The sequence below is a fragment of the Amphiura filiformis genome, chromosome 5, assembly GCF_039555335.1.
Source record: "Amphiura filiformis chromosome 5, Afil_fr2py, whole genome shotgun sequence".
NCBI classification, from domain to species: Eukaryota; Metazoa; Echinodermata; class Ophiuroidea; order Amphilepidida; family Amphiuridae; genus Amphiura; species Amphiura filiformis.
The window spans coordinates 42,282,664-42,503,466 of NC_092632.1; the positions used below are offsets into that span (position 1 = coordinate 42,282,664).

General features: G+C 36.6%; 7 protein-coding genes across 9 annotated transcripts; 3 read left to right on the top strand and 4 right to left on the bottom strand.

Annotated features, from left to right (window-relative positions):
* Positions 1-3,153: 3,153 nt before the first annotated feature.
* Positions 3,154-77,986, bottom strand: LOC140153154 (3-hydroxybutyryl-CoA dehydrogenase-like). Its single transcript, XM_072175805.1, has 8 exons — positions 77,767-77,986; positions 76,026-76,162; positions 73,236-73,341; positions 71,385-71,479; positions 69,945-70,041; positions 67,745-67,843; positions 55,460-55,570; positions 3,154-3,812 (listed from the first exon to the last, which is right to left on the bottom strand). The coding sequence occupies exons 1-8, from the start codon at positions 77,816-77,818 to the stop codon at positions 3,634-3,636; spliced, it is 876 nt and encodes a 291-aa protein (XP_072031906.1). The 5' UTR covers positions 77,819-77,986; the 3' UTR covers positions 3,154-3,633.
* A 249-nt stretch (positions 77,987-78,235) lies between these two features.
* On the top strand, positions 78,236-95,439 carry LOC140153155 (calmodulin-lysine N-methyltransferase-like). Its single transcript, XM_072175806.1, has 11 exons — positions 78,236-78,401; positions 82,701-82,870; positions 83,887-83,948; positions 84,110-84,170; positions 86,657-86,711; positions 87,502-87,565; positions 88,371-88,431; positions 89,104-89,178; positions 89,816-89,879; positions 91,351-91,479; positions 93,962-95,439. The coding sequence occupies exons 1-11, from the start codon at positions 78,336-78,338 to the stop codon at positions 94,058-94,060; spliced, it is 906 nt and encodes a 301-aa protein (XP_072031907.1). The 5' UTR covers positions 78,236-78,335; the 3' UTR covers positions 94,061-95,439.
* A 7,197-nt stretch (positions 95,440-102,636) lies between these two features.
* Positions 102,637-105,016, bottom strand: LOC140153156 (uncharacterized). Its single transcript, XM_072175808.1, has 2 exons — positions 104,855-105,016; positions 102,637-104,688 (listed from the first exon to the last, which is right to left on the bottom strand). The coding sequence occupies exon 2, from the start codon at positions 104,486-104,488 to the stop codon at positions 102,833-102,835; it is 1,656 nt and encodes a 551-aa protein (XP_072031909.1). The 5' UTR covers positions 104,489-104,688; positions 104,855-105,016; the 3' UTR covers positions 102,637-102,832.
* Positions 105,017-109,515: 4,499 nt separating this feature from the next.
* LOC140153159 (bestrophin-4-like) lies at positions 109,516-133,228 on the bottom strand. 3 transcript variants are annotated; one of them, XM_072175813.1, is made up of 8 exons: positions 133,214-133,228; positions 125,259-125,739; positions 123,434-123,588; positions 121,428-121,505; positions 119,161-119,313; positions 117,968-118,048; positions 111,102-111,265; positions 109,516-110,522 (listed from the first exon to the last, which is right to left on the bottom strand). In XM_072175813.1, exons 2-8 carry the CDS (start codon positions 125,698-125,700, stop codon positions 110,069-110,071), a joined length of 1,527 nt encoding a protein of 508 aa, XP_072031914.1. In that variant the 5' UTR covers positions 125,701-125,739; positions 133,214-133,228; the 3' UTR covers positions 109,516-110,068. The 3 variants fall into 3 exon arrangements, with proteins under 3 accessions (XP_072031914.1, XP_072031913.1, XP_072031912.1); XM_072175812.1 differs by lacking the exon at positions 133,214-133,228 and adding an exon at positions 128,968-129,076; XM_072175811.1 differs by lacking the exon at positions 133,214-133,228 and adding an exon at positions 128,254-128,996.
* A 2,624-nt stretch (positions 133,229-135,852) lies between these two features.
* LOC140153158 (uncharacterized) lies at positions 135,853-140,711 on the top strand. The gene is made up of 4 exons (XM_072175810.1): positions 135,853-136,598; positions 137,301-138,012; positions 138,412-138,496; positions 139,418-140,711. The coding sequence occupies exons 1-4, from the start codon at positions 136,038-136,040 to the stop codon at positions 139,653-139,655; spliced, it is 1,596 nt and encodes a 531-aa protein (XP_072031911.1). The 5' UTR covers positions 135,853-136,037; the 3' UTR covers positions 139,656-140,711.
* A 1,083-nt stretch (positions 140,712-141,794) lies between these two features.
* On the bottom strand, positions 141,795-171,935 carry LOC140153157 (uncharacterized). The gene is made up of 22 exons (XM_072175809.1): positions 171,758-171,935; positions 165,315-165,441; positions 164,518-164,672; positions 163,572-163,653; positions 162,781-162,910; positions 158,975-159,943; positions 158,101-158,210; positions 156,685-156,959; positions 155,680-155,998; positions 154,775-155,068; positions 153,986-154,185; positions 153,212-153,390; positions 152,739-152,869; positions 151,935-152,070; positions 151,236-151,568; positions 150,403-150,588; positions 149,563-149,687; positions 148,393-148,523; positions 148,036-148,147; positions 146,956-147,056; positions 143,258-143,407; positions 141,795-142,360 (listed from the first exon to the last, which is right to left on the bottom strand). The coding sequence occupies exons 1-22, from the start codon at positions 171,791-171,793 to the stop codon at positions 142,256-142,258; spliced, it is 4,386 nt and encodes a 1,461-aa protein (XP_072031910.1). The 5' UTR covers positions 171,794-171,935; the 3' UTR covers positions 141,795-142,255.
* A 199-nt stretch (positions 171,936-172,134) lies between these two features.
* LOC140153160 (threonylcarbamoyladenosine tRNA methylthiotransferase-like) lies at positions 172,135-204,853 on the top strand. The gene is given in 14 exon segments (XM_072175814.1): positions 172,135-172,265; positions 187,655-187,838; positions 189,108-189,220; positions 190,994-191,224; positions 191,981-192,101; positions 192,919-193,022; positions 196,451-196,489; positions 196,492-196,616; positions 197,805-197,950; positions 198,496-198,556; positions 199,730-199,849; positions 200,506-200,652; positions 200,886-201,053; positions 201,796-204,853. Coding segments are annotated over 13 exon segments (1,665 nt in total). The 5' UTR covers positions 172,135-172,265; positions 187,655-187,662; the 3' UTR covers positions 201,910-204,853.
* Positions 204,854-220,803: the final 15,950 nt, after the last annotated feature.

Sequence of the window (220,803 nt, forward strand, 5' to 3'; positions counted from 1 at the left end):
AAGAAAGTTTATTGTAGTGAAAAGCAGAATTTTCAGAAAAACAAAATTCCTCTTTAACCCAATATTTGTGGAAGAAAGGCCCAACTCCATGGAGTTGGGCCTTTCTTCTATGAAAACTGTGATTAAGTGTATGTGGAAGACTATTTTGAGAGTGGATTTTGGCTCATCTTTCACACACACATGGAAGAACAGTCTGCTGGCAATAAAATGCTGGGTCTAACTCATTTTTGTAAAAAATTAGGAGTTGGGGCCCTTCTTCCACTCAGGTATTCAATTGTGTACATTTATGTTTTACAAAATGCAAATTACTTTAACCTCGTCCTGTTTTTATTAATTTTTTTGCTATTTAACGCAACAATCTCTCAATTTATAATGTCAGACAAAATCAATATATTACATGATCAATACATGTTGCATGAATGGTTACTTCAAGATAACATAGGGCCATTACACTGAAGAGAGACAATACTAATTATTCTTCCAAGGTTAATGAACTCATAAAAATATCTCTTATGTCATCATTATAGTTTGTTTGGCTTATAATTGGCAAACTTTTTTTGGTTTTTGTTACTGCACACATCAATACAATCCCTATACTGGTGTAAATTTGCACAAGCATGTGCCAGTCACACATTTTGCAACATGCAACTAGCATTTATAAAGTGCTGCGTTTAACTGTGTGGATGCCATTCTATATTAACCCTAACACGACCAGGTACTACAAAATACTACTTGATATATGCGCTGTTCGTGTATGCATTCCACGTGGTGTGATGATGCAATCGCCCTAAGTGATATATAGGCAAAGTGTCGCCGACTTAGTGCTTGGCATGCGAGGGGTCTCGGGTTCAAATCCCACCCAGAGCAAACAACTTCTTTCTTTCTTTTCACTCTTTATTCCTTCCTTCTATCCCTTCCTGTTGCCAAAAAGCACCTGTGGCGTTAGGGTTAATACACACTATTATGAGTCTTAATTTATTTCACCAATAAGCCAAACAATCTATAATTACATGCCAACCACTACATTATAGCATCTCTGAGCAAAAAGGTTTTTACAATTTTGAGGTTCCAAGCAGGACCTGACGTTCCTTTTACCACAAGCAGGACCTGACGTTCCTTTTACCATATACGAACATAATCAAGCCCATTCAAAAGATGAGGACCTCCTACAAACCCAGAACCACAGTGTCATAATGGTTCTTTCCTCTTGTATATAATGGTCCCTATAGGTGGAAAGGTTCAGGCCTGCCTGTTGGACAATTCACAACCACCTGCTCTGCTGATGGGTCTTCCTGTGAAGCAGGTGATCAGCTCATGACCATGGACTTTCCATCAAACAAGGTTACCAATACCTATGTACATAACCCATGTACAATTTACTTACATTATCTTATCTATATAAACCACTTCATCAAGTCTTTTCTTGCTCTTCCCAGGTACATATTTAAATAGGTTTGTTTATATTGCACATTTAAGATGGTATCTGCATACCATAGCTTCACTTCTTGAACAGATAACAAATTTAATAATTATTTAGTTAGTTGTTGTCCAGACATGTAGTTCAAATTTAATCCTACGTCCATGCAGGAGGACCTAACTGGTTCCTTTTACAAATATTTAAAGTACAAAACATAAATATAAAAATAAAATCAATTTGGCACGATTAGATGTACCCAATAAAGCATGCGCTATAACATAAAACACAATATATATACATAACGTTTGCACAGTATTTTTTGTGGGACATGAGAGCACATCAGACATATCCAATTGCATTCTGAATACTGTAAAAGTCAATATTTTCGCGAGAAGATATTTTCGTGATTTTGAAGATTTTGTCAATTGCGCGAGAATTAAATTTCGCGGTTTTGATATTGATACAATAGAAACCTAATGCAAAAGGTTATTTTCACGAGTTTTTATTTTCGCGATTTTATGTCCACTTGCGATATTCGCGAAAATAAAAACCTCGCGAAAATTTCTACTTTTACAGTATGAAGAATGTCCTTCTGATATTTTTGAAATTTGTCATATAATACAAATTTTATAGTAAATTATTAAAATTGATATTTTTAATATCATTTGAAAATTTTGACTTTTCGTATTACCCAAAAAGACCTAAAAAGGTCTTTTGGGGGAAAAAATTTGCAGTTTTAATAATCTTATATAGCCAATTTCAAAAAATCAAAAATACTTGATATCAGAAGGACATTCCTCATATTCAGAACACAATTTGATGTCTGATGGCATGGAAGGTCCACACAATTAAAGTAGTGTAGAAGTTTAATTATTAATCTACACGATCTCCTTGAGTTTGAAACATGAAACATAAGTGGAAACACAAGTGTCTCCATATTCACTATGGATTGAATTTGACAATTCAAATTAGACAATTGTACTGTAAGTAGGAATAATTACCTGTAAAATAAAATACTAACCTTGTTCTAAGTACCCTACTATTATTTTCTAGATTTAAGAGCCAGACATACACTTACTTATGCTCAAATACAACTGTTCATCACATTGTATTCATTTAGTTTCATTTTAAATAACCTTGACTTTAATATTCTCTTAATCTGTATTTTTGTATAACCAAATGACAATGTTGATCAATATTAGATTCTTGTAAAAATATACTCACAAAAACACAATTCTTTATTGCAATTATGTGTAGTTATAAAATGTGGCAAAATGTGTTCAAAACAACAATAAAATGGGGCAAGAATGTTCAGGATAATTTGTTCCAGGGAAGATGTTGCAATGGTGTGATCAAATTTTACCTTGAGATTTCAAACTACTAAAACAACTTGACTATATTGTCTGCCAGGATTGTACCATATGTCCTTCATGTATCTACCCATCATTAAACATATTTATCATTAAACATATTTATTTACTCACCATTAAACATATTTAAAAAACTGAAAAACTGAAGCAATGCATGATCTTACAGGCTCTATCAAAATGATTGGTACCCATTTGGTGTTTAATATTGACAAGCCTGCTTCTTCCATATGCAACATTTGATCCTCTTGAAACAACCAGGATTTATAGTTTAATAAATTAATTAATTAATTAATTAATTAATTAAATTAAATAAATAAAAATAAATCTGATGAAATAATGAAAAATGAAAAATGAAAAAGTCACCTCACCAACCTGGAAAAAAAAGTGACAATAAAACTTGGAATTGACTTTCATGGGCCTAATCACTGGAAACTGATGGGTACCAATCATTTTGACAGAGTCTGTATAACAATCTTATACCTTAAAGAGTTTGTATCTTATGATATGAATTCTATGACATAGTTGTGTATAAGGGCATACCTTAAGAAAATTATTGGGCAGTCCTATTAAATTGAGAGCTGCTGGGTCATCATGTGTATTTTGACCTTTAGAATATAGAAAACGAGTGTTACCTTGTCTTTAAACATAATTAAAGAGATAAATAGTTACTTCATTTAACTCGGCCCTCCTGCCATGGACTGGTAATGAAATATTTTCAAAGCCCTCAAACTTTCTCATGATTGCTGTCTTGCATCTTCAGCCAGAATTACCTCACATTATTACAATATTACATCAATGATAAAATATCTATATTTTACATAAAATAATACAAAAAAGATATAACTTTTAAGAAATATGAACACGGATGGTCTCTGATATCTCTTTACGACAAATCGGGCAGTAATCTTTCCGGTTGACTAAAGATTTTGCACATTCATGGCAGGTGACCAAGTGATGGCATGGACACAGTAAGCAATCCCTGGGTCGATCCATACATATAGCACAGTCTCTGTCGCTCACGGTTGCTGTGGAACAATGTGAATAAAAGAGCAAAAGCAAAAAACAAAAAAAGAACAGGAAGCGTTAGTGCAGGAATTCTCAACAATGTGAATGAGTTAGTTGATATGACAATAACAATATCAGTGAATGCAAGCGTAAAAGAACTCATTTGACGAGGTCAGACTGCGGCATGGTAGAATTGATCGATTTAGAGTTAAATTGCGAAATAAGATCAGTTCATTGAATTGATTTCTATAGTAAAAGAGAGCCTGGAGAGGTCTGGATGAGGTCAACTTTGAATGAATGAATAAAATCTCAAAAGCATTAGCTAAATATATGTGTACTTTATTATACAATCTTTTTCCATTGATTCAAATTGAATTTTGTTGGCAAATTTATCATTACAAGTAGGAATATTCAGAATAAACAATTAAAAAGGTCATTGCCTCATTCAGTCTTTTTCCAGACTTTAAAGAACATTATTAATAGCCTATACAATTGACATAATGGTAGAGGGCAGGCTCAAAACAGGTTGCGTATACATGTACATAATTATAGCAAATACTTGATACTTCTTAATGCATTTCATAAGCTGAGAATTGATTGCTATCTTTACAAAAACTAAATAAAGTGCTTGATTATAATCAAAAGAGTACTTTTGAGTATTATTCTTTTAATCAAATGGGCATTGTTTTGAACAGGGATATGAGACACAGCAAACATTATACATAAGTTGTAAAATGCATGAACTATGGAATAAAAGAACTGTGGAGTAAAAACATTTGAAATATGCATGCACAAACATTGCTTGAGAAAATATTGCAAATATCACAATGTCAATACTATTCGCTGACGTAATTATCGGATTAACTACCATAGCAATAGATGAATGCATTGAACCATAGATGTCAAACAAATGCTGATCACTCGCACCTGTAAGATTAGTATCTTTGAAAAGAGTGGTATTGTATTCAATCTATGACCCCGTTTACACAGAGAGAAGTCGACTTCAATTGCAACATCGAATTCAGATTGCGACTAAGGATTAGCATAAATTATTTCTTAACGGGGTGTTTACACGGTAGTCGACTTCAAATCAAATTGTGAATTCAACTTTTATGCCATCAAGTGCTCATGCTTCAAATAACCATTATGAAGTCGACTTCTAATTACGTGTTCGTTTACACTGCAAAAGTCGAGTTTGAAGTCGACTTTAAATTCGACAAATGTTGCTCCGAGTCGTCATTTGAAGTCGACTTCCGAAGTCGAGTTCAAATTGCGACAACCCTGTTTACACACAAATGAAGTCGAGTTCAAAGTCGACTAAAGTCGACTTCAGGCTCTGTGTAAACGGGGTCTATGATTGCAGACATACACAGGTGATGAGTGCAACCTGCTTGTAGTGCAAGGCAATCTATTTAAAATTGTATTCATCTATTGCTATGGTAGTTAATCTGATTATTACGTCACTTTGATAGCAAATTAGTTAGAGAATAAAGGTATTGTTTTTAGCCACTGGAGTGCATATATCATCTCATATAAAACTTGGGCAACATCATTATTTTAAGTACAACAATTTTTACTTAAAATAATGATGTTGCCCGTGTTATGAGATGATAGATGCACAACAGCGGCTAAAAACAATACCTTTATTCTCATTCTTAAACACTTCAATTCAAATAAAAATATCATTTAATTATTACAAATTTTAATCAAATTAAATCCTTTAAAAGGAATTACAGGGCTTAAAATCGATCAGTCCTGTTGATGCTATACGCCTCTGATTGGTTCAAATAGCGAGTATGTGTATTGCGTCAATGCACACGCACTAAAGTGTGTGATATTGTGTCATATCACACAGGCAAGAACCAATAATATTGCAGGAACGTTCTCATTCTCAAGTGTTTAAGAATAAGCGGTAAAGACTCATAAAGCATTTAGGAACAAACTTGAAACATTTTAATGAAAACCACAAATAAGACAATTGATATAATTATAAACTTTGTAGACATCCATCACTCTATTATAAACATCAGGCATTTCTGATGATCATAACAAACCAACATACACATTCTATTGGACTCAGCCTAAAGGATCCTTCTTTTAGTAGTAAACACTACTCAGCTAGAATTTCTTTACAACTGGGACACCTTTAAGGAATTAGATTCCATTTCCATTTGTGAATATTGAATCAATTCTACACTAATTTGGATGAGTTGATCATACAGGAATACAGACATGCATTGTGTAGGATGTCTGAATGATAAGACCGGATGCCTTTTTTCCATAAAATGGTTAAAAAGTGTTGAAAAGGCTGCAGTGCCTCATTCTTTTCAAAAGTGCCTCCCACTTAATACAAAATGCTATTTTACTTTTGAAACCACACAAAACCCTGGACACAATACTAATGGTTTTCACTACATTCTTGAGGCATGGGACAATCAGGCTCTGTCTATTTAATAGCAAACTTTCCTAAAGTTCCTTTAAAAAGATGTTATTGTTTCAACTTATAATTGTTGTTCATGTCATGTCATCATCACCATTGTAATCGCCATCATCATCATGATCATCAGTATCATCATCTTCAATCATTATAATCATCATTGATTAAATTATTAAAGGTTTGAAATCATTTGTTTGAAATCGTTTGTTTGAAATCGTTTGTTTGAAATCATTTGTCCAAACAGCTGTTTCTTTTCATTTTCTTCTGTGCGATTACGGTTACCTTACACAATTATTTTGGAGTGGCAGGAAAATTGCACCAACAAGGCAAAAACTTTCACTAAATCAAATCACTCGCCACAGAAATGTCTTGTAACTCAACATATACAACATCATACTACATCGTGTTATTCAGCTTGTTAACTGTAAATGTAAAGGAATTTATTTGTTGGCACATGTAAGTCTTGCCCAATCTCAGACGAAATCCTACCTCTTGGCAGCAACCATTTTACAAGTCACCCATAGTGCGCCCACAGTAAAGAAATTAACTCTCACCTATCTAATTTCACACCTCGAAACCATTTACAAAATTGGCCAAATTAAGTTGTATTTGCCGTAACCATGGTAACTTACATGCTATGTTTCTTTCATATGCCCACTTCACAGATATCACTTCAAAGGTACATAAACAATTCCCTTCCTGTCTGTCAATTTTGTAATGGATGATGTTCAAAACCACAATTATATACGTACTGTTCTGAGCCTGTTGAGTGTTGGCTTCTTGTTTGAATAATATTATGAGTTGATTTCATACAAAACTTTGAAATATTTTAACATACTTCAAACAACTTCACTTGTTTTGATTTAAAGAATTTCCGGTTTTTCTACACATGCTACTGACTCGGATGAGAATGCCGCAAATTTTTAATAACATTCTTTGAAATGATCCTGGTTGCAATCTTCTTGTTAACGCACTACATTCCAAACATTTATAATGCTCATGCTGAACTATTAATCAATTGTTGATCTTCACCAAAAAATGATGCAAGCAATAATTTGGGCCCCATGCATACCAATTCAAAGTGGCAAATTTTCCCTGAAGTGTTCAGCATGGAGCTTACACATGTAAACAGAGCCAGATGCCTCCCAGTCTGAATTAATATTATCATGTTATTTTATTATTGTTAGTATTATTTCTTTTTGTGGTTTACATTTTTTATTTTGTACTTACTAAGAAAAGAATGTAAAATTTTTTGGTCAGGTTTTTTCATATTGTGGTAATAAAATAACATGATCATATTAATGAGACATTGAGGCCAACATTAAAGCAATCCGTTTCCACTTTTTTGAGTTATATTGCTCCAGTGGTTTTGAGAGACAAAAATATGCATAACAATGCCCCATAGAATAGGCCTGCAGCCTATACATCCGAAAGTGGTTACTACTTATTACCACATTTTTGTTCACATCATCTAAACGAAAAATAATTAATTATCTTGGACGATTACCAGAAAGGTGGCATCAACAACCGCTCTCGCTTCGCATTTGGTCCATCCCTTTGGGCTGAGCTCGCACTATGCACTCGCTAAGTCTGTTATATGATGGCTAAGTCCATACGCAGGATATTTGGGGGCGGTGCTGATTTTGAAAAAATTTGACTTTTTCCAGTGGAGAGCGATTTTGTGAAAAGTCAGTGGACTTTCTTCCCAAAATGTTGACCTTTTTTGACCGAAACAGCGTAAAAACCTTGATTTTTTTGTTTTGATCGCTACGCTCGCAAATTCTGAAATTTCGGGACTTTTTGTATACTTTGGTGAATTTGAGGAGGTGTGGCTACCCCCTGCTTACGGGCCTGGTGAAGGCCACAGATTGCAGTTAGTGGGGGACTGAAACTGTCAATCTGGTCAGAAACCTAAAAACAAGCGATAATGTTATGGCAGCAAAGGTATCAATCAATGTTTATATAAACATTTTCATAGTATTTTGGAGGTGATACTTTCAACTACAGATTTTGTTACAAACATAATTTCTATTCTTTATAATAAATCAAGATATGTTATATCACAGTTTAGAAAACACATCATTGACCTAACATTGACACTGCTGTGAAATAAGACACATCTCACAATCTACCCAAATCTGATAAACTAAACTGATATTACTACATGTATTTTTCAGAAGAAATCGTGCTACTGCATCAGTCAGATGTGATCGGGTACTAGAAATACAAGTTGTTTGACGCTATCTTGAGCATTTGGCCCCCAGATATTGGTAGACTGTAACAAATCCTCGACATAACAAACAACGAGCTAGGATGGCTGCATGCATAAATGCATCTTACGCTATTAGTTGCCTACTTGGCGGAAACGCTGGGGAGGATGATCATACTCCTATCATGCTGGTTTCATAATATTTACAGGTAGCTCAAAATACAAAATTTGATATTTGTATCATCACAGAGTTCAATTCATAATAAAATGGCATAAAACACAACAGTTGGCAAGGAACAGGTGCCTATTCGTTATTACTGATACTTTTGGTTAGGTAGTATGTAAGCCTCTGGTTCCTGCAAGGAATTATCCCCAAAATTGAGCAAAATGAAGAATATGATATTTCATATGATTCTATCATTGCTACAATTCAAGCTGGAGGTAAATGATAACTTTTGTATCAGGGCATGGAATAAGAATTCATAATTTCTTTCTAATTTCTCAACCCAATGGGTAAGAACGAAATTATTCACATGATTTGTTAAGGGCAGTCTTTCTGTTCCTTGTTCTTTTTCTTAAATTCTGTTTCTCTTGTTTCTCTCATACAGGCTAGCATGCTTATACAAGAAGTCGGAAATATTGATTTTGAGATAAGCCAAATAAAGGAAATATTTCCTCTTGTTTTGAAAACTCTTTAATTGCTCATATCTTTTTAACGGACACAATAGGATTGCGCTGCACGAAGTGGGTACAATCTTTTGAATTTGCTGGGTTTTACCCACATTGAAGACTGCCCTCCTTCTGTGTACGCCATACTTTGAAAAGGCTAATGGGGTTTTCAGCAAAATGCAGCTTTTAAAATGCTTTTTACTATCCTATAAGAAACTGTAAATTGCATATGACCAACTTTGGACTGATTTTGCTTGTTCACACATCACACCACATATAAGCTGTTAAGCTCAGCTTGAGCAATTTGCTTGAGCCTGGTCCCATCAGGACCCAAGTGTGTGTCCGCCCAGCCTGTTAAACAATAAACTACTATCTTTGCGTCAGCAACCCATCAGCACTACCTATATAGTTATAGTTAACTATTATTAATGCCTAAAAAACTAGATTTTATATCACAATTTGCTGTTTTTATCACTGTCAATACAGCTGACAAAGCACATATTATTATGGACAAAAATTATTGGCAAGAAAATAGTATATCTTTTAATTATATCTGCACATTTCAACAAAAGAAAGTAAACATGGGGATGGGGGCAGGTACATTGCACCACACCCCGGCTATGAGTATGAGCCCCTAGTAAAAACCCCTAGTAAAAAAAAGTTTTCCACTTTTGCCGCAATTTTGCGTACCGACCCCCCACCCACTTGGCCACCCCCACAAAAAATAATTCTTGATGCTGCCACTGCTTACATAAAGTTATGCCAACCCAACCAAAGGCACCAAATGATCCAATGCTAGTAATTAGTCACATATGGCCAAGTACTATATAGTTTATTTTATTTCATTATGTAGTCTCATCTTCAACATTCATGATTGATGAGTATGGTCTACATATTTCATTATAGACCAATCAATCTCGGATGAATAACCATAGGTCCCATCCATCAAACAGTGCAAATACTTTCCTACACTCCAGGTTTTTGATCTCTGCAGTCAATCCTTGCATGTCTTTATATTGCCAATCTGTGATATGCTCAGATTTACATCAATATATTTGCATGTTAACTCATTCATGAATCTATTGAATTACTATCAGTCATGCTTCATCATTCATACAAGAACATCAATATGTCTATGTTAAAGCCATAAATGTACGATCTTATAGTATGAAATTGGTTTAAAAAATTTTAACCTGATTTTTTGGCTTATTTGTAATGTTTCCACATGCCCCAAATTACACCAAAATGGAATCTGCCAAATTTGCTGTATATTCCAGGTCAACTGAGCAATTTTGACTTTTTTTGTCATAATTCACTCATGAAGTCCCCATAGTGGGGGTTCTTTCACCTTCCTTTGTTGTTTTGGCTTAAAATGGAGAGAAACCTTTCAAGGGAGTTATTACTAATATTATTTCAGCATTTTGAGTAAAGAGTAACAAAATTATAATTTGATGGCAATCAACAAAAATTGATATTTTGCATGTTTGTTTGTTTGTTTGTTTGTTTGTTAGTTAGTGTGCAGTGTGCACCTGTTCGATACCTTATTTTTGCTGCAAATACACACAATACATGTAAGTAACTATTTTCAATTGAAATAATATATTGTTATAAATATCTACATAAGACTACAATTTTACTAGCAGAAAAGGCTCTTCACAATTATATTTTTCAGTGATCTATATTTTCATGAAAGTGTATGACATACAGAATTCATTTTCATTTTCTTCTTTTGTTTACACATCTCTGTTTGCAGAACTATAAAAACATTTTTGTTTTACTTGAATAAGAATATTGGAGATTGCAGAAACAATCCTTAGATTTAAAAGTCAAATATCTTTCCTACGTAGACAACTAAATCACTGTGTGAGTGAGCGCTCCCACAGCAAAAACCTGAAGACGTGCCATTTACGCCGGGATGAGCGAGGCTGATTTCAAACTGGGTGCAATTCTAACTATGTCCTCACTCCTAGTGAGTAATTCTTAGCATGGTTGTCATCTGTAGCTATCTAAAGTTTTGATCCAACTGTCACCGACATAGAGATATGATTGATACTTGCCCATGTGCCACCTAACCTTTCTAATTATGTGTTTATTTTCTCATATCATAAAATAGAAGCAAGGGAGGAGGCCCATCATGGGAATTTTCAAAGGAAGGAAGGAAGGAGGAGGAACTCAACTAGGTATTTTGAACCATCTTTTTTGTTAAAGAACATTATTTAAAGCATGTTAATAAAATGCAGAGCAACATAGCTGCAAGAGGCAGATGTGGAGTTAAATGTGAATTTGAGGAAAAGGCCAAAAGTACAGTATATGCATATAGGCGACAACAAAAAACCCTGGGTGGATGGACTTTCCAAGTAGGGTTCGCGGGCGTTGATCTTACCCTAAAATATCACCAAAAGCTTGACAATTTGGCAATTTGATCATTATTTTGCAAGCATATTTTTTTCCAAAACTTTTCAATCAAAATCAATCAATTTTGGCTCCAAAACAGCTGATTTTACATGATTTTAGCAAAAAGTAAAAATTATCATAAAATGCAAAATCTGGGTTAGTCGGGCCTGTAAAACAGGATTTTTTGTGCCCTAATGTCTGTAAATAATTGAAATTTTATTTTTTGCAGAATACATACCAAATACCTTGATATTTCACTTTCATGCCTTATACATTTCCCCATGAAACTGACAAGATAGTAATGTGTTTTAAGCAATTTTATTTTATATTCCGATTTATATTACTTTGATTGTTTTCCCTCTCTCCTTATTCTATATTTTATGATGTGAGAGTTCCGAGTCCTTTAACCTACTACTGTAAAACCACTTAATTTCGCTAGGGATTTAATTTCACTAATTTCGCTAGAAGCCTTAATTTGTTGGAATTAATTAAAGACCTGCGAATTTGACAGTTTTACATTGTAAACATGAATTGCTGGATGAGTCACGAAAATCTCTGAGTGAGTTTTCATTTTGCTTGTGTGAATTAGTTTAAAAGTTTCAAATAATTATGAATTGCTGGATAAGCAAAATTAATTTAATTAAACACCCAAATATAAAATATGTTTGTATTTTGGCACTTTAATATGCCCAAAACTGTCCACCTCACAGGGCCGACCCTGGGCCAGGTCAAAATTTGGAGGCCCCAAAAATCACTGTGAGGAAGGAATGTGCCTGGGGAATGTGGCCAAGTTTTGGTTTAGGTAAGATCGATAAGGGAGGTGAGAGCATTACAATTTAGAGGGAAACAAGCATAGATTTTACAAGGACATATGCGCGTGAAGCGCTTGCAAATTTTTCAATATTAGACTATTCTAGACCAAAATGAATATGATGAAGGTGAATTTTGCTATATAATGGGCCAGTTCACGCTAAGCGAGCAAAATTTTCCAATTTTACCCTATTTTGGCCAAAAGCAGGGTCCAAAAGGGAAGATGAACAGGGCAATTTTGGGGACCCCCAAAATTTGGAGGCCCTGGGCCCAATGGTAAATCTGGCCCTGAATTCTCACTGAATGACCCCCATTTTTGGGTCTTATCACCCCTTTTTATTGGTGTCAAATCTCTCACCCAAAGACATGGTTTTGAAATCGCTGTCTGCATATCCCTGCCACTTCAAAAGTTGAGATCGAGTGTCCCCTATACTCCTTATCAAAACCTCAATTTTAAATTTTCTGAAATCCCCTGCAAATACTCACATTGTCACACGAAATTATTGCGTCATGAATGAAACACATTGCTGAGTGAAGATCTAGAATTCAACTTGACAAGACCTTGATATTTCCAAAAATAGCATCTATTACACACTTCAAACACAGGAAAATAATGGTTACCATGGTAAATGAACAGATTCCATCATTCTTACATCCTATATTGCATGTTTGCATTGAGGTTTAGATGCAATTGTCAAATGTTTAAACGACATTGATCATTTGTGCATCATTTGCAGGCCTGGAAAAGGTGTGGAATTAGTGGGAAATTTAGGGAAGGGCTGAAAATGTGTAACAATTTGAAAGGAAATTCCTGTATTCTTGGAGCGAAATTAAAGTTTATTATTCACAGGAAATCAAAATTAAAATTTTTCAAGCGCTATAAATGTATTTGCTTTGATTTTGTTTCCAGACAGATTCTACATTTTTTTAAATCTTTCAAATTCATTTTGTAAGAATATATTTGTGATTCTTTCATTTCGTTATATAAATATTAACAAATTGTGAAATTTATATGAATTATGTAGGCATATTTCTCTGGTCTTTTGTTTGCGTGGGCTATATTTATCTTCTTCTTTTTGTTAGGCCACAATATAATTTAATTGTCTATGTTTTTCTATGTTTTTAACAAATTTACATCTTGACACTGTGATGTGCCCTAGTAATTTTGCATTCTAAAACTATTTCATGATTCTTATTTCAAGTGATCATGTAAGAGTTTATGTGTGATAACATTTCTGGGGAAATCCCATTTGATCATAATAACAAATTCAGCCACAGCCAAATTCAGTCTTGGAAATCCCCATATGGCTCAATGTAACAATTGTACTGCATCATGTTACGGAAAAGCCTTGTTGCTATAAATGTGGAAGTTGAATGAAAGAGCTATGTTTTCGGGGCAGAACTTTAATACAAATTTAATTTTGAAGTGAGCTGTGATCTATGAAGTGAGCTGTGTTTTCCATAGCGATGTATCATTTTGTACATGCATTCATGTTATGTACAAGAATATTGTCCAATGTCCAATCATACTCTACTTTTCATTCCAAGATTTTAATTTTGTTAACTTGTGGGTCACTCCATATGAAATCAAGGAGCCGCCCCACCTGCCCCCCTCAGATTTGCTATATATTTTAGTCATATGTTGTACCTGTAAAAATATTAAAACCTGCAAATTTGAGGTCTGTATCTCTTACGGATTTTCTGTGGCAGCCATTTAAAGTTGGAGTAGGGGGGTCTAAATTTGGACCCAAAAGTTGCCCTTTAAATAAATTTCATCTTTGGGAGGCTGTACCTTCTTTATAAAAAGAAAGAGAGGTCTGAAACTCTGTGTACACACTAACTGCATGCCCAATTTGTCAAAAAATAAAAAAATAAAAAATTCTGTAATTGCGTGTTGTGTCACGGGGTCATTAAATATGCAAGAAAAAATGTAATGTTTTGTAAACTGGCAAGTTTAGCCCCCTAAATTCACATTTTGGTCAGATTAATTATTTTTGTTGTCACTGATGCTATATATAGGATAAATAGAATGCATATCCAAAAAATTGAGGTCACAACTCATTTACATTTCGAACAGCGCCCTCACGAAGATGAAATTTATTGCAAATTCAACATTTTCAGGGGGCCCAAAGTCAATGTGGTCCACCTTCAAAATTTATAAAACATCACTTTTATATAACTACTAGTCTTAAATTACAACTTTGCTAAGTCCCAGTAATTGTTTAGGTTGACTTCATATAAAATGACAAGCCCAAAGTTGACCATTTTCTTATGATTGCATGTAGTGCAAATGTGCCGAATTCGGAAGGCTTGAAAGCCAAATTGGCCCAAATATTGAAAATAAAATGGAAATAAAAGTAAATAGGGCCAATAACTATGCATCTAGTCATTTATTTTCAATATTGTGGCCATTTTGACCCTTTAAACCTTCCGAATTCTGCACATTTGCAGTACATGCAATCATAAGAAAATGGTCAACTTTGGGCTTGTCGTTTTATATGAAGTCAATCTATAAAATTACTGGGATTGAGCAAAGTTGCATATAAAAGTGATGTTTGATAAATTTTGAAGGTTGACCACATCGACTTTGGGCCCCCTGAAAATGGTGAATTTGCATTAATTTTCATCTTCGCGAGGGCGCTGTTGGAAATGTAAATAAATGGTCACCTCAATGTCTTGGATATGCATTGTATTTGTCCTATATATCGCATCAGTGACAACAAAAAACAATTATTCTGACAACAAATGTGAATTTAGGGGGGCTAAAACTTGCCAGTATACAAAACATTAACATTTTTTTTTGCATATTTAATGACCCCGTGACACATCGCGCAATTAGAGACATTTATTTTTTACTTGATGACAAATTAGGCATGCAAGTAGTGTGTATACAAAGTTTCAGACCTCTCTCTCTTTTTATTAGGAAGGTACAGGCTCCCAAAGATGAAATTTATTCAAAGGGCAACTTTTGGGTCCAAATTTAGATCCCCCTACTCCAACTGTAAATGGCTACCGTAGAAAATATGTATATATTGAAAATGAAATGGAAATAAAAGTAAATAGGGCCAATAACTACTCATCTAATCATTTATTTTGAATATTGTGGCACATTTGACTTTCAAGCCTTCCGAATTCGGCACATTTGCACTACATGCAATCATAAGAAAATGGTCAACTTTGGGCTTGTCATTTTATATGAAGTCAACCTATACAATTACTGGGACTTAGCAAAGTTGTAATTTAAGACTAGTAGTTACATAAAAGTGATGTTTTATAAATTTTGAAGGTGGACCACATCGACTTTGGGCCCCCAGAAAATGTTGAATTTGCAATAAATTTCATCTTCGTGATGGCGCTGTTCGAAATGTAAATGAGTTGTGACCTCAATTTTTTGGATATGCATTCTATTTATCCTATATATAGCATCAGTGACAACAAAAAATAATTAATCTGACCAAAAATGTGAATTTAGGGGGGCTAAACTTGCCAGTTTACAAAACATTACATTTTTTCTTGCATATTTAATGACCCCGTGACACAACACGCAATTACAGAATTTTTTTATTTTTTATTTTTTGACAAATTGGGCATGCAGTTAGTGTGTATACAAAGTTTCAGACCTCTCTTTCTTTTTATAAAGAAGGCACAGACTCCCAAAGATGAAATTTATTTAAAGGGCAACTTTTGGGTCCAAATTTAGACCCCCTACTCCAACTTTAAATGGCTGCCACAGAAAATCCAGAAGAGCTACAGACCTCAAATTTGCAGGTTTTTAATATTTTTACAGGTACAACATATGACTAAAATATAAAGCAAATCTGAGGGGGTCAGGTGGGGCGACTCCTTGATTTCATATGGAATGACCCTTATGCAAACAGGGTGTTGTTGTTGTGCATTCTTGTGAGAACTTGGAAAAGGTGTTTTGACCTTTGGTCATTTCTGACTTCACATACCGTTCCCATCATATCCTAACATACAATTAAAAGGTTTGATGAATGAAGTTCATGCCATTCATATGCAATGCATTATAAAGTGACTCATAACTTTAGTGATATCATGATCATCATAATGTAATATCTTATAATAAACGTCACTGTCCATCTGCTGGTCATTTGGTCATTACAATGATATTGACCTTGACAAGATCTTTCTATTAGCGGACTACCTTGATGAAAAGATACAATGCATCATACGATTATCTTTCAATGGTTGGTCATCTATATGTCACACCTGATATGTCAATTTTTGAGACCCACTCAATTATGATATTCAATCAATTTCTATCTTTTTACAAATCAAACTATCAAGCTAAATTAATGACTGACTTGATAGGTAATAAGGTTTGATAATGAGTGTGATTTATCAATTTTGAATATAATCCACTCATATAATAATTTCTTCTGGTGTTTTTATGGATTAGAACTGATGTAAGGAATCAGAATTTCGGGGAAAGTGCCAGATTTTGAGAAATTAGCAAAGATGAACTTTTAACCAAATTCATTTTGAAACACCCTAAATCTATGCACTTTAAAATAATTTGAAGAAATATGATATTACTCATTGTGAGCAACTTGTCCCAGCACATCCCTTTTTTAAAGGGATTTTTATTTAGTGTGAATTTGGGATGATATCTATTCCTATGTAGCCTTTTCCACTTCATTTTGTCTTTTTCTTACTTCCTCATCCTCATTTTGTTTTCTAGATTTTCCTATATCGTCACCAGCGAGCAATTAATAACTGTCATCTGACCAGAGACCTTGGTCTGACCAAGAACTCCAAATGGATAATAATAATTATCTCTTGTCATTGATACTTCTCATAGGATGCTTCACTGGAGAGAAATGGGATAGCTAGAGTTAATGAGCCACAGAGTAAATCCCAACTGCAGCCCAGGTATTAAACATCAAAGGCTAAGCTTTAGAAGGTTAAGGTTACAGATTATTTACAAAGCTCTTCCCATACCTGATCAATTGAGAATCAACACCCACACAGACTGACACTATGGATCAAGTGCAGAGGGAGGGGGCATGTCATGGAAGAGTGGAGTGGGATAATTAGTATTTGTATGGGGGTAACTTGTTTTTGGAACATATCAGAGTTATGGGATATGATTTACTTGCAGGAACAAGGCGGTTCTCGAACCAGTTCTCGGACCACTAAATCCCCCACCATTGCGGTCACAGGCAGGGTTGTGGTGGAAATAGAAGCTAGGCCTCCTGCCATAGTGCTGAGAAGGGTTATAGCAATTTAACCCTATTTGACCCCATTTGATCTTTGACCCATGACACATGACCCACCTCCGAACTCAATCATTGCCTAATTGAGAATATGCTGCAAAGATGGACACACATACTCGCATAATTAGATAATAAGGTAAGGACGCACACACGGATGACTTCTATAGCCCCCTTCACCAATGGGGTGACTAAAAACAATGATCATAAGAGCTTCAGAAGACTGATTTTCAGAATAAGCTTGTATAGGGAAGGCTACTACATGATACAATTCTTACTTTGGAGTTACATATTATTAAATTAATTTATTCAAGTGGAAAATGTGCATTAGACTGATATGCATGATACCTCTCCCCAATGAGGATACTGGCCATTTGGATTGGCCCTCAGCACCACTGGAAGCATCACAGGCAACAACAGTCTACCCCCTTACCTAATAATAGCATCCGGACACTGAAGTCTATCGCTTTTGGGAGATGCTTATACAGTGCATGCATGCCATGGAGGATCTGAATCATGATCCTAAGCAAAGTAAAGGAGTCGACCTGCATTTTTTACAGGACGGAGTGCCCCTCTCACTTTCGTTAGCGATTAGGCCAGACTCCACCATGAAATGTTGCCACACCTCTGTTACCTTCCCAGCATTTAAGAATGCCGGTACTCATTTATACACCTAGGTAGAGAGGAGTAATCGAGGAGTGCCTTACTCAAGGCCACAACACGATGAAGACACCGGGCCTCAAACCCGCAACCTTCAGACTACGAGTCGGAGACCATTCCGCTCGGCCACCGAGCTCCCGTCATGATCCTGAGCTGGAAAGTTAAGATATTTTTATTTAGACATTCAATGGAGTTCAGTTGTACAAGTGCATTAAAAAAGGGCACTTAGACACTTGAAAAAATCTATAGGGGGACTTTAAGGGAAGGGGTGGGCCACTAAGTAGTTAGCATACAGTAGGATGTATATAGTTCATCTGGATCTAATCTACACTCATCTTGATGCAATAAGTGTCATGTAAATAGCACGTGGATGGCTCCAATGATCAGTCACCCATTCTGTATTAGTGCATGGACATGCACTTGAAATCAAATATTAACACAACATATAAATGGTCATTGAGCCATTCACTGGAATCTTCCTGATTATCTCTAGGCTTGATGATAGCTACTGTTGCAACCCCGGTAGTGGCTAGCAATCATCTTTCACTTCACATCCTTCTTGCAAAGTGCTCCAAGGTTGGGTTTGAAATGTCAAGACGATTTTACACGCATGGTGATGTCAAACTTAAAGGCACACATAGCTTAAAATGTCTTCTTAGTAATATCCCACTGCGTCAAAAAGCTTGTACTTTTAATTGAATATTATTTTATTTTTATTTTTTTGAAATGTAGATATCATCTTTTGTCACCTTTTAACATCGTTTTAAACTGTTCATGGATATAATTTTCCATCATCTCTCACTGCACGTGTCTATACTGAGCACCTCGCATTACCAAGCTTTTATTCACCTGCATTTTTCCCCTCACTGTCAACTAGGTCTCGGTTCACTACCCACATACTAGTAGCGGGGAGCATAGAAGTCTAGAAAAACGTTTCGTGACCTTCAAGCTGCTTTAAGGACAGCCAGCATAGGGGACTTCTGGTGTCACCCACTAAATCGTCACCCATCCTATACTGTTTCTATTGGGCACATCATACCCACATATTACCCACAGTTGGTTGATAGCTGACAGAAAGGTTAACTCGCATTGCCCCGCATCACCCTTCTGTTTTTACTGGGGCTGTTCCCACAAATTTCTCACATTACTGGTCAACCATATATGACCTGATTAGGACATTTTGTCCTAATAATGGTAGCGAGGTGGAGGGGTTTAGGCCACGGTCAGCGGATAGGTATAAGGAATCAAGCTTCCCATCAAAATGATAAGTACCAGTATTATATTAACAGCCTTTTCAAAGTCAAGCCAGTACCATGCAACATTGAAGTCCAATATCTAAGCTGTTCAATCTTAGGTTTATAGCAAAGACAACTCTATGCCGTACTAAGTACCAGTAAAGATATTGTCATCTGTATTGGATGATGGTCAAGTAGCGGTATACCATAGCAGGATGGTGACAGGGATCCCTGATGACGGCAAAAGTCACACGGATGCATGGATACTTTGAGACACCCTGTAGCAAATCACTATGCAGTGTTCCTGGATTTTGAAGTGATTTAAAAATATGGCACATGACAAAAATAATGAAACCAAAGTATGATGTTGAGTGAGATTCAGGCCACAGTTCAACAACATACCTCAATACATCACATTATCTACCTGCCAAAGACCTCATCATAGAGACAGCCTCACATGCATCTTTTTTGTTATTTTCTTGTGTTTTGTTTACCTTATCCATAAAAACACATTTTTTCCACAAAAGTTGTGCTAAATTTCAGCAGTTCAAAAATGTAATAGAAAACACATCCATAGTATTAATTGTCACACATATCTTAAAAGCATGTTTGAACAGAAAAGTCATTTCCACTTTGGTATTGGTAAGCCTTTACATTTGTCACCGAGTCTTTTTATGGCTTTATCTTGGTTTCATACATTTCAAGGGCCCTCTATTTCATTGAGACAGTGAAAACAATTTTCTCCTTTAAAGCGCAGCTTTTCTAAAATTATGTTTGTCATATTTCATCATTTTAATGATCCATTCACAGCATAACTATATTATTTTACAAAAACATTTTCTTGTTTCAGCTTTTCATTCATAAGCAGGGCTTAAATTGTAGCAAACAAAATTCATCGTAATCGCAAACGTAGCCTGACCGAAAGATGTCTTCATAATCGCAGACTCTACAGCCTGGCCAACTGAGTAAATCAGATCGGGTCACACACAAATCGCCTTTTGCGTTCCATACTACAGTCAAAGTAATCACCGCGCTACCAGAAGGCATAACTGGAATCGGCCCTTGTAGTTGCTCATTAAAATTGTTCTATGACTAACTGCACATAAGTGGTAAACACTGGCAAATTGGTGTTGCAACCATTCAATTCATTAGTAAAGAAACATCTTCGTGTGTCAGTTTGAATAGTGCTGTAAGTTATTAACAAATTACACACATAGCGATTAAAAATAAAGACTCTAGTAAATAACTAATTTGTATGGCACTCATTTTAATTACTTCTTCTTTCAAGTATTATGAATGGATACCTTTTGATCAGATAAGTCAAACACCTCGGATGCGATAGATAAACCCATAGGCATTAAAGATGCAAAGTATTTATTCTAAAGCTTTTTACTCCCTGATGAATTTGGTATCATTACATCTTATTGCATCTTATCACAGGTTCTGGTATTATACAAGCAAGCCACCAGGCATCAAAATGGGCTATTCCATTTAAAATCCACACTACCCCTGTGGAAGATTTAGCTAAAGTCTTCCACAGACGGAGTATCAATTTTGAATAGAATAGACAATCGGGCAACTTCCATTTGAAATGCTCACTCCAGTTGTGGAAGATATAGGTAAAGCCATAATACAGGGGGAGTATGGGTTTCAAAATGATTAACTCTGACCAATTACATTTGAAAAACATACTCCCCCTGTGGAAGATATTTCTAAAATCTTCCACAGGTAGTGCGGATTTCAACTGGAATAGCACAATGTATAAGACAATATTCTCTTCATTTTCACCTATGTAAGATTCATGCTCTAAACCGTTACTTATTTACATGCATTATCACTTCATTTTGTTACTTCTCTTGAACCATATGATTAATTTTACAAAATGCAATTAATATTTAGTTCCAATTTATAACCAAAACACCTTGTGATAAAAGTTAATTCCCCTCATTAAATATTTTGACAAGTTACTTAATAAAACGCTATTTTACTCATGGTTTTTTGGTCTGCATTCTTTTACACAAAGCAATTAGTACATGCCCTTTAGGAAAATTCAAATAATCTTGTTTTGGTTGCTTTATTCTGCCAAGCTAAGCATGCTTGAGGTTAAAGTGTAGTCCTCCTTTGTAAAATTATAGATTTTCCAAACATGTTTGAACAGGCTAAATCCTAAAATACACACTGTCAAATACATTTCTGTAAAATAATTTTATATATTGTATATGTCCATCTATCAAAAATGTTCAAAATAATAAAATATGCAAAATACTTTATCCTATGAAATTTTCTTAAAATAGTATGTGCATGTTTTGGTGATTTACATAGATGACAATATACACTGGTGGCTTGATATGTAGCTGAATACAAATGAACTTTCAAATTGCTATTTATAATTTGAATAATTTTATTATCACTAGAGTACCTGCGGCTGTGAGGGCACTGTAGCTGTACGTGAGAGCACCACCAGCATCAGATAGTGATGCTGTTTGACCCCCCACTGAACCCATATGACCTCTGACCCTAAATGACCTTGGCTTGATCCCCTTTGACCTTTGATGACCTCAGTTTTATTTGATACATCCATTTGAAATTTAGAAATCATTTTCAGCTATGAATGCTGGGAAGACATTGCAGTCCTCACAGGGAGTGGTGAAATCTTCCTGTTCCTGTCATATTGAGAATTCGTTATACCATGTTTAAGCCCTCGTAGCAAGGACTCCACCCACCAAGTCTGTGCCCGATCGGACAAAGTTTGAAATTTGACCCCCTCCGTAATGACCTTTGACCTCGGTTGACCTCAATGGTATTTTATGCATATATTCCCTCGTAGCAAGGATTCCACCCACCAACTTTGAGCCCCATCGGACAAAGTTTGAAATTTATCCCCTCCATAATGACCTCGGTTGACCTCAATTTCATTTCGGGCATATATTCCCCTCGCATCAAGGATTCCACCCACCAAGTTTGAGCCCGATCGGACAAAGTTTGAAATATGACCCCTCCGTAATGACCTTTGACCTCGGTTGACCTCAATGTTATTTCGGGCATATATTCCCCTCGTATCAAGGATTCCACCCACCAAGTTTGAGCCCGATCGGACAAAGTTTGACATTTGACCCCTCCGAATGACCTTTGACCTCGGTTGACCTCAATTTTATTTCGGGCATATACTCGCCTCGTATCAAGGATTCCACCTACCAAGTTTGGGCCCGATCGGACAAAGTTGAAATTTTGACCTTTGACCTTGACCTCTGATGACCTTTCAAACTACCCCATAAACGTGGAATGCCCGATACCTATCTATATCCGAAATATCGGAGTGATGCGTCGAAGCGCGGCGAAACGCATTGCCGGACAGACGGACAGACAGAGCTTACGATTTTATTAGTACTAGTTCACCCGTTGCAGTGAGAGTAACTGATGGCAATGCTATTTGACCCCTGATGACCCTTTTGACTTTTTGACATGTTCTCCTCATATCGAGGATTCTTTCTACCACTTTTAAGCCCAGTTGGTCATACTGACCCCATATGACCTTTGCCCTCGATTGACCTCGGTTTGATTTTGTTCATGGTCCCGTTATATGGAGAATTACTTTCACCAAGTTTTACCCGAAATCAGGCGAAGTTTAAAATGCAGCCCCTGGATGACCTTTGACCTCGGATGACCTCGATTATATTTTTACGTGTTCCCCTCATATCAAGGATTCCACCCACCAAGTTTGAGCCCGATCGGACAAAGTTTGAAATTTGAACCCTCCGTAATGACCTTTGACCTCGGTTGACGTCGATTTTGTTTCGGCGCATATATATTCCCCTGGTATCAAGGATTCCACCCACCAAGTTTGAGCCCGATCGGACAAAGTTTGAAATTTGAACCCTCCGTAATGACCTTTGACCTCGGTTGACCTCCATTTCATTTTGGACATATATTCCTCTCGTATCAAGGATTCCACCCACCAAGTTTGAGCCTGATCGGACAAAGTTTGAAATTTGACCCTCCGTAATGACATTTGACCTCGGTTGACCTCGATTTTATTTCAGGCATGTAATCTCCTCGTATCAAGGATTCCACCCACCAAGTTTGAGCCCGATCGGACAACGTTTGAAATTTGACCCTCTGTAATGACCTCTGACCTCGCTTGACCTCGATTTTTTTCGGGCATATATTCCCTCGTATCAAGGATTCCACCCACCAAATTTGAGCCCGATCGAACAAAGTTTGAAATTTTGACCTTTGACCTTGACCTCCAATGACCTTAAAAACCACACGGTCAACATGCTTTTTCCAATACCTATCCATATCCAAAATATCGGATCGATGCGTCTTAGCGCGGCGAAACGCATAGCCGGACAGACAGACACACAGACACACACACTTCGCTGGTTATTTTAGTATAGTAGATAGTGCACCTGCAGCTGTGAGAGCCCTGATGCTGTGAGAGCACTGGCATGGTAGCGATACTGTTTGACCCCAGATGACCTTTGACCTCGGTGTAATTTTTTTCATGCCCCCCCTCATACGAAGGATTCCACCTATCAAGTTTAAGCCCAATATGGCAAAGTTTAAATTTAGCCCCTACATGACCTTTGACCTCGGTTGACCTCAATTTTGTTTTGCCCATATATTCCCCTCGTATCAAGGATTACACCCACCAAGTTTGAGCCCGATAGGACAAAGTTTGAAATCCATGACCTTTGACCTTTGACCTCGGATGACCTCCATATGTTTTTCATGCTCCCCTCATACGAAGGTTTCGACCCACCAAGTTTGAGACCGATCGGGCAAAGTTTGAAATTTGACCCCTCCGTAATGACCTTTGACCTCGGTTGACCTCGATTTTATTTCGTGCATTATATTCCCCTACTATCAAGGATTCTACCCACCAAGTTTGGGCCCGATCGGACAAAGTTTGAAATTTTGACCTTTGACCTTGACCTCCGATGACCTTCAAAACCACAAGCCCAACATGCTTTTCCCAATACCTATCTATATCCCAAATTTCAGCACGATGCGTCGAAGTGCGGCGAAACGCATAGCCGGACAGACAGACAGACAGATAGATAGATAGATAGACAGCACGATGCGTCGAAGTGCGGCGAAACGCATAGCCGGACAGACAGACAGACAGATAGATAGATAGACAGATAGACAGATAGAGACCGCTTATTATTTTATTAGTATAGATAGATTACGATATGATGTACCTTCACGTGTACAACAAAACAGCACAAGCACTTTCTACATGCATAACTGAGATCCAAATTTAGCATTTATCAATGATGTATTATGTTCAATGTACCCTTATATTTATATTTTTCGCAGGTACATCTTGGCCCATAATCCTCGTATGCAGGATTTTCTTTGCTGAGGTGCAGATTTGTAAAAAGTGGGCCATTTTCCAAAATTTGGACCTTTTTGACAAACAAAAGCATTATAAGAAACCTGATTTTTTTAATTTCACTACACTGGCAAATTGGGATTTTTTGTGACTTTTGTTTTGCACCACACACCCTGTGTACGGGCCTGGGTACATCCCTGTTCGCAGGTCTTTGCAGGTGCTTTTAAAAAAGCTGAAAATCAGGCTAAAAATGCCAAATATGGGTTGAATAAATTTTGGCAACAAAAAAGAGGAAATCAGCTGAAAAGATAAACTCTTACACCCCTGAAATGCACACACACCAATAACAAGAACTGTTGCCATTGCATCATCATTGATATTATCTACACAATCTATGATTTTATTCAAAATGCAATTTATATTCACTTATTAATATTTTAAATGTTAACCACAATTTGCTGGCATCCCAACAAGACCAACCAAGCATCCCTCCCTCCATCCATAAAATTGACTGCTCAGTACCACCAGAAGTGGGTAAGTGCAATAGCTGCCCTGTGAACATTTGGCAATATACACACAGTATATTGTACTCATCTACACATGGCAGCTATTGCACTTACCCACTTCTGGCACTGAGTCGAAATGCTCATGAGCCTGGTCACTGGCTTGAATACTACCAGTGCCAGATGTTTTCATTTGTACATGTCACATGTTTGATATTAACAATTACTGTTTATGAAGCATTAACATACAAACAGATAAAAAAAGTTATACTACAAAAGCTTTTAAAGGTGAATCACTAATCGTATATAGTTCCCCTGTTTTGATCTGTATTGTACCTGCACAGAAGCTTCAATATTAGGTTATTCCCTATCCAGAGAAGATATTTTACCCTTCCCAGATCCTTTGCAACATATACATTCCCTCATTTGATCAAAAAACATTCCTTTTGTTTTCATTTTGAGAATATACTGGCTATTATAAAATGTGAGTGGACAGTCAAGATATAAACATATTTTGCAAGATCTAATTATGTGCTCTGTTTATTGAGGTACATTCCGCCACTATTTTCCATGTTGCACTAGATAGCAAATCAGTACATAAAATTGAACTGGGAGAAATGCATTATGGGAAGAGTAAGATATCTTCTCTGTGATACTCAAATATCCCTTTTGTTATGACTGAAGATGAATTTTCCATCATTTCTGACTTTCTCCACACTAATCATCATGCTCTAAGCTACTAACTTTGTCAACTCATTCTCACAAGCTCAATGGCTTTATCCCTTCGAGCTTCCACATACGTGATCGGGTTATTTACGTATGTATTCTGCTTCAGAATATAAATATATCATGTTCCGTAGATCAAAACCCCAAGCTCCTGCCTCAACATTAGATTCATAATTTTGAAAAACTAATATTTAATGAAAACATAATGCTATTTTTATAACATGAAGGAAAGATATTCAAAGACATTCAACACTTGCCTTTCAGAGCATATAAAAACATTGCCATTTTTAAGACATGCTTGTATGCAAACAAGGCTTACAATGTGTAGAGTTTCGGCAATAGTTCTTATAAAATAAAAATGAATACATGTTATCATGTCCATAAGCTTTTCTATTTACTTTAATTTACATTTATGAATTTGTTTTTTCATCTCACAAATGAAGAGCTTAGTTTCAAAACCCCTTACATCCACTTGCCGAATTTTGAGAACACATCAACAAATCATCAAAAAATCATTGATATAAGGGAATTTTCAACAAAAGCAATTTTTGGTGGGATGCTTGGGTAGGATGAGCATCCCACCAAAAACTGCTTTTGTTGAAAACCCCCATATATCAGTGATTTTTTTGATGATTTTTTTGTGTGTTCTCAAAATTCGGAAAGTGGATGTAAGGGGTTTTGAAACTAAGCTCTTCAAATGTAGGCCTACAATATTACATATATTTTGTTGAAATGTTTAGATTTTTCACAATGCCCTCCAAATAACTGATTTGCAGTTATTAACCTATAAATATGTTCTGGCTTACATGGAAATAACCACATGAAACGATACCGATAAATAAATAGGATGAGACCTAAAATCATTAAATTAATATGAATCTCAGGCATAAATGTTTTGCTCTACTGATCCACAGCACATTACACAGTCTAGATATCTAATAGTAAAATCCCAATCTGTGCCAAAATCATATAGCAGAACATTCTTTACACATTATACTGACTTTTTGCAAATTTGACTGTCCAGTCAGTCTCCTCTCTTCCAAATCATGATATATTCAGCTTCAGTAGATGTAAGATTACTGTAGGCAGTGGTGGCACCAGGGGGGGGCATGGGAGAAAATTCTCCACAGTCAGAACACTTGCCCCCCCCCAGTTTTGCACAAAATGTGTTGATTTTTTGACAGCCAAGACCTAAGACAAAGCTTCATAGACAAAGCTTCAGCAGTCATCAGGGTTGTAGCTAGGATAATTTTAGTGCTGGGTGGCATTTGATGAAAATATTGTGTATTTGGCAGTTTGTTGTCAAAATTGACCAAATCCTTCACTAATTCCATAAAATTGTACAATTTTGGCCTCTTGAGTGGTGGGCTCCAGTGCTAGGCTCCAGTGCTAAAATTGCAGCCGAGTGGTGGGCTCTAAAACTGAGTGGTGGGCTCTGCCGCCCACCACCACCCACTGTAGCTACAACCCTGGCAGTCATATAACACAAAGTAGTTCCTTAGCATGGCAGATCCAGGCAGCAGGAGGGAGTGCAAGCCCCCTCATACAGCAAATCTGCAAAATCAGTCAAATTCAGCCTATTTCTGCCCTCCCCCCCCCCAATAATTTGACTATTTAAATTAAAATACGGGATCCCCATGATGACAACTTATGTCGAATGAACTTTTTTTGGCCCATCTACTTTTCCAATCCTTTCTCCAGTCCATTTTCTTCTTGAGACGAAGGTGACGTCAATTGCGCATTTCAGATTTCAGTGTGTTGAATCACTATGTGTGAAATCAAAGCTTCCATTGATTACAAATGGCTGACACATGATTTAATACCATAGACTATCAAATATTATGTGGACAGCAAGTACATTCCACTCCGACAACAGAGTTTGAGATTTGCCTGTTTGCTTGCTATACAGGGTGTCCCAGAAAAAATTACCGAGTGAATAAAATTGAATGTAAGTCGAGAAATAGACATCAAAATCAAAAAAATTAAAATGTAGCGCATAGCTTATTTTGTTGTGCATCACATACGGAAATTTTATTTAATTCGGTTGACTGGTTTGAAGAAATAAACGATTACATAATCGTGCATCAATGCAGTTCATTCCAAGTTTGATCAATAGGCGCTTTTTTCATACTCACTCATCGCTTCCTAAAGTTTGTGTATCTCATTAAATTTAGTCCACATTATCTATTTTATAATCCGACGGTGTTATGTCATTCATGCTTTCACTGAAGATGAATAACAGTTTGTCCGAGAAAACTTCGATTTCTGCAATTGGAAGCTTTCCAACATTAATTCTTTATGTTGTGCAAACATGTTATATTTTAACTTTCCAAAGAACATTTGAGCTACGAATGACAATGATCAAGTGCTTACAGCGTGTAATTTTTGATACCATGAAACATTATTGTTGAAGTTTTAAAATATTTAAACTTTGCATTACAATTCGTCGGTCGCAACACATAGTGGCGTAGAGTGATTTTCCAAACTTTCCGTTTCACATAGTGGCGTATAGCTTTAGAGCTAACTATTATCATATAACAGTTATTCCTTGTTAACTATTAAAGACACAGTTTAATAGTTTGAACCTTAAACTTCAATTTCAAATGGAATCGGGCCACTGAGAGATAACAGTGGAGAAGTATAGACCCGTTACTAGTAGCATATCCTTCAAAAACGGTTTGCTCGGAAACGTATTTTGTCCTTCACGTACGCCACTATGTGTTGCGACCGACGAATTTCTTGGAAATATTCCAAAAACATTAATGTGTGTGAGGAACTTTTTAAGGCAACTGGAATTCTTTATGCAACATTTATATCAACATTAACGAAAAACTATATTTACAAGTACCGAGCATTATCTTACAAGCAAGCTTTCATTTTCAATATCGTGCAGGTTTTCAAATTTGACCAAACCCAATTAAATGTTTTGTAAGAAACAGATTGTTTAAAAAGAACTAAAAGGATTTCACAGAACAAAATATGAAGCCCATTGATAGTTAACCACTAGTGCCGCTTGTGTTGAATGATCTTTCTTTCAAACTTGGAATGAAGTGAATTGACGCATGCGTTATGTAATCGCTCATTTCTTCGCGATCAGTCAACCGATTCCAGTAAAATTGGCCAATAAGATGCAAAATAAGATGGGCTATAAGCTGATGTTTAGATTTTTGGATTCTGATGTCTCTTTCTCGACTTACGTCCAAATTCATTTGCCCGGTAATTTTTTCTGGGACACCCTGTATATTTATTTCTATTAATAAAATTGGAATGCACAGCAGCACAAGGAGACAAATTTCAATTTATTAAGTCCAAACTTTTTATAAAAACAAGAACTAGAACTTCATGCAGCTATGCTCATGGTCTGTGCTCATGCTCAGCCTTTGGAAGCACCACTCCATCCTGCATGGTCATCATTGCATCATCAGCTCTGATACTAGTACTCCCAACCATACACCTTCAAAAAACATGGATGATTCCTTTTATCAGGGGGTCTGAGAACAGGAGTCAAAATAAGAGCTTCTAAACCAGATCAACCTTACAGTTACACAAAATATAGAATAGATACAGGTACAGGTTATCCTGGCCTGGACTAGGGACAGTTGGTTCATACGAACCATCAGATGTTCACATATGCAAAAATAAATTGCTTCCTTGTTCAGATGAAGGTGCTTAAAAATAAGCAGTGGTAACTTTTTAACAAGGTTGCAAAATTGCACCTGGATCCTGTTATTTTGAGTCCTGTTGCAGAGTAACTCAGACTCCTAATTTCTATTGCAGTGGAAACCTCTATTTTCAAAACTAACTTAGGAATCACAATTATCACATTATGCTGATGAGACCAGCTAAGACAAATAGGGGAGACAGAGCTCAGTTCAAGTGTGATGCACTTATTCTTATCGCCAATAGGCCTTTAATATATAGAATTTGAACATGTAGGCCTATACATGTACATTTGTATTGTATTTCTGTGGAATCACTGTGTAGCAGCTACCAGCAACATCCAAAATATCTATAAATATTATGAGTGTTAACATGTACAGGATTGCCATTAGTTTGACAGACCAAACAAGTGGAGCATGAAGCTGGGGCACAAAGTCAAGGCAACAGCATTTACCTCCAATTTCTAGTCAGAGAAAAAGGTACCTAAAATCCTCATAGTAATATTTGGGCACAGGGGCTCTGCAATAATCATATGTTCCTCCCCAGAGTGGGCAAATTTCAAATGGCCTGCCAAAAATACTTGCCCCAGCCCCTTTGGCATGCCAAAAAAACCTTGTCCCATCTCAGCCTGTCAAAAATTCCTTGCCCTCCCCTGTCTTGCAAACTTCATGGTCTAGACATTTATTGTGAGCGTAGTAAGCAGACAATTTTGTATATTTGATCATTTTTGTACTGTTTTCCTAAGCCTTTTTTGAGCATTTTAATTAAAAGATATACATATTTACGCAAGCTACAAAAAATGTATTGCCCCCTTTGACTTTCGGAAAAATTTTCCCCTACCCTTTTGCCCTACCAAACATTGCTTTCCCCATTCCCCTTTTGCCCTGCCCAAGTTTGCTTGCTACTCCCCCTCTTTTTGCCCATGGTGAGGGTGGGGGAGGGGCAGATAATTATTGCACAACCCCTAATTCTAGCAAAGAAATCACCCCACTGGGTAACCAACCACACTTTAGAAAGGACAGAAAACTGTATAACACTTGAAAAGGGCAGCTATTGGAGACAAAACAGGCAGTGAAAACCTGCAAAATAAAGGAAAAAATTACCATTGCAAACTGCAGCGCCTTGACTTTATCTAAAAGGTACGTACAGCATTTGAGAACAGCCCTGTTGTGCAGGAAAGGTGCTTTATGGCAACTCTATTGAAATGATGATGACTCAACAGCTGGAGCAAGATGCCCCATCTAGCCTAACATTATACTGCCTACTACATGTACCTGCCAACCTACCAGGGACTTCATTCCAGCTGAGGTAGAGAGGGCTTCATTTCAATATCCAAAACAAAATACAAAATATGACAGAGGTTGGGAAAGGTGAGTTAACAGAGCCATTTATCTCCTATGTTGAGTGTAAGATATGCAGCCTTATGACACAAGTGTTGACTTATTTTAACAAATGGAGGTTCTTTAAGAAAGTAGGTCATCAAAGAATAGGATCCACAACATGCTCACCCATCAGGGCACAGTTCTTTAACCCCAATACAGTTGTACATTCATTGAATGACCTTTGAAAATATGGGGACAAAAACTCATACTCTGAAACTTAAGGTCAAATATTGCACTATGGTTGTTCAAATGTGGTTATTGAACTAAACCACTGGGATGAGGCCATTGTGGTCAACAGTGAAAGAATAGGCACTATTTTTTATTACCAGTAAGAAAGTTATTCATTCTCACCTGCATGCATGTGTCTCTATCTCTGCAACAGATACTAAAATATCACATCTTACATCTCATAAGTTTTAACCTCTGCAACAGATGGCAAAATATCACATCTTACCACACCCTTGATCATGTTGATCTTATAAACTGAATTTCTGAAATCGACTTCAATTTGCTTTAAATGCTCCAAGTTCTTTAAAACTTTATATGCTAAATGCTGATACTGGTATCAAACCAGGGATAGCCAAGAAAACGCCTTTACTTCAGTCGTCCTCTTTCATGTTATATAACTCGCTCATCTTCAACTCAATCTATATTTATTCCTTGCCGCCAATTATACTTCTACCACACACAAATGTTAAAGGTCACGAAATATCCCGGAATGGGTCGGGTTGATTTTTCCAACTGGTATATGATTGTTTGTCTGGGATATGCAACGGTATAAAATATCGTTTTACAAATACAATTAGCACAGATAAAAACGCCTTCTTTCAAAATGGTAAAGGTCATACGCTACGATGTGATGGAGCTATCATTTATCACTTGTGACACGCTATATTTGGACTCGGTGTCAAATTGGAAAATTAACTTCTAATGGTGCCGCTTAACAATTATCTATGGAGAAATAAGTGGATTATGACATGTACTTTATTTTAAACCATTAGAAACTCATAGCATACATCTGAAATAGGTTCGTTGCGAGGTTTATTTTAGCGGAAGGGAGGAAGGGTTGTATTAAACATCATAAATGTGAATACAATACCCTATCCAGGAAACCAAAATAGGGATGTGTGAAAGTGTTTCATTAGTAAACAAAAGTTCAATGATATTAAGACTCTTCTGGTAGATGGGTGTTTGATGGCATTGATGGCAATACTGCAGTATCTTTATCATGAACTTGAACAAAGGTCAAAGTCACGGTAGTGGTGATGAAAATATGTGTAAGTCAGTGGGAGCAAATGAGGCACATAATAGGAAGGTCAAGTTGACAGATATCATGTAGGGGGAAGGGGCATTCATGACATCATTGGCTTGCCACATGACATTGTCATTAAGCTTTATTTCAGAAAGGTTTGACACACTGGGGCTTCTATTGATGTAGTAAGGCATTTCAAGATCCTTGGTGTAGCATCCACAAACAAAATTATTTAATACAAACTAGAAACATTCCGTTTTTTGACGATATTTTTGCTAAACAAATTAATATGCAAGAAATTTTTGGTACATAAACATTATGTAGCCAGAGGTTTCCAGTGGTATAAAAATCTCAACTTTTTTGAGAAAAGTGGGGGATGAGGCTGTGGATCACGAAATGCCCTTTTAAGTACATATAAATGGATTTATAAAGTTTATTTCGAGGACTGTTATACACTCCTCAAAAGAATTAAAGGATCAGTTGAATATAATCAGCATTTTGAAAACATTGGATATGATGTTAATATTATTGATAATTGTGCTTGATCTTTCATTACATCACTTGTTCCCTAATCTGCAGACAAAATTCACTCATTACAAATATGAAATATCCGCCATTATCCACATCATGAGGGGGAGGGAGGAAAATGGAGGCCAAAATTTCGATTTTGAAGCCATTTTTCAAACGTCACCAAGGTCAAGGTCAAGTCACATATTATGATATTGGGGTGGGTTTGTGTATGTGACGTGTGTGTGGATGTATACGTCACATTAGTGGGTATAAGATACCCTCAATGTATCCTCGGGGTGGGGTAAGTCATTAATGTAACCATGTAACCTAACAAAAGATGAACACCCGGTCCCCTCCTTGTTTCTCTGAGGGTAGGGGTCTTAATCGTGATCATTAAATGGTACAGAATGACAGAACATATAGAGTATCATGTATGCATTACGTTGCACTATTAAGGGAGCTCAATTATGACCTCTACCCTCAGATATGTGAGGAGGGGGCCCGGGAGATCATCTTTTGTGCGGTTACATTAATCACTTTCCCAACCCTCCGAGGATGGATTGAGGGTATCTTATACCCACTAATGTGACATAAAGACCCAAACACACATGACATACACAAACCCATCTCAATATGTGACTTGACCTTGACCGTGGTGACGTTTGAAAAATGGCATTAAAATCGAAATTTTAACCTCCATTTTCCCCCTCCCCTCTAGATGTGGGTGATAGCGGATATTTGTAATGAGTGAATTTTGTTTACAACTTAAGGAACAAGTTATGTAATGAAATATCAAGCACAATTATCAATAATATTATCATCATATCCAAAATTTTCAAAAATGCTAATTATATTCAACTGATCCTTTAATTCTTTTAAGGAGTGTATATCAAAACATTTTTAAATATCAAATTTGAATAATTTGTCATAAAATGTGCATTATATCGCAAATTTTAAAAAATTAAAATTATTTGATATCAGAAGGACATTCTTCGTATTCAGAATGCAATTATATGTCTGATGTGCTCTCATGTCCCACAAAAATACTGTCCAAATGCTCAAATTTCTGTGAAATATTTATCTACAAACTTTGTAATTCTGAAAGTCTCCAACAGTCTGGTCCATTACTGAAATAAGTTGGTCTGTGAGCTATAATACCGTTCTGTTGCCGATACGACCTTTGTCAACAAGAGCCTGACAGAATCAATCTTGTTGGCATTGTTACCTTTGTCTGGCACCTTCTAAATGTTATTTTAAAGGCTACTGGTTACCAATGTATTTCTGTCACGTACCCCAATAATTAAGGTCAAGGATGCGCTGATCAGTGAAGTTTCTACCCGATGGTACAGATTAGCACTGGTTCAGATACCCCAACTTGCTCGGCCATATTCACCACCGCTTCCCGGAGCGATCGCATACGGGGTGTCATGGTCAGCGGACTGAGCTAGTTGTACGTGTTGACATCCATTCGCACATAATTACTTCAACAAGATTATAAAATGAATAGGTCAATTCTTCAAGTTACACCTATGCACTGAAATAGCAACATCTGTCCAGCTAGCTTCGTGATCCACACAGCCAGCTCACCTTTTATTGTTAATGTGTGGGGCATGGCTGATAGTACATACCATTGCTGTGTCAAGCTACCGTTCCAGATTATAAGGTTATATGAAATAATCAACATGAAAGATCAACAAACTTTTTCCACAGTACTGATTGGGATGAGGTTTTTAGCTTATGGTTGTAACATTCCATCAACTGAAATTGGAAAAGAAAAAAAGTTGGGCTTTGAATGTTGTCCAGAAAGCTGTTCAATGTCAGTACATTTTTCTGTTGTGTCAGTTGCACAACTGCTTGGTTACTGAAAAGTTTTTAGAGTAGAGTATTGAAGTAATCCTGTGCCTGTGTGTAATTTTGGGTCATTTTGATGCACTGGATTTTACGATAGACCTTGTAGAAAATTATAAGTTTCTTTTTTGGCTTAGTGTATATTAACCCCTCTCCTTCAATTGACACCCACTGTGGACTATGTCATTCTGTATAAGAACCCCCCCCACCTTTAAGTGCACTTTTAGTTTCAAAATTCGGTGACACTGCATCATCATGTCAACATGACTTTGACCGTTACCCTGAAATATAAGAAGATTGTTTTGCATGAAAAAATGAAGACACAGTTTTAAGTGCACCTTCAGATTACCTAATTAAGTGTCCACCCCATCAATTAATTCAAAGGCACTCTGCAAAACAACCAACTCTACATTGTTAATATATGACTTGCACTGCATGGAATAAAAAGTCGAACTCCATCAATAATTTTTTCTGTATTTTGGAACTGTGCCAGGAGAATGAGGCTAATGAATGATGCGCATCTGTCTTGTGTACTTTAGCAGTGACCCAAATACGACATGACACAGATGACAAACAAACAAACGCCACATATTTATAGGGCAAAGTTCTCAATTTGCACAAAAGGAAAAAAAAACCCGTTATATGATCAATGTCAACAGCAATAATCTATTATCAGTCTATGAAAGCAATATAAATGATAATTATAGATAAGGTACTATTGCATCTTTATTTACATTCCCTAGCGATTTCTACGGCCTGTTAGACATTCTCTTAGCTGTAGAATATTGGTACCATGTGTGGGTTTAGAATGAAGTTTCATAATATAAATCAATGCAAAAACTGAGTTGGGTTTATACAGACAAAACAAAACTCTTATAGTCCTGTATTCAGAATTGGCTCTAGTATGTAAGGGATAAACTAAACTGTGCATCTTGAACTTTAGTACATTTGAGGATTACTTTTCTGGATGGGAGAGGGGGTCGGCCGGAAAACAAAACTAGTTACATTTATAATAGGACTTCATCGATCTTCATCGCAAGTGTGTGAACGTAGATGACTATTGACTAGTGTTATGAAAGCATAATATACTAGTTGTTGTGCCTTTATTGCCTTACTGTTCTTGTCTCACTTGTGTTGACCTTCATGACTTCCCACTCAACTTCACATTACAACTGTCTCAGCGATGATTGTCTTTTTTAAAGACTATTCTTGTTTAGTCTGTTCCAAGCCTTTGAAGTGCCATATTTAACATTAATTACATTGTAGTGTTTGACTGTCATACTCCCAACCATTTAATAGGGTACAGCATGTACTGAAAATATCATTGAAAAGAGACTAATGGTTCAAATCAAAGATGTGCATGTACATGAAAGTCTTCAGATGTATGTAAATGAGCTTTGAAATTTGAAACATACAGATAAATCCCTGGCAACTCATGCTTCAAACATCAAATGCATCTGTTTAGGGAATTATTGTGCCTCATAATTTGAGGCCAGACATACCAAAACATAACAATTCAAATACCAATTAGAAAGTAACTTGCCCTAATCATTCTCATTAATTTCACTCTGATCTAAAAGTTCAGGCAGTGACAATCCAAAAATGACCCGAAGGACAAGGAATCTTCCTTCCCATTCATTACCCAGAGCTAATTTCATTCCCCATTTACATACCTACATCGAGAGATTTGTCTTAATTGGTGTCTGCATACCAAAATATCTCACTCTCAAAAATTCTAGTCATTATAGCAAAGCATTCATTTAACACATTGCTAGGTCTATATGGGTCGACAAACTTTACTTTCTGGTGACTGCAGCTACGTGTGCTTTTGCATTCACTTTATGGCCGAGTGCGCTATTCATGACCAGTGATAGGTTTGAATGCGTGTTCACTTGTATATTATTTGTTTGCTTGCTGGTGTGCATGTTTTGTTTGTTTGTTTGTTTGTTTACTTGGCCGTCTGTTTATTTGTTTTTAGTATGCTACCAGCTCCATCAAATTCTTCCAGTTTTATAGATAACATTCAAAGATATAAATACAAACTTTCATATTGTGCTTTTTTCAAGGATTCATATTTTCTGATTCCATCAAACACACTAGGATTATATTGCTCCAGCTGTAATATTGTTTCTCCAGATTTATTTAAAAGACTGTCTTCATTGTAATACCAAATCATGCTAGAAGTAAGATCTAGTAATGACAATTTTCACTCACAAATACAAACAAGAAATCTTTATGCAGGTGATAGAACTTTTAGTCACTGTTTCCAAAGAATGGAAACAAATTGCCTGCTAATGTATCAGAAAATCATCCTCTGTCCTTATCTTCAAGACGGACATCAACGCTTATTTGCTGTATAAATTATTGGTTTATTTTTATTGACTGCTCAATGCCATAAGTGGGTAAGTGCAATAGCTGCCATGTGTAGATGCGTACGATTTACCATAGACCATTAAATGGTCTATGGATATACTGTGTAAAAATTGCCCAGGTAAATTGCCAAATGTTCACAGGGCAGTTATTGCACTTACCCACTGGCCACTTCTGGCACTGAGCAATCGATATTAAGTATTAAGTTAATTTTCGAATGCAAAAACTGCGCTTAATTAAATTTGGGAATGGCTCTAATAGGTCATGGTCAATGACAATTGTATCCAATGGTTGCATGATGATGGACTTTGACCTACTTTTGTTAATTGTTATGTACATGTACAATTACATTTAAAGAGACGCACAGCCATTAATTCTATAACCCTTCCTAATATTATGTTCACAGGCAGTATTCTCGCTAAGCTGTATGGTGCGTGATTGGTGCAGAACTTGCCAGAATTAACACAAGCCTTCTACGATGAAAAAGGAATAAAAAGAGATTTACAGTCCAATTTGAGCATTTATTGAGATTCTTTGGCCCAAGGCCTCAAGAAATGGTCAAACTGGACAAACAAAATCCTTAGCCCATGTAGAGGGAACACTGTCCGCAGGGGTGACATCCACAACACTGGCTACAGGGGGGCCAAGATCGCAATAGTTGGAGAAAGCTTGTAGTCGATAGTCGCCTGCTCCGCAGCCGACTGATGATGATGATGATGATGATAGGCCCTACATAATAAACAATTAACTTACACAATTTCCTCAAAACCTCAAAATTGCACAAATAAGCACATTTACACAGTACTTGAATCTTCTCCATACTTGATCGGGTACAATGTGACCTGATGAAACGTTCATGGACAAAATGTCACATAGCGTGTTCCAGACAGGCACATGTTTGTTTGACATGTATTATCTTGTTGTCTTATCTGTTGACATTCATGTTCAGCAATCTCAATTTACTCTGTTAGTCACTGTTTAAAGTAAGTCTACACTGCACTAGCAGAAAAAAAGTCATTGAGCAGGTACATGTTTCTTCATCACCTGTCCGACCGCAGTAAGTTAGGATGTTTATTATGTCACTGAGCAGCAAAAACATCCTCTGTGCATTTCCAATATAATCTATTTTGTCACCTCAGTGCCAGAAGTGGGTAAGTGCAATAGCTTGCAAACATTTTGCAATTTACACAGTATATTGTATTCATCTACACATGGCAGCTACGCATGGCAGCGTTGTACTTACCCACTTCTGGCACTGAGCAGCACTGATAGGGAACATCAACAAAAACTCAGATTTGTTGGTGTTTTCATTTTCAGATTCTAAAATCCACTTAATTAATAAACAAGAACTGTCTTTTAAAAAAGACAATGCAACACATGAAGATCATGTTTCATATAAACTTACATTGATAAGTGCCTGGAATGCTGGTAATTTGTTGTGCATGGAATCTTCCAAAACACTACCTATTAAAAGTTAACAATATTATTTTAAAAGAGATGATTGGTCACATGAGGTTTTCCCCGACCAGCGACAATATACTTTACTTCACTTCAAGTGTCATAGTGATGTTTTAGGCGATTGAACTGCAAGAGTGCCAAGTTTTTTCCAACATCAACTTTCCTCTCCAATTTGTGCATCACCCTGAATATTTTGTGTTTACAACTGATGTATCAAGTAACAGTATATTATTATTGATTGATCTGAGCCAAAGCCAGATGCCATCATAGACACTGGAACTCCTCCAACATCTATGATGCCATACTGCTTACAGGGATTTCATAACAGGCCATCAGGTCTCAAACCACCAACCAGAAATTTGACCCATCCCAGTATGATATATGCCATCATCGCAAACCATCAATAATCAGAGGCATCTAAATATCAGCATATCTAGCACATAATGCAGAGATGCCAACATTAACATTCAGAAAATAGGGAGGATTCAAACAAAAAATAGGGAGGTTTTCAAATTACATGCAACTTCAATGGTACATAAATTGTCAGAAATAGGGAGGTTGCCAAATTTGGGTGTCAAAATGGGCAAAAATGTTTCCAAAAATAGGGAGCCTCCCTATTAAATAGGGAGGGTTGGCATCTCTGCTGACATAGGATCTGACTTTCTTGAGGTTTTATTATAGGCAAATTATTTGCCTACTTGGAGTACATTTTAAACATGCATCTTTCTGATGTGATGCTAAAACAGATGTATACAATAGTGTATTTTATCCAAAGGTCCCCCAAATCCTAGGGCATCCAGACCCCAGGTAACTAACACACGCAAAAAGTAGTCTAAATCATTGTTTGTTTGTTTGTTTTTGTGGGGTCTTTTTTTATGTTTATTTTTGTTTTGTTTTTTCTTTCTTTCCTTTTGTTTTATTTTGTTTTTGTTTTGTTTTTCCTTTTTGATGGCTATCAGCTTGTCATCTTAGTTAATCTGTGGTATTGTTTTTTCACCTCATTCAAAGACATGGCCATATCATAGTCACTATTTAAAAAAAAAAGGTCACTCACTGTGTGACTTGCTAAGCACCAGCATCCAAAAGTGTCGAAACGGGTGTCATTTTCATTTTCATCCTGGGTTGGAACCAGCCAAATCTATTCTGATCAAAACGTCGCCCACTTTAAACACAATTTGTAATGCGAAGAAATAATTCCAAAAATTAAATCATTTTAAATTGATTCACACTGCCATACTTTCATCGCTTTGACAGGAACTTTCAGTTCTTATGCACTTTGTAGTGGGTTTATAAAATAATATAGAATAAGATTGGAAAGTTGTGTCATACCAAATCAATTCCTGTTCACCAATTGCTATTCATGCTACATTGACATTGTGGCAAGGCATGCTTACCCTGTAAAACCAGGTCTACCTTGTTCAATCAGCTTTTTTGTATTCCACATTTGTGTCCCTAATTCAAGTGGAAAATCGAGGAGAAAATCAACCAAATATGGTGCCTGGACGTATGAGTAAACAGCCAAGTACCCGTAATCAAAATATTTGTGCAGGTATGAATGTATTATTGCATATAATCCTTGACCTTTGACATTGAAGAAATATTTGTTTATGATGTACCAGTACTATTAAAAAGATCAAAACGTGCTTAAAAAGAAACAGAGAATGGCGGACAAAATCAACTCAAATTTGACCGAACTTGAACATGAAGTTATTGTTGAAGAATACAACATGAACAGGAATTTGTTTGCTTAAATTGTTGCTCCATGTGGAGACATACTTGGGTCCTGATGGGACCAGATGCAATCAAAATGCCTAAAGCAAGGCTTAAAAGCATATGTTATGTGCCACTATCAAAGGAAATGAGTTCTGACCCATTTTTCTGAAAGCCATATGCCCATTTGAAGGTCCCATAAAAGATTATGTAATATTAAAAATGGGTTAAACCACTTTTCATACAATTTGGCTTACAAACAAATAAAGTTCTACAGCCCAAATATTTCATAGGGTCAAAGAGAATATTAAAATATGGGCTTTCCAATGATACCAAAATCTCCATTTTGATATAGAGTAAGTGAGGATGACGAGGTTATTGATCTGAAAAATCTCCTACAGGGACTGCCTTTTGAGGTGAGCGAGAGCAATCGCTCTCTACTGCTCTCCTTAAATCTGATATAGGACAGTGATTTTTAACTCCCCTTAGTTGACCATTCTCTCCTTACATTCTACTGTAAATACTCTAAACAGCTCTCCTTGAAGGCTCCAGAAGAGCTATTTAATCATGTTAATGTCTCCTGCAAATTCCAAAAGACAGTCCCTGCTCCTATAGTTACAATAAAATTAGAAAAAAAGTTGTTGCTGCTGACATTGTTGTTCCTATCTGCTCTTACTGTTGCTGATGCTGCTGCTACATACTGTGCTGAATAGTATTTTTTCAATAGTTGTTTGTATGCACATAAATAAATGAAAAAATAGAAACATTGAAGGTTTGCACTTCGCATAAGTGATCCTAGATCATTTTAATTATAAACAAGTCCTTATTTTGTTGGGTTGATAGAGCAGGTGCATCATTTACCATCACTAGTAATGTACAAACCTAAAAAAACTAGTTAGATCATGAAGTATTCATTGATTCTGTGTTAGTGTGCAGCGAGCTTTTATTGAAATTCACTTGTAAGCCATCTTGACAATACATGGTATGTCTACAGACAAATTGGGTCAATTCAAGCTTATAGATGAAAATAAACGGCAAATTCATTTTTTAATTAATAATTATATTGGCACATTTACAGCTTTAAATGAAATAGTAAGTTATTAAATAAATACAAAAAGTGCTATAACACCATTTTCTTTCCAATTTGTTTTCTAATATTAAAAGCTAAACACATACACTTGTGTTTACATGATGCTTCTGTTTGTTCTATAACTCGCAAAAATGAAAAATGCAAGTCATAAAATGTAAATTCTAATTGACAATATATGTAATGAAGTATTCATAAGTTCTAGATTTAGTAGATTATATTGCTATACAAATTGTATTGCTAAATTGACACTCACTTGCTTATTTATTTACAATGTTTCCTCGTTATGTCACTACCATATAGTTCGTAAGACGTCAGATGAACCAATGTATAGATGTACTGTGCTTTCAAGTAGCAGTAAAGAAACCTACGGATATTGTATCTTTTGCACCAAGTTGGTGCATAATTACGTTATGAATGGCTATGAACTCAGATTTGTGGACATATTTGTATTGGCACACCACACTACGGTGATTTTTAAGCAAAGGATAATTACATTTTTTTTTTCAAGTGTGCCACGGGCCAAAGGAGGCATTTTTGAAAATTGAGTTACTGTAATTATTACATTACATTACAAACAGTAGGCCATCATAATACTGAAACACCAAAATGAAAATACTTGGTTCTAAAGTTTTGTGATGTGTATTTTTATGTATCTTATTGTTTTTAGACAATATCTTTGCCTTTATCTCAATTCCAAATTTGGCACCTTTGGCCCCCATGGACCAGATTGTGTCACATATATGAGTTTTTAAAAAGAATTGTGCATTTTGAACATGTGACTTAAGTTCTGATGCAATTGAACCGAATAAGTTGACTGCTGAGTGCCAGAAGTGGGTAAGTACAATAGCTGCCATGTGTAGCTACCATGTGCAGATGAGTACAATATACTGTGTGTAAATTGTTCACAGGGCAGCTATTGTACTTACCCACTTCTGGCACTGAGCAGTCCAAGTCTAATATTAGGAGACTGATGAAAATTGATTGCAAATTTCAGCTAAAATTGTGTAATGTATATACCCAGTTTCATTTACATATCTTTATATCTGAAAAAAAAATGATGATTCAATTTTGATGGTGTTTTTAACCAAATGAAGCATTCACAATGGACAAGCTCAAATTAAATTTGGTCGAAATCTGACTCATCATCACTGATCAAAATCTCATGATTCATGCCACAAAGAGCATTGATAACAGATTATGCAAAGTGCCAACATGGGGTTGCAAAATACCCATAATTTTAATTATACATTTAAAATAATTATATATTTTATTACATATTTAAAAATATGTATCATAATTGAGCATAAAAGCTGTAAATTGTTAATTAATTAGATGCCCCAATTATGGGCAATTTATATATCTCTGATGTCACTAATCTGAACATCGAGTAAGTTACATTGTTGAAATTATCAATTGTTCACAATTGTAAAGCAGAAAGAGCAAAAATATTATATTCTCTCTTCCTTGCTTTCAGAAATCAGAATTGTAATTGTATGATTTCAAAATCCATCTTTACCTTGGTTAAATCAATGTTTATGTTAGGCCTACACTTTGCATTGATCCATACCTTGAGGAAATCTGCAAGATTTTGTGAGGGCAATCTTTTGAAATCTTATCGACTCCCCATATCAATCCAAATGACAAGGCCAAAACATGTTTCAACAGTTATATACCTGACCTATTTATATCTCGTTTCAAATATCCAGAAATATGTCAGAACATCCAGGTTTGCTAATAGTCCAGTGCCATATTTTATTAATTTATTGAATCAGTAGTTATCCTTTTGCATTTGCCATTTTTAGTGCTTTTAAACAGTTTTGATGTATTACATGTATGCAGGTGTCATTATTTATATAACTAGTGCACCTGCAGCTATGAGAGCCCTGATGCTGTGAGAGCACTGGCATGATAGCATTTCTGTTTGACCCCAGATGACCTTGGTGTATTTTTTTTCATGGCCCCCTCATACAAAGGATTCCACCTATCAAGTTTAAGGCCAATAGGGCAAAGTTTAAATTTAGCCCCTACATGACCTTTGACCTTGGTTGACCTCAATGTTATTTTATGCATATATTCCCTCGCATCAAGGATTCCACCCACCAATTTTGAGCCCGATAGGACAAAGTTTGAAATCCATGACCTTTGACCTTTGACCTCGGATGACCTCCATATAATGTTTTTTTCATGCTTCCGTCATGAAGGTTTCGACCCACCAAGTTTGTGCCCGATCGGACAAAGTTTGAAATTTGACCCCTCCGTAATGACCTTTGACCTCGGTTGACCTTGATTTTATTTCGCTCATTATATTCCCCTCCTATCAAGGATTGCACCCACCAAATTTGGGCCCGATCGGACAAAGTTTGAAATTTTGACCTTTGACCTTGACCTCCGATGACCCTCAAAACCACATGGCCGACATGCTTTTCCCAATACCTACCTATATCCAAAATTTCAGCCCGACAAGGCGTCAAGTGCGGCTAAACGCATAGCCGGACAGACAGACAGATAGATAGATACACAGATACACAGACAGATAGAGACCGCTTATTATTTTATTAGTATAGATTTATTATGATCTCTTTATTTGTATGTGTGAGTGGGAGCACGAGGGAGTACCAGGTGTTTTTGGAGTTTGTTTGAGCCCAGTGATATGTGTGGTGTGAATTAGGTATGTGAGTGTGTGTGTGAGTATATATTGTGTGCAGGTGTGAGTGGCTTTTTTCTGTGGTGGTTGGGTGTTATGGGTTCAGAGATGAAGGGACCATGTGTGCTGGCATGCCGTTGTGTGTGTGCATCGGAGTGCGTGCGCTCATGCACCCTTCACCTGTGTACCCTTTTCCACCCACACCGACTCTGGAGCCGACTCACACCTGCATGCTGATGTTTTAATATGTGGCAATATCCATTTTTGCTTTATATGTGCAATATTTTTCATCTTTTATCTTGCATTATTTGAATTTAAATTTGTTGTTTATATATTTTGTATTTGTAATTTAGTAATATTTTGATGTCTTTAAATTTTGTAAAAATTGCTCAATTTGGCCTTAGGGCCACGATGCTTTTTCTAATAAAATGAAATGAAATGAAATGAAATATACATGCAGAAAAACTACCCTAAGGGTTCGTTTTTCTACATGAAAACAAGTACATAATATTAAATCGGTTTTGGTTTTGAATGTGGGCAACCTAGATTTACACAATGTCTGGGTGATCTGTGCTAGCTTGCGGAATGCAGTACATTGTATATCATGAACAAAATGGAATTGAGAATGTGGGTTTGCCAGTTAATGATAATTCACACTATTCTATGTCATTTGCATTGCATTGGTGCAACAATACTTTGAATCTACTACACAGCTGACCTCCTTTATGTAAGCATTTTATTGGTTAGTTTATAGCCATCTTCATCTTTGTACTAAAGCATCTTTAAATTTTCCCCAATTCTACAAAAACATATTTTGCATTCACCAAGTATTTAACTATATTTCTACTAGTATTATTTCTACTAGTATTATTTCACATAAAACACATCATGCAGGTCTGGGACAATAGCATTATTAAACACAATTTGGATGTATTTCTTATTTTCTTTATTTGGGATAGAATCCCCCCCCCCCCACCCTACCTGATTGATCGTTTCCCATGAAGTAGCTTATTCCTCACTTTTATAAGCCCTTGTTTTGATACACATTTGTCACATGTAATGATCAAAATGTACACAATACAACATACCTACAATCATGGAAAAAATGTTGGCACACTTTGTGTTTTGATGAATCTCTGCCCCCGCTCGTGCTCCCCCAATTCAATATTGGACAAAGCCATGTTGTCAACAGGTTCCTCCAACATTAAAAGATGGGGGTGGGGAAGGTTGAGATACAAGGCAGACTCTGTACTTCAAATACATGAGACTTGTTTCACTCGCCCTCATACTATTGATATTGGCATAATTGATAATTGTTTTGAGCCAGTGTGACAAGTATTTTTTTTGCTGATTGTATAGATATAAAAAGTTTTTGCGGTGTTTTTGCTCTGTCTGTTGCACTTCCACACAGAATGGGATATAGGCCTACTTTGTTAGATCTATTTGCTTTACATGGTCTACTTGTCAATTTCTAATATTTGCAGCAAGTGTTTACAATGAGAATATTTTCATGGTAATTGTAGTTTCGGGAGCCCAACTATTCTTTGGTTCGCCTCAAGTTTGGTAGTGATGGCAATGCCTATTCACGGTTGCACTGCAATCATGCCGACAAACCACCCTTGTACGTGTGCACGCAGCTCTACTCGATTAAATACTGCGCCCACCAATATACGCACCTACATTACTACCAAACGTCAGGTGAACATATGTGGTGTGATCAAGCAAAATCAGTCTGAAGTCTGGAATATTCATTTTTCTACTTTGGTGTATAAAGCATTTGCAAAGCTACATTTTGCAGAAAACCCTATTGAAATTGGACAAAATGTTCCAAAGATATGAGCAGTTGGAGGGTAAATGTTGTCAGAAAAAAGAAACATGACCAAGTTGTCATACAATTATGCTTCTCACAAAAGCACACTCCCTGTGTTGTGTTGCCAAAAATGGGTAAATATTTTGAGAGATACTGTGTGATCCTTTTATCTGTAAATGCTGGATACAATACGATCAATGGTCCAACAAAAAATATCTCAAGGATTCACAACTCTCAAGATGTTGGGTAACATGTGAAAACAATAGTTTGAATTAGTATGTAGGTGCAGCATGCCCTGAGGGCTCTCATTTACAAATAAATCCATATTTGCTCACCCTTTCAAACAATATTTATGTTCTCTTCTGTCATTACTCCAAGTTTGATTTTTCAAAGATTTGTGTTCAACATATGGGTCTGAATGAGCTTTAAACATTTGTGCAAATACTCAACTCTTTTATCAAGGAAGTTGTTAACTTGCCCTCTAGTCTATAAATTCTTTTTCATTTATTCATCCCAAAAATAATGAGGCTAAACAGAATATTTTTAATTAACTTTATTCCTAGCCTGTTCAAGTTCTCACCTCCCTGAGCTCATTCTCATTATAAATCTGGTTTGTGCAGATTCCAAATCAAGAACAGTAACTCTATGAAAATGGAACATGCGGTTAATAATGCAAAAGACAAAATTAAACATTTTCCAAGTAACCAACATCAAAATCTTCATAGAATGAAAAGGCAGTCTTATTGATCCTTTCATGCATAAATAGTATCCATTGATGATGCAAAAGTATGTATCAGCAAAAGGCTGCCTTAAGTTATTCAAAGTTGGGTTTAATTGTCACTGATTTTTACCTAATCCTCATAGAGGTCCTCAGAGCAATTCTGTCACATGATTTTCTCTAGAAAGTTTGTATCAGCAAAAAGCTGTCTTATGTTATTTAAATTTGGGTTCGCTTGTCCAATGCCCAGTGGTTTTTGCCTGGTTTTGGGTGGTTCTGTACATGATCCTCAGAGAAATTCTGTCTTTTGAGGTTCCCCTATAATAGTTTGTATCAGCAAAAGGCTGCCCTATGTTATTTATATTTGGATTCGCTTGTCCAATGAACCATTGTTTTTGGGTGGTTTTGTACACAATCCTGAGCACAATTCTGTCTTCTGATGTTCCCCTGGAAAGAACGATTTCAAGAACCACTAACAACTAGATTCATCATAGACTTGAACTTGAAACCTGGACTTGAAATCCAACATAAAGCAATTGGGTTTTAAAATCATGCAATATTATTGTATTTTATATCTTTAATGCAAATAATGCCATAATTGTTCCTGGCATAACAAATACTCCGCAAAACCGCAGCCAGATCGTCCATAATAGGTACTGAAGTACAATTATGTATCAAGACAACAAGTTTGGTTAGTTACAAGGTTATTTCAACAGTTGCAATTTTCAATATCAATGGCATCAAAGAAAAGAAATGACCTTTTTTAATCACAATGGTGTAAGAGGTTCTTACCACTTATTTTGGGCCAGAAAACAACACGTGTTACATGTGTGATAGCTGCACTGAGTTAGTGGAGCATAAAAATAGCATTGCATTGCATTACATTGGTGTTCAAAAATATTATTAATAAAATCAGACTTTATTTTTTTTTTAAAGTAACAAATTGTTTATTCATACAATGCCTACATGGTAATGTGCCATTTAAGCCATATTAATATGCTAATATATAAAATAAAATATGAAAAACTCTGACCAAATTTGAAGAGAAACTAACATTTGAATAAATTTCATGTATGACCTTTACCGTAAATCATAATATTTAGCAGCAGGAATTTTTCACATTTTTACTTCATTTTTTCAAGCGTTATCACTATTTGAAGCATGAACATTTGTTAAAGGTTTATAAACTTCTTCGTTTGCATATTAAATGCAACTACAAAACATTTACATACCTCTTTTCTGAATCCTAGCTGGTCGTTAATTTTGCAAAATTTTCAAACATTTGAAAAAAGTTGTACTCTCATTATGATAGCAAAGTCTAAAAAATTAGTGCAGGCACATTTTACATTTTATTATAAGCAGATAAGTACATGTAGACTATGAGGCTTTTACCATGTAACAAATATTCATATTTTTACAGGTTACAGACTACATAATATATTCTTTGTAAGATAAATAAACTAAAAAAATGAGCAAATGTGACTTTTAAAATAGCTATTTGTGGTTCCCCTAGTTCTAAATCAGCTTTTTATCTAACCATCCGCATTCCATCTTTTATCCAGAAATTGACGTCAGCACCAGTAACAATACGAGACCCCGGTATATAAAATAAAGATATTTATAAATAGTATTTCACAACAACAATAATTGGACAAAAGTACTGATACTGAGCGACACCACTCCTACAGAATAACTTAATGTATGGTCTTGCATGACACATTTGCACCATCAATCATGGTCAAGAGATCGCCACAACAGAGACTAAAATCAATTGACTAGATACAAGTATACATACTAGAGTTAGTAATCATCGGCACCCTACCATAACCATGCATTCTTTTTATTTACTGAATCATCTCCAATTGAAGAGTCGCGATGCAACATGTAATATACACCATTGCTGCCATGTGTGTCTTCTATAATTGTCATTGATACATATAGCAGGCTTGGAAATAAGGGTTTTGGGATCAGGGGTTACTTATAAAGAAGGCCTCTGGTTCATGAGCTTTTCCTTGCAACCAGGGGGATATGGATATTTTCACAGAACCAGGGACTATTTTAAATTTCATAGGGCTAAATAAAAGGAATTTACATGAATTTCCATCATAATATTCATAATATAATCATAAAGCAAGTGCAATCAACAATCAAATTGTATACAATATGTTGCATAATTACTTTTACATATGTTGAAAATTACAACATTTGGATCATGTAACCAGGGCTTTTTCCCAGAATAAATATAGCTTCTGGTGCCTAGATTTCAATGGATTCATAGGCATTTTCATATCCTACAGGAGTGAAGAGCCTCTGGCTCCCGCTTATTTCCAAGCTTGGTACGGTTTATAACATTGTTATATAATTAATAGTGTAGTGTTCACTTCTCTTTTTACAATGATCACAAACTTTCAAAACTGTTATCTTTTGCAAGGTTCCTTTAAGCTTTAACCATCACATATACATGTGTGACGTCAAGCATATGCATAGAACCTTGTGCAAAATAATACATGCAGTACGCTTACTTCGTAAACAAAATCTGCAAAACATTATACACTCATACTGATTAGTGCTGCGCCTGATTAGCGATTACAAAGAATATTAAATACAAAATATACAAAACTATAGAAGGCAGCCTCTGCATATATCACATGTTGCATCTGAACTTTTCAATTTAATATTTATGGTTCTAGGTCACTTCACATCACTAATGTGTCATGAAAATGTCTATTTGATTACTTGTGAAGAAATTGTTAACTATGACTATATATAGTAATTGAATGATGGAATATACCGTGGGAGGTGTTAATTCAGCAAGACTTCACTTCATATCATATGGTACTTTAATGATGAATGTAAACCAAACAGCCAACTTGGTGCAAATCTATAGTACAAATTACAATTACACATGGTGCAAGAACTGCAATTGTGTCACAGAAAGTCAATGTGACTGTAACATTTATTTAAGGCTGGAATAACTTGGTACAAAAGTTGAAAACAACATATCAAACATGCATAAGTTCCATGAGTGACAAATATTAACCACACTCACTACAGTCAGTCTACTCTGAAGTACAAAGTACCGACGCGGACATACGCATTGTGCCGACTTTGAAGGCATGCATACCTGCAGCAGAGACGCTGTTTACACACTGTATACGTGCACGTTGTCACTTTGTACTTCAGAGAGGACAAACTGTACGTACTATAATATAGTCTCTTTAAGATTCAATAAGCACTTGAATCATGCATTTAAAGAACAATTTTCCAATTTATTTTGCCTGATATTTTGCACAAACTTTTGAGGTCCACATGATTTGTACAACATAATTTAAAGAACCTTATGTTAAAACAGTATAACCGCTGTAATGTTTTTTAGCTATAACCCTTCTCTTCTCAAATAAACCAAGCAACTGAGCCCTGATCAATTTACCCCTCAGCAGGTTAGCTGATATTTGAGATAAAGTCTGGGGATACAGTGTCAATATGATGAATTGAAAAATCTGAAATAACACTGATGACTCTATAATTTTTGTTGATAATGTAATTTGCAGCTGACTAATGCAGTAAACAGCTTACATCTTCATTATCATTCTTAGATAATGAGACATCAAAATAAGCTAAATCTGTCTCATGGTTGACTGCAGCTTGAAAGCAACATGACAGCCTGGATCAACTTATAATACTCATCATATTCATACAAGCATTAATATCTATAAGATTTACCCCCAACTTGGTATGATGGTAATAGTGGTGTAGTGGCGTAACACCAAGTTCTCTCCACACCTGTGAGCACACGTAGTACGTACACAAAGTTAACATCTACTTTATGATTGACTGGTTCATGTCAATAGCACAAGGGAACATGTTTACTTTCTTATGTGTTTACTTTCTTTAATGTTACTTGACTTGCACAAAGTGCATACAAGTTCATGGCTGTACTTTTACAGGCAAACATTTATTCATCAGCTGAGGGCAAGAAGGTCGTATATATGTGCTTGCAAGTCCTAATAATATAGAGGATGTGTAAAGAGTGATATTTGATGGCTTTGATACATATTGAAATTCAAAATATATTTTCATGATTTATTTGGAAGCGAGGGAAGCACTTGATTTTCATCATACCAAAGTTTGAATGTAGCTATATCTTAAACCACTGATTTGGAATGAAAGAGGGGGTCCACAGTAACTGATTTAAAAATAATATATGGAAAGGGGTCTCACAAGTAAAACCCTAAGAGTTCCATACTGGCAAGATTATGGTTATCGTATGTATGAATTCAGCAGTTGAGGATAGGATAGAATACTTTATCTCATGTTGAATGAATCATTTTCTAGAAATGTTTTAATCAAGGACATCCTTGCTTCAATCAACCCTATTATCAATGGCAATCATAACAATCCAATCTCACTGCACATTATCATGATTTTGTTATCCAAAGAAGTAATGATGATTTGTAACAATTTCTGGCTAAAGACATAATTATCTAAAACAAAAACCAGGCTGATGAGTTTCATAATTTTAAATAATGTAGCCACTGACAAATTTACTATATTTTAACAATATTATTGTTTCATTATTGTTTGAATAGTAAGGCTAATTATTAGTTCCAGGAAAATGTTTCATGTATGTTGGCCTCACATTGGTGAAATCATTCGCACAATAAGCGTAGGCAACACAAGCAAAAAGCAAACAACACTATGCAATGCGGGACAAATGTCGATCAAAACAATAAAAAAGCAAACATTAAACGCACACATATCATGTACATGAGAAACCACATCAACATACACAATTTCAGCACAACAAGTCAAAAGTTGCAGCAACTCATGCGACTCATTTTTCATTTTTTATTTTATGGAACCAATTTAATGAGATTCCAAATGTTAGGGACCCATTTCAGTCAACTTGCTTAATCACATCATCCATTATCATAACATAACCACTATTTAAGTCACAGATCAAAGAATACCGATCCCAATATTATATCCTAACCCACAAACTACTTCCCATTCCAGAAAAATACAGCACTAATTTTTGGGGCATTAAAAAAATACTATCAATTTCTGCCAAATGAAATATAACTCAATCCTAATCATTCGTTTAGTTCTAACTGGTAACAAAAGTTAAATTTCACTATTTGGCCAAATTTATGAATTAACGGCCAAAAACATGCATTTTTAGAGTATTTTTCACATGTTGTGACAATGAAGTCTAAAGACTTGTATGACGTCATTTTTTGGAAAAGACATGTTTCATTCTTATACCCAATCATTTATTTAAAGTAACACAAAAAAGTGAACATTAGAGCAAAATTTCGACATATAATCAAGATTTTGAATGCTTCGACTTGTTCAAAGTCTTTGATTTTTGTGACTCGATTGTCAGAAAACACACCGAAAATGCATGTTTTTGGCTCTTTTTTTCAAGAAATTAGTAACATAGTGAACTTTTTCATTTTGATCTCCAGTTAGTACTAAATGAATGATTAAGAGTGAGCTATACTTCACTTTGCAGAATCTCAAAAAATGAGTGCTGTATTTTTCTGGAATGGGGAGTAGAAGTTTCTGTGCATATCACTATTCTAAATGTCAGATTGTGCAATTAATTCATTCTGTCATTATAAAATCATTGGTAGGAGATAATGTTTCATGTGAGGAACAAGTTGCAGGTTATTGATAATAAAGACAAGTGACAGTTTAAAGTCAACTACCTTTCCAAGCTACTACACTCCACAAACTATATACATTAATAGTCTCAAATTACTGACTTAACGTTACCTGATTAAAAAACGGATCTAATAAAGGAAGAATTGTAAGTATGAATCTTAACATTTATTTTTATTTTTTAATTCATTCACTCTTAGATAACGAGAACTAATCACAGCAAATCTTAGACAAATGCCAGGAATGCATTAATTGTGTACAATTGCACAGGTGCACACTCCGCATTCTACATGCAGTGCTTTCAGATGTGTTCATTTTCTTTCATTGATGTGTCTAATGCACCCCCTTCCCCTGGGCTCATGCATTAGATGCATCAACATCTCAGTACGAGTGCATTATTTTGTACAATTTCACTCGAAACAAGTGATACACATTTATTAACCTATAAATGAAAAGCCACACTTACTCAACCTAATGAACACACCTCCCCTAATAAGTGCCCCTGATAGAACTTTTTGAGTGACAACTGCATCCCTTACTAACACACCTGTACACCTGCACTATCTAGTGAATAATTGGAAGTATTGTCACTGAAGATAGCATAATATTGGTAATGTGCTATCTACTGAAAATAGCACAGCATTTGTATTGTGCTATCTACTGAAGATAACACAGAATTGGAAATGTGGATAGCAAATCATAGGCACTGTGCTATCTACTGGAGATAGCATGGCATTGGTATTATGCTATCTACTGAAGATAACACAGAATTGGTAATGTGCTATCTACTGAAGATAGCACAGCATCGACACTGTGCTATCTGCTGGAGATAGCATGGCATTGGTAATGTGCTATCTACTGAAGATAGACAGCATCAGTACTGTGCCTGTGCTATCTACTGAAGATAGCACATCATTGGTAATATGCTATCTACTGAAGAGAGCATAATATAGGTAATGCACTATCTACTGAAGATAACACAGAATTTGTAATGTGCTATCTACTGAAGATAGCACAGAATTGGTAATGTGCTATCTACTGGATAGCACAGCATCGGTAATGTACTATCTACTGGAGATAGCATGACACTGGTATTGTGCTATCTACTGAAGATAACACAGAATTGGTAATGTTCTATCTACTGAAGATAGCATAATATTGGTATTGTGCTATCTACTGAAAATAACAGAGCATCGGTACTGTGCCATCTACTAGATATAGCATGGTATTGGCATTGTGCTATCTACTGAAGATAACACAGAATTGGTAATATGGATAGCAAATCATAGGCACTGTGCTATCTACTGGAGATAGCATGACATTGGTATATAATTATGCTATCTACTGAAGATAACTCAGAATTGGTAATATGCTATCTACTGAAGACAGCACAGCATCGGCACTGTGCTATCTACTGGAGATAGCATGGCATTGGTAATGTGCTATCTACTGAAGATAGACAGCATCAGTACTGTGCTATTTACTGAAGATACCACAAAATTGGTACTGTGCTATCTACTGGAGATAGCACAGCATCGGTAATGTACTATCTACTAGAGATAGCATGACACGGGTATTGTGCTATCTACTGAAGATAACACAGAATTGGTAATGTTCTATCTACTGAATATAGCACATAATTGGTAATGTGTTATCTACTGGGGATAGCATGGCATTGGTATTGTACTATCTACTGAAGATAACACAGAATTGGTTATGTGCTATCTACTGAAGATAACACAGAATTGGTAATGTGCTCTCTACTGGAGATAGCACAGAATTGGTAATGTGCTACCTACTGGAGATAGTACAGCATTGGTACTGTGCTCTCTACTGCAGATAGCACAGCATTGGTATTGTGCTATCTACTGAAGATAACACAGAATTGCTAATGTACTATCTACTGCAGATTGACAGCATCGGTACTGTGCTATCTACTGAAGATAGTACATATTTGGTAATGTGCTATCTACTGAAGATAGCACAGCATTGGTACTGTGATATCTACTGAAGATAACACAGAATTGGTAATGTTCTATCTACTGAAGATAGCACATAATTGGTAATGTGCTATCTACTGGAGATAGCATGGCATTGGTATTATACTATCTTCTTGAAAATAACACAGAATTGGTAATGTTATATCTACTGGAGATAGCACAGCATATTGGTACTGTGCTCTCTACTGCAGATAGCACAGCATTGGTATTGTGCTATCTACTGAAGATAACACAGAATTGGTAATGTACTATCTACTGCAGATTGACAGCATTGGTACTATGCTATCTACTGAAGATAGTACATATTTGGTAATGTACTATCTACTAAAGACAGACAGCATCAGTACTGTGCTATTAACTGAGATACCACAGAATTGGTACTATGCTATCTACTGAAGACAGCACAGCATTGGTAATATGCTCTTTCTACTGAAGATATCATAATATTGGTAATGCGCTATCTACTGAAGATAGCACAGCATTGGTCCTGTACTATTATATATCACAGTATTAGTACTGTGCGATCTACTGAAGACAGCACATCATTATTCTGAGAAATTCTTGGCATACACCACACATGGCATGAATTTTTGATGGGTTTGACCCAGCATTCACAAATGACCTACCTTTAATAATCTTATTAGCCATGACAATCAATAAATGATGCAGCAATTAAGCCATATAAGACTTGTGTTGTTACAATGGATTTTGAGATACAGCCAAAATGAGAGTGCATCTTCTTTTCTTGTTCATATGATACTTCAACTAATCACATTTCAAAACATAACAATCAATTTTGATGGAAGTTTTCAGCAAACTGAAATATTTAGTGTGTACATTGTAAGTGGATATGGTCAACATGCCACTAAAGATCAACAACATCTGACATAGTCAATTGATAATATTGATGAGACTGTCAACCTGATGTCCAGCAACATAGTCCTTACCTTTTTCCCTTGTATTGACATCTCTGTACAAATTAAATCCACCTATATACCGGCAAACTATGCCTTAAGGCCATTGCATACTCCATTATAGCATACTCCATCTTGCCATGCTGTGATGCTTTTTTCCAACCTATCTTTGCACGATTCAATTTAAATATACTCCATGCGATATATTGCTATCGCAAGGAAGATGTGACAGTGCTGTTTTAATTCTTCTTTGGTGTTTACCCGACTTTGATTTTCCAGCACTCTTTGTGGAGATCATACAAATCTGGTTGCAATATAATCGCGGACACGATATCATGACTGCAATGTGGAGTATGCATCAGACTTAAACCAGGACCTATGCTTCAACTTAGATAACATAACACTATGCTAGCAATGCTTACCACAATCATCATCCAATGTTGGGCTGACATTGCCACTATGACCAAGTTCTGGTGCATCACCCCTCTGTACTACTAGCATTCCATGTTGTCTAGCAAGCTGCTCACGTCTGGCTGTATGCAGAAATATTACAAGATAAAAACACATGTAAGAACATCTGATTGCAAACTCAAAGTGTAAACAAAATGTGATTTAGCAGCAAGTACAAAGTTTTTTTGAGTCAAAAACAACTGAAAATTACCCCCCGGTTCACAAGAACAACTTTAATTGGATTGATAAAATGGCAAGATCATTTTCATGATACAACTATGTTATGTTATGTTACATTTTTTATTTTTCTAACTCTCCTTTGTTATTATTATAGGGTAACATTTGTGATATATTCTTGTTTAAGCTTTTTACTAGGTACACTACTCGTATTTGGTTACTCTTTATTATATTCTTTGTATCAGCATCGCATATTAGATAATTAACAAAGCAACTCCAAAAGAAATCACATGAGTAGTCAGTTACTTGTTAAGTACTAAACCAATTTCTTACTCAATGTAATTATAATTAGTCTCCTTCTAATACCAGCCCAAGAGATAATGTACTTAACGAGGCCTATTAATGAACATGGATCCATTTAGGCACAAACAATGGAGACCGTGCATCCTTGAAACTAATTATAATTAAACACCTTGGCCCTAAGGTTATTAGTATTAGTTTTCAACCTGTACTTGCTATTAAGACAATGAGGCGGTTCTCGAGCCAATGTCACCATCAAATATCGTGATTAGAAAATTTCAAAAAATTCAAAAATTAAGATTGGGGGAAAAAAAACACTGAATGTGGTTTGTAAAAAGGTTTTTTTGGTTTGTAACAAAAAAGTTATATTGCTTGATATACATAAATAATGCATCTACTACATTAGCATATTTGGCACTGAATATCTAAGCAGGTTTAGTTAGCAGGTAGTTAGCAGGGCCAGATGTTCTTAAAAGAACATCTGGCCCTGCTAACTACCCTCTACCAAGTTACATCACTGTACCCCATACAGATCTGGGAGACATAATCAAAAGGCAGCCAGGGTTATCATGTTCAGCCCCTCCTCCACCTTCACCACCACACTCACACATACAGCACATTTAACTGTCCTGGCTTATTCAGTGGTAACAATAAATGTGTAATTTATGGAAATGATGTTCCACCTTTCTCTAATTTAAATAATTACATGCTTTCAGAGAAATCCTTGCAAACATGTTATTAATGATGCCTGTCATCTTTTTACTAACACTTACAAATTGGGTAAAGTTCATCAATTTTGTAAAATACAACCAAAAAAAAGAAGATAATTGCAAATGTAATTTTACAAGACCTTCAACTCACAGTCTTCTTGGCCTTCATTAATGGTTCTATAATTGAATTTCATAAGCTCAAGAACAAATTTAATTACAAATAATATATGTATTCATTGTTTGGTCATAATTATGGAGTAAACCATTCTACATGAAAAATAGGGCTTCAATGCTCTAATAGGCATCATTTTTACTAATCAAACCCTTAAAATATATGCAATCTTACAAAAAGAATGCTATTATTGTAGGAACTTGAAAACGAAAGTCCATAGTTGATAGGTTAAATAGCGTATTTATAAAGAAACGTCCATGGTTGGTATACAAAACGTCCGCAGTCAGGCAGTGGCATACCGTGGCCGCTCCTATCCTGGGGGGCTGAAGAAAATTCAATTTTAACGCCCTTCCTCAACAGCCCGAAAAGGTTGACCCAATTTTTTTTCAGTGGTTTGAAAAAGGTTGACCCAATTTTTTTTCAGTGGTTTGAAAAAGGTTGACCCAATTTTTTTTCAGTGGTTTGAAAAAGGTTGACCCAATCTTTTTTCAGTGGTTTGAAAAAGTGAAGAGCAAAAAAAAGGATTATAAGCGATAGCGCCTCAAAGCAACACATTTTAATGTAGAGGTAGAGTACAATTTTTTCAAAATTTTTTATACTTCCAAATTTTTTCCGCCCTTTTTTCTTTACCAATTCTTTTTGCCACCTTCTTCTTCTGCCCCCCCTTCCTTTGCCGCTCCTTTGTCTTCCGCCGCCCCTTCATTTGGGCCGCCCCCTGCTTTTACCCCAGGGGGCTGGCATCCCCAAAGCCCCCCTCGCAAAAATATGTGCATGTCAGGTGTTGGAAATTGAATGTTTGTGTCCTTGTTAGCATAGGTTCTGTACATGATCCACTTTTGGCAGCATTACAGTTAAGGGGCCACACAGGGTGTGTATGCATGTGTCTTAAAGTATCCCAATACATCAACACCCATTCATTCCCATATATCTACTTGACAAATCAAAGTCAAATCATATTTTGGTAAAATGGCTTGATGGATAAATCAATAAGCAATGCCACTCATCAAGATTTGATAATCTAATACAACGGATACAGAAATCAATTAAACCTGGTTGAATGGACTTAAATTAAGAAAACAGGAATACAGGTTGACCACATTTATATATAAAGTTTATTCTTTCTTATTTGAGGCATACAGATGTATCAAAGACAAAATGCCTACGATTTTTTTGATACATAAACAATTAATAACAAAAGATCACCAATGTCTTTTATTCCTTTGTAGGTCTATGGTATATTCTCCAATTTCTACACATTATATTTAACCGCTAATAAATCTTACAAAATCTTACGCAAAGCCACTATGCATGCAAGCATCCCACGTGATGCGATGATGCAATCACCCAAAGTCGTATATATGTGACACGATCAAGGGACATGAGTCGGATGTCGCTAATATTGATTTTGAGATATTGGCAAAGAAAGTGTTACAATTCTTTTGTTTTATATTGTTTTCAGCGATTCATAAATAGACGTAACTTCACAAAGAAAAGTCGCATCAACATGGGGTTTTCAGTTTCTGAAAGCTCTAAATCTCCTCTTTAGAAACATGTGTAAAACTTATTTTCGACGAGGGCCGACATGTGACTCATTCCCCTTGATCATGTCACATATATGCACGATTTTGTTGGCCAGGTCAGGGAAACACCCATGGCTACCAGTCACCAATGGTATGCTTGGCACCAAAGGGGTTTGGGGTTCAAATCCCGAGGGAAACAAACAACTTCTTCTCCTTTAAAACTTCCTTCTTTCCTTTCCAGGGCATCAAAAAGCCATATAAGTGTTAGGGTTAAGGACATAACTTTAACCCACATACATTTGTAATATTAAAAATAGTCATATGAATCTATCTTGAAGTCAGCTAGTCAATAAAAAAAGTACATGAACTGATTCACAGCTGCTACAAACCACAACACTATTTGCAAGTTTTTTAAACATTGATATTGAACATCACCATGTTTTACACAACAGGTGGGAATAAACAAAACAGAAGGTTTACTGCAACTACTGTTGCTGTATTTAATTATCGGACACATGTGTACGTGTCTGGTGTGGTGTCAATGCCTGTGCGTACTTAACAGAAGCTCCGACCTTACTGACAACATTGCATAGCATGATGGCTTCAATATTTTAACGTTGTGCATAGTTTACAACATTTTATGCTTGTGGGTTGCACTTTTATTTGTTAACTACGAACATAATATTATATCCGAGAATTAAATCTATGAACAGTAACTGTAGCACATGCATAATTGAACCTTCACATGTTTTATCCTGTGTTTTATATTGTCAAGATAACAATGTTGACGAATTAATAGTAACATAAAGACAGCCAATAACAAATTTTTTATCAACCATGATTCCACCCCAGCAGATGTGCAAATCACGCAAGAACCAGTAACTATAGTATTCGGCAAGTACCTTCAGCAGTGTCGCAAATGCTCTTTCTGATGATCAAAATAGAGGCTGATGCTCTAATGAATTAGCATGAGGTGGCTTCTGAGAATTTGCTGTCATAGTGTGACATCAAAATCAATTGTTACCAGTCTACTGGTTCACGCTATCTGTGTTCCGAACACTATCTGTGTTCTGAACCACAATCAAAATGATCACAACACAAAGTCAATGGGTTGCTAGCAGATGTGCAAATCACGCAAGAACCAGTAACTATAGTATTCAGCAAGGACCTTCAGCGGAGTCACAAATGCTCTTTCTGATTATCATATAAAAAACTAGTGATTTTTAGCTCTCCTTACATTCTACTGTAAATGCTCTAAACAGCTCTCCTTGAAGGCTCCAGAAGAGCTATTTAATGCTCTCCTGCAAATTCAAACAAAAAAAATCCCTGCTATATACTTGTAATAAGTGAAGTATTTTGTAATTCATGAATCAAATAAATTGACCACATTAACATATCCTGACAGCTTGCAGCAGCCCATTTTTAACATGCCACAATCCTTGTGTAGCTTAATTTGAAAACACATATTAATCAATCTATATGGCAATGCAACTCGGCTGATTAAATGTTATTCAGTTTTGCAATACTTTTTTTCTCAAAAAACTAAGCTTCATTTTACTTTTGAAGACACTGTACCAAACTTTTTTTTATGAAATGAACAGTTACTACCCGAGAAAACAAATAATTTCTAGCATTTGCATAAAAAAACTAGGTGATGCAATGCCATGCAGCTTGATCAGCGAATTAGGTGCCAATGCGATGACATGATTCAATTAGCCAATCAGAACCCCAATTCTGTTTTTACGCTGTAAACAGCGCCAAATTGGCAGACCATTGAAAATCCTTGCCATACTATAAGGTATGACATATTTACTACAAAGTGAATAATGTTATGGGTTTTAAATAAATACAGAAATTTACAATAATGTGACTAATATCCATCAAGTGGATATCAAGGCACTGCTATGAAGCGCATATTTAATGCAGCTAGGCCTATGACACCACAAGGTGAATTGGATAAGACGGAACAGGATTTCAATCCAACCTCATCCTCTACCTATATCAGGGACTGTCTTTTGAGGAGAGCTAAAACAATCGCTCTCTTCTGCTCTTTATAAATCTGATATGGGAGAGTGATTTTTAGCTCTCCTTACATTCTACTGTAAATGCTCTAAACAGCTCTCCTTGAAGGCTCCAGAAGAGCTATTTAATGCTCTCCTGCAAATTCAAACAAAAAAAATCCCTGCTATATACTTGTAATAAGTGAAGTATTTTGTAATTTATAAATAAGTTATGTAAGTCATTTCCAGGGGTCATTTCTGATTTAAATTTTTATTTCATTCATTCAATTGTGAAATAAAAATACTTCCGATGGCCGGCATGACTGATGATGGGTAATCAAATTGTACAATGTGACACAACCGGAATAATCCTGGTCAGCTCCAATCTTTTGGAGCTGTCTGTGTGGAAAATTAATTAATCTATTTAAGTAACCTTGACCACCTGCAAACAAAAATTGAAATGGGCATAATAGTTTTCTTGACAAACAAATTGATATAAATATTGACCTTATTTCCAGTATTTATTTTAATCTACTTATTTATTATACAAATTTAGCTTACAAAATATAAGAATTCTATCATTGATCATTTTTAAACCAATTATGACATCAACCAGAAAGAACTTGACCCAGAAATGATATTACCTTGGTTATTAATATTCTCAGGTTTAAGGGAAATATTAACTTTCTTAATTCTCTTGGTATAAAAGTGTTTCCCACAAAAATACAAAAGAATGACAGTCTATGAAAGAAAAATGTGACATCTGTACTATTTTTTAAATCAATTAGGTTTGTTTTTCATTGCAAATTGCAAAGGTTTTCTAATTTACAAATATTAAGCTTACCAAAATAACAATAAATATTCACACTTTATATAAAACTAACTACTCTCTAGTTTCATGAAAATAATTGTTGCACCTGAAGCTATATATCCCATGTTGTTGTTGTAGTTGCTGCTGTTGTTGATATCAGCATTTAATATCTATAGGATAAACAGGCAATTTTCTCCTTCACCGATTTCATACCAGTTTAATCAAATATTTTTAGCTCAAATGCAAAAGTATTCTACAGGGCGTGATGTAATTAATGTGTCCAATGTTAAAAATATATATTTTCAATATTGTCAAAACAAACATGTGGACTCCTCACTCTTGTTTTTTCTTGTAATTGGCGAGACGTGCATATCCCACAAACTATAGATTCAATATTGATATTATTTTAGCAAACACACCATGTACATGAAATTGTAATGGTTCACATCTTGCTTATTTTGCTTGATTGCATCACATTTTGTATGTCATCCAGGTTTGTGAGGGTGTGTGTTACGGTGGGCTGTATTTGTATACACCGGCAATCAATGACATGCACCAAAAATATCTTGATACACCCACCAACCATGGACGTCCACTGTTCCTTTCACCCACAAACGTCACAGAGATGATGAAAACGGTACAATGGGACCCTCTCTAGATGTGTCGGCAGGCAACCAGCTTGACTATGCTACATAAAGGCTAAAGTCAACACAGGCAAGGTTGCCATGCCAGTGCAAAAGTTTCTCACACCAGTCGTCATAACAACAACCTAGCATATGAACCAAGAAAAACTGCTTCAAAGACTTGCTTTTCCCACAGACAATCCAAGAGTGGAACGTCTTGCCTGAACAAATTATTAACATGCCGTCCACTACATCATTCCAGAACCTAAGTAACAAATCAACTAAGACAACAACTGCAACTACAACAAGACTTCATGTTTGACTTCATCTTTGGGAAGCATTGCAAAGAAAATTTGGGTACAAAAACTCATACTCTGCAACTTGAGGTCAAATTTTGCACTATGATTGTTAAATTGAGGTTATTGGAGTATGCCATTGGGGTGAGGCTATTGTGGTCCATAGTGAATGTTTTACCCCATTGGTATGTTGCACAGATGACACCCATATGACCTTGTTACTATGGAATGTATAAAATAGTGCCAACATCCTGCAAAGTTCAAAATACTATTCAAAAGAACTATGATGCAGTTTATTCATGAATCAAATAAATTGACCACATTAACATATCCTGACAGCTTGCAGCAGCCCATTTTTAACATGCCACAATCCTTGTGTAGCTTAATTTGAAAACACATATTAATCAATCTACATGTATATAGCAATGCAACTCTGCTGATTAAATGTTATTCAGTTTTGCAATACTTTTTTTCTCAAAAAACTAAGCTTCATTTTACTTTTGAAGACACTGTACCAAACTTTTTTTTATGAAATGAACAGTTACTACCCGAGAAAACAAATAATTTCTAGCATTTGTTTTCATGTGTTAGTATTCCTTTAATGGCAATATCACACAATGATATTATGCACACATGATACCATGCAAACATATGACCTGCTTGCTATGAAATAAATCATGCTGTGCAAACATTCTGTCTGGTTCAAACTATTAGGTTCTTCTATATCACATCTCTGATCACAGGTATTAGTTCATAACTAATGTATTAACCACAACTGACAAAACAAACATATACAGATATTATGATTTAACAGACATGAAAAGATGATCTTATTTGCTTCAAAACTTGTAATTCAGCTTTATCAATCAGAACTAACAGAGGGTTAAGTCACATTGAGTGCATTTCGAGCAAACTGGCAAAGTAGGTTGGATATGTCCACATAGTTTCAATGCAAGGAGGTGTTTTTGTAAATGCAGTTTTAATGTTCTACAACAGTATTTCACTATGAAATTTACATACAGGGTGTAAATAGCCCCCGTTTAGCAGAAACGGACACTGACATGATACTGTTACTTGACCCCCTTTAAGTTCTGAGGTCTTCAATTATACATCACTCTGCAGTTTTTATTCAATTTAACACTTTCAATTACACATTTATTTTATTCCTACAACAAATCCCCTACCAGTCCCAAATCACATGGGAGTTGCATGCTGTCCCTGTGGACTATGAACAATCATATTGCAATTGGATTACAATATGTGTAGCATATAACTCCTCAAAGGCTAACATTCATGTAATGTTTACTGTCACAAAAATTCAATGATTGAAAGAAAACTTGCAAAATAATTTCATCGGGATTGTCCATCTAAATTCTTGTGAACAAGTTCATCTTCTTCCCATAGGAGCTTAATGTTGATGTCTCTGTTTAATTTGTTAGGACTTAGTCATCAATAAGTGATAGAAAGTAAGTTCAATCATCTCTAATGAGTACAGATATCTTGCAAACTTTCCAAAATACCAAAACAGTCCATTAGTTCTACATTCTCAACACATGGGAAATTGTTATAAGCAAAATATTCAATTCTCGATCCCGAGAGCCAACTTGTGTACGCATAGATATTTGCATCAAGCGTACTACGCAAAGACCACATGCTTACAGAGCAAACACAGCTTTTGAGAATTGACCAATCACTGTCTTCAAAATACGGTCATCGTTAAGCAAGGCCGAGGTTCGGTTATGTAGTTCACGCAATCATGTTAGTCCACAAAAAGTATGCTACGCAATAGCATACAGAAGGTACATCCTATCATGATCGAAAATCAGATATTTTGCTTATAACTGGTTTCATGATTGAGTATAAAGAAGAATTCATCTCTCATAACATATCAATCCACTCCTACTAGCAAATCTTTTGGTGGAAAAACACAGCTAAGTTAACTGCTTATGAAATAATGAATGTTATATATAATTTTCTCTTCCTCATCATTTATTTCTCACACACTCTGCAGCTAATTGTATGTTATACAAAAATTATGATGTAAAAAAATAATTAAATTTTTCCTGTAAAACATAATTAACTAATATTTTCCTGTACCACGCTCTTCACTCTGCAGCCAGGTGCATTGCCAAAAAAAGTATTATGTGTGAAAAGCTGCAAATCTGTATATAGAATTAGAATGGCTAGAGCAGAAAGCAAAAGCAATAGCTCCTGTAAACTGCAAAATCTGGTTTTCTGAAAAAAAGATATGTTAATGATTTCCTACAAATTGTACAGAAAGGTTCAGCAAAGACAATGGAGTTAAATGCTGCAGGGATCCAAAGACTGAAGAAAAAAAAAAAAGAATAAGGTCAGAACAAAAACAAACTCAGAATGAAATCTGCAACCTTGGCGAAAAATGTTGCCACACCTGAGCGTTAATTGGCCAACATCCTGCCACGCTCCCCTATTGCAATGTTGATTTTGACAAAATCGTCATCAATTCTACATTACAGTCTCCCAACATTGAAAAATGGGGGGTGGGGAAGGGGCGAGTGTAAGCTGAATGTACATTTGCAACTATTAATTATACAAAATAATACGGAACTATCACATATTTGGGTCCGATTGCGTGCTTTTAACACCAGAACGTGCAGGTGTGGCAACGAATTTCCGCCAAGGTTGTGAGTCCAGAAGAGCATGGCCAAAATATTATTTGTCAGAGACAGAGGAAGTTAATTTCTACCATACAGCCATTTCTAACCATCAACAACATTAATATCAACATTCAGCTCCAACAGAAAGCAGCCAATACAGAGCAGGAAAATTATGAGGTATGTATGCATAGCATCTACTTACTGGATTTGATTATGACACTTCTTTGAACTTACAAACTTCAAATAACAGACCCCACTATCTCCTTTAAAGTTGCCTAGTCAATAACATATTCATCATAGGGTAACCTACATCGCCTTTTATTTCTTAAATAAATGATGAAAATCTCATGTGTCCCCTGTGCTGTCATCAATGTTATAGTATACAAATGTAGGGCCTACTATTTTCTCATGACCAAAGGTTGAGGGGAAATAGTAGGCCTACACCCTCCAGAGTCACAGATTGGGAAAAGATTGCAGTTTTCCAAATATTATGCATTATATACATGTAATTCATTTTACAATGCAGACATACACCAAGCATAAGATGCCTAAAAGAACAGGTATATGATACTGTTTCACTCATAATTTATGAAGCCTGGTTTGAGTAGTAACCACACCTCATGACAGCAAATATGCCCACACTAGCTGGCTAAAAGAAATATGACCAACTGATTTACTACAAATTATTTTGATTTTATCCAGTGAAACCCATACATATAAACATGAACTAAATATAAGCGTTTTTATTATTCAGCGTTGGTCTGTTAATGCACAGCACAGAAGTTAAACCACTAAATCATACATGGTAAATCAAGTGTGTATATACAGTATCCGACAAAATGAGAGCACGGTTAGGTGTACTCATTTACCCTCTCAAATCAAGAAATGCAATTCTACAATTACATTTTTCTGAAAAAAACTCAAATAAAATTGAATGGGCTTGCTGCATCTTATCAATGATAATTTCACAACTGCTATCAAGCGATACAAAATGACAAATGCCATACATTCTTTTTTTAACAAAATGGGCGATTCCAGTTGAAATCCATACATCCCCTTTGGAAGACATGACCTTAATCACTCACACAGGGAGTGTGAATTTCAAATGGAATCACCCATTTATTGCTGCAATTTAAGGGCTATTCCAGTTGAAATCCATACACCCCTATGGAAGACACAACCTTAATCTTCCACACATGGAATGTGAATTTTAAATTGTGTTACCAAAACGGGTGACTCCATTTAAAATCTACACCCCCTATGTAGGGGTGTATGGATTTCAATTGGAATAGCCAAATGACATGTACTACTTGATCACACCATAGATTAAGATGTGTGTTGGTAAACAGTGTGTCAAAGCGATGACAACTGTGTCACATATCAGGAGATGTGTAATAGATGTATGACCTGCACTACAAATAGTTTCAACGTTTATGCTTTGATCACCATTCCCTGCATGTACCAAAGGGGCGGGCCTCATAAAACTGCCCATTAATATCAGTGAAAGTCCTGGTAGTACCACCTGTCTAAAATTGAGATGGGTACAATTTTGAGCAGTAAGATTCATTCTTGAACCAAAGAACTGAACAAATAAGGCAAATATTGTAATAATAAGTGGGTCCTATGAGCCTTTAAGAAAATGTATCAATTTTGTGAAAATTGTATGCCATAATAATGATTTTTTTTTCAAATTGTGAACATTTTGTGCTGCGAAAAATAGTGTGCTTTTTACAGCTTGTTCAGGCACTGAGGGAAATGTGAGGTTTTGCCTGGAATGTATTTTCCACAACATTAGCACACTTGGCAGGCATATTTGGAAGTACTTCAGGATGTGATGCACTGATTTAAACCAACGAGTAACACAAGTAAATACTTATTATCAGATTGATACTCAATGCTTGGAGAAGAAACACAGATATTGTTTTTCTTCAGTTCTGCATACTGCCAGCAAAAAAAAAAAAAAAAAAAAAAGCGCAGTGATTTATAGTGCGCTACGCACAGGCACAACGCCTAAACGTTGATCCAAAAGCCTCAGCACACTTTACAGGTTGTCGCTGACCACTACGGCCCCATATCATTCCATAAACCATTTAACAACTATTCAGGGACTTTGCTGCTTCAAGAGCGCACACCCTAGACATTCCACAAATAGCCATCGCAACCAGGATCAGCTCCCGAGTTTCGTACGGGTTCAAACGAGACAATTAGCAGTAAGTTCCTTGTCCAAGGGAATTTCAAGCTAACTCAATTTTTCCACGAGAGCGTAATAGGCACCGCCAGGGTTCGAACCCGCAACCTCTCGCACCATAGTCGAACGCCTTATCGATTGAGCTAACTTGACTGCAAGGAGCTGTATACCCAGATATTTACCACCATGTCTGATGGCATCACAAAATTCACAATACAGGCTAGTACATAGTCTGGATTCTCCTTTATTATATTGATTTGAGTACACCGATAATTGCAAGGTTTTTGCAAGCTCACCTCTAGACATTGGTGCTAAAATCTGAGCCCCTGAAGATTCACATTGCATTTGTTATAGCATAGCTTGGATTCTCGTTGATGTGAATATATCAATAATTACAAGGTTTTTACCAGCTCACCTCTAGACACTGGTATTAAAAACCTGCATCCTTGTAGATGGATTTTGTTGTTTCTTCACAACATTCCATAATGTTGGTATGTAATGGTGGAATGACTTGAACTCTTACTGTAGAGTGGTAGTTTTTATACGAGTAATTTTTGGATTAAGAACCACTTCCCCAAATTGGCGATTTTGGGTTTTCTTGTGTACAGACATATTCACATATTTTTGAGGCTGTGTTGAGCACTAAATGCGTGAAAATTCATGTTCCATAAAATGTTCCACTTTAATTGCGTCGCAAGTCTGTGTCAATAAGGGCAAGTGTATAAAATCTCTCTATTGCCTTCGAATTTGAGTAAATAAATGAAGCTTATACACTAAGGTTATGTGCACAATGCATGCAAGTTTCTCACTACATTTGTACATACCATGTTTTCTAGAATTGATTTGAGCTACTGAGAGAATGAGTGGTTCCCTTCCAGACCTGAAGAATAGTGTCTTGCCCATCCGTTCCAACATCTGTCTCACTGTTAAATAATAATATTAAAAAATGTTCAAAATGGAAGAAGATGTTAAATGTTTAATGTTGATTCAGAGTCACCTGGACATTTTGTGAACTGAAAATAGGTCAAGATCTTGGACAGAGAGCATATGTGGTTTAAACAAGGCGTAAAGGAAGCAGTGCAAATCAAACTCAACCAGCCATCTCTTGACAAAGACAGGGACAGGTCCAAACTTTCAGGAGTCTAAGACTGTGATCAAGTCCAAGGTAAAAAGGTCACAACCTGATGATCATCATCAAATTCTCAGTCTCGCTGATGAAAGATGGAGTAACCATCTGAAAATTCCAAGAGGTAGGAATAACTTTCTTGTATTTGGATCAAATGTTTTTAACTTTTTAATCAATATTGTATACCTGATGATGTCAAGATTGTCATCTAATATCTTGTATACCTGGTGATGTCATCTACACTAGCTCCCAGAGAGGAACAGCACTCTCTTGCTTGTGGTGAGCATACACAGCGTAAACACCGAAGTGGGGTTCTGATAGGCTCATGAAGGGAACACAAAGCCTGGCATATGTTGCTCATGAACAGAGCACACACGTTGATCAGAGCAAAAGAGTGTTGTACTTCTCTGGAAGCAAGTGTAATATCCTGTATACCTGGTGATGTCATCTAATATCTTGTATACACGGCAATGTCATTGGAACAAGCTGGCTGCATGTTTTGGTAGATTTTAGGCCAAAAAAAAAAAAAGGTTTGTCTCAGGACCCCGCACAAGCATAGCTTTTAAAATGAGATTTAGCGCAGTGGCGCCACGCCGCTAGTGCTTTTTTTTTTTTTTTTTTTTTGAATGATAAAACATCGTAGTTTTCAAGAAAAATAACATTTTCGGCACAATCAATTGGCGATCATTTCTGACAAAATGTCAAAAATAAATACTCCAAGAACTGTATGACATGTTCGCTCTGAATACCGATCTGTTGAAACAGTATGCAAGTAACGGCTCTGCGAACGAAATAGCGGGACAATCGACTCTACTTGTAGAGCTAGAACACGCCACTGGGAATTCCCCATGTGCAGATATTTTGCTGCTCGATAAGCGATTTCATATCGGTATACCAGAGAAAAGATCATCATTTAACTCATTTTCATACCATGCCGAATACATATTGGAGTTTCCTCAACACATAGGCCTAAATGTCAACTTTTTGTACTCCTTACTTACGGTACGTAATGTTTAAATGTAGGACAAAATAGCGGCAAGCGACATCAACATTTGTGGTGCTTAATTTTGCACCAATTCATTGGCACTACTCACAACATTTACATTGTCACGTCGTGTGATCGAAATTTTTCAGAACTTGAACGGGAACTTGAATTATTTAGCATATTTTTTACTATAGGTCAGGGTTAGGGTTTAGGTTAGGGGTTTTAGGAGGTGACGGTAAGTTAAACCGGGAGTAAGAACTACGTTTGCGTATATGGCATGTTATTTGGGGCGGCGTTCTTGTTAAAAAAAAAAAAAAAAAAAAAACATCGCATAGGACATAGCCTGTTTTTCAAAAAAAAAAAAAAAAAAGCATAGCACATAGCTTTTTAGCCAAAAGGTCCAGAGACAAACCTTTTTTTTTTTTTTTTGGCCTTAGGCATTTAAATTAATTTGGAACTCTTACAGTCTTACTGCTCATATCAAAACCAAAAGTGACAATCCAGTTAATTACTGTTTAATGTTATTAACTTGCTCTGGCAAGGTAACCAGGGGTCCATTTCACTAAACTTTACGAAGCTTTCTAAGTGTCAAAAACTTCTGACGAGCCATAAGTTCCATTTCACTACTAAGTAATAGGGATTTACTACAGGAACCCTTCGTAAAGTTGCGTCTAGTATTGGGTATTCGTAACTTTACGAATGGTTACTTGACTTACGAAGGGTTAAAAGTTTAGTGAAATGTACCCCTGGAGTCAGATTCGCACTTACAGAGTAATCTTGGTCGCAGGTGTTACATTTTGGGTCCACGTACACATTATGGTTAATACACAGCTTTAGCCCACCCTCTACAAGAAATATGGGAGAATTTGGTCCCTGAATTGTATACCATTTGGTTCCTATTACAGATTATTACCTTTCTCTATATTTGCCGGTGCTGTGTACCTGGTTGGTGAAATTTCAACCTCTGGTATTGCATAAACTGGATGTAGAAAACGCAGACCCATTGCACGCTGAAAAAGACAGATAGATGTTTATAAGCATAAAACAAAATTGTGAATAAATTTGACTACTGTATAATTATCCAAGATCAAAATCCTTTGGCACGCCGAGAGGGGGGGCAAGCGATTTTTGGCAGGCCGAGAGGGGGGGCAAGCAATTTTTGGCGAGCCGTTCGGAAATTTTACCCCCCGGGGGGGCTGATAATTATTGCACAGCCCCTTAATATCAATATTTAAATTTTGATATGGTATCGATACCCTTGACACCAAAGCTCACATTAGAAATATTTGACACCTTCAACATTTCTACAGGGTAATGTACAAAATCAGTCTGTTCTGTAAAGTAGCATACCGTATTTCGTCAAATAGTCGCCCCCCCCCCTCAAATAAACGCCCCCCACCACTTTTTTCAAACAAGATGTTTCAAAAATTCCGATATTTCCATGCTATCTTGTGTAGTAAGCTTACCAAGTTGCTCACATGGTCGGTAATAGCAGCAATAAATGGCGAAAATCTGCATCAGAAACCCGGAAGTGAACCAAAAGTCAGTGTCAAAAGTTCATAGTTCGTCATTTTAGCGTGACTTTTAAGCTTACCTAATGATTTTAACGGGAATTGTCGTGCTAAAAATGATCTCTAATAAACGCCCCTTGGGAAAATGTAACGCCCCCGGGGGCATTTATTTGACGAAATACGGTATTTTACAGAAGTGGCAGCAAGTAGTTCCAAAAACAGAAAATATTACTACAAACTGTTATGATTTGTAACCTGGAAAATATCTACGGTCTGGTGCCGTATTACATGAAGCCTTTTGTGCAAACATACAGGGGTAATGATTTTATCCTTTAGCAAACATGAATTCTATTATCTTATAACTTCTTCATAAACTTTTGTATAGGCTAAGTTGTGGAAACTTTCTGTGGAGTGGAAAGTTTTAGGAATTTTAAAGTAACAAGTCAGAATATTGAGATTACTTTCAAATTTTTTGAAAGATATAATATGTGGGAAATCATGTTATGTCAGCAGTTTGCCAATCTCAGTGTTGGTAAAACCCTATACTTTGTCTTTCTGAGTTTCAATTTGGATATATATCCTTGCAAGTAAGCAAAGGAACCATAACCAGTCTTTCAGAGACATCCTGTCAAGGTCTTAGCTAGCCACCCGTCTGGCCGTCATTTTAGACAAAAATTTGACTGGTTTTGATCCCTCTGTCAGTTCCTGTACTCTCAAGGTCAGTTCCTGTACTCTCAAGGTCAGTTTCTGTACTCTCAAGGTCAGTGCATGTCCTCTATGGAATGCACCAAGGTATAGGGCACCAGCCAGCATAATTGCTTTTATCTACACTGAACTCATACCTCGGGATAAGCTGTTCTCGCTGTGATTCTCTCCACATCGAGATTGAGTGTATTGGTGGCTATTATGGCACTAGGGTGGCAAAGATGAGAAATTTCTGTAGAAAAAAAGAACAAGCATATGTGTTATATTTTGTCAAAGTAGAGGAGAACCATACCATGTGAACAACCTTCATAATAAACAAGAGAAATTATATCAGGAAAATTCTGACTCCATTTGGCTCTGATGGCTCGCATGTGTAACATTATGGAAAATCTACCATATAGAGGTTGTGTATATGACGTATCATACCGTAAATATGGTGGACTACTCAAATGCATTCAACAAAAGCATGATTGCAATCTACCGCGACAGTTCGTCTCACACACATAACAAATGCACTACGATCAAACAGGTTGATGACAACATTTGATTGAATGGACTGCACTGCGCCATGATTACGGTGAAGAACACCGGTTCAAATCCTTCGTTTGGAGCCAATTGATAAAAGCATGCAGGGCCTCTATTGGATTTTTGCTAATGAAGACCAAAAAAAGTATACCTCCAATTTGAATTTTTCTGTGTGAGTGAAATTGTATGGTAATTGGCACCTTAAAGAATGGGGGTAACTTATAATGGTTTGCATATGTAGCACTAATGGATACAATTGGCAAACACATTACATGTAGCTCCCTAAGCAAACACAAAAACTTCAAACCAAAGTATGCATGAACCATTTGGACAATCTTGAGGGACCTTATTTCCAGCTCCAAGAGCAACACACAAATATGGCAAAGTCCCACTTCATGTAGTCTAATTCCATGGTTCTGCCTGCCATAGAAGTTCTTCTATAGTGCTTAGCTTAGTCCAGTTGGTGATGTGAAGGCGCTGAACCAACTGTTTCACACATGCATCTGTAAAAGCAACTTTAAACATGCATGTAGATGCTACCTTTTTGAGGGAACACTCTTGATTTGATTTAAAACAATGAAATGAGCACTGACTGCTCTAGAGAAAAAAACACTATATAATGAAAGACAAAGATAAAAAGACTATTTTGCATCTGACGTCACTGTCAATCAAATTCTCTACGATCCTTGATTGGCTAATAGCGCGTATAAGGAAGGTCGATTCATCTGGCTGGTGCTGATCGGAGAAGGAGAAAAGGAATAGCAGTGAATGGCGAGGATGGCGAAAATTACGTACTTTTACAAGGCGAAAAGCAGCTTTTCTAGGCATTGTGGATATGGTGCCTTCGGTTAAGAAAGTTTCCTACTATAAAGACCCAACTTTTAAGATGGTTTGCATGTCAAAAGGTGCAAAATTAACAATAAGGCGCCCGGTTATAAATCCGCGTTCAGCAAGTCATCATTACGACACTTGTAAACAAACCGTGCTCGGAGTTTGATTGACAGATGACGTCAGACGCAAACTAGTCTTTTTATCTTTGTCTTTCATAATAGTGAGAGACATCTGAAAAGAATTTTGTTATATCAACATCACAAGAAAACATTTCTTTAACTCTTCATCTGTTTGACTGCATTTATGGACACAGCTGTCTATAGCTGACACAGCCATCCATAAATGCTACAGGAAACAGTATTCAAATAAATGTGTTGATTCTGCAACAAATAAATTTGAAAATCACATTATTCAGGTGGATAACAAATTAAGACAGATATAACTCGCTTCCCCTGAAATACTATTTTTTTCTGGAGTGCACATACATCATAGGCCCAACTGGTTATTGCATTGCAGCATTTGAAGTTGAGTTTAATATCAAAGTTAAGCACAAGAGTCAACTTCAATTATCCTGATAGTTACACAATACTCATATAAAATTATAATTCCAAAAATAAATCACTGAAACTTACTCTCAAATAAATCTTGCTTTATTTCAAGGTCTTCAATCACTGCTTCAAAAATGTAATCAGCATCTTCCACTGTTTCTTCAAGTCTGCTCATGCATAAAACATGACCCTGTGGATATCAGCACATCAATTGGTGGCAGGTTATGGAAGAGTTAAGAAATGTTATTAGTAAACATGCAAATTTCTCTTCTTCAGTAATGATTATGAAGTTAAATTCTGCTGAGTAAAAGTGTGGTTAGACCATAAACATTTTTTAATCCATTTTTGTACTTAGGCCAAAAAAAAAAAAAAGGTTTGTCTCACTTAACCCAGCCAAGATAAGTATGTGAAAGCGATACAGCGCGTTTGTCTCACGCTGACCGCCTTTTTTAAAGGGTTTTTTTTTTTTCCCCGAATTTTCCGGTTCCCGATAGTTCGACCAACGTAGTAAAAATGAATTCTCAATGTCAGAAAACCATCGAAAATGTCAGGCAGCGTGTATGCCATTAGTGTTGCAGATAGCTCCGTAACCCACACCGTAGCCTCAGTCTCGCTTAGTTTCACGCCATCCTTGCAACGGCACGGAGCGTAAAGTCGATTTAAGCAAAGTGGATGCAATATAAAAGGACTTAGCCTCACGGAGAACTCTGCGATCGAGTGAAGCCATGTTGTTTTCATAAATTTTTGTATTTTTTGTAGCTGTTTTTTAACTAATTTTTACCGCTTATTTCAACATGATTGTTCAGTATTCGTATAGTTAAAACAGGGGGACTGTGCTGAGGAATTGGGCACTGCATCGGTGCTACCGATTCGGTTACTCTGAATGCCCTAAAAATGAGTTGGTGTCGGGCTAAGCTGTAACCCGTATTTTCCGGCAAGAATACTTGATACTTTACTTGATTACAGAATATTAACATTGTAAATTTGTTGCTTCTCTTTCATTGTAAGACCACTTGTAGTTTTCCAATACCTGTCTTGTGATTTTCATTTGTCTCAGGCTAAAAAAAAAAAAAAAAAAACAAAAAAAACTCTAAAAAAAAAAAAAAAAAAAAAAAGCATAGCACTTAGCTTTTTTGGCAAATGTTCGTGAGACAAACCTTTTTTTTTTTTGGCCTTACATGTAATTGCCATGTGCTATATTGAGAAATGAATGGACTCTTGTAAACAGTTTACAGGTTAGATGAGCGAAAAAAGAAAACTTGTCCTGTTGAGGGCAATGGTCACCAAACCAAAGATAACTGAATCAGGCGGTACATGGTCCTTGTTGTTCATATTGGCCATGGTATTGAATTCTTAATTATGAGCTGACACTAACCAATCAATGCTCCATACTTTAAATTTCCTCCCATGCTGTTTTGCTGACACACTTCATGCTCAGTGCCAAAACATTATCATACCATTACTTGCATTACCTTCAAGTTTGTACAGAAACTCAACATAAACATAAGATTTGACAAAGAAAGCATAATTTGGGATGTAGGGAGGGATTTACACGCCTAAATTTGTAAACTTATACACGCCCAGTTTTTGCCCACATGGCCTATTTACTTTGTACACAAATCTTTAATTTACAGACCCAGGTTTTTGAATTTATACACCCAAGACCTTGATTTGGGCTATTCCAGTTGTAATCCACACACCCCTAGGGGGGTGTAGATTTCATATGGATTCACCCATTCCGAAATTGTCTAGTGCAATGACGTCATGGTTATTTGTACTAAATTGTTGTCAGCCTTCACTGTATTACTGGGACATCATTGCCAGGGTTGTAGCTACAGTGGGCGGTGGTGGGTGGCAGAGCCCACCACTCAATTTTAGAGCCCACCACTCAGCTGCAATTTTACCACTGGAGCTAGCTCGAGATACTCTAGCTAAAATACAGGTTTACATTTCTATCTTACATTATCTTGCTGTATTTCAGCTAGAGCTCCAAACGACAAGCTTCCGGTTTTTTGGAGAACAATACTGTTACGTAAGATGAAGAAGAAACCATACTCGGAGCCCGCCTTCTACTCATTATTTCATTGTACTTATTGCAATTTGCCTCCACACATTACGTAATCAACACAAAGCTTTTGTGAGGATTAGTGAGTGGATAAGAAATTGACAGTGGAGGATACGAAGGACACGCTGATTGTTAGTTGTCAATCATGAATTGCCGCAACTAATTAATATTTTACTGCATGGCATTCCGCAAACACCAAGACAAATTATGCCGTATTTTTCCAAAGATCATCTCATATGAAGTAAGCTGAATGCGATCTGTACTTTTGTAACATTCCGATTGCTTTTGATCACCTATTATCGGCGAATTTGCTTGAAAACACGTGAGTTCATGTTGTGTAAACATAATTAGCATAGACACAAATGAAATTACGATGCAATACAATGCAATTTGAATGCGCAGCAGATCTATAGAAATAACGTTGCCCGGTTTTATGCAGAATTAGACCCTGTCTGACTGGAGCCCACCACTCAAGAGTCCTAAATTGCACCATTTTATTGAATAAGTGAAGAATTTGGTCAATTTTGATAACAAGTTGCCAAATATCAAGAATTTCATCAAATGCCACCCGGCACTAAAAATATCCTAGCTACAACCCTGATCATTGCACTCGAAAATTTCGGCACCCGGGAATTTTGAATATCGCGTGTTGAGAGCCGGCTGTTTTTATTCGTTTTTATGGTCAATATGAGTTTGTTTAAAATAAAACCATGTGATTTGTGCTTGATAATTAATTTTCTAACATATAGGCCTAAGGCATTTATGTTGTGATTGCCAGAGACATCCTTTATTATAAAACATCAACTCACAAGGAAATTAGGCTGTGCCATAAGCCCTTCTGCTTGGATCTCCTTTTTATCGGCTTCCAGGTTGTCAGCAAATGCATCTAGTACTTCAGTGTTGACATCATACATCTTCACCCTGTGACCATGGTAGGCAAAACAACCTGTAACAAGCAGTAACAAACAACTTTCAAATTGATTAAATTTGAGGTGATTAAATTTGAATGTAAACAGCATTGTGGAAATTAGGCACAATAATCTGATCTGTGCAGTTCTTTAATTTGATTTGGTGCAAAAGACCAAGAGACTGTAAAGTAATAATTGTTATGACCTGTAAAACTTTCAAGCCGTTTGCCACTACAGTAATGAAAGGTGAATATTAATTATTCATCAAACCAAAGCCCTTGACTATAAAGAAAGCCAAAACTGAAAACTTTTGTCATAGTGCTTTCCAGTCAATTAATTCTCAGCATAGAAAATACCAATTCGCCTTTTCTTTGGTTGATTTCCTAATAAAAAATCATTTTTTTAATTGTTTCACCAAGAAATGGCATGTTTTGTGGTTTCCCTGTGAGTGCAATGGTTATAAGTGTCCACTTCGTGTCAGAGGGCACGAGATGGAACAGCCGAATCTCGGCATATTAACCAATGGAAGAAACAATCTATTCTGTTGGTCGGACATCAGGGCATGAACCGGCTGACAGCACTGGAGTGAAAACAACATTCGCATTCACTGAACTCTGGAGTGTATCACAAGCTATCACACTATTGTGCCAGGTTCGACTCTCTGCAAATAAAAATATGCGATAAGTTGTTTTCACTCCAATGCATGAATGGATGTGACGTGGCCCGACCGAGAGAATCACTTCTAAGTGACGTCATGCAGACCGACCAAATCAACCAGCCAGCAAAAAAGAATTGCCATTTAATATGATAACCAAACAACCAATGGCAAGAAATGATCTATATCCCATGTGATGATGTCATGCACATGATGGCAGACCGAAGCAGGCAAAAAAAGCCAAAAAAGCAATGAATGGCTGGGTAATCAGTAGTTCACCACGTAAACTTATGGCTCAAAATTCGGACCGCTCGCCAATAAGTTTACTGCTTTCTATGTTTTGAAATTTGTTGACGTTTTAACGATCCCCGATTCCCGGTCGCTTATTTTAGCCGTGTCACGTCACATGCATGACGCTGGTGGGTACCAACAAAACTTTAGAAAAAAAACCTCGATCGCCGATAACGATGTGATATGGGACTTACATAGGATTACACAGAGATATTTCTTGCCAAAATTTGACCATTTCTAGGCAAGTTGGCCCTACTTTGTCTGCGTTATATGAAAAAGGACAGTCTTAAGTAAGTATAAGTGCAACGCTTTTGATGTTTTGATGTTTTGGGAGACTGGGAGGGTTCAGAACAAAAAAATGATGGAGCCTATTCTTGACTGTGTAATATTCCTTCACCACATTGCCGTACGGAGACAGTCTTATACGATGGACAGATAGTATCAGTTTGTGAATGAGGACATCGTATAAGTTCCTGACCTTGTACTAGGTAATCAGTAATCGTAAGTTCGTAACTAAACCTTTTCAAAAAGGATTGTAACAATCCACTATTTTGGCATCCCAACAAATTACGACCCCATCTATCTGGGACGAAACCCTCCAAAACAATTAAACAGTCACCTTACTTTTTTAAGCTTAATCATTTTTAAGCTTACTGGTTTTGCAATGCATTTTGCCATTGAATTTTTTTTCCTCACCTGCGATTTTTGTGCCCAACAAACCACTTCCAATCACTGCTATTCGCACCATTTTAGAAGTATTTACTTAAACTATATATGAAAATCACATGTTTACTTGTAACCTAGATCATTAAAAGCAATCTAAAATAAAGAAAAAAATAACTTTGATGGCTTTGAAAAAAACAATTTTCACAACATCGTCATCGTGAAAAAACCGGCGTCTGCTGTCAAAAATGTTCCCAGAATGCACTGCAAAATTTACTACCTATCTTGCTCTAACTTTTTCATCAGAATCAAAAACATAATATAAAATGAATATTTTTAGTGAAAACTGCACATTTATAAATAAGTTAAGTGCTGTTGTCGAGATTTATTTGTAAATAACTGTTCTAGCAGGTTCTAGTCTATAATTTGAAGCAAAACTCACTTGAAGGGTCTTAATCATGAAGGTCAGAGGTCAACCAATTTTGTAAACATGAGTCATGAGAGATGGAAAAGGCAGGGACTGACATTCCTTGTTCAACAAAAAACGACATTATAAGTACAAAATCAACTTCAGCAGAAGAACAGAAGAAACAGTCAAGTTTATGCGAGGGAGGGAAAACACCAAATGCAATTCGAATGCAAAGAAACGATGGCAAATACTAAAACAGGCAAGTCAAAAATCTTCCCAGCATGAACACTAAACTAGAGATAGACTGCGGTCAGTGCGGAACTCAGTCTGCTGAGAAGTCTTCCATGATAGTCGGCATTTATCATTTGGTCGTTATATGACTATCAGGGAGAGACTGAGTGGTTATGTAATGTACACGGAGGTGCATCCTTAACATGTTGGTTACCGGTTTTTCATTCATCTTCGTTAGCAATTACGCACACTTACTATTGTACTGAAATTGTCTCTAGTCGTATATGAGGTGATTACGGTTTCTTCTTGTTGATTCCATATTGAAATCAGATGATTATTTCTTACACATTTTAGGCATGAAATCGGTGAGCACGCCGAATTTTTCACGCGCAGTCGTCCATGTTTATCGCGCAATGCAATATGGGAAGGAGGGGGTGGTCACAACAGGTCAGAATTAGCATATTCATGATATTACTAATTCCACTCGTCTGTAGGGGATTTAATTGACTTGATTGACAAATCACCCAGACGGCGTAGGGCGATCCCAATTATACAGATTTTCCTGCTTGCAAGATGTAGCCTATAATAGGTCTATCGAGAATATTTTCAGGTTTGCAAATTGGGATCCGAAATATTTGACACCCGGGGGGGGGGTTCTCAGTACAAATGCCATACGGGGACGTGCCGCAAATATGGGTAGCATTTTCAGCCTTTTGGTATATCAATGACCCTTTTTCAAAGCCTATTTTTGTATATAAATGGGTCTTTTTTTTCAAAATTTTCTCAATTTTTTTCGGAAAATAGCTCAATTTTTCCTTAATCGAGCAAAAATTTTCAAAATTTTCCCAAAATTTTGGGAAAATTTGTAAAAACTAAGACAATTTGGGTTAAATTTGGCCGAAAATTTTGACTTTTGGTATATAAATGGGTCCAAATTTCTTGAAAAATTGGTATGGATCCACTTTCAAATTCTCAGCGGCACGTCCCTACCAAGACTTCCACAAGGGGTATTAAATTACCAAAACCAAACTTGAGTACCCCCCCGGGATTTGACATGTGCAAAGAAGGAAGGGGGGAAATATTTGTCTCAGTTTGAGAAGGGCGGCAAGCCATTTTGTTAAATTCCACCGGGCTCATAATTATTGCACTAGCCCTTCACCCATAGGCCTAGTACTGGCCATCATGAATGAAGTAGCGAACAATTGTTACATGAAAATCGCATTTTGTGTTTTATTTGAAGCTGTTATAAGATACGGTACCGTAAAATGGGATAACTTTGGGCACTTTTCAGAGTTTTTAAACCACTGCTTCCAAACAGAAAATGACGTCGAAAATTAATCAATCAAAGGTGACATAAAAGATCTGTTAGAAAATCGCAGCCAGCCCCCATTGCCGCAAAAGCATGTAGCATACCTATTAAGAAGTGGTAGGGTCCACAGAGACCCGGATTGAAGAAGGTCATCACATGACCATCAGTGTTGAATTATTTGGCAGCTTCACGAACACTGCGATCACGGCAAAAATATGAAACTACAAATGCGTCTTTGAACAGAAAGGATTCCGCAGATAATGGTAAATTTAGGATCATTGTAGACTATGAAGTCATTAGATAGTCGATCTTTATGTTTTGGTGTGTTACATGTTGTTACAAAATAGGAATTTCATTAACAAAACTCACAAGCAATCTCAACAACTTCCACATGGAGTAATTCGTGTTGTTTATCAGGGTCATAGGTCATACGACACAAATTTTGTGTCTTTCCGCGCCTCGGAAAATGGCTTCTATAGTTAGTGATTAGACTAGAGAGTGACCTAGTCCGAATAATCAGACCCAGAACAAAATATTAATTTCTGACATGATCGTGTACTGGGTCTGAACTGTTTCCATATGAAATCTTGATGGCAAATTGGACAATAGAAGCACATGGTTCTACGTGACAGCTTTTTAATCCCTATTCAGGTTACGTGAATCACGCTATTGTGGACCATCCTTCTGATACCTGAGTGTTTGGACAAGCGGAACGGTTTTTGTCTACCTCTCTGTTTGTAAACAAACCAGGAGGTCGAAATAAATCCTCCTCGCCGAATCACGAAAGTCAGCGTAATAGTACGGCACTGGAGTGACCCATTGGCATCACAGAAATGAATGATTTGGGTCAAGTGCAGTTTAGACAACATATTTATTTTCCTTGACCTGCATCCTTCACCTATAAATTTTCTATGTAAAATTGTGTTTTGTTTGGATAAATAGCAATGTGTTAAAAGCAATGTGTGATTTGCATAAGGCTTTTGAAACTTGATATTGAGTTTAGCGTCCCATTTTTTTCAGCTCATAATGAGGCAACTATTTCATTATTCATTATTCATTATTTTCAAGGTTTCATTATCAGCGGCCTTTTACCAATGCTTATGCGCTTTTGTTCATTCTAACTGGGTATCGCCAGTCGCAATATAATGTCACAGACACGCATAAACATTTATAAAAGTATAATCATCTTGCTTTTGTTTTTCAAGTTTTAAAACAAACTAATGTATTCCGAAGTATACTATGCCAGTCTTCTTCACTCCAATTTGTACTAAACTCTCCGTATACATTTGAGGATATAGGGGGAAATGGGGGGGGGGGATTGACTCATTTTATACAAATAAACAATCATTAGGTATGCTAGATGAATTCAAATTTGCTATCAAACTGCATCATTTTATATATCAAATTAAAGCCCTTGAGTAAACAAAGCCAAAACTGAAAACCTTTTTTTCATAGCACTTTCCGTAGCAAAGTTACATCTTGTCAAAGATTGACATTCATCAAAAAGATTCAGCTAGCAAAATTCCCCAAAACGGCATTTCGGGGGTGTTTCTAGATCTTAGTCTCATATTATGATAGCAATTGTTTTTAATGGAACTGCTATCAAAATCCCTCTAAAATTCCATGTGCGATTGTCTTATCACCATAAAAAATCATATATTTGGGTCAAGTGAAGTATAGAAAACATATTTATGTAGGTTTCCTTCTTGCCAGTTGTTTTAAATTTCTATGTAAATATGCATTGACATTGTCGGCGAATTTCGCTGACTAGCAAATGTCTAAGGTTTGCCTGGGATACCTACAATCATGCAGAACATTATGAAATATATTTTTGGCACCAATTTGTAAAAACTAGGTCTTTCCTAGTTTACTATTTACAACATCAACAATGTCCATCTGGTAAAAACATTTTGGCCAGGTTGATTTTTCTTCTAGTCTACCCTGGTATCCCAAAGGTATAATTGAAATAATTGGATAGAGCAAGGGTCAAAAACCTGTATATTTTTAATGCTAAAATATTTAGATGGATTCATCTAATAGTTCTCAAGGCTTTCTATAGCTTTTGAAGGGTTCAAATACAAAAAAAGGGGTTTAAAAATTTTGCAGAACAAATTTTCTTTCTGTTATAGTAGTAATTTGCAAAATAATGAATTATTTTCAGATTTTACATCTCAAACGCGACACAAAATTCATAACGCGGGCGGTGGACGCTAAACTCAGAATCAAGTTTCAAGTGCCTAAAGAATAGATTCCTATTTAAATGTTTGTTTTCACTGATCACATTATCCCCTTTTAATTTCGAACCGGTAACAAAGAAAATGCGATTTCATTCCAGCGCCTACAATGTGTGTACTACGCTCTCCGATCGTATTATATATAATACTGCATGAAGCATCGCGCTTGACGTTTGTACACATAAGCTGACATCCATGGGACATGTTAGCAAGCATTCGATCGGTGAACTCTGAATAAAACCGGGTCTCCCCGGTTTTAATATGAAAAGTTTACTGTTATTAAAGCACTTCAGGCTTAGTCATTTATCATTACGTTTTGTTACATGGAGAGATTTGATCATGTCTCACCTCCTTTTTCAACCAAATCAACGGTAATAACTCTTGTAGTGAGGGATCAACATTTAACCACAAATTGCCTCAGGCAAAACGTACTTCCTGGGAACTTAATACCATGTACTGCCTCTAGCTATAATGACATCCTTGTGATCTGGTCAACTCATTGACAGATACAAACCTCAGGAGGGAATTCAATTTTTGATCAATTCTCTTCAGGTAGTGAAAGGTATTTAAAAATTTGTGGTATTTTAATACACCAATGGGCATTAATTATAATTATGCAAAACGTAGAAATCGAAGTAAACTTGAGGGTGTCGCTGTGAAGCAAATCACACATTATGGCTTTTTAAAAAACTAAGATTTGTCTTTTATAGTGTACTGTAAGTTTGTTTTAAACCATTGCACCATTTATAGGTATTTTGTACGTTTATAATTTTATCTTCTGCAGGCTCTTCTTCAGCGTCAAAAGTCAGCAGTTGGTTCAGGTGACACAGTATCTGTGAGAAGATTCTCCACATTTGAACTGCTGTCAACTAAACTTATCAGTACCAATGAACAGGAACATCTATGGCTGCAGTATAACTGCTCTGTCTTCCCTGAATTCAATGTAGATATTAGGTGAATATATATCTATTTGTTTTCTTATGTTCATGTGTCTGTGTCTTCCTGTCCCTGTTTCTTTCAAAGAGGGAGCGGTTAAGGGGTACTACACCCCTGTGGTAAATTTGTGACTATTTTTGCATTTTTCTCAAAAATAATAACACACTGGTAACAAAAGTTATGTATATTATTGGGGCAAGGGATCCAATAACTACACTGAAATTTCAGTAACTCAAGACAAGCGGTTCAGCATATATGATAGGAAATGAGGTACATCCTAGCGGTACCTTATTCCTTATCATAAATAACGAACCGCTTGTCTTGGGTCACTGAAATTCCAGTGTAGTAATTGGATTCCTTGCCCCTATAATACACATAACTTTTGTTACCAGTGTGTTATTAGTTTTTGAGAAAAATGCAAAAATAACACAATTTTATCGAGGGTGTAGTATCCCCTTAAGGTGTTGGACTGTGAATTCAAGGGTCACAGGTTCGAATCCGAGGTCCGCCTTGTCCTTGAGCAAGGCACTTCACTCTTAGTGCTTCGGAGGGAGCTTTAAGCCGCCGGTCCCGTGTACATGTATTTCTGACATTAATGCAGTGTGCACGTTAAAGAACGTCACAGGCTAATCGAAAAGAGCAGGGGATCATCCCGGTACTGTTGACTGTACTTCAAAAATACACTCATCTACTCTAGGTTCTAAAGTAAAAATAAGTACAGCTTGTCTGTATGCAGTGTGCTAATACTCATACATATGAGGCCAGCACTAATAAGGAAGAAGAAGAAGAAAAGACACAAATTCAGTCTTGGATATAGGATTTTAGGTACAGTGTAAAAGAACGAATAGCAGGCTAGGGATAACAATGCTAGTGCATTGAAAGGCCAACCCAGGTTTAAAAAAATGAAATAAAACAAATAAATTACAGAATAATTTTATAGCTTGGGACATTGAACCTTAATATTATTAAGGTACCCATTGAACCTGGAACAGTTACAGTATAATGATTATTATTTTGTGTTTGTTTCTTTGTAGACACTTGACACAACAGGTCAAAGTTGATGACCTAATTGGATTCAACAACACTGGAAATGTCTGTGAGTATCAAAATAATCACATTCTTAAATTTTCTTTGCGATTTTAATAACTTGTTGTTCCTATAAAGTCCAAACTACTTTTTTTGTACAATTAGAAGCTAAAGTTCTAGATCATAAATTGTATCATACCAGTGTAAATATTCATAAATTGTATCTTACAGGTGTGTGGCCTTCAGAAGAAGTTTTGTCCTACTACTGTTTGAAAAACAAACATCTGTTCAGGTGAGGTAGTCAACATTATTGTATGTAGTGACAGTGCGATGGTTGCATTTTTGGGTAATTCGTACAATATTATGTCCATCTTATTAGTATTTACATCAATCCTTTGTCTTTCAGAACCTTTTCTTTATTGGAGTTGAAGATGTGACAAATTCTGTTAAAGAAGAAGAGTCTTTTGTATTGAGACTTGTTTGGATGCATGTTTGTATTTATTCAGCCTGAGGAAACCTTGTTCGCACGATTCGATCTGAATCTGTCGCTTCACGTACATTGTACGTCGTACAATCACCATCTCTGGCTGTCGCATACGTTTGAGAGTTCATGTGCAAAGTCGCGGTTCAATATTGAAGTGGGCCTTTGAAGTCAGCGTCTTGATGTTGATGGTTTCTAGCTTGGTCTTGAAGGTCTTGATGTCGGGTGTGGTGCATAGGTCCTGGTCGAGTTGGTTCCATTCGTGAATAGTTTTTGGATATAGCGAGTGCCTGTAACAGTCTTTGCTTGTGAAGTCAGCGTCTTGATGTTGATGGTTTCTAGCTTGGTCTTGAAGGTCTTGACGTCGGGTGTGGTGCATAGGTCCTGGTCGAGTTGGTTCCATTCGCGAATAGTTTTTGGATATAGCGAGTGCATGTAACAGTCTTTGCTTGTGGTGATTATGTTGTAAGATAAGGCCTCCGATTGATTAGTCCTGGGTTGACTGGATGATTCAGTTTTGGTATCATGTATTTCTGAAAATGTTTCTAGTTTTGGCTTGTATTTACAATCAGCTGGAATAAAGCACGTCTCTGTATGTTTATTGCAATGAAATTGGTCTACCAAGAACTTAACATTTTCAATTCTGCTCCCGTACTTCCGTTTTTAGCTTGGTTTTGTAAATATGGGTGCAAATCGCAAGGTACGATCATACCCGAGATAACAGAGCCGTTCAAAGTAAGAAATGTTTTGAGTCTGTTTGCAAAATACTTGTAGCAAAAACAAGAACTGATTCGCAGATGAAAAGTTCTGACATGCTGACTACCACACGGTCTAATCAAGGCTAGCATTCTTTTGCACCCAACTAGAGCATTTTGTTCTGTTCTGTACTAGAATCTTTTGTTGGTAATCCATCAACAACCGATGGTGAGAAATCTTTGTGTCAAATCCTTCGCTATTATCTGAATGTGTTATTGCCTCTTCCATGGTATATGTTGATGATCTGAGTGTTACAACTTCGTCACCATATCTTTCGTATTTAGCACTTTGGTCTACATTGGTGTAGAACTATTTGAACACATCTTGTGGTGTTGAAGACAGCATTTGCTTGGTTTCAAAACAGAGTTACTTTGTCATTTTGTCAATGAGTTCACATGCTTCTTTACACTTGTTCTCAATGTCTTTTCGATGACTTGTCTATACTCACATTGCAAATTGGTTGTAGAAAGAAGGTTGTGCCTCTTGTAAAATGCCACCAACAACCACATGAGCCATACTTCTCTCATGTACAGTCAAATTAAATAAATTATGCCAGTGGAAGCTGTAGCGCTTGATGTCGTCCTTTCAGTTGAATTGCCAAAATTGGTGTTGTATACTTCGGCTCTGGATTGAAAAGAGACACAACTATATACAATGTTATTGTAATGTCATGGATATAAATAAAACTGAAAAGACAGATATGCGGAAGTTATATGAAAGAATTGATAATTGTCATGAGCTGGGTCGTAGAATATAGTTTTTTAATCCAGTGTTTGCATAAAGGAGTAATTCTAGATAGTGTTACATTCTGCCTTCAAAAACATAGCTTCTACAAATATAAGCAAAACATCACAACCAATAACACACTTACGACAATGTGTATTGAACTGCATGGTCAAAAATACACATTCAAATCACCAGAAATAGATTGGTGTTTTTGTTCATAAAACATCTTCCTGACAAGGTCTGTGAGATTTCATGAAATAAATAGTTCTGTTTGTTCAACTGGTAATTCAGTGCTGAAACATATATGGATTCTGATGGAACATGTATGACCAGAATAATTTCTGAAGTCAAACCTCTGTTGTTGGCTATTATGTGAAGACAAAATAAAATAATAGGCAAAGAAAAAGAAGGCCACTCACATATATTGAATACATCAATTGAATAATTTTACTTAGTGTTTTAGTCAAGTGAAAAGAAATTTGTACTCAATCTGAACTGCCACTCATCAGTGTGTATTTTACAAAGGTTTCTGATATATAGGAATTCCATCAAATTGATAGTTTACGAGTACTGCAACTTTTTTTATGTGATGCACTGTTGAGTAAATACTAATAGTGAAAATAATCAGCTGTTATAAATAATCATTTTGTCAAATTACGAATTATCTGAATTGCAGTCTTAACTTGCTTTCAAATGTGACTTTCCATGTAAGGTACTCAACTTTCCTGTACTGGTCACATTGGTTTGGCTCACACGTTATGTATATATGTGTAGCACCTATTAATTGATGACATGTAAAAATTTTGTCTTTTCAGGAATCAAAATGTGTGTGAGCTTGGAGGTGGTATGACGTGCCTTGCAGGTGTTATTGTAAGTATTGGCGCATCAGTTACAACAGCGTGTTGGGGCAGCTGTGTCATGGATTACGTGCATGTCTTTTGCAGTGTCTTGATCTCACAATTTCAAGATGCCGCCATTGAAATGCACAATAATGTCACTGATTTGCCAAGATGAAATATTATATAGTTTTTCAAGGTTAATAAGATTTCTCTGTTAAATGCAACCATACAACCCCTTCTGGAAGATATATAGGACCTAAACAAATGACAACTATGACCAGAAATCAACACCTTAATCCATATGTAGTATTGGCTGTTCCAGATTGACAACTGAGAAATTGGTCCAATCTGAGTTGAATTGGCCTTGAATCAGAATCAGAAAATTTTATCACTAAATTATCAGCTGCTGATCTACTTACCAATCTCTGAAACCCTCAGTTAAACCTGCAAACCACATTAAAGTACAGCAGAAAATTCAGAAATACTTGCATTCTGTCAGCTCACATCTATATAAGCAAGAAATTACTTGTTGTCCACAAACTTGAAATTGTATGCACGAGCAGCACTACCGATCGTAATTTGTGGGAATCTTCCAGATAACCGTGTTACTAAAAATAGATTGGCAACTTCTTTTTTGAGATGGAATTTATTAGGAAAACAGCGTTGCCTCTAGCAAGGTTGGCAAGATTTATAATTAGATCTGAATCAAATTTGTGATCAGAGATCAGCAGTACTAATCTTGGGCTGGATCAGCCAACACTATCCAGATAGCCATTATCATTGCACTCACTCTCTCTATTCTTTTGTTTATTTACTTACAGGTGGCTGTGTGTAGTGATGCTTCACATGTTTTGTTAACAGATGGAAATGAAAACTCTGTCACCAGTATCCTTCATTTGTTGCAGAAAAACTAATCTGTGTTTCTTCTTACATTCCTACTCTAATGTTCCCCACCCTCCAAAAATATTAATGAAAAAGTGACTGAACTGCAGATATTTCCATGCCATATCATGTGATTACAAGCTTTAAATTGCATTTGCTCTATGTCCACAGAAATGCATGAACAAAACCTATTCCAACTTAAACTTCCATACAGTTCATTGCCATATAGTATTAAAATGTCACTAAGAAAATCCAAGTAAATCTCTGTATGTGCAATTATGTTGTGATTCTAAGAACAGTGTGCATGTTTCAAGACTATGCAACCCTAAACATACAGTAACGTCACCCCCAATCTTGAGGTGAGAAGCATTATAGCATGAGAGTGTCACATGCAAGCAGTGATTAGCTCCAAATGCATTCTAAGCAAAACAACGATACCCTTTTGCTTCTCCTTATCTATTTCTGTTCTGCTGTAAGATTTCTTTTAAGAATTTCTTAGCTTCATCTGATAAACTGCTCAGACTTGTTTCAGTATTCTTTTTCTTCTTCCTGGTTAAGTACAGTCCACCGCTAGCCTATCATGGTGGGTCCATGAATGTCCAGTGCAGGGGGAGTTGGAAGGACTGCACCTGCCCTCTGAACATATCCAGAGAGGTGCTGTCAACAACTTGCAGTTGGAGGGAAATCCAGAGACGGATACCATCAGTTTTAATGTTATCAATCAAGCATTGCAAAGAAGGTTTTTAAATAAAGTAAAAGTTTCTGTAATGAATCCAATGAATGTACTTTCTTTAACAAACATTACCAGATGTTTCTTCAATTATAGAAAGGAATAAAACATTATTTGGAAAAACTGAAGTTACTGGAAGGTAAGACCTACATTTAACACATAAATTAATATTATTTCACAAGTATTTTGAAGTCATGCTAGTTCAATTTTTCTATAGATAGCAATGTTTTGCATACATACAACCTTTGTGTAGTCTATCTAATGCCTTTCATAGATAGAAGCAAGATCAAGATATTTGGTTTAGACATTTGTATTTGATGGTACATGTACATATTTTATGTGACCTGCTCCTACGAAATGAGCGTTAAGTCACATCTTGGTAGTTTTGAGATATGGCTGATGAGTTGATATTCTTTGTTTGACGTGCATCTGTACAAGGCAGTAGTATTACCTTTGTAAATGACACCCATTGACAAAGAATACTGCTGGGCTTGCAGAATATCAATTTACAAAGACATATTATTGGCTTGTATTAGGTGCGCCGAATAGAGAACACCAACTCAGCAGCCAGGAGGTGTCGAAACATCAACTTGCGACTTTACACTTATTTCATGGGAACAGGATACATATAGATAAATTTGCTTTAATTATGAACTTATAATATTAAGATCCATCAACATGACTGCTCTTCCAAATGGAACAACAGGTTCACTTGAAATTATTATGATTTAAAGTTTAAAGACTTTATTAATTTGAATTATAGATGTCGTCATTTAAAGTGGACCCTTAATATTTCTGTTTTCTCCCATAGAGAACTTAAATGGAATGAGAGAGAAAAGTTTGATGATTTGAGTGGTCAGTATGATCATATCATATGTGCAGACTGGTAAGTTTTACACACTATACTTAAAATCCGTAATTATGCAGTGATGCTGATTGGCTGCTCGCATAATCTGTTGATATTCTGCAATGCAGTGTTAAGCCCCAACGAGTTGATGAATGTTTTAAGATAACCTTAATCAATTGTCATTCATACAATCTTAGATAGCTAGAACCAATCAGAGCAAGCATTAGAAAAATGCAAACCATGCATTGATTGTGTATATATGCATGAGCACACACTCAGCATACTACGCGCAGTGGCTTAAGAAGGATTCATTTTTCTTGCGGGTTGATGCATTTATATTTGCTTGTATTTTCCAACACTTTAGTGACAATTTTGTTATAAAAATAGCAAAATCATGGAATTTGCTTCTCTCTTCACATTATTTTGTACAATTTCACTCCCAACAAGTGATACGCGTTTGACCTACCTTGACCTAAGGCATGGGTGGATCACTCTGCCTTGCCATCTGTGTCATGATGCTTTGCCAAGTTGTTCTCTGTTTTGCTAGCCTTCCAGCTTCTGCCAGGGATGTCAAGTTAATGGTTGAGGAATCTGTCTTTAGGCAATCCATCCATCTCTTACATGCGTTTATTCACCTATAATTAAATCTGCAATGATTTTTTTTCCATTTTTGCAGCTTGTTCTTTGACCAGTACAGACAAGACCTTGTGGATACAATAGACTGTTTACTAAAACCTGGGGTTAGTATTATACGAAAGGAAAAAACAGCTTTGTTTATACAATATAGATCAGGGGTGGTGCCAGGAGCTGAAAAATGGTCAAATTACTGAGAGGGAGGGCTGGCTAAGAGGCACAAATTAACTGATTTTTTCATATTTGCTGGTTGGGTGGTGTCCCCCAGCTCACCACCTCCTGGGTTTGTGCTTTTAGATTGAGAAACACTGTTGTAATGGGAATAAAACTAAAGGTTCACCAACATTCCACTGTAGTTTCTTGTGATACCATTAGGCCCGGAGATCTTGAGTGCATTGGTGTGATCCCCACAGGTCTTGATTTGTACCCTCTCTCGTGATTTATGATAACTCCCATGACTGTACATTTTTATGACACTGACATTATTAAAGAAATAGATATTAAAAAGTATGCAGTGTGTGTTTATGACAAATAATAATGAACCAACCAATAATAACCAACCAATAATAATGAACCAATAATAATGAACCAACCAATAATAATGAACCAACAGTATACGATCCAAGCTCCCAAATCCGGAACTCTTTTATAAGATTCTCTTTATTATCCAGACATGTGATCTTTAAACATGTTTCTTTGAAACCTTAATTTTTATGCTCTAAAGCATTTTATAGAAGGACATGTCTGCTACATACAGCACTCAAATACCATCTTTCAGTGTTGTTACGCCATATTGAGTAATTATTTGTCTCAATCATGCAATGCAGAGTTACACATCATTCACTTATCCATAGGATTCCAAGTAAAGTGTCGGATACATGCAGTAAATACTGTAAGACCTATACAATATAGGCCCTAGCACTGTGTCAGACATAAGTCCTTCAAAGTTTCCAAGTCGGCAAAAACATCTAAATCCAACGATGCTGAGGTCTTTATCAGTGCTCAGGCTCCAGTATTTTGAAGTAGAAATACTTAGAGACTCATTTCTGACTGAAAAACATTAGCACAAACCCAAGCAGGGTCTTTGCCATGTTCAATGATTTATGTTTGACATAGCGTTAGTGCCTATATTTCATAGGCCTTATAGTCTTTACAGCACATATCTGACACTTATCTCCCTACCTACCAGACAGCATCATGCATTTCTGCACTTGCTGCCTGATGTGGGAGAAACTTGCATATGGCCCAGTCTTTGGTAGTAACTTCGGCTTCTTCCATAGACCACCTGGTGCCAAGTCTATCCAAGTCACTTTGAATAACATTCTTCCAAGTTGTCCCAGGGCACCCAGGTCTCCTTTTTCTGTGGGTGGGATTCCAGAAGTAGAGTGTTCTTGAGATGCAATTATCATCCATTCTCAGAAGATGGCCGAACCTTCCAAATTTTTCACTTATCTGGTCCCATCATGGCCGGATCAGGGGTTGGAGGGTGTATCATTCAAATCAAATGTGTGTTTTTGTCCGAAATTTGGTTTCAGTAACTTGGTCATTATGGTCTCTTTATTTTGCGATTACTTACAGGGCACAGCCTCAATATTTGCTCCATACAGAGGAACAACGCTGCAGGCATTTTGTGATTTAGCTAAGGTTAAATTTAATGTAGATGTACAACTGAATTATGATGCAACTCTATGGCAGAAACATCAGCAGGTAAAGTCATTTAATTTCTGTTTATGGATACATATACACAGAGACTGGATGGACTCTTATGTGACATGATCAAGAGGAATGAGTCTGATTTTTACTCATTATTCATTCACACTTCAAAAGTCAGCAAGTATGGTCCAAAAATCCATAATTGTTTTGTCACATAACCAGAAAAACAGTGTATGTAGGCCCTATAAACCCTTTTCCCAGACATCACCAATCAATTGATATTTGCACTATATGTAAGTTTGCCATGTTTAAACATAACATTGACCACTGTTTAGCAATGCATTGCAATCCTGTACATAGGCGTGCTCAAAAACCTTCAATCCTGACATCTGGGAGCATGCACAGCGGCTGAGTGACTAAATGGTGCCCAATGTAGGCTGATTTTTGGCCCCCACATATATGTGGGGCTTATGTTATCATCCAGATGGTTGCCTGGTTGTTTGTTTGTTACTTTGTTTGGCTGTCCGGGCGGAGGCAAATTCATTAATCCACTCTACAGCTCCAACGCACTCACCGATTCACTTCATTATTATGTTTTGAGGGTTATTAGGAGTTAAGAAAACCTAATAATGATATTATTATGTTTTGATGGATCCAAGTTGTGATAATATTGGATCCAAAACATAATAATGATAAAATTGGATGCTTTACGCCCAATATTTATTGGTCTCGCTATGAGTTGTAAAATATTGGACTCGACTACGTCTCGTCCAATATTTTAAAACTCATAGCTCGACCAATAAATATGGGCTCAACCGATCCAATTTTATATCAATATTGGATGGCTTATTTCGCATGATACCATAACATATCGGATTCGTCATACAAATATCAAACTCGCCGTTGGCTCGTCCGATATTTTATGACTCATCCGATATGTTATGGTATCATGCTCAACCATCCAATATTATATCAAACTTGGTACAGTGATAGGATATGATGGCATGATGTGCTGTATAGTTTTGTGTCATGTAATATGCATATTTATGAATATTAATGAGCTGATTTGCATATTTTGCCTAATGTTCCATTAATCCACTCTGTATCTTAAACGCAATAACTGATCAACTTCAAAACTTGGTTTGGTGATTTGATATGGTTGCCTGATGTGCTGTATAGTTTTGTGTCATGTTATTTGCATATTTATGAATATTAATGAGCTTATTTGCATATTTTGCTTAAATTTTCATTAATCCACTCTGCAGCTCCAACGCAATAACCGATCAACTTCATTATTATGTTTTTAGGGTTATTAGGAGTTAAGAAAACCTAATAATGATAATATTGGATGGCTTATTTGCATGATACCATATATCGGATTAAGTCATACAAATATCGATCTCGCCGCTGGCTCGTCCGATATTTTTATGACTCATCCGATATGTTATGGTATCATGCTCAGCCATCCAATATTATATCAAACTTGGTATGGGAATAGGATATGGTAGCCTGATGTGCTGTATAGTTTTGTGTCATATTATTTGCATATTTATGAATATTAATGAGCTTATTTGCATATTTTGCCTACATTGTCATTAATCCATTCTGTAGCTTAAAACGCAATCACAGATTAACTTCAAACTTGGTATGGTGATAGTATATGGTAGCCTCATGTGCTGTATAATTTTGTGTCACATTATTTGCATATTTTTGAATATTAATGAGCTCATTTGCATATTTTGCCTACATTTCTGTTAATCCATTCTGCAGCTCAAATTCAATCACTGATCAACTTCAAACTTTGTATAATGATAGTATAGGGAATCACTGATCAACTTCAAACTTGGTCTTGTGATAGTATTCTTTATATTTACCAACCTTTGTTGTGGGGGCCATCTTAATTACGAACCGCGTAATTCTAGTTTATATTTTGGGCATAAAACCTTGATGGCTTGAGTCCTCAAAGCCACCCCCTATGCATGCACTGCTGTGCATAGTGGTTTCTGATAAATAAATCTAAATAGATGTAATATGCTGGGATGCAGTAGCACTATGGTGTGTCTTTTCTCAAGTTGAGAGTAACTCCATGTTAGATTTGGCAGTGGCAGATACGAATCAGTACATTTATGCGTTTGCTTCGCCAGTGTAAAGAAAAATCGGCCTTCTATGTGTGTGTATACGCCCTGCGGGATAAGATTGTTGTGCACAATTTGAATCTGCCACTGCAAAATCCAGCATGGCGTTACTTGAGAAAAGACAATACTATATGATCCTTCATGCTATGTACTTATAGCAGGCTAATGTACAACAAAATGGACTTGATCATCTTACATTGAAGTATGCAGTTGTAAGACAAAGAGAATCCTGTATGTCACAAACACAATGAAAGTTACTAAAAGGATTGAATCCAGTGACTAGAACTAGAGTACATGCTTGACCAGACTTATTTTTATTGAAAATAATAAATCATGCCAGTCTTTAGATTTTGTAATGTTTTCATTTCATCAAGATAATATATTCTTCTTTTTTCTTACAGATGCTTACTAAGGGGAAGGAGATCTATGATGAGAACATTCACTACCCTGTCTTCATAACTCTTACCAAAATGGATGCCAAGGAACTCAAGACAAACTGAATTAGAACAAATAGCAACTACCATGGATTGCTCTAGTATGCAGTTCGATTTGATACCATGCACTGCTATAAAATAGTGATACCTACACAACAGAACAGCAGAAATGTTGTAGTTATGAGGAGCAGTCATTTGTATCATTGGCATCATTTTGAAAGCCAGTTATCACAATTAGCCAAGTATTCAAAAAGCAAGATATTCAAATTGCTTATACCAACATTAAGTTAAATTTGTTACTTTACATGCCTTCATCTTTTAACTTATAAGCCCTCAGGGTTACAGTACTACTACTATGGTACTAAATTAAAACCTTTATTTTAAATGCAGGGTAGTTTTGAATGGGAAAACTGAGAAATCGTCTTCCTATGTAGCATAAAGATATGTGCCAACAGATTATCATTTATCAGTATTTTTCTAGAGACATCAGAAACACTTTACAGACTGATCAATTAGTTAATTATTTGTTGTGGTGATTTGAAAGCTTGGTCAACATGGCCCATTTTGCAGTATTTATGAAATAGCTAGCAGTAGCATGAAGACGGAACTACCACATAATTTTGTTTAACAGGAACAAGTTTAGAATATCAGTCTTAGAAATGCACATTGGAATCATTGTCTGTAGTGGAAATTCTCAAGTGTCCTATCTGTCTAATGCAGTCGCAGCACCAGAATTTTTCTTTCTCCCTATGAGAAGAGGGTTGAGGAATTCCAAAATGGTGCCCTAAAAGTGACAATTTCACCGATTTCTTATTCATATTGACGGAAAGTGGGGGAGCAAAGCTGAAGATGGGAGGGGGAAATTTCCCCTATACTTGCCACCCCATCCTGATGCTACTACTGACCTTACATAATTTTCAACAATTATGTACAATTTTGGTTTAGATGTGATGTAATCAAGCAAAATTAGTCGCTGTTATAAGGAATATCCTTGCTAAACCAGAACCCCCTAAAATGTATCCAAATTAAGGTTGTATTCCATTCTGGTTGCATCTTGGTTGCAAATGAAAAGTTTTACAACGTTTGTTTGATGTTACCTAGCTTATGGCAGTGGTTGTGTACACAACCACTGCCACACAACATACTTAACATCACAATGATATGTTGATGTTTATATTTTGCTGTCAGAGTTGTACCCAGCAAGCGCAAAACGTTTTCAAAAGGTTAGAAAAGGTATTGTTGTAGTTTTTTTCATACAAAACCTTTTAAAACATTTTCATGATATTAATATACAGTAGCAGATCCAGGGGGTGCTGCCCCCATATTTTTTGGCAAAATCAGCCCACTTTTGACCATTATTATGTTTTCATGAATCTAAGTGTGTGAAAATATTGGATCCAAGACATAATGATTAAATTGGATGCTTTACGCCCAATATTTATTGGTCTCGCTACTGAGTTTAAAATATTGGACTCGACTCACGCCTCGCCCAATATTTTAAAACTCATAGCTCTCGACCAATAAATATGGGCTCAATCGATCCAATTTTATGTTATTGTTGGGTCATAACAGCTCCTCTGCCCCAATAATTTGACCATCCTGGATCTGTGGCTGATATAACCTGAGACTATAGTCTCTGGATATAACCCAACATTTTATGTTCTTTTATATCTTTGAGCAAAACAAAAACATCTTTAAAACATTTTTGTGTCTGCTAGGTAATAACATTGCCAAACTTTCATACTCAACCAAGATTGTCTGTTGTACTCATATTAACGTCATTACAACAGTATTGCAAGATTAGATCAAGTTAACACCAGAACCATCTGAATAACATACGGTAGATTTAGGAACCAATTTAAGTATTGTTTAGATCCAATTTACTGTCTAAAATTATGCAATTATTGGCTTTGCCTTTTTATATTTAAGAAAGAGTGTTAAAAGTTGTAATGGCTGAATGGGCCATATATTGTGTTAACTGCTTGTGATTGTGCATGAAAAGTAACATTTTAGTTGATATTTATGCATGCTACAATGTACATTAGTGATTGCATTTTATCTGACGACACTAAAGTGTGTTCTTTAAAAGATATGTAAATAAAGTGGTCGCACAAAATATTTGACATACAGTTTTTAACAACAATGGCTGCATTTCCATTTCTTTGGTTCTCTGTGTAGACAACAAGTTGAACATAATTATGAACTCTGTTCAGTAGATAGCAAGTTGTACATAATGAGCTATCTTTAGTAGATAGCAAGTTGTACATACCTCATACTGGAATTCTTGTCGATGTGATGTTGGATGATATAAACATTTTTACCTCAGTTCAGCAAAAGTACCATGCAGTATTCAAAATGTTGATTATACTTTCCATTCAACGTTTACTATCCCTATTTGGAAAAGGAAACATACCTAGCATGTGTAGGGTTAACTTTCACACATGATCCACCTGAACTCGCCAATGACAGGTGTGGATGTTGCTTCTAAGGCCCTGTATCCATAGGCTGTTCCCTTGTGGCGTGTGCCCTTGTTCCGTGTTCACTTGTTCCCATGTGACCTGCCACACAGACAACGAACCTTTGTTTTGCTTAGGTTCGTTGTCTGTGTGGCAGGTCACATGGGGAACAAGTGAACACGGAACAAGGGCACACGCCACAAGGGAACAGCCTATGGATACAGGGCCTAAAATACACACCTTTGAGATGTTTTCAATTAATTTTGTTGTCCTGTTAAATCTATTGGAAGTTGAAGATATAATTTACATATAAAACAAAATTGAATGCTTTTATCATACAATACAAAGTGTATATCTTGATATCTGCTCAAGATAACCAATATTGATCTTCATCTCTACTGAAGATAGCTAATTATCCCTGTAAGGGTAAGACTGCTGACAACTGTAGAAGCTCAAACTGCATTACTTTGATCACGTTGCAAGGGGCAGTGCAGGAAACTTGGCACCAATAATCTTGCAGGGAAACACTTCACCTGAGGCAGAGGATATCGTATGAGTCAAACATCAGATCCTGGATGGGAATGGCCACAACTGCAAGGTAAATGCTATCTATTGAAATTATGTACAATTTGTTATCTACTGATGTTAGCTCGTGTAGAACTTGCTATACTGACGATAACTCCTGTACAACTTGCTATCTACTGTAGATACCTCCTATGTACAACTTGCTATCTACTGAAGATAGTGTATATGAGTTTGCTATTTATTGAAAATAGCGAATATGTACAACTTGCTGCTTACTGAAGATAATTTGTACACAACTTGTTATCTACTAAAGATTACTTATTGCTCTCTACTGCAGATAACTCATTATGGCCAACTTGGTATTTACAGATAGCTTGTATTAAACTTGCTATCTACTGAAGATAGCCCATCTGTACAACTTGCTATCTACTACAGATAGCTTTTATGTACAATTGCAGATAGCACATATTGAACTTGTGATCTAATGAAGATGGCTCATAATGACAACTTGCTATCTAATGAAGATAAATATTTATGTTTACGGACGGTACAATGGGAAGAATATTTTCATGATAGTACAGCTGCTACCTGAAGCATTGTGAACTTTGATAAAAGCATTAGGGTATCCACACATGAAGTACAAGGTCCAAAGTTAGATAGCAAGTTGTACATGGCTGTTTTCAGTATATACAGGCCTACATGAATAATCTTCAGTAGATAAGAAGTTGTACATAGGCTATCTTTAGTAGATAGCAAGTTGTACATATACGCTATCTTCAGTAGATAGCAAGTTCTATGTGTGCTATCTGTAGTCGCACTCGTAAATAATAAATATATAAATAAATTTTGGATTTATAAAGCGCCTGTCTCCAGATCTTAGAGGACTCAAAGCGCTGTAATTTACGCTGCAATGGTGAATCATCACAATCAGATCGCATCAACTAGGTTGCTGCCGAGCGGCGCACACCTATCCGCATTTAGATTGTAACATCCACCAATTATCTGTGCAGCTCCCCAAATTCCATTGGGTGAAGGAAGTTTTTGATAACCAAACAACTAATCACCGATTTTTGCGATACAGGAGGAAACCGGAGATCCCGGAGAAAACCTGCGAGAGCGAGCATGGAATCGGGATAAACCAAGTGCACATGAGTCCTTGGGCGGCGCCGGGCTTGAACCCGGGACCTCAGTGGTGCAAAGCGAGGGAATTACCGCTGCGCTAACTCGCCCTCCCTATCAGCTCGTAGGCCTAACATAAGCTATATTTAGTACTAGTAGATAGCAAGGGCAGTCGATGGACCACGGCGGGTGTATGTGTGCAGAGGCGTACCAGTGGAAAGTTGCCATTCCTGCTCGAAATACTCACGGGACAAAGTTGACAAAGATTTGCAATGTGCATCTTCTTTATCCGTGTTTTAGACAAAATTAGTTTTGGCATTTTAGCACTACAAAATTACACAAACGCATTATCCCGGTAAAGTCATCATGGGACTGAATCAGCGGAAAGATTTGGCAATTTTGCCACCTTTAGATATTTCGCCACTGTTTGGGGTGTGCGTGTCATATGTGCGATCAGGTTTTATTTTAACAGGGAAAAATAACGTTGTGGTCCTCATTGCATTATTGGTAGTTTAAAGAAGAAAGTATGATAATGATATGAATGAATTAATTGAAAAGTGACTGTTATGAAGGAGTTAAATTATTTGACGTGCAGTACCATTTGACATACATCAATTATTGTATTTTTTCAAGAATTGTTTTGCTTTGGACCTTGGAAAGTTGGAATATCGTCGGCTTTAAACAATACATCAAACCCCGCTCGGCAATAGAGGTTTTTGAAAGAGACAGGAAAGTTGCCATATGAGAAGTAAACTATTTCACTTGTCCTTCAAATCATCCACCCTCCAGTGGCATAGTCAAAGGGAGAGGAGCCTCTTGCCCTCGTGATATAATATATAGATTTATTGGCCGCCCCACCCCACCACCACCACCTTTGGCCCCCTCTAGAAAATCATGGTTATGCCACTGTCATCCTCGATGTTTTCTCGCCTGATTATCTATTTTAAAATATTTCTATTATTAAATAATCATTCACTCACTCATGGATGACGTCAAACTCTTCCTAAAATTGTAAAAATCGACTGAAAGGTCGAAGAATCCAATTGATTTATCAGCACTGTTATTCTATTTCAAATGTATAGCTACTGAATAATTGATGACATCCATTTGTGGGCAACTCTTGTAAGGCGTTGAAGTCGTGTTCAAATAAAATGTGCAAACATCTTCATCAAAATGATATGAAACATACAATGAGAACAATAATTATTCACTTACGGTGTCCATTTTATGTCCTTTCACTTGTGTACTATGATTAATGCATTGTTCTCCAAATTGACATGTTCCAGTTAAAAATTAATTCGATTTCTGAAGTACTCTGTTTCAAAAATATGCTTTGAAGATGTTTATCAGACTGACCAGACATTGTATTTTCCAGCAAACTTTGAAAAAATAAATCAATTTCGGAAACAAATAATCAGACGGTACCATTCGAGCTCTTACTTAAGTACACTCTAAGAAATAAAGGTTCTATAAAAAAGGTTCTTAAGTTAAGACCCAAAAATGGTTCCCAAACCATCAAAAATAGCCCCAAAAATGTGATACATAACCGCTTTCGGTTCTTTAGAGAACCTTTAAGGGTTCTCCAAGATTAAAGAACCTTTTAGAGGGAGGGATCTCCTGAGAGGACAACAAAGATTCTATCTAGAACCTTTATTTCTTAGAGTGTATGTAGGCTTGAAAATCTACAGACCCTCGTCACTTTTTACGGGCCAGAACTGAACTCATTTTTTAAATGATACATATTGTGTAACTGTTCAAATAGATATGGTATTATCTTATTTAACATCAAAATTATGCATGGTTACTCGGTGGCCGAGCAGAATGGGCTGCTACTCATAATCGGAAGGTTGTGGGTTCGAGCCCCGGCGACGCCATCGAGTGGAAGTGTGCCCTTTAGTAAGGCACTTTATTCTCCATCCAGGTGTATAATTGGGTATATCGGAGGAGGTGTGGCGACAGCAGCATTTATGATATGCATGAGTGGGGATTATTACATTACACAGAATTAAATTGAATGCCCAATGATCTGCTGCCATGCCAGCTAGAAATTAAAGAATGGTTATGTTTTAGGTGGCAAAGATGTCAAAATCGACAAAGGTCATCAATTATAGGCCTACACATAGTGACATGTCATCTACCATTTTCAAGGAATTTTGTGCATGACACCGTAGCTGATCGGGGTCCAGCGGGCATAGCCCCTTTGTGGGGGAGCTATTGATTTTTGATACACGAAACGTACCGTGCACCTACTAATTACTTTTCTTCACCAGAAAACTGTTTTAATAAATGAATTAACAACGAATTATCAAAATACTCCATTTTCTCACAATCATATGGCTAGGATGGCGATCGCCACCTGTGGCTTCATGCCTATTGTTCAAAAATAATTTGGTGGTTTTTTTTTCAACATTGAATCACAGATAGTGCAAACTGTTCTTTTTCTCCTAACCAAACGAATATTTTACGTAACAATAATATGATTTTTCAGAATTGGAGTAACCCCAATTTTTGATCCCTGGTGTAACCTTCAAATTTAATCTGTACTTTATTTGTCAGGTATTCATTCCTCAATGTTTATTCTAAATGCCTCATGGAATTTGTATGAAATTCTTAAATTTGATTGCGTAAAGTCTAATAAATGGTAGGCCAAAAATCCCACACGTATACGAATTAAAGCAAAGAAACACTATATAATTACGTTTCTGTTTCTGTTTTATTATTTCTGACTTTAATTACCGGTATATATTTTTAATTTAGTTATAGTCTTAATGTCCTTATGTTTAACCAACATACGCGTGGAAGACATTATTGTTACTATACATGTACATCACTTGCGTATACATCCGAAATACGTATCTCCTATATAAATTCATTTTCCAAACGATGTATCAATCAATCAGTCAGTCAAGCTATCAATCATGAACTGAATCAGTCACTGAGACAATCAGGCAAAAAATGTGCATTATTCAGGCATGAGAATTTTCAGGCTTTTGCCTGAATTCAGGCAGTTTTGTTGTCCAAATTTACGCCTTTGTCAGCCTGCAGAGCCTGTTTTTGGGCCTTTTTTAAGGCCGAATTGACGCGCTTTTTCAGACAATTTAAAAAAAAGGCCATTCTCGTGCCTGATTATTACAGGGTGTCCCAAAAGTCTCTTTACCTTTTTCCTTCTACAAAATTATACAAAACAGACAATTTGAACACATGTATTATCGCAAAAAGGAAACGCATATACATGTGGAAGTAATTTGATACCTAAAACTCAGCCAATTTTGCGCAAAATTGCCGCTATCGTGATTTCAATATTATTGGTGCTAACATTTTTCAATGAAGAGGAAACTTATATCAATTCTGGTGTCAGAATATTCCCACGTGTTGTTCTTTTCCAAATTAGGCCTATGTATTTTGATTTTCATTACGCAGGATATACAAAGGTTCAAAATGGCAAAGAGTCTTTTTGAGACATCCGGTATTATTAATAATAAAATAAAATTAATAAGGGGAAACATCTTGAATAAAACCTATAGCTGATGATATGATATGTTATCAACTAACTTATATCACAGCTATAAAAGATTGCCATTGAGCATAAATATTATTGCACATAAACTTTTCATACAATTAATACCAGGCCTCAGTATACATAATCTCGTGTTCATCTCCTGTAATCACCCAAAATGAGAGGGTTCGTCTGTCTATAGCGACCTATAAGACTATTATTATGACTTATTCCGAACCAACCAGTTAAAGGTTTTTGTCAACAAATTATATCATGCCCTATATCGTTCCTACAGCATTTTGCATAATACAGTTACATTATTACTTTTATGTTACATCAAATGACCTCAATTATAGCCTCCTTGAAACGTTTGCAGATCTCTAAAGTCGTGTTCACACAGACGGATATAATAAGTGAGTTATTACCGGTAATAAGCGACTTATAACCGGTAATAAGGGCCTTAAGTCCGACCGTGTGAACACGACTTTAGTCTTGCTAATCTTCTGTCACCAATAATGAGAGGTTCGTCTTGATCATGTTTATATAAAATTTAATGCCACTTTCAACAACAAAATAAATACAGCACTATATTTTTTTATTACTTAAATTATTCTGTTTTTCCAAATGAAACATAGCCCAGTCCTTGGTATAAAACTGTGTTTTCCAAAGATGCATAGCATATGAATAACACCCTAAAAACGCACGTTTTTACCCTTATTTCAAAATATTGGGCAAATATTAAACTTTGAATTTCATTGCAAGTTAGAACTAACGAAAGGATTTAGCTTGGTTTCATTTTGCAAAACAGGATAGTATTTTTTTTTAATAAAAAAATAGTGCCGTATTTTTCTGAGTATAATGCACATCAGTACCGCAACATTCCCGGCAACATTACATAATGCATTATTATAAATTTATTTATGTTACACCATTTTAACCACGTTAATCTTTTAGTCCTCCTTATACATATTTTGTAAAAATGTTGTTCATTTTGAATTTAAACTTTGCAAATGACAAAAAACACGTGAAAGCGACATTTTACAAATAGAAAAGATCATGGCAACAATGTTATGCAGTGGAATCAGTAACATTTTTGCCACTTTTTGCCATGTTCACACGTGACATGTTGACTGATACTATTTTTTAAATTGTATAATTTTTATTGTTACAACCTGTATATAACCTATTGACATGATTTATGTGATCTCAGTGATATTTTGCATGTTTCAACTGCATCTGAATTTACTCTATTTGCTCAGTGTCACCATTTTCAGTTTTCGCTTCAACATCTTCAGTTTTCGTTTCAACATCTTCAGTTTTTGCTTCAACGTCACTAGTTTTTGTTTGAACTTCTTCAGTCTGTTTGTCTGTCTCTTTATTTTCTTCTGCCTGCACTGTTCCTTCAATTGTCTCTTGAGTCTCGGCAGCAGGTGTTTCATTGTCAGTATTTTTGCGTATAATAACATCCGCTGTTTCTGGTAGACACCCAGCAGAATCCTGTAGTTGTCTAACGAGCATAATACTCTTGGCAACCCTTGCAAATTTCTTCAAAGGACTAGCTTTGACCGTATCAAAATCGACGGGTTTACCTAATGTATAAACGCGCTTTTCTTTCCGTTCAGTATTGTCACCAGTGCCAGAAATGTCTTGGTTTGACTCTTCGACATTGCTTGCAACTTCCACCCACTCCATGTCGTCGTCATCATCGATATCCTTACCAACACCGATAGCTTCTTCACCTCGGAGTAACACCAAATCTTCCATTGAATCAAGTCCAAGCCAAGCATACATTTGATCACTTTTGCTGCTATTTGCTCGACTCTTTACAGCTTCGGGTTTAAAGTCTGGTGTTAAGAATGGATTCTCTTCGTAGACACCTTCGTAGAATTTACTAGGCAACGCGGTGTGTCCAGGCATTAGAAGTCCTGTCTTAGGTTTAGGTTTATCCTTCTTAGTTTTCACTTTTGGCTTATTTAGTGTTACCAACCTAATAGAACCGCGACGTTTGTAGACGGATTCAGAATGACTCGTATCGATGTAAAAGTTACTACCCAAATTTGAGCTTTTACCTCCTAATCTTGATCCTCGACCACCGGAGACGGTGATTCCGGGTAATTTGTTCAACGTATCCAATTCTTCACCAGGTATTCGTTGGCTCCTGGACAACCTTCGTCCTTGAGGTGTTAACTGTTCTTCTTGTACCTTTGGAAGTGGTAAGCTTTTAGTCAGATGCTGAGTCTGTTTCCTTGATATAGATTGTCTTGGTTCGCCTATACTGGCTTGTAATTCTGGCAGATCTTCTAATATTGGTTGAGTTGCTTCTTTTGATGGTTTGGGTCTTCCGATTGTAGCCATTTCTTCTCTAATTTTCATCAGTTTTGTCTCGTTTAGTTCTTTTTGTGTCTGTTGTTTCTTATAACTTTTATTAAGTTCATTCAAGCTGCGATTTAGATATCGTTGATGAGCACGATTGTTTGTAAAAGTTTGTTGTTCACGACGAACCGAACCAACATTTTCAGCGCGATCAAGATTTTGCACTTTTCGTCTCACAGGTGGTAATCTCCTTCTGCCGCGCCTACTAGCTTCTCTATCAGCTTCTATTTCAGTTTCAAAAACATTCATATCTGTTAAAGTAGTTTGCCTTTCCAATCTATTTTCTTCAAGAAGAGATTGGAAGAATTCCATACGCCGTCGCACATCTTTCTCTTGTCGCTTGAAATCAGCTTCATTAAGTTGTCTTTGCCATTCTATATGCTTCTTTTGTCTTTCGCCTTCTATTTGCAAAGCAACATTCCGCTCACGACCAGCATATGTGAGTCTAGCGTCCATCTTTAACATAAGGGTCCGTGCATCGTCCCTCTTCATGTCCAAACGATATTGTCCACTAGTTCCGTGCATGATGGAAGAGATAGTGGAATCACAGGATGGATGAAAATGTTATAAAATCTGTCGTAAAATTGTCGAATTATTTCCTTATTTGGTCAAAAACACAATTCGCGAGATATACATGTAGCTTCTTAAGTTTGTTCCGTCGCCGTCAAGTCATCCATCATGTCCATTGTAAACTGGAAAGATCCGTACTGTCTCTTCATTCTCAACTGCAAATGATACCAAAAAAAAAGACACATGTTTTTACAATCATGGAATCAAATCACAAAAATCATACTTTTGTCAAATTTGTTTAAGTATTGTTTAAAGTTGAAATATTGTTTATCCGATTTCCTCTAAATGAGATATAATAAATATATTTGATATTGTACTAACCTGACTCCATTTTTAATGTTGCGTCTTGTTGTCCTTACATATCCCATCAAAATAAGATCAAAACAGTTAATGATTGCTATGTAAGGCAGTCAAGTCATCGGTGTTTCCACTTTGTACATCAACACAGCCCAAAGTTGCGGGATCACAAACGATCGACACGGCAGTGTTGTTCAAGTTTTGCAGATTTTGTTTTTAAATAGGAGTGGTTATCCATATAGGCCTAATTATAACAAAGTTTTAAATAAACGAAATGAGGGAGGTATAAACTCTCAAGAATGTTGATGCATAGAGTCCCAGAAGACGCTGTTGAATCTCCCAATTACGCCCAATTTTAAGTTATTGTATGCAGCTCACTATTGAATTATAACAGAAAATCGATAACACGTCTGTATAATTTGATTCAAAGCAGAAAATAGGATCAATTATTGGATTTATCAACTTCTTGTAACATCAATACTTTAACATCCATTAATCCCCTAGCAACGTCACGCCAATTGAGTTGGCTGGACAGGACAGCATAGCATGGAAGAAAGACTTCTCTCTTCCATGCTGGCCTGGCCATACAATTTTACATGGTTTTGTTATAGTGGGGTTGAAATAATTGCTTTGGTGGGAAAATGTTTATAGATTAATCAACTTAACTTTTTTTAAACCTAAATCAGGCAAAAAAGAAGAGGAAATTATCAAAAATTATGTGATTACCAAAGTAGGCAACTATCTGAGAAGTGCGTAACTTGTTGCGTAGTGACAGTGTAACAGCTCGCTGGCCCGCATTACAGTCCAAATTGGATTGGGAATGGTAGCGAAGCTAGGAGTTCACTCTCAGAACGCTGGTTAAAAATTAGTTGAGTAAAACGGTTGGTGAAATCATGCTTTTTCAGGCTCATAATAATAATAAGTGTCTCAGATTTTGTGCAAACAACTATGACAAGTTTGAAAAGAAAATCATCATGATAAACCGAATCTTCAACTTTAGTCTTCTTTAACAAAACTGTGATGCAAATGAAGCACTCCAGTGGGCTTCAGGCACATAATTCTAAACAAACATGACAAAAGAGATCAAACAATACTAAAGGGTTTTGAATCGAGTGTCTTTAGACCATGGAAGAAAATGCATTATTATTATTATTATCTCCTGTCATGCTCTTCTTAATTTGAACGGAAAGCGGATAAAAACAGGCCATGCAGACCTACCATGTTTGAGCTTATCGCGCACTCTGGCAGTTGCAGCGAAAACTAAGCTGTCAGTTGCAGTTCATTGATGCAATTGATATAATCGCATTTTTTGACCATTCACAAAAGGTCCACAAGCTCTAAATTCACCCTTAATACTTTTTTTTTTTTTTAATTAAAAAGTTGACGAACTTAACAGAAAACCAATAAAAGTTAAAAAGTTGACGAACTTGACAAAAACTAGTTATCCTATTTTGTTTCACACACCATGGACGTACCGGGGCCACCGAGCCAAGGGGTGGAATGGATATTTCCAAAACGTCCCGCTGACCGCCCATTACTAATATTAATTAACCGGGAGAAATGCGCGCGAAGCGCGAGAATATATACAATTTTGATGCTTAAATGTGCCAAAATGAGGACACTACCCATGTGAAAGATTTTGGAAATGTCTTCAACAGTGGGAGTATGAATTTCAAATGGAATGAACACATTAACAGCTTCATTTGAAAATCGGCCTCTCTCTGTACGATGATTCAGATTGAATCTTTCTCAGAGGCTGCCTAATGTGTTAATTCCATTTAAAATGCATACTCCCCCTGTGAAACATGTTTCCAAAATCTTCCACAGGGGTAGTGCGGATTTCAAATGGAATAGCCCATTATAGATGAATGGCCTAATATGAGGAAATCACATGTTGAACATGGTAGATGTATCACCGCAAGTTGACGAACATATAAATCGTATAAATCACGTTAGGTCTAAGGCTGTGCTAACACTTTTCTTTGATGACTTTGACCACAATTTTGTATTTTTTCAAATATCTTAAAAATTCAAGAATCTAAGCTAATTGAACAGACAGTAGTCAGAGGAACACAGCAACACCTACCGACTCAATAAAAACATATTCTATATAGCACGTGTGTAAAAGGGTACATTTTTTAATGAAAACATTGATAAAATTCCATTTTAAAACCTTATTTCATTTTAGTTTATTTTATCTTATTTTGTTTTATTTTGTTTATCTTTTTATTTTTTTGCCTCAATTGTCATGACTGCTACGGAATAAAGTAATACAAGTGTGCCCACTTACATTACAGGCTATACATTCATTTATAATAGTACACCACCCATACCCCATACCCCACACACCCCAACACCCACCCCACCGTACAACCCCAATGTACATCCACACCACACACACAATCACCCCTTCCTCCTACACACGCACACCCCACCCCCACACCATACCCACCCCACACGTGCCTGGTAAGACAACGTCATTATACGGGTGTATAATATTAGTATCCAAGTTTGGTATAGTTAATGGTTATCCAACGCCTGGTAAGACGACGTTAGATTTGCAGACTCAAGTTTGTAGTTAATGGTTACCCAGCGCTTGGTAAGACGACCTTAGCTCAACAGGTATCATTATTCAAGTTTGTAATTTATGGTTATTTAGCGTTAGATTTAGAGATATCATTATTCATGTTTGTAGTTAATTGTTACCCAGCGCCTGGTAAGACGACGTTAGATTTACTGTTATCATTATTTAAGTTTGTAGTTAATGGTTAGCCAGCGTCTGGTAAGACGACGTTAGATTTATACATGTATCATTATTCAAGTGTGTAATACCCAGCGCCTGGTAAGACGACGTTAGATTTAAAGATATCATTATTCAAGTGTGTACCCAGCGCCTGGTAAGACGACGTTTTAATTTATCAGTTATCATTATTGATTTGTTCGTGCACATAGGGCCTCCCCCTCACCCCATGACTTTTGATATTAAGTAAGTAGACTTTCCTTGTTGCGGGCCGGCCGCAACGTGAAAAACACAAATGCATTAATATATGGCCCAGGCGCTTAAAATTGTTTATTTTATTAATTAAAATGAGCTATAATGTATATCTCATGGCAAACTCACACCACCAACAAAGAAATATATGGGAATATGTTACCAATCTCTGAGAGGCTCAGGATTAGAAGGTTAAAGTTTGCAGGGCACTGTGCAACAAGCGAAGAGGAAGCAGCTTCAATTGTTCTTATGTGGCAGCCCAAACATGGAAAGCGAACAAGAGGTCCACCCAAAAAGGATTATATCAAGATGTTGGCAGATGATACGGGATTTTAATGTTAAAACAGGCCCAGACATCAAAAATTGTATGCTAGACAGAACAGTTTGGAGAGCCATTATAGGAGTCCGACTACAAGAGTCGACATAAGCAAGTAAGCAAGCAATAATGTATACATTATCACATGCATGCATTTATCTGATATCGTAGGCCTATACACACCAACATGTACGAATTCCCATTCCTCTATCCCCTCACACACACGCAAAAATACACCCACCACACACCCTCCACCCACACGCACGCACCCAAATAAACTCGCCAACGTCAAGGAAAGGATTGTAATTGGCAACTTTAAGCACCGATAGAACAATTAAATGGGGCAAATTAGCACAAGAATTTAGAAGATAAGCAATTAAATAAAATTCAACTCTTCGTGAATGTACTTCCATCAGGTGTAAGCCACTATGCAGTTTTATCCTCTCTCCCCCTCCCCCTCTCTCTTCCCCCTCCCTCCCTCTCCCCCTCTTTCTCTCTCTCTCTCTCTCTCCCTCAATCTCTCTCCTCCCTCTCCCTCTCTCTCTTTCGCCATGTCTCTCTCTATCCCCGGTAAACTGACTGGAAAATAATGAATATAACAGTAAGATAGTTTTAACCAGTGTTTTAACCTAATTGCCATGTCATGATAAACACTTTTTAGACACTAGATGTTCTACGGTATTATTTTCTAAACTTAAATGTAATATACTATAGGCTATAATATCTTGATTTGTATCCAAATTCACTACAAAAGGTAGAAGCTGAATGGAAAAAACTAGCACTAATAGCATAATATAGGCAGATGAGAAAAAAATTGTAAATCACAGAATAGAGGCCACATATGACGTTGTGCGTGCGTGCGTTTTCAATTGAAACAAACGCAGCAGCAATTTTGCTGTACAAAATTTCTGCGCAGCATATACGCAATAGGCCAACGTCGAGAAGGAAGCCCCGAACAAAGCTGGGAAATCACAGCCGCAAAACCAAAATGGGCTATTCCATTTTTAAGTCTACACTACCTCTGTGGAAGATTTAGCTAAAGTCTTCCACAGAAGGAGTATGAGTTTCGATTAGAATAGCACAGTTGGGTAACGTTCATTTGAAATATTCACTCCAATTGTGGAAGATATATGCCTATAATACAAAGCGAGTACATTTGTGTATGGGTTTCAAAATGATTAACCCTGACCAATTACATTTGAAAAACATACTCCCCCTGTGGAATATATTTCCAAAATCTTCCACAGGGGTAGTGTGGATTTTAATTGGAATAGCCCAATTCACGCGGAGGAGAACCAAAAACCAAAAACGGCACAACTATATAACATAAAATAGGTTGTAAATAGACTAAATAATTTCAATTATCCTATATCTATATAGTTTGTTTCTTTCAGTGTTTTCTTATTCTAAGAGTAAACAACCACACATAAGAACTAGTTATTGTTTCTCAACTTAACAATAACTATGATAACATCAGTTTTGCAATTCAATCATTGCTTTTCAAGATAACACATTGTGGGCCTTGGTTCATTACATAATTATGCACTTCTGAAGAATCCACGACTTCATGAAAATAACGTTATTTCAATCATAATGCAAGCGAGCTTGCAAACAAAAAAGGTCTCAAGACAACTAAAAATCAGAGTTACTATAATTATCGAATTTCTGATATCAGCTGATATCTCTGGCTCTGCCTATTGGAAAATTCCCGTACAGATGGGCTGTATTAATTCAGGGGCGTATAGCAAGAGCCTCGGGGGCCCATGAACAAGGAGCAATGCGGGCTCCTTTAGTGTCTCTTTTACCAGCCCATCATTAACCCACTTCGTATTCTCTTTTGCTTGGGGCACCTGAACCTTCGGGGCCCATGGACTTCGTCCACCCTGTCCACCCGCTTGCTACGCCCCTGTATTAATTCCTTACTCTATTTTTACACAGTCTCTTTCTTTGACTCGTCTTTCTTCTGAACTTCAGTACCAGCGTCCTTTTCTGCTTCTTTTACCCAGTGAACTTCAGTAATAGGGGACTTTGGTTCTTCTTTCGGAACTTCAGGGGACTTTGATTGTTCCTTCGGAACTTCAGTAACAGAGTCCTTTGGTTGTTCTTTTGGAACTTTAGTATCAGAGCCCTTTGGTTGTTCTTTCGGAACTTTAGTATCAGAGTCCTTTGGTTGTTCTTTTGGAACTTCAGTAACAGGGGCCTTTGGTTGTTCTGTCATCTCAACTTTAGTATCAGAGTCCTTTGGTTGTTCTTCTGGTAGAACGTTGACCGAGTTATTCGATGGCTTTCTGTTTCTGACGGGTTTCCTTTTCCCGAAGCAAGGACAAAACGGGGATGTTTGTTGAACACCATTTTCTGCATTTTCCATGTCACGATCGCTGAGCCTACATCGACATAGAACAAAGTAAAGGGAGTAAAATTCAAGTTTAATATATCCGCGCAGACTAAATAAATATTTAAAACAACTGATAAAAGCAAGAATAGGGCATATAAACACAATGAACGGAGGAAAATAATGCATACAGGTATGTCTCGATCGTACTTCGCAAATTTTCTGACACTAATGGTTATATATAAAATTCAGATTCAGAGGTTTCTTAGACTATCATTTTTAAGTCTTTTTCTTAATTGATGGCCAACTGAGAAGAGAAGTGGGCCATAAAGTAATACAACGCGTCACGTCCATGCATAAAGTAAGAATGCATTATGATGAACATTATTTTGTTTTTGTAAAAATCTATGAGCATTGTTGATAGTTGTCGATAGACAAAATACACTAAAAACGCACGCGCATATTAAATAAACAAATCTGATTATCAAAATTAATTTGCTTTTCCCGTTGACTTATATAGATCTACATAAAGAATGAGGATTGAGCTACATTTGTTTCGTACTGAACAAAATATTTGTCATCCCTAAAATGAGCGCATCATTTTTAGAAGATAATAATAAAGTGTACTGACTTGACAGCATCAGCCGATCCCATCCATGGCGTAGAACTCTTTGACACGGGCATCTTTGACGAGGCTTTTGTATGCGGAAGACCAATGGATGCTTCTTGAAAGTATGGATCCTTGAGAAGGGGCATATTCAAGTCATAGATGTTGTCTACTGTTAGATAGCTCACCTGAGGAGAACAGAAATATATTTGCACACAAAAGGCATTGTTACGCTTGAGTAAGAGGCAGTTTTTTGAACAAAAATCAACACTCAATTAAACAATTTACGATTTTTGTCATAATTCCTGGGAGTTTCTTAGTGGAAATGAGAATACGGAGATGTGGCTGATTCGAGGTGCATTTTCAGCCATTTAATTTAGACTCGTTTCAGCCATTTTGGTTTTTTTTTTTTTAAATCATACTTTTTAGCAAAATTTTTCAAATCTTGGTATATGGCTCTAATAATATATCGCAAGTGTGTAGTTAATGGTTAACCAGCGCCTTGTAAGACGACGTTAGATTTACAGGTATCATTATTCAAGTGTGTAGTTAATGGTTACCTAGCGCCTTGTAAGACGACGTTAGATTTACGGTTGCATTATTCAAGTTTGTAGTTAATGGTTACCCAGCGTCCGGTAAGACGACGTTAGATTTACACACTCATAGAAATTGTTCGTTGGCAGTACTCAGTAAGTTGATGTAAGTCGTTGTGTCAACTTTCCAAGTAATGCCAACGCGTACAATTTTGAGTAACGCTGACTCGATATCATTATGTTGGTCGCACTCATTTGCACTTACTTTATTGAGTTGTTACAACTCAGAAAATGAAACTAGCCTAGGTTAGCATAATTTTCTAGAGGTGTGCTATAGTATACAAAATTTTGCACTGATTACAAAAATAAATATTTGAATACTGCTAATTGTGCAGAAAATGATCCAATTACGTGAATTAAGTAACAAAGTACCAAATTGGGATAACTCAAAACAATAAGTACCAGTAACTTAATAGGCCTATGAACGAGTTACATCAACTTACATGTTGAGTTACAATAACTCCACTAATTGGTTCTTTGAACCTTGTTTATTTTTCTAAGTTCCCTGAACTTGAATTCAGAAGTTGGCATTACTTAAAAAGTTGACGCAACGACTTACATCAACTTTTTTAATTTGATTAGTTGACGGAACTTTTGAGCTTTTTCAGCATTTTTAAGTTCGGATAACTAAAATGAATTTTGTTTTGGCAACTTTTACACTATTTTGAGTTGTCCAAACTTACTCCTTTTGAATAGCGCCAACAAGGCGAACAAGTCATTTCTTGCAGGTACCATTATTCAAGTGTGTAGTTAATGGTTACCCAGCGCCTGGTAAGCCGACGTTAGATTTACAGGTATCATTATTCAAGGTTGTAGTTAATGTTACCCAGCGCCTGGTAAGACGACGTTAGATTTACATGTATTATTATTCAAGTGTGTAGTTAATGGTTAACCAGCGCCTGGTAAGCCGACGTTAGATTTACAGGTATCATTATTCAAGTGTGTAGTTAATGGTTACCCAGCGCCTGGTAAGCCGACGTTAGATTTACATGTATTATTATTCAAGTGTGTAGTTAATGGTTACCCAGCGTCTGGTAAGACGACGTTAGATTTCCAGGTATCATTATTCAAGGTTGTAGTTAATGGTTACCCAGCGCCTGGTAAGACGACGCTAGATTTCCAGGTATTATTATTCAAGTGTGTAGTTAATGGTTACCCAGCGCCTGGTAAGACGACGTTAGATTTACATGTATTATTATTCAAGTGTGTAGTTAATGGTTAACCAGCGCCTGGTAAGACGACGTTAGATTTACAGGTATCATTATTCAAGTGTGTAGTTAATGGTTACCCAGCGCCTGGTAAGCCGACGTTAGATTTACATGTATTATTATTCAAGTGTGTAGTTAATGGTTACCCAGCGTCTGGTAAGACGACGTTAGATTTCCAGGTATCATTATTCAAGGTTGTAGTTAATGGTTACCCAGCGCCTGGTAAGACGACGTTAGATTTCCAGGTATTATTATTCAAGTGTGTAGATAATGGTTACCCAGCGCCTGGTAAGACGACGTTAGATTTACATGTATTATTATTCAAGTGTGTAGTTAATGGTTAACCAGCGCCTGGTAAGACGACGTTAGATTTCCAGGTATCATTATTCAAGTGTGTAGTTAATGGTTACCCAGCGCCTGGTAAGACGACGTTAGATTTCCAGGTATTATTATTCAAGTGTGTAGTTAATGGTTACCCAGCGCCTGGTAAGACGACGTTAGATTTACATGTATTATTATTCAAGTGTGTAGTTAATGGTTACCCAGCGCCTGGTTAGACGACGTTAGATTTACATGTATTATTATTCAAGTGTGTAGTTAATGGTTACCCAGCGCCTGGTAAGACGACGTTAGATTTCCAGGTATTATTATTCAAGTGTGTAGTTAATGGTTACCCAGCGCCTGGTAAGACGACGTTAGATTTACAGGTATTATTATTCAAGTGTGTAGTTAATGGTTAACCAGCGCCTGGTAAGACGACGTTAGATTTCCAGGTATTATTATTCAAGTGTGTAGTTAATGGTTACCCAGCGCCTGGTAAGACGACGTTAGATTTACATGTATTATTATTCAAGTGTGTAGTTAATGGTTAACCAGCGCCTGGTAAGACGACGTTAGATTTACAGGTATCATTATTCAAGTGTGTAGTTAATGGTTACCCAGCGCCTGGTAAGCCGACGTTAGATTTCCAGGTATTATTATTCAAGTGTGTAGTTAATGGTTACCCAGCGCCTGGTAAGACGACGTTAGATTTACAGGTATTATTATTCAAGTGTGTAGTTAATGGTTACCCAGCGCCTGGTTAGACGACGTTAGATTTACATGTATTATTATTCAAGTGTGTAGTTAATGGTTACCCAGCGCCTGGTAAGCCGACGTTAGATTTACATGTATTATTATTCAAGTGTGTAGTTAATGGTTACCCAGCGTCTGGTAAGACGACGTTAGATTTCAGGTATCATTATTCAAGGTTGTAGTTAATGGTTACCCAGCGCCTGGTAAGACGACGTTAGATTTCCAGGTATTATTATTCAAGTGTGTAGTTAATGGTTAACCAGCGCCTGGTAAGACGACGTTAGATTTACATGTATTATTATTCAAGTGTGTAGTTAATGGTTACCCAGCCTCTGGTAAGACGATTTATATATCATTATTCAATGTTGTAGTTAATGGTTACCCGGCGCCTGGTAAGAGGACGTTAGATTTACATGTATTATTATTCAAGTGTGTAGTTAATGGTTACCCAGCCTCTGGTAAGACGATTTATATATCATTATTCAATGTTGTAGTTAATGGTTACCCGGCGCCTGGTAAGATGACGTTAGATTTATATATCATTATTCAATGTTGTAGTTAATGTTTACCCGGCGCCTGGTAAGACGACGTTAGATTTACAGGTACCATTATTCAATGTTGTAGTTAATGGTTACCCAGCGCCTGGTAAGACGACGTTAGATTACAGGTATCATTATTCAAGGTTGTAGTTAATGGTTACCCAGCGCCTGGTAAGACGACGTTAGATTTACAGGTACCATTATTCAATGTTGTAGTTAATGGTTACACAGCGCCTGGTAAGACGACGTTAGATTTCCAGGTATTATTATTCAAGTGTGTAGTTAATGGTTACCCAGCGCCTGGTAAGACGACGTTAGATTTACATGTATTATTATTCAAGTGTGTAGTTAATGGTTAACCAGCGCCTGGTAAGACGACGTTAGATTTACAGGTATCATTATTCAAGTGTGTAGTTAATGGTTACCCAGCGCCTGGTAAGCCGACGTTAGATTTACATGTATTATTATTCAAGTGTGTAGTTAATGGTTACCCAGCGTCTGGTAAGACGACGTTAGATTTCCAGGTATCATTATTCAAGGTTGTAGTTAATGGTTACCCAGCGCCTGGTAAGACGACGTTAGATTTCCAGGTATTATTATTCAAGTGTGTAGTTAATGGTTACCCAGCGCCTGGTAAGACGACGTTAGATTTACATGTATTATTATTCAAGTGTGTAGTTAATGGTTACCCAGCGCCTGGTTAGACGACGTTAGATTTACATGTATTATTATTCAAGTGTGTAGTTAATGGTTATCCAGCGCCTGGTAAGACGACGTTAGATTTCCAGGTATTATTATTCAAGTGTGTAGTTAATGGTTACCCAGCGCCTGGTAAGACGACGTTAGATTTACATGTATTATTATTCAAGTGTGTAGTTAATGGTTACCCAGCGCCTGGTTAGATGACGTTAGATTTACATGTATTATTATTCAAGTGTGTAGTTAATGGTTACCCAGCGCCTGGTAAGACGACGTTAGATTTCCAGGTATTATTATTCAAGTGTGTAGTTAATGGTTACCCAGCGCCTGGTAAGACGACGTTAGATTTCCAGGTATCATTATTCAAGGTTGTAGTTAATGGTTACCTAGCGTCTGGTAAGACGACGTTAGATTTCAGGTATCATTATTCAATGTTGGTTAACCAGCGCCTGGGAAGACGACGCATTATTCAATGTTGTAGTTAATGGTTACCCGGCGCCTGGTAAGAGGACGTTAGATTTACATGGATCATTATTCAAGTGTGTAGTTAATGGTTACCCAGCGTCTGGTAAGACGATTTATAGATCATTATTCAATGTTGTAGTTAATGGTTACCCGGCGCCTGGTAAGACGACGTTAGATTTATAGATCATTATTGAAGTGTGTAGTTAATGGTTACCCAGCGCCTGGTTAGACGACGTTAGATTTACATGTATTATTATTCAAGTGTGTAGTTAATGGTTACCCAGCGCCTGGTAAGACGACGTTAGATTTCCAGGTATTATTATTCAAGTGTGTAGTTAATGGTTACCCAGCGCCTGGTAAGACGACGTTAGATTTCCAGGTATCATTATTCAAGGTTGTAGTTAATGGTTACCTAGCGTCTGGTAAGACGACGTTAGATTTCCAGGTATCATTATTCAATGTTGGTTAACCAGCGCCTGGGAAGACGACGCATTATTCAATGTTGCCTGGTAAGACGCCTGGTTAGACGACGTTAGATTTACATGTATTATTATTCAAGTGTGTAGTTAATGGTTACCCAGCGCCTGGTAAGACGACGTTAGATTTCCAGGTATTATTATTCAAGTGTGTAGTTAATGGTTACCCAGCGCCTGGTAAGACGACGTTAGATTTCCAGGTATCATTATTCAAGGTTGTAGTTAATGGTTACCTAGCGTCTGGTAAGACGACGTTAGATTTCCAGGTATCATTATTCAATGTTGGTTAACCAGCGCCTGGGAAGACGACGCATTATTCAATGTTGTAGTTAATGGTTACCCGGCGCCTGGTAAGAGGACGTTAGATTTACATGGATCATTATTCAAGTGTGTAGTTAATGGTTACCCAGCGTCTGGTAAGACGATTTATAGATCATTATTCAATGTTGTAGTTAATGGTTACCCGGCGCCTGGTAAGACGACGTTAGATTTATAGATCATTATTCAATGTTGTAGTTAATGTTTACCCGGCGCCTGGTGAGACGACGTTAGATTTACAGGTACCATCATTCAATGTTGTAGTTAATGGTTACCCAGCGCCTGGTAAGACGACGTTAGATTTACAGGTATCATTATTCAAGGTTGTAGGTAATGGTTACCTAGCGCCTGGTAAGACGACGTTAGATTTACAGGTAACATTATTCAATGTTGTAGTTAATGGTTAACCAGCGCCTGGTAAGACGACGTTAGATTTACAGGTATCATTATTCAAGGTTGTAGGTAATGGTTACCCGGCGCCTGGTAAGACGACGTTAGATTTACAGGTATCATTATTCAATGTTGTAGTAAATGGTTACCCAGCGCCTGTCCATTTTAAGTCGAGATATCAAGGTCCTGGGATCAAGGTAAAGTGAAAAAACCCACTGGCTATTTTTGGACGTTTAACGTGGGGTGCTATGGGGACCTTTTAGTCAAATGTCTGAATACGACATTATGTCAAAATTGCTCTGTCCTGACAAACACAAGAAATTTAGCTGATTCCATTGAGGTGTAAGTTCTGACATGTCAAATACCGTATATGGCAAAAGATCAGGTTTGAAAACAATAACCAATTGTATATTATAAGAGCATACATCGACTGCTCAGTGCCGGAAGTGGGTACGTGCAATAGCTGCCCTGTGAGCATTGCCAATTTACACACAGAATATTGTACTCATATACACATGGCCGCTACACATGACAGCTATAACCCACTGTTGGGACTGAGCAGTCGACATTATGGCTTTAAATGTCGCTGAATTACAAAAATGCAAGGACTGTTTTTGTGGAGAGGTCCTGAACAAGGAAAGTGAATCTACATTACTTATTCATATGTTGGTCGTATGATCAGCCATGCAATTAAGTCACAACATGTGTGGAGGTGTTTGCAAAGGAATGGAATGTTTTGCGGGGAGGTCCAAAAGGAGGAAAGTCTACATTACTTATTTATATTGGCTGCATGCTTAATGGTCACAGCGTTATGAACTTCTTTTGCGGGGAGCTCCAGAAAAAGGAAAGTCTATTCCGGGCTAAACATAAAAAGGAGGTAATTGGATGTTCATGTATTTTTGTTTTAAAAAAGGGCTATTGACATGCCCATTCCATAATGGGAGGCCTCTGAGTTCCTCCAAAGCATAAGTTTAACAAAGCATAAGAGTGAGCCCCGTTGGGGTACTGTCATGTACCTCACTTCAAGGATTTGTAATTTTTTTTTTTTCTGTAAAAATAAATGTTCAGTCTTGTTCTTGTTTTACCTTCTTCTAAGCCCCTTCTGTTGACTTTCTAAAAATAACATACCTGCCAATTTCTATCCACAATAACATTCATATCGAAGTCATGTTCGTCGTCTCCAAACGGATCCATTATCTTCTCGGCTACCTGTTAATGACATTAAAAAGAGTATGAATTACATCACTCAGTCATCATAAACTAATAAACTGTAATATCGTGAGTTGAACAGATGTACTTGATATCATCTGTAATATATTGCTTTTGTACATATGTGTCTATAATTCAAAATTATTGGGAGTTGGATGTCATAAATATCGAATTAATTATTCATTAATAAATGCAAAATGATAAGTGATAATAGCTATCATGTTTCATGCGTAACCTATATATATTATAAAGAGCCAGTCATTCTGTATAATTTTATGACTTAAGGGAACGGATAGCAACGTTTGCACAGCATTTTTCTGTGCATGAGTGCACATAAGACATATCAAATAATTTTGATTAAAAAAAAAATCTTTATGTGTTTTTGGGACAAAAATGTATATCTTCAACACGAAAGGTTAAAATTTCAATTGATGGTCGACTTTTCTGCCCAGCTACATACACTTAAAGTACATATCAATAGATTTATAAAGTTCCCTTCTAGGACTGTTATATGTTAAATATCAAAAAAAAATTAAAAATCATTTTTTAATACTTTGCCATAAAATATGTATTGTATCGCGAATTTTAAAATCAAATCAAAATTATTTGATATATATCTGAAGGACATTCCTCTTATTCAGAATGCAATTCGATAATAACAATTTGTAATATAATATACTGGTAACATTGTAAGTGCATGTATAGACATTTCTATGCACATGACAAGATACAAAGTATATATTATACACAATTTTTGGTTGATAATATTTGATATAAAAAGATGAAATATGAGCTAGGTATGTTGATGGATTGGACTATTCCATTTAAAATCCACACTACCCCTGTGGAAGATTTAGCTTAAGTCTTTCACAAAGGGAGTACGTGTTTTGAATACAATAGACAATTGGGTAACTTCCATTTGAAATACTCACTCCAGTTGTGGAAGATATAAAGGTAAAGCCATAATACAGGCGGAGTATGGTATTCAAAATTATTAACCCTGACCAATTACATTTGAAAAACATATCCCCTCTGTGGAAGATATTTCCAAAATCTTACACAGGGGTAGTGCGGATTTCAACTGGAATAGCCAGTTTCTCTTTTCAATCTACCTTGAGCCATCCGATATAGAAGACAAGTTCCATAAGACAGGAAAATGGAATATATAAATCAATACGGTAGTACTTCCACTCGGAGGCGTCTCGAAGAAATTGATGAGAAAACAAACTGGCCACAAAATAAGAATATACGGCTAGCGTCACAACCTGAAAAAAATAAATGAGAAAAAAATAATGATTAAAAATTAATTGATAACAAAAGTACTTATGAAATAATAAAATGTCACCAAGTGTATGCCTACAATGTACATTTGTACATATCTTTTTAGCAACACATGCATGTTATTTATTTATTTATTTATTTATTTATTTATTTATTTATTTATTTATTTATTTATTTATTTATTTATTTATTTATTTATTTATTTATTTATTTATTTATTTATTTATTTATTTGTTAATTTGTTTATTTATTTATTTATTTATTCAATGCATTTATATATACAATGCACTTATTTTACTATGTTGTAAAATCATATGTCTATAGTATGTTTTCAAATGTTATATTGGAGAAAGGCAAGTAGTCATTACATTATCTTTTGCTGGATTCGTATGATTAAGTTAACAAACTTTCCCAATATCTGGGACTCCACTAAGGCTATGCAATTCCGGTGAAGCAGCGAATTTCAATGGATGAACTACTGCTGAACTAGGACACTAATGCGTTCATAGCGTGTTAATTGTAGTTATATATATTACAATTTACAATAGTAATAAACGATCAAGATTAACAACATTATAAAAACGTATGTTTTAATAATTAGCCCTAATAGGGAAACAGACTGATGTAATAGATCATTCGTTTACCGTGCATGCGTGCGTGGTCGTATCATGAGATTAAATATTATGCTATCTTCAGTAGACGACAAAATAGTAGGCGGTACCTGCTTGTCGCATAAGCTATCATCAGAGTTATTATATAGCGGATTCAAAATGCGCACTGTCCTGCCTCGAATGATTCAATATTTTCAAGTTTAAGCCAAACTCTTGCATGATTTATTTATTGTGTAAGATACTGGCCTAAGTGAAAATATGCCAAATTCAGTTGACATCAGGGTCCATAGAATTGAAAAAAACACATGGACTTTCAATCTAAAAAAAAGAATGTAATGAGGATATATCCGAAAAATTGAAAATTTAATCTTTTTACGATCTTACCTCATCAGTCAGTCTTTTAGTTTGAAAAAGCAATGTCAAATTAAAGCAACAGATTAAGAGAGAATAATTATTGTTATATTACTAGCTATGAAAATATGATGTGCAAAACTCGATATTTCGAACTTGTTTAGGGCTTGGAAATAAAGCAAAATTTTAAATGCTATACGCACAAAACATAACTTCCTATACGAATAGGTTTGGCGTGCAATTAACTAATGAGCAATCCATGAATAAGCTCTAATAAGAGTGCCAATAAGTATATTGACGGTTGCCCAATATTATTCATCTATAACAATGATAACAAAAAGGTAAGTAATATCCATCGTAATATTTGCTCTTATTAATGAGCATCTTTATTGGCTCATGATATTAATGTGTACACTGTAAAAACAGTGTTTAGCATTTCAAACATATTCTAAATTCATTCTTGTATTCACTGTTTTTTACAAAAGACGCTATTCGGAATAGTGTCTTTTGTATAATAAAAAAAACACTGCTTCAGGAGCACAGAAGCATGCAGGAACAAGGTTCTTTCGTAGAAAAAGCTATTTAGAAAAGTTAACTGGGAACACATTTTTTTATCATTGTGGAACCTGGTTGATAAAACAGATACGCTTCTTTATAACGTTATACCTCAATGCAAAATGAAAATAATATCCTATTAGACGATGGGTTCTCTTGAAGGGTCGCTTAAAATTATAAAAATATGGGTCTTATTATATAGCCGTTATGTTATACTCTTTCCGAAAATTATCGCCCATATGATTCTTAGCCGTTATGTTAACCCTTTACTCTTTCAGGAAATTATCGCAAAATAGTTTTATAACGGTCATTATCTGTACAGAAGTCCAACAGCTTTTAAAAGGACCCCTCCGAATGACGGAATCACTATGGAGATTTGCGAGATCAACACTTAGACGGACCGGGAGATGAACCTCTTGACAACTTTGTCATGTAGGCTACTGAATGTTTTGAGATCGCATGAAGGTGCAAAATAATGTACATTATTCCAAACTGTTCTAAACATACACAAATTGATAGAGACAATCTGATGATTATATTAATGGGTATATTTGTTTTACTAGTATATAAGTAAATATTACCTGAGTGTACACAACGGGTACTTCTATCCAGTCAAAGCTGTATAAACCATCGCATTTCTCACGGAATCTGTTCAGCTCCTGCATGGGAGTGTATTAGAATGAATTCATTAAGAATGGGGAATTATTCAAATAATGATTAATGATCCACTTAAAATAATATTTTGACGATGATGATAATGATGGGCACGTTAATTAAGTCAAGTCTTAATGCCATTCAAATTACTGTTTTACCTTTCACAATGAGACTAGATATATATACAACATTAAGGGGTCGGTCGGTCACCCACCTTTGCACCCATTATTTTTGTGGGACCTGATAACACATCAGACATTCTGAATACGAGGAATGTCATTATGAAAACAAATAATTTTGATATTGTTTTTTAAATTCGCGATATAATACAAATTTTATGACAAATTATTAAAATTTGATATCTTTTAAGTTGTTGAAATCTAATGATAATGTACTTAAAATAGTAGCTGGGATGAAAAGCCGAAGATCAATTGAAAATTTTGACCTTTTGTATTGAAGATATGGATTTTTTTTCCCAAAACACCAAAAAAAATTAGGTCTTTTGGGGGAAAAGTTCATATTTTCAATACGAAAGGTCAAAATTTTCAATTGATCATCGGCTTTTCATCCCAGTTACATACACTCTAAGTACATATCATTACATTTTTAAAGTTTACTTCGAGGACTCTTAAATATCAAAAATATCAATTTTTAATCATTTGCCATAAAATGTGTATTATATCATCGCGAATTTAAAAAAAATCCAAATTATTTGATATCAGAAGGACATTCCTCGTATTCAGAATGCAATTCGATATGTATAATGCGCTCACATGTCCGACAAAAATACAGTCCAAACGTTCATACCCCAGCCCTTAAACGTTTTACGTATTTTGGCTAGATTCTTAGTTATAAATAAGATCATATTTCCAGTCAAATTTGACCCGAAGTCATGTCAAATTGGGCTATTTCATTTAAAATCCACACTACCCCTGTGGAAGATTTAGCTAAAGTCTCATTCCACAGAGGGAGTATGAGTTTTGAATAGAATAGACAATTGGGTAACTTCCATTTGAAATACTCACTCCAGTTGTGGAAGATATAGGTAAAGCTATAATACAGAAGGAGTACACCCCCGTGGAAGATATTTTCAAAATCTTCCACGGGGTAGTGTGGAATTTAACTGGAATAATAGCACATTTGAACAAATTCGGAATCTAGTAAATTATTATTTACTATGGATCTATAGCCACATTCGACTATATGCCTACCCTTTTAGAGTGTATCTTTATTAAGGGTAGACGAGGTATTGTTGGTCGAAGCAACCTAAAAATCGATTTTCATTATCTATATCAATATATTATTGAAAATTAACGCCTTGATGTTTTGCAAAAGTTCATTCTACAAATCATATACTTTGCAAACTTGCTTAATTTATTGTTGTTAATGAGTTATGTACGTTTTATAAAACGTAACTAAAGAACCGCAGCACCTATAAAAGTGTATCTGTGATATTTTAATTCTTCTACACGCTCGCTATGAATTGAGCAATGCAGTTTTTGCCAAAGCTCACTACCATTCGTAAGATGCTGTGAACTTAACCAAATCACAACAGTTTAAAATACTTAATAACCTTAATAACAACAAAATAGATAGCCCAGCCAGACCTTCGCGTGGCCTAATGTCGGAGATATACTTTCCATATTATTTTATAACCTAGGCCTATATAGATGTAAGCCTGAATATTATGAAAAGTGTTTAGATGGGAAATTAATGTAAATGACCTCGTACTAAATGTCCAATATAGCATATTATTCTATTTTCCAATTTTGAAAGAGTATAATAGCATGACATTGATATTGAATTGGCATATTTACAATGGTACATGCCGGGTAATTGTACTATATAGGGGCCTAATAGATATAGATTCAAATTTAGTTAATGGTCTGAGCTTTCGATCCTAGCAGGATCTTTATCAAAGATATATACTTACATCAAGAAGTGTTTTCATCCCGGGTGCATTGGAGATCTTTTTCTCCGAGTCTGCTTTTCTGAGCAGATTGATGTACCATGCACATGGTATCCAGTACTTGGGATGCTCTGATCGGACTTCGTTTAACATCTTGGCTTCTTGCTCCATCAGAAAACCTGTATTATGAAAACACGATATAGGCCTAATAAAGTTATTGAAGTAAAATGATGCAGATTCGCTTAAAGCCAATGAAAATGTTACTCTTGTTACGAGTACTTGACGTATAGAGAATGCAAAGTTGCACTGGCTTGAATGTCTCTTTTCAGTGCAACTTCGCCATGGCAACAAACTTGTATCAAAATTACAGAACAGAATGGACCGTTCACAAACACATGTTGGGGGGGGGGGGCTGATGCAAAAAAAATTCATCGCGAAAATTTGTCGCCCCCCTTTACAGACCTCAAAAATTTCAGCCCCCTCCCCCACTTTTTGACATGAAAATTATGGGTCAACCTAGACCCTCCTCGGGTCCATGGAGAACGACTGGTAATGTAAATTATACAACATTAAATAAACCGGGTTTAAGAGAGCTATTATAAAAAAATAAACAAGTTGGTCTGTAGATTAATTGAGTTTTCGTCGACACACAGTGCTTTAGGAGCACTATAACTTTGTTGTCATTTATAATTAGGGCTATAGTGGTGTGTTGTTTTAATCTTTGGAGTGAAGGAAAAGGTGGTTATAGCTCTAATTATTTACCCGCAGATGGAACCCAGACTGTGGGACAGTCTAGGGTCAACCCCATAAAAGCATATAAACTCAATTTTCCCAGGAAAATTTGTGGTCATTTTTTTCAGCCCCCCCTAGGAGGGTCAAAGAAATTTCAGCGCCCCCGTTTTTGCATCAGCCCCCCCCTAACAAGTGTTTGCGAACGGTCCCTAAGCTTCTTTTCCTTATATGCTATTTCATGATTAACATTTGATAATTTCCCACAACTGTGGCTTTTTCCACAATAGAACAAAATTTCCTGAAAATTTCACTTTTTGGTCCTTGCAAACAAATGCAGTCATTGTTCATTGCACTGCAAAAGTGCATAAAAGATATTTTAATAGGGGTCAAATGGTTAAGTCACAAGATTTCTGTTCTTGTTCGAGTCATCGGAGTCTCGAGTCGAGTCATTTGGAATTTGAGACTCGAGTCCTAAAGCCCGAGTCCAAGTCATCTGTGATTTGAGACACGAGTCCGAAAATGTCGAGTTGAGTCCGAGCGAGTCGAGTCATTCGAGTAGAGTCGCGTCGACAATTCTGTCAATGAGTCTTTGAAAGACAGCTAAGTGTTAATAATCTTCCCGGTATGTGAGGGTTCTGGGCGGTTAACCCACTGCATGCAGCCTTATTTCCCAAACTCTTATTTCCAGTGTCATCCTAGACCCTCCCTCGGGTCCGTGGAGAACGACTGGTAATGTAGATTACATAGCATTAAAAATCAACCCAATACACGGAATCAGCGCTCAATGGACTTTCGCGTTCACTTATAATACGAGTATATTTCTATATTGCTGCATGGTTGACTGTGGTGGGTGTAATTAGTGGCGTCGATTTGTGGATGAAGAGGAATGGGTTTTTGGCATTGAAGAAAATAAGGGGGGAGTTGGCATTTTTTTTCATAAGGCATTACGTAATTATTTATTGTTACATTATCCAGAGATGGAACCGAACCGAGACTGGGGGCCCAGTCTAGTGTCATCCCTGACGTATTTATACGAACGTAATAGAGTAGTTTCGAACCCAGATATCTTTGATCGCTAGTCATGACATAATTGAATATAATGGTATTTTGATCTTACCTGCTTTAATTAGATGTGACTGTGTAGGGAATCTCTTTTTCACACTGGTACTTATGGCACAATAACATAGCGTTGCTGCTAGATTCACATATCTCACCATGGTTCTTCTTAGTAGTTTAGAAGACTCGTCTGACCCTTTAATATGAGCGGCCACATTAGCAGCAATTGCGTCTGGTCGAGGTATGGCATTGAATTGCGACCACCAGCGATTGTATATGACGGTGACATAGAAACCCAGTATAAAACTGATCGGAAGAGTTGATCGATATCTATAGGCATACTCGCAAAGTTCTTCAAAGTTTACTTTATGTTCTCCCTTTAGTCCGTATCGGTACACAAAACTGAGGAAGAAGAATGCAACCAAGAACGCTATCATTTCTATCCAAATGATCTTATACACGCTGGCCTTCCAGCGAAGAAGCAGTCCGGAGAATGTCGTCATGATGATGCAGTGAAGTCAGTGTACTTTCTTACTAATAATCTGTGTGAGCAATGATAGAAAATGATAAAAGCATATATTGAAAAACTTTCAAGTGCATGCCACAAATGTTTAATGTATGCCAACGTTCCTCACAGGTGCATGGTTCTACTTCTAGCTCGTGTGTCTTGATGTCGTGCCTTATACAGGCTGTATCAAAATGATTGGTACCAATCAATTTCCAGTAATATAGACATGACTGCCGCATCAAAATGCAATATAGGATCCACATAATTTATAAACAGTCCTATTTATTATACATTGTGGTGATTTCAATAATAATGTTGTATTTGGAAGTAGCAAGGTTTTCAAATACCATAAAAACTGATAACGCAATAACATCAGATCATATCAGTGCGCATTACAGAAAGACGCGACAGCTAACCATGCAGCATTCAAGGCCGCAGCTCTATAAGATTAAGCGCAGAACCCTAATCAGCTGCCTGCATGTAACAACCATCGCAGGCAGGATTAGTTTCCCGGAAGACTAATATAGGACAATAATGGTTGCAGTATTCAAGTTCCTTCTTTAGAGGAATTTTAAGATAGCTTACTTTTCCATCTAGTTAAGCTAACTGGACATGAACTACTTTATGAGTTTATCAACAAAGGCAAGGGACTATCGACATGCTTGAGCAAACTGCATACATCCACTATTTTTTGGTATCAGAAGAAAGACCACATTTTTCACGTTACCCCAGTTAAGCAAAATTTGACGCCCCCGATATTTTTCGTTTAAATATGGTGTGAACAAAACGGTGTGAGCAAAAACGTGGTGAACTGTGGTAAACACACTGGAAGATTACGTTATACACGTTTTTGCTTCTCATATCAAAACCACTGGAACAATTATATAACTCAAAATTTGGAAACATAATGTTTTAATGGAAGGCTTCAATGTAAGATAGAAAACATAATATGCAAAATAGGACTACGCCTTAATATGACTACGCGACTTTGATTTTGATTGTGGATAATCTCACTGTCGAACAAAACATACCGCTAACATTATGGAATTTGACGTTTGGTTGATAATTTGATGATGATGTTGAAGACGATGATGATAACTAATGATGGTCATACAATAACAAGAACAGCAACAATAATAATAAAATCATGTTGTTTTTGAATTTTCTCTCAAACATTTTTATCGTCAAGGAAGTGTCTCCCCTTGAACGGAGCCATGCATCCTTAGTTATATCGATAATGTTTATGATGAATTCTTTTTAAAAAAACCAACTAAAAATGCCCGTTTATGTCGGATCTCATTTATATACCTGCCTAATTAACATTTCATTTAAGTCTATTTTGATAAAACATTAAACATACAAGCACATACAATGATTGCACAATAGATTAATTAAAAGCAAAAATGTAAAAAAAAATTATGAAGGTTTTATTACAAGCTGTTTGTTAAAAATTGCTCAATGAGGGTCGACATTGTAGTTTCCTTCTGTCATTTATTATTTGCTGTAATTCAGTAAATCGTTCTTTCATGAAATGTTAATCCATTGTATTTATATTACCGAAACACATAAATTGAAAGGAAATGAAAAGTGATGAAACTAAATTCCTTTATAAAGTACCCACACACCCCAGCTCACCCCTACACACCTACATACACGGCATTAACTCGCTGTTATATAAAGATCACAGCGAGTGTGATGATACTCTAAATAATAAATAACAAACAAAATAAAAGCAAGCAAAAATTTAGGGTCATAAAATCCCTTAAACACATGTAGAGATGACAACAGAGCATTCACAGTGGCCGGCTGCAGGTGAGAATCAGCGCCCAAAACAGTAAAGATATTAATGTCCTTTCTTTTACTTATAGGCCTACTGTCGTTCCATTGCCAACCTCCTCATTTCATAATTATAACGAAAGGTCATATTAAATCATTTTTTACCAATTAAATAACATAAACATCAAACTGTTTCTGATGAAGTCTAATAAATAAATAAATAAATAAATAAATAAATAAATAAATAAATAAATAAATAAATAAATAAATAAATAAATAAATAAATAAATAAGTAAATACAACTGTTTGTGATTCTCATGATTGAAATGTTGTTAAATAAGAATGATGATAATAATAATAATATAATAATAATGATGATGATGATAATGATGATGATGATAATAATAATAATAATAATAACACTAATAATAATAATAACACTAATAATAATAATAATAATAATAATAATAATAATAATAATAATAATAATAATAATAACACTAATAATAATAATAAATATTATAATATAACACATATAATGAAACTACAATGTATGTCTCTTAAATTTACTAAATCTATAAATAATAATATTATTTAATAATGTTATTACATGAGCCACAGTAATTGCATCATACATTTAATTCATTTTAATTTGAAAATCACACTATACAAATGCATATTCACATATAGTATATAAATAAAAAAATATATATACATGAGCCCTACTTGTGACGTAAAATGCTGCGAGTAGTAAAATTCATGGTATGCTTACCGTTAGAATACTGCTGGATATTTAAGTCAATGGTCCAGGTGTACGCTATTTATATTTATGTTGAATATATTATTTTGATCTGTCGGCAAAATAATATTTATATTATTACTATGAGTTGACTACTGTACAGCCACCATCACCGTATATCCAAATCCAGATTAGTAGAATTTGCCAACTTCTTCTTGATATCTGGCATTATTCAGTCAGAGGTACTATCATCCAGTAACTTTAAAGTCAAGTGCACATTTCATTTTCTATCGTCGTACTGATTCATAATTTGCGAGCTCTAAGGCAGGCAACTTTTGACAGACAAGTCCAATGTGTAGATTGATACAATATAATATGCCATATATCTTTGACAAACCTATACGATAGTTGAAGGCGATATAATTATGCATTAAGTCGTAACGCCATGATCATATGGTTTCGCAGAATTGATGTTCTCGACATGCATCACATCCGTACGGTCCTGATCTCCAACGAGATTTTACCTGGACGGTAATAAGCTGCTCACCTATACTACCACTGCTTATCCGTATCCCGATATCACAGCTTAGCTTACCCGCATCTTTCGTTGTATGGCCGGCTGTCAATGATGTTCAGCATATACATTGCTGAATTAATATTAAACTAAAGACAGGTGGTAAAGAGTTTATATCTAAGCTTAAAAGTACATCCCATTTTTCGGATATTATTTTCAAAACATTTCCATACCTGCTATGTAAACTTCATCGGTCAACGCAGACTGACTGAACCTGAAACCATTGTCATTGTGTCCCAGCATTGTGTCCTGAATGCATTGAACTGAAAAGGCATTCCACCCATTTAAACAATAAAATATATTTCTCTTGACAACTTGATAAAACAACTTTGATAAATTAGTTGCGTTACAATTGTCTCCCTTTTCGTTATGACTTGATAGCTACCGTCTTGTGGAGTAATAATTGTGGGAGTAGGCATTTAAAATTGGCGTGCAGTATGCCCGAAATACCCAGATAAAATAAAGACATTTGCAGACGAGTTCTTTGTATGTGCGTTTATTAACAAATTATAGTACTCTCTAAATGTAAAAGAGAATTTTTTTAAATTTTAAAACCACTCTAAAAATAGTGAAAACCACTCTAAAAGAGTGAATTTTCACTCTTTCAAGGAGTTAAATGAAGGACAACTCTAAAAATGTGTTGTCCTTCATTTAACTCCTTGAACGAGTTAAAATTCACTCTTTTAGAGTGGTTTTCACTCTTTTTTTAGTGGTTTTAAAGTTGAAAAACACATTTCACTCTTTTTGGAGTGGTTTTATAAGTGCATGACTCTTTTGCGGAGTGAGTTTTTCACTCTTTTACATTTAGGGAGTTATACGCAGTAATTTCAGACGCATAACTAAAGCGTATTACGGTTTATGTTCAATTTACAAAAAGCGTTTGACATCGTTGATCATCGAAACATCAATAAAATACAAAAAAAAAACCCGCACATTTATTATTTGCCTAAATTTCTGTCAAATGCGGAATTACAATTGACCAAATGACGCATTTCAGAAGATGTTGCCAATCATGTCATATCTGTAAATGTCAAATTTGAATTTTGCCAGTTAGGCCTACTTGTCCCAAAACGTTTGTGTTGTGCACTAATTCAGCCTTCCTCTTTGATTCAACTCACCTTCAACGTGGGTTTTGTTCGGGCCTTAGTAAGTTAGTAAAGAATAAAAATTGTTGGGCAAGATTACCTAAATAAAATAATACGTTAGGCCTATATTTAAATCTTGGCTCACGATCACATGTGGAGTGGTCACGTTGTTCAACAAGAACGTTGTGAGACAAAGTTGCATTTTTCCATGTTAACACAACAATTATACAACATTCAGTGCAGTGCGTCATTTTATCTTGAAGAACATTTGAAAGAGTTCCAAATCCATTGGCATGAGCATTTTGTTTGAACCTGGTCCCATCTGACCTCAGTGTATATCAAGATATCAAATATGTTCCGAATAGCATATTTGTTTCAACAGGATCCCGGTCCAGGATATATATATTAGAACTCAATAGGGTTTATTGTTAAACTCACGGGCGTAAAACTCACTTAAAAGCACCACCCAATATATTTGCTCCCGGCACTATTTACCAAGTTTATGGAGTGCCATGGTTCTGATTGTACCAACCTATTGTAACTAAATTCTGCACACAATTGAATTTGTTGGCTTTAAACTACGACTGAAGAAGTAGCAAATAACATATGGCATATAGAATACGTAAGTTTAAATATTGCAACCCTATGAACAAATATATTTTAAATAATTATACAGACTTGACATTTAATATGGAATATTTCTTCACGAAAATGTGCTTTCCATGAGTTCACATATGGGTTGTTTTACAATCAGGGTACACAGATTGTCTCACTGGGGGTGAAAAATGAAGTGTCTAGTTTTTCCTCAATTTATTTGTTTTTGTGTTGTAGATGGGTCAAATAGAAAATCTGAAAAATTTTTAGGCGTCAAGTGTTCAGAGTTTTAAGTTATGCCAGAAACATGTTTCTGATGTACATGTTTCTGTATACCCAATTTTTCGGAGAGGACACATTTTGACGGAAACCTGACGTCCAACTTTCAAACATGTGATACATGGAAACTAAGTGTCAGTGGATTAAGTGTTTATTATGAGTTTGTAGGATATATATAAGTGTTTTTCAAGAAAATATAATTTTAGTCTTGGGTCAATTTTAACTATGGATTACGAGCTTGTATTCGGAGAGGACATTTTTTGACGGAATTTTCAACATAAATTTGAAGAAATGGTACAATTAATGAAACAGTCGCAATCTTACATGGTTCTCAATTTTGAACAATCATGTTTCAAACATTACTTCTGAACTGTCAAAATATGTTTTTATGTTATTGCTGGCAGTGATATATCATTTGCAAAGTTCACAAAGCTCAAATGAGACGGCTATTTTGTCCCAAAATCATACAGAAATGTATATTTTCATCATTTGCTAAGCATTTCAAACAGTTTCTTTGTGGCTGTAGGTGGAACTAATAGGGGCCAATAATTAGGCATGGCAACTTTTAATCATAAGTTAATCTAATATTTGAAACAGGGCACAATATGGTGCTCAGCCCAAATGTACCCTGATTGTAAAACAACCCATATATAATAGTGCTATAATGTAGTGAATAATAGCATAAAATGGTGGATTTAAGGAGACTGAATTTGAGTTTTGTGGGGGGTAAAATTTCTGAATTTCTGAATATTGTTCTGATATTATCAAATTTATTGAACTTTGAGGTGATATGTACTGAACTTAAATGCCAATAGGTGTTGATAAGAACTGAAATGCATTTGAAATGTACCGGGGAAATGTACCAGGTTTGAATGTGGGAGGAGCTTAGAAGTGGTAGGTACTAAAAAAAGTTTGAACGGCCCCCTCAGACCAAGTGTTATAAACTGACTGCACACAAACAAACAGCGTGAGTTCATTGGGCAACCAGGAATCTGCGCAGTTGTTTTTGTACCGTAGTTTATTTGACCCCACTGGGGGACAATCATTCAAACTTTCTGAGTACTTACCACTTTTAAGAGCCATATTTTAACTAAGCTCCTCCCGTTTTCAAAAACATTGTACATTGCAAGTGCATTTCAGCTCTGACGAATACCAGTTTCTGACGAAGTTTAGTCAATATCATATCACCTCGAACCCCATTTGATAATATTAAACAGAACAATATTGCATAAAGTCCAAAATTGCGTCCCTACAAAGCTCAAATTCAACCTCCTTAAACCCGCCATTTTAGGCAAATGCACTTCATATGAGCATCATAATGTAAACTCATGGAAAGCACATTTATCAAACAAATATTTTACACCATCTCCCACACACCCCAATTAATATTTAGCCCATTATGCAGACCCTTTCTAGATTAGTCTTGGCACTTCGTGAAGAAATATTCCATATAAATGTCAAGTCTGTAGTTTACTTTGTTTTTGTTTGTTCATTTGTTTGTTTGTTGTTTATGTACTGTGTCCATAATTAGCGTTTAGTCGCTCAGATCTGTTTTTGTGCTTTGTCTTCAACTAGCTTCAACTGTTAGGCCTATCATGATGCTTTTTATCAACTGACATAGCCCCGGTGGGTTTAGTCTTCACTGACAATGTGTACGCATGATGGTTCCAATTAGGGGTACTTTTCAAGAAATGTCCGCGGAATTTTCGAGGACAAAATTGTTCGCGATTGTCCAAATTAGGGGTGTTTTGGAGCAAAATTGTCCTTGAAATGGAAAATAGGGTGTATTTCTAGGACTTTCGTCCGCGTTTTACCGCTACAGTTTTCGTTATTGTCCTCATTTCCCCGTGAAATAGGGGGGAAATTCAAAAGCGTCCTTGAAATGGTAAAAATAGGGGTTTTTATTTCGGAAAAATGTCCTTGATTCCTCGTAAATAAGGGGGTGAAATGATAATGAGTCCTCAAAATGATAAAAATAGGGGAGGTATTTGCGGGCAAATTTTCCTTGATTTCGCGCAAAATAGGGGGTAAAATTGCTGCAAATGTCCTCGATTCCCCGTGAAATAGGGGTCATTTTCAAATCCTGGAACGGTCATACGTCCTACCTTTAAATACAAACTGAACCCACCGCCGGGGACATAGAAATAAAAATTCATATCGTATTCATGCAATAGCAATAGCATCCTATATATAAAAATAATTCATGAAGTTGTCATAGACCTGAACCACGAGAATTCATTTTATCATCATTCAAGATGATGAGATCACATTCATCCATGCATAATCCTTTAGGCCCAACTATACGTTAAGATTTTTTTGGGCTCGCAGCCCACTCCTTGGATAACCATTGATGTACTAAATAAACACGACCATTATCGTTTTAACAAAATATAGGCTTGAAAGGTTACAGGCAGGTATTAATACATGCATTAATTCTCACAACCAAAGATAATCTACTCACACAAATGTTAAATGTTCCGAGTCACATCCGTAAAACTAACCGTCTTCTTCAGTTGTTATCGGAGACGTCTAGTTTATAAGTCACGTGACCCAAGGAGCAGACCTGATGAACGGCCAATGTGACATCTGGTAAAAGGGTAAAGTATTACGTTTACATGTATTCAATACGTGAGTATACTAGTAGGGGCAGATGGGGGACACACATATGGCAATATTTGACATCATAAATATAAATTTGACGATATTCTAGCTAAGCAAAGTAATCTGCAAGAATTTATTTTGCACCCAAACATATAGCCAGAGATTTTCGGTGGTACAAGAGCAGTGGATACCCGTAATCTGGTAAAACGACCTTACACTATTATGTCATGCGGAAGATCGATTCAACGGGGCTACTATTTTATAGTCAAACGTTCAAAATCAGGGATGCAATTGAAAAATAAGTCACCGTTGTGTTTTATAAATGCATGCTATTAGGTCGTATAAACTTAATTTGTTGATTCCCCTCGCCTCAGGATTATTTTTTTTATAGATTTTCAAGAAGTTTAAGAATTTGGAATGCTTAACATTTGATGCAGATAAGTTAGAGAAGAAAGAATTTTTTGTAATCTAGAGGAATGTACTCAGAATGTCACAAGTAAAACAAAATTGGAAATATAAATGTTATTCCCAAAAGTCAATTTGATTTGAGTAGCCTACATTAAATAAAGATGGTAACTGAATATAATAATATATATGATGTGATCAAGCAAAATCAGTCGGAAGTCGGAAATATTGATTTTGAGATATCGTCAAACAAAGGGAATAATTTCTTCTATTTCCTATTGTTTTGGAACCCTTCAACTGCTCATACTTTTGGAACAATTTGTCAAATTTCAACGGGGTTTTCTGTAAAATATAACTTTTCAAATGCTTATATCAAAGTAGAAAAATTGAAATTGAATATGCCTGACTTCAGACTGATCTACAGCTTTCTACGGTGAATTAAGCCCGAGGACTGCCATGCCTGCAAACACGGCCGATGAATGAGTGATGATCAGGATTATCGTTATTACCTGCAAACATGCATGACAGATGAACGAGTGATTTATTTAACTAGGGAAGTATGAAACCTTCCAGGATTTAACTTGTCATGGGACTAAGTTTGAAAAGGGATGAACAACACTTCTTTGGCGCCTTTTTTACATGTGTATTGTGTGTATCTTTCTTTTTTGGTAGATTTTCTATAACAATTTGAAAAACAAACCGGCCAAAATTCTGCACCCACATCTTCTTGTCTGTCTGCACTATGATTGGTCTAAACAGATACGGATAACATGGATAAAGAGACACCGATATTTATCCTTCATGATATGTTAGCCTGAATCCTTCTGGCCTCTAATACAGCACAGTGGCCCGGGGGCACTTCAATATGAAATGGATATAGGTGTAGGGCTGGCGCTTTCGCACTAAGGGGCATTCGGTGAGAGCAAAATGTAAAAAATATGGGGTCATTGGGTGAGAGCATGATTTTTGGCATTCGGTGAGAGCAAAATGTAAAAAATATGGGGTCATTGGGTGAGAACTTGACCTTTTTTAAATGGAATCTTTGGGTGAGAGCCGAAACAACGTCGCAAAAACCTCGAAAATCGAATTTCTAGTTCTAAATGGCTTCAAATTTCATTGTATTTTCAAAATAAGTAACAAAATCAGTGATAAATGAAAGTTGCTGTTCAAATTGAACTTGTAAGGGTCTTTGGGTGACAGATCAAATGAAAAAATAGGGGGTCTTCGGGTGACAGAACATGTGTTCGTAAAAAAATATGGGGTCTTTGGGTGACAGCGATGCTGAAAAGGGGGGTCTTAACAGCCCTACATACGCGTCACCTCCAAAGTTGGAGTGCCCCCCCCGGGCACAGTGGAGCGGCCGTGCGTGAGTAAGTTCGAGGACTGGAGGATCGAGTCTAGTGGTTTGTTGCGTCGAAATCACGGGAGTACCGAAATCCCGGGATTTCGGCAATAAAACTGTCGAAATCCCAAGATTTCGGCAATTTGCCGATTCTCGGGCCCAGTTCTCGGGATTTTGACATCTCCCAAATCACAGGATTGCCACCCCAACACTAACCCTAACCCTAACATTAACCCTAACCTTAACACTAATTTTAACCCTAACCCTACCCTACATAAGCCTTAACACTATAATCACTCTGCCGAAATCCCTGGATTTAGGTATCCTGCGATTTCGGTGCTTCAAGTTGGAATCAAAGAGATTATATCTCATTGATTGCACGATTAGCTTCATTTGAGTGAATACCAAATTTTTTTATTAAAATTCCTTTTTATTTCAGATCAGATTATATTACAGCCATGAGCCATCCGTATTTACAGAGAGAGATGTCGTATTTAAAACAGTATTATCTTATTAATATTATACAATATTATGTGGTTGAAGAGTTAAATATGTTTTAAATAATGAATAAATTAGATTGAGATTTAGTAATCTATATAATTATTTTTCCGTCGTAACGTGATAGTGAATTGATAACACTGCCGCGCAATGTGGCGTGCGAGAACAAGCGGGCAAAATACGCAAAATCGTTACTTCTTAGGCGCGTTGTGTGACAACGTCGCAGAAGTGTACGCGCCTTTTGACAAGTTGCGTCGCGCACATAAACCACCGAACCCGACACCGAACAAGTACTTGATTCCTAAACTGCTCTTCCTAAACTTCAAGCCACGAATGCATGCAATGTGAAACGGAATTTGTCACTCTTTTCTTCGGGAGTAAATAGTATCCACAACTATCAATCAATAGACTTACACTTTTATTGTCTTTGCAAAACATCATGGGCATATGTCTTGAAAAATGCGGCAAAACAGGTCACTACAGTCCAAGGAGAATGGAAGAGGCCGATGGCATCAGAAATACGGGATCAAATCATCAAGTCTACAGGAAAGTCAACAATCTTCAAACAGAAAGAATGTTTGGAAGCAAGACTGTGGCACAGCCGTGGCCGTATATCGGGTCTATGGGGGGAGACGACATAGACGAAGCAGATGACAACAACCAAGATAAGTTGGAGGCCGAAGAAGCAGCGACTGATCTGCTCATTGATATCAAGGATCTGGTTCACTTTCAGAATGAGGATCATCCTCCACCCTTCGCAGATATGTGTCTGACACCAGAGCAGAGACAAAGACTCACGGAGTATTTATCAGGGTTGTCTCGAGTAGATGATTTTTCTTTTCTCTATCAATATTATACACCGGGTCTGCCTCCGGGACCAGATTCGATGCATGCCAAACACATACAGTATTACTTGACTCATGAAAGAAACCAAAAGAGTGCGCTGAAAGAGATTATTGCCGTTACCCTGTATCTCCGATGCAGACAAATGAACAAACTGGTAAGCATACATGCATAATTGAATTTGGAGTAACCCCATTAGGAATATCTGACATTCGTTAAGTTTTGGACCCTGGTATATTTATGTCAAAATATGTCTTATTTGTAAAAAAAAATCCTGTTTGCTGAAATTAATTGATTGATATACATTGTATCAAGGAGACTAGGTAAGATCATTTAAGCTAACAGTAACACCATGTAGGCCTACCAACGACGACGAAGACCCCAATATCTAAGGCTAAGATCATTTTCCACGGGACTGGGACAACCCAGTGGATCAAGTATACATGAGTAGATTCTGAAACCTTTCTTTCGACACTGCACTCGTACTGCTAAGATCCTGGACAGGGATTACCCACTGACAACATTTGACGAAAGTATACCATGCACGCTTACCCAAAGAGTTCAAGCTAGGACGTGCATGGAGCAGTGCTTTTAAGCGTGTATCCCGGGCTTAAGTATATTTTATGCTTGTAGTTTTCTTAAAACAAATATAGGCCTACAAGCATCACAACTTCAACATAGTAAGATCTGGCATTCAAGACCATTGACTTAAAACCATGAATATGTTCCACTTCCATCGGTTGGGACACAAAAGTCATACATTGCGGCAGGCTATATACAGCCAAACAGAATCGAACGTTAAACTTTTCTCTCTTGTTTGCATAACACTTTATTTTGTTATATATATCATTCCATGCAGATAAGAGCATTAATGAAAATAGAAAGCGCCTACAACATGGGACTCTCACCAATCGCCATCTCCAACGTTGCTCATAACGTATTCGCCGCATGGGACGAACATTACTGGACGTATTCGAGCACAAGAGAGGCCAGGGCACTGGCTTGCTATCGCGCTATCTTCAGAGCCACCCGACACCTGTCATTTCCGGAAGGCATATCCATCTGGACTCTGTTTCGGGTACTTTATCCCGAAGATGAAGTTCCGCCTTGCAGGCGAGTGGAAGGCGTAGGAAACCTACAATGTAAGTGGTCTTATCGACTTGAAGGCCGTGACGGCTTTCCAAAGGAGGTAGCCACGAAAATTAAAAAGCGTAGGGAGCGTTTTGCAGGCATACATGCGGAGAGGCAACAGTTTATTGCAGAGAACAAACCAACAGACTTTGAGCTGAAGCAGTTTGATGAATCGATCGTCAGTGATCTTTTCCGTTGTGATATGGATGAATCCACGCTTTCAATGAGCATACCAAAACCAGGTATCGGCGTCAACTACTTCTCCCTTGCCTTTAATATCATCAGTCGTAGGGAGAGGGAAAGGCTTTTAAGCAAACCTGCGGAAAAAGAAAACAAAAGGCAACCAAGAAGTGAAATACCGGATTTACACGACGACTCACAGTGTTCTGGTATCAGCAGACCACTGCAGGGACCGATGTCGGCTGACAACTACCAACCAGGTATGTTCTGGATGAGAGTATAGGAATGCGTATTACCTGCACCTCCTGCAGCACTGAAAATCCGTCAGTTTTATCATTGCTTATTGTTTGTTTACTTGCGTTTGCATTTATGAAGCTCCTTGCAGAAACCCTTAATATTCAAAGTAGGCCTTTTTTTTATACTTTTTGGTCCATTTCGTCCAATTTTGAAATTTGACCCCTTCTCTTAAAAAAAAAAGTCCTGGCTACGTCACTGTTTAAGGTCCGTTCATACTACGCCGCAATTGCGTTGCGATGCGTTAACGCACTGCCGCATTGCGGTATTGCAACATGATAAAGTTAAATTCTATACCGCAAAGCAATTACGGCGTAGTATGAACGGACCCTTCCAGATATATAATGATATATTGACATCCACAGACGATGATGCAGCGAGCCAACATGCCCTACCAAGTCTCCAAGAGTTCCACGAAATAAAGGACAGAGCAGAAAAGCAAAAACGATGGTAAGCAAAACTGGTCATCCAATCTCGAAACAGTCGAAAACATGACATTTTCACCTTAAGATTCGCCTAATGGCGCTATGGGCTCTCTTGACATAAATGGAATTTTAGGCACAGCCTAAAAGTGTCCTTCCGTAAAATTCACACCAGCATAATTTTAAGGTCACGGAACCTTAATTCTTGTTGGGATCTCATAGGAGCATGGAAGAAAGAGATAAGGGGGGCTCTCTATTTGCACGTGAAATTACCCCAAGACAAAGGAGTCCAAGTCCATTAGGCGAATCTTTACGGTATAAGTGTAATAATAGTTACAATATACACGCACTTTTGCTCATCGTGTATTGGTGCAATGAGATCAATCCACAGAATGGAGAAAGCGGATTTAACCTATTCCAGTGCGACTGATATTTTGACAATATTAGTCAGAAGAAGTGAAAGGGGCGGAGAATCAAACACGTACATGACGTAATTTAAATTTATTGGTCAATGTATGCGCTTCACGAAAATTATTTATTTAATCTAAATTATATAGCTTGGTGTATATATATTTATAATTATTTTCACATGGGCTATTTTTTCCATACCTTAATATTCAAGAGATGTTTATTTTTCTATGACGTGCGCGTATAATGGTTAAACCATCGAGATAAAAAATTATCTCGATGGTTAAACTGTTTTTTCTTCCACAATTTTCAAAATTGCGTTTTCCATAGAAACTAATTTGCAGCTTTATAAAATTACATTATTTTTTATCAAGCATGCACGCGAAAATGTATTAATCTTAAAAACAAAATAGGGCAGTGATCTTTAGGCATCACCCTCCCTGGATATGGAATGTGCTTGATTTTAAGCAGTTAAGTTCCCCCTTTATGACTATCTAAATATCTTATACCTATATATAAATATTTGACATCACTTTTCCAGGAAGCGCAGGTTTGACGGTCATCGGTGCAACCAAGAATTGCCGATGGATGAAGAAGAAATCGAGAGTACATCCATAGAGGCAACATCAACCGAGAGTACATCCAAAGAGGCAACAGCAACCGAGAGTATATCCAAAGAGGCAGCGTCAACGGAGAGTACATCCAAAGAGGCAACATCAACCGAGAGTACATCCAAAGAGGCATCATCGACAACAGTAGAACAAGATCACTCAGTCTAAACATGTGTCACCTTCATAAGTTTTTACATTTTGATTTATTCTATTATATAAATTCGAGGGTTCAGAACCAGAAAGCCTTAACTCACTTTTTTGGCCATTTTGTACCATCTTTGTACCAAAATAATCACCAACACCCACAGATTCTTGAAATCAAATGGCATTTCTTGAGTTAAGGCTTTCTGGTTCTCAACCTTAGTAATGAGAGTTCAAATAAAGGATTCGGTTTTATACATATCATGGTGAAGTTGGGACTTTTTTAAGGGAAAACCATTTTGAGGGGCGGGACCCAACTGAGAAGCAAAAAAACAACTTTCTTTATAATAAAATAATATTGTATGATGAGGGAAATTTTCGTAGAAAGTGGGAATGTCATCCCCTAGTCTACTCTGATAAACCCTTAAACAGTCTTCGAATTATTATTTTGTTTACTTTGGGGTGCACTTTTGCACCCCCATTTCGAAGGTTCTTGTCGTTGTGGTGCAAATTCATCTGACGCAGAGTAATTACCATAACAGGCGAATTTTGGGGTGCAAATTGTACTAACTCGTATAAGGACGATGGTGTTTGAGGCTTAATGATGGATTACCGTAGTTATAGATTGTCTCCATTTGCAAAATTTGAAAGTGCAATTTTATATTAAACTAACACCATTGGGTGTTGGACAAGATGCTTTCCTATGGCACCATATGTTGTCTTAATTCATTTTCATTGTTTGTATATTTTTGTAGATCTGCCAGTCAAACAGTATATTCAATCACACCTTCACCTATGCAAAAGAACAATACCAAATTATTTTTTAATACCAGGCCAGCAATTGAAATGGACAAGAAATTACACAAGGTGATTTTTTTAAACAACCATTTTAATAAACGCAATCATTTTCATATAATTTAATGTACATAAAATGTTTTTTCTTCATCTAATAAAATTATAATACAAAGAACATGATTAGTTTTGTGTAGTTAGTACTTAATAAACATTTATACAAGTTATGTTTGCTTTCTTTTCCTTTTTCTCTGACAAGCTTTAGTGGAAATTCACTTTTTTTTTAATAGTCCCAACCCTATACATTTTTTACATTATAATGACCCGATAACAGGTTCCACTGTATGTGAGAATGTTTTCTCTTATTCTCCCAATGTACAGTTCCCCCATATGCGAGGAGAGCCTCAATCTGGCAGCATACATGAATGGGAATTTAACCAGTCATATAAAATTGGTCAAGTTATGTAATTCTTCCTTTAAATTAAATTTTAAATTTTGGATTATTATAAAGCGCCTTTCTCCAGATCTTAGGATTCAAAGCGCTGTAATTCCTTTCATGTCTTGTCAATTTGAGGCTCTCCTTGCATGGTGGAGCAGTGCAATGGGCGAATATAGCCCAATACATAATATTATAGAAAATCCCCAAAAATTTATGTCCAACAGTGTATTTTTCAAAGAATCAAAATATCACTATGGCATTTTTAACCATGGAGTATGAAACTTACAAAGTACCAATAATAATCAACTTGCAACAATGCTACCTACAATTAAATCACAGTAAGACAGAATACATACAATACATACAAGTAATAAAAACATGGATGGCTTCAATCTGAATCCAAAGATCACATGGAATTTACACCGCAATAAATACAAGATATTATTCTATAAAAACAGTTTCTCTCTAAATATAATACATCTCTCTCTATCACAATACTGAACACAAAATACATTGCTGTGTAAACAGATTCATGTTATAGCTATTCCTCAGGATGATGTAAGAACTTTATATAATACATTTCAAAATTGTTTTCAGAGTTTCAACTGCCACTTGGGCCAGCAAATCCCATTGAATTATTCTACCGACTGAAAAGATAAATAAACAACAAACATACACTATCTTGCTGGTTATCTGTGATGTGGCTTATTTTAACAAAAAGTGATAATCTCATACAAACTGAATTGAGAAAGGTTTGTGTATAGGTTAGGAAATTGCTCATTTTGGAATATCCCATAGCATTTTATTTTTGTTGAATATCAAGACACCTATATATCATTGCTACGCTTTGTAAAAAGTTTGAGCACAAAGTCTTCATGAGCAAACATGAACTTAAACCATGCTGAACAGGGAGTTTTTTTTATCCTTCTATGATATATCCATCAAAGATATTATTTCCAAAATACATATTATTCAGAGTCCAATCCCTTTGCTATAAAGCTATCGCTGGGTTATTCCAATTGAAAGCCATACACCGGTACACCCCCTACGGAAGACATAACCTTAATCTTCAACAAGGGGTGTAAAGTCTCCATGAGCAGATGCGAATGGACATACTTAACACACACTGAACAGGGAGTTTTGTATAATTCTATTATATATCCATCCCTGATATTACTTCCAAGATATATATTATTCAGAGTCTAATCGCTTTGGCATAAAACTATTAATGGGCTATTCCAGATAAAATCCACACATCTCCTATGGAAGACATAACCTTAATCTTCCACAAAGGGTGTATGTATTTCAACAGGAATAGTATAATCTATGACCAAGCTGCAATAAGATTACCATAAAATAAACTTGTTTATCAGTATCTGATCTGCACCCAGCTACTTTACAAATGGTTGAAAATACTTTGGCTACGCTCCATGCGAGGGCGCTTTGCTTTTGGGGCTGACATGGATCCAGATACACCTGAAACACTGCTTGAACGTTTTACCTGAAAATAATAAAGATAACAAATACAAGAAACAAAGTCAATTTGTGTTAACATGATCGTTGCATTATGCTCATTACAAATATTGAATGGCCATTATGATCTTTTCACAAAATAGAAATTGATTTAGTAAAAATAAGTCGGAAACAAGTAGCAAACTTTTGACAACAGCATATTTTAAGCACACATCACACATTTACTGAGTTGAAATGCACTTGTCTCTGATTGGCTGCTGAGGCGATCTGCTGAGTGGAAATTTATGAATGGACTTTACTTGGTATGTGTTGTTAGCTCTGACTTTGCAACATGATTACATCACGGTTCTACGGGCTTGTAAAAGGTTAACAGCAAAATATTATTGACTTTTCAGTATTTTTACAAAAAGCACTGGTCATGCGCAACCATTAAAAAATATTTAACCAATAACTTCTGACGATTTGAACGCATATTGAGCCATGTATTGGACACTGTGTTCAACACATCAGAAGTTGGCTCAGAAGATCTAACAAGGGTCAATTTTGTCAAGCAAATGCAATAACCACAATTTGATTCTCTTTAGTAAAATAAAAACTTGAAAAAGAGAGGGAACAGACAAATTAAAATAAAAAGAACCTTAGAATTATCAATTATGGCTGATTTTGAGACCTTGTGATATAACATGAGAGAACCACTTCTACACCTGTTTGGTAATTCATGTTTTCCAACTTACGAGGCAATTGACCGTTTTGGAAAGTCCCAAAAGCGTTTGCGAATATAAGCCAAAATGTGTCATCGTCAATGCACATATTATTACTGCACAGTTCAACGTGCGTCTTGGTGCAGTAACGCTCTGCGCATCGACTTGCAAAGGATTCCGCAAAGAACTGAAAGGTCAATGAAGTCGTTTCTGTGTCAACATACCTGAGGTCTTTTGGCTTCACTTTTCTGAGCATCAGGGGACACAGCTTGGAAGACAAAGTTACGTGACATGCGAGGACCATTTGGGTTTGCCATCGTGTTAGCTGCAATTTTGGCTACCTCATCCTTCCGATGCAGAAAAGAACCATGGAACTGTAATAGATATTAGAAAAAGAGATGTTACACATAAAGCCTTTGCTGAAAAGAATAACAAAGCATTAAAAAATCTACTTATTGTTTTACACATACTCATATCGACTGCTCCGTGCCAGAAGTGGGCAAGTGCAATAGCTGCTCTGTGAACATTTGGCAATTTACACACAGTATACTGTACTCATCTACATGTGGCAGCTATTGCACTTACCCACTTCTCTCACTGAGCAGTTGATATAGCAAACAGTTTGAAATTACAGATATAATGATATCATGTTTTTTGTATAATTCTGGTGAATTAAAATATTCTAGTGATTTAAATATTCCAAGTGCAGGAATTGTAAATCAGCAACCACCATTAGCAGATTGTAAATAATAGCTCCTTTATACTACTAGGGGGGTCACACATCAGCTAAATCTGGTCTTGCACTGTGCAAATTGACTCAGATCTATGAATACTAGTCATTTTTGATTAAGAAAAAATATTTATTTAATTCATTCCAGCACTCTTACTTGTTTTTTACATTGATAATCAATATGTGTAGATAAAAAAAAAAGTTTGTTTTGGTAATTTGAGCCACTAAAAAAAATTCCATGGTGGCTTTTGACAAGATAGGAATAGGCATTCTATCAATACTGAATTACTGATATCATACACCGCAAGCAAATTTCATTTGGTCACTTTGGAAAATCAGATTTCCTACAATGTGCGAAATGTGCAAGCTATTATTAAGTTGTTATTTCTGGATAATGAGTAACACACCTTTTTTTTGATACCAATATCTTATTTCTACGATCAATTTCAAATTTTACCTTTTTTTTCCGCAAAACGTGTGCATTTTCCCATAGGAAATGTCTTCCAATAGTGAAAATCTCATTTGGTCACTTTGGAAAATGAGATTTCCTACACTGTGCGAAATGGGCAAGCTATTTCTAAGTTGTTATTTCTGCATAATGAGTAACACATCTTTTTTTTGATACCAATATCTTACTTCTGTGATGTTTGGAATGTTAAATGGCAAGCCAACAAAAACTTTTTAAGGCATTTTCCCTAAAAACGTGTGCGTTTTCTCATAGGAAATGTCCATAATAAAAGTAAATATCAAGATTTTTTCATTTTTGGACTGCAATTTTCAAAATACTGTGATATACCCAATGTTTTTTTTTATTTTAGTGGTTCTACCTCAAGTCTCAGAGTTGTTTTAACATGAATATGGACATTAGAAATTCATATTTACAATCTGAGGGTGCCCGAAACTTGCTATTTTGCTCTGTGATGCCACTTTTTCAGATATGGTTGCACAATTTTGAGATTTTACCCATTTTGGAGGGCATTTCTCACAACATTTTGATATATCTGATGCTTCTTGTTACTTTAGTGGTACAATCTCAATGCTTATAGTTGATTTAACATGAATATGGACATTAGCAATTCATATTTATGATCTGAGGGTGTCCTAAACTTGCTATTTTGCTCTGTGATACCAATTTTTGCATATAACCGTTGCTTAATTTCAAGCTTTTTTACATTTTCGGAGTTTATTTTTCACAAAATTTTGATCTATCTCATGCTTTTTTTATTTTAGGGGTTCAACCTCAAGACATAGAGTTGATATTTGATGAAACCAGAGTCTGAATTGGATTGATATGTGAAATAAAGCATTTTTAAAATGCGATTTATCACTTTTGTCCGATATTTGCAAGAATTTGGTCATTTATCGGAATAACGTTTTCAATCATATCTCGAAAACCGTTCATTGGATTTGAACCAAATAAAAAGTTTTCTCAGTTTCTGCACAAGAGCTTTCAAATAAGCTAAGTTTAAAGAGTATTTAAAGACATCTTAATTTTAGTGTGACCCCCTATTTATACAGCATTTTGTTGCTGTTTTAAGACTAAGTAGACTTGTCTGAATCACATTTTAGGCCATCTTGAAAAATAATGTCTTAAAGCTGATGTCAGCATTATGGTTGTGCTTCACCACTCAGTTTCACTCAAAAAACCTGAAACTGGTGAGAAAAACCTAAAAAAAGCATGAGAATGTAGGTCAAAAAGCCCCAAAATGGGCTGAAAATAAAAAAAGTTCTCTGCTCTTTAATTTATTTTGAAAGTCGGTTTTATAACACCTAAAAAGTAACTGTGTAATCTTGAGTAGTTTGTGTAAGTCATCCTGGTAAGTCATGCTGATGAATCTTTATGTATAAGTTCCTGCAATCTCATTGGTTCTTAGCCTTGTGATATGACACAATATAACACACTTTAGCGTGTGTGGGGGTGTTGACACGATACTCGTATGTGCTATTTGAACCAATCAGAGGTGCATAGCAACAACGGGACTGATCGATTCTAAGCTCAAGGTAATTCCTTGTAAAATATAGGATTTAATTTTATTAAAATTTGTATGATATTTTTATTTGAATTTAAGTGTTTAAGAATGAGAATAAAGGTATTGTTTTAGCTGCTGGAGTAAAAAAACTCGTCTTTGCCTTAAAATAATGATGCCACCTGTGTTATATGAGACGATAGATGCACGACAGCGGTTACAGCTACGAAAATACACCCCATACTAGGGTGCATCAGATGCCCCTCATGTCACTGGATTCATCTGTCCCTAGTCTTAAAATGTTCCTATTGTCACAAAACTAACATGTGCCAAGTTTGAATTAATTCGGAGGTCGTCCTGGGGGGCCACCGAGAGCCTAAAGTTACAATGTGTGTTCCTATGTAGTAAAGTTCGTTGACCCCTGTACAATTCCAATTAGAAGCCGATCGAACAATTTTAAGTAGCTGCCATATCAAAACCGTTAGGACTTAGAAGCTCAAATCTTTTGCGCTTATAGTACTGATAATCATCTTCGAATCGGTGATAAAAATTAATCACCAACAAAATGAGCATGTGTGGAATTGGCACAAGCGCCCTCGATACAAAATTTCAGTGAAATAGGCATTTTGTGGTAGTTTTTACCTCAAATTTTACAAATGTTGATGTCCTGGTTGTCATTACACTTTTACAAAGCAGATTTTCTGAACTTTAGATCAATATATAATACATATTAACAACTTTCAGTGTGAAATAAAGTATTATAGCACTTGGTTAAGACAGAAATTATAGATTTTCCCAAGAATATGGACTGTGGGGGCGCTTTTGACAATAAAACACATACAGTCATTTCTTTGGAGATGGATTTTCATCACAGATTCAAAGATGATTATCAGTACGCTTAGCTCCCAAGATTTGAGCTTCTAAATCCAAACAGTTTTGATATGGCAGCTATTTTAAATTGTTCGATCGGCTTCTAATTGGAATTGTACAGGGGTCAACGAACTTTACTACATAGGAACACACATTGTAACTTTAGGCTCTCGGTGGCCCCCCAGGACGACCTCCGAATTAATTCAAACTTGGCACATGTTAGTTTTGTGACAATAGGAACATTTTAAGACTAGGGACAGATGAATCCATTGACATGAGGGGCATCTGATGCACCCTACCCCATACCCCCAAACCATTCAACAGTAATCCAATTTTAAGTTAAACATTTTCTTACCTTTGCCCTAGTTTTGATAGCCTTTGGGGTACTAACTCGCTTGTCTTTTTCCTTGTCCTGTTGCTGATTGGTGTTGCTAGCTGCAGCTGGTATAGCAGGGGCTGTAGAAAACAACAGAAGAAATCACAAATAAAGAAAACTTTCCTACTCGTTCACTTGGTTAAAACTCACTAAATCAGTCAATGGTAATATCTTTGAATTGGGATGTCAACCAAATGAATTGTCTGACATGCTTAGTAATGCCAACTTTGTAACATCATTCAGTTTCATGTTTGCTGAGTATATGCAAAAACGAGTTGAACACTTTTTTCATAAAAGTAATTTCTGCAAAGATACAAAAGAATACCAGCTTATATAGTATCTCAGCACTTGCACTTAGCAGTAAACTATCCTCAGATGGTATGTCAACTGGTCAGTGCCATTAGTGGGTAAGTAAAATAGCTGCCATGTGTAGATGAGTACAATATACTGTGTGTAAATTGACAGGCTTGCCCACTTCAGGTACTGAGTAGTCGATGTACTCTATGTTGGGTGCTTACCTAGTTTTGACAAGGGTCAAAGAATGTTTTCCTGTGAGCTTTGCAAACTATCAACAATTGAAAGGTCATGAACACTTTTGAAATGTACTTGCATCTTTCTTACATTCAACCAGCAGACTACATGCTATGGGTTAATTCTTGGCAAAAGCATTACTTAGCACATCACAGAACGTATCAGTTGCGTTCATGTAGTATACTAAGGGCTCATATTGAAATATCCTACCACGTTTTCACACAGAAAGAAGGCAGGATTCCCCTCGCTAAGCGCGCGCCTCAGGAAAGCTCGGTCATAAAACGGATGGATTATATGCATCAGTAATACATCCTGCCCAGGATTTTAACAAAAGAAGGCTAGCACAGGAAAGCTGCAGGATGGCGCACATCTTCCTGTGTAAGGGAATTTCAATATGAGCCCTAAGCATGTATGCAGTGTAAGGCATGTGTATGTCATCTTCTGGACCAAATGTTCTGTTTGTTGTAGAGCTACAAGCGTGTTCTGTGCTTGTCCAAGAATCACCTAACCCCTATAGTTATGACTTACCTTTGATCTTTCTATTCTTCTGCACAGCTGTTTTCATAAATTTAACAAACTGACTGTTCTCCTCCTCAGCTACCACCTCTTCATGTTCATCCTCTTGGTCTGGCTGTTTCTGCTGTGAGACGACAAGAAAGTAGGAGAAATTATTACACAATCAAATTTTATCTGTTATCATCACATGCTCTTTTCACTTAGGTTGAATGATCTTGAACCTCACCAACAGAGTTTCATGGATTTCTAGCCACAACTTCAGCAGGCACAATACAAGTTGATGATATCCAGGAAAAAACACAAAACAGAGAAACAAATACCCTTGGGAAACCTTTTTATGATGTGGTATAAAAACAATGTGTTTCTCACCTTATTCTCCTTGAGCCATTGTTCTCGTTCAAACCGTTTCATACGCCATTGCGTGTCCTCATCGTTATCTGCATCTTCAACTTCTCCGTCGGAATTTTGACCAAACATGTCGCCCATTGAATCTTCATAATCTACATAGGAGTAAAAATATGAAATAGGTGAAATCAGGAATATTTTTTTTTGTATGTGTGCACACTGTCGACAGAGAACGTACACAAGAAATTACTATGTGACAGCAAACACGCCACCATTGTGGCTGTCCAATGCTTACTGATCGAGCTATGTTACAAGACAAGATCGTACAAAATAACATTAAACACAAATGTTTGCAGTTGGGGGATGGGTGTGGTCAGTCCGTATTCCAAGAGAAAAAAGAAATGCATTATAAGGCAATAAAAACTCAAATGTGTGTCCAGCAGGAACGTGTATTGTGTGGGTGCATATTTGTAAAGACCCGCAAATGAGGGCGCACACACGAGGGAAAAATGGGGACACTCACCAACCATGGACATGCAGTTTCCTTTCCCCTACCTGCATATTAGACCATGTCTCCTTTGCTGGGTAGGGTCAGTTCTAGGGTGGTTTTTTAAGCACAGCCACAGTTTGGAGATTACATTTGGGTGTGCAAAGTTGTTGGTTGCAGGTCTTTACAAGTGGGTGTGTGTGTGTGTGTGTGTGTGAGGAGTGTAGCTTTGTGTTTCTGCAATGTACTCGACAGGGAACTAGTGTCATCAGAATACCAATATGCAGCTCAAAATTCAGTTACATTAATGAAGCAATTTTGTTTCAATTCACCTTGAAACATTCTCAAATTGCCTGAAATCCCCAGCTGCTGATATGAACTGTTCATGCTACCAGGCCATAAGCCAGGATTTGGGGGGTGGCAAGCTTAAAAGTTGACATTTTGTGAATTTTTCCTTCAAAAAAATCCATTTCCAAAAAAAGGCAGATTTTATTGGCTTGGCATTTTTTGGAGGTGTGTTGCTGCCCCCATGACTTTGCATGCAACACCCCCATCCTATTAGGCTGAATTACCATGGCGCAGCCTGTTCCAGTTTGGCTGGGATCACTTTGACAATAGGTGATATAGCCTGCACCTTGGATATTCAGGTATAGGCCCCTGATGATGTAAAGCAAGCACAGAAATAAAGGTATGTGAAATCTACATACTATTTAAGTTCCTCCATTTGAACTGTCTTTGTCTTCCTTTGTTATCTGAGTGGAGGTCGCCGTCCGGCAGCAATAGTTCCTTGTAGATGCGTAACCTACGAGCATCATCATCCTCTACAGCTTTCCTGAAATAATAGCATACCATAATTAATGAATTTAAAGAATTCAGTAGATTGTAACCATTTCCAAAACTTGTTACATGATTGCAGAAAAGATTAAACACAGGGCTCCCCCTGCTTCAACTACTTCCTATGTACACTCAACTCTAAATACGCAGATCTAGGGTTTCTCTACCGAAAGTCAATTTGGGCTTCCTTCCCAAAATGAAATCTTTGTATTGCACAACAATAGATAAAGTTCAGGGATAATCCAATAATGGTTTAGACTTTATTTTAAAATGGGTAATTTTTGTTCAAATTTCAAAGATACAGCTGAATTCCTTTCTTTATTTTCTTTCCAAATATATATACTTTCATTTTGTTACTTATTTATAGTGATATAGTGAAAATGAAGTTATTGCGTCAATGCACATGATGTAATACTACCCTCACTGGAGTATGCACTGATGTCACTCTCTTGAAAAGCCAAAATGTACCTTACCCCTGAGTAGGACTACACCTTACTTTGGAGCTCCAACTTAATAGTACTGAATCTCATCTACCTGGAATGACTCAACAAGCTATTTGGAGCTTCCAGATATAATTGGAAGTTTACTGCAAATTGATGAGCATTAAATCTACCAACACATACGACAGTGCTCAAAACCTTTTGGATAGACCAACTATAGAGTGATGTGATCCAGGTTATCCAATCGTACCACTACTTTCTTTGTTGACTTACATGTGTACTTTGTTGACCTGATCTCTCAGCTCCTCCTCATCTCCAAGATCCTCTTGATCCGCTCCAGCGTCATCTTCCAGTTCATCTGCTAAATCCTCTGCATCGTAAAACTCATCGCTGTCATACTCGCTTCCTGACAACTCGGCTTCATTCTCAACAAAGTGTTTCTTGATCAACTTGGATTTCCTGTGAGAGATTAGAGTACCGTAAGTGGTTTGTTGAACTCAGACAAATAGATTTAAATATATCAGGTGTGTTTTAATGAAAATATGAACTGATCTTATATGGAGTAACTTTACATTTAGTGGTCACCACCTGCAAATATAATCATAACCCTAATATTTTAATCCTAACCCTAAACCTACCCTTTAATTGCATCGGTGGTGATATTTACTCATGTCTTGCTGATCTTACAATTCTTGTTCACATATTAAATGGGAAGCTTCAACCACACTTTGTTTCACCTTGGTAGTGATGTCAGTGCATTTACGCAGTGCAGTTGCTCCACAAGGATGCCGCAAAATCACCCTGGTACACGCGAGTATAATGGTCTGTGAAACTGAGTTGAGACATGAACGATTGAACTGCAATATGAGCGAAATGCGCACCTGTGTCACTAACAAACTCGGTGAAACTATATTACAACATAAGATTAATTTTTGTTTTGACTTTTGTTTTGAGCCTAAGATTACTTTCAATAAATATTATTTTATCCATCATACACTCTACATAATCACATAAAATATGATATATGATGCAGGATTTGGGACAACTAAAACTAATCATGTTTATGAAAGTGTAGGAACAAAAAAAACCCAATGTTAATGACTTACTTCTGAGAGAACATTTTAAATTTCTTGACCTTGACCTGCTTCTTTTCATCCTCTCCCTCCTCATCACTGCTTCCTATCATTTTGATCCTCCTCCTCTTCTTGGTTCCTTCTTCTCCTGCAACTTCCTCTCCTTGTTTCTTCCCTCCTTCCCCTTCATCGCTGCTCAGTCCCTTGAATTTGTCCTTATCTTCATTCTCATCTTTTTCGTCGTTACTATGGAAACTCTCATTATCGGATACCAGATGAAAAGATGCCTCACTGCCATCATCGCCTTCCTTCTTATTTTCTTCAGCGAGGTTGGTTTCTTTGTTGTTCAAGCCCTGAGCCTGGGTCCTGAAAAAAGGTCATGCATTTGAAATTCATATTGAGCATTTGGTTGTCAGAATGAGGAAAAATTAGTGCAGTTAAAAAATCATGATTTTACTAAACTTGAAGAAAAGAAAAAGCATAGTGATTTATAGCGTGCTACACACAGGCATAAAAGACACTGCTCAACCCGGCAGTATTTCAGCTCTGAGACTGAATGTCACATGAGGGTGTTTGGTAATTGCCATATATATGTAAACATTTCACTTCTTAAAATCGAGCATTAAGGCTCAGTAAAGAATTTAAACATTAGACAGGCAGGTCAGGTAAAGTATAAATACTTTTTGTGATTTTATGGAAGATCCATGTTCAATACTTCTGTTATATACTAACTTAGCAAATGTTCCTGAGCAAAGCTGAAGTAATTCATCCATGCCTCCTTGAGTTTCTCCAAGTCCTTTAGTAATCTGTGAAAATGGTCCTGTGCCACCAAATCCTTTGGGTGAGCTGGCCCTTGGTTCTTGTGTGCCTGGAGATTTATTAGCAACAAAATATCAAATATATCAATATATGCTAAGCATATTGGACCAGAGAGACAGTTTTGACACCAACTTCTTCTGATCTTGGTGTTTGTTAATGTTCATGGCAATAAATATTAGATCAAAAATTCAGAATTTTTACCATGAAGACTGGTGTGACGCAAGGTATTGTGTTGGTTAAATGACATATTCAAGTCCCCACTAAAAGAAAAAGTGCAATAGATCCTCACCAACCAACAAGATAGTATTTATAAACTAATGCTTGATATTCCTCACTGAGATAGGATTAGATGCATTTGTGATAAAATATATTCCACTTCCACTAAAATGGTTCAAACATTGGAATTCTTGATGGTTTTGATTGCATCGTTGATGACCTTCAATATCAATACTGATTTTGTTTTCTATACCATTTTTTACCCTGATGTAGCAGTGACATCAGTATTCATTTCATTGGGCGCAGCTTCAAATCGCTAACGTTCGCTCACAGCACTAGTGTACATACACGCACACGCTTCAAGATGCCCCATAGATGTGCGCGTAAAAACATGTTGACGTCACTGCCACATCAGGGAGCAAAATGGTATAGATACTTGTTCCATCACGGTTGATTAACTGATGACACACCATGCTCAGCCACAATTGTAATAATACATACCTGTGAACTGTCCAGAGCATAAACCCAACAATTCATCCATATTGTTTGGAGTAGCTGCAGGCTGACTGCTATTGAATAGCTTCTTAGCCACTGGTTTGGGTTTAGGGACAGAAGGACGTACATTCAAAAACCTGAAAGGCAAGAATAAAATGGATCAAGGTAAAGAGAAAAAACAAAATATAAACAACTTGGCTGAACAAACTTTTATTTAGAACACCTGGAGATAGCTAAATCGAATCAATTGCGCCAGCTGGATTGTAATGATATTAAAGATGTTCTGGTACATTTTTCAAGCTTTCTGTGATTCTAAGTGTCATTTAGCCTCTATCAGAAAAAAAAAACAACAAAAAAAGACTGACCCTACTTGGCGAGTCCGCACGCCCGCAGAACAGGGCATTTTCTTTTCGTCACCTTATCTAATTTGTTTTTTTTTCACTAAGAGACTAAAATATAAGCCTTTTTTCAAAACTCACCCATTTTCATCAAGGAATTGACTCTGTGTCTCATCTTCTTCAAATGAGAAATGGAAGCTTTGCGATTCGCCAGTCCGCTGTGAGTCATGGATCCCTGGACTTGGTAAAGGAGATTCATCTCGGAATAAAAGCTGAGAGTCCTCTACAGGCATGGTAAGTTCCGACAGCTTTGGTGTACTCTGTATAAGAAAGGGAACAGAATTTTGGAGTCAGCTATTGAAATAATTGAACGACACAAACTGACAGCTACTCTCTTCTCAATAGTAGACGTTTCAGATTCAAAAAACTGGGTAGGGTTGTATGTAGCTACAATGGGTGGTGGTGGGCAGCAGAGCCCAACACTCCATTTTTCCACCCACCACTAAATGGTCAGTTCTGTGCTGGAGCCAAACACTTAAAATCAAGCTTGTGTAAAAAAAACCCAAAAAACAACAACAACACATTGATATGTTTAACTAATTTGTCAAAAAGACATGTTTGGTAACTTATGTATTTTCCCCACAACACAAAAATATTACCAGCTGCAGGGTTCCATTTCTTTTACATGATCCAAATGATTGAGAAATATCATCCCAAATAAATTTATTTTTTAGAACTTGCAGACTTGACAAATATTGTAAGTAGGTCCTGCAACCAGAATCTTCATAAATTAACATCACATCAGCATAACTTTAAAAAGTTCTAATTAATCCGTAAACAAGATGTGAAATATTAGTTTTCTGGTTACAAATACAATACACACTTTTACCATCACGTAGAAAAAAAACTCATTACCTTTGGTTCTGAATCCATAATTGATTTTTGCTTTGAGAATGGCATGAACGGCTCTGCAGCATCTGAAGATTTGCCAGCATGCCTCATTCCACCGCCAGGTTGATGGCCTGGTATAACAGATCCAAACATCTCAAAGCTGGTATCTAGACTGTTTGACGCAGAATCCAGTTTCAGATTGCCAACATCTGATGTTTGATCATCTATATTTTATATAAAAAAATTTCAGAATTTCATCCAGTTTGCTATAAATATGATTAATCAAACAATAAAGTGATTTGCTTTATTAAACAAATTACCAATTCAACATTATAAAAATGGTACGAGATATCCTCCTAAAATTCGAAATCTTTTACTCAGAAGTTATGCCTGGAAATTTGGCATGATCATCATTATCTTTATATGGCATTTGATTAATAAAAATGATCACACCTCATAAATATACTTAAACTAATCATTACAATTCACTGATTGATCACAAATGATTTCCCTACAACCTCAACCCCATAGGCAAAGTTTGGTATATAATAAAACAAATACTAAATCTGGGGATTAGGGCAACCATTTTCCCCTCGGTACTGACGTGTTGGGAAGTAATCAAATCATCCAACACTTTGGGGACCAGTAGTTTTGACTACTTCCCCTCAAACATGTTGTATTTGTATAATACTTTCTACAAAGAAACAAGTTCCATTCCACTGCCAATTCACAATCTTGAGAGAAAAATGAAGTTACTTATATTTAATCAAATTCAGGTATCAATGAGATATAGCCTAAATAATAGAGCCTCACCCTTATTGTCCTCCTTGTTCTTCTTGACAGCACTATCCTCCTTGCTTTTCTTGAGAGCGCTCCAAGTAAACCCAGTGGTTTCTCCTACTGTAGGTGACATATCTCCTGTGGTCTTCTTGTCCCCATCTGAAGTTAGTATACTGTTTCTTGTATTGGAATCAAACATCTCCATGGTCTTGCTTCCATTAAGATTAAAACCAAAACTGTTCTTGGTGTCGGTACTTATCTTTGCTGATGAGGAATTGGATCCAGCGATGGACAAACGAGATGATTCAGATGGCTCGTTGCTTGGACCTTAAACACAAAACAAACTTGCTTTAGTATTCATATACAGACCTAAAATCTAAACACAACTTAGTTGACCCCTGATTTTATGTGTACAACTTTGGTTTATTTTGATCAATTTAGTGCTGAGTAAACAATACCCTACAGAAATTGACTACACATAAGAATTTAGGATGGCGCATGCAGTAAATCCAGTAATCGATATGGGCCTACACAATATGGGTGATTTAGCAATTATCATGGTGTAACATCTTGGCATAATTTTTGAACTTTTGATCTCAAGATTGGACATACCTTAAATTTTTGGTTATTGTAGGGAGACTGGCAAAACAAGTTTGGGATCAATGTCATGACCTTTTGGACACTGTCTTGTAACTGGTATTGGCCCCTTGTCATGGTTGAGTGATGCTTCGTTTGCTCTGATGTATATGGTCTCCTTCAACACCCTTGTTGTGTTCAATTGTCTAAAAGGTCACCAATCGTCAACTTGGGTTGCCAGTCTCCCGATGAAGGTCAAAGTTGTGCCCGAAAATATGAGATACGTCCAATCTGATGTTGATCAAAATCTTTAAAATCCATAATAATTGTAGAATAATGTATCCTCTTCTCTTGGCACTCACCTTTCACTCTTGCATCTGATTCCTTCACTTCTGGCTCATCATCTTCTGGTATCTTTAGCACCATCTTCTCTTCATCTTCATCATCATCATCTTCATCCAGAACTAGTTTCTTCTTCCTCTTTACTCTTGTTGGTGTGATCTTCCTTCTTCCCATATCATCTTCTTCATCACTGCTTTCTTCCCCTGATGCCATCTCAGCCTTGTCATCATCTTTCTTGGGTTCTCCTTCCTCTTCATCCTCCTCCTCATCATATTCATCCTCCTCGTCATCTTCATCAACTTCTGCTTCTTCATCACCAAATTCACATTTCCTTCTGGCCTGTAAAGGACAAAAGAGAAACACTGGACTATGTTAATGCTGTTCATTTTTAGAAAACAGATTAGATTCAAATGTTTGTACTTTTTAGGCTAAGACGCTTACAAGAAATGGACATGCAAGTCAGGGAGTATTCTAATGTGGAGATGTTGTCCCACTGCATAAAATTTCAGGTGCACGCATAGCAACCAGCACAGCAAAAGGAAACATGGTCAAACAGTGCATTTGTATCCTAGTTTTTCCTGGATTCCTTTTGTGTGAGGTCAGCCTGACCAAGAGAATCAAATTGTGTGACATTTAGAGGTGCTTTGTTTTGACACCAACTTTCTCCCAGCTTACAGGAATAAACAGGTGTTGCTGATATGAACTTTGGGAAATTTGATGTTTACACTTTTATCATACATATCAGACAAACAGTGTCGCCATAAATGGTTTAAATGGCAGGTCAAATCCATGTCACTGAATATAAACAGTAAAAGGCAAGAATGTCTAGAAACTTCACTATATCATAGTGGCATTGACGTCAAAGCGTTGACGCAGCTGTTTCATGCCCACATCTATGTGGCATCTTACAGCATGCGCATATGTACGCCAGCGCTTTGAACGAACGCTAGCGATTTCAAGCAGCACCCAATGAAATGCGCACCGTCATCACTGCCACATCAGGATGAAAACTGGTATAAACTTACTGGTTCTTCATAGTCGTCTTCATCCATTTCCTCATCATCATCTTCGTCATCATCATCATCTTTGATATTATCTTCATCAGGATCATAATCAGTGTCCGTCTGGTCTGTCAACTCTGCCTCATCTTTGCCTTTCTTTTCTTCATCCTCTTCGTCGCCATCTTCAAGAAGTTCCTCGTTGTCGAGACGGTATAGCTCTTTGCGCTTCTTTCTTGCTTGCTCTCGTATCAGTCTCATTTTAACTTGTAAGTTGTCTTTCAATTTCAACAATTTAGCACCTTAAAAGGAAATGGAACAAACATTTTTTATAAATTATCCAAGGCAGAACTTTATGTGAACTGAATGCTTACTCCTTTTCACTCTACACACATTCCTCAGAAATTTACAAGATTTACATAGGCACCACTTTTTTGTCTATTTGGAATAATCATTACCAGTGTCCGAATTAAAGAAAATATGGAGGTTGTCCCAAGGACAACTAAAGCATACATTCTGCTTGTCCTCAAAACATTTTGGTTGTCCCCAAAGTGTATCATATATTTTTGTGCAAAAATTTAAATTTGTTTGATGTTTTTTTAAAGTTTTATTTATTTATAAATCATGATTCTGGTGGTAAAATATAGTGGTAGTCAGGTTACAAGTGATTTATGGACAAGAGTATATGTGTTCACTACATTCTCAGCACCTCTAGTATACATGTGGAAATCTGGAGGTTATCCCAAGGATAACTAAAGCATAAATTCTGCTTGTCCTCAATACATTTTGGTTGTCCCCATAATGTGTCATACTTTTGGAGGAAAAATATAGTGGTTGTCCAGGGGATAAGTACATAGCTCAATATGGTTGTCCCCAGTGATTTTTGGACAAGAGGACAAGAGGATAAGTACTTATTTCGAATGTGTATATGAAGCCATGAATACTATACTGTGGCATCAAATCAGACAATACTTATTTCACAACAAAACTCAATTTTTCTTATCAGTAGGGACCATATTGGACATTTTGATTGTTTGATACATGGATGCAATTTTTCTCTAAGTCAGATATTAGCAAATATAAAATGGTCAAATATAAGAAAGTATGTGCTATTTCTGATCATATTTCCAAAAATTTACCTTGAAATTTTTATAGCAAAGTCTCAATTTAAAGCCAGCATTATAGGGCAGATGTTGGTGTTCATAAATCAAAAAGTGTGAAAATGATGTAGAGTGTATTTTGCATTAACTCTACACCTTTTAAACCTACATCTGAAGTTCTGTAATTAAATGCTGAGGAGCAACATAAATAAATCTCTTACATTTTTAATTGAGATTACCATTTAAAATGTAAATGTCATCGGATTCTATTGTAAACCTTCAATCTGCATCAAAAATGTTATTCAAAATTCATTAAGCATTTAGAAGATTTTTATTTTATTACCTGGAACTTTGAGGAGAGGATCTTCCTCTTCTTCCCCATCTAAGGTAGTTAATACTGTGTCGTACTTCAAATCTTCCTTTCCATCGTTGTCAACTTCTTTACTCACAACACTAATGAGACAAAGAGATAAGCATATAAAATATCCATCTAATATCTTGTCTTTTCTATAGACAATAACTGGGTTACATATAGCTTGCAATTTGAACAATAAAAGCATCGTACACATTTAACATCAATCATTCTTACTACAAGATACAATTTTATTTGAATCGCTCTGAATTTGTATCGGTTTCAATCATGGAGATACGATATGGGTGTAAACAAATAATCCTGGAAATCTCTAATTTCACCCTAAGTTTTAATCTTGACAAGTTGACAGCTTATATTATTCCTCTCTAATAATTTCTGGAAATTACTATTATACAAGCAGGGATGTAAATGGGCAACATGTATCCATTTCCAGAAATCCATCTGGTCCTTGGACAGGTAGCAGAGGGCTTGCGTGCGGTATTGAATTTTCTTTTTGAAGGCGGGTCAAATTACCGGTAATGTCCGAAAGATTTACATCCCTGTACATTGCTCATTTCCAAAATATTGAATTTGGTAAATGAGAGAAACATTCCATGTATTTAGATTGCAAAGATTCTTATACAATAAGACTTGGTTCAAATCTACTCAAAACCCACCACTCCAAGTGATCTTATAAACTTGACAAATTGACAATATGGATTACTCACCCATGCCGTCTGAAATATTTGGCATTTGGAGGGAAATTTTGGTTCCACAACAACATGTATGAAATAATATGAAAATATTTTTTGGTCTCTTACTTATCTTCCTGGAAAATACACATTTTTTCTATGCCAATACCCACCTGACTTCAACTTGTCTCTTCTTCTTAGCAGCTGCTTTCTTTGTATGCACAGCAAACCTATCCATCAGTTTCTTCAGTCCAGGATTCAACACTGGCCCTGGTGTCTCATCATCATCTGATCCTTCTAGATCAATAACAGCCTCAGGGGATCCTTCCAATTTTGGCGTGAAGCCCTTGAGCTTCTCTAGACTAGCCTCCACGAGCATCTGGCGTCTCTTAGCCGCGGACATGGTGCCTTGCAGTTGGCCTGGTGCCGGTGTAACAGGTAATTCTTTGTCATTTTGAGTTGGCACCTGTGGTTTTTCATCCACAATAGCCTGAGGATCTTCTGGTTGCGTTGCAGTAGGTTCTTGTTCCTTATCTGATGAAATCGGTGCATCATTGTTAACTTGATCACTAACAGTTTGCCCATTGACTAATTGACTGGATTCCTTGTCAATGTCCTGCACCTGGCTGTCCCCACCTGCAGGATTCTCATTAACTCCAGTTGTAGGTGTGGCAGCAGGTGCATTTGAGGCTATCTCATCAGAATCTGGCTCTGTTTTACCAGCACCTTCACCTGCCTTTTCAATACAGTCATCTTTGGCATACTCTTGTGATTCCTCCTCTTGAGTTTGTGACAAAATTCCAGTCAAGTTAAGCGAGTCTTCAACTTCCTCTGAATTTTGCACAATATCTTCACTGTTTTCTAGTTTGTCTGTACTTGGTTCAGCTTTGATCTGCTCTTCACTGAGCATATCTCCATTTTTAGCACCGTTAGGATCGTCCGCCTTGGCAGGTTCAATGTTCTTTAACCAGTTTGCAACTATAGGGAATTCCTCCACAGGTGTACTGGGAAGCTTCAGTGAATCACTATCTTGTGTGCTTGACAGTGAAGATTTTGTGTCCAACTGCAGTTTGTTGTTATTGCTAGGTGATTTGGAATGTTTGGTAGAATACCCATTACTGTTTTTATGTGCACTTAAACCCCTGATAAGAAAAATAAAAACAAAATTATCAGAAGCAGGTCAAATTTGAAGTAAAATGTGCTAAGTTTGCAATCTAGACTTAACACTTGTAAGTGTGGTTAAAATTCATCAAATCATATATATAAACTTGATGCCTAACAGTTATATTATCGACTAATTATGTGATCATCTAGCTTGCAAGCTTCAGGCAGATCAAGAATTAAGCTAAATCATGTCACGATCTGACTGCTTAGTGCCAGAGGTGGGCAAGTGCAACAACTGCCATGTGTAGATGAGTACAATATACAGTGTGTAAATTGCCAAATATTCACAGGGCAGCTATTGCACTTACCCACTTCTGGCACTGAGCAGTTGATTTGCACTCCAAAACTTGCCCGCTGCAAAACAAACAACTTTTAAAGTGGGCTACAAAATTGCCAAGACAAACTTTTAAAGACAGTATAACACATTCTATCACACATCATACTCCCATTTTCAAACAAAAGTGCACCTTAATGTTAGAAGTAGCAATGCAAAGTTTGAAAAGTTATTTTGAGGCGTGCTTCACCCAACTTTGGATCTTTGCATTGGATTACAAAATTCACACTGAAGTAAATTTAAAACACACCACCACACAGGCCTGTAGTTCCCACTGGTCCGTAATAGGATGGAGTGATGTTCCTTATTATTTTACTGATATTATTTAAAAGTATGTGTGTTATGCTTTAGTTTTAAATCACAGAAAAAGGTAAAAGATAAGCACATTTGAAATGTATTTTAAGGATCATTCAACCTGGGAAAACAAGAGTGTTTAAGGTTTTTCTGTCGTCACCCGATTTGACTTGACTATTGCGCCCGTTTTCAACGCGTAGTTGCGTTGCAGACAACGATGCGTCTTGTGCGTGTCAATGTTATTTTTACGCACCGGTGATAACTAGGGCCACAAAATAAAGAAAACAATGTTTGCTGAGCGCAAAAAAAAAAGTGACCGCTTCTAATATACATACAACATGTACAAACCAAATGCCAGCGTGCTTCCACTGATAACGGACCTGGACCCCATCCCCAAAGTATAGACCTACGACAGTAGGGTCCAATAGATGGTATGAAGTTATAGACTATATATACCCACACAGAATCAGGGTATTTTTTTTAACATTAGGCCTAAACAAGTGTTGGTTAAATTGGTTAATTCGTTTTAATAATATGTTGGCCTAAATGTGGGTAAGCATTATATTATAGGCCTATTAAAGGTTACGTTTGTAGAACGTTTCATAATGAAAGACACCACAACAAAATGTTGTGAAAATGTTATTGTAGACATATATTATTTTGGCAACATTGTCCCAAATTAGAATATGTTTTGCAGCAAGTGTTCAATGTTTTTGATTGTTATTTTGAAAATGTTTTAAAAGTTTAAATGTTTAAAGCATTTTGTGTTATTGGGTAAAGACCTACTACGTGCACTGAATTCATAATGCATGCGATATAGACAACACCATCAAAACTATTCCGTTTAAAAAAAGGGTCATACATTAAATTATGATATCACAATTGGCCAAACGTTTTTCTACACCAAAAAAGTTTTCCTCTCGGTAAACGGCACAAAGCATGCACTAAGTAGGCCTATGCCTATAATAATTGTAGGCCTATTATAGTTAAACACTTCCGCTCATGGTGTCAAACGCTTCAATCGCTTTAACATGTTTAATAAAATAATCCTCTTTTTGGTCATTCGAGTCAGGTGAACATAAAGCTGAAAATTCCTCACTTTGTGTACAGTGTTCGAATTTAGGAAAAATAAATGGTTGTCCCACGGACAACCAGATTACAATTTCTGGTTGTCCGTCTAAGTTTTTGGTTGTCCGTAAGCCTACAAATGTGACGTTTGGCTAGATTTATGGTTGTCCGGCGGACAACCGAATCAGTATTTTTGGTTGTCCGGCGACTTTTTAGTTGTCCCGGGCAACCGGACAGCCAAAATTTCGAACGCTGTTTGTGTAACTTAATAACTCTTTGGCCCAATATCTTTGCAGAATGGCAGTCTTTCTTACACCTGTTTGTGACCAAAATACACCAAATTAGAATTAGGCTAAGAAATTTAAGGCTTGATTTATAAGTCTTTTATAGTTGACATCATCATAATTGTTCCTATTTAATATGGACACTTCTTAGCCTAAGAAGTATCTTAGGTAACTTTTTTTACAGTGAAAACTTTCCTGCGTAAACAGACAATTCCTTTTTGTGGCATATATGCGTAAATGAACGCTGATCCGCATCAGATCGGCTTGTATACCAACGCGTTGATACGCACCAAAATATCCATGTACGCAATTAACTACGCATGGTGTCGCTAAAAAAATGCTTTTTTTGACCTATTTTGGAAAAATTAAAAAAAAACAAGGTCCGGTACCCCCCATTTTTTTTGCGCGATTTTACAGAGCTTTTTCTTTTTCATAACATATATAAAATTAAAAAATTTTGTCTCGACAATTTTTTATACAACGCATAAAAGGTGGTATATTTTGGGCAAATTGCTGATTTTGCCATTGAAGTGTACAGAGATTTTTGGAAATGTACACCTCTTTTAAAACGGCTGTAGCTCAAAAGTGAGGTCCGGCGCCCCCTGTTTTTTTTCCTGATTTATTATCTACATATATTAATGTACAAAATATGTCAATTAAAAAAAATTTGGTCGATAGGTTTAGTTACGACGGTAAAACCTTAATTTTCAGATTAAAAACTGTATTTATATTGCTCATTGAGAAATTGGACAAATCAATGCAAATGAGTCAAGATGCTGTTGCGATTAAACGTAGGAATTATCTTGAGAGTATTGACTAGTGAATATAATATTACCCATTCAATTTCTTGGCTCCTCGGAGAGGTACAGGCTTCAGGAAAGGTGAAGATGAAGATGGCTTCCTGTTGAAGAAATCATCCAGGGACTTCTTTGCAGGCTTGTGATATGGCAATCTTAAGGATGATTCTGTAATGTAACAAAAACCATAAATAAGAATTCATCCATCACAACATAAAATGTCTGGATACCACAGGTAGCCAGCTGGCTTACCTAGCTACATGAAATAGTTCACACAATTAGACACACAGCCAGATACCCCTATTTCCATGAATAAAAAAGTATGTACTTATACTTTTTAATATTAAATATCAGAGTTTGCCTTATTGAATTACTTTAAAATAAATGTCATGTGCAGTATTTCAACTTGCTCCAAAAATGACAAAATCTGAATTTTGATGACTTTAGAATCATCTGGTTCAGCAGATCTCTAATCGTCCCTTTGAGGTAAATGTGCAACTTGAACTTATATGAATGACTCTTAAACACTTGAGAAAGTTCCTGCAATTTTATTGGTTCTTAGCCATGTTATATACGACACATTATAACATTGTTCAGTGTGTGCGTCGATGCTATACGCACTATTTCAACCATGTGGAGGTACATTTAAACAAATTACAATGGGACTGATCGATTCTAAGCCCAAGGTAATTCCTTGTAAAATGTAGGACTTAATTTGATTAAAATTCAGTTTAGCTTCAAAATGGCAAAATTTTTAGCGTGCAATTTGTACCATAAACTTATTCTGTCGCCAAAAGGTAAAAAAAAACCAAAAAACGTCACAACTCACCTCTCACAATGCGTTGACTATTGCTGTGAATTTCTTGTACTTCAGCCTTCTTTGCTCTTCTTGGCTTTTTTTCTCTGGGAGCCTGAATGGGAATCAGTGACATAATAACTTAGAAACAACTTTTTGTTACAATATGTGTCAGTAGTTGATATCTTTTTTTTACACCTTCAAAACTGTCAATTTTTCAATGTACCTTTCTACTGATTTAAAAAAGTTTTGTCTCATAGTCTTATGTGTGTGCATAGCTTTTAACATTTCCTATTTGAGGCATTTTATCTTTGGTGTCATGTTTTTTTTAAATCTGCAGGAGCATCAAATAAACATACAAAGAAAAAGGAAGGTCAAAAATGCAAATTTACAAAATGAAATCTCACAACTAGGGGTGTGATTTTTTTTTTTTGTAGTTGTCTCTGGACCTAGACCTAAATGCTAGGATCATGGTTGACCTAAAAAAAAAAAAATTGAATTTTGCACGTTGTTTTGTGCTTTTAATCTGAAAATTGATACATAGTTTTCATGTCATACTCTATTAATGATATCAAAATGCATTCAAATTCAATGCATTTTGATATCATTAATAGAGTATGACATGAAAACTATGTATCAATTTTCATTTTAAAACACAAAACAATGTGCAAAATTAGATTTTTTTTTTTTTAGGTCAACCATGATCCTAGCATTTAGGTCTAGGTCCAGAGACACTCTAAAACCGAAAAAAAAAAACTTTGAAAATTTTTTTTTTTTAAATTTAAATTTGGTACCCGGCAGGGAATTTCCTGCCCGGTAATAGGATTATCGGGCGGGACTCGAATTCCCGGGACTCACTCACACCCTTACTCACAACAGGAGTGCACAGGGTTTCAGGGTAAAAGTAATTGAGACATTTGCCCCGTTCCTAATCAAATCAAGTAAATCAGATAATAACTCTGACAATTTGGGTACCTACCTTTGGTTTTCTCTTAGATTTAGCTCTCTCTGATACATCAGGTGGTGTAGGGCTAGTCCTCTCCTCACCATCACTGCCTGCATTATCACCACTCTCATTCCTAACAAAGGGGTCATTCACTCCGGAATCCGATGAATCGTCATCATCACTGAAAGCTGGGATAGAAAAATATGTACATTGCATCCAATTGAAAAATGTTCTTACATGTATGTGTGAAACTTCAAATTTAACATCCCTTTTACGATCACAATTTATTACTTCTAATGAGTCAGCTAAGAAGAAAAATTGTCAGCTTTGACCAGGATTTGAACTGGGAACATTATTTATATGATTGTAATGAAGTATTTCAATCCATTGTTGGTTATTTTTAGTGGGCAGTGGCAAACTTGGAAAGCCCAAAAAAAATGCCCAGGATACTTTTTTCTTCCAAAAAATAATATGTTCGGTTTCAATGTTTGGACTTGATGGTACAGTGGGTACTTATGTACTATTTAATTGTCTATTTCTCCATTTACTCTATCATTCATCATTTCATGTATACTTTTGCAAAAAAAATACAGCTTCTAGGTCTACTGAAAATCCTACCGATCAACGTATACGTCGAACAACTGAATACAAGCACAATGTGTGGACCAATATATGTCGCACCCCTCCACAACCCCATCGACCATATTTGACACTTACGTTAGAGGGAGGGGGTTAGCCTTCTAACAAAAGGACTTTCGTTTATAGGGCTTCATCGAACTTTTGGGTTGTTCCCTTATACAAAACTATGTACGATTCCTTTATATCCTTACCAATGGGCTTACTACTTCTATTAGTTTGAGTCGGTTGTGGCGATGAAGGTGCCGGACCTCTTTCTTCATCACTGCTATCCTCAGCATCAAACAAGTCACTGTTCAAAAGCGGGTTGGTTTTAGCCACCTGAAATGTCAGACAAGATAAAAAGAATTTGATAAATAATTGAGCTTCTAGGGGTGCTATAACCTGGGGCTTTTTCCTTGGACCGGCCTCAGCAGAATCCTAAAAGCAGGTCCCTGGACCCAAAGCCATAAGATGCTTCGCTGTATTTGGTCTAAGCCAGGGATTTTCGGGCGGGCTCGTAGGTACCCGCCCGAGATTACATTACCCGGGCAGGAAATACCCTGCTCATGTGCCCTAAATTTTAAAAAAAAAGTTATTTTTTTCCCGGTTTTGTAGTGTCCTAGGTCCTAGACCTAAATGCTAGGATCATTCATGGTTGACCTAAAAAAAAAAAAAAAAATTGCATGATGTTTTGTGTTTTTAATATGAAAATTGATAATTTGTATTCATGTCATACTCTATTAATGATATCAAAATGCATTCAAATTCAATGCATTTTTTTTTTATTTTTTTAAATATTTTTTTGCAATTTCGGGTACTCGGTTACCCACCTGAAAATTGCACCGGGTAACCGGACACAAAATTACCCGAAAATCACACCCCTAATTTGGTCAGTGGCACTTCAGCTCTACAAAATTTCATAACGACACAACACAGAAAATCTATTAAGTGCGTACTAAGGCAGATGTGAATACGCTAACACTATACCCATTTGTACTTTAGACCTTTCTCTGGTTCTGTCCTCTTAAATTGCGAACACAAGTGAAAGAGTGAAATAAAATGCAGTTGGAGTTTACCGACAGTTGCCTCATACAGTACGGGCGCACAAATATTTTACAAGACATACTTTATACTTGTCCCGCAATCCTGTCATAATAAGACAATATGTTTTCATCATGCTCCTTGGGCTAAACGTTTGAGTCTCTCTTGTTGTGATTAACACCATTTTGTTCAGTGCAAAAAGAACCCCTACTAAGGCGATGGTGGAGGGGGGAGGAGGGGGTTACAGAAGAATGGGATGATAGTGTAGCAGGAAAACTGGGAGGGGATATTGAGAATTTTATGAGGGCGGTAGACCATGTTTACGGACGGGCCGGACCCTTGCTGGGGTTACAACGACATGTAAATGAACGGCCTAAATATATAGTAAAGCAGACGAAACACAAGATGTAGAATGTTCACAGTTCTTCTATTGTTATTTCTTTTCATCACTGGATTTCATCAACAGCAATAGCTGTCTACACAAAGTCGTAGTCAATGCCGTAAGTTAATACAATGTTTTTGTGTGGATTTACGTGCTGTAATGAGGGATAGAAATGACAAGGCATTTATACATAAGCTTACAAAGGACAAATGCCTACCTGTTATTTAGGCCTAAAGTTTAGTGCAACCTAGCAAGACACAGAAAGGGAGTCTTTAACAGAGAGGGTGTTATTTTTAACACCAAATTACAAGCACCAGGCCAGCCGACCTCAAACCTCAAACACCTATACGAAAACACGCATTAGGCCCTAATCCTCACGCGGCTTATACCTTAAACATGCGTGCATACAATATTGAATGATAATTTGGCAAGACTCCATTCGCGTTCATGCGGGTTGTTTATTATTTTAGATGTTCAAATGTTGACACAGGAAGATTTTGATTTATAATAATGAGGGGGGTTTTATTTAGCTTAAAAGTACATGGCTCGGTTCTATGACAGAGATATGGTTTAAAACTACAATGGCTGAGGTAAAAGCTTAACCGATGCACGCATACTGCATAGGCCAAACGGTCTATGCTAAGCTTAAACCAATTATTAAAACCCTGGTTAACCTTTGCTTCATCCGGCAGTATCAGTCATCTTAAATGTGCATTGACACCTTGGAGCAAAAGCTCTCATAAATGGGTCGCACGGCTGAAGATACCAGATATTATACAGCAAAGAATCAACCTTTTGCACAGCCATTGCAGTAACCACATCTCCATCATGAACCACAGGAGGCCTATCAGCCTCCATATTATCAGCGAGCCGGCTTACAGTACATAAAAAGTTACATGTCCAGATTAGTTGATTTAGTTGTAAATTAGGCCTAAATTTTAATACCAAATACCGGATTTGGCAGGGGCCACTGCACAAGGCAGTGGCTTCTCTAAAGTCTACATTCCTCACCTGAAGAGATCTGCCTGTTAAAATTGAAACTAAACAGTGAATCTAAAATTGGCCTAAGTAAACAAAACTGCATCTCACATGAATCAAGTCTGCAAACGGAAAGACGCTACTTGTTTTAAAACAGTCCGCGCGAAGCCAAAAAGGGTCCGTCTAATTGCTCATGCGCAAATCCTCAAAATTAACTGATTGGTTTAGCGCGGCGCTTGGGGCAAACTGAAACGTTTGATGGGCGTGATAATGCTCCGCCCATTATTGAGGGCGCACTGATCGCGCCAGGGCAGTGCGGACGTCAAGCCGTTAATGCTGCAATTTAAGGCCTACATTTATTTTAAAGAATTATTATCTGATCATGCTGAATTTTAAGGTCTACATTTATATTAAAGAATTATTTAGTTAACCAGCACATACCACACATTATATAGTAATATAATAAGCCTATGGCCTATGATATATTTAAAATAAGGGGGTAAAAGCAACTTCATCACACTACTGATATTTTGCTATTTCCTGTTTTCCATTGAAATATCTAAGACAATTTGAACAATGCAATACGTTTCCGTAACATGAATAATAAACAATATAAATTTTTTAATTGGAAATTTAAACTTATGATCTCAACACAAAATTAAGACGTATCTCAAATTTTCGGTCACAACTTTGACCTTCATCTGGAGACTGGCAACCCAAGCTTGGGCCAGTGTTCAGAATCATACATTGGTGAGACTGAAAGATCTTTGAAAACCAGATTCTCAGAACACCGTCGTCCGAGTACTACCTCGTCGGAAGTCTCCCAGCACATCCACATTGAATCCCCCGCCACCAAGTTGATTTGGATGAGGTCAAAATCCTCGACCGGGATGCTAGATACTTTGAAAGGGGTGTGAAGGAGTCAATTTACATCAGAGTCAACCAACCATCTCTCAACCGCGACAGGGGCCGATACAAGTTACCCAGAGTGTACGACCGGGTTTTGAGGTCAAGTGACCAAAAGGTCACTGATCCCAAACTTGGGTTGCCAGTCTCCAGATAAAGGTCAAAGTTGTGACCGAAAATTTGAGGTACGTCTTAATTTTGTGTTGAGATCATAAGTTTAAATTTCCAATTATGAAGTCTACCAACACAGATGAACTTTCATGCTAGTAAAACAATATTTTATTTGATTTATTTTGAATAAAATATATTTTCATTGTTCCAACAAAGAATTTCCAATAATTGAGCATTTTTGAAGGCTGCAAAATTTACTATAGTCATGACAGTTAATTTCCGAAATTCCAAACAAAATTTCTAAAAGCCATTTAACCCCAATCCATAATCTTTTTTCCCCCATTGCATACATTTTCAAAGTATCATGCTCAGACTAGGGGGGTCACACATCAGCTAAATCTGGTCTTGCACAGTGCAAATTGACTCAGATCTATGAATACTACTACTACTAGTAATTTTTGATTAAGAAAAAATATTTATTTTATTCATTCCAGCACTCTTACTTGTTTTTTACATTGATAATCAATATCATATGTGTAGATAAAAAAAATGTTTGTTTTGGTAATTTAAGCCACTAAAAAAAATTCCATGGTGGCTTTTGACAAGATAGGAATACGCATTCTATCAATACTGAATTACTGATATCATACACCGCAAGCAAATTTCATTTGGTCACTTTGGAAAATGAGATTTCCTACATTGTGCGAAATATGTGCAAGCTATTTCTAAGTTGTTATTTCTGGATAATGAGTAACACACCTTTTTTTTGATACCAATATCTTATTTCTACGATCAATTTCAAATGTTACCTTTTTTCCCCCGCAAAACGTGTGCATTTTCCCATAGGAAATGTCTTCCAAGAGTGAAAATCTCATTTGGTCACTTTGGAAAATGAGATTTCCTACACTGTGCGAAATGTGCAAGCTATTTCTAAGTTGTTATTTCTGCATAATGAGTAACACATCTTTTTTTTGATACCAATATCTTATTTCTGTGACGTTTGGAATGTTAAATGGCAAGCCAACAAAAACTTTGTCTTTTAAGGCATTTTCCCTAAAAACGTGTGCGTTTTCCCATAGGAAATGTCCCTTAATAAAAGTAAATATTAAGATTTTTTCATTTTTGGACTGCAATTTTCAAAATACTGTGATATACCCAATGTTTTATTTTTATTTTAGTGGTTCAACCTCAAGTCTCAGAGTTGTTTTAACATGAATACGGACATTAGAAATTCATATTTACAATCTGAGGGTGCCCGAAACTTGCTATTTTGCTCTGTGAAGCCACCTCAACCGACCTGACCCTAATTTTGGAAATCAGAAAAAAGTTTTTTTTTCTATTTACTGTATAAAAGAATACCGACCCTATTTTTGGAAATTCCTGAAAAAGTCGCTCTTTTTTTCTTCTTTTCAAATTTTTGCATTCTGAAGATGTAAAAAAAAATGTATTTTAGAGCTTGTGTTCAACATTTTAGTTATTTTGTAATGTTTAATAGTTGATTCATTGTGACACTGCCCCCAAATTTCATAGAATAATAAATTCAAATGTGAAATGTCGGAAGCTTCTTCCAAAAAATAATGGTGGCGACATCACCTACAAATTACAAATGAGCTACCTGCACGTATGCCTAGCGCGGAGACTGGAGTGAAAATGACATCGGACATTATAGTGCCGAATGCATACCGGTACCTTAATTCAAAACCTGCTTGTGATGATACCGGTACATGTCCTCCGACTCTCATATTATATATATAGTTAGTTTTCATGTGCGCTTTCAATGTATGGACTTGATGGTACAGTGGGTACCAAGGTCTTAGCCAGCCATACGTCTGCCCGTCTTTAAGACGGGCTAATCTAATTTTAGACAGGTATATTTAATAGCTCTAAAACAGCTGATTTTAAGGGTATGTGAATTTGAGACTAATTCAAAGTGCATGTAAAGGCCAAATCAGGACATATTTGAACTCAGTGACCCTCAGTTGTTGAACATTTTTGAAAAATGACACCTAAATGACGCGATTTGGTGCAACATTTTTGCAATTTTTCGTTTTATATGACAAGTCATAAATGAGCCTAAATAAGCTTCAAAAATGAACACAATTAGCACTTTGTTACATGAATTACTCACAAAGTATAACCATCAAAGTGTCACAACTTAAGTCTACTCTTAACCAGTATATTAATACCACGACAGTTTCGGAAATTCAACTCGCAACAGAACTTGTCTACCACTCTAGTTCCGCCCATGTTGAACTTTTTTCCAGCCCTGAGTACCGCCCTACAAAAATGCATCGACCTCGTGTATGAAATTAAATGTACGCATGCGCCCCGCACAATTCCTATTTTTAGTGGAGGCTAACGGTAACGCTTTTGCTGGCTTCCGTTACATCATTCATCCCATTACACACTATGCAATACTTGATCAAAACTGTCGGTGGGAACCACGAACATGACGAACCAGGAAGTAGGATTGAGAATTCTGCCTGGGCAATTTGCGTACGGTACCGGTCAATGTTCGAAATAAGCACTTATCCTCTTGTCCTCTTGTCCAAAAATCACTGGGGACAACCATATTGAGATATGTACTTATCCTCTGGACAACCACTATATTTTACCTCTTAAATATGACACATTTTGGGGACAACCAAAATGTTTTGAGGACAAGCAGAATTTATGCTTTAGTTGTCCTCGGGACAACCTCCATATTTTCCTTATTTCGGACACTGGTACCGGTACATATTTTCTATGGGTTAAGCTTATCACATCAACTTCAGGCCAAGTTGAAGTTGCCCTAGATTTCCCGCTGGCAGTAAAAGCTTCCCGGTAATGAGATTACCAAATTACCCACTTTTTCCCGCTGTGCAAGTTATGTACTATTTAATTGTCTATTTCTCAATTTACTCTATCATTCATCATTTCATGTATACTTTTGCAAAAAATAGGTCTACTGAAAATCCTACCGACATCATCAGACTGTTCTAATTTCTAAACTGTTAGAGAACATTTGGAACAAGAACTATTAAACAAGAAGAATAAGATTAATGAAGTCACCATCATCAACATGATCATTAATCAAGTGTATAACATACAATATATGTATAATGTATTGAATTTGCTCTCAGATCAGACTCATCCATGCATCATATCAGCTCAGTTATCTTTCATCATTTGTTCATCATGTTCATTCAATCAATTCAACTTCATGATCATCATGATTTTAATATGACTCAATCTTACCTGCTCTGGCACTGCGACATGCTCAACGCCCAACATTATTCAATACGCCAAATCGGGGTAGACTTTTGTTTTCTACAATTCTAAAGATTTCATTTATTTTGATCTACTTTTAAACACCTAAAAATGACATAAGCTTACAGAAAATACAACAGAACAGAATTGGTGCAACAACGAAATTTTATTATTTGGCGCGACATGTTAGCCTCCTTTGCGAATTGTATTCTTTTAGCGTAATAAAAAATGCGATTACTAAAGTCTGCATGAGCGTCTATACTGGTGGTAGTCTTTTCCTACTCTACAATGTTTGTGTTTTTTAGCCAGCAGGGCGATCTTTAAAAGACTGTGGAATAGTCTAAAAATGTAAACAGTGCCCTCTACAAAAAAAAGACGACACGCATCGCGTCGCAATCCCTGAATATTTAGTTAAAAAGTGATTTAAATCATTTGAACACAATTGAATTTAGTATCTCAAGAGCAAATAAGTTTCTCCAAAGCATACTCTTTTAAGGTAAGAACGTTCATATCTATTCAAGGAACAATTAACGCTCACTTTGAACAACTAAGAATAGATCTTGCGATTTCAGGTAACTGCAAAATTCGGAAGACACGACAAGCTCCTACTATAGAAAAATGATTTAATTCGTGTACATGTAATTAGGTAACCTAGGCAAACCTTAGTTAACACATTTACTAGTCAGCGAATTCGCCGAGAGCGGGCCCCAACACAATGCATATTTACATAGAAATTTGAATTTTTTTCGAGAATAGGTCGGTGAAGGAAACCTACATAAATATGTTTTCTATACTTCACTTGACCCAAATATATGATTTTTATGGTGATAATCAAGTCGCACATGGAATTTTAGAGGATTTTGATAGCAGTTCCATTAAAAAAAGCTGCTATCATAATAGACTAATATCTAGAAACACCCCGAAATGCCGTTTTGGGGAATTTTGCTAGCTGAATCTTTTTGATGAAAGTCAATCTTTGACAAGATGTAACTTTGCTACGGAAAGTGCTGTGAAAAAAAGGTTTTCAGTTTTGGCTTAGTTTACTCAAGGGCTTTAATTTGATATATAAAATGATGCAATTTGATGGCAAATTTGAATTCACCTAGCATACCTAATGTAATGATGTATATAGCCCGAGGTACTCACACCTCCGTCACTACGATTTCCACTGTCCTTCTCCGTACGAAGGTCTGAGACTCCTGAGCATATATGGTCCTACATGGATCGAATCCATGGGTTCCTACAGTCACCCATGGAAAACAGGGTACTGGAAAACACTACACAATGTCCACATCAGCCATGGTTGGTTTTGTTTACATTGCATTAATTCCCTCAGAACAGGCAATATAGATTCCAGACAGATAAAACTTACCTAATATCAGTTTTAGTTGCCCTTAATAACTCCAAATTGACAAGACATTAAATTCTATTTGCTCATTTTCATACCAAAATCAAGGAAAACATGGTTTTGTTATTACAAAATAACAGGAAAATCATACAGTTCATTTCTGGTCAATTGCAGCAGGCCACTTGAGATAATCAATATTGGTACTTGAAAACCATGGTTGGTTGGTCAGTGACTTCTGCTCATTGTAAGGCTGACAGTGTTGTAAACTTGATTGCATATAAACATTAAGATTGCCAACTTATACCCTTTGTAAATTGTATTTGAGTTGTCAAATTTATGGATTAGTTACTGTCAAATGAAGTAAACAGTATTTAATGTCAACAAAACATGCTGCTTCAGAACTCTATGCCTGTGTGTGTGTGTCTGAGGGCCGATGACACACATTCGATGGGTGTAATCTGGTCCAGGGTACACATAAAATACCACTTTTTCTCAAATACCACTTCCTACCATTGCTCATGTGAAGATGAGACTTAAACAAAACATATTTGGTGCATGTTCATAAATTTTGAGCACATTTGAGGATGTAAAAGACCAGACTTGTGACTGTTATCGTCGCCGTGTTTTGAACTCTTCCTATAAATAGATGCTGTCAGTGTGGCGTCATCACATGACGTGTTTTCTCGGTGCCCGTTTTTACGTCGTAGGGCATTCATGGCCCTAGTGAGGAAGGAACAGGGCCATGATGTTTCGGGCTAACATATCATGGAACAACTCTTTGTGTGGCTGTGCGTAGTAAGCTATTGTACGCAGATGACCTCGCTGATATGGACGCGTAGAGTAACGTTGTACGCTCATGTATTAGCATGATTAGTCGCGGAGTAACAAAACAAGCGTAGTTGAATAGTGATTATTACATAATACATGTAATATAATGAAAGTTCCATGAATGACCATGAATCGCATGATTGATGATGTACACAAATTAAGTAATTTTTCTATAGTACTAATTGTGTTCATGTACAGATGTAGTACAGTCAGTGCAGTCCAGTTCCAATAAATAATTGAAACTCCTGGCTCCGACCGGGAGTTCCAATAGGTGCTGTGTACATGTGTTTATATCATGTGTTTATTGTGCATTCACATACCGTACATACTTAGCCGTCGGTACGAAGAAATCGTTGCTCCAAAAATCATGATTGCAAATTTTGTCTGAAATTAAAACATGAAAAATTACACATTTGTATAAATGTAACCATTTTTCACCACAAAATATGATATGAAAACACAGGTGAGCAATGTATGAATATATGGGGAGGTCAAACAGGTTGTTAATTATTATCAATATTAATATTTTGCAACATTTATATAAATGAAATATAAACAATTGTTATTATTTAACACTGAATGGCACCCGCCAGACTCGCTTGCCAGTCCTATACACTGTGCCTATGTATATTTAGGACTGGCTTATATGCCATTTTGGATGTCAATGGGAAATACACACTTAACGATTTGCGCAGGTCAGAAATTTGAAAAAAAAATGTATAGTATATAAAAGTGGTACCCACCTTCTTCTTCTTCTTTTCAAATACTGGCCAACATCCCTGGTGGAATCAAGCGGTCAGGTCATCCTTATTGTGCTTGCTAATTTAAGACTTGGTTGAAACAAAATTAAGGATCGAATGCATTTTAGTGTCCAAAAAATTCAAAATTATCGTCAAAGTTCTGCGGAATTCTGCACCCTTGCGAAGGGTTCATAATTTGAATTGGGAATAAAAATATCTGATCTTTGCGATCAAAAACTCAAAAATTACAACTTCAAACAATTGGCAAAATACATTATTGCCAAACAATATAGAATAGAAAATTTGACGTCAACATCAGCTTCTGAAAATATTGGAGAAATATGCTCAACAAACATGGGGAAAGTTCGCAATCCAATTCCCATTCAAATGCGTGGGAAACCGAAAGTGCATAATCCCCACTAGCACCTGCTACAACTGGAGAACAAGTCCTCAAATGTTCGAAATTTTTGCAGTTACTACAACTGAGTGCAGTCTATCATGCATGTGCATGTAGGCCTACTCCCGGGCATGTACTGTACCGTATAATATAAGTACTATAGCCTAGGTAAAATATCTAGTTCTCGATCGTGAGAGGTTGCACCTTCTGCATACTGTTGCATTAGCACACTTTTCGTGGAACTACACGTTACACAATCGCACGTACATGTACATATGTATGTGAAAAGATATTTAGATTGACATGATTGATGCTTTGTCATGTGATGTGTGCATGGCATGCATCAAGCATTTGCCATTTAGGCTTTGCGGCTTTGCGTAGTATTTTTGACGCATATATCTGTGCTTTCCCAACATGCCCAATTTGGCTCGCATGATCGAGAATTAGATATTTTGCCTATAGCTGTTTGTTTTGTTTGCTGAATAGGACTTTCTTCACGTTCTTATTAATTTACAAATTACATACAATATCAAGCTTTTCCCATTTTTTCACTACCGGACATGATATTAAAAAAATAGTTGTGAAAGTTGTTCTGACCTTTCAATATTCTGACTTTCCACTTATCGCCAATTTTCAGAACTGGCAGATTTAGTAAGTAATTATCATGCCCAAGTGAGTTAAATATGAACTTCCTGCTAAACAAAAATGTACAATTGTCATGATTTCTAGTTTAAAGGAAAAAAAGGTGGTAGCATCTGGCAGATCGGGATTTGGGTTACCGAATTTGGCAGTTGGCAGCCACCTCCCCTGATAACTTAAAAGGAGAAAAAAGAAAAAGGAATTTTCCTATTTAATATTGCTAAGTATTGTTTATGCACATTTGTTATTTAAACAAATAGTGTAAAACTGAAGATTTTCGAGCCCTTTGCTCACTGGGCAATTTTTTCATTGCTCTCAGTCCCCCCAAAAAAAAAAAAGAAGGCCAGGCATGCCACTGATTTGACTATAAATGGCCCACAATTATTCTCAGTCAAGTCTGACACTGGATCAGGGGGCGCTCTTCACCTCGATAGCGGTCAGACGTGATGTTTTTCGTGCTCTGATTTGCAATTAGAATTGCGGCTTTGCCGGACAGGGTGTTAGTGTTGAAGATAAATCAGTGGATTTTGACGGTGTTATAGACAAAAGTGGTTCTAAAATGGGCCCTTCAAAGCATAACCGAGCCTTAGAATCGCCAACTAAACAGTCGCCAAACCAAGAAGAAGAAAAGCGAATTCTGCGCCTAAGGCGGATATGACCGGGTTGAAGGTCACGGGTCTCAAAACATGGCGCGCCCAGGGTGTATCGAATTCGGCGAAGAAACTTTCTTTTCGACGATAGTCAGGATCAAGATGCAGCTCCACCTTCATGGTTTATGAACTTTGAAATGCGCCTTGAACATCGTTTCAACAAGTTGGAGTCCATCATGATGGAAAGGATCTCTGACTGTGAAAATAAACTTAAAAGTTTTGAGATGGATGTGGCCAGTGTTACATCTGAATTGCAGTCAGTGAAGGATCAAAATAAGCTGCTCTTGGACAAGCTGGACGACCTAGAGAATCGCAGCCGTCGCAACAATATTGTATTGTTTGGAGTACCTGAGGCTGATGGTTCCATCAAGGAAGACTGTTTGCAGAGGGTAAATGATATTTTTCACTTTGCCGGCCTTTCTACAGAGGATTATGCAATTGAAAGATGCCACCGGACACCTTCATTTCGTCGTGAGGGTGAGCAACGTCCTAGAATCATCCATGTGGCATTTTCTTCCTTTATCATGAAGGAAAAGGTGAGAAAGGCATGTATCTCTATGTTCAAGACCAGCAAGTATCATAATGCCAAGCTCTTTGTGTCGGAGGATTTCTCCCAGCGTGTTCAACAGCAGAGAAAGCAGAAAATGGCACAGTTTAAGAAGCTTCAGGAGGAAGGAAGAAAACCTTTTTTTGTCTTCCCTGACATTATTAAATATAGACTCTCCAATGGATCGGTACTCACAGCTAAGTAAAGTAGAACTTGAAATAAAGTAGGCGCTGTTTTTGAAGAACCGGGACATTATCGTTTTTCGGTTTTTTGAACTTTGATCTTTTGAACTTTGAACATTAAAATGTTTTTGTATGATTAAATTTTGTGTGTGAACAGTGATACAAATTGACACTTGAACTTGAAATAAGTTGGCACTATTTCTTGTTTTTGAAGAACCGGATCATCACAGTTTTACGGTGTTTTTGAACTATTTGAACTACCATACTTTGAACTATTGAACTTTGAACACTGAAATGTTGATGTTGGATTATAAATGTGTTTTAAATCACTTGTGTGATCACTGATAAAAATTGCTAAATATTATGTCCGTGCATGGTTGCAATTTAAATTGCATTGCGCTTTTTCGCTGGTGCTCACTTTTTGCTCAGGCCTGTGTGTTGATTTGAGGGCCTGTCTTTCCACCAAGTGCATTTGCTTGGCGTCGCGATTGTCTTCTAATGATTTCTTGTTTTTGCGTGTTTTTTCCAATCACTTTTTTTTTCATTTTCTGCAGCAGCTTCAATTCAAATGTGCAGTCATGTATCTTTTACTTGTTTTATTTACTCAACTCAATCACAATAGATATAGGTACTGTGTACTCGACATGTATTGTTTACAGGAACATTGATTTTTATATGCAATGTTTTGAATGTCATACAATCAATGATGTATTGATACATGTTTGTTTGTTTTTTTGTAACCTTAATGAATATGTTTACATTTACATCAGAAGAGGATATTTTGGGGATTTCTCTACCAATATTTAAATGGTTCTAACTTTAAGTACTTTTAACTGCAGAGGTATTCAGGACACTTTCAAGCGCAAAAAAGTTTTTCATTACCTTAGGTCAATAGGAAGTGATATTATTTTTCTGCAGGAGACCCATTCTTCTACTACAGAGGAAGCATTTTGGAAATCGCAATGGGGTGCTCATGCCTGGTTTAACAGTTATGCTTCTAACAGCAGAGGGGTGGCCATTTTGATTAGTAATTCTATTTCTGTTGATGTTAAATCTATTTATAAAGATCCTAATGGTAGGTTTATAATTTTGTCTGCTGTTTTGAATGGGTTCCCAGTTGTTTTGACAAATATCTATGCTCCTAATACTGATGATCCCCAGTTTTATTTGGATATGTTTGCCCACTTAGATAAATTTGATGTGTCATCCCTTATTATTGCTGGTGATTTAAATTTAGCTTTAAGTGATCTGGATTACCGTGGTTCTTGTGATCGCCATTCAAATTTTAATGCAAGTGAAATGGTCAATATTTTGATTGAAGATTTGAATTTAATTGATGTGTGGCGGCATTATCATCCTAAACTTAGGCAATATACCGTCATCAACACAATCCAAAGGTTTTATCAAGATTGGATTATATTTTGATTTCAGAAAATATGATTGGTACCTGTTATGGTTCTAAAATTCTTCCTGGTGTTAACTCAGATCATTCAATTGTTAATTTGAAATTTGATTTAGATCCCAACCCCCGGGGCAGAGGCTACTGGAAACTGAATTGTAATTATCTTCGTAAAGATGCTGATTTTATTAAATTTATTAAAAATAAAATTGAGGAGTTTAAAATGACCAATCTAAGTAACTCTGATTGCAATCCCAATTCTATTTGGGATGCTTTCAAATGTACAATTACTGGTTATTGTATTGAGTACACATCTAGAAAGAAGAAAGATAGAACATCCTCTAAGAATAACCTTATTAATAAGATTAAGGAGCTTCAACTTAAATTGGTTGACGGTCTTGATGACGATGCTTATGCTACTCTTAAGGTTATACTAAACTTTGCAATGATCGATCCAGAATGAGACTGCATGTAGCCCCCTTTAAAATTATCTATTTCTGGAAATAAATATCGAGAGAGAAAACGCATAAACTACGTCTAAAAAGCTGAAAGTGTAAGGGTTATTATTATGCTTGAATTTTCCACTTGGCTCAAAAAGAAATGTACTTTTCAAACATTTCAATTCTTTTTCAATATCCGGAGCATCAAGATTTTTGGGAACACGGCCATAATTTCTCAGTGGAAGTGGCGATTTTGTTGGGAACTACGACGCACATTACAAACAAGTCAATAAAAGAATGTGCATATTCATTTTTGATATTGCTTGTCTCGATTTGTTTTAGTAAGCTTACATGTTTGCGAATTTGAAGTAAAATGGCCTCCACTTGTATGTCGTTTTGTAACCAGTAATAACAATTCCGTACGATTTCATAGACAAAATTCTGACCTACATTATTTCTATAAACCCTCTTCTATATGCAGGTGCTATTTAAATTTTTATTTCGATAGCAGAAAATTGAGATATTTGCTATTTTTCCGACTCGCTGCTGTCAAATTGTCTAGTTTAGCGAAAAAAAGATACAGCGAAATCAATTTTTTTAGAACCATTTCACCTCGTTTGACTTGTGCTTTGAAGTACAAACTTCAAAATTGATATAGTGATTCTATATTTCAAGCTGCGTCATACTGTGTTTTTCTTACCTCTGATTGTCGCTGCTCAAGGCCAAAATTCGAAATTTTTTGGACAAAAGTGACACTCTCATTTTTTTAAAACACGCTGTTTACGATAATGACGGGCTCTATTTGCCCGATAAAGTGGTGTTGCCGAGTTTGGATTTTAAAATATTTAGGTATTTTCTAGCTTAAAATCTAGCGCCAATGAACCTGGTGCATGGGAGGGAAAATGTTGGGGGGGTAGTTAGGGCGAAAAAAAATGTGCACATTTTCATGCTTGCTGCGCTTGCAACAGGTAGATATTTAGAAATCCATTTAAGGTATGGGTATGAAAATTGGGGATCCCAAAAAATTGGCATATAGGCCTAGGCCTATGCAAAGGGGTGGGGCATTTTCGGCAGGCCAAGGGGAGGGCCACAAAAATTGGCAGTCCAGGGGGTGCGGACAAGTGATTTTTGGCTGGCGAGGGGAGGCAAGCGATTTTAGCGAGTCGCTTGGAAATTTTGGCTTATAATTAGTAGGCTAATACCGGTACTGATTGCACAGCCTTTTGATTGCGAGAACGCAATTTTTTGGCAAGCCGGGGCTGGGGAGGGAATAAATTTTGGCATGTCGAAAGGGAGGAAGAATGACTTTACCTAGCACACATTAAAGGGGCATTTCGTGATCCACAACCTCATACAACCCCATAGGCCTACGTCCTTTCTCACAAGTTAAGATTTTTATACCACTCATCCCGCTCTGGCCACATGTTTAGGAATTTTCACGCAGATCAATTCGTTAAGCAATGGAAAATATTGCCAAATTTGAATTTCGTTTTAAAAGCCTACTCCCCATTAAAAAAAACCCACTAATTTTGGGGGATTAAAAAAAAGTTCTGTAAAATGAAACAAAAGGCTGCCTCAATCTTAATTATTCATTTAAGGCCAGGCCTTCATTTCTGAAAATAGCGGGAGCTCAGTTAGTCCCTGTACTCAGGAGCTTGACAAGGAGCTCAATTATATAATATCAATATTAAACCATAGGAGCAGCTCAATAAATGCCATTGGTAAAATTATTAGGCCTACGATATTTTATTTGACTGTGATCCGTTTTAATAGGCTATATACACTGTATATACCTTTAAAATTTCTAAAATTGGTGGAATTGAACAAGCTCTAAATTTCTCATGTGTCCAGCATAACCAAGGGCAACTGGGGTGGGTGGGAAAGCCCCTAGCTATGGCCATACCCGTGAGTGGCGGAACCAGAATTTTTTTTCGCGGGGCCTGGGGTGGGGGGGAAGTGAATTTGAGACGGGGCACTTGGAAATCATTGCACTAAATTGCCGAAAAAAGTGGAAAATTACATAATTGTGGGGATTTTGCCTAAAAACTGGGTGGGAAAGAAAAAATATTGGGGGAAATACTGCCCCCCCCCCCTAGCGGCGCCACTGCATATCCATCCATGATGCTAGAAGTTCTGGCGCTGAAATTCAATTTCAATATCGCGAGTTTTTTATCAGGGATTTTACCAAGGGAAGGCGATAGGTGTAGGATTTTGCTGATATACCAGGCAACCCGAGAAAGGAACTGAGGTGTGGCTAAATAAGGGAGTGTTCATTATAAATATTTGCCATTATCATACTTTCGACGCCGAGAGCATAATTATTTGAAGCGTACATCGTGTCAGTCACATGGTCACATATTTTCTGTTGAAAGAGAAACGCACATGTCTCTGATTAGCTCGGGGGTTCAGCTAATGCACGCATCGTGCTGGCCTGTTGTTGTCCCGGTTGTTGTCGAGTGGAAATGGAAAATTTATGAATGAACTTCCGCAACTTTGCAACATCATCACGCAGCGGCGTAGCTGGGATTTTTTCCAGGAGGGGCAAGACTGTAGGCCCTATGGCGCGGGGCCCAAATCCACCAAATTTCCCACTGGGGCGGGGCCCAAATAGACAATTTTGCCAGGCTTATTGATAATAATCGTATATGGTAGGCCTATTGAGCTGTATTGCATATCGTTTGGATTCCCCATCTCTCTGCCCCTCCTCTCACCCTCTCTTTTTTTTTTTTTTCCCCCCTCTTTCCCTCTTTTTTCTTTTCATTAGGGGGCGGGGGCCCAAATAGGCAATTTTGCAATTGCCCTCCGGCAGCTACGCTACTGTCATCACGGTAGACACACGCTGTAGCCTACAACTACAAGAAAGGTTTACAGACAAATATAGCCTAGTAGGCCTATCAAAATGTTATATTTTTATATTTTCTGGTGGACTCATGAGAGAATATCATGTCATGGAGGTCCAGCGCTGGGTTGGGGGGTCTCAAGGCATTTTGGTATGCCTACCCATGCTTGATTCCGGGAGGTTTTTTAGCAGGCCCGACCATTTTTTTCATAAAAACACCTCGGGCGGGTCTCTTCAAAACATTTGTACCGCGGGGATCAAAGTCACCCACATTTGGCCTAATTTGACGCTTTTTTATTGGGCACTTTTGCCAAAATGCGCCCAAAAGTTGGTCTTCGCTGTAAACCCACCCATCATAGTCGTTGAAAAGGTAGGCCTACCCCAAAACTGTGGCACAGCCACGAACCCGAGGGAGAGACCTCCGGGTAAAAACACACCTCTAGCGGGACCAGATTTATAATTTAAAATAGGCCTACATTTTGGAAGCCAGTCATCACGACAAAAGCGGGCCATGGTAGTGTTAATGGTATTAACACTTTGATTTTAGGCTTAAATGATGAGTGTAGGCCTATAAATTGCAAATTTGCACACACCCGGGGAACCTTCTCAAGTTGGTTTGGGTAAGGATGTGAGGCTGTGACTCCGAAAAACTACGGTAACGATTTTAAACCAAATTTGAATAAAACAGACCCAAAATTGTATCAACTTTTGGACTGAAAGTTTTCGCAAATTTTTACTTTTTCGAGAAAATCATTGAAAAATACCCTTCTTAAACCTAATTTTCAAGACACCGAGGGTCAATAAAATCATGGCTAAAAATACAACAGAGTCTAAACTAAATGGCTGAAAATGCACCCCAAATCTGCCGCACATCACGACACTGTATTTCACCTTATAGATTTTGAAAATTGTCGCAATAAAATAGGCCCAAACTTATCCCAAATTATCCCCCGAAAAAATATTTTTTTGCAGGTGAGGTTGGAGTCTTATTATTTTTATTCTCAGAGAGGATAGGGGTTGATATTTTTAGCAGGGTACAGTTTGTCTTGTTTTTGTTTTGTTTTTGACGTTGAAGTTCCAGATTCTTTTTTCATATATTATTATTCATTTATTATTTATACCCTGTACGTGGGGAAAAAAGACACACGACAGCTACAGAGAAGCCACGAAAAAACTCCTGTGAAGTGCATGAAAATGACCCGAAAATGTGCCAACCGAAAAACCCGAACAGGAAGATAAAATAAAAAAACAAAACCAAAAACCCAGGAAATTTCCGGAAATAAGTTCTAAATTCACTAAAATATATTATGAACACTCCCTTATGAAGTCTGCCCTCTTCCGGCTATTCTGGTAGTAGGCGTTGACAATTACCTTACGCGATTACCATATTTTTGAAGCATGTTTGAACCCGATTTGTTCTCTATTCACATTTTTAACGTTGCAAGTAACATTTCAAGACCTCTATTTGTGACAGGTATTTAATTATCTTGCTAGAGATGTGCCTAAAGTTGAAATTCAATATTTCGGATCGCAAAGATCGAGAGATATAAAGTTGCTGAATATCAGTTTAACACCATGGATCATATGGGCGTCGTATATGAACGATTATGATAGCTTAGACTTGTTTCAAGTCCTTTGGCGTCCATAGTTAGTGAATGTAAAATTCATGGAAGCTTTACCACATCCCGGGCCAAATATTTCTATTTCTTTCCAAAGTTTTGAAGTTATCTATTCTTTCAAAATAACTATTTTATACCATCATAAAACTTTGTGAAAATCTATTTGACATTTGAATTGCTAGATAGTGGATACCCCAGGCAGATACTGTGCACTGCAGGGGTAGTGTTTGAGCAACATGCACACCATGCCCACAAGACATACTTCCTCCCTAGCTCATGTTGCCAGCTCGTCCTACACAAAAATTCTGACCTGACTAAAAATCTGAGGGAGTCCAGTAGCCTATATGATACTTTGACCATGGGTCCTAAGAAGAGCATGAATAGAGAAAAAGTAAGGAGGAAGACTTGATCAAGGCTAATGATAGCTAAGCAAAATGGCTGGGATACAGGTTGTATAAATACTACATGAATATTCATGAACTATACAGATTCCATTCTTCTCTAATAATAAAGATGTCAATCACTCTCCTAGACGACAGTTGCTTGGCGCTTGTAAACAAATCGAATAATAGTGCTTGACAAGAGCTAAAAAATAGGCTAAAACACATTTTCACACATTTTTTTCCGGATTTTTTATTTCACATGATAAGTAGACATATTTTCTTACGTATAAGGTAATAATATATTTTTTCTGGAGGTAAAGCCCTTCAACACTTTGTTTAACCTTAAGGATGAGCTTAAGGAGTTAGAATCCCAGTTGAATAAAATTATTGATTTTGAGACTGATGGTCTCATTACCAGATCCCGTTGCCGTTGGGCAGAAGAAGGTGAGAGAAGCTCCAAATACTTTTGTAATTTGGAGAAAAGATCTAATGATAAGAAAAGCATTAATCGCATCAGGACCGCCGATCAAGATATGATAACAAACAAAAAGAATATTCTGGAGGAAATTCACAAATTTTATAGTAAGTTGTATCAATATTCTGGTGTTGAACAGAATTGTACTGAGTATGATGTTACAGTTAATGATTTTTTAAATCCTCTTGATATTCCCAAGCTTTCAAATGATGATAAACATAATCTTGATCAACCCCTCTCTAAAAATGAGATTTTTCAGACTATTTGTTCCATGAATCACAATAAGTCTCCAGGGTACGATGGTTTACCTGTCGAATTTTATATACTTTTTTGGAATGACATTAGTGATATGCTTCTCAACTCCTTTAATTTTTCTTTTGAAAGTGGCCTCCTTAGTTTGTCTCAAAGAAATGGGGTTATTACTTTATTGCCAAAGAAAGATAAGGATCTGTTGGAAATTCAAAATTATAGGCCAATCTCACTTCTTACTGCTGATTACAAAATTATTGCTAAGACTATGGCTAACCGCTTAAAGAAATGTATTGGTAATTTGATCCATTCAGACCAATCTGGCTTTTTAAAAGGCAGAAGCATTAGTAATAACATTAGGCTACTTTTAGATGTAATTGATTTTACTGAGGCGTAATGATATCCCTGCTGCTGTTATTTTATTAGATATCCAAAAAGCATTTGATTCGGTCAGTCATGAGTTTCTCTTTAAAGTGTTGGATCATCTTAATTTTGGTGAAAGTTTTATCAAATGTGTTAAAACCTTTTACTCTGCCAGGAAATCCTATATTATTAACAACGGCTTTCTTACAAAATCAGTTAATATGGAACGGGCATTTTCAAGGTTGCCCGATTTCCCCATACCTTTTCCTTTATGCGTTATGGAGACACTTGGGAGTGCAATTAGGATTAATCCCAATATTAAAGGTATTTTGTCAACCAGAAAGAATTGAAAGTGTCCATGCTTGCTGATGACACTACTTGTTACATTGATGGTTCAAAGGATTCATTTAAAATTTATTTGATATCCTCAATATTTTTGGTAAATGTTAGGGTTGTAATGTAAACTTGTCTAAATCCAAATCTATTTGGATAGGTTCCAAAAAAGGTAATCAAGAGTTCCCATTTCAAGATAAGGGGCTTTGCTGGGTTCATGACAAATTCAGTTACCTTGGTATTAATTTTTCCCTCAATTTGAATTCGCTCTTTGAGTTAAATTATAAGGTGAAATTAAAACAAATTGAACAAACCTTAAATTGTTGGAAAGCTAGAAGTTTGTCTCTCATTGGGAAAATTTGTGTCATAAAATCTCTTTTGCTTCCACAGTTGTTGTATCTCTTTTCAGTGCTTTGTATTAAAATTCCAGAAACTTTTTTCAAAAATTTGAATAAATTATTTTTTAATTTCATCTGGAATGGGGAAAAGACAGAGTAAAGAGAGATGTTTTATGTCTGGATTATGCTTTGGGTGGTTTATTATGGTTAATGTAAAGTGTTTTGCGGTGGCTCAAAAATTGATTTGGGTAAAATATTTACTTGATGACAACTACGAGTGCATGTGGAAATCTCTTGAGTTATCTTTTCTTCAGAAATTTCATTGCGATGTTAAAATTCTTTGGAAATCTCATGCACCTGAAACCATTCTTTCCCGACTGAAGAATGTGCAGCTTGCTGATTCAATCAGATCGTGGTATGCGTTTAGAGATAAAGCCACTGAAGACCTTGGTTATGAGATCCGAGAAATGAGGAGTCAGAATTGCACTTGTATTTGGTTCAATAGGAATATTAGATCCAAGTCAAAACAGTATTTTTATTATGACTCTTGGTATTCTAAAGGGATTCATACTTTATCTGATGTTCTTTATGATAATCTTCCCACCCCAGTTTTAAAATCTTTTGACGACTTAATAATTGAATTTGATATTCCATACAGAGATAGGAGAAAATATGATCTGTTAATGGATAGCATTGTTCATTATTGTGGGATGCTGGATGACTTTGAGGACCAGGATTTTGACACCTTTGATATTTTCTCAAATAATTTAATACTGGCCCTCAGGGTCCCTCGCTACACTTACAGTATTATGAAAATAAGTCTCCCCTGAGAGAATTCAAAATTTCTGGGAAGATATCTTTGAAAACTTTTGTAATAAGGGGAATATGGAGTGGGAAGAAATTCATACTCGGAATTTTAAATGTACTATTGAGACTCAATTAAGATCCTTTTTATTTTAAATTATTCCATAAGGCCATTGCTCTCAACAGCTTTCTCCACAAAATTGGGAGAAAAGACTCCCCACTTTGTTTCTTTTGTGACAAATTTCCCGAAACTGTGGAGCATGTTTTTTGTGAATGTGAAAAAGTTGAATTCATCTGGAATGATTTATTTAACCTGATAAATGACAAACTTCATTTGGATATTCAATTTAATAGTTTTGATCTTATGTTTGGTATTGCCAATGACAAATTTCTTTCCTTTTTAATATTATGCAGTAAATACTACATTTACAGATGTAGATTTCAGGAAGTGAACCCAAATTTTACTGCTTTGAAAAACTTCATTTTGATGAAACGTAAAGTGGAATATGACATTGCTTATAAAAAGGGTAAATTAGGTAACCATTTTAAAAAGTGGTGCTTTGAATTTTAATGTACCGGTACATGTACTTTGTTATACATTTTGTACATCTAGTGTTATGCCATATTGTTGCTTGTATAGACTCTGTTTCTATTTATTTTATGTACATGCTGCAGTATCTTATAATATGTATTTTTTAATACTTTTGCAGCTGTTGTTGTAATTCTCTGTGATTATTTTCTTTTTTGTTTTCCTTTCTAATAAAAAAACATAATGACAAAAAAAAAAAAAAAAAAAAAAGTCTGACACTGGATTTTGAAATGCCGTTCAACTTTTGTATTGGTTTGGTCCACCATTCCCTCCCAGATTTTGAACCTGATGATGATTTAATCAGCAGAGCCGTACACCTCAAATCGCTAACTTTTTGAAACTTGAAGTGCCTCTGAGCTCTGATCTTAAATTAAAAGTAAAATGGTGAATGCAGTGACATGCTTAGACTGTGACCAAAAAACCCTGGTTCTGATCTGTTGATGACCTGGGCCTGAATTCACTTCTTGACTACCTGGGGTCATTATTTGATATGTTTACAAGCCTAGCCTTAGTTCTGTAAGCTTGCATGAAAAGTTCATTGTCACGATTGCCACCGATCAATGAGGTAGTCCCTAGTCACAATTTCCAATTCCAAAAGGCCAGAGTTCAATTTCTGGAACACTATATTGCACCAAAGGCAATTGCCTGCTCGTCCCTTCTGTTATTTTGAGTCCTGATAATGGCAGTACTACTAACCATGTCTTATGTTCTTGTTCATTGCAGTGAGCCCAATGCCAGCCTGTGAAGACAAAAGTGTTGCTGATATTGAAGATATCTTTGGTGATGTCTTCAGTCAAGCAGAGAGACTTGCTGCTAAACCAGATGTAGTACCTAGGGTGCGTAAAAGAAAGGTTGAAGCGTCAAAAGTACAAGAAATTAGTCCACCTGAAGAAGTCCAAGCTGATAGGTAAGTAGTAGATTTTTTATCATATTGAATGAAGAAGTTTCAAGTTTCTTTTTTCACCATGCTCAGTTCTACATGTAGAAAGTGAAAATCACTAATTTGTGGCAGCAGGGGGAGCTCGCTTTTTTTCTTCAGGGAGGCCACCAAGACCACCACTTCAAAGGCATTCTTCATCAGTTGTTGGCCTTGGTGCCCTTCTTTGTCTTTGCCCAGTCACCTGGAGAATGGGTGCCCCCAAAATTTAAAATTTGAGGCCTCTGTGGCATATGAACCAAGAAAATCTTATCACCCTTAAAAATGTAATCAATTAAAATGCAAGTATGCATTTATAGCAACAATTGATATGAAATATGAAAAGTTTTTCTAAAAATCAAATGCAGACAGGGTTGCTGAAGATTTTTTTTTATTTGAATCAATTTTTTTTTAAATTTTCATTCCAAGAACTGCTGTTCCCCATGATAAAGTCAAAAAATGCTATCAGGTATTTACAAAAAAAATCAAAACATGTTTTTTTATGTGAACATTTGTCTTTTGAAAATCTTTTGAAAAAAACCCTGTTGAATTCTGCACCTTAATTGTATCAAAAAGTTGTAGAAACATTATTTATGAAGTAAAACTGTCAATTTAAGAAAGAAATTAACTGACATTTATCAAAAATGTGACGTGTCATGTCAAAAGGAGACACTTTTGGGCAGGATCATAAATGGAGAAATAGCCAAAAATCTGCCCGTGGGTGATTTTTTCACAATTTAGATTTTTGCAAATTTGTGATGTTATTAATGTTAAAAATATTGTCAGATAGTTTTAGACCGGAATATAACTGGCATCTTGTATTTTTTGACACATTTTTGCAGGTAATTCCTACTCTCAACATTGTTAATAATATTTTTAAAGGCCGATATCTCAGTTTTCAATTTTATAATACCATAATTTATGAACTCAATATCTTCACTTAGGAATGTCCGATTTCATTGGAAAAAACGGCGATGTGGAGCAAAATATCTCTTTATTTAAGATATGTAGAAACCTCAAAATTGATAACCTGCCCAAAAGTGTCTCCTTTTGACATGACACGTCACAAATTGTAAAAAATGATTTAAATCAGTGATTTAAAAAAAATTGTGTGATTTACACCATGATTTAAATCAAGCAACCCTGAATGCAGACCATAAAAGGTACAGTTTCATAGTTCTTCATTACTCAAAAAACATAAATATTTACTATGGTAGATAGTTCCATATGATGAGTATTTTTCATGTCGGTTTGTCACAGTATCATCCCAGGAACTCAAAAGATTTATTTAAAGACCTGGGGCTGCTCACATAACGGCTCAGATGGAGAATATATGGCTGGACAGTTGGCTTCTTATGGCTATAAAATTACAGGTAAGTCCTACTTTATATTGAAATCAGCTAGCCACCCCTGCACCTGTCATTTTGGACTGACAAGTTGCTCCTGGGACAGGGAAAGTTAATGGCTGTGACATATGCTAAATTCTAGAAATAATGGCCTGGGAATTGGGCAGAGGTCTGGTTTATGTTTTTGTGGTCAAATTTTGGACTAAGCAGTTTTGGTGACAGTGGGTACTGGTCACGGCACTGGGTCCAGCTACATTTGGAGTCAAATTTTGGAAAGGTCATCTGGGGTCACCCAGGGGTCATCTGAGGTCAAATTACTAAAAACTGTTGTATGGGCATGAAACTTGGTGGGTACAGTCAACAATTGAGTCAAATTTTGGGAAGGTCATTTTGGGGTCACCCAGGGGTCATCTGAGGTCAAATTACTAAAATTGTCGTATGGGCATGAAACTTGGTGGCTACAGTCAACATCGCGCAAAGCGCGCCCGGCGAGGCCGTTCGCCACTACAGAGGACTACTTCCAGCGTGTATTGGTCACGGCACTGGGTCCAGGGCCTCATTTGGAGTCAAATTTTGGGAAGATCATCTGGGGTCACCCAGGGGTCATCTGAGGTCAAATTAGCAAAAACTATCGTATGGGCATGAAACTTGGTGGGTACGGTCAACATTTGAAGTCAATTTTTGGAAGGTCATTTCAGGGTCAACCAGTGTCACCCAGGGGTCATCTGAGGTCAAATTACTAAAAATGTTGTATGGGCATGAAACTTGGTGGGTACGGCCAACATTTGGAGCCTAATTTTGTGGGGTCGCACAGAACAAGTTTGTATTGGTTAGTGGGTCAAGGTCACCAGAGGTCATCCAGGGGTCATCTGAAGTCAAATTAGCAAAACTGTCGTACGGGCATGAAACTTGGTGGGTACAGTCAACATTTAGAGCTAAATTTTTGGAAGGTCATTTTGGGATCATCCAGGGGTCATCTGAGGTAAAATTACTAAAAACTGTCGTATGTGCATGAAACTTGGTGCGTACAGTCAACATTTAGAGTCAAATATTTGGAAGCTCATTTCGGAGTCAGCCAGGGGTCATCTGAGGTCAAATTACTAAAAACTGTTGTATGGGCATTAAACTTGGTGGGTACAGTCAACATTTGGAGCCAAATTTTTGGAAAGGCATTTTGGGGTCATCCGGGGTCATCCAGGGGTCATCTGAGGTCAAATTAATACAAACTGTTGTATGGGCATGGAACTTGGTGGGCACAGTCAACATTTGAAGTCAAATTTTTGGAAGGTCATTTTGGGGTCATCTGAGGTCACCATTTAGAGCCAAATTTTTGGGAGGTCATTTCGGAGTCGTCTGAGGTCAATTTAGATGAATTCTAATAGTTGTCAAGGCTTACTATAGTTGTTGAAGGCTTCTAATACTAAAAAGGGAATTTTAAAATTTTGCAGAACAAATTATTCTTGCTGGTTCAGTAGTAATTTGCACACTAATGAATTATTTTCAGCTCTAACTCTAACGCGAAGGTTTAAAAAAAATTGACCGACCTACCCAACCTTTTCATACAGCTACCAACCTGTTGCGCATTCGACTCCAAGAACAATTGCTTTCCCACAAAAAAAAAGCGTAGAGCCACAGTGCCATTGGTGCTCTTGTTGTCTCATTATTTCCTCTCCCAGATTGTAGAAATAATGCAATTGGCAAGTAATGTTAATTGGCCCTTTTGATGTTGGGCCAATATACAATAACAAAATTTTGTATATTTCAGTTACTTATCTTTTCTTAAATCCCTTCATTGAACAGACAATGACAAAGATGCAGACCTATGGGTTCTCAATAGCTGCACTGTCAAGGCCCCAGCAGAGGACCACTTTCGTAACACAATGAATGCAGGTCGTCAACAAGGCAAACGTCTTGTAGTAGCTGGGTGTGTACCACAGGCACAGCCTAGGATGGACTACTTGAAGGGGGTCAGTGTGGTTGGAGTGCAGCAGATTGATAGAGTGGTGGAAGTAGTAGAAGAAACATTTAAAGGTAAGAAGATTTCAAATCCTCTGAAAAGTGTAGTAACCTGAATTTTGCTGGTTTTTTTGTGCTTGCTCTAAGCCCAGTTTTTGGCCATGCATGTGATTTTGAGACTGAGAGTCAGACCTAATCAATTAGGAACTGCAAAAATGATGTCACTTTGACGAGTTGAAACAATTTCAACTCCTGAGCGATGTGGCTTGACACATGAATGCATCTACTAGCTGGATCGGCTATGTTGCTAATTAATTTGATTTTCTCTATTAACTCATTAACTCTTTTAATAAAAGAAAATAAGTATTGACAGCAATGGATGTTCTGAAATGTATTTTGTGGCATTTTGAATATTTTATTGTCATCTGGAATCGCTATTGCCATGTTATAGTATAAATGTAGAAGCGACAAGCGATGCGTCACAAAATTCTGCAATTGCCCATCGCTTTTCAAAAGCGATGCATCACAATCGCTCAGTAATCTAGTATAAATACAGCTTTAATCTAACCCAAGTCACATTATAGTTATCGACTGCTCAGTGACAGAAGTGGGTAAGTGCAATAACTGCCATGTGTAGCTGCCACGTGTAGATGAGTACAATATACGTACTGTATGTAAATTGTCAAATAATCACAGGGCAGCTATTGCACTTACCCACTTCTGGTACTGAGCAGTCATTATTCCAACATTTTTACAAACTAGACAAGTTTGTTTAGCATTCTATACAGAACTGAATCAACTTTATGCTCTATATATATTTATTTTGAACAGGTAATACTGTCAGACTTCTAGGGCAGAAGAAGAAAGATGGAAAGAAGACGGGTGGTGCCAAACTCGACTTGCCTAAAATCAGACGGAATCCTCTGATAGAAATCTTAGCAATCAACACAGGGTAAGAAATCATCTGTCATGTTTTATACAACTTCATTGTCAACCAGTTACAGCTGAAATTCCTCTTCTTTCCATTTTATCAAAATGTCTGCAAGTATATAGACCACTTGACATCATTGTTTATCAACGAAGGCGAGGGACTGGTCTATCGATATGTTTGAACTGACCGCTACACTGTTCAATGGCTTTCTTGTACTATATGAAATGTGGTGGGCGATTTAAAATGCATGTGCCCTGAGCAAATTACGATGCGTATGCACACTGCAGGGCAAAAATCAATGGAAATTGCCATAATTCACTAGCATACTGCCAGGCAATGACTTCACATGTCAAGTGGTCTATAGCTGTGTAGACTGTATATAGTACCACTGTATGATGTCCAGGTTGCAATGTACCAAAACTTTATAGAGCAGTACTACTTTATCCCTAACACTACTAGACCATAGAAAACAATAGAGGTTATCCATGTTCTATAAGCTGCATATCCTATCAACGACTGCTATACCTTGTTTAGGACATTCTAAAGAAGTACCTGCATGTGCAACCATGACTGTTTCAAAATAGCCCGCCAAAGTCATGCAGGTAACTCCGAGGTCATGCATTGAATTAGTTTGAATGAGGAATACTACGGGAACCAGTGCCTTTTGTTAGAAGTCACACATGAGTGAAGTGGATAACCTCTATACAGCACAAAGTGACTGAAAGCCCATGCTTGCCATGTGATCCAATTGGGTATTCCCTGAGACTACATGTAAAATCATTTGATCATAATGCAGTGTTTGCAATTCAACAATTTCCATCCTATTTCATGTACACAGGTGCCTGAATCAATGCACATACTGTAAAACAAAACATGCAAGAGGTGAGCTGGGCAGTTATCCACCAGAGGAACTGGTAGAACGTGTTAGACAGTCCTTCCAAGGTAAGACTGATAATGAACATGGATAACGCCATGCTCTAAGGGACGGTTGCGTTATTGACCCGCAGAATTTTCCGGGTCGGACGATCAAGGTAGACTAATGCATAATCGGGCCGTGTTCTTTACATCATCGTCCCCTGGAATCAGTGAAGAATGAAAAGGTCATTCATAAACCAGATAATTGAGATGAGCATCACGACCGCCTGCCGTGAGAATCGATCTTGTAATTTGCCGGTACTCGATGCTATTGTTATAATTGGCAATAACTTCTCAAGACCACTTATCACAACACAAAAGGAAGCTGACCGCATGTAATAGCATTTCGCTGTCAAATGTGATCGATGATTGCTGAATAGGCTGCAGGGTCTATGACTATTATAATAAAATAATTATACTGAAACATTTTATTAAATTTCATCATTAATTTTATAATAAGTGTCATCTTTCGTTTCATTTTTTATTTTTACTGACGCAATTGGTGTTATACCACGTAAAATACGGGGCGAAATTGCTATCAATACATACCATGGCGAAAACTCCTGACTGAAAAAAACCATAAAACATTGCTGCACTCAAGGGGACTCTGAAGAATTGGTTACACATCTTCTTATATCATAATAGTATAGTATTATCATGAAGTAACCATTAATAAGATAGATATTAAAATACAGTTAACTCACTAGTATGATCCTAAATCGGTTCCATTTGATATTTATGAGGATGATTTTCTTGAAATATTGTGCGCTTGTCGAATTGTCCCATACCGGGTTCCGCAAAGCATTGAGTGAGCACATGGTTATGCAATGTATAGTTGACAAGTTGGTAATTCGCATCCTACCTGTGATGTTATGAGAAATGAACCAGTAGGCATGTTTCACGCGTGTTCAAGTTATTTTAATCGTGGTGATTATTGTATAGTTTAATTATCACCTCGATCCAGAGTTTCATACATGGACGCAATTTTTGGTCTAGTGTTGAAAAAATAAAGCTTTCTATCGACAATACTTAATTTGTGGAAAAAGAAAACAAGAATGAAACACTTTGAATTTCATTATGATATTTTATTTACACCCAATCACCGCTTTTAATAATTACTCGACATACGCGCACTCATTTACCGCACTCTTTAAATTTAAAACTTTATATTCACAACACTATGTTGATTTTGAGATTTTTATGATACAAATTTAAAAATGAGTTTTCTGGCTAGTAAAAATGATAAAATGTACTCTTTTTGGACTCGTAATTAACAAAAAATTGAAAACGCATTCCTAAACAAGTTGTTCAGTTTCAGAAAACTAACCTTATTCTTGAAAATCAGTGTTTTTTAGACCCTTAATGACACGCATGCGTACAGGCCATTTATGTGAGTGGCCCCGGGAAACAAATACACATTTCTATTGAAGATTCTATTAAAGATTTTATTTAAATAAATCAGGCTCTCGAATCACAACCAAGTAATATAAAAACACGATTTTCTTAAAGTGCATGCTACTTTTAAATACAATAATTTTTCCTCATGGCTCAACCCCGGGGCTCAACGATGCAATATTAAAATTAAAGTTTAAAATTTCATATACATCTGAGTCAATTATCTGATTTAAACTATAACAGATTATATAATGAAATATAAACTATGTCTATAGGAAAGCAAAATTAAAATTCAATATGACCCTAAAGATAAATAAATAAATATGTCAAAATAAAAATGAATTAATGAATAAAAAACAAGATACGGTTTAAATATTGAAATGAAAAATGGATATGATAGATGAATATTAAATAAATAAATAAACAAATAAATATAAAGAGTTAAACAAGCAAATAAATATATAAATGGTCAGATATTGAGATGGATATTCATGCAAATAAATCGGATAGATCAATAAATGGGTAATTCGGGGCAAAGATAAGTAAACAGATAGATAAATTAATGAATTAAAAGAAATACATAAATGAAAAGATAAACACATGAACGGACAGGTATAAAATGAATAAAATGATGCGTATAGCCTCACGTAGCTTGATGATTGCGACATGGTCAAAACAACTTTATGAAAACATTTTCTTTTTTGGAGGGGTGGGGTAGTTTTTGTCATAATTAAAATAAATAAAAGCAAGAAATAATAATTTATACCTTCATAATCAGCATTACCTCTGTCACATACAAAGATGATCAGATGAGTGGAAAGTTGCAAAAGAGTTTGAGAAAGGAAAGGAATTTTTCAGAAAAGTACATCTGCAGTAAAAATATGTCCATAAACGTGCTTGATAAATGCATAATCGCATGACACCGTCAATTTGCATCCAGTTCTATTACGTCAACATGGTCAAAACTTATAGATAAAACTGTAAATTTTGGAACAAAATTAAAGCTTTTTCAATGAAATAAAAGTATGTTTATACAGCTAAAACATGTTTAACCTTGTCTTGCTTGTTGCGAAAGTTTAATCGAATAAATGTTTATAGCTTGGGCAGGATCGTCCATAAAGCATGATAGGTATATTATAATACTTCTCGTGATTTAAATGTTGTATTATTTTATTTATTATAAATTACGGAAATATATAGTAATTTAAGACGGTTTAATCAGGAATCGTTTCTCTAAATCAATAGCATGGTTTATAAAAACTAGTCCAGTACTCCAGTTACGATCAATGTAATCGGTGACCAAACTAATTGACCACTTCAGCAAAGCACTTGAAATTGGCCACCGCAAATTGCTGTTTGAATACACGATCGACCTCGGGGTCATCATGGTCATGCTTCTTCCGTCCCGGTCTTTGAATTTCATCGGGTAGCTAAGCTTGTTTCGTCCCGGGTCGTCATGATCATGCAGACATTTTGTCGCAACCATCAATCATAAAGGTTTGGATGTTCATCGCACACAGGCAGACTATAGGTGACCCCGGAGCTATGTCACTTCTGGTCAGGAGCCGTTGAAACCCAAACAACAACACAACATCGGCATTTACGTTTTGTTTGTTGTCAACGGCATATAACCCGGATGTTAACAACTTACCCGGATGACGGTGGTGACCTATTAAAGGAAGAATTAGGAAATGAAAAATTCTTGAAGATTCTATGAACTTTGCAAATGTCTTTAGACTTTTGATTGATACAGATATGTATTGTTGGCTTATACTATAAAATATTTGTATTACAAATAGCACATTTATGTACCAAAGCTCATGTTATACACTGTTTGCTCTTTGGAAATATTTCAAAAGGGAGAAAACAAAATAAAGAAAATAAATCAAAATAAACAAACCACACTAAAATGAAGAAACATTAACACACTCAGATTGTGAACAGCGTAATCATGCTTCGTTATCTGAGAAGTATATTTCATAATTTATTAGAAAATGATCTATTAGTTCTTTGTCAGATAGCTGAATAATGAACTGGTTTTTTTTTTTTTTTTTTTGCAGAGGGTGTATGTGAAATCTGGTTAACAAGTGAAGACACAGGGCATATGGTAAAGACATAGGAGTCACAATAGTAGACCTACTAAAGCAACTAGTAGAGGTTATACCTGAAGGATGTATGATGAGAATAGGAATGACTAACCCTCCATATATACTGGAACATCTAGAGGTATGCCATCTCTCTATTTATATATTGATACATTCAGGGTCTTAGCTAGTACCTGTCATCTTCACCAAAACTACTTGTCCAAAATTTGACCCTGAAAACATAAACCAGAACTCTACACCTTTTAATGGTTCAGCTGCTATAACCATGACTTATTAGTCTGGTCTTGTTTTGAGTGCATTTCAAGCATTATTTTTAGAATTAAGTATCTGTCAGAGGCATTAATCTTACCTGACTGCCCATCCAAACTGATGGACAGACAGGTGGCATCTATTCTTGAAAAGAGGATTGTAAACTAGTGAAAAACTGCAATCCCAAGTAAAGGTTAGGGCCATTATTTTGGGCTAAGGCAGGAGTGATATACTTGTTCTTCACTTAGTATAAGGTCTTCAAATTGGTTGTATGATAGGAGAAATGTGCCTGGTTTTGAATGTATTTATTAATTATAATACTGCATGTAAGTCTTAAGTACAGCATTGCCCTATATACAAATGTTGAAACACTTCTCCATTCACGACCATCTTATATAATAGAGCTCCAGTAACATCCTAAGAGAACTTGCAAAAGTTCAATCAGACATAATAAGAGAGAATCTCACCACAACAATTGACTGGGAATCCACAAAGGTTTTAGACAAGGACGATAGAGAGTACCCCCATTTAGTAAGGGAGGCCATCCAAAAAAAATGTCAGAACTAAATGGTAATCAGGAACTAGAATTGCCATCCTTATACAATGCCTTCATTCGAGCAAAAGTTGCCAATAGTCAACAAAGCCCAAGTCCAATACAACATCACAGGACATTTTCCGATGAAGCTGTGTGTCACACCTCGAAAATTCATGGTTATTTGAACTTGTTGCTTTGAAACTCGGTTTAATCTTTTAGAAACCTAACAGAAGTATCATAGATGTGACTCAAAAAAGTTTTGCTTTTTAAACAATAATATGGCTTTGCAAAGTGAGCCTTCATATACTGCTTGTCAATGGCGACAAAATGCATCACTGCATGTGAGAGATAGCATTTCAATTGTGCCGCCTTTACACATGAGTGTATTATTCTCAGAATGGCGTGTGCATTTCAAAGCTACGCATCCCAAAACATGCAGCAATGTCACTACCAATCTGAAGGTGACAAGCAGTATAGTGACGTGACCTATAATACACAAACACTTTCTCATTTATTACTTTACAGGAAATATCCAAAATCTTGAAGCATCCAAGAGTGTATTCATTTCTGCATGTGCCTGTACAATCTGGGTCTGATAGTGTGTTGATGGATATGAAGAGAGAGTACTGTGTAGCAGACTTCAGACATGTAATGGACTTCTTGAGAGAAAAGTAAGTGGAATATCAATGTGTGAAGCCTAGTCAGTAGAGCAATGGTCTAGAAATTCAGAGGGCCTGGATTGGAATTTTGGTCAATCAGTTTTTCTGGGTCGTTCTTTACCTCATAATATACCTTCGTTTATCTATTTGCATTTATCAATTCTTATTTCATTCATATTTATTTTTCTCAAATATATATTTTGAAAGTGTAAAGTCTGCTAAATGTTGTGTCTTCTTTTATTTAATGAATCCTTTTATTCTCCTCTAAGTTCCTAGCCCTGTCCGCAAGATGGAATGCAGAGATATGTAAACATGAATTTTATTCTGATACAGCACTTAACTTAATGACTTAATTGTTTAGAAACTAATAGCTTGATGTACATGTAGGAACATCACTGAAAATGTGAATAAATATATCTTGTTTATGACTGGATTTGATATCAAGAGCCCTAAATAATGTATCAAGAACAAGCAAGCTGAATTTGATTTAAGATTTGATTCAGGAGTGTTTTGGAGTCACCTCGGTAACAAATTATTTCCTTATTATTATGTTTCAGAGTGCCTAATGTAAATATAGCAACAGATTTCATCTGTGGGTTTCCAACAGAAACACAACAGGTAAGAAAATTTTGTTTCCTGAATCAATTCAATATCTTATTTCTTCTTTTCACAAGTTCTTTTGTTGAATACTAAAAAGTGGCAAATTTAATGATGGGAAATAAATGTGTGTGTATATAATATACTGCGCCAATAAAGTATCCTTACACTTGGCTTGGAAAAATAATCACAACTTCCAAACTGAACAATATTGGGTACATTTGTTTTTTTAATAGAATCTAATCCTGCACATTATGACACCACATTGAATCCAATGTGACTTCAAGAAGCAAAGTTACAAGCATTTGATTAGACGAAGGTCCAGTTTGAAAAGTAACAAACTGGCCTATTCAAAACTCCACAGACTAGACATCTGGTTTGAGAGTGGTGAATGGCTAATTTATACGTTTGGCATTAATTTCAAACAAAAGGAACAAAAGAAAACTGAAACAAAAGAACTGACAAATAAAACGAAAGTTATGAAAAGTGCAATGAAGTAAAAACTGAAATAAAACTGCTTTAAATAACGCTTCATTGAAGAAACTGTGTTGTCTCTTTGTTGCGCTTTGTTGGAATCTTTTTGCGCCTTGTATAGGCCAGTTTGTCACTTTTAAAACCGGACCTTCGTCTATTCAATTGCTTGTAACTTTACTTTTTTAGGACACATTGGATTCAATGTGGTGTCATAATGTGCAGGATTAGATAGTGCATCTATTAAAAAAACAAATTTACCCCAATATTGTTCAGTTTGGAAGTTGTGATTATTTTTCCAAGTGTAAGGATACTTTATTGGCGCAGTATACTAATAATTAATAGGCTGTTGAGACTTCAATTATACTCATCATCATCATCGTCTACACTTTCCGGTTATGTTGCCATCGCGCATGCTACTACTGCTCTCCAGGCTATTCTGTCATTGGTCTGTTTCAGAGTTTGTTCATCTACTTCTTTCTGCATTTGCGCTACCCATGTTGGTTTTAGTCGCCCGACAGGACGTAATTATGTTCATGAATTTATAAATTGATATGATAAAAACAAATCTTAAGAACTAAAAGGTTGGTGATTAATTTTGATAATTCAAGTCACACATTATTGACAGCAGTGTTTGTATGCATGCTCATGTGTTTCATCCTTACAAAAAACATATCATTCTCTTGTGGACAATGAATCACATTGTATTTTTCTTTCCCTCAGGATCATGAAGAAACATTGAAGTTGGTGGAAGACTACAAATTTGCTAGTGTTTTTATTAATCAGTTCTTCCCAAGACCTGGTACACCAGCTGCCAGGATGCCTCAAGTACCAGGACAAGAGGTGAGTTGTTATTTGAATGGTGCTTTATTAGTAGGGATACATTTGAGTAGTTAACTCCACTACTGCCTTTCTTACAGAGTCCCTAATTGGTTAATTGTATGATACTAGCGGTCACCCGTCTTTCGCGGTCACTGTCTTTTGCAGTCACTGTCTTTTGCGGTACTGATATTTTATATTCTTTTTAATGTACTGTTGCAATTACAGTGTTTGAGTTAATTTTTTACACCCCAAGTTATGGTCATCTGAGTAATTTTAAAAATAGAGCTTTTACATCTCTTAACAATTTTCAGCTTATTCCCCTTCAGTATAATTGTAATACAAGGTGTTTTCTACCTTACATTGCGACCCATCACCCAAACATTCTTGTTCCAAGTTGTTAGTTAAAATGCTCCAACAAACTATGAATCACAGTTGCCCATAGGACAGTGCATGCTGTCAAGATGATAACCTGGCCCATAGGACCACGGCTGTCCGGATGACAACACCAAACTTACATGTTTGTGTTCATATCGCCTAATTGATTCACATTCTGCATTTTGATCGGGTGAAATGGAGGAGGGTGGGGCTGGCAAATATCGGGTAACACACCTTTAAGTAGAAAATCATAAATGTCTTGCCTATTTAATGTGTTGTGTATTTTCATTGTTGATGTATAGAAAAAGAGGAGAACAAAAGATCTGTCCACATTATTTCAAAGCTATATGCCATATGAACACAAGCTTGGAGAGAGATGTCATGTGCTGGTCACAGAGGAGTCAACTGATGGACAGTACTATGTGGGGCATAATAAGTGCTATGATCAGGTAAGCCACACATTTAAGTTGTATAGCAATAGGGTAAAACAATTTTTTTAATTGAGATTGCACTCATCAGCTGTGTATGTCTGCAATCATAGATTGAATACCTCAATTTAAGATAGAAAACAGAACATGAAAAACTGGACCATGCCACTGTAATGAAATGGAGCTGAATGGAGCTAGAATTGCTGTAAGATATTGTTGATTAAATGAATATTTTTACGATTGCTTTATCCCAGGTATTAGTTCCTAAGAAAGATGGGTTTCTTGGAAAGATGATAGAAGTAGAAGTAATAGAAACAGGCAAACATTTCTTAAAGGCAAGACTGCCTCAAGATGGAGACATGTACACACCATCAATAGCACAACCTCTACTCAAAGGACAGGTGTCTGGGGCACCAGAGCAGGTGAGTTACTCAGTAACTGTTTCTTATGGAATGTTCCATGCCTGAAACACCGGTAGAGTGTCCAGACTTGGTCACATCACTCATCTTCTATGTACGCGCTCCCTGTTTGCACTATTTTTGAGTTTGCTAATGCACCCCTCACTTATCATCGACCCTCATGGGCAACATGCCACGATACAAACTGTTTACTAAGTTGCGTTTGTAGGTATAGGGATATGATTTTCATCAACACAGTAATACAGTGTTCATGTAAAATGTTGTTAGATCATTCTTGAGCATCCTCTCAAGAATCATGTCTTAGTTCCATTATGATCAAAATGAATTCAGTGTAATATTATACAAATATTAACTGTCTATGAGTGTGATGGTCGAAATATAATCACGAGTTGATAGATGGATTGCTCCATTCCACGAGCCGGAACAGCGAGTGGAATGGAACAATACATCTTTCACCGAGTGATTATATTTTGACCATTTTACGAATTTAAGACATTTAATATATCTCTCATACATAAATTCTATTACTTAAAAATACTATTTAAATAAAATAACCAAAATGCCATAAAATTAGAATGATGTGCATGTTCAATATTGCAGATAGTGTTGTATAATACTGTAATCTGGCCACTGTTATGAATTGTGTTGAAAAGCTATAAATTACGGGGTCTGAATAATAATTATATTAATAAGTTTGCATATCATATTTTAAATTCCTCCTTCCTGTTTGTATGTTTTCTTTCAGGTGGCGTTACAGCAAGTTAGTCATGGGACACCAATGTGGATGACGATAGCTATCTTTGGCATTGTACTGGCAACTCTGTGTAGATTTATTTACATAGCTTTACAACACAGATAGCACAACTTTCATTATTTTAATTGTATAGAGAGACACTTTTATCCAGGATAAAAATCTTGATTATTTAAAATCAAGAAAGGTTTAATTTATTTTATTTCAGTATTGGAGTGAAAAGGTGTAATACTTGGTGAATATTTTCCAACTGACTATTCAACGCATCAATTTACCAGAAATGGCAATTAAAGGGGCATTTCGTGTCGTGATCCACAGCCTCATCACAAAAAGTTGATTTTTTTATACACTGGAAAACTCTGGCTACATAATGTTTATGTACAAAAAATTTCTTGCAGATTAATTCGTTTAGCAAAAATATCGTCAAATTTGTATTTAGTTCTGGTCATCCAGAACAAAACTACATCACAGTGGCATGGAGCAGTGTAAAACACATAATCATGCGTAACTTTCAAGCGTAAAATCTGAATCAACTGAAATTTTGGGAATAAGCATTTTTGTGGATATCTACTGAAAAATGTCATAAAAAGAGGATGCTAGGATCACAAAATACTCCTTTAAACCGAGAATGAAAAAATAATTCCATATAGCAGCTGTGCGTAATATTTTGGGGCATTTGCCATATTGGATTGTTGCACATGAGAAAAAAGTGTGAAACGCTGTATTTTTCAGTAGCTACTGAAATCAAGTGATAAATGCATGCTTTATCAAGTTTGCAGCTTGTCATGATGTACTTACTGTCAACATTGTACTGCGGTAGTGTTCAATTTAAGTGGTAATCCGTTTACCAAGATGCCCAGAAATTCACTGCAGGATATCCATCATGATTTTTTCCTTAAATTGAACACTGCAACATGGTAAACAACTAGGAAGCATGTTTTTTTTTCACTCATTCTGTTATATAAAGTTGATTTAAATTAAAATCTAGTCAACTGGACTCACTATTTATTGACTGGTGACGTTTCACATCCTATCCTGGATGCTTCCTCAAACCGCCTGATTTTTGGCGGCGATTGGTCAGTGACCCGTGACGGGGTCACAGAACTGAGACGTCGAGGGATCTTTTGGATAGCAGAACTTTAGGCCCCTGCCAAGTTGTGGCGCAGACCTCCTCCTCTGTTCTATAGTCCGCTAGTTTCCTCGACGTTTTCTCAAAGTTCCTCACGGGTCACTGACCAATCGCCGCCGAAAAAATCAGACGGTTTGAGGAAGCATCCAGGATAGGATGTGAAACGTCACCAGTCAATAAATAGTAAGTCCAGTTGACTAGATTTTAATTTAAATCAACTTGATATTTTATATACCTGGATGACTGAGAATATACACAAATATATATCATTCTGTTATGTTTATGGGTGGGCATTCAAACATGGCGGGACACTCATTCTTCCCTATTGGAAGGATTAAAACAAGTGTTGATTATAAGCGCATTCTTCTGGAGTTAGAGCAACGGTATGTTACTGCTGTCATATAAACTGGGCAGTTGTGAAAAATGAATTTTAGATTTCTAAATCAAGTGAAAGAGCTGTTTCATGCTCAGGTCAAAAGGTCTGATTACATTTGTAAAACACATTATTTTGTTTATAGGATGTCATAGAACTTTTGGGTTGTTTCCTTAATATTAATGAAACCACATCTATAATTTGTGTTAGATATAGAGTTGGATTCATTAGTATCTTTAAATGTGTGCTTCCAACAAATATCATGTTTTGATAAGATGGATCATGTTTGTATTTTACCAAGCAGTGGTTTCCAACCATTGGACTATTTCTTGAAAGTCCGGTAACTTGCAAACCATGGCAAAATTATGTAATATGACCCACCCAGTTCACGACCTCAATTTTGAGCTTGTTACCTACAGTTATGTCACAACCCACTGATATGGCTTATCCATGTTAAGATCACCAGCCTCAGAAGTTTTAGATGTGATGGATATTAAAACTTCATTAGTCCAGGGATGCATGAAGTGGTCAGCAGGGAGCACTGCTCTTAGGAAATGACTATCAAAATTAAGGAAATGATGAAAACAGGATAGGGAGAAAAAGAAAACAGGAAAACTTTGCTTTGCAAGAATTATTAATGAATGTTGTTTTAATAAACATGTTTTAATGTACCATGTATGTTTGTCCTCAGTTGATGTAAAATTGTTGAAACATATGGGTGTACTACTTTACACAAATCATTGCTCTCTCACTCCTACTCACACCAGGATTCTTGTGGGGTCCAGCATTATGTGTGTGTGTCTTCTGGGGTATAATTCTTATCACACCATTCTTGTGGGGTACAAAAAAATGTACCACCAATAGTTTGTGGGGAACATTTTTACACAGACATATTACCCCCCCTGCCCTCTATGAGGTACCTCAAAAATAACATTTCAGGCCTTATGGGGTCCTATAAGCTATTTTTCTTTGTGGGACCCAAGATTTATACCCCACAAAGAACTTGTACCCCACAAGATATTGCTGCAACTTACACAGTACCCCATAAGAATGCTGGCACAAATGCTCCCTTTTCTATTTTTTTTACACTTTTATCCTATTGGCAAAATCAAAAATTGGTGACAATGCATCTTTCTTATCACTGAAAGAAGTGGTCATATATAACAGATGACAGCCAACTATTGTCTCATTTTGAGCAATTACAATGAGCATTTAGTGCCTTATATGATTTAAAATGTATTTAAAACGTACTAAAAGTTATTTTAATATTTTTTTAAAAACTGCCAGAAAGTTGATTGTATGTACATGGTGAGTCAGAAGGTGTAATTACACAAAGAAACCATCTTTATTTTAGAACCAAGTTGGAATCTTCATATTTTTATTCATTGTGACATTTTGTGAAAAAAATGAAAGAAGTCAACATTCACTGTTTATATTGTATGATCCATTTTACTATGATACCCTGTTTCACCTCTTCTTTACAATGCATCAGAATTTGGTAAATTTTGCATACTGTACATAGGTTGGAAGAACTTCTATTCCATTTTCTCTAATTCTGGTCTTCTTTTGGTGGAAGAAATATTGGGACTGATTTTCACATTTACCTTTATTATTATTATTATTATTATTAAAGCACATATCTATAGCGCTCTACAAATAACACAGCGCTTTTGCTCCAAAACAAAAAACATAAGAAAAACAATATAAAAACAACAACAAAATTACACATTTGGAAAAAAAAAGTACGTCTTCAGAAGCCGCTTAAAAGCAGCCGCAGATTCCGCTTCTCTGACATAAACAGGGAGCTTGTTCCAGTGCTGGGGCCCGAAAACGGTGAAACAGCAATCCTCGGCTCTTTTATTGGAGCGAACTGTATAGAGCCTTGTTTTGTCAGATGATGAGCGAAGCCTGCGACTGCTTCTAGATGAATCTGGATGATTATAAAGCGTGACAAGATCTTGTAAATATGCCGGAGCTGTACCTGATATGCAGTTGTATATGTGCAACATGATCTTGAAATTAATTCGTTTCTTTTACCGGGAGCCAATGGAGGGTATTCAACAAATCGGCAGAGCACCTGTCTCGGCCCACATGCAAAGATCAGCCTGGCTGCCTTATTTTGGAGACGCTGCAGCCGTTTTAGGTCCATTTCACGGGCACCATACATGAGGGAATTGGCATAATCTATGCGAGACAAGACAAGTGCTCTGACGGCATGATGACATGCATCCTGGCTGAGAAAACGTCGTATGCGCCATAAGTTACGGATGTGAAAGTTGAGAGTTTTACAAAGATTGCTAATATGGGAAGACATATTTAGAGCTCCATCAAACACAACACCTAGGTTCTTAACATTGGCAGATGGTTTGATTGAGTGGTTGCCCAAGCTCAGCTCAATGACGGGAAGCTTATTGAGAGCTCTATTGGTGGCAATGATGAAAATTCCGCTTTGTCCTGATTGAGCTGCAGCTTGTTACTAACCATCCAGGAGTTAATATCAGAAATACAAGCAGACAAGTTATTGAGCACACGCTCACGGTCACCACTAACTTTGGGTTCAAAAGCAGCATAAAGCTGTATATCGTCCGCATAACAATGAAAGCATATGCTATAACGACGAATGATTTCACCAACGGGAATGGTATACATGATGAAACACTGAGGGCCAATGATGGAACCCTGGGGTAATGAGTAGGTGAGCGTATGCTCATTAGACATGTCGTTGTTAATTACCACTCTGACGTTTCGGTGGTTAAAATATGACCTGTACCAGGAATGGACTGTGCCATCGATATTGAAATCTGATTTGAGTCTATTCAGCAGGATATGGTGATCCACCGTATCAAAGGCTGCTGACATGTCAAGCAGCACCAGGAAGACAACTTTACCATGGTCCACGTACTGGAGGATGTCGTTCTTTACCTGTAAAAGGGCCGTTTCAGTACTGTGAGACTTCTTATAGGAGGATTGGTTCACTTCACCCAGGTTGTAGTTGTGGACATGTGTGACTACCTGACATGACGCAGCCTTTTCAATTACCTTACACATGAATTTCATGTTGGCCACTGGCATAATAGTTCTTTAAGATATTGTTGTCAAGATTGGATTTCTTGATCACAGGAGTAATGATACTCTTTGAGTGCATTTGGAAAAATACCAGACATTAACGAACTGTTGACAATTTTTGTGAAAATCGGCAACAAGATCGGAAGATTGTCCTTTACAAGCCAAGTCGGCAGAGTATCTAAGTTACATGTTTTACTAGGAAACCTTTTTATGATCTTCTCAATATCTGTCTCAGATAGCGAGGTGAATGTGTTTAAGCAACAGTTAATGTTAGCATCAAGATTACTGCGGGGATTACTGGTTTCTACAGAGTCAGAATCCGCAACACAATCATCAGCAGAACTAGGAGAAACATTAACATTGGCCCTGATCTTCTCAACTTTTTCAATAAAAAAGGAAAGAAACTTGTTGGCAAGAGCTTGATCAGGACAGTCAAGAACAGGTAGTATTTTTTGAGATTTGTTCAGCAACCCATTAATTGTAGCATACATATCTTTGACATTTGATTCAGAGAACTTTTTGGAGAAATACTCAATTTTAGAGTCAGTGATAAGTTTAATGACTTGATTCTTTTGAGCAACAAATTCTTCATTATCCTCCTCAGATTGACTCTTTCGCCACTTTCGTTCCAGTCGCCTTCTGATGCGCCGGGCTAGATGGATGTCTTCGTTGTACCACGGTAGTCTGTGTCTTATAATGCGCTCCCTGGTGGTAATAGGGCAGACTTCATCAAGCACAGACTTTGTTAAGGACTCATAAGCATCAGTAAGGACATTTGGATCCTCACAGTCAAGCGGGAACTCAGACATGCGCTTTTGCAAAAGTTCGGTAAACTGTTCAGGTTTCATTTTACCAAATTGGCGTGAGCGAATAACCGATTTTACAGGTGGAGGTTTAGCATGGTTGATGGAACAAGTAATAATGCGATGATCAGAGTAAAATGGTGGAAGAACAGCATGTCTCTGGATGGTATTATCATTTTCATTCGTGATTAACAAATCAAGGGTGTGTCCCTTTTTGTGAGTTACTTCAGTGATTAATTGACGAAAACCATTGCTGGACAGAATATCATTGAATTTACGTGTCTCTGGTTTATGCGGTTCATCAACATGAATATTGTAATCACCCACAAGGACAACTTCAGTAGGTATAACAGACAGTTCTTCAAGGAAAACCTCAAAATCTTCCAGGAATTCAGATCTCTTTAGTCCGTTTACTTTTGATGGTGGGGGATGATAAACCACAACAAACTGAACCGAGTTTTTAAGAGTAGCGATACAATACTCAAAGTTGACTGTAGTGAAACTGGAAGGTGTAATACTAAGTTCAATGTTCTCTTTGTATAGAGTACCGATCCCTCCTCCACCATCCCTTTTGGGTCTGGGAAGGCTTATGAACTTATAGCCTGGAGGGGTACATTGTCCAAGTATCACCGTCTCATCAGGGGAAAGCTTAGTCTCAACAAGGAACATGATGTCTACGTCATAGTCTATAATATGATCAACCAGAATTACGTCTTTATTGCCAATGGAATTCGCATTCCAGCAATGAACTGTGAGGGAATTGTTACCTTTAAAAGGGGGTGCGGATTTGGCAGAGTTATTGTGAGAATCAAATTGCCGATTATTAGAGTTTTCGTTATTGATACTACTAGAACTAGAAGATGAGTGATTTTTCTTAATCATGTGAGATCCGGCTCTACAGCCTCTACGACAACGATCAATACCAAGAGATTTAATTGTGTTGAAAGTATCCTCAGTAAGATGTAAGTTCTTGTCACGTAAAGCCAATAGATCGGAACGGGTATACCTTTCAGCACTATGATCAATGTTTTGATCAGCAGTTGAATTACTGATCACTGTTGAATTACTGATCAATGAGCCATGGTAAATGATCCGATTGTTATTGATAGGTAACTGATCAAGATGGGAATGGACGGAATTGCCCGTGTTGTACCAACTGCTATTATATGTACTCACAGTCGGAGAATTCAGTTCAAAATTCCCGCTTTGTTGCGATCCATCCGAGTCTGGAAATGTCGCATTCTGAAGGAGTATATATTCCAAAGCACGATGCAACAAAATTATCCACAAAACAAGACACAAACCGGTCAAAAACCGGACATATATTGGGAGCAACATATTGACGAGGCAGCTGCTAAATCAGCGCCATGTCATATGATGTTTCCCTGGCTGAAATTTGATACACTTTTGATACACCACTTTTGATACGTATGAAAAATGTATGAAATAAAAGGCTTTGAATTGGAACCCTCATTTCATACACTTTTATGTATCAAAACTGTATCAAATTAACATTGCATACACATTTTATACATATCAAAAGTGTATCAATTGCCAAGATGTATCAAAAAAGTATCAAATGAAATGTATCCTTTCATTTCATACATATTTGATACATAATTATATCAAAAGTGTATCAAATAAGTAACTGTATCAAATCAAGGTTCCAATATAAACTGTATCAAATGAGCGTTAAAATTTTTATCCTTTCATTTCATACACATTTCATACATAATTATATCAAAAGTGTATCAAATAAGTAACTGTATCAAATCAGGGTTCCAATTTAAACTGTATCAAATTAGCGCTCAAATTTTTATCCTTTCATTTCATACACATTTCATACATAATTTATATCAAAAGTGTATCGAATATGTTACTGTATCAAATGAGGGTTCCAATTTAAACTGTATCAAATTAGCATTGAAATTTTTATCCTTTCATTTCATACACATTTCATTCATAATTTATATCAAAAGTGTATTGAATATGTTACTGTATCAAATCAGGGTTCCAATTTAAACTGTATCAAATTAGCGCTCAAATTTTTATCCTTTCATTTCATACACATTTCATACATCATTTATATCAAAAGTGTATCGAATATGTTACTGTATCAAATGAGGGTTCCAATTTAAACTGTATCAAATTAGCATTGAAATTTTTATCCTTTCAGTTCATACACATTTCATACATAATTTATATCAAAAGTGTATCGAATATGTTACTGTATCAAATGAGGGTTCCAATTTAAACTGTATCAAATTTTCGTTGAAATTTTTATCCTTTCATTTCATACACATTTCATACATAATTTATATCAAAAGTGTATTGAATATGTTACTGTATCAAATGAGGGTTCCAATTTAAACTGTATCAAATTTGCATTCAAATTTTTATCCTTTCATTTCATACACATTTCATACATAATTTATATCAAAAGTGTATCGAATATGTTACTGTATCAAATGAGGGTTCCAATTTAAACTGTATCAAATTTATGCGTTCAAATTTTTATCCTTTCATTTCATACACATTTCATACATAATTTATATCAAAAGTGTATCGAATATGTTACTGTATCAAATGAGGGTTCCAATTTAAACTGTATCAAATTTATGCTCAAATTTTTATCCTTTCATTTCATACATATTTCATACATAATTATATCAAAAGTGTATGAAATATGTAACTGTATCAAATCAGCGTTCCTGTTGGTGCCAATTTAGGCTTTTATGCATTTATGTGAGGTGCGCCCTTAATTCAGTAAGCGATCTAAATTAGCTCATCTCTGGACTTGCGCAGAAGTCGCGTAAACAATCAGACAGACAAAATGGCGGAAAGTTACCCGTGGTAATAAGCCAAATCGCTATTGTAACTTCCGGTTTTTTTAGGACACTTTGCCCTTTGACCTATCTGGAAAATTCGGGTTTTGTGCGTACAAAATATAATTTAAAACTTGTTACTAGAATAAAAACAAACTTAAAAAACATTATTATTAAATTAATTAATTATTTAAATATTTTTAATGATAACATTATGACAATAATAAATAAATTATTAATAATTACAGCAATTTTCCTGATAGGTCAAAGGACAAAGTGTCCTAAAACTGCAAAAACTGTCCCACAATGCATTGCAAACTTCCAATGCCGATTGGGCTTATTCACAGAATTAGAGAAGGAGAACCGGGACTCCCTATACCGCCATGTACAATCGCGCCGTCAGCTATGGGGAGAAAATTGGGGGTATTCGGGTCCTTGCCGACGGTGCGCGGAGACGAACGAAAACAATTCTGCGTCTCATCTGAAGCGTCTTGGTACTCGCGTGCAGGTCGCATCAAGTGCGTCTCTCAAATGCGCCCTTCATCCATGTCGCGCTTGCATGACAACGAATGCCTCGAGTGCATTCCGAGGGAAACCGAATACCCCAATTTTTGCTTCATGCCTGTATCAAGATGGCGGTCGAGTCCCGATTCTCTGTCTTTAATTCTGTGGGCTTATTACAATTTGTTCTACCACTGAATACACTAAATCACTAAAATCAGACTAAATAGCTATCTAACAGTGTTGTGAATTATCAACGAGTATTAAAGAGATATTAAAGAATTGGTTTGTAAGTGAAAACTGTGTTTGGTGCGTATGTTCAACGAATCCCAGGTTACATTCTGCAAAGTAGGGATCGATCTGTCTCAAATCACTGCAAATAGGCCGAGAGTTCGTTCGTCAGGGCGAAGTTTTGGTAAAACCAGGGCTGTGACACTCGTATTCAATCCCTGTATAAAAAATGAAGTCACTTCGCCGGCAGTTTGAGTGACGGTTGCTATGCCGGTTGCTATGCATCGAGGTGGTAAGCCTAAAACTTACGTACTTGTGAACGGCTATGATGCGCGTTACTGCTTTACTGGTCAAAAGGACTTATCCTGTATTTGATTGACAGTTGCTAGGGCATCGAGGTGGTAAATTAGTCTTAGTTTCAGACCTGTAAGTACAGGTACGATTGTAACGCAATTTGAAAGTATGTTTATTTGTTTTAAGAAAGAAATACCATTTTCATCAAATTTTATATTAGTAGAGATAATATTAGACCCATATTTTACTTGCTTTATTGAATTTCAAGCTAATTTTATGTATGAAATGTGCACATTTAGACCGATACAGTGCAAACGACACTCCGTCTTGATCAAGTCTAACATCGTCAGGCTAAAATCTCCTCAATCTTGAACGACTGTCGAGGAAGTCTATTTCGAGCTATTTTTCCAAGATGGCGCCCATCGACTGCCAATTATTCGGACCCTTTCTGGCAAAAATACAGCTTATTTAGCCAGTCTCGTCATGGGGTAATCGGTTATAATATTTTCCTAGCATATTGAGCTAACTCCTCAGCTATTTGGTTTTTCACGATATGATAGTAATGGAAAGATTCGACCAAATGTTCGCCGTTTTTCGCCATTTAATTTTTTTGGAAACGATGACGTAAACATTGCATCATCTCTTCCACAGGTAATTACACTCCTACACGTACAGGGGTACTATGCCATCACATGCATGAAGGCGCATAGGCTGAATGACTGACTTCATTTGCGCAAACGAGTGGCTTATCCTATAGTATATTAGTACTCGAGAATCCTTGGTAAAACCCCTACATTAAGTAGAACAAATGATAAATGTTCAAAGTTGAACAAAGGTTTATGACATGCTATAAGGTTCATAAGTTGAACCATTGTCATAAAATAGAACAGGTATTGCCGTAGAGTCGCAAATTGGCGAGATTTATGGCAAATAAACAAGGTTCTATTTATAGAGCAGTGGCAGTGCATTGTCGAGTGACATCACAGAGTGCAATCAGGGCTGTACAGCAATCGGTACATGTACACGTGTATAGCAAATAAGCTTATAGAAATACAGTACATCTGTAAACAAGCAAAAAGTTATTTCAGGGCTATTCACATGACAGTGCATGTACATCATATCAGTATAGCATACACGCTAAAATAAATAAATCAGGGCTAAAACAGTCATGTGACTGTGTTTCTCATGTCTGTTCGGCAAGCATATTTAAATGAAAATCGAAGCTCTACAGTGCATCTTGTGTCTGTTCAGCAAGCATATTGAGGCTCTACAGTGTTTTGTGTGCGTAAACTCTGTATAGCAAATAATTATTCGAGCAAGCTTATTTAAGCAAAAATTACGATTCGGTGTGCATCTTGCACATCGCATCTGCATAGCACGCCGCAAATTTGCGCGTAACAACGCATACATACATGCAGACATACTCCTATTGATTTTAGGATTTAAGGCAAATATACACGCACGTCAGACGCTTTCTTGATTTCGAGCATAAATCAAGGCTTTTCGCTAAAAATATTTGCGTGTTTTGGCTAAAATAGGCCTACATCGGTAGGATTCGGTACAAACTGTGTACAATAAATCGCAATCGCATAAAATCGTGTGTAAACAAACACGGCATTATAAGCCACGCCATCGCATGTGTGTCAAAGCTACAAATTGTACTATGAGGAGCTTATTTAAGCAAAATTAAGTTTCGGTGCTTTTCGCATATTATATTGCATCTGCATAGCACGCCGCAAATTTGCGCGTAACAATAAGACGCGTCCCTTTCTTGATTTTAGGCGTAATCTGAATCAAGGCATACATACACGCATACAAAATATATACTCTATTTAGGGTGCATGCAATAGTTATACCCCTTTCTTGATTTAAGGGCAATATTCGAATCAAGGCATACTTACATGCAATACTTACCCCTTTCTTGATTTAAGGGCGAACTCGAATCAAGGTCAATATACATGCATGACATACTCTTTCTTGATTTCAGAATAAATCAAGGCTTTTCGGCAAAAATACTAGCGTGCTTTAGCGAAAATAAATTCGTGTCGAACTTGTGTGTAAACAAACATTGCATAATAAGCCACGCGTATCGCAAGTGTGACAAAGCTACAATTGAGGGCTCCCTTCATCCAACAAATAGATTGTGAAATAAAGTTGAGACACAAAGGAGAGTAATAAAATGAGTAATAAAAGTACAAGTTCTGCTCAAAGGAGTAGTAAGAGGTCACCCAGTACTGCATTATCCAGTGGGGCAGAGTTAGCCCTCCTTGAGGCAGCCACCCGAAAAGCCGAGCTGCGATGCCGCGCTGAAGCACTCAAATTAAAACAATCTCTGGAAAAAGAAGAGTTTGAGTTGCAGGCTAAAGCAAGATACCTAAAGCAAGCTCTGGAAAAAGAAGAGTTTGAGTTACAGACTAGAGCAAAAGACTTGCAACAAAAGAGGGAGCTGCTAGCCATGGAGACGGAAATAAATGTTGAGGAAGTAAAAATAGCTACATTAGAGAAATACGATGACGAGTCAAAGAGCAGACGAAGCAGGTCGTTATCAGAAGGGCTTCCACAAATTTTAATCGATGATAAAGTTTCCGTGAGTCGTTGGTTAGAAGATACCAAAGAAATTCAAGGCGCTACAGGCCCAAATCCATGGGAAAGTCCATGTGACAAAACAACAAAGCAAGAAATTGCAAAAACGCAAATTAACATGATCTCTGAGACACACAGTGACGTACAGCAACCAAAGAAACAGTTGTCTACTAGTAGTCTAGCGCAAATTGACACCTCACCTCAAAATGACGTCAGTCAATTGCCGTCAACAGCAGCGCCGGTGAATGTGGGAAAGTTGTCGATTAGTAGTCCATTGCTAATCAGTATACCACCACAATATGACACAGGTCTATTGTCAGCCATAGCAGCACCGGTGGATACAAACAGAGATCAGTTAAAAGAAATCAAAACTCCAGCTGGACAATTCAATACACGTCATGACAATGACATGAAACAACAGCCTACAAATCCATCCGTATTCATGAATTCTAGCATGGGTCAAGCTCAACCCATAAGTACGATGGTGACACAGAGTGTAAACAAAGAGAGTTTACAACAAAGGGATCCAGCCAATAGTGACCTTGGCAAGTTAACGCAATTGCTCATCACACAACAAGTTCGAGCACAACTGCCAGCGCAGAAGATCCAAGTATTTAGCGGAGATCCGTTAAAATTCACCACATTCATGAAAGCCTTTGAATACGGAGTAGAGGACAAAATTTTAGATAGTAGAGACAGGATCAATTACTTATGGCAATACACCTCAGGTGAACCCAAGAGCTTAGTGAATAGCTGCTTGTATTACACAGACGCCAATGAAGGATATATCAAGGCGAAACAGCTACTTACCAAACGGTTTGGAGACAGTCACAAGATTGCACAAGCTGTTTTGAAGAAAGCAAAGGAATGGCCAGACGTCAAGGAACAGGCTAGTTGCCTTAATGAGTTTTCATTATTCCTGCTAGAATGCCACAATATGATGCAAGCTAACAGTCCCTTGAAAGAATTGGACAACACAAGTAGTCTGCAGCTGTTGGTTGGTAAACTACCATATAGGCTTAAGAACTTATGGAGAGCCAAGGCGTATGGTATACAGGAAGAGAAAATGAGAACCGTTGGTTTCAAAGACTTGGTCGACTTCGTGAGTCGCCATGCACAGATTGTCGCAAATCCAGCCTTTGGTACGATTAGCAGCGACACCAAGAGTAATAGCAGAAATCAACAGTATGACAACAAACCAAAGCCAAGAACTTCAAGTTTTGTCACCAGTGCACTAAGTGAAGAGAAATTGCCTCAAAAACAGTGTCTTCACTGTGATACTTCAACACATACACTGGAAGTATGCAGGGTGGTCCAGAAGAAACCATACGATGAAAGGGTGGCTACTCTGCGGAAACTGGGCGTGTGTTTTGGCTGTGTCAAGAAAGGATCTCACTTCGTCAGAGACTGTACAAAAAGAGTCAAATGCATCACCTGCAAAGGCAGGCATCCAACCGTTTTGCACCGTGAAAGAGGCGAAAGAGCCCCACAGAAGTCAGAAGTAGAGGCATCAACCACATGTGGTTTGACTGGGGCAGGATGCATTGCATCGGTATTATCGGTGGTGCCGGTAACCGTACTGTCAAGAGACACAGGTAAAGAAGTCAAAACCTATGCTCTGTTGGACAGCAAGAGCACGGCTGTATTCTGCTCTAAGAATCTGAAGAGCAAATTAGCTATGAAAGGAACAAAGACAAAGATCAAGGTCCGAACCATAAATGGAGACAAAGATGTTGACACATACAAGTTAGCAGGTTTGGAGGTAACAGATGCAGATGGTAAAGTCAACATTGAGTTACCCAACGTTTATACCCAGGACTCTATACCAGTCAAGGTGGAAGATATGGTCTCCAAAGAAGATCTGACTCCATGGCCATATTTGCAAGAAATAACAGTACCTGAGTTGCGGAAAGGGCAAAGAGTCGACCTGCTCATTGGGAATAATGTCCCAAGAGCATTGGAACCGCTAGAAGTCATCCAGAGTCAACACAACGGTCCATACGCATGTAGATCAGCATTAGGCTGGGAGATACATGGGCTTACAAAGTCAAGAGCTACATCAACAACAACAAGTATGGCTTCTGTACATAGAATCTCTGTGGAGGACTTGCATAATGAGTTGGCCGACCCGTACAACCATGATATTAATGAGCGGACGATAGAAGACGGACCGCAAAATTCAATAGGTGACAACATGGTGGTAAAGTCAATTCATTTAAAGGACGGCGACTGTCAGATGAAGCTGCCACTTAGTAACCAGGAAGTTACATTCCCAAACAACAAGTCAGAAAGTAAAATCTCACACCTGAAGAGAAAATGCCAAAGAAAACCACAGGTCGGGGAAGAATATAACAGAGCCATAAGAGAAGGTTCTTCACCCTCACAATGGCAACATGTTGATACGGCACGGAACCCGGCTGATGAATGCTCGCGGGGTCAAACAGTAAAAAATTGTCTCAGCAAGAAGACTGAACAGCCAAGTCAACCATGTAACAGTGATGAGAACCAACTGGATAATGATCCAAAATATGAGGCTTCCGTTAACGCCATTCAAGTAGAGAAACATGAAGATCCTATTGACAAACTACTGCGACATTATTCCAAGTGGAATTCCTTGAAGAGAGCGGTCGCATACCTACTGAGACTCAAAAGAATACTGCTGCAAAAAGCTAAAAATAAAAACAATGCAGCTGCCAAATGTGACAAAGAAAAGGCCCAATCTAGACAATCCTTAGAACCAACTCGAGAGTCCCACCTGTCAGCGGATGATCTCCAGGAAGCAGAGGAAGCGATTGTTCGCTACATCCAGCAAGAAGCATTTGCTGAGGAGATCAGCGCTCTGAAAGCGACACCAGATCAGAAGATCACCTGTAAGAAGAGACAGAAAGTAGGATCCTTAGACAACCTGGATCCTATGATACTTGATGGGATACTAAGAGTTGGCGGAGGACTCCGCAACGCTCCTATACCAGATCATGTAACGCATCCAATGATTCTGCCAAAGAACCACCACGTTTCGCGTGCCTGATTATAAGACACATGCATGAACATGTCAACCATCAGGGCAGAAACAATGTCTTAGCAGAACTGAGGCAAAGATTCTGGATAATCAATGCGAGCAAAGCGGTGAGAAATTTAGTGAAGCAGTGTGTAACATGCTGCAAATACCAACCCAGAGCTGTCACACAGAGTCCTCAGAAGTGGTTGTGTCCCCAAAGAAATTTACAACCAGGAGATGCGGTGTTAATGGTAGACAACCAGGCACCACGCAAATCATGGACCCCAGGCTGCGTTCAAGAAATACATCCAGACAAGTATGGACCTGTCCGGAGCACCAAGATCAAGACACAAACCACAGAACTTGTAAGACCGGTCACAAAACTTTGTGTATTGCTTGAGCAAGATAGCCCATTGCAAGGGCCCAAGGACATGAACTAAAAAAACACGGCGAGCCCCCGGCGCCTAATCTGGGACACCAACTGGAAGTTTACTTTTAGTTGATGGGGGTACTGGAAACCCCAAGTCAGACGAAAAATAACACTGACTTTAAGGGCCTTGAGCCCATCCAGCCATCCAGTCACCATTGTGAAAAGATACCAGTGTGAGAGCATGCAGACACTACCAGTGCGAACCTACCAGTGTGGGGTGAGTGTGAACCTACCAGTGCGTACCTACCAGTGTGGGGTGAGTGTGAACCTACCAATGTGAACCTACCAGTGTGGGGTGAGTGTGAACTACAAGAACCATGAAGACGTGCAGATGTTGGAGCCGTGGAAGTTTCGACTGCTGATCAACATGGTGCAGGTTTGCAGACAGCAGTCTACCATGTTGACTGTTGTGGTGAGCAAAGTGAACTTCAAACTTTTATTTATAACCACTGAGGAAGTTTCCAGCACCGAGGACTTGCACTGTGAAAACGCTGACAAATGTGGTAAAATGATAATTTGCCAGGTGAAGTGAAATCCTGATATGCAGCCGCCCTTGTTGGGTTTCCTTAGGATGTCAAAAGGGATTGTTTTGTTCTGAGTTAGGCCTTTTTGTCATATTTCATTTGCCCATGGCATAGCATATCATATTTCATTTTACTTTGCAATGAATCACTTAAATTTGAGATTGTGGACAATTTCAGCAGCTTGGTGTGAACTACAGGTACACGATAACATGTACATAGCCACTGATCAACTTGGACATTTCCTTGAATGGCTGGTTACAAACATTAGAATTGAGAGACAGTAAATGCATCATCTTAGAACCAGCATAATTTATGTGAAATTTGGGTTTTATGGCTCATTGGATTGATCCTGCTACTTTCAAAAATTGCCACACATCACCTGTCAGCACGCGTAGTTAAATTTCACACAGTGCTCCAGTCAACAGATTGAACTGTTTGCATGTATTGAACATTTGGATGGACATTAGAAATCTGAAAATAAGTTGTATAAAGACAGCTTTAAATTTCAGCCTACTGACATTTATGATTGAGAAATTTTTGAGTTTAAATTAGTCCAAATTTGGACAATTCAATTAGAGTTCAACTAAATAAACCTTTTTGGTTTAAATTGAGCTTCACAGTGTGATATAGTAAACATTTGGGTTTCATTTCTGGCAAAATTAATTGTCAAATCTTCTGTGCTTTTTGCACTGTTTTTGTTTGTGAAATGTTTCATTCATTTTCTGTGGAGAGTTTACTGAATCACACAATGAAGTATCTTTATCAGAACAATCAGGATTTTAGAAATCTAGCTTCATATTCTGGTTTACTCCGGTCTTTGAAGTGGATCATTTTATTCATCATGTTTAGGATTAGCATGATCATAATTAACGGATCATGTTGATAATGCTCATTATTGCCTCATCAGATTAGAAGTGCCTCTTTAGGTTTATAACATTTCCCATGTGCACTTGAGGCTTGAGTAAATAGTTTAATTTACATGTATATTTACATGTGGCTTCTCCATGTGACTTGGTTTGCTGGGCTCTTGTTTGCCCTGCCAATTGTTTCATCCCAATTGCTCAGTGCATTTTGCACTGTTCTTGTTTTGGTCATTGTTTTTGAGTATTTACCAGATCACATGATGAAGTGCTTTTGTTTACAAATAAGTAAAGTCATTAATTCGCACAAAATATTGTGCTGTTGAGGTTTGGCTATATTTAGCCTAAGGTATTTTTCAATTGTTCAGTTTTAGATTTAAACCTGCTCAAAGGACCAAGTTATAGAGTTGGATGATTTTGATATCATCATCATCATATGAACTGTGAAAGGACACTATATAGTATAACTGCTCAATGCAGCTTTCAAAGTAGCAATGCTACTCACTGGTCTTTAAAGAACCAGAACAGTCTATGAAAGAAGGACAACTTGACTTGACACATAGCAGAGTTAATCTTCATGATAAGTTTCTTTATTGTGCATTCACCTGCATACAGATGTTTGCTATTTACATGAAGTGTTGTCAAATATGTTTGCGTTATGTTTAGTAATCCGCCAGATCGTATTTTTAGTTTTGGTCACTTCGTTTCACATTGTTTGATATTTTGGAGTGAATTTACAAGGTGTCCGTTTCTAAATTGGGCACTCAATTGTTGTCAGTCAATTTAGGAGTAATTGAAAGCGCAGCGTTCAATTAGGGGCCGGAATGTTGGTGCCAATTTAGGCTTTTATGCATTTATGTGAGGTGCGCCCTTAATTCAGTAAGCGATCTAAATTTAGCTCATCTCTGGACTTGCGCAGAAGTCGCGTAAACAATCAGACAGACAAAATGGCGGAAAGTTACCCGTGGTAATTACAATTTGTTCTACCACTGAATACACTAAATCACTAAAATCAGACTAAATAGCTATCTAACAGTGTTGTGAATTATCAACGAGTATTAAAGAGATATTAAAGAATTGGTTTGTAAGTGAAAACTGTGTTTGGTGCGTATGTTCAGCGAATCCCAGGTTACATTCTGCAAAGTAGGGATCGATCTGTCTCAAATCACTGCAAATAGGCCGAGAGTTCGTTCGTCAGGGCGAAGTTTTGGTAAAACCCCTACAGTTCCAATTTAAACTATCAAATTAACATTCAAATTTTATCCTTTCATTTCATACACATTTCATACATAATTTATATCAAAAGTGTATCGAATATGTTACTGTATCAAATCAGGGTTCCAATTTTAACTGTATCAAATTTGCGTTCAAATTTTTATCCTTTCATTTCATACACATTTCATACATCATTTATATCAAAAGTGTATAGAATATGTTACTGTATCAAATGAGGGTTCCAATTTAAACTGTATCAAATTTATGTTCAAATTTTTATCCTTTCATTTCATACATATTTCATACATAATTATATCAAAAGTGTATGAAATATGTAACTGTATCAAATCAGCGTTCCAATTTAAACTGTATCAAATTAGCGTTCAAATTTTATCCTTTCATTTCATACACATTTCATACATAATTATATCAAAAGTGTATGAGATATGTAAATATCAGGGTAAACTGTATCAAATTAGTGTTGAAATTTTTATCCTTTCATTTCATACACATTTCATACATAATTTATATCAAAAGTGTATTGAATATGTTACTGTATCAAATGAGGGTTCCAATTTAAACTGTATCAAATTTGCATTCAAATTTTTATCCTTTCATTTCATACACATTTCATACATAATTTATATCAAAAGTGTATCGAATATGTTACTGTATCAAATGAGGGTTCCAATTTAAACTGTATCAAATTTGCGTTCAAATTTTTATCCTTTCATTTCATACACATTTCATACATAATTTATATCAAAAGCGGATCGAATATGTTACTGTATCAAATGAGGGTTCCAATTTAAACTGTATCAAATTTGCGTTCAAATTTTTATCCTTTCATTTCATACATATTTCATACATAATTATATCAAAAGTGTATGAAATATGTAACTGTATCAAATCAGCGTTCCAATTTAAACTATCAAATTAACATTCAAATTTTTATCCTTTCATTTCATACACATTTCATACATAATTTATATCAAAAGTGTATCGAATATGTTACTGTATCAAATCAGGGTTCCAATTTAAACTGTATCAAATTTGCGTTCAAATTTTTATCCTTTCATTTCATACACATTTCATACATCATTTATATCAAAAGTGTATCGAATATGTTACTGTATCAAATGAGGGTTCCAATTTAAACTGTATCAAATT

Coding starts and splice junctions, on each gene's coding strand:
- LOC140153154 (XM_072175805.1), bottom strand. CDS start 77,818: ATGGTGCGAATAGCAGTGATTGGAAGTGGTTTGTTGGGCACAAAAATC. Junction 67,844..69,944: donor ACCGGCAAATATAGAGAAAG/GTAATAATCTGT, acceptor ATTATTTAACAG/TGAGACAGATGTTGGAACGG. Junction 55,571..67,744: donor AATCAATTCTAGAAAACATG/GTATGTACAAAT, acceptor TTCTGCATACAG/CCAGACGTGAGCAGCTTGCT.
- LOC140153155 (XM_072175806.1), top strand. CDS start 78,336: ATGCGAGGGAGGGAAAACACCAAATGCAATTCGAATGCAAAGAAACGA. Junction 78,402..82,700: donor GATGGCAAATACTAAAACAG/GCAAGTCAAAAA, acceptor TATCTTCTGCAG/GCTCTTCTTCAGCGTCAAAA. Junction 83,949..84,109: donor CAACAACACTGGAAATGTCT/GTGAGTATCAAA, acceptor TGTATCTTACAG/GTGTGTGGCCTTCAGAAGAA.
- LOC140153156 (XM_072175808.1), bottom strand. CDS start 104,488: ATGCACGGAACTAGTGGACAATATCGTTTGGACATGAAGAGGGACGAT.
- LOC140153159 (XM_072175813.1), bottom strand. CDS start 125,700: ATGACGACATTCTCCGGACTGCTTCTTCGCTGGAAGGCCAGCGTGTAT. Junction 121,506..123,433: donor GGATGAAAACACTTCTTGAT/GTAAGTATATAT, acceptor ACTCCCATGCAG/GAGCTGAACAGATTCCGTGA. Junction 119,314..121,427: donor TACCCGTTGTGTACACTCAG/GTAATATTTACT, acceptor TATTTTTTTCAG/GTTGTGACGCTAGCCGTATA.
- LOC140153158 (XM_072175810.1), top strand. CDS start 136,038: ATGGGCATATGTCTTGAAAAATGCGGCAAAACAGGTCACTACAGTCCA. Junction 136,599..137,300: donor GCAGACAAATGAACAAACTG/GTAAGCATACAT, acceptor CATTCCATGCAG/ATAAGAGCATTAATGAAAAT. Junction 138,013..138,411: donor GGCTGACAACTACCAACCAG/GTATGTTCTGGA, acceptor TGACATCCACAG/ACGATGATGCAGCGAGCCAA.
- LOC140153157 (XM_072175809.1), bottom strand. CDS start 171,793: ATGTTGGGCGTTGAGCATGTCGCAGTGCCAGAGCAG. Junction 165,442..171,757: donor ATGTCGCAGTGCCAGAGCAG/GTAAGATTGAGT, acceptor CTGACATTTCAG/GTGGCTAAAACCAACCCGCT. Junction 156,960..158,100: donor TCCTCTCCTCAAAGTTCCAG/GTAATAAAATAA, acceptor TTTCCTTTTAAG/GTGCTAAATTGTTGAAATTG.